At 39.2% G+C, this 282,799-nt stretch overlaps 3 protein-coding genes across 16 annotated transcripts in view; 1 reads left to right on the top strand and 2 right to left on the bottom strand.

Moving 5' to 3' along the window:
* Positions 1-41,176: 41,176 nt before the first annotated feature.
* On the bottom strand, positions 41,177-201,661 carry LOC737467 (uncharacterized). The gene is made up of 7 exons (XM_063811802.1): positions 201,292-201,661; positions 200,846-201,227; positions 200,237-200,349; positions 193,739-193,837; positions 184,948-185,069; positions 183,839-183,941; positions 41,177-41,668 (listed from the first exon to the last, which is right to left on the bottom strand). Exons 1-3 carry the CDS (start codon positions 201,659-201,661, stop codon positions 200,241-200,243), a joined length of 861 nt encoding a protein of 286 aa, XP_063667872.1. The 3' UTR covers positions 41,177-41,668; positions 183,839-183,941; positions 184,948-185,069; positions 193,739-193,837; positions 200,237-200,240.
* An 11,863-nt stretch (positions 201,662-213,524) lies between these two features.
* On the top strand, positions 213,525-224,917 carry NR2F1 (nuclear receptor subfamily 2 group F member 1). Of its 2 annotated transcripts, none has more exons than XM_517657.9 (3): positions 213,525-215,781; positions 218,219-218,746; positions 223,864-224,917. In XM_517657.9, exons 1-3 carry the CDS (start codon positions 215,319-215,321, stop codon positions 224,142-224,144), a joined length of 1,272 nt encoding a protein of 423 aa, XP_517657.3. In that variant the 5' UTR covers positions 213,525-215,318; the 3' UTR covers positions 224,145-224,917. The 2 variants fall into 2 exon arrangements, with proteins under 2 accessions (XP_517657.3, XP_009447135.1); XM_009448860.4 differs by lacking the exon at positions 213,525-215,781 and adding an exon at positions 217,395-217,539.
* A 23,507-nt stretch (positions 224,918-248,424) lies between these two features.
* The window catches only part of ARB2A (ARB2 cotranscriptional regulator A), a 493,797-nt gene continuing 459,422 nt past the window's right edge, over positions 248,425-282,799 (bottom strand). For all 13 annotated transcript variants that reach the window (XM_001137302.7, XM_063810257.1, XM_063810253.1 and 10 more), the window contains one exon: positions 248,425-251,502. In XM_001137302.7, coding sequence (XP_001137302.1) covers positions 251,360-251,502 — 143 coding nt within the window. In that variant the 3' untranslated portion in view covers positions 248,425-251,359. The remainder of the gene's footprint in view (positions 251,503-282,799) is intronic.

Here is a 282,799-nt window from a genome sequence, read left to right as displayed (position 1 = left end):
CAGTTTGGGTAAATTCTATTCACTTTTCTTGAAGTTCACAGACTCTTCTGCACTGTTCAATATGCTGTTAGGACTACTCAGTGCAGTTTTATTTCAGATATTGTGTTTTGCAGTGCAAGAATTTCCATTGGTTCTTTTGCACATTTTCCATTTCATGCTGAGATTCCCCATATGTTCATTCATTTTGACCATTATTTCCTTTAAGTCCTTGAACACATTTACAATAGCTGTTATAAAATCCTTGTCCGCGAATTCGAAAATCTTGGCCAGTTCAGATTCATCTCAATGGATGGCTTTTCTTTTCGTTATGGTTATAATGTAATGCTTCTTCACATATTTAATCATATTTTATATGTTTGATATTGTGAATAATACATTGTAGGGAGTTTGGATTATATAGTTCTCTTTTAAATGATGGATGTGAGTGTAGTTCTGGCAGTCATATAATTTATTGGCAGATCCTCTTGATCTAGTCAGATGATTTTGAGTTTTTCTAGCATGGTTCTATTTCAGTGTATTCTCTAATTGAGAGTGTGGCCTTTGCTCTAAAATGTGGTCCTTGCTCCTAAATATGGTCTTTTGGAGGGTCTCAACTAAATACTCAGATGCACCATGTGGTTCATCCACTTTGGTTGGAATAGAACTTCAATGTCTCCCGGCACTTCATGACCTATGAGGGAGCTTCATTTAGTTTTTATACCCAGAGTTCCACTCTGCTATGTCTTTCAGTATATTACCCTACACGTGCATAGCTCCGCTCTTGGCCAAAGACCCCAGATAATGCTCCATGTAGACTTCTGGTCCTCAACCCTTACAGTGTTCTCCCCTCTGGAACCCTGGTCTACATATTCCAGCCACCTTAGCAGACTTAAATTCTGACCTCTCTGCCTTATTAGCAAGACTGAAACTCTCCTTGTGGGCCTCACCTCCCTAAACCACAGTCTGGAACGTGTCACCAGTTAGAAGGCTGGGGTGAAAATGAAGTTCAGCTCATGTCTTTCCTTCCAAGGATCACAGCCTTCTGATGCCTATTTACAATGCCTAAAAAATATATACTCATATAGTTTGTCTAGTTTTATAATTATTTACAGCAGGAAGTTAACTCCAACACCAGTGACTCTAATATGTCTAGAAATAGATATTCCATCAACTGATAACTGATCACTTTATGATCTTGTGCCAGAGTTCACTCCTTCTTCTTCAGTTTCCCCATTTTATCAAAATTGCAGATTTTCTGTAAGGGGCTTACCTCCTTTAAGATCCCAAGATTCAGTAATCTCTTGCCACAGAGGTTTAAGAGCGTCTTGGGTCACAGTCTCATTCCCTTTAAATGTATGAGTGGACTTATTAAGTGCCAATATTTGCTGTGACATCTTGACCTTTCCTAGTCAGCACAGGTGTGGTATGATTTTTGAAAAAGTAAATAAATGAATATTCTGGGGTTCCTTAAAAGCATCATATGTAAAAACATTCATACAAATCTACCACATCATTGCACTGGGGTAGAAATAAAAATCACCCCAATTTTTCCCATTTAAATTGAAAGGTTAGCACCAATTTAATCGAGGGTTGTATAGGTTAATGACTAGAATATTGGCAATGTACCTGAAGTTTCTTGAATGAGAAGGACCTATAAATGTAAAAGATAATTTTCCATACTCAAATATTATAATACTATGTATATGTGCTATGAGGTAGAATGAAAAGAAAAAATTTAAAAAAACAGTTAATCACCTGGTATACATTCAAATATGCCAGGAACACACACACACACACACACACGTGCACATGCACACACACACGCACACACAAATATCAGTTACTGTGTATGCCTTTCATGAAATGGTAAAATAAACTTACCAGTCTTGCAAAAGACTAGGATTGATAAGCTACTTAACAAATACCCATTTCCCTTATTTCCCTTTTTGTCTTTTCTTCCTTCCCTTATACACTCAAATATAAATGTCTATATAAAGGGCTTGGGGGCAAGAAAGCTTTTGCACTTATAAAATCCTTTACTTAAAAGCTTTAACCTTTCTTTTGTCTAAGAGCAGTTGAAGGTTATCTTGATAAACATCGTGGAAAAGTTGTGGAAAACACAACTTTTTCTTGCATTAAGCATTTTTGGTGAAATATTTTTAAACTTCATGTAGTCATTTCAGATGATCTAAAAGAACCCCAGAGACAATAAAAGAAGAGCACATCTGTTATCCTTTCTGTTAATATAAGTGTCTGATTGTTTCACATCCCTCAAGGCATATTTCCACATAAAACATGACAGGGAAAATGAGTAGTGAAGACTGGAGTGCAATGTCTGGGTTTGTGAACATCCCGCACAATGACCATCGGTCCACTTATGAGATGATCTGCTAACAATACCAAAAATGAGCAGTGACAACCACAAAGGAGTATTAAACAACAGAGATGGGCATTAGACACTGAAGGCTTGATGGAGAGAAGGAATTTACCAACCCTGCTCCTAGGACTTGCAAGGCCTCAGGGCACAGTTCACAACACTTTTTATGTTTCTTTCTCTGCAGGGTGAGAAAACCAGTTTCAGGGCAACTTTTGACCTTGAGAGAAGCGTGAGAATTTTTAGGTGTCCAGTTTTTTGAGATGGAGATGTTTTGAGGTTGCTTATAAATATGCAGGTAAAGGAACATTTCTGTATACAGGCAGTCCTTGCATTGCTCGATGGTGTAGAACCATAAAAATGACCATGCAAGCTGAAATCACACATGTCATGTTAATAACCAATGGGGAAAATTATTATTGTTCTGTGACCTTTAAGATTTTTGTCAAAATTAAAAACTGTCTCTTACTGTCAAGTGTAAATATAGAGATAAATGAAAATAATAAAAGAGCCTGTCCTTCCAACCAAGGAGGTGAAGGATCTCTATAAGGAGAACTACAAAACACTGCTGAAAGAAATCATAGATAACACAAACAAATGGAAAAACTTTCCATGCTCACAGCTTGGAAAACTCAATATCACTGAAATGGCCATACTTCCCAAAGCAATCTATAGATTCAACAGTATTCCTGTCAAACTACCAACATCATTTTTCATGAAATTAGAAAAAAAATTCTAAAATTCATATGGAACCAAAAAAGAGCTCAAATAGCTAAAGCAATCATAAGCAAAAAGAACAAAGCCAGACGCATCACATTGCCTGAGTTCAAGTTACATTATAAGGCTACAGTAACCAAAACAGCATAATACTTGTACAAAAACAGACGCATAGAGCACCAAGACAGAATAGAGAACTCAGAAATTAAGCTGCACACCTACAACCATCACACCTACAATCCTAAATCACACCTACATCACAATCCTATATCACACCTCAAATCAAATCACACCTACAACCATCTGATCTTCGATGAAGTCAACAAAAATAAGAAATGGGGAAAGGACTTCCTATTCAATAAATGGTGCTGGGATAGCTGGTTAGCCATATACAGAAGAATGAAACTAGACCCCTACTTTTCACCATATACAAAAATTAACTCACAATTAATTAAAGACTTAAATATAAGACCTCAAACTATAAAAATCCTAGAAGAAAACCTTGGAAATATCATTCTGGACATCAGCATTGGCAAAGAATTTATGACTAAGTCCTCAAAAGCAATTGCAACCAAAACAAAAATGAGAAAGGGGACCTAATTAAACTGAAGAGCTTCTTCACAGTAAAAGAAACTATCAACAAAGTAAACAGACAACCTACAGAATGGGAGAAAATATTCACGAACTATGCATTTGACAAATGTCTAATATCCACAATCTATAAGGAGCTTAAACAATTCAACGATCAAAAAACAAATAGCCCCATTAAAAAGTGGGCAAAGGACATGAACAGACACTTCTCAAAAGAAGAAAACAAGCATAAGAAAAAAAAATCATCAGAGAAATGCAAATCAAAACCATGAGATGCTACTGCATACCAGTCAGAATGGCTATTATGAAAAAGTCAAAAAATAACAGATGCTGGTGAGACTGCATAGAAAAGAGAATGTTTATACACTATTGGTGGGAATGTAAATTGGTTTGGCCGCTGTGGAAAGCAGTTTGGAGATTTCTTGAAGAACTTAAAGCAGAACTACCATTAGACCCAGCAATCCCATTACTGGGTTCATATACTTTGGATATTAATCCCCTCAAAAATCTCATGTTGAAATATAATCCCCAGTGTTGGAAGTGGGGCCTGGTGGGAAGTGTTTGGGTCATTAATGTTGTGGTACTCTCCTTGCAATAATGAGTGAGTTCTTATTCGGTTCATTCACTTGAGATACGATTTTTTTTTTTTTGAGACAGAGTCTCACTCGTCGCCCAGGCTGGAGTGCAGTGGTGCAATCTCGGCTCACTGCAAGCTCCACTCCAGGGTTCACGCCATTCTCCTGCCTCAGCCTCCCAAGTAGCTGGGACTACAGGTGCCTGCCACCACATCCAGCTAATTTTTTGTATTTTCAGTAGAGATGGGGTTTCGCCATGTTAGCCAGGATGGTCTCGATCTCCTGATCTTGTGATCTGCCCACCATGGCCTCCCAAAATGCTGGGATTACAGGCGTGAGCCACCATGCCTGGCCAGAGATACGATTGTTTAAAAGACTTTGGAACCTCCTCCTTCTCTCTCTTACTCCCTCTCTTCCAATGTTGACATTGCTACTCCCTCTTCACCTTCCACCATGAGTAAAAGCTTCCTGAGGCCTCATCAGCAGCTGAGCAGATGTTGGCGCCATGCTTTCTATGTAGCCTGTAGAATTGTAAGCCAATGAAACCTCTTTTATTTATAAATTACCAAGCCTCAGACATTTCTTTATAGCAACACAGAAATTGACTAACACATGGGAATATGCCCTAAAGAAAATAAACTGTTTTATCAAAAAGACACATCCACTCACATGTTCATCAAAGTATTATTCACAATAGCAAGGCATGAAATCAACCTAGATGGCCATCAACAGTGGATTGGATAAAGAAAATATGGTATATATGCACTATGGAATACCATGCAGCCATAAAAAAGAATGAAATCATGTCCTTGGCAAAACATGAATGTAGCTGGAGGCCATTATCCTAAGTGAATTAACACAGGAACAGAAAACCAAGTATTGCATGTTCTCACTTATAAGTGGGGGCTAAACATTGAGTACCCATGGACATAAAGATGCGCACAATAGGAATTCCTAGCTAGAGCAATCAGACAAGAGAAAGAAATAAAGGGCATCCAAATTGGAAAGGAAGAATTCAAATTATCCTTGTTTGCAGATGGTATAATCTTATATTGGGAAAAACCTAAAGACTTCACCAAAAAGCTATTGGAACTAATAAGCAAATTCAGTAAAGTTTCAGGATAGAAAATCAACATACAAAAATCAGTAGCATTTCTGTATGCCAACAGTGAACAACTTGAAAAAGAAATCAAGAAAGTACTCCCATTTACAATAGCTACAAATAAAATAAAATAACTGGAAATTAACTTAACCAAGACATGAAAGATCTCTACAATGAAAATGATAAAAACATTGATGAAAGAAATTGAAGAGAACACACACACAAAAGAAAGATATTCCATGTTTTTGGATTGGAAGACTCAATATTGTTAAGGTGTTCATAGTACCCAAAGCAATTTATATTGCTTTGTAATGTAATTCCTATAAAAATACCAATGACATTCTTCACAGAAATAGAAAGAACAATCCTAAAATGTATATGGAACCACAAAAGACCCAGAATAGACGAAGCTATCCTGACCAAAAAGAACCAAACTGGAGGAATCACATTACCTGACTTCAAATTATACTACAGGCCTATAGGAACCAAAACAGCATAGTAGTGGCATAGAAACAGACAAGCAGACCAATGGAACAGAATAGAGAACCCAGAAACAAATCCTTACATCTACAGTGAACTCAATTTCAACAAAAGTGCCAAGAACATACACTGAGGAAAAGACAGTCTCTTCAATAAATGGTGCTGGAAAAATTGGATATCCATATGCAGAAGAATGAAACCAGACCCTTACCTCTCACTGTATACAAAAATCAAATCAAATAGATTTAAAACTTAAATCTAAAACCTCAAACTATGAAACTACTAAAAGAAAACATTGACCCAGCATTTTGGGAGGCTGAGGCGGATGGATCACTTGAGGCCAAGAGTTTGAGACCAGCCTGGCCAACATGGCCGTCTCTACTAAAAATACAAAAATTAGCTAGGCATGGTGGCACACACCTATAATCCCAGCTACTCAGGAGGCTGAGGCATGAGAATCGCTTGAACCCAGGAGGTGGAGGTTGCAGTGAGCTGAGATCACACCACAGCGCTCCAGCCTGGGCAACAGAGTGAGATTCTGTTTCAAAAAAAAAAAAAAAAGAAAAGAAAATATTGGGAAAACCCTTCAGGACATTGAACCAGGCAAAGATTTCTTGAGTAACACACTACAACCAAGGCAAAAATGAACAAATGGGATCACATTAAGCTAAAAAGCTTCTATGCAGCAAAGGAAACAGTCAACAAAATGAAGATGCAACTCACAGAATCAGAGAAAATATCTGCAAACTATTCATATGATAAGGGATTAATAACCAGAATATATAAGGAGCTCAAATAACTCAAAAGGAAAAATATAATAATCTGCACCAAAAAATGGGCAAAAGATCTGAATAGACATTTTTCAAAAGAAGACACACAAATGGCAAACAGGTATATGAAAAGGTTCTCAACATCACCGATCATTAGAGAAATGCACATCAAAACTACAATGAGATATGGTCTCATCCCAGTTAAAATGGCTTTTATGCAAAAGACAGGCAATAACAAATACTGGCAAGGATGTGGAGAAAAGTGAACCCTTGTACACCGTTGGTGGAAATGTAAATTAGGACACCACTATGGAGAGCGGTTTGGAGGTTCCTCAGAAATTAAAAATAGAACTACCATATGAACCAGCAATCCCACTTTTCTTTTAGGTATATACCCAAAAGAAAGGAAATCAGTATATCAAAGAGATATCTGCACTCCCATGTTGGTTGTAGCACTATTCACAATAGCCAAGATTTGGAAGCAACCTAAGTGTCCATCAACAGATGAATGGATAAAGAAAATGTGGTATGTATACACAATGGATTACTATTCGGTCATAAAAAAGAATGAGATCCTGTCATTCGCAACAACATAGATGGAACTGGAGGTCATTATGTTAAGTAGAATCAATCAGGCACAGAAAGACAAACATCACATGTTCTCACTTATTTGTAGGAGCTAAAAATTAAAACAATTGAACCCATGGAAATAAAAAGTAGTTACTGAAGGCTGGAAAGGGTAGTGGATGGGGAGTGGGGGGAGTGGAAATGGTTAATGTATATAAAAATATAGTTTGATAGAATGAATAAGATCTAGTATTTGGTAGCTCAACGGGATAACTACAGTCAACAATACTTTATTGTATATTTAAAAATAACTAAATGCTTGAGATGATGGATACCCCATTTACCCTGATGTGGGTATTACACATTGTATGGCTGTATCAAAATATCTCATGTACACTGTAAATATATACACCTACTATGTACCCACAAAAATTAAAAATGAAAATGAAAATAATCAAGAAAAAGATGGGAGCAATAGACTGGAGACTACTAGACAGGGGAGAGATGGAGGGGACAAGGACTGAAAAACCCACTGGGTACTATGCTCACTACCCAGGTGACGGGATCATTCATATCCCAAATCTCACCATCATGCAATATGTGGCAAACCTACACATCTACCTATGAATCTAAAATAAAAGTTGAATTTTTTTAAAAAAAAGAAAACAATAGAAAAAATAAGATTTATTTTGTTCTGTATGATTTGAAACATTAGAAACATTGAAAATGAAAGTGTTTAGTTTTGTAAAAATATGATCAAGAGTAATTTAAACAGTGTTTGCCTTTTGTCATTGTATAACAAGATGTGAAGCAAATGTCTTTTCATGTCTTCTGACTTCTTATACTCTTTTGTAAGTTTGGGTCAGCTTCCAACATTTTATCCTTTATGATCTAAATGTCATGTAATCTTTCTAAGCATTCCATTAATATGGAGGGGTTTTTTGTGTTTGGGGTTTTGGGATTTTCCCCCACTATCACTTCCTCTGGGACAGCTTCATCTTTTTGCCACAACCACTTTTGAATTACATTTCCAGAGTCATCACTTTGTGTTTATTTTCTCTACTTTCATCTTTATTCACCATTCCCACTTTAATTATCTATTTTTGTAAAATGTCATGTGGACTGATCACTGGGAGACACAGAAACAACACAATGATGCACTTTGCTGTCTGGGCATGGACTGAAGAGCAGGTGTGAGTGAACAATCACTGATGGAGTCTGAATAAAGTGATAAGACTGGTCACTGATTGTGATGTGCATCTGTTCTTTACATAATGAAGAACAGTGACGTGTGTACTCTAGACAATTACTCATGGTTAGTACACCCTGGTAGCTGAAATGTGAACCCTGTTGCTGGGAGACTGGGTTATTTAATTAAACCGTGGTAACTGACATTCCTGCATATGGGAACCATGCAAAGGGAGGACTGCCTGTGTTTAGAGAATTGGTTATCCCATTGACTTGATTTGGCCTCACTTTAATAATTAGGTATTTTCTTTCTGCTTTATTGGATTTTATAAAATTTCTAAGCAAAGCGTTGGATGGGCGATTTGGAATCTAGAGAGTACAAATCTCAGGCAAAACTCAGGTGTAGACGAGATAGAACTGTTCCACTTTTTACAGAACTTAATTTCTACTTTAAACCCTGTTCTACCAAGTGGCAAATTTAATATCAGTCAGTTCAGTACTCCCCTTAAAGTACACCTGCCTGGGGCTTGTGTCTGAATTCAAGAGGCTATCTAATGCCAGGACATGTGTAACATGGTAGGGGTAAGTGGGATTTCTGATCTTCAGTCATCATCTGTCAGCACCAGCATACAATGAGCAATAGTCTGCCTACCTGGACTTTGCTAGTCAGGGAAATCATGTCTTTTACTCTTCATCTTGACTGCATGGCTCTTCAGATGCCCTGATTCTTTGGGCAGATCTAGCAGCTTTCTCTGACCCTAGAAAAACATTTTGTGGATTTCCAAGTCAGGATGGAAGGCTCAGGGTCTCTACAGGAGTATCAGGTTCAGGCATCCCATTTAAGAAGTCCTCTGCTCTGTCCCTAGCATGGAAAAATCTCTCCCTGTATCATGAAAGAAACAAGCAACATCTTGTGGCTTTTCTGAACTTTTCTTTTTTTGAAACAGCGTCTCACTCTGTTGCCCAGGTTTGAGGGCAGTGGCACAAACATAACTCACTGCATCCTCGACTTCCTAGGCTCAAGCAATCTCCCACCTCAGGCTCCTGAGCATCTGGGACTACAAGCACACACCACCGTACCCTGCTAATAGATATTTTTTAAAGATGGGAGTCTTGCCATGTTGCCCAGGCTGGTCTCAAACTCGTGGGCTCAAGCAATCTTCCTGCCTTTATCTTCCAAAGTTTTGGGATTACAGGTGGAAGCCACTGCACCTAGTCTTTCTGAATTTTTCATGGGAAGGGGCGTAAGTTTCTTCTTGACTTTGTAAACCAATCTGAGTATTCTATCATTGTCCCCTACCCTTATGCTAGGACGCAATCTGAGACGCACCTTCTCAGGACACACAAGCAACCCTCCAGCTTCAGCCTGATTCCCTCCTTTCTTATACAGTGTCCCTCCCTTTTCAGCAAGTACTATGAGAGTAGGGGTTGGGGGATTCTGGTTCTGATAATGAAATATCCTTAGCACTCTTCCAAATCATATCCAAATTATATCTGGATCTTTCTGAAACTCAAAAGCCAAGAATTTGACTCATTTCCCATGGCTACCAAAAGAAGTTCTACTACAATGACCCCTTCCCAAACAGCAGACACTGCAAGATCCCAAGTTGAATGGAAGAAGTTCCAAAAAGAAGTAAAAGAAAACACAAAGCTAATGTGTTTTCTATATTTTATCCCACAGGAAGAGAAAAAGAAACACAGTGTGGTGTGGTGACTAGGAATCTGTCTGCTTCTTGAATTTTAACTCAGGCTCCACCTCTAAATAGCTACATGGCCTTGAAAATACTACTTCATCTCTTTGAGCCTCAGTTTCATCGCCTGTAACACTGAGATAATAGTGGTACAAACCTCCTACAGTTTTTGTGGAGATTAAATAAACTTTTTCATTAAAAAAAGCATTTAGCATAGAGCCTAGCAAATAGTAACTGCTCAATAAATGTTAACCCTTGTTATTAAGAGAAACAGCCACCAGTGGACGATGGAAACTCATCATTTTGAGGTTACATATCCCCAAAATACCTTAGAATTATGCCATTTATTCTCAGCCAGCATTGTGATTGCCACAAGTTTTGCAAGGGACAATTGTCCTATAATTCTGTTTTAAGCTAAAGAACCAAACCTTGCTTAGAATTCTCTTCACACAAAATGAAAGGAAGAGGATTTGCTGCTTTTTCAGAAAGGACTCTATGTGATTTCACACTTTATGCATCCTGTGGTCTATGGTAGGGGTACTGAAGCACATGGGTTTTAGAAGGTGTTAACAATAGAGTAAAATATTTAGAAGCCTGCCAGCAGGGCCAATCATGCTACCTCCAAGTGAACTAATGGACTGAAAGTGAGGGGTCAAGAATCACAAAAAGTCTAATTTTTCCCTCTTACCTTTTGATGATTAGTATGCCTGTGGCACCCGGGAAGACATCATATCTTATCACCTCCCATCATTTCCATTGTGTATCTGGAACCAGTCCCAGAAGCGGGTGGTGTGTGTGTGTGTGTGTGTGTGTGTGTGTCTGTGTGTACATCTATCTGTGTATACAAAGGACGGGGGCAAGGAGAAAGAAATGGGTTTGAAATGACTGAATAGGATATTACTTATAGAAGCATTCAACAGGATACTGACAGCTTTCCTTAGTTTCCATTGCAAGTGCAGCGAATCTTCCACGTACAAAACAAAACAAAGTCAAATAAACAATTACCATCTCCTTCACAATTGGACTCACTTTTATGAACTATATGTTCATGTCCCCCCAATATTTATATGATGAAATCCTAACCCTCAGTAAAATGGAATTAGGAGAAGGTATCCTTAGGAGGTGATTAGATCATGAGAGTGGGGCCCTCATGCATGGGATTAGCTCACTTATAAGAAGAGACTAAAGAGCTTGCTACCTCCCTCTGCTCTAGCCCATGGAGGATACAGCAAGAAGACAGCTATCTGCAAGCCAGGAGAGGGCCCTCACCAGAAACCTTGTCTGCTGGTGCCTTGATCTCAGACCTCTCAGACTCCAGCATTGTGAGAAATAAATGTCTACTCGTTAAGCCACCCAGTCTGCGGTATTCAGTTATCACAGCTGGAACTGACTAAGCCACCCACTGGGAAAAGTAAGACTGTTAAAGTGCACACAGGAGTGACACGGGTAAGGAGGTGCTGAGTCAGCACAAGCCCAACAACAGAATCACACGTGCAAATCTATTCTGTGATGGAAGGAATTTAGGAAAAATCATATTCTCAGTCTCTGCTTATTCTTCCCAACTTTGTACATCCGTATTTCTTGCCAGCTTGACCTCTCTCCCCATCTTTTTATGTGAACACCTCAATTTTGCCTTGGGGAACTACTGCTCCCCCAAGTCATGAAGCCATTAATGAACAAACCACCTCCCCCCATCTTTAGCTAAGCACCCTCAGACGCTTTCATTTGCAGGAATTTAATCTTGAGCACGGTGGTACAAGGAAAGAAGTCAGCTGACCCCACTGGTTCCAGCAGTGATGCCATGGCACTGCTGCCCTAACCTCTGGAGCTCCCCTGGGCCTGATCTTTTCCAGTCTTTGATTTCCAGGTTTCTTGTTGGGCCTGTGCACTCTCCCACATTTTACCTGTAAATTTCCTCATTACTCGAATCAGCTAGAGTCCGTTCTGCTGCAACCAAAGAACCTTAGCTCACAAGCCACCTCACCCTGCTTTCAGCCTAGACTCTACATAAAACTGTCTGAGATGATGGGATAGTCCTTTTGTGACTACTTTTTCCTGAGTTCAAGGCCTCAATTAGGAGCAGCATCACCAAGAAAAGTTCATTAAGCATCCACTTCAGAGGCCAGCCAGGCATGGAAATTAGAGAGAAACAGGAAGTGAACCCTTAGGATCATAAATACATATAAAAGAAAATATAACACAAATGCTAACTTTTGTTTAATAAATTTAAATTATGATATAATTTAAAATCAATGCTTAAAAGTAAAGTTTGTCACTTTCTGGTCTTTAAATTCTACCAAATATTTCATAATCTAACATTATGCTTCCTTAAAACAAAATCACTTGCAACTCTCTCCACATTGAAACAAACGAATAAAAAATAATGGCAACAACAGAAAACACCACTTGTCCAGAGATTTGTGGTTTGCAGCAACTTGGCCAACCATCCTGAGCTGCGGAGCTGCCACAGTAGTTTTTTAACTTGTACTTACTCATGTGAAGGAAAGACGGGTTCTGAAGGTCCCCTGACTCTGGTCTTCACTTCCTGGACAGATGTCCCTCTGTGCCTCCTTTTACATAGACACACTTCTTTATTTCTTTCACATAACTTGACTGCCAGCAGCTGCCTTTCTATTGGCCCAAGAACACAGCAAGACAAACTTCATCCACCAAACCTCTGTGAGCAGCTCAGTGTGCTGTGAAATACCAGAGCAGCCTCTCCTTCAAACAGCAAGAGGCTTCCTCAACAATAAGTTTTTAATCATTCATTCCGGTCCCCTTTGAAGCTGTAAAAGTCACTATTATTTCCGTAATAACAAAGATTACTAATTAACTTTTTTAGAAACTTCTTTTAAACCTTTTAAAGGGGCTATGCCTTTCTTCTGAACTTTAAACAACATTGAACCGAGCAAAAGTTGTTGCTTTTTTAAAGCGGGTTATTCAGTGGTTTTCTCACATTTCCCATGGTTACTGCCTTTGGTAACTAATTCTGATATTTAATAACGCTCACCTTGATTTCCCTCTTCAACATCAAGGGCAGTGTGGGCCAGTATTTAACTTACTTTTTAAACCACAACAAACCCCAAACCATGCTGGGTAGAAAGAAGTGGGTAGCCACATCAACCTACTTCTTTACTGACTGGTGTAAATGCTATCCATCTTAATGAACAGACCTCAGACACTCATTCAGAATTATTCCCTAGTGCAAACAATCATTCTTACACCAATTTGAAATTCAGCAATCAAATTCCACAGTAAACACCTCCTGGGTGTTTGACACTACTTTGGACATCGTGATACGTATAAAAAGAGCAGAAGGTAATTTTTGCTTGTGAACATTGCAGTGATCCCACCACATTTCAGGGATGACATTTATTTTCCCTATACAGACCACCTCTTTTTCTTTCTCTGAGCACAGAACCTCTTTGGATCACCAGCTTTGGCAGACTGCATTATCTTCCCATCCTTTGTAAAAGAAACAAGATATAGAAACGGCAAGGACAAAATAACAGTAATAATAATGGTGAATAATGAGCCATGGGAGAAATGAATCACAGTGCAGAACAGCTGACTCAAAGCCACTTGCTGTCTGGAGAGACCCGGAATCATAGTTCCCCAACCGTTTACTCTGATACTCACATTTACCTATGAGGTCTTTTATTTCATCACTCCTTTTAACTGACCTCTGTTACTCTCCACTTTTTGGATACAGAAAACCCTGTGGAGTTTCTGAGATGGGTGAACATCACAAAGAGGAGAGGAAGTCTACAGTCTTGGTACTCAAAGTGAGGTCCAGGGCCAGTAGCATCAGCATCACCTGAGGCCTGTCAGAAATGCAGAATGCCGGGCCCCATCTCAGACCTACCAAATCAGAATCTGCATTCTAACAAGATGCACTGGGCCATGTTCTCCATACATTAAAGCTTGAAAAGTTCTGGTCTATAGCATTTGATAATTTAAAAGAGCTTTCAAAGCTACCTGAGTTCCTAGTTGTAATTTTGAGACCAGTGAAAGGGGGAATTGATAATGCATGGACGTGTCTTGCCTGCAGTGCAGCACGAAGGTCTTCTGATTTGTGACTGAAATAAGAAGACATCTTATGAGATCTGTCTCTACTGATACAAATTGTCCGACAGTAAAATTTTCACGCCATATATGCATCCACTGAAAGAAAATAATTTATGTGCTTATCAAATTTTAAATAGTTACACTTACTTTAATAACAAATACTCAATGTGAACATAAAGTATGCAACCGCATTAAGGAAAGAATAAGAAAAATAAAACCGGCCCCTATAAAATGACTCTGTCCCCCAGCTGTGATCAAAACAAAATCTTGAGCCAACGTGACATTCTTTTTCTCTTTTCCAAAATATTTCATTAAAGAGATTTAATTTTGTCTTTCAGGCAAACTGCCCTTGCTAAAGAATGGTTTTGTGATATGCTTGAATCCATATGGCTCATTCTCATTACGAAATGACTATGAAAAATAAGGGAAAAGAACAAACAGATTTCTTCTACAGAACTTATTGGAGGTGACAAAATAGGTTAAAATGGGGCTATTATAAGTGTTGAACTTATATTTCATGTCCTCCAAAAATCTAATGAAATTTGGACCTCTTTGGAAGGATACAGAACATTTTACAGAAAATGAGGACTCTGAGGAAATCAACTTCCATGGGTAGTTCAAGAGGAGTGAGAACCTATCTATAGCACTCGGGATTTAGGTGAAAAATGAGGAAAAGTTTCCTGGCAATTAAGATTATTAAATGCATAAATTAGCATTATATGGTAAATTAAGATGACATAATGTTGATAGAGCTTGCTTCCTTGCAGTCATAGAGTTAACTTCTTGTTGGGGAGCTTGTTTTCACAATAGTAATAATTGTTGTTTTTGTTGTTGTTATATCAGCAATGACAATTGAACAATAACAGTGTAGCAGGCTCTGTGCCTTGCCCTTTACCTGCATTCAGGGTGCTATTATGATACTCATTTTACAGTTGGAAAGAACTGAGTCTCTGAGAGGTTAAGTGACTTACCCAAGGTCACAAAGGCAGGCTGTCATTGGACCAGGAATTTATACACAGGCAGCTTCCCTCCAGAATCAGCACACTGAACTATGCCATGCTCTACTGCCTCCTGGTAGATGTACATCATGACAAACCAGACTGGGACCCCAACATCGGTTTGCTGTGTCAAATAGACTTAAAGGGAGGCTATAGTAAATATTGGGAAAGGCATTAAAGTATATGAAGATAATATCCAGTTAGCCAGGTAGTTGAAACATCTAATTTGCTCCTTGTCTGCTCAATGTGTCATCAGTCACCAGGCACAGCCCACCAACCTGAGATCTGATGTAGGCTGCCTCGGGGCTTCCATATGCCATCCACATGGCCCCAGCCATAGCAACACCAGCAACAATTTCATTCTGGAGACATTCTGACCCTCACTTTCCGTTGCACTAACCAACTGTGATCTGTCAACATGTAGCATGACTAGAACAACAAACACATCCTCCCTTTCCCAATTACGCACAAACCAGATCACAAAATTGTTCATCAGAAGGTATCATCAAAAGAGCCTGGAACTGAGCTGATGCTAGGATTACCGTAACATAAATGCAGTGGATTGAATGTTTCCAGTATCCACCTAGATAAAATAAGACAACATATGGAAGGTCTGGCCAGTGTGCAGTACCCCAGAGGTACTCAGCAAATGCTGGTTCTGTCCTTTGCCCCCTCCTTAATCACATAATCCTCACGTATTTTATTTTACTTTGGAAAGTGAAAAGGATTGGTCCCTTTAGAAAGCCAGGGTATATCCCATTGTGAAGGAAACATATTGGAACTGGGAATGACAGGACAACAATGGAGATATTTATAAAGCGTCTTCACTTTATAAAAGGCAGCTCAATTCCACAAGAGAAACAGAAGGTGAGTACACAGTAATACTTAACACAAGATTACAGAAAAGATCTGAGAGCTAGCACAGAAATTTGATACCTATTATGAAACTGCCTTTTGCTGGAAGACACATTAACCACTGGAAGACACATTAACCACTGGAAGACACCGAATGCCTGGGCTTGACCAGACTATAACCAGTAAGTTATAAACCGAAAATACCAAACTGACCAAAAGCCATGATAATGACACAGAACTGTTCACAGGAAGGTTAAAATAATTAAAGTGAAATGATTAAAGTGGATTTGTATAACATTTTACCTCAGTCAAAAGATATATTACTTGCACTTAGAAGTTTCAAAGGGGATTCTTTGATTATGGGAGAAATTATTAATTCATGAATTATTTTTAATTATATTATCTTATAAAGTGTTACTGGAATAAGTGAGATGCCCTGTTTTTCTCAGCTATCCATTCAAGAAGCAAGTCTAACATTGCTGTTTCTGTGCACTAGTAAATCAGTAGAAGGCAGAAATCTATAAGGAATGAGTTCTCTCTAGTGAAGTGTTTTCAATGTTTTGAAATTCATGTCCTCCTTTCATATGTATCAAAATCTTATGCCTTCTTTTAGTATTAAAATTTAGAACAAATTAAATATTGTTATTAACACTGAATCAGAGCAATGGAACAAAGTGCTGCTTGGTTTTCACACTGCACAATCTCTGCCCCCGTTATGACATGGGTGGTGGCAATAAAGGGCAGGGGGCAGGGGTAACAGCCCTGCTCACTTCCACTTAAAGAATCCCTGCTCAAGTACTTATTCTGAAATACTCTGCTTTTTGCATGAAAGAAATATTCTCTTTGACCAAACTTCAGAGTTCCAATCCCATTTGCTCTCACAGAATACCTAGGGTCTTAAAAAGAAGCCAAATTAAGATACAAAGAGAAATATGTAACTCTTTTAGCTCAAAAATAATTAAATCTTAGGATTTGCATCTGCAAATTTTGCAAGATGTCTGCTAGTCATTTTAATTCTTGTGAAGCTTTTCTAACATCTTATGAGTTATCATCATTTGTTTGCTTGAGGTGAGAAATCAACACGGTATTATGGAAGGTTCCAAAGGTTTTGGCAGTCAGATAAACCCACGCTCAAATCCTGAATCTGCTGCTATCTAGGTGACCTTGATCACATCCTTACCTTTTCTGAACTTCAATTTCCACATCTGTAAAATGAGCTTAACAATTCCCTCCTTTGACACTGTTGTGGGAATTAAAAGAATGCAATTACAGCCCCTTACACAAGGCCTGGCATGTAGTAGGTACTTAGCGAAATTCTTACGTACATACCAAGAGTGGGAAATATTTTGTTATTAACATTACAGTTTTTAGTATACACAATATTGGGTATTCCTTTAAGAAACAGAACAGATTTTGGGTTTTTTAAATGAAAAGTACTATGTGTCTAGATTTAATGAAATTTGATCTCTACTATCATAATAGTGATCATTTTGAACGAAATTGAAATATTGTTACCTAGGCAATACCCAAAAGCTAATTCCCCAAGACAGAGTGAAAGGAGATGCAAAAATTACTTTGATAATTACCAATTTGTTTCCAAATGCTAGTTTTCTTGTCACATTATATAAATTAACCATACTATGCCTGCCACTGGTGTATCAAATCTTTGCATTTTCCAATATATCAACTAAAGTTAATTTAGAACAGTTATCTAATATTATCACGACACCACCAGCTTCAGGAAGTCTGATTTTTTCCATTTTAGCTCCTCTACACACATGGTTTGGTCTCTTGTTGGGAGTGGTGGAGCCTAATTCAGCATGAATTCTTTTTTTCATCCTGTCACCCACAGGCAGTCACATCCTGCTCTAGAGCAAGGCGAGAAACACCCCCTGAGGGAGCAAGGCTCTGGAATTCTCTCGCCACTCTATAAAGTACTAGAGACACATGAAGCATTATAAATGTGGGATCCAATCATTTTAACCAGTGAGAAAAATTTAAGTGATAATGTTGAAACATGTTCCCATCAACCCAGATAAACTGCTATTAAGCCCATGTTAACATATGACCAAAATGTCCAGAAGAAAAATGACAACTTCAATCATCTTGATATTTTACTATAGGAAACCATTGTATTACAAAAAACAAAAAATATTATTTTTATTCTACTGCATGCCAAGAAATAAAACCACGTGAGGAATGGGAAAATATGCTAACATTTGATTAAAACATTGTAGGAAAATTCAGACATGTGCTGAACAACAGGGATGAACCTTGGAGACATTATGTGAAGTGAAATAAGCCAGCCACAAAAAGACACTGGATGCATCCACTTACATGAGGTACTTAGAGTAGTTAAAACCATAGAAACAGAAAAGAGGTGGTTGCCAGAGGCTAGGGGAAGAAAGGAATGGGGAGGTATTTGTTTAATATAGAGTTTCAATTCTACAAGATGAAAAAGAGTTCGGGAGAGAGATAGTGGTGATGGTCGCATGACAATATGAGCGTAATTAACACCAACAAACTACACTTAAAAGGATTGAGATAGTACATTTTGTGTTATAAGCATTTTATCATCATTTTTTAAATTGAGGACAAAAAACATTACCGGGAAATAAATATCAACCCAATTTCCCTTAGAATTCAGAATAGGCTGGGTGCAGTGACTCACACCTGAAATTTCAGCACTTTGGGAGGCCAAGGGGGGTGGATCACTTAAGCCCAGGAGTTCAAGACTAGTCTGGACAACATGGCAAAACTCCGCCTCCACTAAAAATTAGCCAGGTGTGGTGGCACATTCCTGTAGTACCAGCTACTCAGGAGGCTGAAGTGAAAGGATCATCTGAGCCTAGGAGGATGAGGCTGCAATGAGCTGTGATCACACCACTCCACTCCAGCCTGGGCAGCAGAACGAGACTCTGTCTCAAGAAAAATTAATTAATTAATTAATTAATTCCGAATATGACATACATGAAAGTTCCAAGCACAATACCTACTCAAATAATTGCTTAATAGATAATATTTGAATACCAACCTAAATTTATCTTCAACTTGTTATCCTATATTCAATGTATTAATTTATTTGATTGATTGATCTCATAGCTATCTAAATAGTTTTCTTAATATTCTGGTAAGGATCTATGCATACTCTTCTATTTTTTAATAGTTTTTTTCCATAAGTTATTGGGGTACAGGTGGTATTTGGTTATATGAGTAAGTTCTTCAATGGTGATTTGTGAGATTTTGGTGCACCCGTCACCTGAGCAGTATACACTGCACCCTATTTGTAGTATTTTATCCCTTATCCCCTCTCACTCTTCCCCCACATCCCCAAAGTCCCTTGTATTATTCTTATGCCTTTCCATCCTCATAGCTTAGCTCATACATATCAGTGAGAACATATGATGTTTGGTTTTCCATTCCTGAGTTACTTCACTTAGAATAATAGTCTCCAATCTCATCCAGGTCACTGCAAATGCTGTTAATTCATTCCTTTTTATGGCTGAGTAGTATTCCATCAGATAGATAGATAGATAGATAGATAGATAGATAGATAGATAGATAGATAGATGATAGATAGATAGAGATAGAGATAGATAGATGATGATAGATAGATAGATAGACAGACAGACAGACAGACAGACAGACAGACAGACAGATAGATAGATAGATAGACAGACAGACACACACACCATAGTTTCTTTATCCACTCATTGATTGATGGGCATTTGGGTTGGTTCCACGATTTTGCAATTGTGAATTGTGCTGCTTAAACATGCATGTGCAAGTATCTTTTTTCAAATAATGACTTCTTTTCCTCTGGGTAGATACCCAGGAGTGGGATTGCTGGATCAAATGGTAGTTCTATTTTTAGTTCTTTAAGGAACCTCCACACTATTTTCCATAGCGGCTGCACATTCCCACCAGCAGTGTAGAAGTGCTCCCTCATCACTGCATCCACACCAACACCTACTGTTTTTTTATTTTTTTATTATGGCCATTCTTGCAGGAGTAAGGTGGTATCACATTGTGGTTTGGATTTGTATTCCCCTGATCATTAGTGATGTTGAGGATTTTTTCATGTTTATTGGCCATTTGTATATCTTATTTTGAGAATTTTCTATTCGTGTCCTTAGCCCACTTTTTGATAGAATTGTTTGATTTTTTCTTACTGATTTGAGTTTGTTATAGATTCTGGATATTAGTCCCTTGTCAAATGTATAAATTGTGAAGATTTTCTCCCACTCTGTGGGTTGTCTGTTTACTCTTCTGACTGTTGCTTTTGCTGTGCAAAAGCTCTTTAGTTTAATTAAATCCCAACTATTTATCTTTGTTTTTATTGCATTTGCTTTTGGGTTCTTGGTCATGAAACCCTTGCCTCAGCCAATGTCTAGAAGGGTTTTTCCAATGTTATCTTCTAGAATTTTTACAGTTGCAGGTTTTAGGTTTAAGTCCTTAATCCATCTTGAGTTGATTTTTGTATAAGGTGAGAGATAAAGATCCAGTTTCATTCTCCTACATGTGGCTAGCCAATTATCCTAGCACCATTTGTTGAAAAGGGTGTCCTTTCCCCACTTTATATTTTTGTTTGCTTTGTCGAAGATCAGTTGTCTGTAAGTATTTGGGTTTATTTCTGGGTTCTCTATGCTGTTCCATTGGTCTATGTGCCTATTTTTATACCAGTACCATGCTGTTTTGGTGAGTATTGCCTTATAGTATAGTTTGCAATCAGGTAGCATGATGCCTCCAGATTTGTTCTTTTTGCTTAATCTCACTTTGGCTATGCAGGCTCTTGTTGGGTTTCATATGAATTTTAGAACTGTTTTTTCTAATTCTGTGAAGAATGATGGTGGTATTTTGATGGGGATTGCATAGATTGCTTTTGGCAGTATGGCCATTTTCAGAATATTGATTCGACCCATCCATGAGCCTGGGATGTGTTTCCACTTGTTTGTGTCATCTGATTTCTTTCAGCAGTAGTTTGTAGTTTTCCTTGCAGAGGTCTTTCGACTCATTGGTTAGGTATATTCCTAAATATTTTATTTATTTATTTATTTTTTGCAGCTTTTGTAAAAGGGGTTGAGTCCTTGATTTGATTCTCCTCTTGGTTGCTGTTGGTGTATAGAAGAGCTACCAATTTGTGCACATTAATCTTGTATCCAGAAACTTTGCTGAATTCTTTTATCAGTTCTAAGAGCTTTCTGGAGGAGTCTTCAGGGTTTTCAAGGTAAACGATCATATCGTCAGCAAACAGTGACAGTTTGACTTCCTTTTTACCAATTTGAATGCCCTCTATTTCTTTCTCTTGTCTAATTGCTCTGGCTAGGATTTCCAGTACTATGTTGAAGAGGAGTGGTGAGAGTGGGCATCCTTGTCTTGGTCCAGTTCTCAGAGGAAATGCTTTCCACTTTTCCCCATTCAGTATTATGTTGGTAATGGGTTTGTCATAGATGGTTTTTATTACATTGAGGTATGTCCCTTGTATGCTGATTTTGCTGAGAGTTTTAATCATAAAGCGATGCTGGATTTTGTCAAATGCTATTTCTGTATCTATTGAGATGATCACGTGATTTTTGTTTTTAATTCTGTTTATGTGGTATATCACATTTATTGACTTGTGTATATTAAACCATCCCTGCATCCCTGGTATGAAACCCAGTTGATCATGGTGGATTCTCTTTTTGATATGTTGTTGGATTCAGTTAGCTAGTATTTTGTTAAGTATTTTAGCATCTATGTTCATCAAGGATATCAGTCTGTAGTTTTCTTTTTTGGTTACGTCTTTTCCTGGTTTTGGTATTAGGGTGATGGTGGCTTTATAGAATGAATTAGGGAGGATTCCTTCTGTATCTTGTGGAATAGTGTCAAAAGGATGGGTATCAAGTCTTCTTTGAATGTCTGGTAGAATTCTGCTGTGAATCCATCTGGTCCTGGACTTTTTTTGTTTGTAATTTTTTTAAATTACCATTTAAATCTCACTGCTTGTTGTTGATCTGTTCAGGGTATCTAATTCTTCCTGATTTAAGCTAAGAGGGTCATATTTTTCCAGGAATGTATCCATCTCTTCCAGGTTTTCTAGTTTATGTGTGTAAAGGAGTTCATAGTAGCCTTGAATGATCATTTGTATTTCAGTGGTGTCAGTTGGAATATCTCCTGTTTTGTTTCTTATGAGGTTATTTGGACTTTCTCTCTTCTTTTCTTGGTTAATCTTGCTAACGGTCTATCAATTTTACTTATCTTTTCAAATAACCAGATTTTTGTTTAATTTCTCTTTTGTAATTTTTTTGTTTCAATTTCATTTAGTTCTGCTCTGATATTGGTTATTTCCTTTCTTCTACTGGGTTTGGGTTTGGTTTGTTCTTGTTTCTCTAGTTCCTTGAGATGTGACCTTAGAGTGTCAGTTTGTGCTCTTTCAGTCTTTTTGATGTAGGCATTGAGGGATATGAACTTTGCTCTTAGCACCACATTTGCCATATCCCAGAGGTTTTGATAGATTGTGTCTTTATTGTCACTCAGTTCAAAGAATTTTTTAATTTCCATCTTGATTTCGTTTTTGACCCAATGCTCATTAAGGAGCAGGTTATTTAATTTCCATGTATTTGCATGGTTTTGAAGGTTCCTTTTGGAGTTGGTTTCCAGTTTTATTCCACTGTGGTCTGAGAGAGTGCTTGATATAATTTCAATTTTCATAAATTTATGGCCTATCATAGGGTCTGTCTTGGAGAAAATTCCATGTGCTGTTTAATAGAATGTGTATTCTGCAGTTGTTGAATGAAACGTTCTGTATATATCTGTTAAGTCCATTTGTTCCAAGGTATAGTTTAAATCCATTGTTTCTTTGTTGACTTCTGTCTTGATGACCTGTCTAGCACTGTCAGTGGAATATTGAAGTTCCCCAATATTATTACGTTGCTGTCTATCTCATTTCCTAGGTCTATCAGTAATTGTTTTGTAAATTTGAGAGCTCCAATGTTAGGTGCATATATGTTTAGGGTTGTGATATTTTCCTGTTGGACAAGGTCTTTTACCATTATATAATGTCCCTCTTTGTCTATTTTAACTGCTGTAGCTTTAAAGTTTGTTTTGTCTGATATAGGAATAGCTACCTCTGCTTGCTTTTGGTGTCCATTTGCATGAAATGCCTTTTCCCACCCCTTTACTTTAAGTTTATGTGAGTCGTTATGTGTTAGGTGGGTCTGCTGAAGGCAGCAGATAGTAGGTTGGTGAGTTCTTACCCATTCTGCAGTTCTGTATCTTTTAAGTGGAGCGTTTGGGCCATTTACATTCAATGCTATTAGCATTGAGATATGAGGTACCATTGCATTCATTGTGCTCTTTGTTGCCTGCATACTTTGGTTTTTTTGTTGTTTGTTTTTGTTTTTTAACTTGTATTTTGATTTATAGGTCCTGTGTGATTTATGCTTTAAAAAGATTCTGTTTTGATGTGTTTCCAGGATTTGTTTCAAGATTTAGACCTCCTTTTAGCAGTTCTTGAAGTGGTGGCTTGGTAGTGGCGAATTCTCTCAGCATTGGTCTGAAAAAGACTGTATCTTTCTTTCACATATGATGCTCAGTTTCACTGGATACAAAATTGTTAGCTGATAATTGTTTTGTTTGAGGAGGCTGAAGATAGTGCCCTGATCCCTTCTAGCTTGCAGGGTTTCTGTTGAGAAATCTGCTGTTAATCTGATAGGTTTTCTTTTAGAGGTTACCTGGTGCTTTTGTCTCACACCCTTAAGATTCTTTCCTTCACCTTAACTTTGGATAACCTAATGACAATGTGCCTAGGCAATGATATTTCTGTGATGAATTTCCCAGGTATTCTTTGTGCTTCTTGTATTTGGATGTGTAGGTCTCTAGCAAGGCTGGGGAAGTTTTCCTCAATTATTCTTCTATTTAGAATTCTCTTCTTCCTCAAGAACACTGATAATTCTTCAGTTTGGTCGTTTAACATAATCCCAGACTTCTTGGAGGCTTTGTTCATATTTTCTTATTCTTTTTTCTTTGTCTTTGTTAGATGGGGTTAATTTGGAGACTTTGTCTTTGAGCTCTGAATTTCTTTCTTCTACTTGTTCAATTCTATTGCTGAGACTTTCCAGGGCATTTTGCATTTCTATAAGTGTGTCCAATGTTTCCTGAATTTTTTATTGTTTTTCTTTAATTTCTATTTCCTTGAATATTTCTTCCTTAACTTCTGGTATCATTTTTTGAATTTCTTTGCACTGGGTTTCACATTTCTCTGGTGCCTCCCTGATTAGCTTCGTAACTAACCTCCTGAATTCTTTTTCAGGTAAATCAGGAATTTCTTCTTGGTTTGGATCCATTGCTGGTGAACTAGTGTGATTTTTTGGAAGTGTTAAAGAGCCTTGCTTTGTCATATTACCAGAGTTGGTTTTCTGATTCCTTCTCATTTGGGTAGGCTCTCTCAGAGGGAAGGTCTAGGGCTGAAGGCTGTTGTTCAGATTCTTTTGTCCCATGGGGTGTTCCCTTGATGTATACTCTCACCCTTTTCCTATGGATGTGGTTTCATGTGAGCCAAACTGCAGTGACTGTTGTCTGTCTTCTGGGTCTAGTCACCCAGTAAGTCTACCCAGCTCCAGGCTGCTACTGAGGGTTGTCTGCACAGAGCCCTGTGGTGTGAACCATCTGTGGGCCTCTCAGCCATGGATACCAGCACCTGTTCCAGTGGAGGTGACAGGGGTGTGCAATGGACTCTATGAGGGTTCTTAGCTTTGGTGGTTTAATGCTCTATTTTTGTGCTGGTTGGTCTCCTGCTGTGAGGTGGTGCTTTCCAGGGAGTATCAGCTATGGTAGTTTGGGGAGGAATCAGCAGTGGGCAAGGCCCTAGAACTCCCAAGATTATATGCCCTTTGTCTTCAACTACCAGAGTGGGTAGGGAAAGGCCATCAGGTGGGGACAGGGCTAGGCATGTCTGAGCTCAGAATCTCCTTGGGCGGGTCTTGCTGCAGTGGCTGTGGCGGTTGGGGGTGAGATTCGCTGGTCACTGAAGTTGTGTACCTAAGAGGATAATGGCTGCCTCTGCTGAGTCATACAGGTTGTCAGGGAAGTGGGGAAAAGCTGGCAGTCACAGGCCTCACCCAGCTCCCATGCAAACTGAAGGGCTGGTCTCACTCCCACCATGCCCCCCACAACAGACCCTGAGTCTGTTTCCAGGTTGTGGGTGAGGCAGGCTTGAGAACTTGCCCCAGGCTACTCGCCTCCCAGCTGCAAAAGTAAAGGGCTTGGTTCTTCCTCTGCCAGTGGAGTCTGCACAACAGTTCTGTGCCCTCCCCTGAGTTCTGGCCAGGAAGCTTCTCACCCTGTTCAAATTGTTACAAAATTTAGCTGAAGATTACCTTTTCCCTGTGGTGTTCCCCAACACCTCCCACTCTTCTGGCCACCCTCCCAATGGATCCCTGTGGTGCCGGGCAGGAATGGCCTGCTAGGGGACTGAGTGAGCTCCCAAGGCCTTTCCGCTGCTTCCTCTACCTCTGCTCAGCTCTCTAAATTGACTCAGCTTCAGGTAAAGTCAGAAACTTCTCCCACAAACAGACCTTCAGTTTCTCCAGTGGGGCTGTGTGTTCAGTACAGGAGGCTCTCCCTTTCCCAATTCTGCAGTTCGGGCACTCCCAGTATTTGGGGTGTCTCCCGGGTTCTACAGGAGCAGTCTGCTTCCTTCAGAGGGTCTGTGGGTCCTCTCGGGATTCCTGATTTGTTCTTGAAATTGATCTGGAGCTAAAATTCCATATTCTTTTACTCTGAAAAGAAAAGAACTCTCAGAGCAGGAATACATTGAACTTTTCACATTTCAGTATAAACCAGTAACAGATACGCTATTTCTTATGAATGTTCATGAAGCCAGAAACGTACTGGGTGCATTAAACTCAATCTCAGTGTCACCAGCAAACTGACTTCATTCCCCACTCTGCTGGTCAGAAAGAAAAAAGACAATCAGGTTTTATTCACTGGCCTGGAATGGAGAAGGAGAGACTCTGGCTCTAAATGGCACTTCTCCCTGAACAATAGAGGGCATGGGGTTTTTAAGAATTGAGTATCATGAGGAAGAGGAATGTTAGCATGTGCAGGATGGGACTCCAGATATGCAGGCTCAATTCATAAATGTATGTCTTCATACAACCCCGGTACATAAAATAGCAGAAATTTTCTTTAAGGGAAAGGAATGTTCATGTTATAATGATATGTTAATGATCTAAAGGCTACTAGGGGTCATCTGTTCCAGTTTGTGCCAGTTTGGGGGTCTTATCTCCTCTGGTATCTGATCAAGAGTCAAGAAGCTCTGGCACCATCCCAGGCCATCTGGTTTCTTTAAGCAGCTATGCCTATAAATAAAAGGACTAAAGAAAAACAGTAAGAAAGAGAACTTTCTCAGTTATTTCATCAGGGCTGCTCTGGTAACATCAGCACAGTGCTGCATCCAAAATAAAAATCTAAGTATGTAAACCATTAAAAAATAATGTTAGTTTTTACTGAAGGTCTCTGGAGTTAGTAGTATAAGGGAATTGCATTGCGTAACATGCAGCCAGGCTCACTTCCTTAATCTTAACATATCTCAAAGTTACTGATAAAGGCAGTTGTCCTCTCCCCTCCTTTCTCTCCATAAATTCTTCCATACTACCTCCTAATTGCACCCCATACTAATTCTCTTTACCTCTTTACTTCTCTTTCCCCTTCATTACTCTCTTCAGAAGGTGATATGGTTTGGCTCTGTGTCCCCACCCAAATCTCACCCTGAATTGTAATGCCCATAATCCCCACATGTCAAGGGCAGGACCACGTGGATGTAATCAAATCATGAAGGCAGTTTCCCCCACACTGCTCTCGTAATAATAAGTGAGTCTCAGGAGATCTGATGGTTTTATAAGGGTCTGGTATTTCCCCTGCTTGCATTTCTCTCTCCTGCCACTATGTGAAGAAGGACGTGTCTGCCTCCCCTTCCACCGTGATTGTAAGCTTCCTGAGGCCTCCCCAGCCATGTGGAACTGTGTGTCAATTAAACCTCTTTTCTTTATAAATTACCCACTCTTGGGTATTTCTCCATAGCAGCATGAGAATGGACTAATACAGAAGGGAAAGAAAGACAAAGGTTTGCATATAATGATCTGTGTACCCTCCTTTGAAATCTTTGGAGCCAAACATATTCAGAACTAGTAATTCTTCCAATTTTGTGGTTAATATAATGCATATTATATTCAAGGTTTGGAGAAGCACTCTGAAATCAAACACATTAATATTTGTGTAGTAAAACATGAATATTCATATGAGCTCATAAATATATGAGATAAGTAAATATTACACATGGACTATACAAGCTCAGGTCAGGTTTTATACCAAATGAATTAGCCAGAAAAGAAAATAACTTTTTGTTTTCGCAGCTTTGGGGATTTCAAATTTTCTATACTTCTAAATTAATATTTTTTCTGTTATTCCCATCACACTTTACTAATAGTCAAGCAAACTTATTAAGAATGATTGAACCAGGGCTGGGTGTGGTGGGTCACATCTGTAATCCTAGCACTTTGAGAGGCCAATGCGGGTGGCTTACTTGAGCCCAGGAGTTTGAGACCAGCCTGGGAAACATAGCAAGACCCCAGACCCCATCTCTATTAAAAGAAATGAAAAAAAGAAAAAAAAAAAGAATGATGGAACCAGGCTGTCAACAGGATGGGTGATTCACTGAATACCTGCTATGTGCTGGGCACTGTTCTAGGCTCTGTACATTGTGAACAAGATAGACAAAAGTCCTGCCCTCGTGGGGCTTGCTCATATTCTGGGGGTGGGGAAGACATAATAAAGAGGCAAACAAATAAAAATATAATCTAAGATCTGGTAGTTAAAGAGGCAATTAAAAAAATAAATAAAGTTGAGAAAGGGCATAATGAAGAGTGATGGGGTTGGGTGGTCAAGAGGAGCCTCTCTGGGGAGGTAGGACTTGAATCAGCTTGAATGGTAGGATGGAGTGTGACTTGGGACTTTCTGGAGGAAGAGGATTGCAAGCTGAAGGAACAGCAAGTGCAATGTTGGAGCAGGAGTGCTGCTTGAGGAAGCCAGTGTGGTGGGGGGCTCTAAGGAATCAGAAGAGACAGGGGAAGAGAGGTCAGAAGAAAGGTATGGGATTTAAGCGTGGCTCTTAAAATCTCACCGCGATAGAATGGGCCAGGTAACTGGAGCCGTTGTTGGCTGTGAGTGGTAGGAGGAAGACAGCCAGACAATGATGGCTGAGAGGTACAAGTCAGGCAAGGAGTAGACTGAGGTCACAAGGGGCCGCCATGCTGACAGGGAGGCCTGATGGAGTCTCGAAACAAGCACAGTGGAGTGATCTAGGAGGGCAGGAGCAGCACAGGCTGCAGAGGGCAAAACTGCTGTCCTGAGAAGGACGTGGCAGAGAAAGAGCAAATAGACATAGCATTGTGGGACTGTGAAACAAGGTGAAGTGTTGGCTGCAGGACAGGGAGACTCCATTGTCCAGAGGTGAGCTTTGGGACAGAACAGGTCTGGCACCCTGGGAGAAATTCATTCTAAGTTAACTAAATACTTAAGTTCCTTCTAACCAAAGCTGGAATCAGTCCTGCTAGCTGGAGCAGAAGGTACCTGTGGGGAGGCTGGATATTTGGGGATTATCACAAAACTCCCTTCCTGTTTCTAAGTTCAAGGGTAGAGTTGTTAATATTTTGCTCTTCTGCATACCTAAATAGCCCTAAAACAGTCATGGGGCCCTAGGAAAAACAGAAAAAGTGCTCTGCATCCACTAATGAAAAATAATATTTGATACTACAGGAAGGAAACAGCTGCAGTAGTGAATATAGCAGGACAGATGGATCCTTAAAAAGAGTTCTGCTGGTCCATAATAGATTAAAGCTAAGGAAAGGAAAAGGCTTGCCAGCCCGGAGAAATAGTGATGCCCCCAGGATCATTGTTAGTAATAATGGTAAGAAAGCTACCGTTATAATGACCGTTACTATTAACTTCCATTTATTGAATTACCACTATTTTCCAGGCACAGAGCTAGGCACTTCACTTGATTTCCCAGTCTGATACCCATGGAGACAGGAGAAGGGCTGGCAGGTGGTGGTCTTTATTGCTATTGTTTACTGTTTACCCTGAGTGCAGACCCAGTTGAGAAATAAGTCCCAAGGATCACACCAATTTAGATTAAAATGTCAGCTTTAAGCCTGAAAAACAGAACTAGAAAGTGTGACTTGGATTTGTTGTCAAATGGACTTCCTAATGTACTTCTCCAAAAAGGAAAACTTTCCCCACAGTAATAAGGCCTACTCCTATAAGCTTAGTTTACAGCAAGAAAAAAAAAGTCCACATTCTTTAGGAGAGATAGAGAGGGAAAGGAAGAGAGACCAAATAAGCAAATTATGCTATCAATAAGTGACTCCTTGTTCCAATGAGCAAAGTAAAAAAGGGAAAAGATGGAAAAGTTCCTCTGTCACTTTTTCCTTAAGAAGCAGAGGGCAAATTCTCCTCTTTGTGTGAAAGAGTATATGGAAGAATTGGGATAAATAACCATTTTGGTCTTATGTTCATTTTCACAGACAAGTCAACTATAGTTCTGAAGTGTAAGTAACTTGACCAAGTCATAGACCTATGAGATAAAAGATAGTTCAGGATTTGAATTCAGGTCAGTCTGACTCAGAAGTCCTAATTCTTTCCACCATGTCACTTAAGTTAACTTATCAATTTTTTTAATTCTTACAAAAATAACAAAGGATCACTGTAGAAAGTACAAATTAGAAAAGAGAACTGAGAATGCCTAGAACTACCCATAGCCTTTGCCTTTATCTTGATGTAGAGCCTCCTTCTTTTGTGTGAGATAGCCTGTCTGAGAAAAAGCTCAAAGTAGATTACGACTGGGAAATTTCTGAGGGGGTTGCAGGACAAGGACCATCATGGAGACAGGGACTGGGGCCCAGAGAATGGAGCTAAGAAGTAGTTCTGCAAACTCCTGAGGCCCAGCAGTCCTCAACATCTGCCTGCCAGCTCTCATCTCGGCAACGCCCGCATCCAATTCCCTCACCTGTTCCCTCCTCCTGGGTTTCTGATTGAAGTCCCTCCCTTCCTCTGGCACCCAAAGCAGGAAAGCTGCCTCATCCATCATAGTCCTTTCTTGTTTCCAAGGCCTCATACCTATGCTTTTTCTTGTTTGATCATTCCTTTTCAGTTCCCAGAGCACCTGGTTACTGGCAGTTTCCTGGTTTTGAATGACTTCCTCATTTATACATCTGGAATTTGAGGTTCCTTCTTTCTTAAATGTCTACCTGGCTTCCAGCTCACTGTTTTCTCAGACCTTCATTCTTTTGTTGCTTCCACAGATAATTCTATCACCTGGCTTTTAGAACAAGGCCATTCCTGCTCTAGGATGCTGACCTGCTCAAAGCCACATTTTACCCAGAGTCTAGCCCATCCTCACACCTAACGTCTATCCAGACTCTTATCCAGGCCTGGATTTCACAGGCCCAGTGCCAACACAACATGCACAACCAGTGGCCGTCTGTGTCTGCAGGGTGACACTAGTCTTTTCCACTTCTACCAATAGGCTGATTAGTCAACAAGGCTCTAAGACATTTCCAACCCCATATGTCTTACACAGTAATTTGTTCTATTTTCATAGATACTCTACTTAGAATTAGTATTATTTATACCTTGTCAATTAGTGTGTTTATCATCACTTCTCTGATAACAATAGAAATGTATCTCCGTGAAGAGAATATTTTTACAAGGTATTAAAGAATTGTTTTTAAATTTGTTTTCAACTCTCTATGATATATATTCCATTAAAATTCTCTGATGCCATACTTGTTCCTCTTCCTAAAAATAAGACATCAACCTGGCATGAGACCATAACCCAACTGCCTTGGACTGTTACTTACAAGATTACAAGTACTAAATGGAATAAATCTTATTGGACAAATTCAAATGGTTAAATAAAATCAATTAATGAAGTTAAAATATTGATTTAAATGAAAAAAAAAGAGCTTTAAGAAGTATTCAAATCAGTGTCTGCACTTAGAACTTGACTAAAATATCAAGGTTTTCTAGGAAGAACTTGAAAATTATTTCCCTAAGCCCACACCTTTCTATGTTCAATGTCATTGCTATGGCAATGAAGAACTCCTGTTAGGCATTACTAGTTAGAAGCAGGTAGGAAGCCAGTGCACATATACTGCCCTCCCGCTTCTAAGACATGTTTCCATTTTGCTAGCAAGGGAGATCAAACCACAAGATCTGAATCCAAGTGGAGGAAGGGGGATGAGTCTCGAATTCTCCGACTGTTCAACTTTTCAGATTCAGGAGGCTTTGGGGTGGGTACCAAAGATCTTAAGGGGCTTGGATAAGATCATCTAATCACTGGAATGCACTCTATTCTAAACTCAACTTTGAAATCACTTCTTGGAACTGCATTACATAGGCGTACCTTCAAGCCTACTGTATACCAACACATATAATTGGGTAAGTACCAGTTTTGTTCAGACAATAGAAGAATAAATTGGTAGAGTGATTTTACTGAGTTAGCACATAGCTTATTAAAGCCTGGTCCCTGACACATAACCAGCAGTGTCACTATCTCCAGGGCCGAGTGTGATCAAGGAGCTAAAACTGCAAGTTTCTGAAACCAATCAAGAGTCAAAGATCTTTGAGATCTAGCAGGAGGTAAATTTGTCCTTGGACACTATTGAATCAATCTGAAGAAAGACCCCAGGGGATATGTTTATCACTATTACAGTGCTCTTTTAACATGGAGCCCCCTGACCCAAGAGACAGGCAGGATGGAGCTCTAGAAAATCATATGGTCTTCCTGGCCAGGAAAGTAATCTTTGTCCCATTATCTAACATCAATGGCACCATATTCACCACATAGTAGTGACTGATATACAAAAGAGGCTTTTCTTTGTGTTGGAAAAAAAAAATCTGCTTTTTTCCCCCTGTTCAAATGTGTGGGATTTTATAGCACAGTGCTAGACCAGCTCAATACCTGATTGAAATAACCCAAGAGGAGGATACAGAGTGAAGGCTGAATTCAGAATGCTCTGTGAAAGTACATCTGTTTTATATGAGACACACAATCTGTCTCATTCCAACCTGCATTTCTGGGTCACTTGAGACATTTAAACTGCACTTATAATTAACAGCTATTTTTAAACAGTGAAAAAATAGAGCACTGGTAAGGTACAAAAGCATTAAAATTGCCCCAGTTTCACTTTTCAATAGGACACACCACTGCAATATGCTTCAAGATCAAAGAGAGCTCAGAAAAAGAGAGAGAGAGAGAGAAAGAGAGAGACAGGCCGATCAGTGGGGATAAATTGTTCCCATTATGATGGTGTAAGAATAGGGTTCTTTCAATTGAAACAATTTAATAACCACATTCATTACATTGGTGTCCACTTGGTTTTATCTGAGCAGTTTTTGCATAACTGGGGAACAAGTTCAATTGAGCTTATTCTCTAGAAATTAAGATGTGCCGGGTTTGACATTCAGAAATTGGGCACTAATAGTCAACAAGCAGTTGTCTTGAGATTCCCCCTGGATGTAGTGAGATCTGCGTACCACTAATTATGTCAAATGCAAATGCATATCTAGAAGTCCTACCCAAAATTTTTGTGAGCTCATTTCAAGGTGGTTAAGGTTACATTAGGGTGATGATGGAATATCAGAGTCTCTTCTTTGGAACATTCTTATAGAATCACTTTGCAAAGCATCACTTATATAGGTATAGCGATGCCATCTGTAAACTTGTTTTTCCCTCAGCTATCACCAGAGGAAATCTTTTGGAGCACTCATCTAATATTCTGTGAGATCAAATAGAATCACGACAAATACTGGAACTGCCGATTTGACAAATAACAAGGGGATCATTCATTTAAAGGGGAAAAAAGTCACTAATTTCCCAGGATTGACTTCAACTATGGATATCTACATACTAGAAAAAGTGTCGGATTTTCTGCCAAGCAGCTTTCCTGAGAGTGGTTACATTTGCTGGTTCTTAACTGCACTATGGAGCATAATGTGTCATTTGAAGAGTAGTTTATCCTAAAGTGCTATTTTAAAAAGATATTAGGAATGGAGCTGTAAAAATGCATATAGAAGAAGAAAAGCCAGGGTTTACATATGATGTATTAGATATACACAATCCATTCCTGTCTGCTTCTCTCGCTAGGAACTAAATCACGTACAGGAACATTTAAGAGATATTTCCCAGTGTACGCTAAATCCTTCTTTGTTTTCTTATTGCTGCCAAACAAGTGGTGAGTAAAGAATTGTTGAAACACACGTTGGGTGGCAACTTCATAATAGCGGCACTTCTTCCTTCCTTCTTTTCTCCAGAAGACAAAGTATAAAAACTGAGAAGTTACCCTTACTTCTGCAAAAGCTTTTAAGTAATGGTTTTTCCAGGAGCAAGTGCACTTCTCTCACTAGACCATTTCCCCAGATGGGATTTGCAATATAAAACCACCATAGATTGGCTTATTGAGGAAAGGAGATAGACTTGTACAAATCACTGGAAAGATAAATAAGCTACAGAGATCAATAAATAAAAGCCAGGCAGAAAAAAAAATCAAACTCTGGCATTCCAGACCAATTAAGATGTTATTTACTGCCCATGTGATTGTAACTTCGATGCTCTCCTTTCCCGTTTTCACACCATAGGCATTTGTTTTGCTGAGAGAAAGATATATAACTGATGTGTAAATAGAAAATGATATAGATAGATTTTATGTCCCATAAAACTGTTAATCTGTGCTCCACATTAAATATAAAGTACATTTTTTATTTAGACACTGCACTGGTATAATTAAAATAAAGTATGCTGGCTTTATTTTTTCAGTAAGTCATTTCCAACCATAGAGATCAAATAACAGTGCAACAGCAGCATGAAATGTGGTTATAATAGCCTGGGACCACATTTCCTGAAACTAAAACATGGGAGATAATAGTGTGAAGGTACAAATTAAATGCAAATAAAACAGATTCCCTATTGTTGCTAATCCCTGGATTGGGTTTCAGTAGGGAAATTTAGCTGTAATGCTTAACTTCTTTGTACAGCAATCATTGACATGTTATCAGTTGCATTTTGAGATCATTGATGGAAACTCTCAACAAAGAATTTAGACTACCTGTCCACCTTTCAGGAAGAAAATGGAAGTTGCCTGGGGCAAATCAAATAAAAAGATACTGCCCAGACTGCCTCCGGGACACTTATGGCAGTTGGCAAACACTGATTAACTTGTTTCATAATTGATATACAATTTTGTGGCAACCTACTTTCATTTGCCCAGCAGAAGCTTTTCTTTTTCAGAGGTGTGTCAGCATGGCTTAGCAAGTACCCATTTTTGAGGGTGACTGCTCTGAAAACATCTCAAATTTTAACACAAGGGGGCCTTACAGTAGGCTTGTGTTACAATTTCTGGTTTTCCTATGCTGTAATAAGCCTACATGCCATGGCAATAAAGAATGGCTGGTAAAATATAGATGTTTTTAACAATTGAAAAATATGATTTAAAGTGAACTTGGCAAAATCACCTTTTCTTTCAGCCCAGTTTCACAAGGACCTTGCTACTAGTGTTTAAAATGGTCATTGAGCAATTTGTTTCTTGGAATTTCCAAGTGCACTGACATGAGTAGTCATTCTGATGAGATATGGCTCTTTTCTAGACAAGAAACTAACTCATGTTTTGGGGCTCTCTGATAAACAATCTCTTTCTAGTCTTTCATAAAATGGCATTTGTCTTGTAACTCCATAATTTGCAGCTCTCGACTTCCAGGAAAGTTCTGGTCATGTTACACTCTGTCTTTTACATTCTGTAACTACAAATAGCAGTAATAGTGCATGCTAAGAAAATAAATGACTTTCCTCCTCACTTCCAAAAACTGTCAGGGACTATCAGAAAGTTTCTGTAGTCCCTTCCTCACCTGGAAGCCTTGTGGGTCTCAAAGAAGAATCAGGAGCCACATTTACCCAGGTTAATCAAAAACGAGGAGCACACAGGGGTGCCCAAGATAATGCACTGGGATGCAAAAAAAAAACATTAGATTAGATATTTTATTCATCTATACACTAAAAAGAAAGGAAGCTTTACTAGCAGTAAAAATATAGAGCTTAATGGTAGTATAACTTAGAAGAAAATGTACATATTTGGAGGTTCATACTGTAAATTTTTAAGCAATTTTGTGCATAATTTTTATAGTTTGAAGACAATTGGCTTGGTGACTGCTGTTAATCCTCCAAATATTGCTATAGAAGAGAACTTTCAGAGACTCTGTGTGGTAAGCAGACTAATGGTCCCCAAAAAATGTTCATGTTCTAATCTCCAGAACCTGTGAATATGATATCTGGCACAGCAAAGGGGACTTTGCAGATGTAATTTAGCGCATGGACCTTGAGATGGGGCGATTATCCTGGATTTTTTTCAGGTGGTCTCAATCTAACTACATGAGTCCTTAAAAGTGAAAACCATTTTCCAGCTGGATTCAGAGAGTGACAGATGTGATGACAGAAGAGGGAAAGATACATGCCATGTGAGAAGAATTTGACCTGCCATTGTTAGTTTTGAAGATGGAGGAAGCGGCCACAAGCCAAGGAAGGCAGGTGGCCTCTAGAAGCTAGGAAAGACAAGGAAACGGGTTCTGCCCTGGAGCTTCCGGAACAAATGCAGCTCTGTTGACAAGTGATTTAGCCCAGTGAAAACTCTGACCTACAGAACTGTAGGAAAATAAATTTGTGTTTTTTTAAGCCACTAAATTTGTGGTAATTTGCTATGAAAGCCATAGGAAATGAATACATTCCATCTGCCCTAATTCTGAGTGCTGGAGTATTAGGAAAAATTTAAGTACAGTACCAAATAGATTCAAGTTGCCATCACTGGAATATTTTTGATCAACACCTCCTGATTTCACATCATTAGAGGAACAAATAGCAGCAAAATATGACATGATAAGTTGACTATATTGTATTTACAAAATTGGAAATAGAATAGGAACAAGCTCTTTGGTCAAGAAGAGGTGAGAGTTTACAGACATGATCTTTACCCATTACCTGAACATTATTTCCAATGCCAGCAAATATTTTTTAAAAGAGTAAAAAATCTGAACCTGGGATATGTTGCATTTGCCCCAAATCTAAGGCACTTAGAGAATTTTAAAACTCATTCCTCAACATCTGAACTTCAGAAAGTAAAATTTCCAGGAATGACAGTATCGTGCTGGAAACATTAATGTGCCAGCATGAAATAATATCATTCTGTAGGAGGTAATAAAGGTATGAATTATGTCAAATTGTATTTGGTTCATGGATGTTACTATGCTTCTTATGGGCAGATACAGCTAACAGGCACAAGAACACCTGCCCATCTCCCTCAGAAAATTAAAGTCGTGTGCACAAACATCCATCTGAGAAATTAGAGGACTGTTTGTGACAAAATGAAAATGTGCAGTGTTTTAGATATACCTCCTAAGGAAAAGGAATATCTCCTGTTACAGCAGAACATACATTTTCTCCTGGTCCTCATTGTAGAAAGAACCATTAAGCAAGGGGTGGCTTCTATTCCTGTTAGGTAATAGAATATGCTAAATGAACTTGCTTCTATGCTATATAGCACCGCCATTATGGACTCTAGCCATTAATTGGTTTGGGGTCACTGGCCATCTTAGTTAATGTGAGGAATCTATTCTTCTTTAAGTAAAATGTACAATGGCGTCTCCTATTGAAATGGGCCAGTTTTCAAATGATATGCATCATTATGCATGTGTCAGTGTACACATGTATGGGTTTTCCTGCATTTATTTATTTAGGGTAAGAAAACAGTCCATTTTGTAAAGTTTAAAGAAAGTATTTACAGGTGCCATTGTGTACCAAAGTTTTTGAAAAGTTTGAGAAAAATGTGGCACAAGGAAAATGCAAAACTCTATGAGCCTCATTGTGATTTAACCCTTTTGGAGCCAAAGCACTAACAGGGGAAAAAGCTGCCTTTCTCTTCTTTCCCCCTCTCTGCGGATGCATATAGATGACACCACAAACAGAACCATCGCTCCTGCTACAACCTCGATAAAAATGTGCTCAGTTAATCTACACAACATAGAGTCATCCTCTCCAAAAGTAATTCACTTCTTTAAAAACTGGAAGGAAAATAAATATGGTGCAGTTAAATTGTTGAGTAGAGGAATCTATCTGGACATTTCACAAAACATTTCATTATGCTGACAATTCCCAGAAGTACTCTCAAGAGTGCTTTAAGCTGAGGATTACTGCGCTGGAGCTGATGGACTTTTTTTGTAGCCCCTTTAAAAGGCAGTGAACCGTTTTTCTATTTTATTTAAATAATGCCCCTTAAAATGGATTTTTAGAGGTATAATAACTCCTTAAGAGTCAGTTATGCTAAACAGTTTCTCTTGATAGAAATGTTGTAAAACTCGTTAACTGCACAATTTCAGATGCCGGCTTGGTGAACACTAACTGACATGTGAATGACCAGAGTTTGTAAAATAAATTGCAATAGTTGTTGTATCACACAGCTAGCACTGCACAAGCAGGAGGCCACGAGGGGCTCCAATCTGACAGAAAATTACTTCAAGATGAATGAAAAGTGCTTGTTTCTCTTTATTAGTTTTTAGAGAACAATGAAAATGTGGAATTGTTTACAGAGGGCTGATTAAATGTGGTCAGTGGGGCCACATCCCTACTGCTAACTGTTAGCCTCCCCCTCCCTCCGGCCCCCAACCTACACACTCACACACCATACAACTGCAAGCACCCCTCCTCACCCCACCCCCACCCTCAGCCCCCTGCCACATGCATCTTCTTATGCGCTATTATGGCTGCACATCTGTGTGTGAAATGTGCTCATTCTGACATTCCACTGCTGCTCGGCGCTGCAGAGGCCTTTGTTAGGTAAAACACTGTTGTCAAGCCTAACAAGCAGGTCATGCAATTTGCTGGACACTGTGGCAGAGAATAGCCCACGATGGATTGCTTCGGCCTCAGACAATGCTCAGTTCCATGTTGGAATACATACATATTTCTTTCATTGTGCAGCACTACGAAAAGTCATGACTTTTTTTTTTAAGACTTTGATTTTTTAAAAAAGTAGGTTCCTTGTGTTAGACTACCCCAGAATAGCCTGTTTGTTGTATTTACTTAGGATAACTACTGTCTTACGGCTAAAGGAAAAAGGCATGAAGTGCTTTAATTGGTCATTTGTGGCTCAATTCCATTTATGTTTGACCAGAAAGCACAGCAGAGGAAAGGCACTAGTTACCACCTTAATACTCAAAGGGGTGGTCAGAACCAGGGCATTTAGGAGGATGTTGTGGAGAATGATTCTCACTGTAAATTTCCACAAACAGCCCTTGATGGAAAGAAATACGATAACTCATTAATAAGCATATGTCAAGCACAGAGAAAATAGTCTTTTTACCAGACCAAGCTAAATGAATTAGATCCAAAAAATGTTTTGGTAAACGAAAAAATTAAGGAAAAGCAAATCACTACCATTCAGCTCAACAAACAGCCTTCCACGGCCCACAACCTACCTCACTCCTAACCTCTCCCTTATACACACACGCACACACACACACACACACACACGCTGGGAAAAGCAGCAGTAACAGGGAGCAGTTTGAATGCTATTTGTGGCATCTTAACACAATACATAGCCCACACCCCAAATGTGCAAGCAGGATTCTCTCCCGCTCTGTGCAGAATATGCATTCTGAGCCTATTATGTGTATAAACAATGGCATATGTAATTACCTTTCTAGGGTGGCAATTATTCCTCAGAATCAACAACCAGAGTTAAAGCATGTTCCCCCAAAAGACATTTGGGGATCAATTCTGGGTCAATTGCGTCAGGCTTTGATTTATCACATGGTGTCAGGCCATGTTAAAAAAAGTAAGTTAAAAAAAAAAAACTGTATGAGGTAAAGGCCAATGGTTTGACTCAGATTGGTTTGTTTCCAACTTTGCTTTCTCCCAATTGCTCTGCCCTTCCTCCATTCTCAAAACAACTGTGATTTGCTGGGTTTTAGCTGTTAGACAGTTTGCTGTTCAGGAATATTAAATGCAGTAAATCTGGACTATGTCCAGATTCAATCTACCCTACACACACACATATACATACACACACCAGGCATGGGGACTTTCTCCTAGGATATGGCACAGAATAGGGGTGAATAGTTCAGGCTTTGGAGTTCAAGAGGTCTGGATTTGGAGTCCCACAACTTAAGCAAGATAGCATACCTCCACAGCGCATAGTGCCTACTTCAAATGGTTATTGTGAGGTTTAAAGGAGATAGTTGAGAGAATATGTGTAAAGTATCTCAGTGCCTGACACACCATGAGTACCCTGTGAATAGAGAAATTACTATTCTATTGACAGATGGGGCAGCACATGACAAGTGGAGCAGCCCCTCTGAAAGCCCTGCCCATGCATACAGAGTGCAGCAGGGCCCAGGGCAGCAGAGTGGATGTTGGTACAAATAACAGGGCTGAACTGGCAAACCCAAGACACCAAGTAAGAGGCCCAGGGGACTAGACTGTATAAAAATATCCAGTTTATTTGGATACGTTCTAAGTAGATTGATTGTAAGCTACCAACCCCTAAAGTAGCACCAATAAAGGTGCTATTCCATTAGCAAGACTACACTAGGCACCAGGAATGCACAGATGGACCCTCCAAGAAATCTTCCAGAACAGGAAATAAATATCTACAGTTTAGTATAACACAAGTTAATAACTAAGACTTCCTGGAAGATACCTCATGCAAACTAAAAGTGGCATAACAAATATCCAGTATCACGACCAGGAGTTTGGGAGTGGGGCGATTCAGCCTGTTACAGACAAATCATATCACTAAAGTTACCAGTCCAATTAGAGCTATTCCTTACTGAGGAGCAAATAATATTTTTTTTAGAAATTAAGTTAAAAGGGATCATATGAGAATTCACATCACATTATTTATGGAGCAATATAATGCCTCATTCAAAGAACACTTTAAATCCAGTTTATACAGAGCAACATTGTTTATTTAATAAGATGGAAATAGCACTTACACAATGCATTTCTCAGACAGCACACAGTGCTATTGGCAGTATGTATTGGCAGCTTAATTAAGAAGTCTGTTGATGATGTTAAAAAAAAGCTGACACATTTTCAATTCAGATGGACACTCCTCAAGACAAAGACATGTCTATTGTTGGCTCATACATACTAAAATGTGTCACAGACACTACATAAAATGTCTGGTATCTACAGTTATATCAGTGTCTTTACACTGGGAAAATCATGACACACTTATTCTCAAGTCAGAAATAAATTTTTGGAAAAATTAGACAGTCATTTAACTTATGGAACACGAAGGCCAATGAATACAATGAATACTGAAATAATTACTTAGCCAAATTTTCATAGAGCCGTTGCCCAGATGGATTTTGTTCCATCCCTATCCTATCTTGGGTCTCTGAGAACCATCACCCACGTATGATCCAGATCTTCCTCTTCTTCATGCTAATAACTCACTCAGAATGGCAGGCCCCTAGGGCTGGGGTCCACAAGCTGCAGACTAGTACCAGTCTGTGGGGGTCCATGGCCTATTAGGAACCAGGCCGCACAGCAAGAGGTGAGCAGTGGGCCAGTAAGCATTGCCACCTGAGTTCTGCCTCCTGTCAGATCAGTGGCAGCCTTAGATTCTCATAGCAGCGCAAAGCCTACTGTGAACTGTGCATGTGAGGGATCTAGGCTGCGCACTCGTTATGAGAGCCTAACTAATGCCTGATGATCTGAGGTGGAACAGTTCCATCCCAAAACCATCCCCACACCATCCACAGAAAAATTGATTTCCAGGAAACTGATCCCTGGTGCCAAGAAGGTTGGGGACCACTGCCCTAGGGCGTGGAAGGTAGTGGACTGTAGAGACAACAGGTATAATTCACCTTCCCACTCCCCAAGAAATCCACAAGCAATATATTTTTCCAACAGACAATCTATACCTAAGGGGGAAAAAACAGAATTTAATGCAAATTAACTCAAACTACAATGTATTAATATGTCTAAAGTCTACTAAATATTTATGGAATCAATAAAATGGATCCTATCAGAAGCCCAACAACAAAAAAAAGGATTAAAATGTCCTGAGTTGCCATGTTAGGAGTTTTTTTGGATTTTGTTTTGTTTTTTATTAAAGAGACTTAAAACACAGAATATACTTTTCCATTCATGTATTTATTGTCTTGGGGATACACCTAATTAACAGCAGAAGAAAAACAATGTACCCTGAAACTAACTGTAAATTTATTGAAGACAGGCTCCACATCTTTGTCTCCCACATCTTCTTCCCCTATTTTGTGCAGTGGTTCACATATAGTAAGTATTCAATTAAGTTGAAAAGCAATGCATGTTTCAATTCACATTAATTTGGAGGGGTTGCACTGATTTAAGGAGCAGCTGAGATGAAAAGGCTAGCTTCGATCTTTTCTGATTTCTGGCTAGTGAGGCACACCATCTTGAAAACTTCCTCTGCTGAACCTTGCATAACTGCTGTCCACTGTGGCATTCTTAATGTCTTGATTTGTTTCCATTTTTGCTGAAGGTAACGAGATGGTTCTCCAGTGCTTATCTTTCCAAAGAGAAAACGTGCAGGGTGATTTGAAGCAGGTACTCAGTGGCTATCTGTCCCAGTCCTAGAGGCAGTGTATCTGTGGACAAATTGAAACCAATTATTAATCCAGGCCTTTCTAAGAACAACTTTTCAGAAGTACAAAGGTTAGCTTTTACTGATCACTAAAATGTTATTTCGCTCAACATTTCAAAAATACAACCAGGATCTCTTATGGTGGTTGTCTAAAGCTTTATCTCCCTACTTTAAATAATGACTTTGAAATCCATCTCACCCCCAGGCACAGATCCAAGCCTAAGGAAATCAGAAATATCACATACCTGCATATTTGGAAAAGAAAGTTCCCCTACCAGGTAAGGATTCTGCATTTTCATTCCTTGTCTTTATAAGCAGGAAAAGCCCCACTCGAGGTCCCAGGCCCTACCCCTTTGTGAATAGTAAAGTCCCTGCCTGTGTCCCATCCTGTGGCACCATATGGATGGCTGTGAAACAACAGTTGCAGATAGAGAAGCGTGCTATGAAGCAATCGGACAAGCAAGGAACATTTTCTTCAGCAAAGGCTCTGAACTAGCCAGGTGGGTCAAAGACAGAGGCACACACGAAAACTTCAAACATCAGCTAGGTAGGAAAGCCCCCATGAGGGCAGCATGGAAGGATCCAGTCACACCTTGTGTATTAGTTACACCATCATGCACCAGAAAAGACAGGCATCTTTACAAGAAACATTTCCATTCATTCACATGCTCAGGGGCTGTTGTCTCTCTGAACTGTCTTACTGCAGACCCTGCCTCCACCACCCCTCCTTGCTCAGGCCCTCTTCTCCTCAGCCTGGAATAAGATGGCCTCCTAGCTAGGCCTAGGTCTCCTCTGCCATAGTCTCAACTCCTTCCAAGCAATGCTACCTCCTCTGGGCCTCCACCTCAGCCATTCATTCCAGGCTCCCTCTGAGCTTGGGCCCCTGATGTCTCCACTTAAAAGGCTCAGCACTACTGTAACCTTCAACCCATCCTCATCAGAGCAGACCATAGAGAAGCAACTTCAGCCCAGAAGATGGTGAGACTGGAATTCTATATTTGACCACAAATGCATTCAGTTGCACTGACTTTACTCTACATTGCTTCTTCATTTCTCCGTTTTCCTAGTTCCAAACATGTTGGCTCAATCCTCAGAGCTGGCATCTGCCCTGACTGGATTTTCATTTTCCTACAATGCCTTATGCCTTGCCCTGAACCTAAATCTACTTGACTAGGGACCTGATAAAACCCTTCCCTAGATTCCATTCCAGGCCCCCAGCTGTAGGCTGGGATCCAGCTGTGATTAGATTGCCTCCTTTCATGATACCACCACTCGTGACTCTAAATCTCACCTGTTATCTACAATTCTAGTGGCCCAAACCTCCTGCTAAATTAAATCTCCTCAGGTACCAACACCTTCCCTGAACCAATCCCAACCACATCCACTTGGTCACTAAGGACTGGACTGCTGGCTTATGCTAGTGAAACCAGGTTCCCAGTCCCTAATCTTGGCTTCCTCCTGTTCCCTGGAAACCTATGCTGCTGAGACCCTTCATAGGAACTTCCTCACCCAGCCTAGACAAATTATAGCACTATGGGGTGTGTGTGTGTGTGTGTGTGTGTGTATGTGTGTGTGTGTGTGTGTGTATGCAATTAGAATCTAAGTGTCTTCTTAATAAAAACTTACTGATTTTTCTACAGTAAATGTCTAAACTACATCAGAATAGACATATATATATATATATATATATATATATATATATATATATATGCTGATCTCTAGAAAGAAAAGGAGAGGAAAGTTCCATCCCATCTTCTCCTTACCCCTACCCAAGCCCATCCTCAAGGAGGAAAAGACACAAAGTGACTGAATCAAGTTACCCAACTCAGTTAAACTTTTTGTAAGTAGGAGAAGCTTTTAGTGTACTGGGAGAAAAAGTTAAAGCTTTAACTTCTGTGGGCTCTCTCATCTCTTCAGGGTTCATCTCTTTAAGGTTCTCACTCTCTTTGGATTGCTTCTTTCTACTTCCACATGGCCGGTGTGATAAAACTGGACTGAAACTTCTCTGAGCTGAGCTCATCAGAGACTGCATTAGGTTTGGGGTAGGAGGGCCAGGGCCCAGGTAGGCTAAGAACGTATGTGCATGTATTAAATATTTGAGGTGTAGCCTGTGCTCATCTCCTCCAAGTACCTGTGGCCACAAGAAACACGTGGGCAAGGATCTGAATGCAATTAGAATCTAAGTGTCTTCTTAAAAAAAACTTACTGATTTTTCTACAGTAAATGTCTAAACTACATCAGAATAGACCAAGAATTCTGAGAAACTTTGAAGTTCTGGGTCAGTGTTATTTATGATTCATGTATTGAGTACATCCCTCATTCAAAACCTTAATTTTATTTTTATAAAGGCATTTCTCTAAGAACACACTTCTTACATCATAGATCTCTGAGTCTGAGATCTGTTTGAGTTAGGATGCAAGCAAGACAAATCCTGGAGGGTTTGTAAGCCTTCCTGCCAGATTAAAGCCAGGGACTTCTACTATAAAATGTTTCACTGGCTCTTGCAGATGACCACAGTCCACTGTAGAATCATTTAATATTCATGATACTTCACATATTTTGAATATTTAAATATAACATATACATACTACATACATATACACATAACCTTACTTGAAAAGAATTGGATAATGGATTTAGGCATACCCCAAAGTCCTATGATCTTTCATCACTTGGACAAGTCTGTGGTGAAAACTCCACTTTGAAACAATGTTTTTGTTAGCATGTAACTCAGAATGACACTGCCCCTAATACCCACTGTCCACATCTTTTTATTGATAGAATCCTTGAATTTAAAGAGATGAATGGCCACAAAAACTATTTTTTCAGGCCCTCCTGGTAGCTAGGTATGGTTGATGGGATGTGAGTAGAAACTAGGAATATATTTGATTTAAACCCTTAGTACTAATATATGTTGCTCAGTCACTTCTGTGGCTAAGGTGAGAACATGCCTGTAGAAGAGAAGTCTGTGCCTTGGTGAGAGTGCGTGGCCAGCAGTCTCCGATCTGTGTAGGTATTAATGTGTCAGGGCTGAGTGTTCCAGGATTTCTCTAGAGGCTGGCAAGGGCTCCTGAACCAATTGTCATTTCTGTCTTGCCACTATATCAGGGTTGGAGAAGTCCAAGCCTTAGGACCCAGTTTCCTTTCTACCTGGTGTTCTCCTGCCAGAATACCATGGGCTGTTACTTGCCTTGAGTTGGAAGCAGTTTGCATGTACACTTGTAAATTTATTCATCCTTTTAATTTATATAAGGTTTTTTTGTACACAATTCTCAATTACTTAAGCAACGACAACAAATTTTGGTTTTCTTTTGTTATGTAAGAACATTAGGCCCCAGCAACATGCTACTGTGTAAGGAAAAATAAACTGTTGCAGTTAAAAAAAAAAAGTTAGGAGTACCACCTCCAAGGAATGCCCTTAAAGAGAACACTTATGCATCTTCAGACATATTAATGAGGCCAATATCCAGGGGTAGCAGAGGTTATCAGATAGAAGTTTACATCTCCCTGACCCCACAGTCTAAATATAAGCAATCCAGAACTGCTACACCAGCTTTGTTGTGTCAAGGAGCTCCTTCTTTCATGTTTAAGCCACTATACTTTGGTACCTCTCAACAAGAATATAGGTTAGGTTGCTGTAACAAATACTTCTCTGCCACTTTATAGCTGACCTATCTTGGACAAATAACTTAAACTCTATATTCTTTTAACTGTATCTACTTCACAGGGTTGTTGTCAGCAACATGAGACTATGTCTTTTTTGGGGGAGGTAGGGTGGGGGTCTCATATCTCTGGTTTCTAGCACAGTACCTGAATATAGTAAGCATTCAATAAATACCAAGCTATTATTGCTGATCTTACTCATACGCCAGATCTAAACAAATAATGCCAGACCTTAACAACTCACCATTCAGTATTTCCAATAAAGATCTGATATAATCCAAATAATCAACATGGTGTGCATTAGAATGATCACTTTCTGACCCAAATCATAGAAAACATGGTTTGACAAAAGATATTATCTGACTTGTGAATTTATTTTTATGAAAACTCTTATATGTAGAACCACTGGTCATCAAATTAATGAACTGACTTAACTTTTTTAAATGATCCACTTGTATTGGGCAGTCCTGGAAAGTCAAAGGCACATTGCCCCAAGAGTAGTGGTTCTGTCCCTGCCAGTTATTATTGCAAGCTTCCACTGTTCATGCATACACTGCAGAAAAGCCTGATTTTTATAACATGTTTATGATTGTGAACTTGTATTGTAATAATACAGAATCTCAAGAAAAATAATTCTTCTGTTTTCTCAAAGCAAGATGGGCACTTTTTTTGCTTCTACAAAAATAGCATGGATGAGAGTTTTCAGGAAAACACATTTCTCTTATTGAAGAGCACTTAATAAACACACACCTGACTGCTTTCATTTCACCACAAGTGGTGCCCATTTGCCAGTTATCGAAGTAATTCAGTCTGCTCTGTTGAAGTGATGGATTCTACAAACTGTGTAAGGCTGTCATTAAGGAGAGGATAGATTATAGTCTCATGCAGGACATTACAGTACTTACATTTCTCACCCACACAGCTTATGAAACAGGGGAAACAAGAAGATGAACATAAAATTAAACATGGACTTAATGCCTTTCTCTCCCAATGAATGGAATGAGCTGGTCACTAGCACACACTTTTTACTACTTATATATAAAGTTCCATTTCCTTCTAGTTAATATAAAAAGCTTTGACACAAAGACTATGCACAAAATTCATTATGCAGTAATTTAAGTCTAACTTGCCTTTGTGCCTCTACTTTTAAAATATTATTCTTTTTTCACCCTATTTATACAGCCATTTTTGCTTCTCTATAATTTTTACCTACTTAAAATTCTCATATAGAACAGAGATTATATCTAGAGTAAGATTCATTAATTTGGGTGAATTGAAAAAGACAAGCCTGAATGAATGAAAAGTCTAAAGTATGGACAATTATCAAAACGAGCATGATAACAGCAACAGCTGACATGTGGGAGTTTATTACATGAAAATCACTGGGCTTTTTACCTTATATTATCTCATTTAGTCCTCAAAACAGTCCTGGAGCAGGTATTATCATACCATTTTTACAAATTGGAAAACAGACTTTAAGAGATGTTAACTTTCCTAGGGCCACATAGCTACTAAGTGGTAGAACTCCTTCCAAAGTTGCAGTTGTCTGACTCCAAAGCTCGTGCTCTTTACAACCACACCAAACTGCTAGGTTTTTTTCTTCAATCAATAATAATATTAAAAGTAATATCTCAGAGGAGGGTTAAAAAACTCTAAAGTGGTTTATTTTAAAAAAAAGTATTTAAAATTAGCTCAACACTTATTTTAGGTAATATTTACCTGGCATTTATGAAGTAACTACTTCACACAAGGCATTTCTATACATTAAAACTGACCCTCACAACAACCTCATAAAGTAGATAACTATCTCCATTTTACAGATGGGGGAAAATACTCAGTGAAGCTAAGGTCACATAGCTAGTAAGCGGCCTAGTCTTTGCACTATGCCACACTACTTCATTATCTGCCTTATAAGGTCATTCTCTAAAGTGCTGGAGAAATCTGCTTTTTAAAGGAATAGTGCCATCCTCCTGCAATTTTATTTATACTATTTATTAGTTCAGCAAAGCTTTAGTTCAGAGACAATGCAAAGGTAAACTTTAACCCAGGCCTTGACCTCATTTTCATAAATTCCAAATTTAGTGAGGTCCATGTTAATGGGTTTTATTGTATATGGAAAAGAGTTTAATAGTCACTTAGCACTGCTCTATCCATTAATAAATCTAAAAAGCCACACAAAGGTGAAGGAAGGAAGAACAGTGACCTCAAAACTAAAACAGATAAAGAGTGCCTATAATTTGTACTCCAGCAAAAAAGTCAGAATATAAAACTTCCAATACATAACAACCAATTCAATCTTACAAGTTTAAATGCTCATTCATCAATTAAAGAAAATTAACCTAATCAGATGCTCATATTAAAGAATACAGCCATAGCAATTCAGCAATCATAATTAAAAGTCCATTTCAAAGCTCTTTGGTGTGCAGTGAAATGATCTAACAGCGAGGCTGCCTGGTTCTTTTCACGGTGTTGTGTAAATGTGCACAGTATGTGGTCATTCCCAGCTCTTGAACATGTTCATCTTCGCTACTCATGCTGCACTTGTTTCTGATGCAGATATGCTTCTAGGTACACAATGAGTGGGAAACATGTACAAGATATGACAGTGAATAAAGCACATGTCTGCAGCACTGTTCTCACCATGCCTACAGCCAGTTCCATAATACACAGGGGATTTTTTTTCTCCTTGTAGGTCATCACCATACTGAAAATATTCTAAATAAATCCTACAGGTGTCAGAGGGGGCCACCTGGAGCACTTAGAGTCCCACAACTCTGTCAAGTTGCATCATGCTTTTTTCTTTTCTTTTCTTTAGGCCAACTTGTGAAAGAGCTGCCACATGCCTCTCTGCAAGGGAAACAGCCTTGGGACACAAGCAAAGCAATCCAGGTAAAGGATAGCCAACTATTCTTTAGGCCTGATGCACTGTGGAATAGGTGGCAGAAGCAGATTTCAGGTCCCTTAAAGTCTGGCCAGACTCTCAATAGGTCACCTACTTCCTGGTGACTGACAGCCGAGGCCTAAAGGGGGCCAGCTTGCCGAGGACCAGCTATTCTCCATAAAGTATAAAAGAATAAACTTCCCACCTGTAATCCCAGCACTTTGGGAGGCCAAGGTGGGCAGATCACAAGGTCAGGAGATCGAAACCATCCTGGACAACATGGTGAAACCCCGTCTCTACTAAAAATACAAAAATTAGCTGGGTGTGGTGGCATGCGCCTGTAGTCTCAGCTACTTGGGAGGCTGAGGCAGAGAATTGCTTGAACCCAGGAGGCAGAAGTTGCAGTGAGCCAAGATTGCACCACTGCAGTCCAGCCTGGCAAAAGAGCGAGACTCCGTCTCATAAAAATAAATAAATAAATACATACATACATACATACATACATAAAAACTTCCCTACTATATGAATGTAAATTCATCCAAATATCTGGGGCTCCCATAATTTGCTGACCCCTTATCTGTGTTACCTGACTGGTTTGTCCACCAGGCTCACCACAGTATTACGTTAGGATTCAGCCTTTCACTTTCACTTCCAACTCTCTTGGCCACAGCATCATAATTGCTACCATTTCTTTTATAATCGATTTTGATTTCAAGTCACTGGAAAGCATTACTGAAAAAGAATATGGAGTTTCACTCTCTGGACTATTCAATGTCATAGCAAGAAAAAAACCTTCCTGGGTGTGTTGGATAAACTGAGCACTCTCAGAATCCTTCCCAACCTATGAGTTCCTCATTATTATTAATCAAATACCTAGCAGTACTACTTCTAGGAATCTATCTTACAGAAATAGCAGCACAAGTTCACAAAAACAAAAACATTACCATGTTCACTACAGTGTTATTTGCAATGGCAAAAGTGTTAAGTGATCTAAATGGCCAACAGTTGAAGGATGATTAATTATGGACCACCCATACTCAGGAGCACTGTGCAGCCATTAAAAATAACATAGTATGCCTCTATTTACTGGCATGAAGCTATGTTCAGTGAAAAAAGGATGATGGACAACATGTATAGAGTGATACCATATTTGGAAAAACTACCACTGTGTATATATAGAAATATATGTGTACAAAGAGAAATTATATGAAAAGAAATATATCTTAGAGATTTGTAACTATAAATATGTAGTTATGTATATTTCTGTTATGTGATATTCAAGTAAAAACATTTCTATTGCTGGGCACAGTGGCGTGCACCTGCAGTCCCACCTACTTAGGAGGCTAAGTCAAGAGAATCACTTGTGCCCAGGAGTTTGAAACTATAGTGTGTGAAGACAGTGCCTGTGAATAACCACTGCACTCCAGCCTAGGCAATACAGAAAGACTCTACCTTTAAAAAAAGTTTCTATTATATACTTATATAAACATATATTTGCATATGCATAGAAATATCGGAAAGGATATACATTAATAGTGGTCACTTTTGGAAAGTGAGTTTGGAAAGACAGAACTTTAAGTTTTTCTTAAACATATAGGTGTTGAGGTTTCTAAAGGATTCTGCAAAATTGACACCCCTTTCCTCTCCTAGGTTCTGAGCAAATAAAGAAATAATACAAAAATAAAAACAGATGGGGGACCAGAATATAACCTTTATTCTGATTGAAGCCAAGGTGGAGGAGGTAGCTTAGTCTGAAATCCAAAACACACATGGCTAAGCTATAGAATTATATCATCTTGGGGCCGGGCATGGTGGCTCATGCCTGTAATCCCAGCAATTTGGGAGGCAGAGGTGGGTGGATCACTTGAGGTCATGAGTTCAAGACAAGCCTGACCAACAGGTGAAATCCCGTCTCTACTAAAAATACAAAAATTAGCCAGGCGTGGTGGTGCACACCCATAATCCCTGCTATTCGGAAGGCAGAGGCACAGATCACTTGAACCCAAGAGGCGGAGGTTGTAGTGAGCCGAGATTGCACCACTGCACTCCAGCCTGGGCAACAGAATGAGACTGTCTCAAAACCAACAAACAAAAAAAATTGTATCATCTTGGCAGGCCAGGACAGCAAAAGCTGGGATTAGCCCCCAGCCTTAGAGAAAATGTGTGCTCTTGGTAGGCAGGCCCTTCTCCAGATAGAACGAGCATGGCAGTAAGCTGAGCTAGTCCACTTATTCACCCCAAATTTACCAATTAGGTAAGTCACTCCCCTATAGAGTACAGTGAGAAAGAGGGTCTGTCAAGTAGGAGTATTGTCTTTGTCTGAGAAAGTAGTTTTAGCATATCTGGGGTGGCTGAAGCCATACTGCAAAGGGTTAAACAGTGAATGGTGAAAAGGCAGAGACTGCAGAGTAGACAAGTCAAGAAGAATGGAAAGAAAGAAGGCTGGGAGCAGGGAATTTAAAAAAGGATTTTTTTAAAGGAAGAGGCCAACAAAATGTCAAAGGTGGAAAATGGAAGAGACAAAATAATTTACAGGGAGAGGCTAAACATAGTGATAGAGTCATGGACGTAAGTGAATGTGGCCACCTCTCACTGAGACATGAACAAAAGGGAAGGAAGAGAAGTTGAGTTCTTATCACAGGACCAATTCTGTAAAAAGAAGGATAGATCCTAAAGCTAAATCCAGAAAACAAAAAATAAACTTGCAGACTGCCAAAGAGCTGGCTGTGCTACAGTCATGACAAAAACTCGGCAGAACCAAGACTACTTGTAAATGTTTTATCAAACTGGGAAAATTACAAGAAATATGTGATTTATTATTTCTAAGACTGCTTAGATTAGTATTGATATGTACATACTCTCCATATTATCCAAAATCATGCTTCATAACATCAGTTGATTTACATGCTCCTTTGTCCCTGGGAGCCCTAAGGAATAAAGTTTTTCATAAGAAACTTTGAGTGATTTAAGCTTGACTGGCTCTGTGCAATTTTTCATTGCAATTCTGGCTACCATTCTACCATATGCCCCAAATCACAATGCAGTATAAAGTAAAATCAAACAGACCAAGGATTGGTGGGAAGATTCCTAGTCTACAAGTCTGGCTCCATACTTTTAACTGATGGAGACCGAAATGTCTGCACTGGAAATGTTTCTGTGTTTCCACTGATCTATTTTCATGCCATGGTTTCAACAGCTTCAGAAGTTCCAGTAAGAAAAGGCTTCTTCTGGTAAACAGATTCTTTTGAGTTAAAAAAAAAAAAAAAAAAAGAGGGAAAAGCTTTGTATTTTTCAACAGTCCCCAAAGTTATATTCTTTATCAGGTTTTAAGGTTATGTTCCAAGTCTCCATTCCTCGGTGTGGTTTAGCTTTACAACCAGCTGCCCCCTCTTCACTAGCAGTTTTTGACGTCATCCAGGCTTTGCAAAATGTGTGCTACAGCCCCTACTCGGGCTTTTCAGCTGCTATGAAAGTTATACTGCATTTGGTTAAGTGTGGAGGCTGGCACCAGGGAGGATCCATGATGGTGATTATCATGCAAATCAGCCTCCTGCAAGTCAAGCTCCTCCGAGGAGGCCTTCCAGCTCTGCTTCCCCCAGGGCCGCTCCATTGTCCCCAGCACAAAGCTAACCATCTTGGCTGCCGACACTGGACGCCGCTGAGATTGGTTCTCCTGACAGAGATTAGTGGGCAGCAATGAATCTTTCACTTGGGGTAGAAATATGATTTTATTTAAGAAAATAACCATACATAATTGGGCTTCTGTCACTTTAAATTTTAATGGTGAAAGTAATATGGAGGCTTCTGGAACTTTAAATTACGGCTTTCAGAAGCTTCACACTGAATCTTTCAATTATTCTCTGTAAGTACTTTCTCAAAGCATGTGCCACCATGACATTGATATCACAATTCAAATCTAAATTCAAAACTGACTGCAAGGCTATGAGCTATGTGCTGGCGTGCATGCTGCCTCATTTTATCTTTGAACATCTGACGAGGCGAATCAAGAGGCACTCTCCCGGAGCCCAGCCAGCTGTTTGCCAAATATTCAAATGCTCTGACATGCAGAAGAGCCTTTCAGATTTCCCCACATCAAAATTAGCAACGACCCCCTATTTTTCCCATTAGCTTCTGGCTCACCTACATCCTTTCACGCAGGCCCGCCTGACTCACTCAGCTAAGTGCTTGCTCTTGCTCACCTCTCGGGTTCCCGACTCCAGCAATTGGATCTGGTGTGTGCTGCAGAATGGCAGCCAGTTCAGACAAAACCATGGGGGAGAGTTTTCAAGTCAGTGTTTCCTTGAAGTGGATCTGAAAGAGTGGCTGAGCTGATATTTGCAGTAGTAGGAAGGCAGAGAGCAAAGACAGCATGCAGGTTTTACTTACAATACATTCATTAGGCTGGAGCAAAAAATGGAATTGGAAAGACAGTAGCCAGGGGAAAGTGAAAAGGCTTTCCTTTTCCTTTTATTTTGGTGTTAACTTCCTTGTTATATATCCATTTTATCATTTTAAATATTTTTATCTTCATATTAAAACAAGTGGAAAGGAATCTTTTTCATAGGTCTAGCTTTAGACTGCTTCAACTATTTTTAAATGTGTCCCCTACCTCAGTAAACACAACACCACATTTACAACTGTAAATAACTAATCCAGTTGCACATTGGTTAATCTACAATGAAAAACAACCCTTCTTTCACATTTCAAAGGTCCTGGAACAATTTTCCTCAGCTGGATGACTTAGAACAGAGGCTGTGGACAGCACCTGGGGAGTTTAGAATGGGAAAGGGACTAAGGTGCCAAGTGGTGAAGACAACAGCCCCTACCCCAGCGGCTGGCAAAATTTCCTGAAGCTGGACATCAAAACCCGGGCCAGCTGGGTGAGGGGTTCCTGCATTCCTTCCGGAAAAGCTGGGTCTTTACTTGCTCATTTCCTATGATGTGTTTATACTTGGACAGAAGGGGCACAGCAGGAATGCTTTCAGGGCACATTTAGGGGGAAGCCACTCTCACAGGAATCATGAATGCCAGATGTCAAACAAACCTGTGCTGCTGAGAATTCTCTGAGCAGGATGCAAGGGGCACCACATCACGTCTGAGGAAACTCTGCTGTCCTGATCCGGGGCCTCTCCTTAGCTACAGGCAAAGGCAGGTAGAAATCCTTTCATTTTAATAATAATAAAAAAGGAAGCTGCTAGTGTGAGCATAAAATTACCTAAGAACTAGATAGGCTGATGGCATTCCAGTTCTGCCAGTAAAGTCTATTCATCCTCTCAATTCAAATCAGAATAAGGCAAGTAACTTGCCTCTGGGAACCATGGGTGGCAGAGGCAGGAGGCCCACACGTGGAATGGCCATAAAACAGACATCAGTCAACAGCCTTACCCCAGCATTATTTCCTGAATACAGACTCAAACATTGCTTTGCACTGAGATCAGGATTATGGTGCCCAAGTAGGCACTCTTGTAAGTCACTGACCATGGACAGAGAAAATTTTAAAAATCCATATTGGTTTCCAAGTCCAAAGTAGTACAATTACAAATCTTGTCTAACTTTAACACTGACGGCTTATGGAGTGTTTCAAATACAAAACAGTTCTACATAAATCATTCACTCAAACATTTACCGTGCTCCTATTATATGCCAAGTACTATACTTTCATGAGTCAGCATTGGTTAAATAATAATCTTAATACTACTAGATTTCTCTGCAAAATTTAGCACTGTGGCTCACCCCTCCATCTTAAAGGCCTTCACTTCTGTAAAAGTTATCTTCTCTTAGGAAGGTCTGCCTCTCAGACTACTCTGTCTTTACTAAGTCCTCTTCCATGGTCCTCATTTCATTAAACCCACAAGGATTGAGGAGCAGTATAGCAAAATCACCTGGGGGACATATTTTTCACACTGCACAGATCCCCTCCACTCCCATTTGAGAATCATTACATATGTGAACCCCTCACTATTTCTAGCTGGAGTAAGTTATTTCTCTTAAGAGTCTGGGGATGAAAAAAACAAAAGCTGAAGATCTCTGTACCAAATACTTTCTCTAGATGATATCATCTACTCTCATGACTTCAACTACATGCCAACTACACACTGATGACTTCAAAAATAATATTTTAAGCCCAGACCCACGTCCAAATGCCTAGCACACCTGTTTTCAAATGACCTACCATCACAAACTCTACAAGTACATTATATTATATTTTCTAATATATATAATTTTATAATTTATATCAAATTAAATCATAAATTATATAATTTATATTTTTCTCTCCTTTTTCTTAATAGTATTAGTATTTACTATATGATCAAGGTAACTAGCCATATTTATACTCCTTCTTCTCCTTCACACTTCCCATTCTCACCCCACATAGATCAAATCTGTCACCAGATCCTTTCTCTTCTTCCTCAAGAACACATTTCAAGTGTATCTACCTACCATTTACTATATCCCACTTGGACCTCTGCATTAGCCTCCTCACTCCTCCCTACCACCAGCCTCTGCACTTCAGACTATTCTCCACATGCTTCTGATTCCTATTGATTAAAGCAGGAAATCCTTGAATGCATTCCTCATAATATACAAGATGCTTTCTGATAGCAAACAGACCAACTTCTTAAATATTCATATTTTAATAGGTTTCAAAAAACAGAATTAACACATCAAACTGGGTGTCAAGTTAAAAGTTTGCTTTAAAAATAAATTTCAGTATAAAACTCGGGCAATTTAAAGAAAAATTAATCTATTCAGGTAGTGTGAGATGTTTTAAAAGAGATAAAAGCAGTACATGAATCAATGATGTTGGGAAGCTTGGTACTAGAAAGTAGGTCTAAACTCCTTAATATGGTATCAGATATCTTAAACTCCTTAACATTCTCTCCATTTTTAGCTTCTCCCTCTCCTACATTTCCTGTACGCTACATATAAATTCTGTATATCAGCTTTGCTGAAAAACAAAACACCCTAAATTTACTAGCTAAAACAACATTTTATTTAGTTCATACGTCTGTGAATGGGCTGGGCAGTTAGTTCCGTCCGAGCTGACACCCCAGAGAGATCAGGGGAAATCTGGGCTGACAAATGATTTCCCCTGGACACTCCCATGTGTTTGTGATCAAATGGTGGATCAGCTGGTAGTAGATGATCTCACTCGCATGTTTAGCAGTTCGATGACTGCTGGCAAGAGCCTCGGTTCTTTTCTGGGTGACCACTCATCCTGCAGCACAATAACCTGGGCTCATTGACAATACAGTCACAGGGTTCCAAGTGCAGAAGCCCCAGTGCATGAGTCTCTGTACTGTTTGCTAATATCCACTGGTCAAAGCAAGTCATATGATCAACCTAGATTCGGTAGAGAAAGACAGACTCCACCTCTTAATGGATGGATCTGCAATGTCACTTTGCCAGGAGTTAGAAGCAGGAAAGGGAAATTGGTGACTGTTTTTACAATCAACCAACTCTTACCATCCATCAAATATGCCAGGCATATTCACACACATGCTCATGCTGTTCCCATCACTTAAAATGAACTCTCAACTTCCTCCTGTCCTTCTGGGAAATCCTTATTGCTTGTCCTTCAAGGCTCTGATCAAATATAGCATTCCCTGACACCTTCCCTCAAGGCATAATTAATTATTCCCTCATACGTTCCCATGATCCCTTGCATTGCCTCTATTATATCATTCAGTGAATTGTATTATAGTTATTTATAAAGTCTCTCTCCTTAAATAGACTGTCTTTGTACCACCAGCATCTAGCACAATGTCTGGCAAAGAACAGGCATTCAATAAACGTTCAATAAATTAAATTAAATAAATTTAAAACAAAGATTAAAGTCTCCCTGGAATATGCCTACATTAAAAAAGATTTAAGGTACAAATACAAAACTGGCCTCATGAGTTAGCAAAACTAATTAGATCCATCTCATCTAATTTTTTCTTTTTTTTAAGATAGAGTCTCACTCTGTCACTCTGTCACCCAGGCTGGAGTGCAGTGGTGCCATCTTGGCTCACTGCAACCTCTGTCTCCCAGGTTCAAGGTATTCTTGTGCCTCAGCCTCCTGAGTAGCTGGGATTACAGGCACAAACCACCATGCCCAGCTAATTTTTGTATTTTTAGTAGACATGGGGTTTCACCATGTTGGCCAGGCTGGTCTCAAACTCCTGATCTCAAGTGACCCTTCCACCTTGACCTCCCAAAGTGCTGGAATTACAGGCATCAGCCACCATGCCCGGCCCACCTCATCTCATTTGAAGGGCACCAGGCAGGGCAATGCTCCTTGCCAAAAGCATTTTTTCCTGTGGGACTGGCACAAAGCCTGAACTTCTAGCATAATTTATTCAAGGTCTGAACATGTTTTGATGTAATACAAACAACATAGGCTCTGGAGTCAAAAATACTACTAGGACTCAAAACCTAACTACGTGTGTGATACTGACAATTCATTTTGTGCATATCTCTGCACTACTTTTTTCATCCATACAATTATCTGTGTTGCAGTAACACATGTAAAGCAGCTAGCACAGTACCTGCCATACACCCAACACTCATATCAAATCACAAAGTCTCCTGTTTAAAAAGCAAATGCCCCTGGCAGGGGGTAACCACAAGCCCTTTTTATTGCCATCTGAGAAGAGTGGGAAAAAGGTAAAAGGAAGAAGAGTGGGAAAGTAAAGAGTGGCAGATAAACAACTTCGCAGTTTTACTGAGAGCTGGGCTTGTGGCTAGTGATGAAAGTTACATCAGTTTTTAGAGATCCAGCCAAGTAATAAAAGTCCCCCCCCCTCCCGCCAAGGCATATAATGACCATTTCTGGTAATACAGGACTTGGGAACTGCATAATTTAGGACTTTGGGACTTGCATAATTTTTCTGGGCATCGATATGGAATCACCATTTATAAGTATACCTAGACAAGACTACTGAAGAGTTAGTTAAGGAAGAAACAGAGTTATTTAAATGTTACTCTGATCTTTTTCATGTATAATCTCTTGCCCTTGTCCTTCATTTAAAAGGGGCAACTGTAATGGTAGTAAACAAATTTCCTCCTTACCTAAGGATACAATTTTTTTAAGTGAGAAAAATTTAAAGAACACTACAAAACACACAATTATAACCTTTATATCGCTTCTAAAGGAAATATTGCCATTGAAATCAAAATAAAATGAGTTTTAGACACACTTATATCCTGTTTCAAAGTAAAGCCAAGTTTTAATAAAATGTTTAATTTTCCAAAATCCAAGCAAGAACTCCTATGAGAAGTCCCTACAGTTGTCCCTCCTGAGGCTGTTCTCACACCTCAGTGACAACCCTGAAACACTTCTGCACTTCGGGAGCACTAAACCAATCTACTTTTGTTGACATCTAACCCTGTAAATGAGACTCCACTGTTACCCATGATCTTTCACCCCAGCTACATTGTAAACTTCCTGGTACCCAAGATTCTGTTTTCTGTATTTTCCTAGTCCACCTGTCCCTACTCTCAGCACCCAGATTTGTACTCAATAATTGTTAATTCATGGCTGACAAGGAAATGTATAAATACCACTTGCTGACAGTAAATTCTTTGGTCTGTTCAACTTCAGACCAAGACCTCTAGAGATCCTAAAGACTGAAATGACTATGGTGCCCCACATTCACATGTAAATTAAAAAAATACTAAACCATAAAGGACAAAATGTACACGTATGTTTTTAAATTAAAATAGTTTCTGATGGCAAAATTCTAGGTAAGTTCATCAAAGGCTGAACTCTTCTTCATTCTTTTCCCTCCCCATTGTGAGAGCATACATGTGTATGTGAAAGAGAGAGAAAGAGAGAGAGAAAGAAAGAGAGAGAGAGAGAGAGAGAGGTGAGGGGAGAGGGAGCGAGGGAGGATGAATCTGTCTGTGACTTCCAGCACTGTCTGCTATAGGGTAGTCCAATTCTGGGTCCACTTCATAAAATATATCAAAATGCTAAATATAGTTATGGATGCTATACAGTATAGAATGAGCAATCAAATAATTGCCTAAATCCATATTCATATTTGCCGTTCTCTTGTTAAGTATCCAAATTCTATTTCAGGTTTGTAGTAAGAGAGCTTAACATAATATAAATAGAAGCAATGTAATATATTATTTCACCTGCTCTTACAATTGTATTGTGGTTGTGTGTGGAAAAGGAGGTACAGCAAATGATTGTCAGCAAATCACTCACAAAAATGTGAGAACTCCAAGTTCTTTGCACTTTATTTCATTAGACACCAATATTTGATAAAAGCAACAAGCACCAAATTATATTAATATAAACCTTCCATAAATAATGTTCACAGCAGTCACAAAGTTTAAAATACAGATGCTAATTACAGTGCCAAATCAAAACTACCATATTTCAATTAAAACTATTTTCACTTGTAATGTGATTATCTTATTCATAGTAACAGGTATTAATATTTCTATTAAACCTGAATAGGTTGTGCTTAGCCATAATTGTTCCAATGGATCTGTTTCCAGTTTTGTATTTTAAAATCCAAGTGTGTTCCATAGAGTTAAATAGTTTATTCTGATGTACCCAGGTAGACTTTTGTCTTATAATAGAAAATGTTTGGATATCTAGGGAAATGGCATCAGAAAAATCAGGAAATGCTTGTGATTGTACAGGTACTTCACTTCTGATTATATAAGTACTTTTAAAACAGTAAAAATTTTAAACCCTATACTTGCATTGAAGTACAGCTAGAATGCAAATTTAGTAATAAAACTGAATAATTTAGTAGCTTGTTTTGTGATCAGGTCTGGTTGGTATTCTCTAAGATGTATCCAATTTTTAAAAATTCTCTCTGTGGCTTTGAACTGGGGTGGATGCATATTATGTCCATTAAATAGGAAGCCAAGGGTTACTTGAACAAATAATATTATGGCTTTGTAGAATGACTACTGGTCTTTGCAAAGGCCCAGACTGGTTTCATCTTTCTTAAGATTTTATCACTGATTTGTTCTTAGTCATGTGCAGTCACTAAAGGCAGCAGAGGTAACAAGTGTTTGATGTATGATACTTGAGCCACTTTTGTCACAGCTGCATTTATTTTTATGCTATACTCATTCTTGGTACTCTTATATGTATGTGGTTCTTTTACTTTAATTTTTTTCTTGTTTCCAGTGATGGGTCAAACAGATACAGCAATTATAATAACACTAACCTCTAAAACTCTACGAAATAACAAATATCTACTTCCTTGCAAGGGATGACTTTACATTGCAGATTAAATAAATGACCACAGAAGCAAGCATCCTAATATAAGAGTTTAACTCTTTGTTCACTGCCATATTTGCACAGCTTACAAAATATCCCTTACCTTTTAGCATATATTATCAATTTCAATTCAATCCATCCTGTGACAATCTGCAGCAAGTCACAGAAGTGCTCTTCTAGTTGAAAGGAAATTTCAAGGGAGGAGGGATGTGGAAAAACACATTTAATTTATTCTATTGAAAGGGGACATTCTAAATGGTTTCTGAGCTCTTTTGCATCTTCTTACACACTGCAAATCAGCTCAGATATCTTAATCAGTGGCTATAAACATATCCTTATCAGTAACATATTCATGAAAGATGGTATGTGTATGAGCTGCAAAATGTTTGGCAGAGACCCAAGAATACAAAAGAAAGAATATGGTAAAGAATTGATGGAATATCTTTGTGTTTCAACCCTATTCATTCTGGGAATTTTCTATCATCTGTGTTCCATTTGGAAGGATAATAGACAAACCAACAGAATGTCAGGTTTCTGTGACTTGGTTTCATCTATATACAGTTACACATATTGTACAATGATCCAGGATGGAAGCATATCTGTACACAATGATGAATATAAGTACATAATATATACCTTCTTGTGTCTCTCTCTAAATTTTTCTATTCATGTTATTATCTTATGCAGAGTTTACTGCTTTTCTGTTTTGACAATCTAAGCACTGTCTAAACATTGTTTCATGAAATCAAGAGTAGTCCTCGACAATTAATTTTTGCAGTCAATGGTCTTCTCAAAATGGGCAACTCCCCTTGGAACTTAGGAGCCACAACAGCAGACTGTGTGAGTGAGGGAGTGAGACAATTCATTAGCCGATTCTGCAGCAACTCAAAGTGGCGGGGGATGTCAGCCCCTGCTCTGGTGCTTCAATACTAATGAGAGTCATTGCATATTCATAACCCCAAATACAGTCAGCTTCTTGTAAAAACTTTTGTCACCCAGGCTTCATGGCAAGAGCAAAGCACTGCACTCTTCGTGTCGTGGCACTTCCGCCAAGTGAGAGTGAGAGCAAGATTGATTGCTTTGCAACGCTGCCTGACGGGGAACTAAAAGATGCTGCCCCAAGGGTCCTAAAACTGCTTAGTTTGATTGCAAAGCTCCAAATAATCAAAGAAACAAAAAAGAGGCATTGGTGGTGAATGTGTATGTTGATATATACATATACACCATTAAAAATATATCAAAAAATACTCCAAACAAGAAATTTGGCTTATTCAGTATTCAGAGTAATTATCTGTTAGGAATGTAAAATTCTCACATCAATTCTTATTATGCCGAAAGAAGAATGGTGTGGCCCAGTAAACTTGTTCTCATGTTGCAGAAATGCCATGCATATCTTAATAGAAACAGGTTTCTAAAACTGTCTGAAGTTTCCCGTCATTATCAATACCAAAGCTTAGTGAACTGAACCTGTCAGTTCTGCCAAATCTAGAGCTACCTGGAATCCAATTCCTCAGGCGCCTTTTTGTGTTGTCACTGTCTCCCTTGCTTTATCATCATCATCATCATCATCATCATCATTATGGTGAGTGTCCAGAAATGAGCCATCCAGTGTGCCTGCTAGGAAATCCTAAGGGGTCAGCACTATACCATCTGACCCCAAAATACCTCTGTTTGGGGTAGCTACCAGCATCCCCTGGAGTCAGAGAAGGGAAATGTATGTTTCAGCACCCACTTTGAAAAAGCCTTGAGCATTTTTTCACTCGTAATGATGTCTTCAGCTGGAATGCCAGCACAGTTACACATTTTTCTGACAGCCATACAGGCTATAAACTACCCATAAAAATTAAATAAAACAGGACAGTGAAAGAAAACTTTCTAAATTTGATCACACTTGAGTTGTTAAAAGTTATTTCCAGATGCATAATGTGTATAAATATCTGCATAGCTAAAGACAAATCAGGACTACTGAGATGATGGCGGGGGGGAGATGATGAGGTGTTGTGGGGGATGGGTCCCACCAAACTGTTTTATATCTTAGTCACAGACACACAAGCTTTGAAAATAGACGGATTTGTGTTTATGATTGATTGAGGTAACTGATTATCCACAGATATTTTAAGTGTTGAGACATTAAATTGTCAGCTCTATCAGTTTGATTGCAGTAAAACATGAAAACATTGACTTTTGTCTAGTTAGAGAAATTTATTTTTCCCAGAATGACAATCCTTTAAGTAGACACCAGGCAGCTTGCCAGATTTCCATGTCATACACTGAAGTTTGCAAATGCAACCCATATTTTCAAGTGTTTTTCAAGGTGCAATGAATGGTGCATAGGTCTTTTGCAAATAGTCTTGTAATAAACAGAATCCTGCAGTATGTTTCATTCCGTAAACCCAAGAAAAGTATTTACTCATTTTGAAGACGAAAAACACATTGTAGCTTTGTATTCATGGAGTACATGTTACCAGTGCTCTTCACTTACTTAAAGTATCTCTCAAAAATAAAATAACCCTCTTTGGACCACCACACTGTAAATGAGTTTGATTAATATGTTTTATAAGCCTGAAATAAATGCTCATCATAACTGTCAGTGAGCTGACAGCTTTCAAAAGTCTTTGTTCCCAGAATGAGTAATTTTTCTGATCTTCTTTAAAATACCGGTCTAAAAGGAAGATGTTAAAATCAAGTACATTCTACCAAAATTTGATTGCTGTTAAAGCAGCCTTGTATTCTGACTCCCTGCATAGACTATATGCATGTATACTACTTGACAAAATAAAAATACCACATCTTATTTATTATTATTGCTTGTCAGAACACCTGTGCTTTTCATTGGGCAGAACTGTGGTTCAGTGTTTAAGACCTAGTCCATTATAAGAATAAAAAATGTCAGATGTTATATATAGTCAATTCTTTTAGTAAAAATTGACCAGGAAATCATCACTAGACCCGATGATTTCAATGAAAACACCAGTCAAAAATCAGATGTGGTCATTAATTCTACTGAAACACCAACATCTCTATATTTGCTGCATATTTTCCAAGTACTTACCATGATCATTAAAATACAGAATGTTCCAAAGACCAGGGGACACCATTGAGCCCTCCATGTCTGAATTCTGCAGACAGCAGTAGATAATACCTGATGCTAGGAAATGAACACATAGAGGGTACCCAAGTAGCTGAGCAAGGCTACACCAACTAGAACAACAAACACTTCTTCCTGACTCCTTTAGCCAATCACTTGTGTCCTGGAGCATTGGGTTTGGTTACCCTTCTTACCATATCTCAGAGAGTAAAATAACTATTTTAAATGGTCATTAAATTATCCATTCCCCTATTTCTCCATTCCAACTACTGCTGATGCGTCATAGCTGTTCCCTGGCAGAACTTCACAAAGCACCCTGACTGTACGCTGCCTACAATTATAGCTTCTTTTGTCAGCATGTTTTCCTCCTTAATTCGGTACTACCTGCTCTCATACCATGCCCACAAAGGTTGAAGTTACAGATTTTCTCATATCTTTTTGTGTAATTTCTATTTTTCCTAATCTTTAAGAAAGGCTTATTTTACAACAGTATATCACATTTGTCCATTAGAAGTCATTTTTCATTTTATTATTTTCCAAATAGCCAAGAAACCACAGGTTTTATACATGCTATCACTGGCACATTGTGAGCATTACTGCTCTTCTTGTTCATTTTGATATATGCATTATTCAACTTTTAGTAAAGTATATTTTCATGCTTCTCCTATGCCATGACCACCCCTTATAATTTCTGATACATTGTGGCAGTTTTGAAAACAAAGTTCTCTCGTATCTTATAGACTAATTTCCCCACTTTTGTTATACCTTATCTTTTAGTGAGATATAAAGTTTTAGTATTTGGCACATGAATTAGGTCAAAAGATAATTTATTTTCTTCTTTGTTGTTGGGTTTTTTCCTTTAAGGAAACTAGAATTCCCTTGTAGCCAGCCTAAAACAATCTATATGCTATTTACATGCCCATGATAATCCCATAATTCCAGTAGTTCCACATTGTTTTCTAGACCTTCAAATTCTATTCTTCTCAAAGTACTATACTGACTGGAGATTATGTTGTTAACTCTAAGAAACAAAGAAATGATACCTGGCTCAGGCAGGGTTCCTCTCTTTTGACGTAATGAATGCTATCTCCAAGTACAGTCATACATTGCTTAACAACAGGGATATGTTCTGAGAAATGCATTGTCAGGCAATTTCATCATTATGTGAACATCACAGGATGGACTTATACAAACCTATGACATTATGTAGCACATGACTGTATAGAGATGGTACTGACTCAGTACAAGTGTTAAAGTGGCCTGAAGTAGGATGCTTTTGACATTGCTCAATGCTTTTGACTGCTTCCTTGTCTATTCTGAATCATTTTTCATCTGTCCTCTAGTTTTAAAAGTCACTATGACCTTGTCATTTAGTGAGAGGAGCCATCCTTAACTATGATTATAAACTTAAATAATTATGCTGATCAGAATTTCCACATTTCACTCCTTCCTATGCCTCATTTCAGTTGCACGTATTTACTTTTACCAAAAGTAAAATTTATTGCCTCTACTTGAATTTCTTCCTAATGACCTACACGCAGCCTCCCTCACAATTCCCAGAGCCCTCAGGCCAAGTGTAGACTTTGCCTTTTTTTTTTTCCATATGCTCTTTTTTTTCCCATATGCTCTTTTTTTAGTGTCTATCAATATTTACCAATAATATCTGCACATTAGCAATATTTAAAAGGACAAGTAGTCTCTTCTTACAGCTAATGAAACATTAGCGTGTCCTTTCTTATTACCTATAAACTATTGGCTTTTGCCTTTTTTTCATTGCTAGAAGGGATGATCGGTTTAGTGCAGTGATCTTCAAATTATATTCAGGGGTGCCTCAGGGTCCTTCTTAGAAGAAAATGGATGAAGTGGGGCACCAAACAGAAGGAGAGTTCCAGGCCCAATTCATCCAGCCCACTAACACTTTTTGTTTTCAACTTTTTATTTTCAAATAATTTTAAACTTACAGAAGAGTTTCAGGCATCGTATAAAGAACTCCTGTTTGTGTTTGACCCACATTGTTAACATTTTGCCACAATTGCTGTATCATTCTTTCTTGCCCTTCCCCTTCCCCCTCTCTTCTCTATGTATAACTCTTTTCTCTAAATTGTTTGAAAGTAAATTGCAGATACCATGTTTCATTACCTGTAAGCAGTTCTGTGTGACTTTCCCAAGAAAAAAGATATTCACTTACAGGGTCAAACTACAATAATCAAAATCAGGAAATTTAATATTGACATAATGCTATTATCTAATGTAATATGTAGAACTTATTTGAATTTTTCCAACTGTCCCCAAAATGTGCTGTATGGCAATTTTTGTTTTTCTGGTCCAGAATCATCCTTTCATTGTCTTTCACAACATTGACCTTTGTAAATAGTACATGCAATTTCCTTTGTAAAAATCCCCCAATTTGGGCTTGTCTAATTTTTTTTATAATTAGATTTAGGTTACATATTTTGGACAGCAATATTATATAAATGATGTTGTGTTCTTCTCAGTGAATCACATCAGGAAGTACATGATATTGGTTTGTCCAATTATTGGCAATGTTAATTCTGATTACTTAAGTTGTTAAGGTGGTATCTACCTGGTTACTCCACTATAAAGTTCTTTGTAATTAAAACCTATTTTATGCTTTGTAAGTAAAAAGTAACTTACGGGTAGATGCTTTTTAAGACCTTGTAAATATGCTGGTCCTCATCAGATTCTCATTCACTGGTTTAGCATCCACTGATAATTTGTTTAATTGTTATAGTGGTTGCAAAATGGTGATTTTCTAATATTATCATTCCTCCTACATTTATCAGTTAGTATCCTACTCCCTTGTTTGTTTAAGTGTGAACTCATGATTTTTTTATTTTTATTTAATGGGTTGAAATCATTATTCTCATTATTTTGAAACTCAAATTGTCTGAGTTTGGCCAGTGAGAAGCCCTTTGATCTATCAGACTTCCATGGTTTTCTGACATGTCCCATCATAATTGGAGCTGTATTATCACTTTATTTGTTTTCTGATGTATTTCCAAGCAATGCTTTTAAAAGTTTAAAATAGATTGTTCCACTATAACACTTTTTCCCCAATTTGCCTCATTTCAAGTCAAGTTTGTATAAATAGTACCTAGAAAATAGAGAAGACAATAAATGATAGTAGCCCCTTTGCTTCTGTGGCCACTTGGTCACCATACTGTTCCTGCAAACTACCGGGTATGCTCCTGCAGTAGGGCTTGGCACCCACCATACCCTCTGCCTGGAATGCCCCTCCTGATGCCCCATCAGGGCTTGCTCCCCCATTTCCTTCAAGTCATAGTTCTATCATCCTCTTCTCAGGTAGGCCTTCTTTGACTACTTTATTGTAGTAAAACTCCTTTGATGATAACCCCTTCATTTCCAAGGTTTCATCCCAAAGCAAGACAATTGGTTTAACCCATCAATGGTTAAGTCACAAACATGGCATTAACCTTTGTTGGATTATTTTACCACAGTGGATTGACAAACTCCATAAAGTGCCTAATGGTACACACACAGTCCTTCTGGGTCATGAAAACAAAGTAGATGTTACCCACCCTACTGCTTCTGTCTTCCTTATTAAATACTATTCCCCATAACACATCCACTTCTGTATCACTTTATTATAGAATTAATCTAATGTTTAAAGCTGTTTGTATCAATAAATATGAAATCAAATAAAAGCATCAACAAACAAGGATCAAGTAGAACTATTTGTCTTTTCCTACAGAACATTCTCTAAAAGAAAATCTGTTTAAACTGTAACACTCACCATTTGCTTTTCCCAAGTAAGTGTTTTAAAAAACAAACAGAAAACCCTCAACAAACAATCACAGATAATAATCAACATCAAAGAGATACCCACAGGCTTTACAAATAGTCAGTGCTTTCACTTAGTCACTCAACACAGAAACTCACTTTTCCCTGAGAACATTCCCTCAACATACAATTCAAAGTGACTGCATTTCACCAATTAGAATTAAAGGTATCCTCACCAAAATGCATAGCAAGTTCCATGACTTACTGAGTTTACCCAAAGCAAACTCAGTAAGTTATTACCATGTATTGCCAGTTTCTTAGGTCTTCTTAAGTTTCTCAAATGACTTACCTAGTCTTTTTCTAAAACCACTAACATATTTCAGACATTCAAAAGTATATTATTTCCAACTGCTGTATTGAGGGCACTAGGATGGCTGACTTTTCCCATCAATGTCTGTTTTTCATTAAATTACTTAACAGAAATCTTTTAGGTTTTTGAGATGCTTCTGTACTATAAAGCCAATACATTTGTCAACATGGTAAATAAGTTCACAAATGTGAACATTCGTTCACAAGCCACAAAATTATGAGGCACCTCATTATATAAAATAATGGAACAAATTCTACCAACATGTAATAATATTCCCAAGGGTAAAGGATGAACATTAACTATACTTTAAATCACCTGACTACCTGGTCCACTTAGTGAAATCCTGGAGAGGTTTACACTCAAGGACCTAATGATACAACCTACAGCCCTAATTTACCTTCCAAGATGCCTATATTAGACACAGTAATACCTAGCTGATTTTAAGTGAAACTCATTATCTCCAAAAAAAAATTAAATACCATGTAAATTCACTGACCATTTGTTTTTTCATTATAATGTTAGCTATTCTTGGTATTCAATTGTTTAAGATAAAAAACATACCACAGTATTTAGTCCTCTAACATACAAAGAAAAACTATATCCATCATACATGATAAAATATAACTTCTTGTTCTTGAGGTCTAGAATTGCACTGTCCAAAATAGTAGTCAATAGCTACACATAGCTATTGAGCACTTGCAATGTGTCAAGTCCAAATTGAGATAAGCCGTAAATGTAAGATACACACCGGATTTCAAAGATTTAGCATGAAAAAAATGTAAAATATCTCACTAATAATTTTATGTTGATTACATGTTGAAACAATATTTTGATATATTGGGTTAAAGTATATTATAAAAATTAATTTCACTTGCTTCCTTTTAGGTTTTTTAATGTGGCTACTAGAAATTTTTAAATTATGTATGTGGCTCACATTTGAGGTTTGCATTTATCTTATTTCTATTGAAGAGGGCTGGTCTGGACTAAAAGCCGGCAAAAGTCACAGTTATAAGGCCAGTTCCATAGTGTGTTATAAATATACTGCCACCACACAACTCTCTCATTTTCTGAGATTGTTAGCAGATCATCAAACCTCATAAGCAGCAGAGGACTAAGCCTAGGTGAATTCAGTTTGTGATGAATAAAATTATAAATTTTACACATATTAAGATGCTATCATGATGTTTAATTAGGCAACACAGTAACCACCTGCTGTAACTATCTTACAAGCAACTATCACGTTATTAACATAGCCAAAGTTTATATATTTTATTGTTTTATTATCTCATTTCTATAAACACTATACCAAATATTCCTTAAAAACAGCTTATTATCTACCGAATACCTTTATTTAGATATCATGGGCATTTCAAATTCATTATGTCCAAAATGGAAAGCATTCTCTTACTGTTGAAAGGTAATTGTCCATGGTGTTTTTATTTGTCTTTGAGTAAAGACAGGATATGCTTCCGGGTTAGAGGGTACATTTGTTTCCTGACCAGCATAACAAAGATAATGTCAACCTCCAGGACAATGATTTTGGGCAAGTTTGCAAGTAGCCTCTTATAAGATTGGGAGGACACAGGTCCACCGTGTACACAGCATCTGTCTGGGCCTCACTCTGTATCATGGGATTTGGGGAATTCATAGATGCATGAAGATCATGCTGCCTACTTTGCTTTGAGTAATAAACTGTCTAAATCTATCTAGGCTCATTGTCTCCTTTTCAACGGAATCTACAGAAGTGTGGTGAGCCAGCCCAGCAGCTGACTGCTGCTTGAAACTGCTTGATATTTACTTTCCCTTTTACTTTCTCAATCTTAGTACAAGCATCACTATGTACCCACGGCCCAAGTCAGAAACCTGACCATCAATCTTGACTCCTGCCTCTCATTCACCAGGCCCACCATATCCAGTCAACTGCTAAGTCCTAGTCATTCTATCCTCTTAATTTCTCTCAAACTATCTATTTATCTCCATCCCCACTACTTTAACCCTAGTTCAGGTCAGTATCCTCTCTTACGTAGATGCTTAATTTGTGCCACTAAACCAGTGTTACCCCACTTCACTCTATTCTCCATACTGCAGCTGGAATGATCTGATTTGTCATTTCTTTGACAGGATAAAGTCCAAGCTTCTTAGGATGACAAAGTATTTCAAAGCCAGGACTTACATAGAATGTTTCTTGAAATTCCATTTGCGACTGTTTCACCTGAGGGGGAAAGGAGGTGGAAGAGGAGAAAACAACAGATTAGTCCCACTTCTAACATAAAAGACTTGGGAGAAAAAGGATAAGCTGGGTGCTATGGCCTAGAAGGAGCACTCTTAAGAGAGCTGAACCTTAGTGGAACTGCCAGAGTTCCTTTCTTCCTTATTCATAAAAAGATTTGATGGTTATTATGTAAGGTGATGAATATGTAAACTACCTCAATTGTAATAATCATTCCACAATGTAAACATATATCAAAGCATCATGTTGTATACCTTAAATATATACAATTTTTATTTGTCAATTATACCTCAGTAAAGCAGGGAAAAAAGATTTGAATCTGACTAAACTCAATGACTTCCTCTGTTAGAACTGGTAACCAAAAATTGACCTAACATAGCCAAGAAGGACCATTATTACTTTACTCACTGCCAGCCACATTTATTCTGATGAAGAGAATGTGCCATCTGTAAGCAATATTACTTTCTTGTTATTAGATTTTTGAATGGACAATTAGTGCCACATCTTTTCCTTTTAGTTCATGGCACCCAATAAAAAGGCTTTTTTTTTTTTTTTTTTTTTTTTGAGACGGAGTCTCGCTGTCACCCAGGCTGGAGTGCAGTGGCGCGATCTCGGCTCACTGCAGGCTCAGCCCCCCGGGGTTCACGCCATTCTCCTGCCTCAGCCTCCTGAGTAGCTGGGACTAGAGGTGCCCGCTACCTCGCCCGGCTAATTTTTTGTATTTTTAGTAGAGACGGGGTTTCACTGTGTTAGCCAGGATGGTCTCGATCTCCTGACTTCGTGATCCACCCGCCTCGGCCTCCCAAAGTGCTGGGATTACAGGCGTGAGCCACTGCGTCCGGTCAAGGCTTTTCTTTTAAAATGCCTGATGTTAAAAAATGCTCAAATCAGTTGAATCATGTAGATGGAATGGGGAAAGTTCAGACCAAGCCTCCATCCTCATCTCTCATCCATGATGTTTTCTCTGCCTTGAACAGATTTTCTTGGCTTTTTGTCTGATTAAGCCCCTCTTCCTTACTTAGCTTAAATTTTATCTCCTCCAGGAAGGCTCCTCTGACTCTCAAAGTAGCATTGGATGTCTTTCCTATGAATTCTCTTAGCATTTAATACTTGCTCATCATGTTTCAGCATTTAGTACACAGTATTTAAATGATATATTTGCTTATCTCCCCAACTAGACAGTAACCTCCTTGAAGACAATGTGTCTAACTCATTATTTTATCCCCAGTGGTAGCATCATGCCTAGCACATAATAGACACCCAATCAGTAATTATTCATTAAAAACAGATAAATAATCAGATAAGTCTTTGGAAAGTAAAAAAGGGAATTACAATCTTTTTAAAAAGGAGGAGAAGGAAGGTTTAGGCTGTGGAGTTTTTCTTATCTCCACCCACATTCTCTCTCTCCCTCAATCCTCTTTCTCTCACTCTCTCGCTCTCTCTCTCTCTGTCTCTCTCTCTCTCTCTCACACACACACACACACAGAAAGTTAATTTTATGTATCAACTTGACTGGGCCATGGGGTGCCCAGAAACTTGATTAAACATTGTTTCTGGGTATGTCTCCAAGGATATTTCTAGATGAGATTAACTTTTGAATCAGTAGACTGAGTAAAGCAGATTGGTCTCTCCAATGTGGATGGGCGTTGAGCAACCCATTGAAGGCCTGAATAGAATTAAAGACTGAGTAAGAAGGAATTATTTCTCTCTACTTGTCTTCAAACTAGGACACTGGTTTCTCCCGCCTTCAGACTTGTACAAGACTGGAACTTACACTATAGGCTCTCTTGGTTCTCAGACCTTCAGACTCCAGCTGGAACTATACCATGAGCTCTCCCTAGTCTGGGTTTCTCAGACTCCACAATCAAGTAAGCCAGTTTTTTATAGTAAATCTCTCACTCACTCACTCACTCTGTTTCTGAAGATATCTACATCTTATTGGTTCTGTTTTTCTGAAGCACTTTAATACACACACTGACATGCCATGTCACTGATGTTTTCCCTAATTTCAACAGCCTTCCTAGTCCTAGGTTTGCAGTTTCAGCACTACCAGCTTTCATGAGGAAAAATAAATGCATTTTTTCAAATATATTCTTTTTATCTCATCTAAGCCTCCAAACATTTCTTACAACTGGAAAGGCCTGTATACAGCAACAATGTAGATCATCTTACTTTACTCCTTTACTCCAAAAACCCAATAGGAAAATGTGTTTTAAACTTCCAAAATACAAATACTAGACCATTTATTAACTATATGCTCCTAATATTCACCTTCTTACATTTTTACTAAACCTAATATTTCTTCACCTTTGAAAACTTTAGAGATAACATAAAGTATTGTGATTATAGAAATTAATCATCTTGTTCATGTAAGGCAGAGTTGAATGTAATCTCTACATAAATCAAGTTTGTTTCCAGGCCAGAAGAACGAAGATGGTGAAGACAGGATGACAGCTAAACTGGACAACTTGTTCATTAACTTTTTAGCATCAAAGACCTTTATCTTTGCCCACTATCCTTTCCAAAGACCTGAGGTACTTCTGGCCTCTGGTTCTGAATTTTGGAAAGAGAAGCTTAGAATGCTGCTAAGCTTTCTTCCAATACCTTACCTAGAGTGACCAACATAGCACCTCAAAAAAGTCAAAGAAGAGAGACCTTCAAGTCAACTGATGTACCATGGCAGGTTTCAAGAATGTCTGTGATCCCAACAGTGCAAACAGCTGAGGGAAATTCTGGTGGCCTGGAGGTCATTAGTCGGTTGCCCCCAGTTTAAATTGTCAGAGTTTTCTTTGGCCACTATCTGAAATGAAATGATTTCAGAAAGATCAAGGTAGCTCAACTTTATAACCAAGTTCTTTTAGATATGGAAAACAAAGTTCTTAAACTTGTAGAGCATTCTACTTCAGAGTGAGAATAAGTATAACATCACTGTGGAGATAAATCCGTGTTCTAGGAATGACTCTGCAACTTTAAAGCTTCCTGAGCCTTGGTTCCTCTTTGTCATAAAAATTAGTTAAAAAACAATCCAATGTGCCTGTAACATTATATACCATGTGTAGATGCTCAACAGAAGGCAGTCATAATTTTGTAAGATTCTCCCTAAGAAGTTAGCAAAGTACAGCCTGCAGGGCAAACCACCCAATGCCTGTTTTTGTAAATAAAGTTTCATTGGAATACAGCACACTTATGACTACTTCTGTGGTACAATGACAGAGCTGAGTAGGAGAAAGAGTAATGACAGTTATAACAGAGACTGCATGACCCACAAAACCTAAAATATTTACTCTCTGGCCCTTTATAGAAAATGCTTGCTAGCTGGGGGTTCCAAGATGGCCAAATAGGAACAGCTCCAGTCTACAGCTCCCAGCGTGAGCAACACAAAAGATGGGTGACTTCTGCATTTCCAACTGAGGTACCAGGTTCATCTCACTGGGGCTTGTCGGACAGTGGGTGCAGCCCACAGAGTGTGAGCTGAAGCAGGGCGGGGCATCACCTCACCCAGGAAGCGCAAGGGGTTGGGCAATTCCCTTTCCTAGCCAAGGGAAGCCATGACAGACGGTACCTGGAAAATAGGGACACCCTCACCCTAATACTGTGCTTTTCCAATGGTCTTAGCAAATGGCACACCAGGAGATTATATCCTGCACCTGGCTCGGAGGGTCCCACGCCCATGGAGCCTTGCTGACTGCTAGCACAGCAGTCTGAGATCAAACTGCAAGGCAGCAGTGAGGCTGGGGGAGGGGTACCCAACATTGCTGAGGCTTGAGAAGGTAAACAAAGTGGCTGGGAAGCTCGAACTGGGTGGAGCCCACCACAGCTCAAGGAGGCCTGCCTGCCTATGTAGACTCCACCTCTAGGGGTAGGGCATAGCTGAACAAAAGGCAGCAGAAACTTGTGTACACTTAAACGTCCCTGTCTGACAGATTTGAAGAGAGTAGTGCTTCTCCCAGCACAGAGTTTGAGATCTGAGAATGGACAGACTGCCTCCTCAAGTGGGTCCCTGACCCCTGAGTAGCCTAACTGGGAGACACCTCCCAGTAGGGGCCGACTGACACCTCATACAGCCAGATGCCCCTCTGAGACAAAGCTTCCAGAGGAAGGATCAGGCAGCAACATTTGCCGTTTTGCAATATTTGCTGCTCTGCAGCCTCTGCTGGTGATACCCAGGCAAACAGGGTCTGGAGTGGACCTCCAGCAAACTCCAACAGACCTGCAGCTGAGGGTCCTGACTGTTAGAAGGAAAACTAACAAACAGAAAGGACATCCACACCAAAACCCCATCTGTACATCACCATCATCAAAGACCAAAGGTAGATAAAACCACAAAGATGAGGAGAAACCAGAGCAGAAAAGCTGAAAATTCTAAAAATCAGAGTGCCTCTTCTCTTCCAAAGGAATGCAGCTCCTCACAAGCAATGGAACAAAGCTGCATGGAGAATGACTTTGACGAGTTGAGAGAAGAAGGCTTCAGATGATCAGTAATCACAAACTTCTCTGAGCTAAAGTATGATGTTTGAACCCATCACAAAGAAGCTAAAAACCTTGAAAAACAATTAGACAAATGGCTAACTAGAATAAACAGCATAGAGAAGACCCTAAATGACCTGATGGAGCTGAAAACCATGGCACGAGAATTACGGGACGCATGTACAAGCTTCTGTAGCCAATTCGTTCAAGTGGAAGAAAGGGTATCAGTGATTGAAGATTAAATGAATGAAATGAAGTGAGAAGAGAAGTTTAGAGAAAAAAAGAGTAAAAAGAAAAGAACAAAGCCTCCAAGAAATATGGGACTATATGAAAAGACCAAATCTACATCTGACTGGTATACCTGAAAGTGATGACAGGAATGGAACCAAGTTGGAAAACATGCTTCAGGATATTATCCAGGAGAACTTCCCCAATCTAGCAAGACAGGCCAATATTCAAATTCAGGAAATACAAAGAACACCACAAAGATATTCCTCGAGAAGAGCAACTCCAAGACACATAATTGTCAGATTCACCAAAGTTGAAATGAAGGAAAAAATATTAAGGGCAACCAGAGAGAAAGGTCGGGTTACCCACAAAGGCAAGCCCATCAGACTAACAGCTGATCTCTTGGCAGAAACTCTACAAGCCAGAAGAGAGTGGGGGCCAATATTCAACATTCTTAAAGGAAACAATTTTCAACCCAGAAGTTCATATCCAGCCAAACTAAGTTTCATAAGTGAAGGAGAAATAAAATCCTTTACAGACAAGCAAATGCTGAGAGATTTTGTCACCACCAGGCCTGCCCTAAAAGAGCTCCTGAAGGAAGCACTAAACATGGAAAGGAACAACCGGTACCAGCCACTGCAAAAACATGCCAAATTGTAAAGACCATCGATGCTAGGAAGAAACTGCATCAACTAGTGAGCAAAATAACCAGCTAACATCATAATGATGGGATCAAATTCACACATAACAATATTAACCTTAAATGTAAATGGGCTAAATGCTCCAGTTAAAAGACACAGACTGGCAAATTGGATAAAGAGTCAAGATCCATCAGTGTGCTGTATTCAGGAGACCCATCTCAGGTGCAGAGACACACGTAGGCTCAAAATAAAGGGATGGAGGAAGATCTACCAAGCAAATGGAAAACAAAAAAAGCAGGGGTTGCAATCCTAGTCTCTGATCAAACAGACTTTAAACCTACTAGACCAAAAGAGACAAACAAGGCCATTATATAATTGTAAAGGGATCAATTCGACAAGAAGCGCTAACTATCCTAAATATATATGCACCCAACAGAGGAGCACCCAGATTCATAAAGTAAGTCCTTAGAGACCTACAAAGAGATGTACACTCCCACACAAAAATAATGGGAGACTTTAACATCTCACTGTCAACATTAGACAGATCAAAGACAGAAAGTTAACAAGGATATCCAGGAATTGAACTCAGCTCTGCACCAAGCAGACCTAATAGACAATCTACAGAACTCTCCACCCCATATCAACAGAATATACATTCTTCTCAGCACCACATCTCACTTATACCAAAATTGACCACATAGTTGGAAGTAAAGCACTCCTCAGAAAATGTAAAAGAACAGAAATTATAACAAACTGTCTCTCAGACCACAGTGCAAGCAAACTGGAATTGAGGATTAAGAAACTCACTCAAAACTGCTCAACTACATGGAAACTAAACAATGTGCTCCTGAATGACTATTGGGTACATAACAAAATGAAGGCAGAAATAAAGATGTTCTTTGAAACCAATAAGAACAAAGACAAAACATACCAGAATCTCTGGGACACTTTTAAAGCAATCTGTAGAGGGAAAATTATATCACTAAATACCAACAAGAGGAAGCAGGAAAGATCTAAAATTGACACCCTAACATCATAATTAAAAGAACTAGAGAAGCAAGAGCAAACACATTCAAAAGCTAGCAGACGGCAAGAAACAACTAAGATCAGAGCAGAACTGAAGGAGATAGAGACACAAAAAACCCTTCAAAATATCAATGAATCCAGGAGTTGGTTTTTTGAAAAGATCAACAAAATTGATAGACAACTAGCAAGACTAATAAAGAAGAAAAGAAAGAATCAAATAGACACAATAAAAAATTATAAAGGGGGTATCACCACCGATCCCACAGAAATACAAACTACCATCAGAGAATACTACAAACACCTCTACGCAAATAAACTAGAAAATCTAGAAGAAATGGATAAATTCCTGGACACATACACCCTCCCAAGACTAAACCAGGAAGAAGTTGAATCCCTGAATAGACCAACAACAGGCTCTGAAATTGAGGCAATAATTAATAGCCTACCAATCAAAAAAAAAAAATCCAAGACCAGACAGATGCACAGCCGAATTCTACCAGAGGTACAAAGAGGAGCTGGTACCATTCCTTCTGAAAGTATTCCAACCAATAGAAAAAGAGGGAATCCTCCCTAACTCATTTTAGGAGGCCAGCATCATCCTGATACCAAAGCCTGGCGGAGACACAACAAAAAAAGAGAATTTTAGACCAATATCCCTGATGAACATCGATGCAAAAATCCTCAATAAAATACTGGCAAACTGAATCCAGCAGCACATCAAAAAGCTTATCCACCATGATCAAGTGGGCTTCATCCCTGGGATGCAAGGCTGGTTCAATATATGCAAATCAATACATGTAATCCATCATATAAACAGAACCAAAGATAAAAACCACATGATTGTCTCAATAGATGCAGAAAAGGTCTTCAACAAAATTCAACAGCCCTTCATCCTAAAAACTCTCAATAAACTAGGTATTGATGGGACGTACATCAAAATAATAAGAGCTGTTTATGACAAACCCACAGCCAATATCATACTGAATGGGAAAAAACTGGAAGCATTTCCTTGGAAAACTGGCATAAGACAGGGATGCCCTCTCTCACCACTCCTATTCAACGAAGTGTTGGAAGTTCTGGCCATGGCAATCAGGGAGGAGGAAGAAATAAAGGGTATTCAGTTAGGAAAAGAGGAAGCCAAATTGTCCCTGTTTGCAGATGACATGATTATATATTTAGAAAACCACATCGTCTCAGCCCAAAATCTCCTTAAGCTGATAAGTAACTTCAGCAAAGTCTCAGGATACAAAATCAATGTGCAAAAATCACAAGCATTCCTATACAACAATAACAGACAAACAGAGAGCCAAATCATGAGTGAACTCCCATTCGCAATTGCTTCAAAGAGAATAAAATACCTAGGAATCCAACTTATAAGGGATGTGAAGGACCTCTTCAAGGTTTGACTACAAACCACTGTTCGATGAAATAAAAGAGGACACAAACAAATGGAAGAACATTCCATGCTCATAGATAGGAATAATCAATATCGTGAAAATGGCCATACTGCCCAAAGTAATTCATAGATTCAATGCTATCCCCATCAATCTGCCAATGACTTTCTTCACAGAATTGGAAAAAACTACTTTAAAGTTTATATGGAACGAAAAAAGAGCCCACATTGCCAAGACAATCCTAAGCAAAAAGAACAAAGCTGGAGACATCATGCTACCTGACTTCAAACTGTACTACAAGGCTACAGTATTCAAAACAGCATGGTACTGGTACCAAAACAGAGATACAGACCAATGGTACAGAACAGGGCCCTCAGAAATAATGCCACACATCTACAACCATCTGATCTTTGACAAACCTGACAAAAACAAGAAATAGGGAAAGGATTCCCTATTTAATAAATGGTGCTGGGAAAACTGGCTAGCCATATGTAGAAAGCTGAAACTGGATCCCTTCCTTACATCTTATACAAAAATTAATTCAAGATGGATTAAAGACTTAAATATTAGACCTCAAACCATAAAAACCCTAGAAGAAAACCTAGGCAATACCATTCAGGACATAGGCATGGGCAAAGACTTCATGACTAAAACACCAAAAGCAATGGCAACAAAAGCCAAAATTGACAAAGGAGATCTAATTAAACTAAAGAGCTTCTGCATAGCAAAAGAAACTACCATCAGAGTGAACAGGCAACCTACAGAATGGGAGAACATTTTTACAATCTACCCATCTGACAAAGGGCTAATATCCAGAATCTACAAAGAACTTAAACAAATTTACAAGAAAAAAATCAAACAACCCCATCAAAAAGTGGGCAAAAGATAGGAACAGACACTTCTCAAAAGAAGACATTTATGCAGCCAACAGACACATGAAAAAATGCTCATCATCACTGGTCATCAGAGAAATGCAAATCAAAACCACAATGAGATACCATCTCACACCAGTTAGAATGGCGATCATTAAAAAGTCAGGAAACAACAGGTGCTGGAGAGGATGTGGAGAAATAGGAACACTTTTACACTGTTGGTGGGACTGTAAACTAGTTCAACCATTGTGGAAGACAATGTGGTGATTCCTCAAGGATCTACAACTAGATATACCATTTGACCCAGCCATCCCATTAATGGGTATATACCCAAAGATTATAAATCATGCTGCTATAAAGACACATGCCCACATTGCGGCACTATTCACAATAGCAAAGACTTGGAGCCAACCCAAATGTCCATCAATGATAGTCTGGATTAAGAAAATGTGGTGGCACATATACAACATGGAATACTACGCAGCCATAAAAAAGGATGAGTTCATGTCCTTTGCAGGGACATGGATGAAGCTGGAAACCATCATTCTGAGCAAACTATAGCAAGGACAGAAAACCAAACACCATATGTTCTCACTCATAGGTGGGAATTGGACAATGAGAACACTTGGACACAGGGTGGGGAACATCACACACCAGGGCCTGTTGTGGGGTGGAGGGAAGGGGGAGGGATAGTATTAGGAGATATACCTAATGTAAAAGACAAGTTAATGGGTACAGCACACCAACATGGCACATGTATACCTATGTAACAAACCTGCACGTTGTGCACATGTACCCTAGAACTTAAAGTATAAAAAAAAAAAATGCTTGCTGACTCCCACTTATAACACAGATTTCACCACAACTTGTAAAATAACACAATCTCATGTTGAACAATTAATAAACCCAATAAGCTTTCCTGCCTTTCTGTTCATGGGGTCCCAAATCATCTGACAAGATAGACCTGTCAAATTGTTTGATAGTGTGAAAAAAATCAAAAGCATTTTAATAAGCTTTAGGATATTCAAAAATTTAACATGAAATGCACACAAAGATAATGGCTGGTCTCGTGGCTCTTTCTCCTTGTCTAGCCTCAATTGTGAGTGGATATAGCCAAAAACATCTGATAGGGATGGGGATGCAAAACAATATGCAAAATCCAACTCTCTATAACTACCTGATAGCTTAGGTGTGGTACTTGCATAATAAAGCATTGGCTCACATAATTATTGAAGCTGACAAGCCCCAACATCTGCTGCCAGCTGAAAGCTGGCAGGCTTGAGACCCAAAAAGACTGATGTTTCAGCTCAAGTCCAAAGGCATGAAAAGACCACTGTCCCAGCTCAAGTAGTCAGGTAGGAGCTCCCTCTTACTCAGCCTTTTTGTTCTATTGAGGTCTTCAGTTGACAGGCTGAAGCCCACCCACACCAGGGAGGGCCACTTGCTTTACTCAGTCTACCAATTCAAATGCTCATCTCAGCCAGAAACTCCCTCACTGAGACACCCAGAATTCAGTCTGACCAAATATCTGGGCACCCTGTGGTACAGTTAAATTGATACATAAAATGAATAATCACAGTAGGTAGGTAGCTTTGAATCTTATTTTCTATCAAGTATCAAGTATCAAGCATATACCAATAATATTTACAAAGTTTTTTTATTGTTGCAGCATAGATGGATTAAAAATTAGGATTTTGAAAAACTGTTTATATAAAGTATCTAAGGGAAAAATTGTACACTCTAAAATACTAGAATTCTATGTTAGAATTAGTACCTCCGAAGTTACACACACTAATATATAAACAAGTTTATATATGACAGAGGCTAAAATTTACCCAGGGCTCTTAAAAATAATGGGTTATATGCTAGATTACATCCTTTTCTTGAAGCCATCATAAAGTAGACCATATCAAAAACTCTCATTAGTATGAGTAGAGTTTATATTTACCAATACATTCTTTTTCCCTCAACTAACACTCCAACATTTCTTACAACAGTAAAGGCCTGGATACAGCAACAATGTAGATCATCTTACTTTACTCCTTTACTCGAAAAACGCAATAGGAATGTATGTTTTAATCTTGCAAAATACCAATACTAGACCATTTATTAAATATATGCTCCTAATATTCACCTTCTTACATTTTTACTAAACCTAATATTTCTTCACCTTTGAAAACTTTAGAGATAACAAAGTATTATGATTATAGAAATTAATCATTTATAGACAATTTACTATAAATCTTACTTTATTTTAAAATTCTGTTGTAAACCTCAACCTTTATAAAAGGCAAGAGAAGTGTTTTTACACAATTACAATGATTTCTCCTGTTTTTCGAATCCAGCAGAGTAAACACAAGTTAAGAAATTCTACTTCCAAAGGCCTGCTGACATTACTGATTATTGTCTTGCATTAACAAGGAAATACCTATTAGAGCAGCCTACTAAGACCAACAACAAATAGCTGGAGGGGAGGTACTTAATGGAAACAGTAACTTTTTAAAGACCCTATGACTTATCCCTGTTTGACACCAAAAAGAAATAAAAGATAATGTATCATATCTATATTTCTGGGAGATTAGTGTTTCAACTTGAAATTTCAGTGGGTAGTTCTGATAGACTATTAGGAAGTTCTGTGAGGAGATTTTAGTGGCCTCAAAGAATTGCTTTGTAGCATATTGAAACCTGTTAAGCACCTTCTGAATATGAATGTTCATTTTCTAACTCTTTTCTCGAATTTTAAGTTAGAAATGGATGACTTCTTCATAAGGATCATGCACTTGCTGAATGTTTTAATATCTGAATTTAGCAAAACCCAAAACACATTTGGCCAAAGCTGATTTTAAGTCATTTCTCAAATTTTATACACAGGCATAATTCAAAAGCAATTTATTTCATGTGTTGCTTCTGATTCATTTACATTTCACTTTTCTCATAAAAAGTTTATTTTGTAAGAGTTTAGTTGTTGTCCAAAATACCAAAATACCTTATGAAATTTCGTTTTATAACATTTTGAAACACTCTTATTTTGAAGAGAGAAAGTTACTATAAAAACCTGTGCCTCCAAATTGGTAATTGGTTTAAACTGACTCTACTCTAAGCAAAATATTTCCATACTCTCAATTATCTTTTCCTTAACATTTCTTATAACTATAGGGCCAGATATAGCTACAATGTAACTAAATGATCTATATCACAATCACTGTAGCATTTACAAAATTATGTTCTGTGGAACACTAGTGTGTCAAGGGATTTTAAGAGGTATTCATGGGCAGAAAGTGGTTAGGGGTAGTAGTCAAATAAGAGTGGAAAATGCTGAGTTAAAATCAAACAGGATTGTTCACTACAAGGTTTCTCAGAACTTGTATGTCCAAAATGAATACTCAAGAGCAAGATACAGGCCAGGTGCAGTGGCTCATGCCTGTAATCCCAGTACTTCGGGAGGGATCGCTTGAGCAGGGGAGTTTCAGGGGCAGTGAGCTATGATTGCACCACTGCATTCTCTCCTGGGCAACACAGCAAGAATCTGTTTCAAAAAAAAAAAAAAAAAAAAACAGAGAGAGAGATAGGAAGCAATGTTTCTCAAACTTATTTAACACTGAAACTCTTAACAAAACTCTTAACTGTTGTAGGTCATTAATATTCTGTAAAAACAATAATCTGATCAATATGATCTCAAACACTAATGAGGTGATTTAATTTATTATCATCCACCTGCCACTGTCATTGAGATAATCTAGTTAACATTTTCAGAAAAGTGATACCCCAGGTATTTTTAAAGTACTCCTAGTTAAGAAAGAATTACTGATAACTCCATTTTAATACAATAGAAACAAGTTGGAAGTCTGAGTTTTGATTAATATAATGATAACCTGAGAGCCATATTGAAAATACTATCTAAGTCTAATTCACCAGGTTTTAGAGTAGGGTTTTTGAAAAAAAAAAAAAAAGCTGACAACTATTAAATTTTTGGTGAATTAAAAGTATAATACACAGTCATTTCTTGATTATGACTTTAACATTTATTTCTTGAGACAGGGTCTTCCTCTGTCACCCAGGCTGGAGTGCAGCAGTGCCATCATGGTTCACTGCAGCCTCAACCTCCTGGGCTCAAGTGATCCTCCCACCTCAGCCTCCCAAGTAGCTGGGACCACAAGCATGTACCACCACGCCTGGCTAATTTTTGTATTTTTTGTAGAGGGGGGGGTTCTGCCATGTTACCTAGACTGGTCTCCAACTCCTGAGGTCAAGTGATCTGTCCACCTTGGCCTCCCAAAGTACTCGGATTATAGATGTGAACAACTGCACCTGGCCTGACTATAACATATTTAATTCTATATTGGTTTTTCCCTACCACTGAGCACATTTCATCTCTCCTTTTTTCCCTACCAAGCACCTGGCATATGTTCAGTAAATAAAAAGTAATTTAAGTATTAGCGTAATCAAGACATAATTTTGACACTGTCAAGCATGCTTGAGGCCAGTGGGCCCTCTGCTTTGCTTACAGCTGAGGCTTCTGAAGGCAAGGACCTCACTGACATGTATTTACATAATTGTAAGGTCATTCTACTGTGCTATAAAGTCAAACAATACATTCCAAAGACCACTGGAAATTAATTTAGAATTATCTAATGTTTTATACAGTGCATACTATTTCCTGCCTTCAATTATAAAGATAACTGAGAAAAGTCTCTATTAAGAAATACACTATGTTTTAAAAACAATAAATTATACTATAATGTGAAATACTATAACTTTGTTAAAATTCATATTTTTAGCAGAAGTACAAAAAAAAACACTGTTACTCTTATGGAACATTAACAAAAATCTTAAACAGTTTGACAAGGACTTTCATTTTCACCTATAAAGGATTAACTATGAGAACTGCCTTCCAATCATAAATACCAGAAAACTGAATAAAATATATGAAACAATAGTTTTCAGACACTGGATAATAGAAGGAAAACAAACTAGCTGAGCCCTCTGATTGCCCCAGCTTATCACCCAGAAGCATTTTCCAGACTGTAGAGCAGAATCCACACAGAGCCCAGCAGTCACAGTGAGCTCAGGAGACAGAGACATGGATCTGGGTAAGCTGATACAACTAGAATTTGTGGAGATTATCAGACAGGAGGTAGCTAAATGGAAAGAGAACTCTGAAGATCTTACAGAAGGTCTTCTGTAATCTATGGCTGACTATTCATCTGCATATGCATAAAGTGAAACTCCTCAAGGCTGAGGAAAGAAACATCAGGAAGCAGCATACCAAATAATTTCCACAGTTCACACAGAGCTAAGAATTAATTCTCATTTGCCAGAGTGGAGAGGCCATATAGTACAGGAGGTATTTGTAGAGTTAGCAGTAAGGCTAACTTAGCCATAGGCTAAAGGCTGTTCTGGAACCCTTTAACAAAGCAAACAATGAAAGGATAAAACTGACCCCAAGTAATTTAAATGCATGCCAAAACAAAGTCCCACACACCTTAAAGGAATAAAACAAAACCCAGTATGCAACAACATAAAATTCATAATATCCAGCATCTGTTCAAAAAAAAATTACAAAGCAAGAAATATTACCCATAATCCAAAGAAAACACAATCAATAGAAACCTAGAGAAAAAGAAATAAATAGAATGACAGGAGAAGTAGAACTGGCAGAAAAGGACACTAAAACAACTATCATAAATATGTTCAAGAATGCAGTAGAAAACATGAACATGTTGAAGAAATAATGAAGATATTTTTAAAGATCTACTAGAAGTGAGAATTATAAAATATAAAATGAAAATTACATTGGATCATATAAACAACAGAATAAAAGTGGCAGAATACAAGATCAGTGAACTTAAATACATCAAAATAGAAGCTACCCAGAACAAAACACAAGTAGAAAAAGACCCCCCAAAATAGTCTCAGGTACCTGTACGACCATATCATGCAGACTAATATATATGTAACTGGAGTCCCAGAAAGAAAAGGACAAAGAAAAAAATATTTGAAAAAAATCACCATGGATTTTCTAAATTCTGTAAAAATAAATAAATAACAGATGCAAATCAGCTCAAGAAATTCTGAGCAGAATAAACCTGAAAAAAATCCACATATAATAACATCATAACATAATAATAATATCATAACATCATACCAAACCACAACATAATCAAACTTCTGGAAATGAGAAATAAAGAGAATATCTTAAAAGCAGCCAGAGAGCAGGAAAAAAAGACACATTTTGTGCAGAAGAATAAAATCAAGAATGATAGAAAACTTCTCATCAAAAACTAGGTAAGTCAAAAGACAATGGAGTGACATCTTTACTGAAACAAAAAACAAATAAAAAAAACACGTTCTATACAGGAAAAAATATATCTTTTAAAAAATGAGGGCAAAATACAGACCTTTTCCAGACAGACAAATACTGAGAGAAATTGATGCTATCAGACTGGCACTACAAGAAATGTTAAAGTTCATCAGCAAGGATAAAAATTAAACCAGAAAGAAATATAACTCTACACAAAAAAGAAAAAAGTACCAGAAATGGTAAATATGTGAGTAAAAATAATAAATGTTTTCCTCATATTTTAATCTTTTTAAAAGATAAAGGTACTGGGTGCAGTGGCTCATGCCTATAATCTCAGCACTTTGAGAGGTCGAGGCAGGATTGCTTGAGCCCAGGAGTTTGAGACAAGCCTGGGCAATATGGCAAGACCTCATCCCTACTGAAAATCAGTATTTAAAAAATTAGCTAGGCATTGTGGCATGTGACTGTAGTCCCAGCTACTCAGGAGCCTGAGGTAGAAGGATCCCTTGAACCCAGGAGGTGGAGGCTGTAGTGAGACATGATTGCACCACTGCACTTCACTCCACTCCAGCCTGGCAACAGAGGGAAACCCTGTCTCATAAAAAGAAGATAAAATAAAAGAAAAAGATAAAGGAGATTACCCAAGGCAAAAGCAATTACAAGGTATTGTAAGCTTTTGTGATTTAATAAAAATATATTTAGTAAGCTTTTGTGATATAAAGAAATATATTTAGTCTCTGCCCTCAGTTTCTGAGACAGAACTCCTAAAACCTTTGCAGCTAGGAGTACTAGAAAAAACTTTTGATCTAATACTTGGTCTTTTACCCCAGTTTCTGCCACAGACCTCCTAAAACCTTTGTAATTTCCTAAGTGATAGTAGTATCTTTTGCTCTAATGAGGTAACTCTTGGTGGGCTCCTGAATAGCCTCAGAATGGGGACTGGTTGCCAGGGGAGCCAACCATGTGAATAGAAGGTTGGAACTTTTAGCCCTACCCTCAGATCTCTGGGGATGGGGAAAGGGGTTAAAAGTTGAGTTGATCACCAATGGCCAATGACTTAATCAATCATGCCTACATGATGAAACCTCCATAACAATCCCTGAAGTACAGGGTTCAGAGAGCTTCTGCACTGCTGAACACAGAAGTGCCTGGAGGGTGGTGCACCCTGAGAGGCCATGGAAGCTCTATGCCTCTTCCCACACACCTTGTCCTACACATCTCTTCCAACTGGCTGTTTATCTATATCCTTTGTAATATCCTCTATAATAAATGTACCCATTTACTGAAGTAGAGTGTTTCCCTGAGTTTTGTAAGGCACTCCAACAAATTAATGAACCCAAGGATGGGGTCATGAGAACCACTGATTTACAGCTGGTTAGTCAAAAGTGCAAGTCACAACCTGGACTTGTGGCTGGCATCTGAAGTGAAGTGAGGTCTTGTGGTTCTGCCTCTTAACCTGTGACAATCCCCACACACAGTTTGATGACCACAAGTGAAATATTCAGCATTCTGTTAAATATATGAGAGGAGGAAAAAAAGTTTTATCTTTTTCTTTTAAAGATTCACAAAATATGAAGAAGTAAAATGTACGACACTAGCAACATTGTAAGATTCTTCCCCATATGTAAAGTTGTACGATATTATGTAAAGATAGACTGTGATAAGTTAAAGATGTGTGTTTTAAACCCCAGAGCAATCACTAGTAAATTAAAACAAAGAGGTATATGGTTAATAAGTCAACAGAAGAGAAGATGGGACAAATAGGAAAAAAAAGCAAGATAATAAATTTAAACTCAACCATACCAATAACAACATTAGAGACTGCCAGATCGGATTTAAAATGAAGGAAAAACAAAAAGGAATAGAGAAACTTACTTTAAACATAAAGACACAAATAGGTTAAAAGTAAAAAGTGCAAATAGATATACCATATAAACACGAATTAGAAGAAAGTTGGAGAGTATGTATTAATATCAGATGAGGTAGACCAGATCAAAGAATATTACTAGGGATCATATTAAGTAACACACACATATACAAACACAAAGGATCATCTCAAAAGACATAGAAAAAGCATTTTTTCTGGAAATGTAGTTTTACCTTATGAAAAAAATCAATGTAAAATTTACCATGTTAACTACACACACACGCACACGCACACACACACACACACCTGAAAAGATGCAGAGAAAGCATTTGACAAAATCCAACACCTATTCATAATAAACCCTGAACAAACTAGGAATATAAAGGAACTTCCTCAAACTAATATTGAGGAACTGATGTCCTACATATGGAAAAAAGACTGAATGCTATCGCCCTAAGACTAGGAACAAAGCAAGGACATATCCTCTAGCCACTTCTATTCAACATTGTACTGGAAATCCTAGAGAAAAAAATAATAACAGGCACACAGATTGGAAAGGAAATAATAAAACTGTCTTTTTGATAGCTGGCATGATTATTTATAATTATTTCAATGTAAGGAATCTACAAAAAAGTAAAACAGAAAATAACAACCTACCAAACTAATAAATGAGTTTGGCAAGGTCATATGATTCAAAGTCAATGTACAAAAATCAATTGTATTGCCATGTTCTAAGAACAAATAACTGGAAATTATAATTCAAAAGTCAATGCAATTTACAATAGCAACCAAAAAACTGGAAATAATTGGGAATAAATTTAACAAACTATGTGCAAGATCTGTACAATGAAAACTATAAAACGTTGCTGACAAACATTAAAGACATCCCACATACATGAAGAGATGTACTATGTTTATGGATCAGAAGATCCAATACTATTTAAAGATGTTAATTATCCTCAAGTTAATCTATAGATTTGATACCATTCCAGTAAAAATCCTAGTAAACCTTTTTGTAGAAACTGGCATGCTTATTCTAAAATTTAAATGAAAATACAAAATAACTAGTACAACTCAAATAATTTTTTACATTTTTAATTTTTTTTTTTTTTAATAGAGAAAGAAAAGTGGGCCCAGGGAACCGGCGTTCAGCATACGGAGGACCCACGCCAGCACCAGTCTCTGAGTTCCCTCAGTATTTATTCATTATTATCTCTACCATATCGGAGAGGGGGACAACAGGGAGACAATGGAGAGTGGCAGGACAACAGGGTAATAGTGGGGAGAGGGTCAGCAGGAAAACGTGAACAAACGTCTCTACATCATAAACAAGGTAAAGAAAAAGGTGCTGTGCTTTTAATGTGCACATACATAAACATCTCAATGCTTTAAAGAGCACTATTGCCGCCAGCATGTCTCACCTCCAGCCCTAAGGCGGTTTTCTCCTATCTCCAGTAGATAGAATATACAATCGGGTTTTACACCCAGACATTCTATTGCCCAGGGACGAGCAGCAGACAGATGCCTTCCTCTTATCTCAACTGCAAAGAGGCCTTCCTCTTTTACTAATCCTCCTCAGCACAGACCCTTTACGGGTGTCGGGCTGGGGAACGATCAGGTCTTTCCCTTCCCACGAGGCCATATTTCAGACTACCACATGGGGAGAAACCTTGGACAATACCTGGCTTTCCTAGGCAGAGGTCCCTGCAGCCTTCCACAGTGTTTTGTGTCCCCAGGCACTTGAGATTAGGGAGTGGTGATGACTTTTAACAAGCATGCTGCCTTCAAGCATTTGTTTAACAAAACACATCCTGCATAGCCCTAAATCCACTAAACCTTGAGTCGTCACAGCACATGTTTCTGCGAGCACAGGGTTAAGGGTAGGGTTACAGATTAACAGCATCTCAAGGCAAAATAATTTTTCTTAGTACAGAACAAAATGGAGTCTCTTATGTCTACTTCTTTCTACATAGACACAGTAACAGTCTGATCTCTCTTTCTCTTCCCCACATTTCCCCCTTTTCTTTTTGACAAAACCACCATTGTCATCATGGCTTGTCCTCGATGGTCGCTGTCTCTTTGGAGCTGCTAGGTACACCTGCACACACCGTTGATACAATCATCAAAGCTGCAAACAGCATGTTCTCTGAAGTTTGTGTCACCTTTGTGTTCTCTAGGCTTTTTTTTTTTAGCTAACTCTGTCAGCTTCTTTAATTATGCCCCAGTCGGTGGCTCTGCCTTCTTGGTGGATGGCAACTTCATCTGTTCTGACATCACCATTCTGTTCATCTTGTGAGTCGATGGTGCTCAACTGCGGTGTCTCCATCTCCATGGAGGTGCTTTTCTTTGCATCTCTGATGGGTTCATTGTAGAACTTCAAATATCGCAAGGCTGACTGTAGACATACTCGGGAATCTCTCGTTAACTTGTCCTCAGTGACGACGCTTGAGCGTACCTTCACCCTAGAGAAAAGCACCCACGTTGGGCACCAAATGAAGGGGTGGCCAGCCCCTCCACACCTGTGGGCATTTCTCATCAGGTGAAATGAAAGACATGAGGAAAGAAAGAGACACAGAGACAAAGTATAGAGAAAGAAAAGTGGGCCCAGGGGACCGGCACTCAGCATACGGAGTACCTGCGCTGGCCACATTTTTAATTTTTAAAGGAATTTTTCAAATTTCAAAATAAATTTTGAGAAAAAAATTGGAGGACTTAAAGCCATCTGATTTCAGTACTTAAACTATCATAACCAATATGATGTGATACTGGCTTAAAGAAATACCTAAGTTAATGGTACAGAATAGCACTGAAAATACACTTGTGATCAACTGATTTTCAACAAATGTACAAATGCACAATTAGTAGGGAAAAAGTGGTGTCTTTAACAAAGAGAACAAGAAGAACTAGACATCCACCTTTTATAGTGTAAGATAAGCATACAATGAAATTATATAAAAATTCATTCAAAATGTATCATAGATTTAAATATAAGAGTAAAAAGTATAAAACTCCCAGAAGAAAATATATGAGGAAATATTTGTGACCTAGAGTTAAATTCTAATAAGACACAAAAGCCATAAAACAAAAAACCAAAAATAAGAAAACTGCCTTTCACTAAAGTAAAAACTTTTGTTTTTCAAAAAACCGTTAAGAAAACAAAAGCACAGGCCGGGCGCAGTGGCTCATGCCTGTAATCCCAGTACTTTGGGAGGCCGAGAAGAGTGGATCACTTGAGGTCAGGAGTTTGAGACCAGCCTGGCCAACATGGTGAAACCCCATCTCTACTAAAAATACAAAAAAATTAGCTGGGTATGGTGGCGCATACCTGTAATCCCAGCTACTCGGGAGGCTGAGACAAGAGAATCGCTTGAACACAGGAGGCAAAGGTTGCAGTGAGCCGAGATCACACCATTGCACTCCAGCCTGAGCGACAGAGTGAGACTTCATCTCAAAAAAGAAAAAAAAAGAAAACAAAAAGGCACACCACAGAGTGGGAGAAAATATTTGCAAAAGATGTATCTGATAAACGACTTCGGACTTGTATCCATAATATATGAGTCCTTACAACTCAAAAATAAGACAATAACTCAATTTTTTAAAATAGACAAGCTTTAAAGCTTATCTATTTTAAATATCTGAAATATTCAGATATTTCAGATAATTCAATATTTGAAATATTCAATATTTGAAATATTCAAATATCTGAAATATTCAGATATTTCTCCAAAAAAAAGATATACAAGAAAATAAGCGCATGAAAACATGCTCAATATCTTTATTCATTAGAAAAATGCCAATTAAAACTACAATGAGATATAACTAGTCATAATATATCCACTAAAGAGACTACAATTAAAATATTAATACCAAATGATAAGACTTTGGGGCAACTGAACTTTCATACATCGCTGGTAGAAATGTGGCATATACAACCATTAATAAAATAGTTTGTTTATTTAAAATTGGTGAACTTTATTTTATGTAATTTATACCTCAGTAAAGCTGAGTTTTAGAAGTTGACTTGACAAAACATTTTTAAATTAGTAAAATAAAATCCTGATAATACCTTGTAATAGTTTAACATTTTTTAAATACTAGCCAATCTTTTCCCCTAATTGTCCTTAGATTCATCATCCATGCAACCAGCAGAAAGCCTCATACTGTCTCAGAAAAGGAGTGACAGTAGAAAGCAGAAGTAAGGAGTCTTTTTCTTGACCCATGAATTTCAAAATCCTGGGCCTATTTTCTGAGTGGAAAGGACTCAGAACTACACTTATAACAGCCAGGCAGGTGAAAAGGGAATGTGGGAACTGGAGTAAGGAAACCCTACAAGGAGCCACTATGAAGCTCCAGCTGATTCTACCATATGAAAATGCTGCAAGATTGTTTTTTACCCAAAAAGTATCCTGAAAATTCAAATTTTTATGTGAATTTTCCAAAATTTTAAAATACTGTCCAAACAAAATCACTTCTGTGGGTCAAATTCAGTCCATCGATTTGCAATACCTGGCATGGAAGACAGATTTTGGCAAACATCTTTAAAAAAAAAATTTCTCACCCTCCAGACTTGATGAAAACGCCCTGGAATGAGGATAAGAAGATGCAAAGAAACAACTGATATAGACATTATTCTTGCAAGAGAACAGAGAAATCTGTGTCCCATTTCTTAGGTACAGACTCAGGAAGGCAGAAAGATACCACAGAAGAAATGGATGGATAATATGTGGGGCAAAGTATTAGCCTTATAGAGTTTCCCAGACCCCACACAGCACCGGGAAGGCTTAAACAAATGGCAGTCTTAGGGAGTTCTCCACATTTTAGAGTAGTCTGAGGACCACAGAAAGAATATAATGCAATTAATAGCATGGAAGTTACAGAAAGAGTTGCTTTACCAGATAAAAACTTGTCAATGAGAATGATGAGTCAGCAGCAACCTGTGATGATCAACTACTACAGAAATAAAATGAAGGACAACATTTCTACAGATGCCACCACTCACCACCATGAAAAGATGAAGACAACTAGTACAACCCACTACTCTCACCCAAGAATTATCAGAGCACCAGGAAAGTGAGGCCTCTAATTGACATTAAAATTTCAGCCACCCAAAGGACATGAACAGACACTTATCAGAAGACATACATGCAGCCAACAAACACATGAAAAAAAAAATGTTCAACATCACTGATCATTAGAGAAATGAAAATCAAAACCACAGTGAGGTACCATCTCACACCAGTCAGAATGACTATTATTAAAAAGTCAAAACACAACACATGCTGGTGAGGTTGTGGAGAAAAAGGAACACTTTTACACTGTTGGTGGGAGTGTAAATTAGTTTGACCACTGTGGAAGACAGTGTGGCAATACCTCAAAGACCTAGAGGCAGAACTACCATTCAACCCAGCAGTCCCATTACTGGGTATATACCCAAAGGAATATAAAGCACTCTGTTATAAAGATACATGCATGCATATGTTCACTGCAGCACTTTTCACAATAGCAAAGACATGCAATCAACCCAAATGCCCATCAATGATAGACTGGATAAACAAAATGTGGTACATATACACCATGGAATACTATGCAGCCATAAAAAGGAACGAGATCATGTCCTTTGCAAGACATGGATGGAGCTGGAAGCCATAATCCTCCGCAAACTAACAGAGGAACACAAATCCAAATACCACATGTTCTCACTTATAAGTGGGAGCTAAATGATGAACACATGGACACATTGACAGGAACAACACATACTGGGGATTGTCAGAGGGTGGGATATGGGAGGAGGGAGAGCATCAGGAAGAACAGCTAATGGATGCTGAGCTTAATACTGAGATGATGGGATGATCTGTGCAGCAAACCACCATGGCACATGTTTACCTATGTAACAAACCTACCTATTTTGCACATATTCCCCTGAACTTAAAATAAAAGTGGGAAATTTAAAAAAAATTCAGTCACCTGGGAAGAACAGGGGCTCAAAATAGAAACTGAGTTACAAAAAAAATAAGAAAAAGTATAATCCTTGAACATCTGATGTTGTAGAGTGAGATGTAGTTCTACAGACTGCTGTATTACCTTCAAAGCAAAGAGGTTTTCAAAGGAACATGGAAGCATTTTATTTTATTTATTTTTTAGATTAATTATGCCAAATAAATATTGGATTTTTAAATATGCACTACAGATGGGCCACCAAAGCCCAACACTTTGAATAACTACTACTTAATGGACTATAGAAATAGCCTCTTCTGATGACATCTATAATAATTTTACTAGACAAGCTGAGTTACTAAACACAGTTTTTCAGTTTCCCAAACCCATTTGTAGGTAATAAATTATCTATGACAAGTCTAGATGATTAGTAACACTGGCCAAAATGAGTAAAACTTACTCATTCTGCAACTATTTAAACAAGTTCAATAACAATACCACCAAAATCCACTGGTTTGCATTGGGGAAAGTGTTGGTCTGAGGCATTAACAGAGAAAGCAAAGAAATTAGCACAAAATATGTATGTATGTGTATATGTGAAAAATTGTATTTTCTAATTTTTCTAAAATGACCAGTGATATGGTTTGGCTGTGTCCCCACCCAAATCTCATCTTGAATTGTAACCCCCACAATTCCCACATGTCATGGGAGGAACCTGGTGGGAGGTGATTGAGTTATGGGGGCAGGTCTTTCCCAAGCTGTTCTTGTGATAGTAAGTCTCACGAGATCTGATGGTTTTGAAAATGGGGAGTTTCGCTGCACAAGCTCTCTTCTCTTGTCCACCACCATGTGAGATGTGCCTTTTATCCTCCACCATGATTGTGAGGTTTCCACAGCCATGTGGAACTGTGAGTCCATTAAACTTGTTTTTCTTCATAAATTATGCAGTCTTTAGTATGTCTTTATTATCAGCATGAAAATAGAATAATATAGTAAATTGTACCAGTAGAGTGGGGTGCTGCTGTAAAGATACCCAAAAATGTGAAGGCAACTTTGGAACTGGGTAACAGGCAGAAGTTGGGACAGTTTGGAGGGTTCAAGAGAAGACAAAAAAATGTGGAAAAGTTTGAAACTTCCTAGAGATTTGTTGAATGGCTCTGACAAAAATGCTGATAATGATATGGACAATGAAATCCAGGCATGGTCTCAGATGGAGATGAGCAATTTGTTGGGAACTGGAGTAAAGGTGACCCTTGCTATATTTTAGCAAAGAGACTGGTGGCATTTAGCCGCTGCCACCAGATTTGTAGAACTTTGAACTTGAGGGGGATGATTTAGGGTATCTGGCAGAAGAAATTTCTAAGCAGCAAAACATTCTAAAGGTGACTTCGGTGCTGTTAAAAGCATTCAGTTTTAAAAGGGAAACAGAGCACATAAGTTCAGAAAATTTGCAACCTGATGACATGATAGAAAAGAAAACCCCATTTTCTGAGGAGAAATTCAAGCCAGCTGCAGAAATTTCCATAAATAATGAGGAGCCAAATGTTAATTGCCAAGATAATGGGGAAAATGTCTCCAGGCCATGTCAGAGACCTTTGTGGCAGGCCCACCCATCACAGGCCCAGAGACCTAGGAGGAAAAAATGGTTTCATGGGCCATGCACAGGGCCCCCCTGCTGTATGCCACCTAGGGAATTGGTGCCCTGTGTTCCAGCCACTCTAGCCATGGTTAAAAGGGGCCAAGGTATAGCTCAGGCCATGGCTTCAGAGGGTGAAAGCCCCGAGCCTTGGCAACTTCCACATGATGTTGAACCTGTGGGTACACAGAAGTAAAGAACTGAGGTTTGGAAACCTTCACCTAGATTTCAGAGGATCTGTGGAAATGCCTGGATGTCCAGGCAGAAGTTTGCTGTGAGGTGGGGCCCTCATGGAGAACCTCTGCTTGGGCAGTGTGGAAGGGAAATGTGGGGTTGAAGCCCCCACAGAGAGTCCCCACTGGGGCACTGCCTAGTGGAGCTGTGAGAAGAGGCCATCATCCTCCAGGGCCCAGAGTGGTAGATCCACTGACAGCTTGCACCATGTGCCTGGAAAAGCTACAGACACTGAATGCCAGCCCATGAAAGCAGCCAGGAGGGGGCCTGTACCCTGTAAAGCCACAGGGGTGGAACTGCCCAAGACCATGGGAACCCACTCTTGCATCAGCATGACCTGAATGCAAGACATGGAGTCAAAGGAGATCATTTTGGAGCTTTAAGACTTGACTGCCCTGCAGGATTTCAGACTTGCATGTGGTCTTTAGCCCCTTTGTTTCGGCCAATTTCTCCCATTTGGAATGGGTCTATTTTCCCAATGCTGGTACCCCCATTGGATCTAGAAAGTAACTAACTTGCTTTTGATTTTACAGGCTCATAGGCAGAAGGGACTTGCCTTGTCTCAGATGAGACTTTGAATGGTGGACTTTTGAGTTAGTGCTGAAATGAGTTAAGACTTTGGGAGACTGTTGGGAAGGCATGATTGGTTTTGAAAAGTGAAGATGTGAGATTTCGGAGGGGCCTGAGGTGGAATGATATGGTTTGGCTGTGTCCCCACCCAAATCTCATCTTGAATTGTAACTCCCACAATTTCAACATGTCATGGGAGGAACCTGGTAGGGGGTGATTGAATTATGGTGGCAGGTCTTTCCATGCTGTTCTCATGATACTGAATAAGTCTCAAGAGATCTGATGGTTTTAAAAAGGGGAGTTTCACTGCACAAGCTCTCTTTTCCTGTCTGCTGCCATGTGAGATGTGCCTTTTACCTTCGGCCATGATTAACTGTGAGTCCATTAAATGTCTTTCTTTTCTAAATTGCCCAGTCTTGGGTATGTCTTTATCAGCAGCATGAAAACGGACTAATACAACCACAAAGCCCTTTATTTACTAGAAAATTAGAAAATGTGTTTTAAAATAGATGTTTTCAATTACGCTTCTAATATAGTCTTAGAAATTTAACAGCACATGATTAAATTTGATTAAGAGGTTTTTAAGTATTTTAAAATCATGTGATTAACAGCACATGATTAAATATGATTAAGAACCATATCTACAATGTTGCAATTACCTAAGAATTCAGGCAAAGAACCTATTTTAGTAGGAGTATTCAGATAACTAATCAAATACTTGAAGTAGCTATGGCCCAAGAGGGCCTCTGAGCTTCAGGTTTTTTTCTCCTGAAAACGGAAACAAATATTCATGCAGCCTAACATTTGCAAAAACATCTAGCAGCACCTGATACATAAGCCCACAAAACAATATTTACTGAATTGGCCACCATTTACTTCCACTCAACATCACTGATGTTGGCCTTTGAAAGAACAAATCAATGAGAAATTGCTAGGAAAAGTCACCTATTCCATCATGGTTCTGCAGTACTCTTCCAAAGGTAAAACAGACCTTCAGTAGTATCATCTAGTGCAAGCTGTTCCTGAATAACCATCTCCCATTCCTACTGTGGTATTTATATTAATAAATGCAACTGCATACCTGCCTAAGAATTCTCCTGACACCTTGCAGCTTTGCTGCAAAAGCCAAAATAGAAAAACGGGATCTAATTAAACTAAAGAGTTTCTGCACAGCAAAAGAAATTATCATCAGAGTGAACATGCAACCTACAGAATGGGAGAAAATTTTTGCAATCTACTCATCTGTCAAAGGGCTAATATCCAGAATCTACAAAGAACTTAAACAACTTTACAAGAAAAAAACAAACAACCCCATTAAAAAGTGGGCAAAGGATATGAACAGACACTTCTCAAAAGAAGACATTTATGCAGCCAACAGACACATGAAAAAATGCTCATGATCACTGGTCATCAAAGAAATGCAAATCAAAACCACAATGAGATACCATCTCATGCCAGTTAGAATGGCGATCATTAAAAAGTCAGGAAACAACAGATGCTGGAGAGGATGTGGAGAAATAGGAGTGTTTTACACTGTTGGTGGGAGTGTAAATTAGTTCAACCATTGTGGAAGACAGTGTGACAATTCCTCAAGGATCTAGAATTAGAAATACCATTTGACCCAGCCATCCCATTACTGGGTATATATCCAAAGGATTATAAATCATGCTGCTATAAAGACACATGCACGTGTATGTTTATTGCGGCACTATTCACAATAGCAAAGACTTGGAACCAACCCAAATGTCCATCAATGATAGACTGGATTAAGAAAATGTGACACATATACAACATGGAATACTATGCAGCCATAAAAAAGGATGAGTTCATGTCCTTTGCAGGGACATGGATGAAGCTGGAAACCATCATTCCCAGCAAACTATCACAAGAATAGAAAACCAAACACTGCATGTTCTCACTTATAGGTGGGAACTGAACATCGAGAACACTTGGACACAGGAAGGGGAACATCACACATGGGGGCCTGTTGTGGGGTGGGGGGTTGGGGGAGGGTTAGCATTAGGAGAAATGCCTAATGTAAATGATGAGTTGATGGGTGCAGCAAACCAACATGGCACATGTATACATATGTAACAAACCTGCAGGTTGTGCACATGTACCCTAGAACTTAAAAGTATAATTTTAAAAAAAAAGATTGTTACTAGCTAGAGGAAGCGGAGGGATGGAAGCAAAAGAGAGGTCAACCCTCAGATGGTTGAGGCCTTCGCAACAGAATGAAGACAATCTTTTTTCATTACACCCATTCTTTTTTCTCATCTTCCTTCCTCTCATGTTTCCTCCAATAATATCCACCCACTTTTGCCATCTCTTTTCCTCCTCCTCTTTTGCTTCCACTGCCATAATTTTTTTAATCACATATTGCCCCCAAAGAATTCTTTTTTTTTTTTTTTTCTTGAGACATGGTCTCGCTCTGTCACCCAGGCACTGGAGTGCAGTGGCACACTCAATCTCAGCTCATTGCAACCTCCACCTCCTGGGTTCAAGAGATTGTCCTGCCTCAGCCTTCCAAGTCGCTGGGACTAAAGGCGCCCACCACCACGCCTGGCTAATTTTTTATATTTTTAGTAGAGACAGGGTTTCACCATGTTGGCCAGGCTAGTCCCAAACTCCTGACCTGAAGTGACCCGCCCACCTCAGCCTCCCAAAGTGCTGGGATTACAGGTGTGAGCCACCACACCCAAACTAGAATTCCTTTGCTATTAATCAGTAGCCTCAGTAAAAGACAAGTTCTCTATTAAGAAACTGTTAAGAGTAGATCTGATATTCCTTTACATGTCAAAAAGAACATTGACATCATCCACACTATCAAGTACTCATTATGAAGGCAACAGAATGAAACAAACAATCATAAAGCCATTCTCTTTCACCTCCTACATCAGGAATACTGAATGCTTTGGGGCTTCGTCTGATTAAAGTTTCTTCTTTTCCTTCTCCAGAATATCCCTTTTTGGGGGGGAGGGGGGTGGACGGAGTCTCACTGTGGTGCCCAGGCTGGAGTGTAGTGGCACAATCTCAGCTCTCTGCAAACTCCACCTCAGAGGTTCAAGAGATTCTCCTGCCACAGCCTCTCAAGCAGCTGAGATTACAGGCGCCTGCCACCATGCCTGGATAATTTTCTGTAGTTTCAGTAGAGATGCAGTTTCACCACATTGGCCAGGCTGGTCTCGAACTCTTGACCTCAAGTGATCCACCCCCCTTGGCCTCCCAAAGTGCTCCAGAATATATCAATATCGTGAAAATGTCCATATTGCCCAAAGTAATTTATAAATTCAATGTTATTCCCATGAAACTACCATTGACATTCTTCACAGAATTAAAAAAAAACTCATATGATGCAGGGGTTTTCCTCATCACCCCTTCCAGTTTTTATGGCCAAGTTCATCCCAGAGAAGACTTGTATCATTGAACTATGCCATTCACTCTTCAATTTTCCAAGGCATCCTCTCCTCATTTTTAGCACCCTTTTCTAAGGCCCTCATACTTCTTAGCTTCCCAGGAACCACCCCACACATAAATTTGTCTCTCTAACCCTTGCCCTCATCAGGCCAGTGCTCTGTTCAGTTGATTTGACTTTAAGTCCCAACTACTGCCATCAAAATGTTATCTGTTTCGTGTTCTACTATTTCAGTTTCCTCATCTCAAATAACTATTCTGCTAAACAAATTCAATATTCTGGTAGAATCCTTTGTTAGATAACAATTTAAGGATCAGCCAACAGATAATTCTTTTTTATTATTATACTTTAAGTTCTAGGGTACATGTGTACAATGTGCAGGTTTGTTACATAGTTATACATGTGCCATGTTGGTTTGCTGCACCCATTAACTCATCATTTATATTAGGTATTTCCCCTAATGCTATGCCCTGACAGGCCCCGGCATATGATGTTTCCTGCCCTGTGTCCATGTGTTCTTATTGTTCAACTCCCACCTATGAGTGAGAACATGCAGTGTTTGGTTTTCTGTCCTTGTGATAGTTTGCTGAGAATGGTGGTTTCCAGCTTCATCCATGTCCCTGCAAAGGACATGAACTCATTTTTTATGGCTGCATAGTATTCCATGTTGTATATGTGTCACATTTTCTTAATCCAGTCTATCATTGATGGACATTTAGGTTGGTTCCAAGTCTTTGCTATTGTGAATAGTGCCGCAATAAATATACATGTGCATGTGTCTTCATAGCAGCATGATTTATAATCCTTTGGGTATATACCCAGTAATGGGATGGCTGGGTCAAATGGTATTTCTAGTTCTAGATCCTTGAGGAATTGCCACACTGTCTTCCACAATGGTTGAACTAATTTACACTCCCACCAACAGTGTAAAAGCACTATTTCTCCACATCCTCTCCAGCATGTTGTTTCCTGACTTTTTAATGATCGCCATTCTAACTGGCATGAGATGGTATCTCATTGTGGTTTTGATTTGCATTTCTCTGATGACCAGTGATCATGAGCATTTTTTCATGTGTCTGTTGGCTGCATAAATGTCTTCTTTTGAGAAGTGTCTGTTCATATCCTTTGCCCACTTTTTGATGGGATTGTTTGTTTCTTGTAAAGTTGTTTACGTTCTTTGTAGATTCTGGATATTAGCCCTTTGACAGATGAGTAGATTGCAAAAATTTTCTCCCATTCTCTAGGTTGTCTGTTCACTCTGATGATAGTTTATTTTGCTGTGCAGAAGCTCTTTAGTTTAATTAGATCCCGTTTGTCTATTTTGGCTTTTGTTGCCATTGCTTTTGGTGTTTTAGTCATGAAGTCTTTGCCCATGCCTATGTCCTGAATGGTATTGCCTAGGTTTTCTTCTAGGGTTTTTATGGTGTTAGGTCTTACATTTAAGTCTTTAATCCATCGTGAGTTAATTTTTGTATAAGGTGTAAGGATGGGATCCAGTTTCAGCTTTCTACATATGGCTAGCCAGTTTTCCCAGCACCATTTATTAAGCAGGGAATCCTTTCCCCATTGCTTGTTTTTGTCAGGTTTGTCAAAGATCAGATGATTGTAGATGTGTGGTGTTATTTCTCAGGCCTCTGTTCTGTTCCACTGATGTATATGTCACCAACAGATAATTCTTTAACCCAAAGGAATGCTTAACAGGGCTTTTTTGGCTCATTGGTAAAGATATTTGTGGAAAAGCTTATTTTTGATACTCTCTAAATTATAGTCATTTGAGTTGCTTAATGATGGGGATATGTATTGAGAAATACATCATTAGGTGGTTTCGTCATTGTGTGACCATCGTGGGGTGTACTTACACAAACCTAGAGGGTACAGCCTACTATAAACCTAGGATATATGGTATGGCCTATTGTAGGCTACAAACCCATAGAACATGTAACTGTACTTAATACTGTAAGAAATCTTAATGCAATGGTATCTGTGTATCTAAATATATCTAAACATAGAAAAGGTTCATTAATACTAAGGTATTATAATCTTATGGGACCACCATCCTCTATGTGGTCCATCATTGACTGAAACATCATGCAGTGCATTACCTTACCTAACAAAAGCACATTATATTCTGTGTATACAGAGAACCCGGTCATAGGAAAAACCAACTAAAGCTCAGTAAACAATCACAGTATTAACAGAACCTCTGTGTAGGAAAAGACCTTGAAGTTTATCTAGTTTGTAAGTTTTCTTACGCTAGAAACCAGATTATTTATCTTCCACAACAGCTTGCACCATGCCTTCCTTGCACACAGTAAATACTCAAGAAATACATGTTGAATCAATAGATACTTGAACCTCTATCTGATGCATAAATCTCCTCTAGATTTTTCCCTATTCCCTACATCCACACTCCCTGTCAGTTATTGTGGATATAGCTAGCACAGTAGCAGTTCTAAGACCGAAGGCTGTTAATATCAATGCAAAAGGGTGACTATAGATATTTGACTCTCCCTAACCCTCATTAAAGCTATGCCTTCACTGACATATATTTAATAGAAAATGTGACAAGTGCAAAATATAACAACTGTTTATAGTATTAGTACCACAACATATTTATCAAAAGTAAAGGAATCAGTTCAAATTGTGGTTAGCAGTCTAATCTGACTTAAAACAAGATACATCTTCCAAAAGCATTCATATTCTGAAAATAACTCATAGCCACAAAAGGTAAATATTTATAGGACAGAAATCTAGAACAATAGTAATAGCAGAAAACTTTGCTGCTTTTTATTTTTACCAACTTGATGTTAATGAAATATAACATTGCCATCAGCATAATACAATAAACATGAAAGGGTACCTAATATACTTAGAAATTATGGAAATCCCAAATAATGACAGCAAAAACAAAAATTATGTTTTTACTTTTCCTTTCATATGTCTTTTGTGTTAGTTTGAGAGCATATGACCTTGTTATCTACATACTATAATAAAAAATTGATTGTTAGTGTGCCTAGATGCAGGCATTAAAAATAACTAAACAAAATTATATTTCTCTGTGACTAATAAAAGACCCATTGCACAGGACCCAGTTCTCATCTTTCTATGTTGGAAGCTGTACTAAATGCAGCTAACCAAGAGAAAAATATCTAAACAACTCTCAGAAGTAGCATATCTATATATATATATATATTACATCTTTGTTGAAATCTCAAATCTTACATTATCTAAAGATTTGAATCACCTTTAAAACAGTATTTATGAAAATTCTAATCTCCTATCGTGTTTACTTGTCCTGTAAGTGGATATATGACTCCTAGTAACATGTCTGTGTCTGACACTACTCATATAGATGAAAGCATACAGTCATTTTAGGGATTAACAGAAAGACATTTGCATGGAACATTTCCCTTATTAGATATTATCATGTTAGCATATTTTTACTATTTCTGATTTTACTACAAAATAAAATGAGTTTACTTTTACCCTTAAGTTTTTCTGTAATGTATATTGCCGATAATACAAATACTTTAATTGCTCATTAGAAAAATCTCATTTTATTCTAAAAATTGCCATAGAAATTAGCCCTGAAGAGAACTTATAACACATACAAAAATCAAGATATGACTATGTCAAACTGGTATACTAGTTTCCATTTATACCAAATTTTACTTTTAAACATTACTTTAAAAGTTAAAGATATATTTTTGAAAATCCCAGGCTAGATCACATAGTCATTAGAATGTTATTTGGCCTCTTTCTAAATTAGTGCCAAAATGAATCAATTAGACAAGAATCAATTAGCAAAAAACTATATACTGACCAACTGACTTAACAACTAGCCAAACTGTATATTCAAAAAGCCATCCATTCTTCTGTCCGAAAGTCTCATTTGGGGTGGGCAGAAGTATGCATTGGCACTTTTCTGGAAAGCAATTTGGTAAGATATGTTGTGTTAATGTTCATTCTCTCTGACCAGTAATTCTACTCCTAAGAATTATCCTAAGGCAATATTCAGAAATGCAACAAAGTTTTATGTATAAAGACGTGCATTCCAACATTATTTACTGGACAAGGAAAAAAATCCAAACATCAAAAAGAGCTTAATTTTTTAAAAATGAATGCAATGCAGCCATTTAAATCACAATATGAATAGAATATAATAACCTAATAAAATTTTCAGAAAATGTATATAAAATATATGAAAAATTTCTGTAGTAATTACACCTTTGGTTACAGGTGATAACTTATATTTTTCATATTTTTAGGAGTTTATAAGACTGCTATTCAAGAATAATTGGATTTTTTACACTGAACTAGTATAAACAAAGATTGTTAGAAGCCATTTTAATGAGTGATAGTCGTATTATATTTCACATGCACAGTAAAGAAAGAACTGTTGGTCATAAGTTGATGACTGTAATCAGCTGGCTCCTTCTGAAGCACCATGGACAATGGTAATGGTTCCCCTGTTAATAATTATCAATAATCAAATTAGGAGAGCATTTATGTTAACAATTTGTATTTCCATCAAAGGTGAACTTATTTAACCAATAGCTGCGTATCTCACTAGGGACAGTTAATACAACAAAACTGCTTGAAAAAGGTATAGAACCAATATTCATTTATTGAGTATGTAACAAGTACAATCTAAACCCTTTATTTCATTTAATCCTTACAGTACTATACAGTATGTATTATTATCCATTTTCAGAGGAGGGAACTGAAGCTCAGAGAGATTAGATAACTTATCTAAGTTCACAAAGCTGGTAAATAGTGTTGCTATAATTTGAACCCAGCCTTTTCATATGCAGAATCCTTAATGATATCAATGAAGGAAATTACACTGTAATGATGAGATTGTTCGGCTTGCATAAGATAATGAACTTGAAAATATTTCAACTGTAAAGCATTAAATAAATAATTTTGAAAAGACAATCATGAATTTGCTGATCATTAATAGTTTTTGACAGAGTCCACATAATTAAGTTAAGAGAAAGACAAATGTTTTAACTAATGTTCAACAAGATAATGCCTAATATCTTGTGCCAGGAAATAGTAGGTGTGCAATAAATACTTGTGTTATTGAACCAAATTAACTTGATACTGACTAAAATAAAAATAGAAATATGTAAATATCTCTTAGCTACTCTCCATAAGCTACATGAATATACTCTCACTCAAGATATAAAAAATTAAATTTGCTAAATGATTATACATATATGTAAAATATTTAATTGACATTTCAGACAACTAATCATTAGGTAGAAAAATCTGTGGGTTGTTTTTGGGGGTGAAGAGATATTCACATACATACAAAATAAACAGAAATCACACACACAGAGTGGTACATTTAGTACCTAAGCAAACCAACACTATATTGAATAAAAATCTAGAATGGATAAAATAATTAAGAATGTTTCCATTTTAACTCTGAAAATGTAATAATTAAAATTTTTAATCTGAACATTACCTTCCCTTTAAACAAAGCATTCCAGTGATATCTAAAAATTTCCTATTTTGGATATTTGAAATAATAGCTCCTAATCATTTAAATAACCTGCTAAAATGCTGTTAAGTCAAAATTAAATGCCTGTTGTTTTGATTTAAACATGACCTGAACAATTTTTGCCTATTTTTACCAATATATAAAACATATACCACCTATACCATTAAGATGATTAAACCAAGTTAAGGCCCATGTGTCATGTAAATTTCCAAAGTTCAAATATTTTTGTTGCTGCCAAATGCAGCAAGGGTGGGCTTTTCCTTGCTATTATTTAGTTTAAAGTTTAAATTGCTACAGACAATCAAGGAACAAATTGGGAATAAAAACAATATGTTACTGATGCACCAACAAAAATGAACAGATATGGATACTGTCAGATAAATGCACTAAAATCTGCCATATATAAGGTAAACCACAGTTTCTTTCTGAGTAATAAAGATATGAATTATTCTTTTCTGCCAATATATTCTGTTGATCTTTAGCAATAGAATAAATTAATTCTAAAATATTTTATCTAAAAATACTTACAGTTCACTCTTACCTACTTAATCAGTATTGTCATCCCAAGGGAAAATATTAAATATACAGAGGTTTCTTTGGAAGCCTCCCATTGCCTCACAAGTATATAATTAGTTACATTCCCCACACTCTTTTTCCTACTCCAAGATTTCAATTATTATTAATGATTAAGTTAACTGAAGTTGGTATCCCCTTTCCCATCTGCCAGGCTTATTTGAGGTTTTAATATACCCTTAAATATATATATTATATATATAAAGTATGCTTCAATATATATATTGAAGAATGCTATAGTATATTCCTAAAGACCAAACACACACACACACATACACACACACACTCAAATCCCTTTTTGAGATACAAAGGAATTGAGACTATCCCACGAAACAACAGACTCTGGTTGATATTCTGGAAAGTAGACCTTGCTTAGCCACTATTCAAATTTAAATAGTGGCACAGCATAGATAACCTACTCATGGATACTTGAGAAATTAATTAGCAACTCTCCAAGATCATTTATATAATTTGCTTTGAGTTCAAATGAAACTAGCTTATAAAATATCAGTATCCTTTATGTCTTCTTTGTAAATAATTATAAATTATAGAATTTAGATTAATAAACAGAGCTAAAAGATAAATTAAAACTATATTATTATTACTTGATATTATTAACCAGAACATAATTATAAATAAAGTGGAAAGGATTAACTAAATCAGTTGAGTTAAACTTATAACACAAAATTTATCTCCTCTAATGTTTCAATAATTATATTTTTCAGGCACTTTGTATACAAAATTGTCAATCTTATCACATGTATTACTGTACAAGATTTGTTAAGATGACCAAATTTTAATCGATTTAGAAAGTAAAAAAGGCTTAAGAAAAAGAATTGTATAGTAATTCTAATAACATGTCAATAACTTGTCACAGTTACTTGCTCAGGTTCATCTTACCCACTGTTAGATTCCCAGAACCAAGTATACTGCCTATAACAGTACAATACTCAATAATATTAAATTGAAGTTACATCTTTCAGCAGGCTGTACCAAAATTATTTTTTAAGAATGTCTTAGTCCATTCAGGCTGCTATAACAGAATACCATAGGCTAGATGGCTTATAAGCAACAGAAACTTACTTCTTACAGCTCTGGAGGCTGGGAAGTCTAAGATCGAGGAACTAACAGATCCAGTGGCTGGTAAGGGCCTGCTTCCTAACTCATAAATGGGTGTCTACTTATTCGTTGTCTTCACATGACAGAAGGGGCAAAGCAGTTCTCTTGGGGTGTATTTTTATAATGGCACTAATACCATTCATGAGGGCTACTATGACCTAATCTCCCTACCCTAATCATGATTCTCATGACTTAATTACCTGCTAAAGGCCAAGCCAATACATTGGAGATTAGGTTTCAACATACAAATTTGGGGAGAACATAAACATTCAGTCTATAGCAAAGATGATTTCCCGGCCAGGTGCGGTGGCTCACGCCTGTAATCCCAGCACTTTGGGTGGCCGAGGCGGGCAGATCACAAGGTCAGGAGATCGAGACCATCCTGGCTAACACGGTGAAACCCCGTCTCTACTAAAAATACAAAAATTAGCCAGGCATGGCGGTGTGTGCCTGTAGTCCCAGCTGCTGGGGAGGCTGAGGCAGGAGAATGGCGTGAACCTGGGAGGCGGAGCTTGCAGTGAGCCGAGATTGTGCCACTGCACTCCAGCCTGGGCAACAGAGCAAGACTCCATCTCAAAAAACAAAAAAAAAAGATGATTTCCCATCCTGAAAATTTTAGTGTGTGTATGCCTATGTGGATTTTTCTGAGACAAAGATCCGTACCTGTCATCAGGGACTCAAAGGACTATATGATCCAAAAAGTTAAAAGCTATGGACCTGCACAAAATATGGATGGCTGAACACAGGCCGTGTCTTTTAAACACACAGCAGAAAGCACCTCTAGAAATAGATGAGAAGAGGAAGGAAAGTCAACTCTAGAAAAAAAACAAAGGAATTTTGTTGCTTTTTTTCACCGTTTGTTTGTTGCCTTTGTTATTCTGCCTACATTAACCAGAATTAGCAGATTACTACAATTCTTCATTTGATTTCAGTGGAACAAATGCAGCCACTGATAGAATTACAGTACAGCACACCCTAGAAGGGAACACAACTGCTTTCATTAAGTTAAATGTACCTATAGTAGGATGAACAAGTATCTTACTAGATAATTCCTTTCGAATCTAGAGCTTAGCTTATTAAATATTCCTGTCATTAATTTTTGTCATAATCATTTGCTCCAACTCAGTAAAACAGTTGCTAAAACTCATATGATGAAAGAAAGCTAGATTTCACATTAATTGCCCCTTTCAGTATCACTTAATTTTCTTCCTTTAATTTTGAGCACACCTGTTTTGAAGGTGAGCACCATACAGCCTTGACCCCCCACGTTCACTGTATGTACTTCATGCCAGTAACTAAAATGCTATAATTCCACATCATTAAATTAAGCAATAGCCAAGTTTCAGATTTTACACTGTCTGACTACTAAAATCACATTAGTTCACTACTAGAGTTTAGTCACTGTATTAACTATTGGTATTAAATCTTTGAATGCAATGAAAGTTAACAATGCTATTTTTATGTTGTGCCAAAAAAATCATTCAGTCTGTTTTCTCTTTTTGATTACAGTTCATTTAAGGGAAAAATGTTGCTGTATGGTTTGACAATGTTTTGTGTGTCTTCGACTGATAGAACACACAAAACGTTTGAATAGGCCCATTTATTTGAGCAGACATATTAAATAATACTTTAAATGTGAACATGCATGTCATAAATTTTGTAGTCTCTTTAAAGTAGGATAAATCTGGTATTTAAAGTAGCCTTTGTTCAAAGCCATCTTTTTTTCTAACAGTCATAAAGGGACTCTGATTTGTGCTGCATGAACAATGCCAGCATCATCATTTTAATGTTATCCATATGGGCTTCTAATAATAGATAAGAGTCTACATTTGTATTATATGTCTTAGAGACATTTAAAATCTAGATAAGGAAAGGCTGAATTCATTGGCCCCATAGTTAAAGGAAAGCAGACCCTAATTAAAAGAATTCTGTTCTGAATTAACTAGTTTGACATGTGCTAATTGACAGTTCCTGTGAAATGGTTCTAATTAAAGTCAATATGTCTTTTTCAATTAAAAGGAAATTAAGAATATACTAATATACATTAACAACTTAATCTGCCTTCAATATCCCATACATCAGCTGCTTTTCCTTCCTAACGTTATTGGAGAACCATCTGACATGAATCATCTACTGTTTGCTTATGGTATCTCATTATTACTTCACACGAGCACAGCAGTAGTAGATATCCCCTTGAGGAAGAAGATAACCTGCACATGCTTTGATTTTTCAGAACTCCTAACTCTTAGTTCATTAACTATAAACCACCTTTTTGAATTGGAAAAAAAATGGACATTTCTTAATAAGAATCTTTGCTAAATGAAAACAAAGACAAGTGTTCTCAATTAGTTGGTCTTTTTACTATAGGCCTTAGAGGTAATTGCATTCTGCTGGAAAGAAGGCTGCACTAAGTTTTCATCATTTGGTTTGATTCAAACCAAAGCTTGATTTGAGCAACATAAAACAAAAACATCTTTCAAATCATGTTCTGTTTCCCAAGTGAAACTTCGGGGAAATATCAGGTGGGAATACTTTGCATTGTATATATAACAGGAAATAGAAAGCAAGATTGCTTAAATGCCTGCACTAAGAGAAGGCCCATGTATACAATGAAAATGTAGCATTAGAGAAGCTGTTTATAGCAACATAATTAAATATTCAAATGTACATTACCAAAGCTATGGTGTTAGCAATTTCAGTTCCAGAGAAAGTAATATTAAACTGAAACATCAATGCTAATGTACACAACATTAACATCACATGGAGAACAATGAAAAAGATTAAAACTATTTGTTTCTTAGTAGATGATTAAAATTTAGACATTTTAATTACAATAAAAGGGTTTTTCAAGGAAAGTTTTTACACTATCAAGATACTATATGCAATTTTTCATGATATAGCTAATATTTTGATAAGCTTTCCATCACAACCCCCTTTCTGCAGTTTAGAATTCAACATGAAATGTAACAACTTATATAAATAGGAAATTATTTTACTTATTTTCACCAAAATTCATATTTAATTTAGATCAAGAAAAAAGGTAAACAAGTCTCTTCCACTTTGCCACTTTTATTCACTCACATCTTTAAAAGATGAAATTTGCTATCACCTGTAGCATTCTGAGGAGCAATGAGAGAGAGAGGCAGCTAGCCAGCCAGCCAACACAATCTCTCATTGAAAGCATTTTTCCCCAAATGTACTCTATTATTCTTTCTGAGTAGTTACCAAAAACTTTAATGAAAATCATCTTAAGTGGAACTCAAAAAGCATCTGAAGTCTAGTGAATTTCCAGAATGAGTAAACACATATTAATCTACTTTCAATAAAGTGCCTTCTCATAATTATAAATATAATCAGACTCAACAGTCAAAATGCAGTGCTATGTATTACCATGTGGATCCCCTAGTTTGATTTCCAATCCTGGGACTTGCTCCTCAAGCTGGCATAGACTGGAAATGCTGCAATAACAGCATGTACTCAGCTTTTTTAAATGGGAAAGAAGCCAATGCAGCAACTTTTCTGCCCAATTAAAGAGCATTGTCTATAGCAGGCCTACACAACATAAGGCCTGCAGACTGCACACAGCCATGAAGCAATTGTTCATGACCCACCCACAGATTTGGGAAGGCGGAGTAAGTAGAAAGACATACAATATGGAATCTATGTCAGCAATAAGAGAAAAGACTGTTCCACAGACTCCACCTCTCAGTTCACATGTTACAATGACAATGCTAATCTCAGGATGGCAATCAACAAGATCTGTCAATCCTCCCAATGAAGACATCCACTGTATCAACGCTGCCCTTCTATAAAAACTTACTAAAGGGCAGGTTTTTTGTTGTTTTTTGTTTGTTTTGAGACAGTCTTGCTCTGTCATCCAGGCTGGAGTATGGTGGCACGATCTCGGCTCACTGCAACCTTCGCATCCCAGATTTGAGCAATTATCCTGCTTCAGCCTCCTGAGTAGCTGAGATTACAGGTGTGTGCCACCACGCCTGGCTAATTTTTGTATTTTTAGTAGAGATGGGGTTTCACCATGTTGGTCAGGCTGGTCTCAAACTCCTGACCTTGTGATCCACTCACCTCAGCCTACCAAAGTGCTGGAATTATAGGTGTGAGCCACCGCGCCCAGCCAAAGGAGCAGTTTTATATACTGAACTGAAAATAGGAAAACCCTGTAGCATTCATCTGAAGGTTTATACTATTTGAACAGTTTATAAATATTTATTGATGATCCTCATGTTTTATATTTTCTTATAGAAACTTGTTTTCATTTCTTTCTCCTGTTCCTCCCATTCAATTACCAATGAGTGACTATATAACTCATTCAAACTGGAAAGCTTTTAAGAATGAACATGGAGGAAAGTGATGTCATGGAAGACAGTAGAGTAGGATCAATCCCTTTACCAAAACAACAATTGAGTTGACACGAACTGTCATAACCAACTACTTCAGAACTCAAGTCTATCTGAACATTTGCAGTGTCTAGAGGAGTGCTTGATGAAGAAAGAGACTAGTAAATTTTGGTGAATTTCAGTGTTATGTATAACAACTACTATCCTTAAGCCCTGTGGAAAGCAGCATGGGGACAATGGCCTGTATGCCTGGTGCAATTTGCTGGTGCCAGAGTGAACAACAGGAACCTTCTCTTGAAAAAAAAAATTGGGTTTCTGTATTTTGATCCGTTTGGAAGTTCACTGAGGGGCCAGTACAGAGATGGTTCAACCATGATGGGCTGACGCAGCTTCCCAGGCATCAGCTGAAGGAAATTAAAAAGAATATGCTTTACTTTTCTTCTCTTACAAAATCCAGGCATTTAAGAAAAATCTCTGTCAGTGTGCTGACTGACCATGAAGATAACAAAACATAGGCTTCTGGAACCACACATAACAAGGAATATAGTTTTTTCAAAACAATTTGGAAAAGTCACTAAACAAATGAACAACTGCTGCCTTCATCAAACAACAACCCTTCATGTAGAAGGCAGAATTTGATTTCCAAAATTGCCACATTACAGTATTCAAAATGTCCAGTTCTCAACAAAAAATTCTGAAGCACACAAAAAATAGAAAAGTATGACCCATTCATGGGGAAAAAAAAATGATAAAGACCATTCCTGAGGAAGCCCAGATGTTGAATTTACTAAGCAAAGACTTTAAATTAACTGGCTTAAAGATGCTCAAAGAATTAAAGGAAACCATGAGTAAATAAGTAAATGACATTAGGCAAACTATATATAAAAGAGTAAGAAATATCAATAAAGGAATAGAAATTATTTTTTTTTAAAAAGAACACAGTAGAAATAATGGAGATGAAAAATATAAGAGATTAAATTAAAAATTCAGAAGAGGGGCTCAGGCAAAAGAAATGTTTATCAAACTTGAAGACAGAACAATTATACTTACCCAGTCTTATGAACAGACAAAAAAAATTAATGAAGCAAAATAAACAGAGTCTACAGGACTTACAGGACATCATCAAGTACACCAACATACACATTATGGGTTACAGAAACAGAAAAGAGAGAAATGAAGAAACATTATCCAAAAACTTCCAAAATTTGATGAAAGATGTGATGCTACACATCCAGGAATCTCAACAAACTCCAAGCAAGACAAACTCAATGAGATCCACACAAAGACACATTATAATCAAACTGCTGATAGACAAAGACAGAGAAAAATCTTGAAATCAGCAAGAGAGAAGGGATTTATCACATACAAGGCATCCTCAATAAGATTAACAACCTATTTTTAAGAGAAACTATGGAGGTCAAAAGGGAGTGGAATAAAATATTTAAAATACAGAAAGGGAAAAAATGCCAACAAGGAATTTATATACAGCAAAATACTTCAAAAATGAAGAGGAAATTAAGACACTGCCAGATAAAAGTTCACTGACAGACTTGCTCTACAAGAAATGTTAAAGGAATTCTTCAGGCTGAAATAAAATGATACTAAACAGTAACTTAAAGCCATACAATGAAATAAAAGTCACTGATAAGGTAACTACATAGGTAAATGTAAAACCTAGTATTAATGTATTTTGGGCACGTAATTTCCCTTTTCATTTCCTGTATGATTTAAAACACAAATGCATAAAACAATAATTATAAATATATGTCAATGGGCACATAATGCATAAAGATACAATTTGTGACAGTAACAACATAAAGAGAAGAATGCAGCTGAGTAGGAGCAGAATTAATGTATGCTGCTGAAGTTAAGAACTAGATTGCTATAAATTTAGAATATTAACTGTAATCCCCCATGGTAACCACTAAGAAAATAATTTAAAATATATTGAAAAGGAAATGAAGAGGATGTCAAAATATTATTCTAAAAAATCCAATCAAACACAAAGGAGGCAATATTGGAGAAACTGAGAAACAAAAAAGACATGATATATAGAAAATAAATAGCAAAATGGCAAAAATAAGTTCTTCATTATCAGTTGGCACTATAAGCGTAAATGAATTAAACAAATTAAAAAACAGAGATTGTAGAAAAAAATTTTTAAAAACATGATCCAGCTAGTTGCTGCTTAAAAGAGACCAATTTTAGACCCAAAGATATAATAAGTTAACAATGAAAGGATAGAAAAAAAATATTCCATGCAAATAATAACCAAAAGAGAGCCAGGCTGGCTATACTGATATCAGAAAAAAAATGGATTTTACATCAAAAACTATTGCAAAAGACAAAGAAATACATTTTATAAGGGTAAAAGGATCCATTCATCAATATGATATAACAATTATAAATGTATACACATCAAACTAGAGAGCCTGAGAATATATAAAGTAAATAGTGACAAAACTGAAGAGAGAAAACAGGCTAGAAGACAGGACAATTATATAATTAGGATAATAATTGGAAACTCTAGAATAATAGTTGGAAACTTCAATAGCCTACTTTTAGTAATGGATAGAACACATAGAAAATAAATAAGGAAATAGACAATTTGAACAACACTATAAAGCAACAAGGCCTAACAGACATATACAGAACACTCTACCAAAAATGGAAGAATATGTATTCTTCTCAAGTTCACATGAAACATTCTCCAGAATAAACCATAATTTAGGCCATAACACAATTTTCAATCGACTTCAAAATATATAAATCACACCAAGTATCTTCTACAACAACAATGAAATGAAGCTAGAAATAAATAAAAGAAGGAAAACTAGAAACTTTTCAAGTTCACAGAAATTAAATAACATATTCTTAAAAAAAATAGGTTAAGAAAGAAATCACTAGAAAAACAGAAAAATACTTTCAGATAAAATGCAAATGAAAGCACAACATACCAAAATGTATAGGAGGCAGCAAAAAGAGTATTCAGGGGAAATTTTTATAGCTGTAAACACCTATATTTTTAATAAATCTCAAATTAACAACCTAATTTTACACCTTAAGAAACTAGAAAAATAAGTGCAAATTACACCCAAAACAAGCAAAATAAATAATAAAGATTAGAGAAAAGATAAAACAGAAAGGAGAAAAACTATAGAGAAAAATCAATAGGAACAAAAAAAATGGTTTGTTGATAAAAATCAACTGCAGAAATTATCGGGGTGGCTAGCAAGATGGCCAAATAGGAAAAGCTCCGGTCTACAGCTCCCAGTGAGACTAACACAGGAGGCAGGTGATTTATGCATTTTCAACTGAGGTACCTGACTCATCTCATTGGGACAGGTTAGACGGTGGGTGCAGCCTGCAGAGGATGAGCCGAAGCAGGTGGGGCATCACCTCACCCAGGAAGCGCAAGGGGTCAGTGAACTCCCTCCCCTAGCCAAGGGAAGCTGTGAGGGACTGTGCCATGAGGAACAGTGCACTCCAACTCAGATACTATGCGTTTCCCACAGTCTTCGTAACCCACAGACCAGGAGATTCCCTCCAGTGCCTATATCACCAGGGCCCTGGATTTCAAGCACAAAACTGGGCGGCCATTTGGGCAGACACCGAGCTAACTGCAGTTTTTTTTTTATACCCCAGTGGAGCCTGGAATGACAGCAAGGCAGAACCATTCACTCCCTTGTAAAGGTGGCTAAAGCCAGAAAGCCAAGTGGTCTAGCTCAGCAGACCCCAGCCCCATGGAGCCAAGCAATCTAAGATCAACCGGCTTGAAATTCTCACTGCAAGCACAGCAGTCTGAAGTCAACCTGGGACGCTCTAGCTTGGTGGAGGGAGAGGCGTCCACCATTACTGAGGCTTGAGTAGGCTCTTTTCCCCTCACAGTGTAAACAAAGCCTCTGGGAAGTTCCAATTGGGCAGAGCCCACTGCAGCATGGCAAAGCCACTGTAGCCAGACTGCCTCTCTAGATTTCCCCTCTCTGGGCAGGGCATCTCTGAAAGAAAGGCAGCAGACCCAATCAGGGGATTATCAAACTCCCATCTTGCTGGGACAGAGCACCTAGGGGAAGGGGCAGCTGTGGGTGCAGCTTCAGCAGACTTAAACGTTCCTGCCTGCTGGCTCTGAAGAGAGCAACAGCTCTCCTAGCACAGTGCTCGATCTCTGCTAAGAGACAGACTGCCTCCTCAAGTTGGTCCCTGACCCCCATGCCTCCTGACCGGGAGATATCTCCCAGCAAGGGTCGACAGACACCTCATACAGAAGCGCTCTGGCTGGGATATGGTGGAAGCCCCTCTGGGACAAAGCTTCCAGAGGAAGGAAAAGGCAGCAATCTTTGCTGTTCTGAAGCCTCTGCTGGTGATCCAGGCAAACAGGGTCTGAAGCAGACCTCCAACAAACTCCAGCAGACCTGCAGCAGAGGGGCCTAACTATTAGAAGGAAAACTAGCAAACAGAAAGGAATAGCATCAACATCAACAAAAAGGATGTCCACACAGAAACCCCATCTGAAGGTCACCAACATCAAAGACCAACAGCAGATAAATTAATGAAGCTGAAGAAAAAATAGCACAAAAAGGCTGAAAATTCCAAAAACCAGAACGCCTCTTCTCCTCCAAAGGATCACTACTCCTCACCAGCAAGGGAACAAAACTGGACTGAGGATGAGTCTGAAGAACTGACAGAAGTAGACTTCAGAAGGAGGGTAATAACAAACTCCTCTGAGCTAAAGGAGCCTGCTCTAACCCAATGCAAGGAAGCTAAGAACCTTGAAAAAAGGTTAGACGAATTGCTAACTAGAATAACCAGTTTAGAGAAGAACATAAATGACCTGATGGAGCTCAAAAACACAGCATAAGAACTTCGTGAAGCTTACACAATTATCAATAGCCAAGTTGATTAAGCAGAAGAAAGGATATCAGACATTGAAGATCAATTCAATGAAATAAACTGTGAAGACATGATTAGAGAAAAAAGAATAAAAAGAAATGAACAAAACCTCCAAGAAATATGGGACTATGTGAAAAGACCAAACCTATGTTTGATTGGTGTACCTGCAAGTGATGAGGAGAATGGAACCAAGTTGGAAAACATGCTTCAGGATATTATCCATGAGAACTTCCCCAACCTAGCAAGACAGGCCAACATTCAAATTCAGGAAATACACAGAACATCACAAAGATACTCCTCGAGAAGAGCAACCCCAAGACACATAATTGTCAGATTCACCAAGGTTGAAATGAAGGAAACAATGTTAAGGGCAACCAGAGAGAAAGATCGGGTTACCCACAAAGGGAAGCCCATCAGACTAACAGCAGATCTCTCTGCAGAAACCCTACAAGCCAGAAGAGAGTGGGGGCCAATATTCAACATTCTTAAAGAAAAGAATTTTCCAGCCATAATTTCATATCCAGCCAAACTAAGCTTCATAAGCAAAGGAGAAATAAAATCCTTTACAGACAAGCAAATGCTGAGAGATTTTGTCACCACCAGGCCTGCCTTACAAGAGCTCCTGAAGGAAGCACTAAACATGGAAAGGAAAAACTGGTACCAGCCAATATAAAAACTTACCAAATGGTAAAGACCATTGACACTATGAAGAAACTGCATCAACTAACGAGCAAAATAACCAACTAGCATCATAACGACAGGGTCAGATTCACACAGAACAATATTAACCTTATATGTAAGCAGACTAAATTCCCCTCTTAAAAGACACAGACTGGCAAATTGGATAAAGAGTCAAGACCCATCAATGTGCTGTATTCAGGAGACACATCTCATGGGCAAAGACACACATAGGCTCAAAATAAAGGGATGCAGGAATATTTACCAAGCAAATGGAAAGCAAAAAAAGAAAAAAAATGCAGGAGTTGCAATCCTAGTCTCTGATAAAACAGACTTTAAACCAACAAAGATCAAAAGAGACAAAGAAAGGGCATTGCATATTGGTGAAGGAATCAATGCAACAAGAAGAGTTAACTATCCTAAATATATATGCACCCAATACAGGAGTACCTAGATTTGTAAAGCAAGTTCTTAGATACCTACAAAGAGACTTAGAATCCCACACAATAATACTGGGAGACTTTAACACCCCACTGTCAATATTAGACAGATCAACGAGACAGAAAATTAACAAGGATATTCAAGACTTGAACCCAGCTCTGGACCAAGCAGACCTAATAGACACCTACAGAACTCTCCACCCCAAATCAACAGAATATACATTCATCTCAGCACCACATTGCACTTATTCTAAAATTGACCACATAATTGGAAGTAAAACATTCCACAGCAAATGCAAAAAAGTAGAAATCATAACAGTCTTCCAGACCACAGTGCAATCAAATTAGAACTCAGGATTAAGAAATTCACTCAAAACCACACAACTACATGAAAACTGAACAACCTGCTGCTGAATGACTATTCGGTAAATAACAAAATTAAGGCAGAAATAATTAAGTTCTTTGAAACCAATGAGAACAAAGACACAACATACCAGAATCTCTGGGACACAGTTGAAGCAGTGTTTAGAGGGAAATTTATAGCACTAACGCCCTGAGGAGAAAGCAGGAAAGATCTAAAATCAACACCTTAACAACACAATTAAAAGAACTAGAGAAGCAAGAGCAAACACATTCAAAAGCTAGCAGAAGAAATAACTAAGATCAGAGCAGAACTGAAGGAGACAGACACATGAAAAACCCTTCAAAAAGTCAATGAATTGACTGTAAACTAGTTCAAACATTGTGGAAGTCAGTGTGGCGATTCCTCAGGGATCTAGAACTAGAAATACCATTTGACCCAGCCATCCCATTACTGGGTATACACCCAAAGGACTACAAATCATGCTGCTATAAAGACACATGCACACGTATGTTTATTGTGGCATTATTCACAATAGCAAAGACTTGGAACCAACCCAAATGTCCAACAATGATAGACTGGATTAAGAAAATGTGGCACATATACACCATGGAATACTAAGCAGCCATAAAAAATGATGAGTTCATGTCCTTTGTAGGGACATGGATGAAATTGGAAATCATCATTCTCAGTAAACTATCGCAAGAACAAAAAACCAAACACCGCATATTCTCACTCTTAGGTGGGAATTGAACAATGAGAACACATGGACACAGGAAGGGGAACATCACACTCTGGGGACTGTTGTGGGGTGGGGGGAGGGGGGAGGGATAGCACTGGGAGATATACCTAATGCTAGATGACGAGTTAGTGGGTGCAGCGCACCAGCATGGCACATGTATACATATGTAACTAACCTGCACATTGTGCACATGTACCCTAAAACTTAAAGTATAATAATAATAAATAAATTAATTTAAAAAAAAGTCAATGAATCCAAGAGCTGTTTTTTTTTAAATATCAACAAAACAGACTGCTAGCCAGACTAATACAGAAGAAAAGAGAGAAGAATCAAATATACACAATAAAAAATGATAAAGGTGATATCACCACTGATCCCACAGAAATACAAACTACCATCAGAGAATACTATAAACACCTCTACGCAAATAAACTAGAAAATCTAGAAGAAATGGATAAATTCCTCGACACATACACCCTCCCAAGACTAAACCAGGAAGATGTCGAATCCCTGAAGAGACCAATAACAAGTTCTGAAATTGCAGCAATAATTAATAGCCTACCAACCAAAACAAAAGCCTGGGATCAAACAGATTCACAGCTGAATTCTACCAGAGGTACAAAGAGGGACTGGTACTATTCCTTCTGAAAGTATTCCAAACAATAGAAAAAGAGGGACTCCTCCCTAACTCATTTTATGATGCCAGCATCATCCTGATACCAAAACCTGGTAGAGACACAATACAAAAAAGAAAATTTCAGGCCAATATCCCTGATGAACATCAATGTGAAAATCCTCAATAAAATAATGGCAAACCAAATCTAGCAGCACATCAAAAAGCTTATCCACCACAATAAGTTGGCTTCATCCCTGGGATGCAAGGCTGGTTCAACATATGCAAATCAATAAATGTAATCCATCACATACACAGAACCAATGGCAAAAACCTTATGATTATCTCAACAGATGCTGAAAAGGCCTTTGATAAAATTCAACACCCCTTCACGCTAAAAAGTCTCAATAAACTAGGTACTGATGGGACGTATCTCAAAATAATAAGAGCTATTTATGACAAACCCACAGCCAATATCATACTGAATGGGCAAAAGCTGGAAGCATGCCCTTGGAAAATCGGCACAAGACAAGGATGCCCTCTCTCACCACTCCTATTCAACATAGTATTGGAAGTTCTGGCCACGGCAATCAAGCAAGAGAAAGAAATAAAGGACATTCAAACAGGAAGAGAGAAAATCAAATTGTCTCTGTTTGCAGATGACATGATTGTATATTTAGAAAACCCCATTGTCTCAGCCCAGAATCTCCTCAAGCTGATAAGCAACTTCAGCAAAGTCTCAGGATACAAAATCAATGTGCAAAAATCACAAGCGTTTCTATACACCAATAATAGACAAACAGCCAAATCATGAGTGAACTCCCATTCACAATTGCTACTAAGAGAATAAAATACCTAGGAATACAACTGACAAGGGATGTAAAGGACCTCTTCAAGGAGAACTACAAACCACTGCTCAAGGAAATAAGAGAGGACAGAAACAAATGGAAAAACATTCCATGCTCATGGATAGGAAGAATCAATATCATGAAAATGGCCACAATGCCCAAAGTAATTTATAGATTCAATGCTATCTCCATCAAGCTACCATTGACTTTCTTCACAGAATTGGAAAAAACTACTTTAAACTTCATATGGAACCAAAAAAGAGCCTGTATAGCCAACACAATCCTAAGCACAAAGAAAAAAGCTGGAAGCATCATGCTCCCTGACTTCAAACTATACTACAAGGCTACAGTATTCAAAACAGCATGGTACTGGTACCAAAACATATATAGACCAATGGAACAGAACAGAGGCCTCAGAAATAAGACCACACATCTACAACCATCTGATCTTTGACAAGGCTGACAAAAACAAGCAATGTGGAAAGGATTCCCTATTTAATAAATGGTATTGGGAAAACTGGCTAGCCACATGCAGAAAACTGAAACTGGACCCCTTCCTTACACCTTACACAAAAATTAACTCAACATGGATTAAAGACTTAAACTAAGACCTAAAACCATAAAAACCCTAGAAGAAAACCTATGCAATATCATTCAGGACATAGGCATGGGAAAAGATTTCATGACTAAAATCAAAAGTAATGGCAACAAAAGCCAAATTTGACAAATGGAATCTAATTAAACTAAAGAGCTTCTGCATAGCAAAAGAAACTATCATCAGAGTAAACAGGCAACCTACAGAATGGGAGACAATTTTTGCAATCTATCCATCTGATGAAGGGCTAATATCCAGAATCTACAAGGAACTTAAACAAATTTACAAGAAAAAAACAAGCAACCCCATCAAAAAGTGGGCAAAGACTTATGAACAGACACTTCTTAAAAGAAGACATTTATATGCAGCCAACAAACATGTGAAGAAAAGCTCATCATCACTGGTCATTAGAGAAATGCAAATCAAAACCACAATGAGATACCAACCATCTCACACCAGTTAGAATGGCAATCATTAACATGTCAGGAGACAACAGATGCTGGAGAGAATGTGGAGAAATAGGAAAGCTTTTACACTGCTGGTGGGAGTGTGAATTAGTTCAACCATTGTGGAGGACAGTGTGGCAGTTCCTCAAGGATCTAAAACCAGAAATATCATTTGACCCAGCAATCCCATTACTGGGTATATACCCAAAGGATTTTAAATCATTCTAATATAAAGACACATGCACACATATGTTTATTGCAGCATTGTTCACAATAGCAAAGACTTAGAACCAACCCAAATGTCCATCAATGATAGACTGGATAAAGAAAATGTGGCACATATACACCATGGAATACTATGCAGCCATAAAAAAGGATGAGTTCATGTCCTTTGCAGTGACATGGATGATGCTGGAAACCATCATTCTCAGCAAACTAACACAGGAACAGAAAACCAAACACCACATATTCTCACTCATAAGTGGGAGTTGAACAATGAGAACACATGGACACAGTGGGGGAACATCACACACTGGGGCCTGTTGGAGGGTGGAGGACTATGGAAGGGATAGCATTAGGAGAAATACCTAATGTAGATGACGGGTTAAAGGGTGCAGTGTATGTAACAAACCTGCATGTTCTGCACATGTATCACAGAACTTAAAGTATAATTAAAAAAAAAAAAAAAGAAATTACCACAGCCACCCTAAACCTTCAGCAACCACCACCCTGATCAGTCAGCAGCCATCAACATCTAGGAAAGACCCTCCACGGGCAAAAAGACTACAACTTGCTAAAGTCTCAGATGATCATTAGCATTTTTTAGGAGGAAGGTATTTTTAATTAAGGTATATATATATATTTTTTTAGGCATAATGCTATTGCACAAAATAGACTACAGTATAATGAAAACATAACTTTTATATGTACTGGGAAATCTAAAAATGTAAGTGACTTCCTTTATTATGGTGGTTCGGTACCAAATCTGCAGTATTTCTGAGGTATGCCTGTATTTGAAGAGCTGACTAGAGAAAAGTTTCTGAGAAACACAAAGCCACAATAGAAGTGAGACAGCCTTATTTAATAAAATTAAAAGAAACCTCTAAAAAGCACTATGCCTTTGCTCAAAAAAGCCATTTGTTTGCTAGTGTGAGTTCTGATAAAGACCAAATCCTGTCTCAAGTACACGTTTGGGGCTTGTGTTGAAGTTCTCTAAGGGCAGTTTAACCACGGTAAGAGATCACATCTTGCATTCCAATTTGTATTAATTAATATACAATTCTTAAAATGATGGGATAGTCAGATGCTTGGTCTAGATCTTCCCAGTTGCTCATGATTTTATGTTCCTGCAAATATAATCTGCACTCTTCTGAAAAAGGAAAATGAAAGAGGATGGGTGACTCTCAGTCAATCCATGTGACTTCTGGATGAGGACCTGTGAAATGGAGAAAATTGGATTTCCAGAACTGGCCCTGCCACCACTCCCTTCAGATCCAGATTGAGCATATGTGTTACTTGGTGCAATTATTGTTATAAACATGATTCTTGCTTGTTAAATAAATGAACAGAATGTTATAAAGATGATTCTTGCTTGTTAAATAGTTACAGAAAACTAGACAATGTAAACTGTACATGTATAAATAAGTTATTGCCCTTTAAATGTCAAATACCCCATCTCTCCTTCTCTTGTTTTTTGAGCTTTCTCTAATTAGACAGACTCATAGTTTTCATTAAGAAGTTCAGTAAATAAATATTTGGGCTATCTACTATGTGTAAACTGTCACAAAAACTTTTAGAAACAAGCCAGAAATCCATATGGATGAGAAGAAAAGGGAGGTGGTAATGACGGTGGTGGTGGTGGTGGTCATGGTGATGATGGGAGTGGTGGTGGTGGTAGTGGTGATAGGGGTAGTGGTGGTGGCAGTGGTGGTGGTCTTGGTAATGGTGGTGTTGATGGTCATTGTGGTTATGGTGGTAGTGGTGGTGGTGGTCATGGTGGTGATGGGAGTGGTGGTGGTGGTGGTGGTGATGATGGTGGTGGTAGTGGTGGTGGTGGTGGTGGTGGTTGTTCCTGGTAATGGTGTTGATGGTGGTTGTAGTCATGGTGGTGATGGGAGTGGTGCTGGTGGTAGTGATAGCAATGGTGGTGGTGGTTGTTCCTGGTAATGGTGGCATTGATGGTGGTTGTAGTCATGCTGGTGATGAGAGTGGTGGTGGTAGTCCTGGTAATGGTGGTATTTATGGTGGTTGTGGTTATGGTAGTGGTGGTGGTGGTGCAGTGGTGGTGGTTGTCTTGGTAATGGTGGTGTTGATAGTCATTGTGGTTGTGGTAGTGGTGGTGGTGATGGGAGTGGTGGTGGTGGTGGTGGTGGGAGTGGTGGTGGTGGTGGTGGTTGTTCCTGGTAATGGTGTTGATGGTGGTTATAGTCATGGTGGTGATGGGAGTGGTGGTGGTGGTAGTGATAGCTGTAGTGGTGGTGGTGGTGGTGGTGGTGGTCGTTCCTGGTAATAGTGGTGTTGATGGTGGTTGCAGTCATGCTGGTGATGAGAGTGGTGGTGGTGGTAGTCCCGGTAATGGTGGTGTTTATGGTGGTTGCAGTTATGGTAGTGGTGGTGGTGGCAGTGGTGGTGGTTGTTCCCGGTAATGGTGGTATTGATGGAGGTTGTGGTTATGGTGGTAGTGGTGGTCGTGGTGGTGGTGGTGGTCATGGTGGTGATAAGAGTGGTAGTGTTGGTGGTGGTAGTTGTCCTGGTAATGGTGGTATTGATGAAGGTTGTGGTTATGGTGGTAGTGGTGATGGTGGTGGTGGTGGTGGTGGTGCTGGTGGTGGTGGTGATGGCCATGGTCCTAGCTAAAGTGATAACAGAATGAAGTTCTGGAAACCAAAAATTTTTTTTAAATGAACTGTAATGATTAATTTTTTTGTGTCACCTTTACTGGGCTAAGGGATTCTCAGATAGCTAGAAAAACATTATTCTGGGTGTGTCTGTGAGAGTGTGTCCAGAAGAGATTAGCATTTTAATCAGTTAACAAAGGAAAGAAGATCTGCCCTAATCAATATGGGCAGGTATCTTCCAACCTACTAAAGACGCAAATTGAAGAAAAAGGTGGGAGAGCAAATGTTCTCTCTCTTCTCAAGCTAGGACATTCATCTTCTCCTACCCTTAGACATCAAGGCTCCTGGTTCTTGGGCGTTCAAACTCCATGACTTATACTAGTAGCCTCCCCAGTTCTCAGGCCCTTGGCCTCAGACTTGGAGTTACACCATCAGCTCCCTGGTTCTCAGGCCTTCAGACTCTTGACTGAATTGTACCAAGGGCTTTCTTCATTATCCAGCATGCAGACAGTATATTATAGGACCTCTTGGCTTCCATAATCACATAAGCTAATTCCCATAATAAATCTCCTCTTATCCATCTATATATATCCTATTGGTTCTGTTTCTCTGGAGAACCCTGACTAATACATCAACTAAACCAACAAACTTTTAGCCCCACTGATTATAAAAAAAGAAAGATGAAAATAACTAAAATCTGACAAGAAAGCAGAGATATTAGTATTGACCTTTACAGAAACTAAAAGAATTATAAGAGAATACTTGGAACTATGTACACCAACAAATTAGGTAATCTAGATGTATGGACAAATTCCTAGAAACACATAAATTATCAAAACTGATTTAAGAAGTAAAAAATCTTAACAGATCTAAAGAAAAAACCTTAACAGACAGACTCAGTATTCAAAAACCTCCCAACAAAGAAAAGTCTGTGCTACATGGCTTCACTGTTTGTTTTTTGAGCTTTCCCTAATTAGACAGACTCACAGTTTTCATCAAGAAGTTCAGTAAATAAATACACCAAACACTAAAATAAGAATTAATTCTACCAAACACTAAATTCTACCAAACACTAAAATAAGAATTAACACCATTCCTTCTCAAACTTTTCCAATAAAGCAGGAGAGGGAACACTTCCTAACACATTTTGTGAGATCAGCATTACTCTGATACTAAAGTCAAAGACATCAAAAGAAAACTATAACTCAATATCCCTTATTAACACAGATGTAAAATTCTGCAACAAAATACTGGCAAACCAAATCCAACAGCATATTTTAAAAACACATACACCACGACCAAATGAAGTGTAACTCATGAATGCAAGTGTGGTTGAACATATGAAAATCAATTAATATAATGCACCACATTAAGGGGATGGAGTAATATATTACATGATTATCTCAATACATGCAGAAGGAGTATTTGACAAAATTCTATATCATTTCATGATAAAAAAAAACACTCACAAACTAGGAGAGAAAAGAATTTCTTTAATACGATAAAGGGCACTTATGAAAAACCCATAGCTAACATTATGCTCAATGGTGAAACAATGAAAGCTTTCCCCTAAGATCAGGAAGAAAACATGATGCCTGCTTTGACCACTGCTATTTGACACTGTACTGGAAGTTCTAATCAAAGGAATGATTCCAGAAAAAGAAATAAAAGGCATCCAAATTTATGACACCTTTAGAAGTACAAATAAATAAAACTACTTCTATTTGCAGATGACAAAATTCCACAGAATCAACCCACAAAAAACCTACTAGTGCTAATTAGCAAATTCAGCAAACTTGCAGGGTATAAGATCAACACACAAAAATCAGTTGTGTTTTATACAGCAGCAATGAACAAACTGAAAAGGAAATTAAAAACAATTCAATTTACAATAGCACCCAAAGGAATAAAATACCCAGGAATACATTTAACCAAGGAAGTGAAAGACATACACTGTATGTCTTTTATTGTGTAATACACAATAAAACATCGCTGAAAGAAACTTTAAAAGACCTAAATAAGTGAAACTATTTCCCATGTTCATGAATTGTAAGACTTAATATTGTTCAGATAACAATATTTCCCAAATCAATCTACAGTTCCTCAAATTCATATGGAACTGTACAGAACCCCAAATAGCCAAAACAATATTTCAAAAGTAACATATGGTTGGAAGACTCAAAATTCCCAATTTCAAAACTTACTACATAGCTAAAATAACCCAAGCAGTATGGTATTGGCATAATAATAGATATATAGAACAACAGAATAAAACTGAGAGTCCAGAAATAAACCCAAACATCTATGGTCAATTGATTTTTGACAAGGGTGCCAAGGCCATTCAACAGAGAAAGAAGAGTCTCTTCAACAAATGATGCAGGAACAAATGTATAACCACAAACAATAAAGTTGGACTCCTACCTCACTCCTTATTAAAAGAAAAAAAAAACCTCCAAATGGATCAATTACCTAAATATGAAGGCTACAATTATAGAACTATTAAAGAAACCATACACTTAAATCTTCATGACTTTAGATTTGGTAATGGATTCCTAAACTTTCACAAAAGAATGAGCAATAAAAGTAAAAACAGATATGTTGGACTTCATAAAAATTAAAATATTTGTGTATCAAAGGATATTACAGAATGGGAAAAAAATTTTGCGATTATATCTGATAAGAAATTAATATCCCTTAAATTATACCTGATAAAGGATTAATATGCAGAATACATAAAGAACCATTACAACTCAGCAACAAACAGATAAGCAATCCAAATTTTTAAATGGGCAAAGGAGCTGAATAGGCATTTCTCCAAAAGAGATATATAGATCTCCAGTAAGCACATGAAAAGATGTTCAACATCACTGGTCATTAAGGAAAATGCAGAATGAGATGCCATTTCACGCCCATTAGGATACCTTTAATCAAAAAAATAAAAAATGTTGGCAAGAGCCAGCCATAGTGGCTCACGCCTGTAATCTGAGCACTTTTGGGAGGGCACTTTGGGATGATCACTTGAGCCCAGCAGTTCAAGACCACCAGCCTGGTCAACATGGGAAACTATCTACTAAAAATACAAAAATTAACCAGGAATGGTGGTGTGTGCCTGTAATCCAAGGCTCAAGAATCACTTGAACCCAGGAGGTGAAGGTTGCAGTGAGCCAAGATCACGCCACTGCACTCCAGCCTGGGCACCAGAGCAAGACTCCATCTCAAAAGAAGAAAAAGTTGGCAACGATGTATAGAAATAAGAACCCTGGTAACTTCCTGGTAGGCACGTAAAATGGTGCAGCTGCTGTGGAAAACAGTTTGGCTGTTCCTCAAAAAGTTAAACACAGAATTACCATCTGACTAAGAGAAATGAAAAGATGTCCACACAAAAACTTGCACATGAATGTTTATAGCAGTATTATTCATAACAGCAAAAAAGTGAAAACAGCTCAAATGCCCATCAGTGGATAATCAGATAAACAAATTGTGGTATTGAGGTGTGTGTGTGTGTAAGTGTGTCAAAAATATGCCAAGTGAAAGAAAGTAGAACAACAGGTCACATATTGTATGGTTCCATTTATATGATGTATCCAGAATAAGCAAATCCATAGCAATAGACAGCAGATTAGCAGATAACAAACAAGAAAAATTCCTTCTACATGACAAAAAACATCCAAGATAGAATCAGCATTTATTATATAAATAACTACGTATACAATTTGGTGTGGTTTTCTTTGATTCTTTCAAACATCATGCATTTTGCAAATAATGACATTATACTTACATGGATTTAAGCTAAAATCTCCATAGGGTTTACATACATGTGGCTGTTCTTTTCCGTACTTTATTCTGTTTTATTTTAGTCTCTTGGGTTTACATACATGTGATTGTTCTTTTCCGTACTTTATTCTGTTTTATTTTAGTCTCTTGTCTGATGCTTGATTTTTGTCTTTTCTCATTAAGAAAAAGAAAGTAGAATTGTATGTCCAAATCTAGCATTAAATTACAATTCTTTTACTGAGAAAATAAGACCAAGCACAAAGGGAAAATGCAAATAGAGAGAGAACCTCTCCAAAATTCTAATTAAGCTGCAAGCCATAAAAGTGTGCAGTTTCCATAATGAAACCTAAATGTTTACAGATTTTTCATCAAAAGACAAATGACCAGGTTTTAGCCTTGACCGTGTAATGGAGATAAGTTAAGAATCTGAAGATAATACCTACTGTTTTACTCTATTTGGAAAAAAAAATTGGACCTCAAAGTTTTGAATCTTTAACATAAATACACGTACTTTATAAAATTTTAATAAGGTACTATGTATATATACAAACATGATGATTTGTATATCATATACACAAATATGATGATTTGTATATCATATACACAAATATGATGATGAGGAAATTATTTCCTCTTAAAATTAGATGTCCACTAACATCACTAGTTATCGCTTATTTTAGAAATGCTCTCGTCAAATTTTCTGAATTTATGCTATAACTTTAAAAGCAGGAAAAAAATGTTTTGTGGATACTACAAACTAAGTAGAATGTATATTCTCAAAACTGTTATGGAAGATAGATGGTATTATTACCATACATACCTATGATTTGAACATAAAGAGGAAACTCAATACCACTATGACGTAATATTAGAAGGAAAAAATGAATTACCTCTCCAAGACTTAGTATCTATTCTTCCAATATCATTGTTATCAGTCCTACAAGTAAATAAAATCAAAGTGAAATGTATAAGAAACTTTCAATTCCTTTATTCATTGATAGATCAGATAGTAATATAAAATAAACAAAAAACCCACATTTCATCTATCTTTGTCTGTATGTAAATAATTAGCAAAGTATTCTAGCTGCTTACGTCTTGCTTTGCTCAAGCAGGCTTGTCTGTGAGGGAAAGAAACTGCTGTGTTGTCAATATTAGTGAACCACATCCTATAAACTCTAGAGTCCAGGGAAAATATATATTGGCAAGAAGTCTATTCAAAAAATCAGCATGTGAGACACGGCATAGCTTGGCCCTTGTAGAAGGACACACCCTCTTTTTGTCAGAATTGCTTCTATTCAGGGACTTCTGTCATAATTTCCTTCTCCCTCTACCATGTCTCCTTACCTTGGATATTATGAAACAGGCATCCTTTTTAATTTATGCATTATGAAAACTATTTTCACTGTTAAACAAATAAACATGTTTTCTATATCTATTTGTTCATGAGTTGAAAACAAAGAAATACAGGTGTTTCCAATGTCTTCCTGGCTTTGCCATATAAACTAACTGCTCCCAGCCATTCTTAATTTACATACCACAATTTTTGTGATTATTTTTTCTCTTGTTGCTCTTGTTAATTGATATTCATATTTGGTATCTCAAAGCATAACAACTTTTCTCCTGAATCTAATCCTTTTATAGGAGTCAGCATTCTTGGATGTATAATAAAGACACGGTCACATCTTTGCCAGCAAAAGAAAGAATACATGCAGCTACACAGGTCACTTTCTAAGTGTTTGCTTTAGCCTCCTTTTTACTGTGAATACAGAAAACATCTGCATTCAATGGTTCCGACTTTCAGTAAGGCAGCCTGCATGCAGAGAAAGCTGAATGAGAAGAAACCCAAAGACTCAAACACTGTCCAAATGAGTGGACTTCTAAAATATAACCCTTTCTCAAATTTTTGTAATACATTCAGTAGAGGCCTTTTTTTTTCAGTTAATTCCTCCATATGCTTCAGTGATTAGTAGTAACTTTATCTTGTCATTCCCATAGACTATGATAGAAACAAAATAACCCAAAAGCTAGCTTTCTGATTGAGTTTCCATAAATGCAATGTGAAGGACGTGCATGAAGAATGCGGAAGCAGGAAATGACTTGGAGAGCAATGGAGATATTACGCTGTGTTTGTTTAAGTTGCTGTGTGAAAGGCAAATCTTCCCACTCCCCTCATCACCACAGCTGTGATTAAAACTCTGGCTGGCTGAAACCAAATATAAGGTTGTGTTCTCTTCACCCAGCTGTCAATCTTTCCATTAGTTGGTTTACAGGTTGTGAGAAAAGACATGCTCCTGTTTTCAACATGTGGATGAAAGGTCCTACTTTGGTAAATTCAATTAGATGGAAAATTGAGCTTTCTGTCTTAATTTCAACTCATCATGGAACAGTGACAACTACAGGACCTGGAATTATCTCGTTGAACCCTGTTTTTTCTTATTAGTTAATGTATATTTTATTGTTGCTACCTATAAATTCATATTTAAGTTTATATACTATCCTCAAAGTATACTTAATGTAATACATATGCATAAATCCAGGTTGATGTAACTTTGACACAGATGACATAATAAATGTATGAAGAAAAACGATGGCAAATGTCATAGGCTGAAATATCAGAAGTCAAAGTTAAGATTCTCATTAGCTTTCATGCATTCCTCATGTTTTCATTAAACATGTCCATAAATGCCTAGAACTGCATGAATTCATCATCGGAATCAAGGGTCAATTATAAAACATCTCATTTTCAAGTTTGCCAATCAATGCACAGCTTTAAATAGCACATATACCGTTTTGGCACTGGGTTTTCTCCATGCTCTTTTATAAAATAAATGAAGAAGTATTATGCCTCAAAGTTTCTTAGAGAATAAGTCTTATGGCCAGGCACAGTGGCTCATGCCTGTAATCCCAGCACTTTAGGAGGCCAAGGAAAGAGGGTTACTTGAGGCCAGGAATTTGAGACCAGCCTGGGCAACACAGTGAGACTCAGTCCCTACAAAAGAAATAATAAATAAATAAACAAATTTTAAAACAGAATAAGTCTTACAACCAAAAGATAAAAAAAATAATAATAATATATTTTGGGAGGTTCTGAAAATTAACTTTCCTTGGAACCACTTAGTCTAAAGAAAGATTTAATAGTCTTTCTTGCCTTGTTTTTTCCTCTAGCTAAAACATTTTATATGATAAAGCTAGCAAAAACAAATAGGAATAAAATTACTATCAGTTTTACCTAAGGAAACTTAAAAGTGGCCAATTTTTCTCATACTTTTACAAAATTCTTACTTCTGGCTCAAAGTTGCAAGTAAATGTGTCATCCTCAAAGAAGAATTTTTCTGAAAGCTAAACTATGACTTATACACTTCCAAGCTATTTACTTCATATCAATATTGCTTCTATATTCAAACTCGCAGAACAGCACAAAGAAAAAAATCTAGTTGAAATTTATAAAATACAAAGGTTCCTCTATGGCATCCCAATACTAGATGCAGTTTCAATGAAACATCTACACTGCAAATAGAGGAGGCACATAAAAGAAAGCAACAGGGAAGACACAAGTTAGAAGAGAGCACAAGTAAAAGAAACACAAAATCAAATAGGAATAAATGTAACTGGATAAAGGCTCTTCAGAGGCTGAGAAACTACCCTGATCTACGAATCTGCACCAGCATCCACAAATTGTACTTAATTTTTTCTATTTTATTAAAAAGAATTTATATTCACCATAATGTTGTCTAAAAGCCTTGTAATTATATGTATTACCCTTATGAAAGAAGCACTAAGATCAGTTGACCTAGGTTCCTCTACATAAATTTGTTTTGATTTAGAGAAAAAATAAAAAGGAAAAGCAAGGCAGAGAGGAGAAAAAAGGATGGGAATATGCTATTCTATTCAGAATAACTGAATAATACTGTAAAATAACTATTACAGAAAATCAGTAATCTTTTCATGTGAAAGAAAGGGAAAAGATTTGGTAAGAAATGTCATAATTTTAATTATAAGATACATCCTTTAAAATTGTTTCAAATATGTGAATGTGTGTGTGTTCCTTCAGCCAATTAATTACAGAAAACGGTGACACATGGGTGACAGAAGTACAGGCATATCTCACTTTACTGTGCTTCACTTTACTGAGCTTTACAGATACTGCTTTTGCAAACTGAAGATTTGTGGCAACCCTGCATCGATCAAGTCTATCAGCACCATTTTTCCAACAGCATATGCTCACTTTGTGTCTCTGGGTCACAATTTGGTAATTCTCACAATATTTCCAACTTTTTCATTATTACTGTATCTGGTATGGTGATCTGTGATCAGTGATCTTTGATGTTACTATTGTCATTGTTTGAGGCACCACGGACCATGCCCATAAGCAAACTTAATAAATGTACACATTCTGACTGCTCCACCAACCAGCAGTTCCTCTATCTGTTTCTCTCTCCTTGGGCCTCCCTATTCCCAGACACAACATATTGAAATTGGGCCAATGAATAACCCTACAATGGCCTCTAAATATTGCAGTGAAAGGAAGAGTCTCACATCTCTCACCAGACAGGACAAAAGCTAGGCCTCTTGTGCCAAACAGCCAAGTTATGAATGTAAAGTAAAAGTTTTTGAAGGAAATTAAAAGTGCTACTCCTGTGAACACATGAATGATAAGAAAGCAAAACAGCCTTATTGCTGATGCAGAGAAAGCTTTAGGGGCCTGGATAGAAGATCAAACCAGCTACAGCATTCCCTTAAGCCAAAACCTAATCCACATCAAGAATCCAATTTTCTTCAATTCTATGAAGGCTGAGAGAGGTGAAGAAGCTGCGAAAGAAAGACTGGGAGCTAGCAGAGGTTGGTTCATGAGGTTTAACGAAAGAAGCCATCTTCAGAACAAAAAAGCACAAGATGAAGCAGCAAGTGCTGATGTAGAAGCTGCAGCAAGTTATCCAAAGATCTAGCTAAGATCACTGACAAAGATGGCTACACCAAACAACATATTTTCAATGTAGATGAAACAGCCTTCTGTTGAAAGAAGATGACACCTAGGCTTTCACAGCTAGAGAGGAGAGGTCAATGCCTGACTTTAAAGCTTCAAAGGACAGGCTGACTCTTGTTAGGGGCTAATGCAGCTGGTGACTTTAGGTTGGAGCTAATGCTCATTTGCTATTCCAAAACACTGGGGCCCTTAAGAATTATGCTAAATCTTTTGTGCCTGTGCTCTATAAATGGAACAACAAAACTTAGATGACAGTACATCTGTTTACTGCATGTTTTACTGAATATTTTAAGCCTTTCAATGAGACCCATTGCTCAGGGGAAAAAAAAAAAAGATTCCTCTCAAAATTGTACTGCTCATTAACAATGCACCTGATCACCCAAGAGCTCTGATGGAGATGACAAAAAGATTCACATTGTTTTCTTGACTGCTAATACAACATCCATTCTGCAGCCCATAGATCAAGGAGTAATTTTGACTTTCAAGTCTTACTAAATTTTTTTTTCTTGAAACAGGGTCTCGCTGTGTTGCCCAGGCTGGAATATGCTGGCACAATCTCAGCTCACTACAACCTCTGCCTCCCAGGTTCAAGAGATTCTAGTGCCTCAAAGCCTCCTGAGTAGCTGGGACTACAGGTGTGTGCCACCATGCCCAGCAAATTTTTTGTATTTTTTGTACAGAACTCCTGTACTCCTGAGCTCAGGCCCAAATTTTGGTCCTGAACTCCTGAGCTCAGGCAATCTGCCTGCCTCAGCCTCCCAAAGTGATAGGATTACAGTGTGAGCCACCTGCGCCCTACCTCAAGTCTTATTAATTAAAAAATACATTTTGTAAGGCCATACCTGTCATAGATAGCGATTCCTCTGATGGATCTGGGCAAAGTCAATTGAAAGCCTTCTGGAAAAGATTTCCCATTCTAGATGCTATTAAAACATCCATGTTTCATAAAAGGAGATCAAAATATCAACATGAGCAGGAGTTTGGAAGAAGTTGATTCCAAGCCTGATGGATGACTGAGGGTTTCAAGATGTCAGTGGAAGAAATAACTGCATGTATGACAGAAATAGCAAAAGAACTATAATTAGAAGTAGAGCCTAAAGATGTGACTGAATTGCTGTAATCTTACGATAAAACTTTTAAAAATGAGGAGTTGCTTCTCATGAATGAGCAAAGAAAGTGGGTTTTTTTTTTTAATAAGGTTTTTGTTGTTGTTTGTTGTTGTTGTTGTTGTTGTTGTTGTTGTTTGGGGGAATTTTTTTTTCTTTTTTTGAGACAGGTTCTTGCTCTTTCACCCAGGCTGGAGTGCAGTGGTGCAATCTGGGCTCACAGCAACCTCCGTGTCCTGGGTTCAAGTGATTCTCCTGCCTCAGCCTCCTGAGTAGCTAGGATTACAGGTGTCCACCACCACACCCAGCTAATTTTTGTATTTTTAGTAGAGACTGAGTTTCACTATGTTGTCCAGGCTGGTCTTGAACTCCTGACCTCAAGTGATCCACCTGTCTCTGCCTCCCAAAGTGCTGAGATTACAGGTATGAGCCACCATACCCTGCCAAAAGTGGTTTTCTGAAATAGAATCTACTTCTGGTGAAGATGCTTTTATATGTACATTGCATCATTGTTGTGAACAACAAAGTATGTGAAATATTCCATAAACTTAGTTGATAAAGCAGCAGCAGGGTTTGAGAGAACTAACTCCAATTTTGAAAGAAGTTCTATTGTGGCATAAAATGCTCTCAAACAGTGTCATATGCTACAGAGAAATTTTTCATGAAAGACAGAGTCAATTGATAGGGCAAACTTCATTGTTGTCTTACTTTTTAAAAATTGCCACAGCAACCCCAACCTTCAGCAACCACAACCTTGATCAGTCACCAGCCATCAACATTGAGGAAAGACCCTCTATCAGCAAAAAGACTACAACTCACTGAAGGCTCAGATGATTGTTAGCAATTTTTAGGAATAATGTATTTTTAAATTAAAGTATGTAAACTGTTTTTTTAGACATAATGTTTTTCTACTGCACATATATAAATAGACTGCAGTATAGTGTAAACATAACTTTTATATGCACTGGGAAACCAAAAAATGTGTGAGACTCACTTTATCGCAATATCCACTTTAATATTACAGTGGTCTGGAGCTGAACTTGCAATATCTCTGAGGTATGTCTGTAAACACATTTGATCTACTTGCAACATGACAGTGAACTGCGCTTTCTCCAAACACAGAGAAATGCTAGAAAACATCTAACCCCCAAAAAAGGTATATAGCTTAGAAATACCCAGGGTTCAACAAAGAGGTAACCCAAAGCCAAAGTTACAAGAGTTATATGCAGACAGCATAACAACTTAAGAACATATAACGTAGAAACTGAACCTAGGGGCCAGTAGCTAAGGTTTTAAGGTCCATCTGTCAGGACAGGATATGTGGTTTGGGGCCCATGTAAGTAGTGAAGTTAGAATGAAATAACTGAGGTACCTGAATAAAAGGTTCAGATATTCAAAAGATGGCTTATTCCATTAAAAAGGGATATTAAAAGCAAAAACAAAATATTTACTCACTAGCTCAGGAGAGCAGTTTTTTTGCCAGTTCTCTGCCAAAAGCTCTGGGTAGGAAAAAGTTTTCCATAACCAATCAAACCCTAAAGATAGGTTTGGGGCCCATGGTATGATGGTAATCCCATGCCAGATAAGAAATATCTGCTAGTAAGGAATTTTATATAATGTTACAGTGTAATTGCTAAGAAGTATTATCAAATGAAAAAAACTAGGGACTGGACAGTGTCAATAGTATGCCTGCATTTATCTAAGAAAACAATACAAATTTAATTCCATTTTAAAAGCAGACACAAAAGAAAGATAAATCAAAAGCTAATTACATTGTTTACCTATGGGAAAGGAGAGTAAAGGGCAAAGTGAGAAGGATAGAAACTAGACTTCACCAAATTTACCTTATTTTCTAGTTTTGACTCTGAAACTATAAAAATTTCTAACATAATTATAAAGCAAAACTGAATCAAGAATGTTAAAAACTATTCCCAAAATTTGAAAGTAAAATGAAATAAACTAACTTATGTATCAAGTTGCTAGCTTAAACATGGAGAACAATTATTTCAAGTGACATTAAACAGAGTAATCTGATTATAAATTCTAAGTGGGATATACAGCAAGAACCAAAAGAACTGTAAAAAAATTGCAAACTGTTTCCCAGTAACCATATTGTTAGTAATAGCATTGGTATTGTTACACTGATATTAAAATAGAGATTAATTTCATTAATGTTATTATACTAGGAACCAAGAGTTTTAGCGTAAGAGGGAAAAAAACACAAACATGAAACCAAAAATGTTAAGTAAAACTTCTATAATCCCAAATTCGAAATAGAAAAGTTTTTTAGAACAAACTGCAAGGTTGGCCTTGTGAACTTGGATTTCGAAGTGTTGCCACCAGTCCCAGAACTAATAAGAGAGGTCACTGTGCCTAAACAGTTTGTACAATGTGGTTTAAACTAAACACCTCCTCTCTTTCTGAGAGTCTGGAATTTTGTATATGCCAGGCAGAGGATGCCTAGATAAGCAGCCTCTAATAAACATCCTGGGCACAAAGTCTCTAGTGAGCTTCCCTGGTAGACATTTCACATGTGTTGTCACAACTTGTTCCTGAGGGAATTAGGTTCATCCTGTGTGACTCCATGAGCAGAGGACTTTTCAAGGCTTGTGGCTGGTTTCCTCCAGACTTTGCTCCATTTGCCTTTTCCCTTTACTGGTATTGCTTTGTATCCTTTGCTATAATAAATCACAGCCATGAGCATGGCTATATACTGAGTCCTGTGAGTCCTCCTAGTGAGTCACTGAATCTGGGGGTTGTCTAGGAATTCCTAAGACAGTGGGAAACTTTGCAGACTAATAAGCTGGTTTCCTCAACAAATAAATTGCACAAGACAAAAAGGAGGAAAAAAAATCTTGTAAAGAAATTTAATAATAAATTTTTAATTCTAATTTTTTGTTTCAGTTCCTCTAAATATGGCAAATACTGATTGGAACAAAAAATTACAATTTGTTATTCAGAAGCCATAAAATTCAAAAAAAGTTAAACAAATTGCAGATCATTGTTGTATAAGTCCATGTCATTTATACTCTTGAAGTCATTTAAGCTTAAAACTGCACTAAGACTTTTGGAATATTCTGTACAAACAAACTAAATTTGACTGAAGAAGAATATAGAAAACATGAACATATTCAAGATATCAAAGAAATTAATTCAGCAGTCAAAAATATGATGAAAACATCAGTCAAAAGTTTATAGACAAGTATCACCAAATCTTAAAGAAACAGGTAACCCCTATTTTAAGCACGATATTCCAGAGAATAAAAAATAGGAAAAGCTATCCAGCTCATCTTATAAGACTAGGGTATTAGTCCATTTTCATGCTGCTGATAAAGGCATACTCGAGACTGAGAAGAAAAAGAATTGAAAGAATTGAACTTACAGTTCCACATGGCTGGGGAGGCCTCAGAATCATGGTGGGAGGCAAAAGGCACTTCTTACATGGCAGCAGCAAGAGAAAATGAGGAAGAAGCAAAAGTGGAAATCCCTGATAAACCCATCAGATCTCCTGAAACTTAGTCACTGTCATGAGAATAGCACAGGAAAGATCAGCCCCCATGATTCAATTACCTCCCCCTGGGTCCCTCCCACAATACATGGGAATTCTGGGAGATACAATTCAAGTTGATATTTGGGTAGGGACACAGCCAAACCATATCATTCTGCCCCTGGTCCCACCAAATCTCATGTTCTTACATCTCAAAACCAATCATGCCTTCCCAACAGTCCTCCAAAGTCTTAACTCATTTCAGCATTAACCTAAAAGTCCACAGTCGAAAGTCTCATCTGAGACCAGGCAAGTCCCTTCCGCCTATAAGCCTGTAAAATCAAGAGCAATCTAGTTACTTCCTAAATACAATGGGAGTACAGGTATTGGTAAATACAGCTGTTCCAAATGAAAGAAATTGGCCAAAACAAAGTGGTTACAGGGCCCAGGCAAGTCCAAAATCCAGTAGGGCAGTCAAATTAAATGATCTCCTTTGACTCCAGGTCTCACATTCAGGTCTGCTGATGCAAGAGGTCGGTTCCCATGATCTTGGGCAGCTCCATCCCTGTGGCTTTGCAGGGTATAGCCTCCCTTCCCAGCTGCTTTCACAGGCTAATGTTGCGTGTCTGCAGCTTTTCCAGGTGCATGGTGAAAGCTGTCAGTGGTCTACCATTCTGGGGTCTGGAAGACGGTGCCCCTCTTCTCACAGCTCCTCTAGGAAATGCCCCAGTAGGAACTCTCCGTAGGGACTCCAACCCCACATTTCCCTTCTGCACTGCCCTAGCAGAGGTTCTCCACGAGGGCCCTGCCCCTGCAGCAAACTTTTGTCTGTGCATCCTGGAGTTTCCACACATCTTCTGAAATCCAGGCAGAGGTTTCCAAACCTCAATTCTTGACTTCTGTGCCCTTGCAGGCTCAATACCACTGGGAAGCTGCCAAGGCTTGGGGCTTCCACCCTCTGAAGCCACAGCCCAAGCTTTACATTGGCCCCTTTCAGCCATGACTGGAGCGGCTGGGACAAAAGGCACCAAGTTCCTAGGCTGCACACAGCATGGGGACCCTGGGCCTGGCCCCAAAACCACATTTTTCTTCCGGGCCTCCAGGCTTGTGATGGGAGGGCCTGCTGTGAAGGTCTCTGACATGGCCTAGAGACATGGCCTGGAGACATTTTCCCCACGGTCTTGGGGATTAACATTAGGCTCCTTGCTACTTATGCAAATTTCTGCAGCTGGCTTGAATTTCTCCTCAGAAAAATGGGTTTTTCTTTTCTACAGCATCATGAGGCTACTGAATCATCAGGAACTTTTATGCTCTGTTTCCCTTTTAAAACAGAGTGCTTTTAACAGCACCCAAGTCACTTTTTGAATGCTTTGCTGCTTATAAATTTCTTCTTCCAGATACCCCAAATCATCTCTCTCAAGTTCAGAGTTCCACAAATCTCTAGGGCAGGGGCAAAATGCCACCAGTCGCTTTGCTAAAACGTAACAAGAGTCACCTTTGCTCCAGTTCCCAACAAGCACCTCATCTCCATCTGAGATCATCTCAGTCTGGACCTTATTGTTCATATCACTATCAGCTTCTTTTCAAAGCCATTCAACAAATTTCTAGGATGTTCCAAACTTTCCCACATTTTCCTGTCTTCTTCTGAGCCCTCCAAACTGTTCCAATCTCTGCCTGTTACCCATTTCCAAAGTCGCTTCCACATTTTCAGGTATCTTTTCAGCAACACCCCACTCTACTGGTACAAATTGACTGTATTAGTCTATTTTCATGCTGCTGATAAAGATGTACCCAAGACTGGGAAGAAAAAGAGGTTTAATTGAACTTACAGTTCCACATGACTGGGGAGGCCTCAGAATCGTGGCAGGTGGTGAAAGGCATTTCTTACATGGCAGCAGCAAGATAAAATGAGGAACAAGCAAGCCCATCATATTTCGTGAGACTTAGTCTCGTGATAAACCCATCATATTTCATGAGACTTAGTCACTATCATGATAATAGCATGGGAAGGACCAGCCCCCATGTTTCAATTAGCTCCCCCGGGTCCCTCCCAGAACACATGGGGATTCTGGGAAATACAATTCAAGTTGAGATTTGGGTGGGGACACAGCCAAACCATATCAACTAGTATAATCTCAACGTGGCAAAAATGGATAAGAAAAGACTATAGGCAGGCTCATTTACTAATAGAGATGGAAATGTTCAACATAAATTAATGAATTTAATTGATTTAGTCAAGCAAAGTGTGTCCATCTATATCATCTAAATGTCTACGTCTACATATACATATCTACTTAACTGTGTCATAATCAAGTAAGATTTATCCCAGGAATTCAAGGATAGACTGACATTGCTAAATTTAGTAATGTAATCTGCCATATTAACATATTTAGGAGAAAAACCATAAGAGCATTTCAAAAGACACAGGAAAAAAAATTCAACATCCATATATTATATTAAGAAACTTTTAGCAAACTAAGAATACAAGAAAATTCTCTTAACCTGATATTTAATAGTAAAATTTTAAAGCATTCTCTTTAAAATCAGAAACAAGATAAAAATGTGTGTTAGTACTGCTTCTAGTTAGGCCTATACAGGAAATCCTAACCAGTTTTTTGGGATTTGGGGGTTTTTTTGTTTTGTTTTGTTTTGAGACGAAGTCTCGCTCTTGTTGCCCAGGCTGGAGTGCAATGGCGTGATCTCGGCTCACTGCAACCTCTGCCTCCCAGGTTCAAGCAACTCTCCCACCTCAGCCCTCCAAGTAGCTGGGATTACAGGTGCCTGCCACCATGCACAGCTAATTTTTGTATTTTTAGTAGACACGAGGTTTTACCATGTTGGCCAGGCTGGTCTCAAACTCCTGACCTCAGGTGATCAGCCTGCCTCGGCCTTCCAAAGTGCTGGGATTACAGGCATGAAACACCATGCCCAGCCCCTAACCAGTTTTAAAAGTATAAGAATTGAAAAAATAAAAATTATTATTTACAAATAACATGATTATACAGAAGATCCAAGAGAATCTACAAACTGTCAAAACTAATGAGACAATTCAACAAGGTTACTGGGAATAAGATCAATATACAAAAAATTAATAGCATTCCTACACAGAGGCAATATCCAAGCATAAATATAATAAAATATCTCATTCCAATAGAAACAAAATCATAATGTACCTAGAATATATCTAACAAAATCTGACTAAAACTTCTATGGAGGAAATTCTAAAACTTTACCATCAGGCATAAATGGAAACTTAAATGAATGGGAACATATACCATGTTGGTAGATGAAAAAAATTCAGTTTCATAAAAATGTCTGTTCTCACTAAATTATTTCTATAAATTCAATTCCACTAGAAATTCCATGAAGGTTGTTAACAGAACTTGACAATGTGACCCTATAATTCACATGTAAAAGAAAAGACTGAAAATAAGATACTTTTTAAGAAGATGAACAATGTGGAACGATTTATCCTAACAGCCATCATCCTATTATAAAGCTATGTTAATTTAGATGGCATAATATTGTCATAGAGATAAACAAATCAACCACACAGAATAGGGAACCCAGAAACAGAACCACGTATATAGGGCAATTTGGTACTGAATATTGTTGGTACGCTATATTAGAAAGTTGGCAATACAAATCATTGAGGAAATGAAAAGTTATTTTCATAATGATACTGAGAAAATTAGTTACATACGGAAAAAAAATTAGACCATCTCGCAAAATAAACTCCAGGTGGATTTTTAAAACTTAAGGCTAGAAAGCAAAATTGTAACATTTTTAGAAGAAAAAATGAAAATTAACCATATGACATCAAAATAGGAAAAGCTTTCTTAAGACCCAAAAAAGTAGAAGCCTTAAAGGGAAAGGCCAAAAATATTTACACAGTAAGTTTTGAAACCTCTATAAATAGATACATCACAAAGTAAAAAGATAAACCACAAAATGGTACAAGTTTACGATGCATATGACCAAACATGAATGATTATAAAAAAATGAAATAAAAAAGAAAAAGGTAAAAACAAAAGAAATGAAATGTAAATGGACAATAAACATACGAAAGGTTGTTCATCCTCACTATTAGGGAAATGCAAATGAAAATAAAACAACATTTCACATTATATTCTAATAATATTAAGTATAAGCAAGTATATGAGGAAAAGGAAATCTTACCCACTGCTGGTGAAACATAAATTGGTATTGCTACTTTGGGGAATGACTGGCTACATCAGGCAAAGTTGATAATGATTACAACCAACAAGCACACACCCTAAAGAAACTTTTACACACACCTGGCAAAGGAACAAGGATAAAAGTGTTCCTTACAGCATTGTTTTAACATTTAATACCTAGAAATAGACTAAACATCTGTAAATAAGTGAATAAATAAAATGGAGTACATTCATATAATAAAACACTGAGAAAAGGATACTATGTGTATCACTGTAGGTAAATCTCAAAAACATAACGCTGAGTAAAAAAACAAGCTCCAGAATATGTACAGCATGATACGATTTATGTTAAGTTTAAGAACATGCAAACAATAGTATACACCAGAACTCTCTGCAATAATGAAAATGGTCAGTATCTGCATTGTCTAATACAGCAGCCTCTAGCGATATGTGGATATTAAAGAATATTAAACACTTATAATGTGGCTAGTACTCCAAAGAAACTGAATGTGTTTTCTTTTAATTAATTTAAATAGCCACATGTGGCTACAGCAGATACCATACTGGTAGAGCAGGTATATAAATTTATGAATACATAAATATAAATACATACAATCAAATATATAAAGCTGGAGGAAGAATACACACCAACTTCAGGAAAGTGGTTATCTCTGGAGAAGTAAAATGAGACAGAATGGGATGTGAAGGAACTCAAGAGTCTTTATGAACACTTATTTCTTTACAACAAAAATAAATATAAAGCAAACATGTCAAAATACTTAACATTGTTAAATTTGGTTAAAATATTGTTAATATTGGTTAGTCTGCTTTTTCAGCATGTTTGAAATTTTTCCCTATTTAAAATTTTTAATATTTCCTATTTTAAATGTTTTATTTTCATTTCTTTGAAGCATTTCCTTTTTAAAATATTTAAATAACTTTTTGAAAGTAAACTGTATTTAAATCTTTATACCTGTAGAGCTAAACCCAAGAGATCAACTATCTTATGTATAGTCTCGATGAATATGTAAAACATTGAGAAAATAAGAAACTAGAGCAAAAAAATGATACAATATGCTTGTAGAGTTCCTAATTTATGTGATGTTTTACAATTAATTTTCAAAGATCCAACCAAAATATCTAAAAATGTGTTATTTTACTTAGATTGTAAATAGAATGGAGACAAACATGAATTTATCTTACAGGTAAGTTAGAACGATTAAAAATACATTAAATAAAATACTGAAAATAGCACTGGACCCAGGGTCATGGCAGTTTTTATTAACTTTCTAGTACCAGTTTATATTAACTTTGTGTGTTCTATTTATCTAGGTTTCCTCATTCGTACAGGCTGAACTAAAGAGTCTCTGATTTCACTGCAATTCTTTTAAGTTCAGAACTTTTAATCAAGTTTCATTTACTCTTTCAAATGCATATGTAATAAGTTATTTAGGATAATCATTCCTTTGTATCAAAGTGTCAAAACTCTGCACATCTGAAATCCATATTCCCTTAGTGGCATCTAACTCCTCTTCCTTGCCCATAGAAAAGACAGAAAAAGAAAGAAGAAAGTAAATACATGATCGGCTAGTCAATGATCCATGGTTCTCAAAGAACCTCATTTTTCAAAAATGGAAGCTTTTCTACTAGTTTTTTGTGACTTTTAATGGGTCTTATAATCAACACATAAAATCCTCCAGCTATTTTCTTTTAGATATCCCAAGACTCTGGAGAGAAAACTGATTCTCTATATAAGTTGCATCTTTGCTCACATTAATGTTTTTAATTCACAAAAATCTAAAACATATATTAGCCAGGAACATCAATTCATTCAGTGTTCTCTCCAAGTTATCATGCAGCCAAAGAATGCGGAAGAATTAGGTCTCTCTGTGCTATTCATCCATACAACTCTTAGTTACATCACTCAGTGTATGACAGAAATGCCAAGATTGGAGAAGTTTGATTGTTTATTATTGTTCTAACTGACCTGCACAACTGTTATTACATAATAAGGCTTTGGGTTAAATTATTTTGGATGGTGGTATAAATGACAGGAAATGGCAGTAATTCTCTTCTACTTGTTAATTTTTTTGGCAAAATTATTGAGACATTCCTGACCTCTATCACCTTTCATAAAATATACATACAACTTAAATTCATGTGATGCTTAATTTTATGTGTCAATTTGAATGGGGCCACAGAGTGCTAAGATTAAACATTGCTTCTGAGTGTGTCTGTGAGGGCATTTCTGGATGAGATTAGCATTTGAATCAGTAGACTCAGTAAAGTACATTGCCCTCCCCAATGTGGTTGGCCATCATCCAATTAATTGAAGGCCTGAATAAAACAAAAGGTGAAGGAAGGAAGAATTCACAGCTTTCTGCTTCCTGCCTGCCTGTTTGAGCTAGAACATGGGTCTTCTCCTGCTGCTGGACTGGGATTTACACCATCAGCTCACCTGGTTCTCAGTCCTTCAGATTCAGAATCACGTTACACCACCAGCTTTCCTAGGTCTCTAGCTTGCAAGGAGCAGATCACAGGACTTCTCTGCTAATTCCTCAGAATAAATGTTCCTTACAGTCAGGTGCTACTTAACAATATTTAGGTAATGATGGATCTCATATATGACTGTGGTCTCAAAAGATTATATGGAACTGAAAAATTCCAATTGCCTAGTGACACTGTAGCCATCATAATGTACTACATACAATTATGTACAGCAGGGGTCCCCAAATCCCAAGCCATGGACCAGTACCAGTCCGTCACCTGTTAGGAACTGGGCCGCAAAGCAGGAGGTTAGCAGCTGGCAAGCAAGCATTATCACCTGAGCTCCACCTCCTGTCATATCAGCAGTGGCATTAGATTCTTATAGGAGCACAAACCCTATTGTGAACTATGCATGCGAGGGATCTAGACTGCGCACTCCTCATGAGAATCTAATGCCTGATTATCTGAGGTAGAACAGTTTCATCTCAAAACCATGCCCCATTATCCCTGGTCCACAGAATAATTGTCTTCCATGTTTAGGTCCCTGGTGCCAAAAAGGTTGGGGACCACTGATATATAGTACATAGTACTTGATAATGATAATAAATGACTATGTTACTGGCTTATGTATCAACTAATACTAGACTTTTTATTGTTATTTTACAGTGTGCTCCTTCAGGAGCCTCAGGCAAGTCCTTCAGGAGATATTCCAAAAGAAGGCATTATTATCATAGAAGATGACAGCTCCATGCATGTTATTGCCCTTGAAGAGCTCCCAGTGGGACAAGATGTGGGATGGAAGACAATGATATTGATGATCCTAACCATGGGTAGGACTAGGCTAATGTGTATTTGTATCTTAGTTTTTAATAAAAAAGTTTTAACAGTAAAAAAATTAAAAATAGGGAAAAAGCTCACAGAATAAGGAAATGAATGACTTTTGTGCAGCTGTACAATGTGTTTATGTTTTAAGCTAAGTGTTACTGTGTTTTAAGCTGTTATTACAAAAGAGTCAAAATGTTTTTAAAAAGTTTATAAAGTAAAAACGTTAATTTATCAACTTTATTTAAAGTATTTATTAAAAATGTTAATTTATTTTTGAAGGAAGAAAAGTATTTCTTTATAAATTTAGTATAGCCTAAGTGTACAGTGCTTATAAAGTCTACAGTACTATACAGTAATGTCCAAAGTTTTAATATTCACTCACCACTCACTCACTGACTAACCCAGAGCAACTTCCAGTCCTGCAAGCTCCACTCACAGTAAGTGCCCTATATAGGTGTACCATTTTTTATCTTTTATGCTGTATTTTTATCGTAGTTTTTCTATGTTTTGATACACAAATAATTACCATTGTGTTACAAGTGTCTACAGTACTAAGTACATTAACATGCTGTTTGTACAGTGTACAGGTTTGTAGTCTAGGAGCAACAGGCTAAACCATATAGCTTAGGTGTGTAGTAGGCTATACCATGTAGGTTTGCGTAAGTATACTCTATACTGTTCACACAAGGACAAAGTCACCTAATGACACATTTTTCAGGAAATATCCCCATCTTTGAGCAACACATGACTGTATATCCTGTTGGTTCTGTTTCTCTTGAGAACTTTCACTAACACAGTTAACAAACGTTTCCTGTAGACATACAAGCAGCCAACAAACAAATGAAAAATTCTCAACATCACTAATCATCAGAGAAAGGCAAATCAAAACCACAGTGAGATGCCATCTCATACAAGTCAGAATGGCGACTATTGAAGAGTAAAAAAACAACAGATGCTGGTGAGGCTGCAGAGAAAAGGGAATTTTTATACACTGTTAGAGAAAATGTAAATTACTTCAGCCACTGTGGAAAGCAGTTCGGAGACTTCTCAAAGATCTTAAAACAGAATTACCATTGAACCTAGCAATCCCATTACTGGGTATATATCCAGAAGAAAATAAACTGTTCTACCAAAAAGACACATGTACTTGTATGTTCATCGCAGCACCATCCGCAATATCAAAGACATGGAATCAACCTAGTTACCTACCAATAGTGAATTGGATAAAGAAAATGTGGTATATACATACCATGGAATACTATGCAGTCATAAAAAAGAAGAAAATCAAATCCTTTGTAACAACATGGAGGTCATTATCCCAAGTGAATTAAGGCAGGAACAGAAAAACAAACACTATATATTCTCACTTATAAGTGGGAGCTAAACAATGGGTACTCACGGACATAAAGACAGCAACAATAGACACTGAGGACTACCAGAGGGGAGAGAGAAGGCAGGGGGCAAAAGCTGAAAAGCTAACTACTGGGTACATGCTCATTACCCGGTTGACAGGATCAATCACATCCCAAACCTCAGCATCATGCAATAAACCCAGGTAACAAACTTGCACATGTAACCCTGAATCTAAAATAAAAGATGAAATTATTTTTTAATGTCTCCTGGAATTAATTAGCTTCCCAACATTAATAAGGCAATATTTTTCTTACTAAACATAAGTACTATTTTTAGCATACGGGAAGATTCAAGCTTGTAAAGTACAAGGGAACAGAATCCCCCCTACCCAAAAAGGAAAAAGCATTTTATGTTTCATTAATTCTAATTACAATAGTTGACCCTCATGAGAACACCATAAACCAGGATTTGATAGATAGGATTACAGTGTAGTTCAGTATATAATTACAATGCAGTCTGAAACACAACTTACCTTTCATGTTCTATTATATATTCAAAGTCAGCATAACACTGCTGGATGTTAAATACAGGACTACTTACAGGAACACTTGTTTTAAGTCCAAGAATTGAGAGGAAAAAGAGAAAAAAATTTTTCAATTGGTATTTCTAGTAACACCCAATGCTGCATACTCCATTCCAACTACTAAACATGCAACAAATTGTTACTCTTTGATAAACCTAAATCCAAATGAAAAAGGAAACATGAATATAAGCTACACTATCCTCATGATTAAAGCACACAGCTCAAAGACATACATTTTTCTTCCTCCAGCTTCCAACCTGCCAAAGGATTTTTACCTCCAGCACCCATTAAACATGAAATTCATTCAGGGAGCTCTATGAGTGATAAAGTAAAAGCTGCTGTCAGAAAGTCTGGCCAGTTTCCCCTGCAAATCTAGGAGAAAGACTGAGAGTATGTAAGCGTTGACATTATTTATAAATTACTTGCCATTCAGCAATCAATAAGAACTTAAGTATTATTAACATATCTCTTTTATTTCACTTAAGAAAAACATTTTAGTTGGAGCAATTCTTGCTGATGCACTGAATCTGTACTTGAGGAAACAGATCTAATATTATACAAGAGTATAATTAGGAAGCAAAAAGGCTAACCAATTAATTTTAAAGAACTTTAAGCTGATATTTAAGCTTTGCTTATGAAAGAAATGAAGAAAAGGAGAATATTGTTATTTCATGAAACCAAAATATCCTTTTTAAAAATGTTTTAAATTTCTTATAAGCTCTGTGATTCAAACAGTATAAATAGTCCATGTAACAAAGCAAAATTTAAAGTGAAGTTAATGGGTTCCCTCTATAAGGTTAAATTTCAACAAAAGTAAAAACATTGATAAGAAATAATATAAATTTTTAATGCTTTTATGCTTCCATTGATATCTTAAGGGAAGAATTTTATTTGGCAAGCTTCTTAGTTCCCAAAGTCATATTTTCCTACTTTTCAAGGCAAAGAAACACTATATATAATAAAGTGACATGTGTAAAGAGATAATTTAGCATATGGACTTATTCCACTGATTTTAAGTGTATGAAGTGAAACTGTGGGTTTTGTTCTCTAATCTTTAACATTATTTTTTAAATTGATTTCAAATCATTCTTTATTATATCAAAATTGCTTAAGTTTACCTAGCTAATTATGGGTGGGATAGTTACTCCTGACCATAATTGTATCAAAACTCTTACACTAGAACCCTGTGATATATAAGATATCTGTAATAATGTTATAGATTACTAATGGTAGTTCTCCACTTCTTTTCATCATTCAAATATGTACCATCATTACTTTTTCTATTTCTCTCAAATGTGAGTTCTCATAAGATCACATACCTCTCAGTGTTTATGGCTGTTTTAATTTTTAAACTTAATTTTGAAATTATTTGATTAACATCTATCTCTTCTACTAGACTATAAGCAAGGACAGAAACCATGTCTATTTTTACATTTACTTTATCCTCAACATCTAGCATAGTGTCTGGCTTGGAGTATGTGATCAATAAATATGTGCTAATCGATGGATAATATTAACAATAAATGGTGATTTTTTCCCTTCACTTTCAGAAAATCTTTCCTGTCTGCAGTATAAATTGGGCCTTAATAAATAGATGATTGAATAGAGATAATGCCAGAAGATCTTTCTCACATGCAGCTGTACATCCAAGAAACATAACATTTTTGTCTCTTTTTTATATCATTTTTACTTATTTATGGTTAAACATAAGGTAATAAACTGAAAACAGAGTACATCCCTTATCAATATCTACAACCAATGAAGACTTCAAGGATCGGCTGAAAAGGTACATAATAAGAACAGAAATTAATAACCATGTAACCAACAAACTGATGGCCAAGTTTTCATAGTTAATATGGTCAAATATTGGAGCAAAGACAATTTGTGCCTGACACAAATAACTGCGCAAAAAATGAATGAATGAAGTCTTCTCCTCAAAAGGAACTACTTCTTGTTATGCCTACTGCAGTATTTTTCAACATCCAGACAAAATGTGTATGTGCATTTTATATATACTCCACACAAACACACTTACAGAGTGTTTTCAAAGGAAGTAAACAAGGTCAAAAGGTAAGATTACAAGACTCTAACCTGAAGGGAATTTTAAATACAAGGACAAACATGACCTGAAATCTATGGCCCATATTAAACTTCTCTCTAATCCTCTGACAACAGACAAAACAGTTGACCTTTCTGAAGTGTTCTCACCCTTTCTAATAAAGAGTATGGTTGATATCTCTCATACTAATGTAAAAAGAAATAATAATAAGTAACTTACATTTGTACTGTTTTTGTTTATATCCCTTCCCATTCTAAAGAAAGTATTTTAGATGGTATATTAAACAGTACTTTATAATTTACAAGGCACTTCCACATAAATTCTCATTTAAGCTACACAACAACCCTATAAGTTATATAAGTAAGTATAATACTGTTAGCCCTATTTTACAAACGAGAACATTAATGGCCAAAAACGTTAAGTGAACTGTCAGAGATACAAAACTAATAAGCAGAAAATCCAAGACCGTAACCCAGATGTTCTGACTCTTCATCTTTTCATTGTACCACAAACAGTAATGTAAAGTTAGAGGTATTTAAAATACATAGTGGCAACACCAAATATTAAACTAGCAGTGTATTTCTGTGAGTTTAGAAACTAGGACAGAATAATCTGAGTCTTTTATATTATCAGAAAAGAAATATCACTATTTTATTTGGAATATTACATTTCTTCTTCCACCATGCAATGCACTAGTCAACAATAAATTTACTAGAATGGCACCTATTAACCAGACTCAAAAATAAATCTAACAGCAGATTCACTCAATTACACAGTTAATACAAACTATTATATAGTTTTTATTGAAGAATATAATAAAGATATTTTCCTGAATCTCTCACTGATAAAATGCAATCTTATCAATCAATTCACATTATTGTTTTATATATACTTCTCATAAAGTATGTTTGTCTTATTATCATCTTCCCTAAAACTCCAGTAAGATTTTTGTAGTTATCCTCAGGTTCAAAATGGAATAAGTAATTGTTTGATACTTTCTTGCTAAGTCTTTAAAGTACTATACAACTGCTGATGTATGTTTGTGCTGGCATTGTAGAGTAGAGCCTTGGGAATACAAAACCTGATTTCAGAGAAACCAGAATTTAGTTCAAATAAAAGAGCCACTTTCTCCAGCTGATAAGACTTTTCCTGAAAGAAAAGCACCAAGTAAGAAACATGCTGGTGATATCTCCTGTTAGTTCTTTACAATCCTAATCAAAACTTTTTTAAATTTACTTCATTATATACTTCTTTTCACATTTTCTCCTGTGATAGTTTAATTTTTGTTAGTTTTATTTGTTTGTTGTATGTCTCAGAGTATAATCCCATTATTTCAATATACATTGTATTAGATATTTCAGACTAAAAAATATAACTATGTAATTGCAGAATATCCTCAAAGATCTCATTAGAAAGGGAAGCAAATTTTAAAAGAATGAAGTAGGTACTTTTCTTACAGATTTACAATGTTACTAAGCAATAATAATCAGGTAACATCATCAGTCATATATGCATGCCATAAAACTTTAATGTAATAACTAATCACATTTATTTATATTCTTATCAGAAGAGTTGAATGATATAAACAAATTGGCCACCAATACTTTTATGCCATATTCTAGGGAAAACTGGGTTAAAGTAGGAAGAATGAGACTATGTGGGTGACCTATTACATACCACTTTTTGTAGTTTACAAACTTGAATAAGTTTCAACTAGAAGGAAAAATAAGATTAAAAAAACCATTCATTATCTGGATTTCTTTTTTCAAAGAGACAAGGTCTTGATATGTTGCCCAAGCTGGCCTTGATCTTGGGGCTTAAGCAATCCTCCCTCCTCAGCCTCTTGAGTAACTAGGACTAGAGGCATGTGCCACTGTGCCCACCTTCTCTGAGATTTTTTGAATTATTATTATTCAAAAGACCTCCACAATATATTACAGGCCTAAAATTACCTTTGAAATTTAGGCTCATGAGAACAAGAGTTTTTCAAAATTGCTTTTATGATAAATGTTAGTAATGTGATACAGACCTAGTGGTAAGTAGACCTAGTGTCTCCAGACCTGAGGCTGTGTAGAAACAGTAGAATGACCAATGAATTGCTCTTTTTCAATGTTATTAGACTGATGGTCTTACAATTGGTAGTGTATTGGATTACTACAATTCTGGCTTTATCTTTGTATGGAACCTTACAGTTTCAACGTATTTTCACAATGATGATTTCACTCAATTCTTTCAATAACCCTTTCAGGGAGATAAGATCCCCATTTTACAGATAAGAAAGCAGGGACTAAGGGATTTTCCAAAGATCATACAATTTCAGAAATAAGATATGAACCCAGATTTTTTATTTCCAAGATGATACATTTGCCTTCATCTGTACTTCAGTTTCTTTATATTTAAAATGGTAACAATTATATCTATGTGACACAGATATAATTACATTTCTCATTTAATCTTCAACTATTTAGTATCAATTATGACAGATAATACTAAATAATATGCATTTTGAAAGCATTTTGGTATTTAAGTATATAAAAACAAAACCACCATTTCCACATAATATAGGGTGGTAGCAGTAAAGAAACTGGTCAGGTCTGAAAGGGGACTGATGTCAAAGCTGATAATTTCATCCACAGTATTATGCTCCTTCAGGCTTCCTAAGATGTACATCTAAGAGATCATCATGGTACAGACTGGTGAAGAAATTTATTAAAGTAGACTTAAAGTAGATTAACACAGTCTACCAGACTATTAAAAATTTTTAATTAAACACAATAAAAATCACTACACTTAAGTGGCCTCTTTCTGAGAGATTAGAATCTAAAGTCAGCACATAAGAAAAATTTGCATATGGTCAAAATCCCTTAAGGTAATGTCATGCTGAAGACTGACATACTTTCTCTCATACCAGTTATCTTTTTACTTTGGTTGTGTACTAGATGAATTAGTTGGCTTGTATTTCATACTGTATATAAAAAAATACATAACTTTAAACCCTAGAAACACACTCAGCCAAGCACACATAAAAGAACTGAGACTGACAGGAATAGCAGATTTACATCTCACATTCATTCCAGGGCACACATTCATTGAGCGAAATATTTTAACTTCTCTTTCTTTTTGGCCAAATCTTTATATGCATATGTATTTAAGTAAAGCAAATGTATGATATGACTCCACTGTGTAAATCATTAAAATAGAAAACATAAAGATATATAGCCACACTAATATTCACATACGTGGGAATATATCTCAAATAATTGCCCACACTGCATGATGCTGAAAGGACCCTTAATTTCTATTTCTACACTGTATGTTTTGGTAATAACTTAGTTGTCAGTGTATACATAACCCCCATCAAAGAATGTGAAAGTATATATAAGTGTATATTAAATTTTCCAAAGGATATTTCCAAAGGACCTCTAAAACAATGCTTCTATTTAGACATGCATGTTAGAATCTCCGTGTCTGCTGCTACTGCCCAGTAATTCTTAATGTTTAACAAAAAGAAAAATATCCAACTTGATTCCAAGAAATGTGTGATCTTCTACAGAAAAAAAAATTCTGCAACAACTGCTACTACACATTTTCAACATAACACTTAAAATACAATATACTGTGTTTGAAAAATTAGACAAAATAACATTTAAGAAGTCTAAACTAAAAGAAAGAAATTCTAGAATATTACTCATCTATGATGACTCAGTATAAACTGACATTTCTCCTAGCAGAGGTTTTTAAAAATCCTATTTATGGAAAGACAGTTAAGCATCACAGTACCTAAGGTCTCAATGTTAAGAATCAGAGAGCTTTAAAAAGACAAATTCACATTCACTACTATTTTCAGTAATATATAGATCCTATTAAATTCCATGTAAATCACATAAATCAAAGAGAAAAATATGATCTACCGATTTAAAAACTGAACTACATGCATACGTATTATTGTAATAGTTTCCACATGCTTAAAACTAAAGTTTGCTAAAATTTTAGTTTTTAATAGTCAGGATTAGTTGTTTACTTTTGCATCTTTGAAGCCTGGAAATATATTTGTTTTGGTTACTCTCCACTTTTTTGTTAATGAACACTTCCATATTGTGCTCTTTTTGAAGAACACCAAATCCACTTCAAAAAGCTGTCAAATCCACAGTCCCATTTTCACATATTGACAATGCTCAATTACTCAAAGAAACATTCCTTTAAAAGTAGACTAATCACTGAAATTTTAATAAGCTCAAACAAAAAATATATAATTTTATTTTATTAATACTGTCCTTTTTCACTCAACAAGAGGAAGTATACAGGTTTTACTGAATGAAGGATGACTTTATCTGAATTAGAAAGTATTTAATCTAGGACCAGATTTTCAACCTATAAACTCCAGGAAATTTTTCAAGAGAAGTATGGCCTGTTCTCAAGTAGATTTGTACCAGATATGGTAGAGACTCTAATGAATCCAAATAAATTCTCGTCTTCCATCAAAAACAAAACAAAGGAAATTATTTAAATGAGCAAAAGGAAGGTGATAGACACAGCTGAAAAAACAGAATAATATAGTACTCTCCTTCTGTGACCATATAAAATACAGCTTCTACATATTGCAAGCCTCCCCCCGCAAAAAAGCTGTGATTTTTCTATTTCTTTGACCAAAATAAGAATTAAAATTACAAAATGAAGCACTTAGAAACATCACAATACTTCATCAATAAACAGATGAGATAATACTTACATTTTACATGTTGTATTCCCTAAACACCCACTAAGAGTCAATGGTATACAAAACATGGTACTGGTTCAAAAAAAGTGCACAGACCAATGGAACAGAACAGAGAGCCCAGAAGTAAGGCCACACACCTATGACCATCTGATATTCGACAAAGCTGACAAAAACACGCAATGGGGAAAAGACTCGCTATTCAATAAATGATGCTGGGATAACTGGCTAGCCATACGCAGAAGATTGAAGCTGGACCCCTTCCTTACACCACATACAAAAATCAACCCAAGATGGATTAAAGATTTAAATGTAAAACTCAAAACTATAAAAATCCTGTAAGACAATCTAGGCAATACCATCCTGGACGTAGGAAAGGGCAAGGATTTTATGACAAAAACACCAAAACACAAAAAGTCAAAAATTGACAAATGGAATCTAGGTATACTTAAGAGCTTCTGCACAGCAAAAGAAACTATCAACAGAGCAAACAGACAACCTACAGAATGGGAGAAAATATTTGCAAACTATGTACCCGACAGAGGTCTAATATCCAGCATCTATAAAAAACTTAAACAAATTTGCAAGAGAAAAACAAACAACCCCATTAAAAAGTGGGCAAAGGACATGAACAGACGCTTTTCAAAAGAAGACATACATGCAGCCAACAAACATATGAAAAAAAGCTCAAGATCACTGATCATTAGAGAAATGCAAATCAAAACCACAATGAGATCCCATCTCACACCAGTCAGCATGGCTATTATTAAAAAGTCAGAAAAATAACAGATGCTGGTGAGGTTGTGGAGAAAAGGGAACACTTATGCACTATTGGTGGAAGTGTAAATTAGTTCAACCATTGGAATGCAGTATGGTGATTCCTCAAACAGCTAAAAGCCTGCCATTCAACCCAGCAATCCCATTACTGGGTATATACCTAGAGGAATATAAAGCATTCTACCATATAGACACATGCATGTGGCTGTTCATTGCAGCACTATTCACAATAGCAAAGACACAAAATCAACCTAAATGCCCATCAATGACAAATTAAATAAAGAAAATGTGGTACATATATATCATGGAATACTATGCAGCCATAAAAAAGAATAAGATCATGTCTTTCACAGGAACATGGATGGAGCTGGATGTTATGATCCTTAGCAAACGAATGCAGGAACAGGAAACGAAATACCACATGTTCTCACTTTTAAGTGGGACCTAAATGATAACTTATGAACACAAAGAAGGGAACAATAGACACTGGGGTCTACCTGAGGGTGGAGGGTGGGAGGAGTGAGAGGGGCAGAAAAGATAACTATTGGGTATTGGACTTAATATCTGGGTGATGAAATAATCTGTACAACAAACCCCTGTGACATGAGTTCACCTATGTAACAAACCTTCACAAGTATCCCCGAACCTAAAAGTTACTTTAAAAAAAGAGTCAATAGTATAAATGTGCAATGTTCCATACTGTTTGTTGATAAATTTAAAGAATGAGGGTATCACTAATTCATTCCCTTTTTTAAAAATACAACAATTACTAAAAATGAACAGTATGATGGGCAATTTTTATTTTCCACTTAGTACAAACATAGAATGTGAAATGAGGTGGGTGGCTGGCAAGATGGCCGAATAGGAAGAGCTCTGGTCTGCAGCTCCCAGCAAGATCAACGCAGAAGGCGGGTGACTTCTGCATTTTCAATTGAGGTACACAGCTCATCTCACTGGGACTGGTTAGACAGTGGGTGCAGCCCACAGAGGGTGAGCCAAAGCAGGGTGAGGCATTGCCTCACCCAGGAACTGCAAGGGGTCAGGGAACTCCCTCCCCTAGCCAAGGGAAGCCATGAGAGACTGTGACGTGAGGGACGGTGCATTCTGGCCCAGATACTATGCTTTTCCCACGGTCTTTGCAATCTGCAGACCAGAAGATTCCTTTGGCTGCCAACACCACCAGGGCCCTGGGTTTCAAGCACAAACCTGGGCAGCCATTTGGGCAGACACCAAGCTAGCTGCAGGAGGTTTTTTTTTCATATCCCAGTGGTGCCTGGAACACCAGTGAGAGAGAACTGTTCACTCCCCTGGAAAGGGGGCTAAAGCCAGGGAGCCAAGTGGTCTATAGCGGATCCCACCCCCATGGAGACCAGCAAGCTAAGATCCACTGACTTGAAATTGTTGCTCTGCCAGCACAGCAGTCTGAAGTCAACCTGGGATGCTTGAGCTTGGTGGGGGGAGGGGTGTCTGCCATTACTGAGGATTGAGTAGGCAGTTTTCCCCTCACAGTGTAAACAAAGCCTCTGGGAAGTTCCAACTGGATGGAGCCCAAGGCAGTACAGCAAAGCCACTGTAGCCAGACTGCCCCTCTAGATTCCTCCTCTCTGGGCAGGGCATCTCTGAAAGAAAGGCAGCAGCCCCAGTCAGGGGCTTATACATCAAACTCACATCTCCCTGAGACAGAGGACCTGGGGGAAGTGGCAGCTGTGGGTGCAGCTTCAGCAGACTTAAACATTCCTGCCTGCCGGCTCTGAAGAGAGCAGCGGATCTCCCAGCACAACCCTTGAGCTCTGCTAAGAAACACACTGCCTCCTCAAGTGGGTCCCTGAACCCCATGCCTCCTGACTGGGAGACACCATTGGGCAGCAGGGTTGGACAGACACCTCATAAAGAAGAGCTCCAGCTGGGATCTGGCAGGTGCCCCTCTGGGATGAAGCTTCCAGAGGAAAGAACAGGCAGCAATCTTTGCTGTTCTGCAGCCTCTGCTGGTGATACTCAAGCAAACAGGATCTGGAACAGACATCCAGCAAACTCCAGCAGACCTGTAGCAGAGAAGCCTGACTGTTAGAAGGAAAATTAACAAACAGAAAGGAATAGCATGAACATCAACAAAAAGGACAACCACACAAAAACTCCATCACCAAAATCCAAGACCAAAGGTAGATAAATCCATGAAAATAAGGAAAAGACAGTGTAAAAAGGCTGAAAATTCCAAAAAACAGAAAGCCACTTCTCCTCCAAAGGATCACAACTCCTCACCAGGAAGGGAACAAAACTGGACAGAGAACGAGTTTGAAAAATTGACAGAAGTAGACTTCAGAAGGTGGGTAATAACAAACTCCCCCGAGCTGAAGGAGCATCTTCTAACCCAATGCAAGGAAGCTAAGAACCTTGAAAAAAGGTAAGACGAATTGCTAACTAGAATAACCAGTTTAGAGAAGAACATAAATGATCTGATGGAGCTCAAAAACACAGCATGAGACCTTCGTGAAGCATACACAAGCATCAAAAGCCAAATCAATCAAGCAGAAGAAAGAATATCAGAGATTGAAGATCAACTTAATGAAAGAAAGCATGAAGACATGATTAGAGAAAAAAGAATGAAAAGGAATGAACAAAGCCTCCAAGAAATAGGGGACTATGTGAACAGACCAAACCTACGTTTGATTGGTGTATCTGAAAGTGATGAGCAGAATGGAACCAAGTTGGAAAACACGTTTCAGGATATTATCCAGGAGAACTTGCCCAACCTAGCAAGACAGGCCAACATTCAAATTCAGGAAATACAGAGAACCTCACAAAGATATTCCTCGAGAAGAACAACCCCAAGACACACAATCATCAGATTCACCAAGGCTGAAATGAAAGAAACAATGTTAAGGGCAGCCAGACAGTAAGGTCGGGTTACCTATAAAGGGAAGCCCATCAGACAAACAGCAGATCTCTCTGCAGAAACCCTACAAGCCAGAAGAGAGTGGGGTCCAATATGCAATACTCTTAAAGAAAAGAATTTTCAACCCAGAATTTCACATCCAGCCAAACTAAACTTCATAAGCGAAGGAGAAATAAAATCCTTTACAGACAAGCAAATGCTGAGAGATTTTGTCACCACCAGGCCGGCCTTACAAGAGCTCCTGAAGGAAGCACTAAACATGGTAAGGAAAAACCAGTACCAGCCACTGCAAAAACATACCAAATTGTAAAGACCACTGACACTATGAAGAAATTGCACAAACTAACAGGCAAAATAACCAGCTAGCATCATAACGACAGGATCAAATTCACATATAATAACAAGGTTAACCTTAAATGTAAATGGGCTAAATGCCCCAATTAAAAGACACAGACTGGTAAATTGGATAGAGTCAAGACCCATTGGTGTGCTGTATTCAGGAGACCCATCTCATGTGAAAAGACACACACAGGCTCAAAATAGAGGGATGGAGGAATATTTACCAAGCAAATGGAAAGCAAAAAAAAAGCAGGGGTTACAATCCTAGTCTCTGATAAAACAGACTTTAAATCAACAAAGATCAAAAAAGACAAAGAAGGGCATTACATAATGGTAAAAGAGATCAATGCAACAAGAAGAGCTAACTATACTAAATATATATGCACCCAATAAAGGAGCACCCAGATTCATAAAGCAAGTTCTTAGAGACCTACAAAGAGATGTACACTCCCACACAATAATAGCGGGGGACTTTAACAATCCACTGTCAATATTAGATGGATCAACAAGACAGAAAATTAACAAGATATTCAGGACTTGAACTCAGCTCTGGATAAGTGGACCTAATAGACATCTACACAACTCTCCACCCCAAATCAACGGAATATACCTTCTTCTCAGCACCACATTGCATTTATTCTAAAATTGACCACATAATTAGAACAACATTCCTCAGCAAATGCAAAAGAACAGAAATCATAACAAATGGTCTCTCAGACCATAGTGCAATCTAATTAGAACTCAGGATTAAGAAACTCACTCAAAACTGCACAACTACATGGAAACTGAACAACCTGCTCCTGAATGACTACTGAGTAAATAACAAAATTAAGGTAGAAATAAATAAGTTCTTAGAAACCAATGAGAACAAAGAGATAACATACCAAAGACTCTGGGACACAGCTAAAGCAGTGTTTAGAGGGAAATTTATAGCAGTAAATGGCCACAGGAGAAAGCAATAAAGGTCTAAAATCAACACCTTAACATCACAATTAAAAGAACTAGAGAAGCAAGAGCAAAAAAATTCAAAAGCTATAGGAAGACAAGAAGTAACTAAGATCAGAGCAGAACTGAAGGAGATACAGACACAAAAAAACCTTCAAAAAATCAATGAATCCAAAAGCTGGATTTCTTAAATGATTAACAAAATAGATAGACTGCTAGCCAGACTAACAAAGGAGAAAAGAGAGAAGAATCAAATAAACACAATAAAAAATGATAAAGGCAATATCACCACTGATCCCACAGAAATACAGACTACCATCAGAATGCTATAAATACCTCTATGCAAGTAACTAGAAAATCTAGAAGAAATGGGTAAATTGCTGGACACATACACCCTCCCAATATGAAGAAGTGGAATATTTGAATAGAACAATAACAAGTTCTGAAATTGAGGCAGTAATTAATGGCCTACCAACCAACAAAAGCGCAGGACCAAAGAGATTCACAGACGAATTCTAGCAGAGGTACAAAGAGGATCTGGTACCATTCCTTCTGAGACTATTCCAAACAACAGAAAAAGAGGGACTCCTCTCTAACTCATTTTATGAGACCAGGGTCATCCTGATACCAAAACCTGGCAGAGACATAACACAAAAAGGAAAATTTCAGGCCAACATCCCTGATGAACATCGATGCAAAAATCCTCAATAAAATACCAGCAAACTGAATCCAGCAGTACATCAAAAAGCTTATCTACCACAATCAAGTTGGTTTCATCCCTGGGATGCAAGGCTGGTTCAACATATGCAAATCAATAAACGTAATACATCACATAAACAGATCTGATGACAAAAACCACATGATTATCTCAACAGATGCTGAAAAGGCCTTCAATAAAATTTAACACCCCTTCACGCTAAAAACTTTCAATAAACTAGGTATTGATGGAACGTATCTCAAAATAATAAGAGCTATTTATAACAAACCCACAGCCAATATCATACTGAGTGGGCAAAAGCTGGAAGCATTCCCTTGGAAAATCAGCACAAGAAAAGGATGACCTCTCTCACCACTCCCATTCAACACAGTATTGGAAGTTCTGGCCAGGGCAATCAGGCAAGAGAAAGAAATAAAGGGTATTCAAACAGGAAGAGAGGAAGTCAAATTGTCTCTGTTTGCAGATGACATGACTGTATATTTAGAAAACCTCATCATCTCAGCCCAAAATTCCCTTAAGCTGATAAGCAACTTCAGCAAAGTCTCAGGATACAAAATCAATGTGCAAAAATCACAAGCATTCTTACACATCAATAATAGACAGACAGAGCCAAATCATGAGTGAACTCCCATTCACAATTGCTACTAAGAGAATAAAATACCTAGGAATACAACTGACAAGAAATGTGAAGGACCTCTTCAAGGAGAACTACAAACCACTGCTCAAGGAAATAAGAGAGGACAAAAACAAATGGAAAAACATTCCATGCTCATGGACAGGAAGAATCAATGTCATGAAAATGGCTATAATGCCAAAAGTAGTTTATAGATTTAATGCTATCCCCATCAAGCTACCATTGACTTTCCTCACAGAATCAGAAAAAAACTACTTTAAACTTCATATGGAACCAAAAGAGAGCCTGTATAGCCAAGACAATCCTAAGCAAAAAGAACAAAGCTGGAGGCATCATGCTACCTGACTTCAAACTATACTACAAGCCTACAGTAACCAAAACAGCATGGTACTGGTACCAAAACAGAGATATAGACCAATGGAACAGAACAGAGGGCTCAAAAATAATGCCACACATCTACAACCATCTGATCTTTGACAAACCTGACAAAAACAAGCAATGGGGAAAGGACTCCCTATTTAATAAATGGTGTTGGGAAAACTGGCTAGCCATATGCAGAAAACTGAAACTGGGCCCCTTCCTTACACCTTACACAAAAATTAACTCAACATGGATTAAAGACTTAAATGTAAGACCTAAAACCATAAAAACCCTAGAAGAAAACCTAGGCAATACCACTCAGGATATAGGCATGGGCAAAGACTTCACGACTAAAATACCAAAAGCAATGGCAACAAAAGCCAAACTAACAAACAGGATCTAATTAAACTGAAGAGCTTCTGCACAGCAAAAGAAACTATCATCAGAGTTAACAGGCAACCTACAGAATGGGAGAAAATTTTTGCAATCTATACTTTGCATCTGACAAAGGGCTAATATCCAGAATCTACAAAGAACTTAAACAAATTTACAAGAAAAAAACAAACAAGCCCATCAAAAAGTGGGCAAACGATATGAACAGACACTTCTCAAAAGAAGACATTTATGCAGCCAACCAACCTATGAAAAAAAGCTCATCATCACTGGTCATTAGAGAAAAGCAAATCAGTGCTCACTTTGACAGCACATATACTAAAAAAAGAGAAATAAAAATCAAAACTACAATGAAATTATCATCTCACACCAGTTAGAATGGCAGTCATTAAAAAGTCAGCAAACAACAGATGCTGGAGAGGATGTGAAGAAATAGGAATGCTATTACACTGTTGGTAGAGTATAAATTAGTTCAACCATTGTGGAAGAGAGTGTGGTGATTCCTCAAGGATCTAGAACTAGAAATACCATTTGACCCAGCAGTCCATTACTGGGTATATACCCAAAGGATTATAAATCATTCTACTATAAAGACACATGCACACATATGTTTATCGCAGCACTATTCACAATAGGAAAGACTTGGAACCAACCCAAATGCTCATCAACGATAGACTGGATAAAGAAAATGTGGCACATATACACCATGGAATACTATGCAGCCATAAAAAGGATGAGTTCATGTCCTTCGCAGGGACATGGATGAAGCTGGAAACCATCATTCTCAGCAAACTAACACAGGAACAGAAAACCAAACACTGAATGTTCTCACTCATAAGTGGGAATTGAACAATGAGAACACATGGACACATGGAGGGGAACATCATACAGCAGGGTTTCTCGGGGGTGGGGGGCTAGGGGAGGGATAGGATTAGGAGAAACACCTAATGTAGATGATGGGTTGATGGCTGCAGCAAACCACCATGGCACATGTATATCTATGTAACAAACCTGCACGTTCTGCACATATATCCCAGAACTTAAAGTATAGTTTTAAAAAATAGAATGTGAGTAATGAAGAAGAAAAATATACATTCATATATAGAATGTGTAGACTTCTTAAACTTCTTATGCTGACAAGCCTTGATTAGTGATGCTAAAGATTATTTCTCACATAATGCAAATGACAGTTGGTAAAGCTGCTGTTATTACTGCCGGAGAAAAAAGAAGGAAATAAATTTCCTGAAACAGCTCTGTTTTAAAGGTATGGGGCTCACCAAAATTACCGGCAATTGTACTGAGACTGAAAGGAGCCAAATGTCAACTCATATATGCCAGAAGACAGATAAAGAAGTCAAGAAGTTTCAAATATAGTAGGACCCACCACTGTCTTAGTAACGCTTGGATTACAGACATAGTGAAAAATTTGGTAATCATCTTAATTGAAGCAGAAATTTGACCAAAAAATTAAAAATCTTCTCTTCCCCTCCCGCTGCCTTAATACCTTATTCACTAGAAAGTACCTGCAACTCTCTTCATCTCTTTTCCTGGGGAGTCAAGGCCAAGGTGACCATAGGTGAATTATGTAATCATATGGTGCCTCATTTTTAATAAAATAAATTAATTCATATAAAGGAAATATTGTGGATCCAGGTTTCCTTGTTCTCAATTCAAACCCATTATGATACTGTAGTAAAACTCTAACCACGTTTTTCACATGTAGGTCAGTTAATATAAAATATAAATAATAAATTGCTAGGTTGCAGAAAAAAAGGAAACGTTATTTTCTGTAACTATTTTGTACAATAGTCACAACTTTTTACACTTAGCAAAAACAGGAGGTAACCTGTGTGATAAGTCTTAAGAGTTTCCAAAGTTTTTTCACATTAATTGACTCATTGTACCCTTACATCAGCTCTGTATCCCATTTTACAAATTAAAAACTATGGCTCAAACATGTTGAATGGTTTGTCCAAAAATAAATCACAGAAGTCATAAAAGACAGACTCAAGCTCAGATTTTAATATCATTATTTCTAATTTAGATTAGAGGGCCTGCCTCCCACCTACAATTTGAAGGCTTTTTTTTTTTTTTTGAGACGGAGTCTTGCTCTATCACCCAGGCTGGAGTGCAGTGGCGCAATCTCAGCTCACCGCAACCTCCACCTCCTGGGTTCAAGCAATTCTCCTGCCTCAGCCTCCACAGTAGCTGGGACTACAGGTGCATGCCACCACACCTGGATAATTTTTTGTATTTTTAGTAGAGATGCAGTTTCACCGTTTTAGCCAGGAGAGTCTCTTGATCTCCTGACCTTGTGATCCGCCTGCCTTGGCCTCCCAAAGTGCTGGGATTGCAGGCGATTTGAAGGCTTTTATGTATTCATTCTAGTCATGGCTCTTAAGTGGAGATTTCTGTACCAGTAATACGAATCTCTGGTTCCACCAAGGAACATCTGGTTCCTCTCCTTTAGGCCCTAGAGAGTTCCCACTTGCCAGCCCCATCAGCCTAGTCTTTGCCTCTCATTGGAGGCAGCAGCAGAAGGACCAATGGTAACAACCTTACTAGTAGTTGAGTGGCAAAGAGAAACAGATAAACAAGGGAATACAGTGCTAACTGCCCCCTCTTAAAATGGATTTGTGGCATATTTCATACCTCAAGGTCTTGATTTGCTTTTTAACATTTCATTCACTGAGAAAAAATGACGGACATGCCTAATTTGATAGCAAGGCAGAAAGAGTTCTTCAGTTCTAGAAACAATATTTGCTCAAATGCATGATAGTTTGGAGCTGGAAGAAACCTTAAAGACTGGGTTATATCCTTCATTTACTATATAAGAAAACAGCTTAGAAAGACTCAGTGATTTGTCTAAGGTTACTTTTCTTAAGTTTAATTTTTTTTGAAAAAAAATAAAAAAGGAGTAAATGTTTTTCAAATTTGTCTTTGACAACTTTTACATGGGGAAAACAAATGAAGATCTGCCCAAACTTTTTAGATGTATTATTTTAAGAGCTGCCATTTTTTAGTTTTTCAACATCCTGGCTGGAAGTGAATAAATCAGGGAAAAGGAACTTGTCATTCTGTTCAATAAAAAAAAAATACAGAAGAGAAGTCTGCTTACCAAAATACATAATATCCCATACTACAGCAGTATTCATGATATCAAGAAATTCAAGGAAAGGAAAATAAAGGCAAATGATTGCCCAAACTTCCAGGAAGTTTTTTTCTTTCAGAGTTTACTGAAGAAAGTAGATAAAGACAAGATCACCTATGAAGTAAGATATTCCCAGAAAATTCTGTTTGCAAGTAAAAAAAGTGTATTTGACTGTTCTAAAACGAAGGAAGAAATCAGACTTTATGAAGCACATTGGAAAGTCCCATCCTTCCCACCTATGCCTATCCTCATTAGTACAGATAAAATAACGAAAGCCGAGGTCTCACTGGTTATGATCCAAACTGCATGGTCTGGTTTCCACTGGGAAGTAAACTAAATTTCCTAATAAAATGTTTTTCTTTTCCCGTTGAACTGGGTGATTTCTTTGTAAATGATCAATACCATCTCAAAGAAGTATATTTACAGTTAAAGTGGCTAATGACTCATACTTTGTTTTTGAGAATGGTTCCTTTACCATCTTTTCATTGTCTCTCAACTTTCCATCATCTACTTTAAGAATTTCCAGTGCCTCACATCTTTATTAACAAAGTATTACAATCCAGGAATGAAAAGACGTCAAAACTGACCAAGATCGAAGTTATAACTCCGTAGTAGCATACAAACAGGAAAGAGAAAACAAACTAGTAAGGCAGACTAACACAATAACCAATGAACTGAAACAGTTCTTCAAGCCAAGCTCTTATGTCAGAGAAGGTAAACCTAAAATTCACTTTATTTATTTCTATTCCTGGAATGAATTCCTACTCTAAGCAAGAATAACAGCAGCAATAAATCTAAAGTAAGACAAGAAATTTTAAGGAAGCCTACCTCTACCTTTTTTCTTCATAAGTGTGTGTTTTCTTCAACACACACAGTTAAATATTATAACATATACTTATAGATAAGCTCACTAATCAAAATATCTTACTAGACTGTTTAAAGACTACCTCTGGTGGCTTAGGTGGAACAGAGATACATTGCCTCCTCAAAAAGCCTACAATTGTCCCAAGTTTTTCTGCCAATATTTTTAATCTTCTTCATTATTTTAACATACTTACTGTTTTATAAAACATACTTTGCAACTAATTTTGCAAGAATTTATCACAATTCAAATTTTGGACTTCTGTCCCTAGGAAAAAAAAAGTTCTAAATTTCTTAAAATATATATTATTTTGTTGCTTCTTTTGTACACTTAGTTTTTATAAAATTCCTTGCATTTTTATAACTTTCAGACACCAAGACAGAGAGAGAGAGAGAAAGAGAGGGAGGGGATTGTGCAATAGAATCCTGCCTCAGCCAACTCTCAGTAGTCTGTTGGCAGAAGGCCTGTGTGTGAACTATTTCCAAGACCTCGGTCTGAAAGGCAGCCAAAGGCTTCACAAAAGAACAGGCCCATAATGGCTTATTACCTTTCACCTTTGACCTGTGGCCCAGCTACCTCATAGTTTACGAATTTGAAGTCTTATGAGAGAATTCTTTGCCAACCTGTTTACAAACAGCTGACTTATTCCACAGGAACGGTTTGGCAGGACATATCCAGGTCACCTGACCTTGGGTTGTCACAGAAACCATGAGCCTCAGATTCGTGGTTAAGTGAAAACTGCAACATTTTGGCTGAAATCAGTATTGGATTATGCAGCCATCATCAATCATTTAATTACTTTTATGTGTACATGTCACCAAATTATTAATACAGAAAATGTGAAAGCAATCATACTAGAACCACAAATGGTATAAGTCATGGCTTCCACAGAAAAGAGAAAAAGCATAAATTTTTAAACTGAATATTACAAGTTAATCTCAACTATTACACTGTCCTAGATCTTGCTAAATTTATCAGTACACAACAAAAATCACACAATCGTTTAGTTATTCATGTGTTTTCAAAACTCTAGTGTTTGTCTTAGTCAGACGTTACCTTACATTAGGCTTTTACCTGAAAAAATTACTTGATTAAATCCATTATCTCCAGCATGTTTGAACTAATCCCTCAAGGCTGATGCTTTGATCATTTTGGTGATTCCTTTAAAATAATTAATTCTCACAAATTATTAATGAGTACAAATGTGGCCAGATTTTTTTTTTAACTGGGAAAATTGATTTTAAGAATGAATAAATTAGTGAGTGATCACATTTCAAAGGGTCATTTATTATTCAATGGATTTATTTTCATGAGTTATTTTCTGAATTTCCTAGCTGCACTCAAAACATAATTAAACTTACAAAAATGCTGTATGCACACAATTTATCAGGAATATCTACTCTCTGAAATAAGTACAGCACAAATGAGTTTTCTTAAGTCAAGAAAACTGTATCATTGTATTTACATATATATTCACCACTAAGGAAAATTAAATTAATTGCCTGGATACTTCACAGCAGGGCAGCCACTAGATAAATGGTAAATAATGGATTTTAATTTAGGAAAAGAGTTCTCTTTTTTAATCTAAGAATGATGATGATGATAGGTAACATTTATTGAATGTACTGGGCACTACTGCAAGCACTTTACATCGATTAGCTGATTTAATCTTCAAACCACTCTATGAGATAGATATTACTAACATTTTCATTTTACAGAAGAGGAAGGTAAGGCTTAAAGAGGTTAGGATATATCTCTAGTAAGAGAAAGGCTTAAAATTTGGCCTTAAGCAATGGCGTTTAACTTTACTGCCTCTCAAAACATAGCCTCTAGGCCAGGCGCAGTGGCTCACACCTGTAGTCCTAGCACTTTGGGAGGCCAAGGCAGGCAGATCACATGAGGCCAGTTCAAGTCCAGCCTGGCCAACATAGTGAAACTGTCTGAAATCCCAGCTACTTGGGAGGCTGAGGCACAAGAATCCCTTGAACCCAGGAGGCGGAGCTGTAGTGAGCCGACATTGTGCCACTGAACTCCAGCCTGGGGAACAAGCGAGTGTCACAACAACAACAACAACAAAATAACATAGCCTTTAGAAAACAACGTATACAAGCATTCAAGTAAAATAACATGTTATTACTTAGAATTATAATATCAAATACAGCTTCATAAAGCACCCTCACAAAAATTATCTCATTTGAGTCTCACAATTACCCTGTGAGGTAGTACTATCATTCCTATTTTACAGATGAAGAAAGTAAAGCTAAGAAAGATTTGACTTATCCAAGGTTACTTGGCTAGCAAATAATAAAGTGAAGATGCCAATACATGTGTTCTAATACCATACCTTATATTTTTCTTACTATAATGAGTCTTTTTATTTCACACTCAGATCTTTTCTCAGATGAAATATTATTCACTCAACAACAATTCAAATGAAGAATTCCAATAAGAATTAGATAAGAAATAACAAAATAAAGGCATCCTTAATTTAACATTAAACAAATTATCATGAAACAATTTAATGAAAATAAATCCCATTTTCCATACTTAAAATCATATGATTCCTAGTAGCAAGATTTTCATTTTCCTTACTTAGTGTCCATAAATACATTCTTAATTCAAATAATGAGAAAAAAGAGGTAGGAAGGCCTATACGGAAGGCCTATACCCAAAGGATTATCCTATGACCCTGCCAGGCAGAGAAGTAGATCATCCAGGAAACAAGTAAATTACGATCCAGCTGGTGTAAAAGCTATACCAAAAATCTGATTTAAAAACCTCTATTGGTCCACCTCCTATGAACATTTTTAAAGAGGTTCACCACCACCTACATTATTAGCAATATTAGGCTAGGCATATTACATTGAAGATCATTTCCAATGTGGGATGCTCCTAACTCTTGGTTCTCCATTGTCACTGTTTGTCCAAAAGCCAAAAACTATCTGTTTCAGAAAAACACAGATTTTAAAACAGGCATCTATAGGAATTAGATGGTATGCAATTTTAGGAAGCAATATATTTACCAAAAGACTAAATACAATATCTGCAAAGCAGAAAGTATGTTAAGGAAAGTTAACTCATGAGTTACTAGAGCAAGAGATTTTACAAAGCTATCCTTAAACAGAATGAGAGACTCAGACAAAAAAAAAAAAAATGGAAGGAATAAAGGTCGTACCTTTGCTCATCTGTGACAAAGCTCTCTCTTTGGTCATGTCTGTGGCATAACTACAGCCACTATAAAATAATAAGTTAAAAAATGTATTAGAGAAGGTAAAAAGAAAAAAATAAAAAACATGTGAAAATAAATATTTGAGGAAAAAATTTAAGTATTTTAAAATAATAAATATAAAAAATTTAAAAGGGAAAATTAAAATAGAAACAGAAGTCCTTAGAGATTTCCTTCTACAATAAATGGAAAAATTTTAAACAATCAGCATATACATGACAACATGAAACTTTAAAACAGTGTTAACATGTTGATGTATACAACAGAATAAGTCTGTAAGAAGCAAGAAATAAAAAGATACTGAGAACACAACAAAAAAAGAAAACAATAGCCCAATATCCCTCATAAGCATAGATGCAAAAATTCTCAAAAAGACACAAGCAAACTAAATTCAACAGCACATTAAAAAGATCATTCATTCTGATCAGGTGGGATTCATCGTAGAGATGCAAAACAGTAAATGTGATATACCACATTAACAGAAAGACAGACAAAAACTATAAAATCTTTTCAATAGATGCAGAAAAGCATTTGACAAAATTCAACTTCCCTCCATGATAAAAACTCTCAACATATTAAATATACAAGACACTTAAACACAATAAAGGCCACATATGACAAACCTATGGCTAACATCATGCAAAAGATCAGGAAGAAGACAAGGATGCCTACTTTCACCACTTCTATTCAACATAATACTGGAAGTTCTAAGTAGAGCAATTAGACAAGAGAAAGAAATAAAAGACATGCAAACTGGAAAGGAGGAAGTAAAACTGTTTGCATATGACATGATCTTATATATAGAAAACCCTAAAGACTCCACCAAAAAAATTGTTAGAATAAATGAATTCAGTAAAGTTGCAGGATACAAAATCCACATACAAAAATCAGCATAATTTCTATATGCTAATGGTGAACTATGTGAAAAAAACATAGAAAACAATTCCATTTCCAATAGCTACCAAAAAGTAAGATACCTAGGAATAACCTTAACCAAGGAAGTGAAAGATCCCTACACTGCAAACTATAAAGCACTGATGAAAGAAATTGAAGAGGACACAAATAAATGGAAAGATATCCCATGTTCATAGACTGGAAGAATATTGTTAAAACTGTCATACTACCCAAAGTGATCTGCAGGTTTAATGCAATATCTGTCAAAATACCAATGACATTTTTCATGGAAATAGAAAAAAAAAATCCTAAAATTCATATAGAATCACAAGAACTCCAAATAGCAAAAGCAATCCTTAGCATAAAGAACAAAGCTGGAAGCATCACACTATCTGACTTCAAAATATACTACAAAGCTATAATAACCAAAACAGCATGGTACTGGCATAAAAATAGATAAATAAATCAACGAAACAGAATAGAGAGCCAAGAAATAAATGTATGTACCTACAGCCAACTGATTTTCAACAAAGGCACAAAGAATAAACATTACAAAAAAAAGACAATGTCTTCAATAAATGATGATGAGAAAACTGAATATCCATATGTAGAAGAATGAGAATAGATATCTACCTCTCATTGATATGGTTTGGCTCTGTGTCCTCACCCAAATCTCATCTTGTAGCTCCCATAATTCCCACGTGTTGTGGAAGGGACCTGGTGGGGGATGATTGAATCATGGGAATGGGTCTTTCCTGTGCTGTTCTCGAGATACTGAGTGGGTCTCATGAGATCTGATGGTTTTAAAAATGGGAGTTTCTCTGCACAAGCTCTCTTTTTGCCTACTGCCATCCAGGTAAGACATGACTTGCTCCTCCTTGCCTTTCGCTGTGATTGTGAGGCCTCCCCAGCCATGTGGAACTGTAAGTCCAATAAACCTCTTTATTTTGTCAATTGCCCAGTCTCAGGTATTTCTTTATCAACAGTGTGAAAATGGACTAATACACTCATCATGTACAAAAATCAGCTCAAAATGGATTAGACTTAACTATAAAATCCAAACCATGAAATTATTAGAAGAAAATATAGGGGAGATGCTTATGGCATTGGGCTGGACAGGAATTTTTTAAATAAGACCTTAAACATATAGGCAACAAAAGCAAAAATACGCAAATGAGATTACATCAAACTAAGATGCTTTTACACAGCAAAGGAAACAATTAACAGAGTGAAGAAACAAATATTCTCCTATTCTCCTACAGAATAGGAGAAAATATTTGCACACTGTACATCTGACAAGGGGTTAATATCCAGAATATATAAGGAACTTAACAACAACAAAAAACTCAATTTTAAAATGGGCAAAAGACCTTAATAGACATTTCTCAAAAGACAACATACAAATGGTCAATAGGTATATGAAAAAATGCTCAATATCACTAATCAGTAGGGAAACGCAAATCAAAACCACTATGAGATACCACCTCACTTCAGTTAGAATGACTATTTTCAAAAAGACAAAAGAAAACTAGTATTGGCAAGGATGTGGAAGAAAAGAAACACACTGTTGACAGGATTGTAAATTAGTAGTCATTATAAAAAAGAGTATGGTGGTTCTTTAAAAATCTTAAAATAGAACTACCATATGATCCAGCAATCCCACCACTGGATATACAGCAGGTACTCCAATAACGTTTCATTCAATGTCCTTCATTATAAGGCATATAAGAAAAAAAATTGATTCTCAGCAACGCCACTGTCTGTCTGGAATTTGCACATTTTACTCATGTCTGTGTGGGTTTTCTCTGGGTACTGCAGTTTCCCCACATATCTCAAAGATGTGCATGGTAGGTGAATTGGCATATATACATAGTCCAGCCTGAGTGAGTATGGGTGTGTGTGAGTGAGCCTTGCAATGGTATGGTGTCCTGTCTAGGGCTAGTTCCTTCCTTGTGCCCTGAGCTGCAGGGATGGACTCCAGCCACATACAACCCTGAACTGGCATAATGGGTTGGAAAATGAATGAATGAATGAATACAAATTATTTTAAATTAAAAAGTCATGGCTGGGCACAGTGGCTCACACCTATAATCCCAGCACTTTAGGAGGTTGAGGTAGGCAGATCCCTTGAGCTCAGGAGTTCAAGACCAGCCTGGACAATATAGTAAAACTCCATCTCTACTAAAAATACAAAAAATTAGCCATGCATGGTGGCATGGGCCTGTAGTCCCCCACTGCTCGGGAGGCTCAGATGGGAGGATCACCTGAACCCAGGAAGTTGAGGCTGCAGTGAGCCATAACTGCGCCACTGCACTCCAACCTGGGTGATGGGAGTGAGACTGTTTCAAAAATTAATAATTAAATAAATAAATATTCACAAAATTTACAATAATCACACAAATGTACAACAACAAACAATGCTGCACGAAAGTGTTGAGCATGCCCACCATATTTGTGATTGTTTTTGAACTGAGCAGTTGTAGGAAATACTTCTCATAATTTTTCTTTACAAACATTTATTCCTTGATTTAATGCATTGCCACTACAGCCACTGTCACTCACTGATTCACAAAAAGATGAGTAAATAATTATCTTGTTTTTATTAATCTTTCTTAAATATACATGTAATTCACATTTATTTCAATGTTTAGTATTAGAAATGTGGGTCTTTAGAAGTTTAGTGATGTTTTTATAATCAGAAATATACCATAGGAACTGCCCCTTGTTTCTATCAATTAGCCTTTGTAAAAATTGGTTTCGTTATACAACACTTCACTTAAAGTCAGTTTCCAAGAACTTATAGACAATGTTAAGGGAGGATTACTGTATATCCAAAGGAAAGCAAATCAGTATATCAAAAAGACATCTGGGCCAGGCGTAGTGGTTCATGCCTGTAATACCAACACTTTGGGAGGCCGAGGCAGGCGGATCACTTGAGGTCAGGAGTTCGAGACCAACCTGGCCAACATGGCGAAACCCATCTCTACAAAAAATAGAAAAATTAGGCAGAAGTGGTGGTGTGAGCCTGTAATCCCAGCTACTCAGGAGGCTGAGGTAGGAGAATCGCTTGAACCTGGGAGGTGGAGGTTGCAGTGAGCTGAGACTGCGCCTCTGCACTCCAGCCTGGGTGAAAGAGCAAGACTCCATATCAAAAATATATATATACATTTTCACTCCCATGTTTATTCCAGCACTACTTACGATAGCCAAGATAGGGAATCAACCTATGTATTCAACAACAGATGAATGGATAAAGACAATGTGGTATATATACATAATGGACTACTAATCGTCCATTAAAAAAATAAAATCCTGTCATTTGTGACAACATGGATGAACCTGGAGGACATCAAGTTAAGTGAAATAAGCCAGACACAGAAAGACAAATACCACATGATCTCACTCATATGCTGAATCTTCAAAAAAAATTATAGAGGCAGAGAGAACAGTGGTTACCAGAGACTGGAGAGGGATCAGGGGAAGGAGGGAATGGAGGATGGGAAGAGGTTGGTCAATGGGTGCAAAGTTACAATTAGACAAAGGGAAAAAATTCTTGTGTTCTATTACACAGTAAGGTAACTATGGTTAACATTAAGGTATTCTCTATTACAAACAGCAAGAAGAGAGGCCTTTGACTGTTCTCACCACAAAGAAATGATAAAGGTATGAGATGATGGATACACTAAGTAACCTGATTGGATGATTATACAACAAATATATTGTATCCCATAAACATATATAATTATAATGTGTCAATTAAATTTTAATTTAACTAAATAAGAGACAGAAAGGAATAAAAAATAAAGCTGTGTCAGTGTCTCAAGATACTAAGACAACCTATGTGAATTAGCCCAAGATAAGCCTACCATGTACAATCAAAAAAGCAAATCACTTGGCTCCTAGAATATGCCTCATGACCACAAGTGCAACTCAGGGATCTTGATTAACTCAATAAATTTCTATGTGATCAGTTTATTCTCAATGTTTTAAAATCATCACCAGTATCATTTCAAAAATTTTATACTACAGTTGTCACTGGTTTTATAAATATGCAAAAATGATGTTGTTTGGGGATCTGGGGATAAATGTGTCATGAAAAAGAAAATGGAGAATCATTAATGTTGAATACTCTCTTTGAATGGAAGGAATATGTCTGATGAGTGTCTGTCACCTGTTTAAAAAGAAAAAAAGTAAGATCTTTCAGAGTAGTCCTGAGATCTGTTCTCCAAAAAGATGTTTCTGGTTTCTGTTTCCTTTTCTTTCTTTGTATTTCAAGGGCTGTAGCTCACTCTGCTTGCAAAGCCCATCATTCTTTGCAGCTCTAGTATTTCACCAAATAGGCTCAAGGGGCTATTCTCATGGAATCTTATCTGCTTGCCAGCATCCATTTACTTTTCTGACATTCCAGCACTAAAAATTGCTTTGAAGCCTTCAGTGTTTCCTCTATAATGCAAATAGATAGAGGTAGTTTTAACATGATTTTTGACACTTAATTCAAAAGTGACCTGTTATGGTTTTAGTGGAGTTGTGCTAAAAATCTAAAACAGGAACATATCCTAGAAATGTGCAAGCCAAGATAAAGAAGAATTTTTCCCTTCAAAAAAAATTTAAAACACACACAAAAAAAAACACACACAAGTGTACACTTTGCCACTGGAAAATACAATAAAATTGTGGTACAGCTGAAATTGAGAGACTCTGGGGGAGAAAAAGCATGGGAACACCAATACAAAAAAATGGTCACTCCGTTCTACTGTGCAAGTACATGAATGCTTATGATGACACAAATATTACTGGTTTGATAGAAGAAAATGACTTTTTACTTATAACAGTTTAAAAATTAATGCTTCAAAACACTTTCCAACGTTAGCCCTCACTTTTTCTTTTCTCCTGCCTCAGGTTTCCCTAACCACCTCTAAGTGTCACCTTCTACCTGCAGATTCTGTCCTACCCTTGTATCTGAGTTAATTTTGACTGAGGTAAGAAATACATAACTGCTTTAAAGCACACTTCATGTGTCTCTTACCATTTGGTCTTTCACCACATTGAGGTAGGAGGGGTAAATTGGAAGGAGGTGAGAATGGTAAATACAATCAATTGGTTTCCATGGTGTCTCCCAAGCTTCACTCCTCCCATGTGATAAGCAGGCCCACCATAAAGTTTCTGAGGCTTCCTTTGCCTCTCCTGTATTCCAGTCAGAATAAATGAGTTCTCACTATACTTTTTCCTCCTGGGAACAACAGTATGTTAAGCCATGGTCTTTCAGTCTCCCTCAATGGAAATCAATAACCCTAATCCCAATAGCTGTGGTCTTAAACCTAGTGGCTATGCCTCCTCCCTAAATGTATCAATGGACTTCTTCCTATATGACTGCTCTCTTAAATTGGAATCACCAACTCAGTTTCTTACTGCTTGGTTGGTATACCTGTGGGGACTTTGCAACTTTACCCTGGATCCCCTGAACAACAGTTTTTACTCAAAGTATAACTGGATATAATAGAAAATTTGAACATCAGCACCATTGTCCCTCAAACCTTCCACTACCCCTTTATTAGGACAGCAACCTTTCCACCTGTCCTGCTTGAGAAATGAAACCTATTGTCAGCCCTGGCCTCTCCATCCTGTATGAGCTACCCAACCAGACTGACTCAATAACAAGCAGGGCAGGAATCAAATAAGGAAAGCAAGACACTCACATTGGTGCAAATTTAAGGGGGTGTCAAAAAAAAACTCAGCAAACACATTAAATAATATTTTAATGCAATGTTTTAAACAATCAAAATTAATGTAAAAATCTATGATGAACAAGATATCAAAATTTTTAATATTATTACTTATTTTTCTTTTTGCCTCAGGTTCCAATATGGCAAAGTACTTTTAGTGATTCTGTCTTTATTTAAAGTTTTGACATTTTATTCATTGTGCATTTTGTGTGAGGCAAATGCCTTGCGCATCTCACCTTAGTCCTGACCCTGCCAACAAGTACCAGGGTAAAACATACTAGATGAAAAATGTGACCTTGATAGTAATACTCATGAAGAACAAAAACTGGCTTAGAAAATTTTCTGTAATTGGAATGTAAAATTTGAAATAAATTACTTAGTATGAAATAAAACCTGTGAAAGTATGACAACTTATTAAGACCTAAAAATTTTTAAATTATAAACTATCTTCTTGAACTTCTATTTTCAGTAATGGAAGGTTAGGTTATTTGGACCTTGGCATTATTGATATTTGGAGCTATGTAATTTGTTTGTTGTTGGGGGTGGCCTGTGCATTATAGTAAGATCAACAGCATTGCCTGTCTCTCCCCACCAGATGACAGTAGTTCCCCCAACCCCAGTTCTAACAACTAAAACATCTCCAAACATTATCAAATGTCCCCTAGGGGAAAAAAATCATCCCCAGTTGAAAACCACTAGTTGAGGCCATTCCTCCTGCTGAAAACTGAAAATGCAGAATTTTTTTAAATGCAATCACTTAAAGCACTAAGCTGACAAGATAATGGGGAACTGTCATGCCAAATTCTGGGTGAAGTAAAAAACCCAAGTTTACCTTTCTGGTAAGAAGAATATCGAACACCTAAGCCAATTTGCCTTGAGGACATTTGCCTGTTGGCAAATTTAAGCTTCAATTCTGAAACATCAAAGGCAAGGGGTTTAGAAATCAAGGCTCAAGATCCCATGTAAGGTGGCACATAGACCAGAAAACTCTCTCTGCATTAAGTTAGACCTCAAAGGGCTAAACCTAGAATGAAACCTGCCGTCCTCATTTCCCACCCACCCCAAGGACTTCCATGAAGGTTGTCTGGACACTAAGGGGAACAGAGGAGGAAAGAAAATAGAAATGGCAAAGGAGGGAAACGTCTGTCTAAAAATCTTTGGCCACAGCCTGGCCCTCATTAGGATTTACTGACCAGGTTCTCATCACCTTGATTGACTGCAGAACTTCAAGCTAAGATTTTGGTTGAAATGATCCCAAGATCCTCGGCAAAAGCAAATGCAAATTCTTCCTAAAAGTTATCTTCATTTAAGCCTCCAGGACTCTCCAAATAATTTTGCAAGGGCAGTAAGAAAGATAACCAAGCATACAAGGAAACAAAGCAACATGGGCAAAAACATGCATAATTACAGGACAACTGAAACAGACCTACTAAGACTTCAGATATTAGAATTATCAGACACAAATTATAAAACTACACTTGCGTATTTAAAAAATTAAATGGCATGATTGAAAATATCTCCAGGGATAGGAAACTACAAAAAAAATGGAAAAGTAATTTGAAAAAGAGTCAAATGAAATTTCTAGAAATGAAAACACAATGACTGAAATTTAAAACTCAATGTATTGCATTTGCAGCAGATCAGACCCAGAAAATGACAGAACTAGTGAACTGCAGGGCAGATCAGAAAAAAAAAAATGACTCAGAGAGTAGCCTAGGAACCAGCATGCATGAAATGGTGAGAAAATCTAATATATGTTTACTCTTGAGTTCCAGAAGGACAGAAGAAAGAATATTTGCGGAAGCAAACTCATATTTTATCAATGGTAACTTACAAACTTTTTTAACATCTCTGAAATCAAGACACATCTCAAAACTGACAGTTTCTTATAATTACTGTTGGCCAGGCAGCAATCATAATGTATTTGTGCTATTCATGTTATCCTCACTTCAGCTGACTTATGTACATTATTGGTAGTAAATAAGTTGAGTTTAATTGTTGCTTAAAATGTCTTCCAATACTATGATTCAGCATTGAGAAGTTGTTGCGATATGTATTGCACTTCCAAAAAGTTTGTTAAAAGTGTATATACAAAGGCCCACAGTCTGACATTAGTGAAGAAAATACTTGTAATTGAAGTCATGGCCACAGTTCAATGGTCATTAGATTCCTGCAAAGCAAGAAAAGAGAAATGGGAAAGGAGGGACTAAGTACTTAACAGGACCTAAGAAATGAAAATATTTGAGACTCTAGCTCAAAAAATAAAATAAAATATTTTTATACTAAGTTAATTTAAAACTAAAGATAAGTGGGAACTCAGTAATTAAATGAACAAATATAGAACATGATTATATGAGGAACCATAGATCAGGAAATTAATAAAAGTGAAAACTAATTTTCACAATGAGCTCACAGGCAGCCAAGACAAAAAGGCAAATGGTGCATTACAGTCATTTGTCAAAAGTTGCATAATCATTAGAAGACAGAAACTTTCATTAACCCTAAATTATTATAAAAACTAGCATGGATTCTACTATGCCATAGAATATATAATTATATGGGTTGGCACATTATATAATTTAATCTTGGAGAAGAAACAGACATCTCAAAATAGTTGACTTTACACTGCCTGCTATTATTTTTGAGTCCCCAGGCAGCATACTCTGAAGAATTTCCAATAATCTTAATAAATTATATGAAACCCTAATCTTAAAGTCTTAATCTTAAATATAAAATTAGAGTAATTGTTAGTAATTTGTAATAGCCATGCAAAAAAATGAGTTATTCGGCCAGGTGCAGTGGCTCACGCCTGTAATCCCGGCACTTTGGGAGGCCGAGGTGGGCAGATCACGAAGTCAAGAGATCGAGACCATCCTGGCCAACATGGTGCAACCCCATCTCTACTAAAAATACAAAAATTAGCTGGGCGTGGTGGTGCACCTGTAATCCCAGCTACTCGGGAGGCTGAGGTAGGAGAATCACTTGAACCCGGGAGGCGGATGTTGCGCTGAGCCGAGGTTGCGCCACTGCACTCCAGCCTGGTGACATAGCGAGATTCCATCTCAAAAAAAAAAAAAAAAGTTATTCTGTAGGTATGTCTAATCTAATAACATCAATGATATCAGAAATTATAAGAATGACTACAAAGAGTTTGCACCTATGGGGGGCTTTTGATAAGAAAAAGTATACATGAAGAGATGGATTGGATATTAAAGACTTAGTAGGAGCAGTGTGAGGACAGTTTAGCAGGGCCAGAAGCAGGGAGGAACACTTAAGTCCCTATAGAGTTAAGATGGGTTACACCGTTTAATAACAAACATCCCATAATCTCCATGGCTTAGTACAACAAAAATTTATTTCTCACTTAATGCTATGTGCACAAAATTCATCAATGAGGGTTTATACTTCATATTCACTTAAGAACCAAGGCTGACAGAGGTTCTGCTATTTTGTGGATACACCATAAAATACTGGTGACCTACCCCCAGTCCCCCACAATCCCATCACCCTACAAAGTGGCTAGAAAAATAGAGGAGTACTTGGTTATTTGACAAGCATTAAGTATCTCTGTAACTATTCCCAGCTATTAGTGTTTCTGTACCACAAAATGACTTAATGTTTTGGAAGAGTCACAAAATAGAAACATCCACTATTTCTAAGGCCAAATTCATTTTACTCTATGCTAAACTTCTATTAAGTAATAAAAGGCAGTAGGTGGGCATTAATCCACACTTTTGCCTCTTAGGCAAATTGCTCTTTTTCTCTTCCTTCTCTCACACTTTTACTGCTGTGCATTTCTTTAAACATTAGTCATTTTTTGGCCCAAGCCTGGATACACTGTAATACTTTCCTAGCACCTACTTAACCTACTCTTCTTTTGTTGTTAATTTCATTAATTTTGCCTTAACCTCAGTTGTTAAACATTTCATTCTACCCACATAATTCACATAATAATTCTCATACTACTTGGGAGACAAAGTCAGTCAAATAAATTCACTTGTCGTTACCAAAAGAGATCATAGGAAATTTCATCCATGGAAGTCTAGGAATCTCTTTACACAGACAAGAGGCTATCCCAAGGGATCCAGGAGCCTTGCTAAGAAGTTTTATATAGAGACAATCTGAGTGGGATAGGAAAAAATCATGGTCTTCAGATTCGGACAGACTGAGTTTGAATTCCTGCTCCTTCACTTAGTGGTTGTATAACTGTGGGCAAGTTAATTAACCTCTCCGAACTTCAGTTTCCTCCTCTCTAAAATGAAACTATGAATACAGGAATCAGAGAGAAGGTTTGTAAGGTATCTAGCATATAAGAAGTCTTAACCGAAAGAATTATTATTACTACTGTACATGGACTGAGCAATAAACAGAAAGGCAATGTAAACTGACACAGAAGGAGAGGAGTTTCTACTTATAGATTAAATAAAGGGCATGGTGCTTTAAATACTCAATGAACTCAAATATCAAAATTTTCCAAAACTCTTCTCAAAAATTTCTAGAAAGCAATATCAAAGAAATATAAATTATTTAAAGAGAAGGTTGACTATTTTATACATTGCAGTTATCATAAGATTTATGTAATAAAAATTTACATGAAGCAAGTCAGAGGGAAATGGTTTTTTCATTGGGTTAACAACCACATTTTGCCTCTTTCCTAGGCATCAACTCTAATCAGTAAACTACAAAAGAATAGGGTCCATAAGTGCTTTTGCATGTCATTTTTTTTCATTACTGGCACATACAGAGCATTCAATAAATATTTGTTAATGAACAAATGGATGCCAGCTATTATCTCTGGAATTGATCGTTTTCGTTTCAAGGAAGTTGCCTAATATATTCTTTGATGATAGTTTGACAGTTTGACACTAGCCATTTCTGTGACTTGTGACATAAATAATGGGGGATGGGGGAGAATGACCAACTGTGATGGTTAGTTTTATGGATCAATTTGGCTATGCTATAGTACTCACTTATTTAATCAAACACTAACCTAGATGTTACTGTGAAGTGTTCTGTAGATGTTGTTAATGTCTACAATTAGCTAACTTTAAGTAAAAGAGATTAACTTTTAATAATGTGAGTGGATCTTATCCCATGAGTTGAAGGCCTTAAGAGCAAAAACTGAGGGTCCTGGATGAGAAGAAATTCTGCCTTAAGACTGCAGCATCACCTGCTGTGTGAGTTTCCAGCCTGCCAGCCTGCCCTACAGATTTCAGACTTGCCAGTCCCCACAATTGTGTGAGCCAATTTCTTAAAATAAATCATATATGTGTGTGCGTGGGTGTGTGTATGTATATGCATATGCATATGTATATGCATATATATGTATTTTATTGGTTCTGTTTCTCTGGGGAACACTGACTGATACACCAACAAAAGTGTACATTATTTGAGGCTTTAAAGTACTAGGTAGACATCAAAAGTAGAATGTACTAAATGCTATTACATGTCGCTGTAGACCATTAGTTTTAACTAAAACAATGCCTTCTTTATGTTCTTCTTTGATATCAATCCAAAATTACTGATTCCAGCCAACATCTATCACCATTAATGTCCATGTCCCTTGAATCTCTTTGCATAATAATGTATACATTTCTCAGAATCAAAACCAAATATCATTGAATCCAATTAAAAGGGGGATCTAAAAGAATTATTTTACATATTAGCTATAATATCAACAGCAAGGAGGCCTAGAATAATACAAAATACACTTATGCCATTTTAGTGCTTATGTAATAAAAAGATATCATAATTCTGTACTCCATACCTATTAATCTGTAGTTCCAACTTTTAGCATATGCCTAAGCAAGAGAAATAAAGAACTAACCAAATCCAGGCCAAGGAAGGATTTAACCAGAAATATTCAAAAGGGCCATAAATATTAATATACCAGATACTATTTAAAACCTCTTTATATCACCAGAATAGAAAATGTCAGTGTTAACATACAAAACTAGAATAGGCATACCAATGTAATGTTGGTGATATGATGATATTGGTGTCAATGATATTGACAAATACAATATAAATTTATGTAATGTGAGACACTTGGACCATGTTACAAAAATGCAAATGTTATTGTCTTGCACATGTCAATCGGAAAAAGGGAGAGAGAATCAGTGTCAAGGGTTAAAATAAAAATCGTGGAACGTAAGGCTGGCAGATTTTATTTATACTGGACATCCTGACCCCTTTACACACTTACTTAGAAAAGCAAAAACCAGAAATTCCTTCTTAAATATTTTCCTTCAGTTTTCCTGAAGGAAATCTCCAGATATTTCATTTCCTCTCTCAATGACTGTCCTATTACTAAATTGCTCAATGGGAGCAATTAAGCATCAAGTTGTACATCACAAATGGAAACAACCTAGCAATCTATTTAATCAATATAAACAATCAAGCTAATTCAATCAATTTATGTGGTCAAAAAAAAAATATTTTCTGTCTCCTCCTTTCCCCTGCTCTTCTTTCATTCCCACATCTATGGTCTAGTCACAGCAACAAAAGCCCATTTTACCATATATCGTTTACCTCAGTATGTCTACAGAAGAACAACAATGCCTCTAGATTCCAAATGCCCAGCTATGTCAAAACGTAGAAAGTACAGAGTCAGACTGGAGAATGGCATTATTTTACAGCTCCAGTTCAGTTTATGGTTTTCTCACAAAACCTACTAAAGTTAAAAAAGACTTAAAGTTTTTTTCTATAATTAATAAACTGGGTCAGGCACGGTGGCTCACACCTGTAATTCCAGCACTTTGGGAGGCCAAGGTGGGTGGATCATTTGAGATCAGGAGTTCGAGACCAGCTTGGCCAACATGGTGAGACCCTGTCTCTACTAAAAATACAAAAAAAAAAAAAAATTGACTGGGTGTAGTGGCACATGCCTGTAATCCCAGCTACTTGGGAGGCTGAGATAGGAGAATCACTTGAACCCGGGAGGCAAAGGTTGCAGTGAATCAAGACCATGCCACCACACTCCAGCCTGGATGATAAGAGTGAGAATCTGTCTCAAGAAAAATAAATACATAAAAAATAAACAAATAAGTAAATTGATGCTTTGTCTCTCCATTTCTAATTCCTTAATTTCAATTATACCAGGGTATAATATATGTTAAAAACATATTTGGAGGATTAATAGTCATAATTTTTAAATGAATGTAATAACTGATTATATATATAATTCATTGCCTAATCATGAATAAGACTTTAATCCCATAAAAGATGTTTAATAGCAATTTTAACTACTAAGCATAAAATGAATAGTGTTAGGGGATTGAAAATTAAATTTCAAGGTAGCCAAAGCATAAATTCAAGAACTTTAGATAATTTTAAAGAGAACAAAATACTAAGATAAAAAATTGCCATGTTTATACAACTATGTGTAACAACACATTGCTACTCTATACGTTCATATAAATTCAGAATATTACTCAGAAGGGATTTTTTATAAAATATATCCTTATAAAGACAATGAAATAGCAAGAAAACAATTTTTAGCTCTAATAGAATAAATCTTATTCACAAAGGAAAACAAAGAAAGTAAGGGGAAAGGCACTGAAACTCTGAGGTACTAATTACTCTGCTTTTACATGGGGGTAAGTAAAGCAGTACAATTCTATGGTCCTTATATACACAAAGCTTCCATTAACTTTTGATGAGTCTGCCTTCATGAGAAACACAGAATTACTTTCTCATATACAATTTTTTTTTATTAGTAAGAGGATCTCATAATGACACACAGTTCAGGCCCTACATTCCCATGCATGAGAATTTTCAGTGAAGTGACTTCACTTTTACTAAGGGAATTACTGAATTTTGTGCAGGATTCTCAAGACTGAATTTTGCGCAGGATTCTCAAATTCTTAATATATCAATCACATTAAAGAGCGCCCATTTTCACATATACACCATGGAATACTATGCAGCCATAAAAAAGGATGGGTTCATGTCCTTTACAGGGACATGGATGAAGCTGGAAACCATCATTCTTAGCAAACTAACACAGGAACAGAAAACCAAACACTGCATGCTCTTACTCATAAGTGGGAGCTGAACAATGAGAACACATGGACACGGGGAGGGGAACATCATACACCGGGGCCCTGTCGAGGGGTTGGAGGCAAGGGGAGGGATAGCATTAGGAGAAATACCTAATGTAAATGACTGGTTAATGGGTGCAGCAAACCACCATGGCATGTGTATACCTATATAACAAACTTGCATGTTCTGCACATGTATCCCAGAACTTAAAGTACAATTTTAAAAAAAAAGAGTGCCCATTTTATTTTCAATCACTTGGATAAATGGGATTAAAGAAAATACAGTTATACTAAAGGAATTTTCTACTACTCAGTTGCCAGTAGAGTTATGCATGAAGAATTCTTACTAAGTCAAAAGAGAGCAGAATATATTTGAAAGCAGAGTTGACCCCCTTCATTCGGTTTAACGAATGGAAATACTCAAGGTTCAGGTCACTATGGGCCCTTTTCCCTACTCAAAAAGAGACCCTCCCTATTAATAACCATTAGAATGCTCCACATTTTTAAGTTTGCAACATCATGGCCTCATTGCAAATTGGGTATTTAGGGAAAACTACATTTCCTTCCAAGGAAAATGTTTTAAAAATGCACAATTTCTCTATCACGCATTTTTTAAATAAGAAGAAGAGAAAATCTAACTGTTTTGCAACTAGGCTCAGGCAACTGCCCAGGCAGCCTATAGAACTGATATCAACAGTTTCATGCCTGTCAGAAAATCATTCTAAAGACTTTTTTTAATCTGAAAAATAACATCACCCTGAAATCCGAAGGCAGGAATTACATTGTGTTGTTAAAATGTTAGCAAGTGCATTTCATTTTTTTAAAAGCCAATTTAGTTTTCCTGAAATAAAGAGCTGATTATATCTCTTATTACTGTTACAAGAATTTGATATATCACAAAGTGAAAGAGTTACAGCATGTGTCAACTATCAACCAGTAAAAATGAACCTGATTCATAATTCACTTTGATAACGTCTAGTTAGTTAATCAAGTGATTTGTAATCATGAAGGCTGCCAGAAATGGAATGAAGAATGGGACACAGTAAAATTCTTAGGTTTTTTTTTTTTTTAGTATTCTTATTTCGTTATGTGACTTTTATTGCCATTTTTGATCACTGTTTCTCAGCAGCACAAATTAAATCACACATATTTACTTAGAAGTTTTTGACTACTAAATAGACTAAGGATACACAAGTTGAATGACCAGAGTATATAATGTCTTCCTACAAAATTAAAGGTTTTAGTGTTTACAGCTTGAACAGGAAAATTTCATTCCTTCCAATCTCCTCCTCTCTCTCCCCATTTTATTTGAATTATTTAGTAAATATGCCACTCATTCTAACTCAGTATATTTCTATATATTCTAAAACAAGTAAAATCATTCAACAGAACCTAGTTAATACCAGAAACCTTAAGCTACCTTTTAGTATCTTCATTGTAATTCCTCAGTTAAAACTATATTATAATATGATAGTCAAAGAACATTTAACCTCTAATTAATAAAATCTCAGTAAATAGACAAAATATAAAATCAACTTATAGCCTGACATATTACTAAAGGGGTAATGTGATAAATGAGTGTTTTTCAAAGTGTAAACTACTGAGCCATGTAAGAATGTGCCATTCTGACAATATTGGCCATTATAAGCTTTTTCATCAGCACTGCATGACATAGAACTACACAGCTTTAAAGTAAATTGAACTTTAAATATGATAACAAATGGGCTCCTCCTTTGATTTACTCTTCATAATTTTCAAGCAGAAGGGTCCTTTTCCAACTTTAGACTGATTACAAGACAAGATCTCCTTAGGGAAAGTAATAGAGTTCTTAAGCTCCATTATACTCATTATTGAAATCTAATATTTATTTTTTAAATTCAGCTGTATAAACTTTGTGGGTAAATTTCCAATAATAAATGCTTGGTTTTTCAAAATAACAAAATTCCAGACACACATTATACATTGACTCCAAGAAACTAGTATAATTATGGTGAGACCTTGGGAAAGATACTGTTTTCCACACTGAATATTCCCTGAAAAGTGTAGCAGCACTCCACTTGGGAATTCACGTTATCACCATTATCAGACCAACTGCTAGAATCACCTTTTCTTTCCTATTTAGCTTATTAATTCATTCATTCCACAAATGCTCATTAAGCTCCTACTCTTGCCAGGTATTATGCTAGAAATTGGGGATATAAAGATGAATTTAAAACATAGTCTTTGTACTTGCCCTTAAGAAATCTACAGTCAAGTAAGAAGAAGACATAAGTAAATAAGAACAATGAAATACAGGCTCTAGAAGAGATCTATATCTTGGAAATGTCAGTGACAGAGGTCAGTAGAGGACTTCAAAGTGTTCACCAAGCTCAATCTTGAATGAAAGTTGGTACCTATCAGGGAGCAAAGAGGAAAGACTATAATGGTAAGAAGGAGAATATGAATGAAGACAAAAGTGCAAAATACCTTATCATGGTAGGATAAATACAAGCTAGTCAGTTTAACTGGGGTTTAACATGTAAGAAGTATATGTTACATGTTGGGTGGTAAGGGAAAAGGCTGCCAGAAGCCTCTTTCAAAAACATCTCATATTGATGGTTAGGCTAGTTATAATCAGGTGATGTCATGTACTTGTAGAATAAGGATCCTCTTCCTCATAACTAAAAGTAGTTTTGACTTCAGTGAGCATCAGTCCTACAAATTTTTTACCTTGGGATTTGTTTATACTGTAAAGAAGAAAAATTGAAAGATAATAACAATTACAAAAAAAAAAAAAGGACACGAGCAAAGCAAGACTGTAAAGAAAATTTACTTTGACAACCTGACAATGGTGATAACTCAAGTGAAAGCAACTAGAATAAAGAGGGCCAAAGCAACATAAGTGACTGTAGCAAGTTACTTATACATACACACACATATGTATATATACTTCATGATTATATAAGATTTGGTCAAATTATAAATGTAATTAGTACAGCAAAATGAAGTTATGATTATTAAATACTATCAAATTATATTGACCCTGAACTGCAGATAGCTATGTAGATATACTACTGACTCTTGTAGTAATATTAAATATATAGAAGTCAAGCATTATGTCTGTGGAATAGCAAACTTGCAACAAGCATTAACGATGGCCACCCGTTGACTGACTAAATAACCTATTTGAAAATGGAAGAGAATCTTTCCTGAAATTTCCTGATATCAGTAATACACTTTTTTTTTTTTTTTTTTTGGAGACACAGTCTTGCTCTGTCACCCAGGCTGGAGTGCAGTGGCGTGATCTCACCTCACTGCGACCTCCGCCTCCCAGATTCAAGCAATTCTCGTGCCTCAGCTTCCCAAGTGAAGTGTTTTTAGTACAGACAGGATTTCAACATGTTGGCCAGGCTGGTTTCGAACTTCTGGCCTCAAGTGATCTCACCTTGGCCTCCCAAAGTGCTGGGATTACAGGCATAAGCTACCACACCTGGCCTAGTAATATATTTTTAAAATAAGTATACAACATATGTGATCAATATCACTCTTTTCTAATCAGTATGTATTCAAATAAGAGTCATGAATTACAAGTTAGCTGGCATGTGTTATAAGGAATGAGAATGGAGATGACAGAAGCTACTCAAACAAATTTTAAGTATATTCACAGATAACAAATTATAACTTCCTTTATTTTTCACTGTTGTGCTGATTTCTTTGTTGTCCTTTGGGTTCAAGTAATGAAGCATCATGGTTCAACATTCCAATAATGTCTCATAAAACAAAGTTTAAGACAAACTGTTGTTTGATAACGCTGCAAAGATAAAATAACATTAACATGATCCTTCATGTATTAAGATGACACTGACTCACCATCAATAGAGATGAGCTGCAAGTTGTTGTTCCATAGTTGACATGGGCTTGCTGATCTAGCCAATTCTATTGCCAAAGCTCCCCAGTGAATGGCAGCTTACATCTGTAAGATGATTATTACCAGTGGTCACAGAAAATAACAAAATAAAATGATCTATACAGAAATAAAACCTATGCCCTTGGTCCCAAACTACCATATTCTGATAAACTTTTAAAAAGTCACAGAAATGTATAAATACTGTATGATTCTTTCATTAAAAATTATATATGTAGTTACTCTGATCAATTCATTGTAGTCTATATATTACTTACCTAAATATGCAAATAATGAAAGCCTGACCCCCTGCCTCAGAATGTTCTCAGCTATCTTAACTAAAACGAAGATTGTTTCTGACTTGCAAAATCAGAAGTGTATAATGATGATGCTCAAAACATGAAAGCATGCCAACTTTATATCCCTCATCACCAGTAGCAATAACTGAGGAAATTACAGAATATTGTTGTTAATTTTAGAAATATTCTCTATACCATTAAATGTAATATGACTACAGCCAAAATTACTTTGACATTTCCTAGAATTCTGAAAAACACTTCCATTTTTTATGAAGAAAAAAATTTTAGTTACTAGCTACAGTGTTCATTCTTGTTAATACCGAGGTTTTACAATAAAATAGTTCTACTGACTCCTGATATGGAATTTTATCAGTTTCTAGTTGAATCTCCTTCATAAAGCTGAGAAGCTGATAAAATATTACTGGAAGACATTGTTTGTAAGTAAAATTAATGTTACATACTTATTTATTATTTAAAAGAATAAGAAATTAGATTAACAACTTAAAAATTAATAAGCCATTAAAACTAGATATAAGTAAAACAAAATCACAATGTTAAGTGCCTATGATGAGCAAGGCACTATTTAGAGGTTCTGTGAACAAGTATAAAAATAACAAGGCATAGTACATAACCCCAAAGAAATCACAATTTAGATATTATTGAAACATTCTTCTTTCAGTGCTCCATAGTTGTTTACAAAAACAAACAGCTAGATTCTAACCCAGATCCTCTGTTAGCACAGGAAGGATGATGTGGAAAAGTACAGCATCACCTACCACGGCATGGTAGCTACCATAAGGATGCAGCTCTGGGGCTCCTCTTGCATATGGAAATAAGGAAATTTTAATAGAAATATTGAGAACATCTGCTGCAACCTGTGATGCAGGCCCACTGCCACCTGCAAACAAATAAAATTCATTAATTTTAAGACACCATATAAACATTTCCAGTCACAATTCTGTTTTAATGGGTCATGCAGCAAGCATATTCTCTTTAACAGCTTTCCATTATCATCCCCCACCAACTCACCAAAATTGGATGTCTTCCACTAGACTGCAAACTCCTAAAGTTCCTCTTCATTTTGGCTTCCAATTTCTACAACGCCTAGCCGAACAAATAACTCAGTCTAGTAAGAAATTAAGGTTAAAACTGGCTACTATAATACTCTGTAACCAGTTCTATAATAAGTTTTATAGAAAGTACTACAGATACTAAAAGGAAGGAAAAACTGGCTTTAAAGAATGAGTTGCTGCTGGACAGAGAGACAAGTACAGAAAAAGCATTCTTAGTGGAAATAAGGTAAAAAGTTAGGGAGGTAAAAAAGGGCACATAATATTCTGAGAATTTCAAGTAGCTTTTTGGGAAAGCAGCAAATAAGAAGACAAAGGCAGGAGAAAGATAACGGAGATGACTTATATGCTAAAAAGCTGAACCTGTATTCTGACTAAAGGAGTGAAGACAGGAAAGTGAAGTGATCATTAAAAAGATCTTGGCAGCAGTATGAAAGATGGGAGGAAGAACAAGACTGAAGGCAATGGACTAAATCACACAAGACAAAGCGGGCTTGACCTAATGGTATATGGAGTTATGGCGACCCAACTCATCACCAATGACCATTAGGTCTGTTACCCACTAAGTCTCAAATCCAGGTACATATTTAGACAATACTACAGACACTAATTTATTTTAGAAAACTGTTTATGTAATATAATCTCAATTAAAAAATGGCAGGAATTTGACACAGGAATATCAACATGTGAAAATATTAATAATGAGTAGTATTAGAGGTCATGTTTTTCTTCTTGTCATTGATATATTCCAAATGTTCTACATAATAAAATTAAAAATAAATTCTACAACAATTTCTCGAAGCTGTGATAGCTAAAACTTGCATTAACCCTAAAGAGCCTCACCCAGGATCCCTTGACAATGTAACTGAACCCAAAGCCTTCTTCACCACCACAGCTCACTATCCCTAAAGTATTTATTCCTACATCAGGACTTTATCCCATGTTCTTTCTGCTTCTGTAGCACTCTCTGGCCCCGAATGCCCATCTAAATCTCAACTTCATCATACTACCAGTTACACTTATCTCAAACACGCATTACCTGCTCCATACATTTTCACATCCAATCATATTTAATTTATTGAAAACCATCTTCAGGAGTTCTCCTGTTTGTTCTTCCTACAGTTTTTATATAAGAACAGACTAGTGCAAGTCAGTCCTATTCCAAAGCAAATGTTCATACATGACCCATTTATGGACATATGCACATATCATTATTCCAATGTTTTGATAAACAAACTTATGTATATAACCACTACTAAAGAGTTTTCGAATCTATCTTCAGAAAAGTTGCCTACTGCTATGGGTTGAATTGTTTCCCCCCAAAATATGTTATAGCCTCAACCTCCAACTCCTGTGAATGTGACCTTATTTGGAGATAGGATCTTTGCAAATAATCAAGACAAAATCATTAGGGTGGGCCCTAATCCAATGTGACTGGTATCCTTACAAAGAGGTAGATTTGGACACAGAGACAGACATGCATACAGGAAGAACACCATGTGAAGGCAGAGATCACGGTGATAGACTGTAAGCCACAAAATGTCAAAGATTGCCAGCAAACCACCAGAAGCTAGCAAAGAACCATGGAACAGATTCTCCCTCATACCCCTTAGAAAGAACCAACACCTTGATCTCAGACTTCTATCCTCCAGAACTGAGAGACAATAGATTTCTGTTGAGTCAGTCGCCCAGTTTGTGGTATTTTGTTATAGCCGCCATAGCAAAATAACACAACTACTAAGGGAAACCATGATTTCTTTTGCTGAAAGTCACTAAAAACAAAAACATTTGTAAGATTACAAATCAAAAAAATATCTTGCTATTCATTTCTCACTCTGGTAGCAAATGTGCTATTTAATAGCTAAGCCAATCTAGTGCCAAAAACTTCTAAGAATAAACATGATTCATCCTTCATCCTATATAGTATCATTTATACAGACAGCATCACATAATCAAACATCAGAGAATGTAATCATTCTATAGATATTAGGATAAGAGAGTAAAATGAAGTTATATAAATTTTTCTTGGTAATGCGTAGAGCTGCTTCGTGAATTTTCATGCTGTGAAAATGTGATCTGACCCATAACACAACCAAAACATAGTATAATGAGTTACTTGATGAGCAATAATATTGGTATAGACCAGGAATGGGCTCTGAAGTAACACATACTTCAATTCAAATCCTTGCTCTCTCACTCACTAGTTACAGGCATATCTTGAAGATATTGCAAGTTTAATTCCAGATCCCAGCAATAAAGCAAACATTGCACAAAGCAAGTCACACAAATTTTGTTTCCCAGTGCACATAAAAGTTATGTCTACATTATAATGCAGTCTATTAAATATGTAATTACATTATGTCTAAAAAACTATGTACACACCTTAATTTTAAAATACTTTATTGCTAAAAAAAAAAATGTGAACGATCATCTGAGCTTTCAGTGAGATGTAATCTTTTTGCTAGTGGAGAGTCTTGCCTTGAAGTTGATGACTGCTGACTGATCAAGGTGGTGATTGCTGAAGTTTGGGTAGCTGTGGCAATTTCTTAAAATAAGACAATAAAGTTTGCCCCATTGATTGATTCTTCCTTTAATGAAAGATTTCTCTGTGGCATGCAATGCTGTTTGATAGCATTTTTACCCACAGTAGAGCTTCTTTCAAAACTGGAGTCAATCCCTTCAAACCCTGCTGTTGCTTTATCAACTAAGTTTATATAATGTTCTAAATCTGTTATTACTTCAACAGTGTTCACAGCATCTTTACCAGGGTACATTCCATCTCAAGAAACCACTTTTTTTCCCTCATCCGTAAGAAACAACTCATCCATTCGAGTTTAATCATGTAATTGCAGCAATTCGGTCACATCTTCAGGCCCCACTTCTAATTATAGTTCTCCCTATTTCTACCACATCTGCAGTTACTTCCTCCTCCAAAGTCCTGAACCCCTCAAAGTCATCCATGAGTGTTGGAATCAACTTCTTCCAATATCTTGTCCATGTTGATATTCTGAGCTCCTCCCATGAATCACAAACGTTGTTAACGGCAGCTAGAAGGGTGAATCTTTGCTAGAAGACTTTCAATTGACTTTGCCCAGATGCATCAGAGGAATCACTATGTATGGCAGCTATAGCCTTATAAAATGTATTTCTTTTTTGTTTTTTTTTCTGAGATGGAATCTTGCTCTATCGCCCAGGCTGGAGTGCAGTGGTGCAATCTCGGCTCACTGCAATCTCCACCCCCTGGGTTCAAGCAATTCTCCTGCCTCAGCCTCCCTAGTAACTGAGATTACAGGTGTGTGCCACCACGCCCAGCTAATTTTTTGTATTTTTAGTAGAGACAGGGTTTCACCATGTGGGCCAGGCTGGTCTCAAACTTCTGACCTCAGGTGATCCACCTGCCTCGGTCTCCCAAAGTGCTGGGATTACAGGTATGAGCCACTACTCTTAGACTCAAAATGTATTTCTTAATTAATAAAACTTGAAAGTTGAAATTACTCCTTGATCTATGGGCTATAGAACAGATGTTGTATTAGCAGACATGAAAACAATATGAATCTCCTTGTACATCTCCCTCAGAGCTCTTGGGTGACCAGGTACACTGTCAAGGAGCTGTAATAGTTTGAAAGGAATCTTTTTTTCTAAGCAGCAAGTCTAAAACAGTGGGTTTAACATATTCAATAAACTATGTGATGAACACATGTGCTGTCATCCTGACTTTTTTGTTCTGTTTAAAAAGCAAAGGCATGGAAGATTTAGCATAATTCTTAAAGGCCCTAGGATTTTTGGAATGGCAAATGAGCATTGGCTTCATCTTAAAGTCACCAGCTGGTTTAGCCTCTAACAAGAATCAGTCTGTCCTTTGAGGCTTTGAAATCAGGCATTGGACTTCTCTGCTCTAGCTATGAAAGTCCTAGATAGCATCTTCTTCCAATAGAAGGCCATTTCATCTACATTGAAAATATGTTGTTTGTTGTAACCACTTTTGTCAATGATCTTAGCTAGATCTTCTGGATAACTTGCTATTGCTTCTACAGCAACACTTGCTGTATACTTACTTATACTTTTATGTTCTGGAGACCACTTCTCTCCTTAAGCCTCATGAACCAACTTCTGCTAGCTTCAGTCATTTTCTGTGTAACTTCCTCAACCTTCACAGAATCGAAGAGAGTTAGGGCTTTGTTCTAGATTAGGCTTTCACCTAATATTGTGGCTGGTTTGATCTTCTACCCAGACCACTCACACTTTCTCTACAATAAGACTGTTTTGCTTTTTTATTGTTTGTGTTTTCCTTGGAATAACACTTTTAATTTCCTTCAAAAACTTCCTTTGCTTCCACAACTTGGATGTTTGACAAGAGGCCTAGCTTTTGGCCTGTGCTGGCTTTTGACATGCCTTCCTCACTAAGCTTAATCATTTCTAGCTTTTGACTTAAAGTAAAGGAGGTGTGACTCTTCCTTTCACTTGAACACTTGAAGCCCATTTTAGCGTTATTAACTGGCACAACACTTTCAATCTTATTGTGTCTCAGGGAATAGGGTGGCCCAAGGAGAGAAAGAGGAATGGCTGATCAGTGGAGCAGTCAGAATACACACATTTATCAATTAGCTTTGCTGTCTTCAACGGGCTCAATTTGTGGCACCTCAAAACAATTACATCAGTAATATCGAAGATCACAGATCACCCTAACAGATACTGTAGTAATGAAAAAGTTTGAAATAGTGTGAGATTTACAAATTATGACACAGAGTCACTAAGTGACACATACTGTTGAAAAAATGGCACCAATAGACATACTCTATACAGGGTTGCCACAAACCTTCAATTTGTAAAAAACGTAGTATCTGTGAAGCACAATAAAATGAACCACAATAAAACAAAATATGCCTGTATATGACTTGAGCAAATTACTTAACCATGTTTGAGCTTCAAACTCTTCATCAATAAAATGGTAGTTTTACATTTTATAAAAACTGAAGAAATTAGATGATATATGAAATGTGCTTAACATATATTAATAATAATAATAGGGCTTTACTATTTTTATTAAAAGAAATGTTTATAAATTAAGGATTTTTTTACACTTCTCTTGGGTAGGAAAAATAATTAAGCAAGCTCATGTAAGAACAAAAGTCTTGTTCACGTATACTGTACACAAAATATTGCCTTTGGCTAGTTCCTGACTATAAAATGTAGGACTTTCCGAATTTTAAAACTATTTGTCAAAACTCAAAACACATTCAAAACCTAATCTTGGGCCGGGCGCGGTGGCTCACGCCTGTAATCCCAGTACTTTGGGAGGCCGAGGCGGGCGGATCACGAGGTCAGGAGATCGAGACCATCCTAGCTAACACGGTGAAACCCCGTCTCTACTAAAAATAGAAAAAATTAGCCGGGCGTGGTGGCGGGCGCCTGTAGTCCCAGCTACTCGGGAGGCTGAGGCAGGAGAATGGCGTGAACCCAGGAGGCGGAGCTTGCAGTGAGCTGAGATCGGGCCACTGCACTCCAGCCTGGGCGAAAGAGCAAGACTCCGTCTCAAAAAAAAAAAAAAACCTAATCTTGGAACTAAAATACACACAGGATCTCAGTGACTTTTGGCTTTGTCGTTGACATTAGTTGGTATGCAGCTTTCAAAGCTCTACAATACCACTCCTTTATTCCCTCAAATTTGTAAGCTTTAGCCAGTCCAGAAAAACTACCTTTACAATTTAGAGTCATATGAATTTAACTCAAATAGGATGGTATAATCCACTGAACCTTCTACCAGGAACTAGTGATGTGTTTGTTTATCTCTTTTAAATATAAATCTTGTAAAATATACATCTCAAAAATCAGCTAATTGAAGAAAATACATATTTTGAATTCACATACTTCTTTTGAGAAATATTTAAATAATGCAAAACCTAACAAATCACCAAATTCAAAAGGACCTTGTTATATCATGCAAACAATCTACACAAGATACAAATTATATTCCCATATGAATTTCAATACCTGTGAACTGAAATTTGCTCCTATATCTACATATAAAGAAGGAGAAGAAATTGCACAATTAAGTCCAGAAAGACTGCAATTATTATGGAAAGAATGGTGGTATTTTTGTTAACCTCTTTATCTAAAAGAGCTATCTGATGGCCGGGCATGGTGGCTCACGCCTGTAATCCCAGCACTTTGGGATACCGAGGCGGGCAGATCACCTGAGGTCGGGAGTTCGAGACCAGCCTAACCAACATGGAGAAACTCCATCTCTACTAAAAATACAAAATTAGCTGGGTGTGCTGGCACATGCCTGTAATCCCAGCTACTAGGGAGGCTGAGGCAGGAGAATCACTTGAACCTCGGAGGCAGAGGTTGCGGTAAGCCGAGATCGCACAATTGCACTCCAGCCTGGGCAACAAGAACGAAACTCCATCTCCAAAAAAAAAAAAAAAAAAGCTATCTGCACTGGTCAAATTTGTTGGAAAATATATCAACAACCCACTTCTCCTTGTGCAAGAGATAACTATTCTTAGCATCTTTTTAAAAATTTTAGTGAGTTATAAAAATATGTTCAATGCTATAATAAGTTCAACAATATTAGCATCAGCATCAAAGCTAATGTATGGTCAAGACCAAACATAGGTATTTTTTTTTAATATTTATGAAAACAGGCCAGGCGCAGTGGCTCACGCCTGTAATCCCAGCACTTTGGGAGGCCAAAGCGGGAGGTTCGCTTGAGCCCAGGAGTTCAAGACCAGTCCAGGCAACAAAGCGAGACCCCGTCTCTACAAAAAATTAAAAAATTAACTGGGCATAATGGCGCACGCCTGTGGTCCCAGCTCCATATGAGACTGAGGCGGAAGGATCACTTGAACCCAAGAGGTCAAGGCTGCAGTGAGCTGTGTTGACACCACTGCACTCCAGCTCAGGCAACAGAGACCCTGTCTCAAAAACAAAACAAAACAAATTTTATAATTATATTTATACACATACATATTTATGAAAACATGTTTTGCCTTTATTCTTAGTGTAGTTCCTAACTTTAAAACAGACTTTGTTAGTTGAGTTTTCGAAATATGAATGTGCTTTTTGCTCAATTAAACAACATAAAGGTCACTTTTCAGAAAACAATGTTATTTGCAAGGAGATAACTAAATTGACACATTTAATTTAAACAAAATATTTTGAAGTATTAAGAAAAACTCTAAGACTTTTTTTAAGTACTGATTTAAAGTTAGCAAACATGGCTGGGTGTTATAGCTCACACCTGTAATCCCAGCACTTTGGGAGGCCAAGGTGGGAGAATCGCTTCTGGCCAGGAGTATAAGGCCAGCCTGGGCAACATAATGAAACCCATCTCTACAAAAAAAAAGAAAAGAAAATAATAAGATAAAGTTAGCAAATGCCATATTCTATTTATTTAAGATACATACTAAATAATACTATAATTTGGGCTGTCCCCAAATTACAATTCCTATCTCCCAGGCTTCCTAGGCTGGAGTGCAGTGGCGCAATCTCAGCTCACTGCAGCCTTGACCTCCCCAGCTCAAGTGATCCTCCCACCTCAGCCTCCCAAGGAGATGGGTCCACAGGCACATGCCACCAAGCTGGGCTAATTATTGTATTCTTTTTGTAGAGACAGGGTTTCACCATGTTGCCCAGGCTAGTCTCGAACTCCTGAGCTCAAGCGATCCATCCACCTCAGCCTCAAAAAGTGTTGGGATTACAGGCGTGAGCCACCATACCCAGCCTCAATTCCAAGCATTTTTTCAAAAAGTGAACAGCAAGGAAAAATTAAATATATTTTCTTTTTATCTTAAAGTCCCAATATAGTAATATTAATAAAAATCACATGAATACATTATATTAAGAAAATATAATCTGTTACATTATTAGCAAAAGACCATATCAATTATTATGGATAGTAATTGGGGCAGGGAGTATGCCTTTATCTACTCCACATGCCTTAAGCATGATAAAAACTCAATAAATATGTGTTGAATATCTATACTTCGAGAACAATAAGCACAATGGTCACATAATTCTCCTAAGAATCAAATACGGAAAAATCTTAAAGAACCGGGCATTCAAAACAGGACATGAACAAATTTTTACATCATGCAAATCTAACATTGGTAAGAGAAAATTCTACCCCTTGTATCCACGAATTGTAAGTCACAGCTACAAATTATGTACTGGCTGTGTCAATGGAAAATATATAGCCAATGCTGGTTTTGAAATAATCTCAACTTGGTCTAAAGTGAAGTCATTAAGAACTGAGTAGAAATGGTGTATATATTTAAGCCCCTATAATTCTGGGATTATATATGGGCAAGAAAGTAAATTTACCACATTCTGTGTTATTTTTGTTAACACCACACCACATCTCTATGGAGAGCTATAATAAATAAGAAAGTGAGGTAACATATATGAACTACACAATGACTATATATTCTTGTGTTTCACTAGGGTCTCTGGTTTTAGCATTGCCGGTTTAGTGGTTAAGTCTCAATATTCTTACCGCCATCATCCTGGTTAATATTGTGGTCACGGAGAAAACAGGTTCATCATGGGCTAGTTTCATTTATCCACACCTTTTCTCTTGAGTTTCATCTACCTGCTGGAGAAACACAGGGAAATTTAATCAGTGTAAAAAATTCCTTATATTACAGATATTTGCTGGAATTTTCTATTAGACAAAGAGTTGCTTTTTGAAATATTCTCACACACACCCTAAAGAAGCTTTCCCAGACAGAAATGAAAGAAAGTATATTTAGTAAGTGTGAGCAAATAAAGCAATGCCTAAATAAAAGGTGTACTGAATACTGGTATCTCAATCACATTAGATCTCTCTTCCCCAACTTAATATACCACGGAAATTTTCCTATTAGAAGCTGACGAACATGTAAGATAATTTGACCTAAAATACAGACAAATAAATGTGTTACCTGGTCTGCTTGTTAAAACACAACTACCAGGCCGGGTGCAGTGGCTCATGCCTGTAATCCCAGCACTTTGGGAAGCTGAGGTGGGCGGATCACGAGTTCAGGAGTTTGACACCAGCCTGGCTAACACGGTGAAACCCCATCTCTACTAACAATACAAAAAATTAGCCGGGCGTAGTGGCTGGCGCCTGTAGTTCCAGCTACCCGGGAGGCTGAGAAAAGAGAAAGGCGTGAACCCAGGAGGTGGAGCTTACAATGAGTGGAGATCACGCCACTGTACTCCAGCCTGGGTGACAGAGCCAGACTCCGTCTCAAAAAAAAAAAAAAAAACACACACAACTACCTGGAGAATACTTACAGCACAGACAAAGCTACTATTAGCAGCGTCACCCACCCTAAAGAAAATGGTTACTATTATAAGTTCCCAAGTATGCATTTGTAGAAGGAAGCAGTAGTTTATTAAACCAACTTTTTGATCTTGAAGCAACAGATTTGGGAAAAGATGGTTTTACAATAAAATATATAACTCCAACCTCCAGTTACATTGCTATTTTTTCATAGGACAGACATGGCACCGTGTGAATATTATGACTCAAGCTTAGTCATCTCAACTAAGAATGAATTAAATTCGTTAGAGTAAAAACCTGAAAGGGAAAGTACATGCATGTAATTCTAAGTTGCTATTTTTAGAATGGGGTTTTTCTCCAAAGAGATTTTAAAAATGTATTTCCACATTATTTGTGCTATTTTCACTTTAGTACTCTGGTATATTGGCTACTGAATAGAAACAAGAAACAAGCCCATTTTCCAACAGAAGGTCATTTATGATTTGAACATAGTATAAACTACATAAAAAAGGAAAAGTAATTTATTAAAGACCTGCTTGCTAAAACACTGAATTTCAGAGACATATACATGTAAAAAGACGCTTGTGTTTATGCCCATCCTATTTTCCTGGTATTTAAAGAGATCAAAAAATTAACTGTGGAGTAAGAAGCCTATTGAAAACCTCATTATATCTAAACTACTTTATTATATTTATTACATTATATCTAAATGACTTTCCAGGAAAGTCCAGAAAATACAGAAGAGCTTCACAGGTTCTGCAGGACACACAGTATTGTAACCCTATAAGCAGCTTCCAGGCTAATAGGGCTTCAGTGGTTTTTCCCTACAGAAAAGATAGTCCGAGAAAAAAATCTGTTTCTCTATTCTCTCTCCTCACTCCTTCTTAAGAATAATCAGAAAAAAAATGACAGGCAATGTGGAGTGAGGAAAAGACAACCTGAATGGAAGTCAGGAAAACTGAGTTTTATTCCCTGCCCTGTGACTTATTATATAGTCTTGGGCAAGTTACTTAGCCTTTCTTGGCCTCTGTCTTTTGTTTGTTTCATTTTGTTTCATATGGAACACAAGAAGTACTGAAAAAAATGTTTTAATTACACCTAGAAAGACAGCAGAGACCATAGAGGCCTACCCCCAACTTCACAGGTGAGGACACTAAAACAGAGAAACATGCCCAGTCATAGGTGATTAGATTAAAAGACTTCTAACAACAGACACAGCTCCAACATTTAAAAAAGTATTTATTTAAAAAGTATTTATTTAAATTTATTTACATCAAATTTTTAGAACATGTTAAAAAAAAAAGTAACTAAGTAGCAAAAAGGATAACTGCCAAATTTAGGATAATTATCTTTTCAAGAAGCCATAAAGAAATATATTCTGGAAGGCTTCAATTGTACTGTTAATATTTTATTTCTCGAACTGGGTTTGGGGTATATGGATGCTTATTTTTCTTCATATACCATTTTGTATGAAATACTTTCTAGTCTTTTTTTATGTAACCACCAAAACATCTTTAATCAAAAGGTAAAATAAATGAAAACACTTCTCTGGAACTTTAAAGGTCAATGAAAATAGTTGTGTATGGTTTCAAATATTCTCCTGCTGAGTTTAAAAGGTAAATATCACTGTGTCCCCCAACATAAGAAAAAAAAAGCGTAATGTGCTAAAATATATATATATATAACTATTTCTAATCTAACTTAGTAAAATATAAAAGTACTACACAAATAGCACAAAACACAAAATAAATTTTATTACTAATAGCATGATAAACCCATTTAAGACTATTGAGAGACATACTTAACAATCTGTACTTTAAATACATTCAAGAGTCACATCTAGTAGCCTAGTGTTTCATCGTCAGATTGGCTGGTTGTTTTTATTGAAACAAATAAGAACTGCAATAATTTACCTAAAGTAAGCAAAGGCCTATCTAAATATCTACATAGAACCTATGTGTAAAAACTAAGTGCCTCCAAAATATCTGAAATTTTCCAACAAGAAAGTACAGGTCATTCAGCAAAATATATTTACGGTATACTACCATAATAGCTATTTAATTGTTATCATTATGATGTAGATATATAATGGAAACAGATGTTCCTTTTTCCTTTCAGCAAAGCAAAGGGAAAGTATAAACTTGCTGATATTGCATAGACTACTACCATAGCACAATAGAGGAAAAAAGACATTAGCACATGACAATATTAGTTTTTACTACACAACTAATTGCATAAAAAGTATAACTTGAGATCATTAAATCAATATAATTTTCAACACTAGAGAAGAGAAACAAATAGATGTGTATAACCAGCCTATTTCACATCTGCAGTTGGGAAAATACTTCTGACAGATTAAATATATGCAAAACGCTACCACTGCTTTCAGAACACAAGGAAAAGAGTGTTGTTCTGTTTTCTTTGCTCATGTAACATGAATTAGAATGCTGCCTCTACAGAGGAATTTTTTTTAAGTACCAGTATAAATTGGTAGAACCTTTCTGGAAAACAATTGGGCAATCAATATCAAGAACCTTAAAAAACAGTCTATATTCTCAGTCTAAGTAATTTCTCTTTTAATAACATATTGTAAGGAAATAACCATAGGGATGGCTAAAGATTTATTTAAAATGCTATTCATTACAACTTAGTTTATACAAATGAAAATTAAAAATCTGAGTTGTCTAATAGAGCAATAATTAAAGTAGATATGTTAAAACATTATAGAGTCAATATAAATGACTTTAATAATTTTAATCATATTACATTAAATGCTTAGAGGAATAAGGTTTAGAGAAAACCTTATTATACAAAATGGCATTTCTAATTTTTGTAAATTCTGTCTTATGGGCATATACTACTTTTATCAGAAAAAGTTATTTTTTCTTTAAACAGTTCTATTTCTATCATCTGATATTCTCAGTCCAAAGTTTCTAAAATTCTTTGGGCAAAAGAGTCCTATAAATATTTACAGGTAAATTGACTTAAAGTTATGTTGATATGTTATTTGATCCTGAAATCTGGCACAGAAAAAGAAGTATTTGTCAATCACATAGACAACACCTTTTTTTTTCCTGGGTTAAACGGAATCCTTACAAATTAGGGAAAATTTTTATGGAACAAACATTATAAATGCTTCCTTAAGATCTATTAATATGATATGTAGTATGTTGCTCATTCAAGGAAATTTTCAATTACAAATATTTGTAAAGCAAATGAAGTAGCCTATTGATTGCTGTTTCAGTATGCCAGTAAAAAAGTTTGCCATAGCTTTCCTAGGACTCTTAGTTTCCTGATTTTATTTTTACAAGAAGAAGCTGATTTGTCTTAGGCTATTACTGTCTATTACTTGTAGAAGTCTTGAGCAAAGGTGGGAAGCAGCAAATTCTGGCAATCTGCCTAAAGAGAAATCAATGAAACAAATTAATCCTTTGCAGGCTGCAATGACACAGTAATCCATCATTCAGAGCTGTTTTTATATACCAAATCAGAGAGCAGAGGAAAAGAGCCCTGGGGGATATCACAGGCAACAACTTACACCAACACTGGGAAAATACTGAGGAATCAGTTTATTTAAAGAGGATAGATTTCAGCTGATTGCCTATTTCGTCAAATAAAGATTTTTCTTCCACAGTGTGGTGAACCCAAGGGCCAGTGACTGTATCTTCAGAATTCAGTACCATCTATGCTGGCTGACACCAATAGGAGATGAATGTTTTTAAATAATTAGCATCATTAATCAGTATGGTCAAATATCTGGGTAAAATAAATATTACTTTGTCCATCCAACTACAAAGTGTTATACATGGTCCTTGTTTTCACCAGAAACTAAGTGTAAATTTACCTACTAATCTACAACTTAACTAATTCCTGGTACACCATATTTGAGGTACTTCTTCACACATAAAATGTAACCATTTAAGATACATGTTACTTCCTAATGCTGTGTTAAGTTTAAAGACTTAAAATTTTTAATTCAAGCTCTTGTGTAAATTCCAGCAAGCAAGTCAGATTATAAATAAATGACTTATTTTAAAATGATAAATAATAATTTTGCTCATAATGTAGTTGACAGTGTTGGAAGATAAATGTGGTTTTCTTTTACAAATAAACTTATAATAAATGTACAGCACTATATTCAAACTAAGTATATTTATTTATACTTTTATAAAAGCCTATGTATTTAAATTTATTTGTGCTTCTGTAGAAAGTTATGCACCTTACTATGTCTTACTAGAGTAATGCATTCTAAGTAGAAGTATATTTCCTTGATGAAAACTAATGGCAAGAACTACAAAGTCACAGTGCATTACTACTCTAAATGCATGCATCATATTCATGGTTAAATGTGGGAAGTTAGTAAAAGAAAAGAATTTTCAAGATTATAAACCAAAGAAAACTTGACACGAGTCCCTGAAATGGTAAAACCCCAGAATACCTAGTCACAAATCCAAAACAGAAAAAGAAGATTAAATAAATGCTAACTACTCAATTTTTGAGTGGCATGTTCGATTCTGAGGTCCGTGGCCATATGATCACAATTCCTGGCTATGCTGATGCATTTTTAATTCAATGCATGGATCTAGTATTTATTGATTTAATAAGGTTAGAAGAATTACATTGTTGCTGCTACTGATGAACTGTCAGCAATTTAATCCAGTGAAATCTTACACAGAAATGTTTATTTTAGGGGAGAACGAGAGGAACAACAGCCATGTAAATAAATTTAATTCCTTTACTACCCTTGACAGTGACAAGAGCAAAACCCTTCTTTTCTAGACTGCTTTGGGCCCCAAACATTTTCTTTGATTAAAGATGTACCAGCTGATTGAGCTTATGGTGAAAAAGTTGCAGGATAGCCTTGTAGGTACACCTTAAAAATTAGGAAAAGCAATGACTTTCTCCCAGTATCCACTCTAGTCTCTCCTCATAGGTTTGAGGTACACACGCACCCACACACCTCAACCCTTACCTTGTCACCTAACAAGGTTTCAACGAGCCTGTCAGCGATTTCCTCTCTCTGGACCCTAAAATTTCCCACAGCATCATTAGTACACAGGAAGACAGAAGAGAAGGGAGAAAATAGAAAATTAACCTTCTTAAAAGCAATTCGGCCAAGAGAGGCTTTAAGGGCTATGTCAAAGTAAGGAGGTATTACAAGATCCAGAATCAGAAAGCGGGTTTAAAAAATCCACAAAAGTTGCTGAAACAAACACTTGGGGACTATTAGAAAGCTTTTTGCACTGCTGCACTACCCTGCTCCTGGGCTTATCTCCCCAACCTGGACACCTGGGAAGCATGCTGTGCTTCAGCGTTTCCCTGACTTTGAAGAAATGGAGCGCTGGTGGTGCTGCTGCGGAGGTCAGTAAAACTATGCTAATTGGTGAACCTAATTGCTTCAAGCAGTCCTGCCTCTAAACATGGAGAGAGTACAGTTGATGGAGTCAGTCTGTTCCTGATAAAATGAAGAACCACTGAATTAAATTCCCAAGGAAGGCACTATAAAAGTTTCCACAGTGTAACCAAATGACTTCACCTATGTTATTACCTCTAAGATGACATCTTTGAAAGAAAGCAGACCCCAGTCGGGCTCCATATTCATAAATTGGCTGAGCTTAGGCCAGTGAATCTGGATTTATTTAAAAAGGTTTTTTCATCTTTCCAATCAAATGAAGTCATTTTTAATTAGATGCTTTCTGTTAACAATGTCACTCTTCTCCACATTACCTGCTCACACTTGCAGCGCCTCTAGTGCAACATCTGGAGCACGAGTCCTCTGCAAGCAGTCCTCCCAACAGATTGGCTGGAGGATGGTAGTATTTCCGTTTCTCAGTCCCTGTCTGAAGGAAGATCCCATTCAGCGGGCTGATGGCGCGGGACATATCAACTCTCTAAACTGACAGATTACAAAACAATCTCTAGAAAAACTCTTAAGATAACAGTCTCCCAATATCTTTTTTATGAACTACATAGCACTTTCTCCGCTGTTCCCGCCTTGCAGATGGGTGTTTTAAAAAGTGCCAAGGGCCACAAAAGGAAACTCCCACTGACTCTACAGCTTCTTGAAACCCAGTTCCTCCTTAAAACAGAAAATCAGGTGTGAGGGTCCCCAGCTGTGCCCCAGGCCTTGCTTCCTACCCCTACCAGCAGCCCACCACCTGAAGAGGACTGGCTGTCCAAGGCAGGGCAAATCGTTAGGCACCCCAGGAGGATGGCAAGGTTCAGCGCTTTAGCCAGCGGGGGGGCGAGGAAAGAGGCTAAATGGGGAAGTTGTAAAAGCGGCTTCGTTCGACGGTGGATCTCTGAACCTTAAAAGATTGGCGGGGACCCACTCACACTCCCTGGGGACCATTACTAAGAGGTCTGCTGTGCCGACCCGAGGGGGCGCCAACTGCCCGCGCGGAACCGGGCCGTGGGCCTGGGGTTCGGGAAGCGTGCGCCACCCCCCGGTCGGGCCTGGCTTCCTTCTTGAATGCCCCCGGCGCAGGCCCGGTGCTTTGTCCCTCCGGCCTTCTCAAGGAGTGGTGGCCTTCTGCGGTGGCGAGAGCACGGCCTCTAGCCTTCCGCCGACGTCTCAGTGCGCAGATTCCGCGGCCCGGGCCCCTCCGCCGCGCGGGGCACCGCACTAGCGTCGACCTCCCGGCAGCCAACCCCGCGCGCAAGGCGCCGCGGCCGGATATGGGCCTAGCTTCCGGGATCCGCTCCCCGCGGGGCCGCGCTTAGGGTCGGAGTTCGCTAGTCCAGGGGAAAGGGGTGGGAGGGGCCCTCGGAGGGGCCCCTACAAGGGATCCCAGTCCGCAGAGTTAAAAATTCGTTCGCAAGGAAGCGCCCTTCCGGGGTCAGGGTCGTGAAGAGACACTCGAGAATTAGGGTCCTGGACTGCGGTGGGGCCGGGCCTGGACTTGGGGCAGGTGTTTCCTGGCCGCCCTGGGGCCCTGCAGCACCGAGGGCCGCGCTGATCTCAGGGCTCAGGCGGACGAGGGGCCGCCACAGGCACCTTGGGACCCTGGCGGCCTGAAGGCATGGGGCCTTCAGGAAAGCCTCGGGCACTCCCAGCGGGGGACCTAGCGCCAGGTCAAGATTCCATTCGGGGCGGGGAGCTTCTAAGCAGGAGTTGCTGACCAAGGAAAGAGTCTGGACCCGGGACCTCATCCCTGAGGACCAGACCACGACCTTGGAGCTCAGCTCTCAGTCCTTCCCGGCTAGGGATGCGGAGGGGTCGGGAGCTCGACGGCTAAGCGGCAGGGAATCCTGAGTTCCTAGAGATCTACAGAAAGCAGAAGAACGACACTAGATGAGACTAGACAGTGACGGCGGAAGGACGGAACCACATGGAGACTGACACACTTTGCGAGTTGGGACTCAATTGCATTTCTTTAAGTCCTTGATTCCGAAGTTTCCCCGCCCTCCTATGCAAGAGCGTTTGGGGAAACTAAGTTCCTTAGACTCTTTCATCCTTGTTATGTGAGCTCAGGGAGGAAGGCAGACAATAGCTGCAGCCTAAACACCTGCTATCTCTCAATGCAATAAAATATAGACGGTGATTGGAGTCGTTTCTCTTTTTGCTTCCAGAGGGAGCTCAAACCTGAAGCATCAAGGTTATCTTTTTCCAAAGGTAAAACAAGAGACTTGCAAAACCTGCTAGGGACACCACAGCTCACATCTGGAGGGGGTTCCCCTTTGCAAACAGAAAAGGCAATCTGATTTTTTTTTTTTTTTCATTTTAGGGTTTGTGTGAACCTAAGTTCGGTACCTGCGACGAGTAAAAACACTTATTTGACCCTCTAGAGACTCAGCTAGAACTGACTGAGCAAAGGGAAATCAGGCAAAAGAAAGGGAAGGTACTGAGGAGAAAACGGTAAGCGGAGGTCTGGGGTGGGATAGTGCGCAGGGGTTCCTCTGACCGGGCGGCGGGACCCAGCTGCCGCGCAGGTAAATCCCAATACGCCTGGCACTGGGGTTCTGGACAGACTTGGTCTAAATACAGCCACGTGCTCGGGGCTGCTGTGCTCCAGCTGTGCGTTTCGGGGCGGTTTGCGCGCACGCGCACGTACACACACTCACACGGGCGCGTGCCTCTGTCCTGGCGCTGGGGCCTGAGGTTGTCCAGGCAGCGGAACCCCCCTGTTCCCGCCGGCCACTTGATGATGTCGCTCAAACTAGATACGGGGTCTCTCTAGTCAAGGAGGGCGAGCAGACAGAGGCGCCCGGCTTGTGGGTATCCAGCCCCACGTAGGGGAAGGGCTCATAGAGGGGCAGAGCCCAGGGAGAAGCGACATGCCCCCGGCTCCGTGCTCCTCTTCGCCTATCGGCCGGGTCACCTGTCAGCCGGTGCTCTCTCGGCTGGCTCCCAGTCCCTCCTCGCTCCCCGCAGCCACGCAACAACGCGCTGTCAGCCCGAGCTGGGCGCCTTGGCCTCTTTCTGGTGCCCCAGCCCTGCGAGCCAGGGCTCACCCCACACTGACGCTTCCAGGTACAAACACCACCAGCGCCGTTATTCCAGACTCCAGATCCCTGCCTTTTCCCCCCACCGAGCAAAGACAGGCCGGTGTTTGGGGGTGGTTGTTGTTCTTTTAAAAGTATATTAAAGGATCATTGGCGTCTCCCTGTCAAGTCATTACGCCTTTATCCCCATCAATTAACCACACCTCAGAGGGCTGCTATTAAGAGCTCAAATGAGCTGCAAAAGTAGGTATCCCGTTTCAGGCAGATGTTGTTATCTCCCGCTGAGAGGCGCGGCCGGCGGGGCCGGATCCTCCGCTTCCCGCGACTGCCGGAGTCGCGCTGGACTAGGCTGACCGCGCAGGGCGGCGAGGCTGGAAGGGAGGTCGCCGCCCGACAATGCGCAGGTGCCAGAGGAGCCAGGAGGAGTGAGAAGCGCCCTAGACCCGCGGCCTCAAGCGCCATGCACATCAAGGGGAAGTGTCTCCGGAGATGTGCCAGGAAGAACACCAAGAACGAGCTGTGCGTTTTTGCGCAGAGAAGTAGTCTTCGCAAGACCGCAGCTCCCTGCCGAAGGCCCAGAAAGGGAGTGCGGGGGAGAGGGCAAACTAGTGAGTTTGGCTGGCAGTGCTCCCCCGACACACCCCACTTTCTTTTCCTGCCACTCCAGACTCCTTCCCGGCAGCGGGCCTCCAGAACCCCTTGTTGGTAAAGGCGAGGTGCTGTGGGGATGCAGGATATGGAATTAGGGAATCCGGGACGGAAACGTAGCGTTTAGGACAAAGGGGATTCACTGGGGACTTCCGCGGCCTTTGCCCAGATGCGCCTTTCCACCCTTTCTCACTCCAGTCACTCCCGAGGACTTGGGGCACGACTGTCACACGCAACTGGGAGATCCTGGAAGACGGAGGAAAAACGAACAAGGGGACATGGCCCTCACTGCAGTGACAGGGCTTTCCTTCAGTCAGTGGCCACAATAAATTTAGCCAAGGCTAAAGGAGATTAATTTCCCAGCATAATCCAATTAAAAGATTTCTAAAGTAATCTTTTGCGAAAATGAAAAGTGCGCGACTAAAGAGGGGACTGGTTTTGATGACAGTGATTTATCGCCTCAGCACAGCACGCACGGGACACTCTCTCTCCAAGCGATTTGACCAGAGCATCCCGTCCTCGCCTCCTGTCCAAGCCTTCCTCTTCCTGAAAGACAGCCATCTATCACGCCAACCTGGGCAGGAGAGAATGTGCAAGGGGCTGGGGCGGCTTACAAGCACCATAGACCTTTTTAAGTGCTATTAGATTTATGGTCTCTTTTTCGACACCCATCCAGAGTAATTAGCACATATGTTCTAAATAGATGATAGTTTTGTGAGCAATAAAGCAATTACCCATCGTTGGAGCTGACAGTTCCTCCAACTAAACTCCAACCAGCAGCTAATTGGAAAAGTCATTTCAGCTCCATTGTCTGCAATTAGTCCTGCTAAACTACTACACCCCAACTAGCTGGTTTGAGTTTAATTTATTCAATGTTGTGTTTGCATGGACAAGCCTTTGCCACGAAGGGACTTGCCTTTTGCCCCTCTAGACTGCGCCCAGGGACTAGAAGAGCAAGCGGGAGTGAGCAGCCGATATCTGGGGGCTGGGATGGCCCCCGGGGGAGGAGGCACCCGACTGGGCCTCAGCTTCAAGGTTAGTTGTCCAGCGGCTGAAAGCCTGAAGAGAAAACCATTGTTTCTCCTGCTAGACAGTAACCGGAGAAAACTGCTCAGTTCATGCTACCAAAACCTTTATTTAAAAAATTAGAAATTGTCACCACAGAGAAAGCGACTGGGTTCTCAACTCACCCCTTGTTCACACATCCAGTCATGACCCTGGGCCACCACACCATCCCTAAGGAATAAACATAGAGTCAGACCGCCAAAACAGAAAAGTTCTGAGCCCTGGGGGAGTGGGGGACAGGCTTCAACTCTGGGAGTGATTCGTGGAAAGAAAAGAAAAGAAAGGTCAGGAAGCCCAGCCTCTGCCTCAGCCACTCTGAGTTTAAAGCCACTTTCCCCTTAAAAGTGGGGTTTCTCTGTGACTTTGTTTGATTTTTTTCCCCTTCCTTTCTTATATTTTTTTTCTTCCTTTCTTTCTAAAAGTTAAGCCCAACAGGTCCAGGATTTGTGCACAGTGAGTGGAAAAAATGTGTTAAACGTCGGTTTGACGCCCCACCGGAGCTTCCAAATATCCAGCGGCTGGGATTCTTCTACTTAATTTAATCTTTATTGGACAGGGCGGCTCCTATGCTCCTATTCACTAGGAAACCCGGGGAAACATATCCGTTGGGGTTCAGAATTGAGGGTGGGAAGGAGAGGAGTTAAAGAGGGATTAATCCTCCCCCACCCAACTTCAAACTTTAGAACTGCAATCGCCTGCAGCCTGGGGGGGTGTCCCCCAAGTCCCAGCCCTGACAGCCCAGGGTCTCTGCGATCTGGAGCCAGAGGAAGAGAGGTTGGCAGGTTGAGATGGGAACTTGTATCCCTAGTAACCAAGTATTCCCTTGATGGAATTTTACATTAAAGTGTCCCAAGCTCTGGGAGCAATGAGAATTTTACTTAGAAGAACATGGGGTGGGGGGAGCATCCTCCTCTTAGGAGGTAAAGCCCAGTGGTTTCAGTCCTAAAAATCCAATGTCCTTTTCTGGATTATCATTCATATTAAATGTCCTGGGAGATGTTTTTCTTTTTGAAGTAAATACTATAACAATGCCTGGAAGACAACTTGGACATTTTAACCAGCATGTGAGACTTCCTAAGATAATTCCTATTTCAAATAAATTATGATAAATTGCTCAGCTTCAAGAATTTGGAGACATGTGTCTATAGCATGTAAAACTTTTAAACTGCCTAATGTCAGGCTCTTATTTTCCACTATTTATTGTATTTTAACCAATTTAACTCCAAGCAAAAAGAAAAAATTGTGAGGAGAAATTGAAAGTAAAGGTCTTGTCTTGCCCCATTACCTCCCACCTGTCACACAATCTCCTCCCCCTGAAGAGAAATCCTCCTGTCACTGTGACTTCCAGTTGAAAACAGAAAGGAAATAAGATGACTTCTGGAAAAAGCTGTCCATTGTGTTCTTAATTATTTGCTTTTTTTTTTTTTTTCAGTACTTAAATATGCCCAGAGAGTGAGGGCATGAAAAAGCTGAATGAAGAGTCAGCTGAAAGTATCACCTAGACTGCTTGTTAGAGAATTCTAAGGTAGATGTGTGTGCATACTTATGCATGAGGGTAAAATAACCTACCTAACCATCGCCCCCCCCATGTATGGGAAATATTGACATATATATCCATGAACTGAAAAATCTGTAAGTACATGTGTGCAGAGATTCAGTTCTATGAAAGCTCAGCTAGCTGTCCGCATGAATGTATTCACTTCTGGAGTAAAGGCATTTTTGTTGCTCCCATAGTTTCTTTCCATTAAGAGCGATTAGATGATGTCTATTCAAAGTTGCTGATCCAGAGAGAAAATAAGAGTAGATAAAAGGAGATTTCAAGTGACCTCCTCATCCCTTTCACACCAACCTGAGCCCTAGAATAGCCAAGGATCAACTAACACAAAAGCCCTTTCCTTTCTCTTTTCAGCTTCAGAAGACTTTATGCAGGGGGGTAACAATAAGACATAGAACGATCCCCGAGTTTTGTTAGATCATGCATTCGGAATACTTTATTAACTCCCCCCAAAGATGGGCTAGGTTTATTTTCCACCTTTGAAATGGGTAAATAAAATATACATAGCATAACAAAGGGCATAATTGTTTACTGTTCTATTGCTTATATCAGTGGTGTCCTATGCTTGTGCTTTTTTTTTTTCATTTAAACTTTAGCTAAACCTCCTCTCTCCTCAACGATGGAGGACATTGTAATAAACATATCTTTCCACTGACAGTTTAGAAGGAAATGTTAGGTTTATTATTTAGATCAACGTTCTGATAGGTAAATACAATTGCAGCATGACCGGTAACACCAGCAGACCTGCTGGCTTTTTGAGCCAATACTTTTCCACTAGTTTATCTCATAGGCAGTAAAGAAAGTGACATTAAACACTTAAACATATTAGAGCAGTCTTTAGTCAGTGAAATATCCAACTCAGGTCTACTTCTGATGGGCTAATCCTGTAGCAGAAGAAATAGGTGCTCTGACAGGTAACTATTAAGGGAAGTGATTATGTAGAGCAGTTGATTGTATTCTCAGGGTACTCCAACAACCTTCAAACTCATTTCAGAACTTCAACTTTCATCCAAACCTAATCCATTTTCCCTGGGAAGAATAGCCATGCAGTTTTATTCTTCACTCAAGCTGGGTATTTAAAATAAATACATTTTATAACATAAAAGTCTTCAATTATTTCCTTTTTTCTTTTTGCATAAATGCATTTAGATAGCTAAGACTTGATTTTTATAAAAAGTAAATATTTGGCTCTAGCTTCACTGGTGTGCTAAGAATGATTGTCACTTTTCCTCCTCTAAAAAGGCTCGATTTGCATCCAAAGGTCAGTGCTTGCTCTCCTGCCATCCTTCCTCCTGCTGCTTCTCCTGGGCCCTCTAACTGGGGGCCTAGGCCAAAAGGAGAAGTGCTTCCCTTATCTCTCTTTTTCAAAACACGTGCTTTAAATGACCGGTTTGAGATAGAAAACTAAACTAAGGTACAGCACTTATCTCTGAGCATTTCAACCCAAAGGTGACAAAGAAGAAATGCCTGGGCTACCAGAGCGATAGTAAACCCTGGAGTCTGTTGGGTTCATGGTTTGACTATATGTGCACGCTAAGGGTAGGCAGTCCACCAGAAGCCTGACTCTTAACTTGGCCTGTCCACCTGGTTTTTTGTTGATAAAGGCAGAACATTTTACAACTGGGCAGCCACAATATAGGCTGGGTTCAGTCTTGGGGGTAAAGATTTCTGAGATAGGCTGGGGTTTAGTTTGTTTGCTTTGGTTTTGTGTTTTAGTAATCACAAAACATTAGATGGGCATTCCTGCACCTCTGTCCACCCTTTCTTCCAAAAGATTTGTGCGAGACCATTTTAAATACATCTTCAACTATGTCCTTCCTGGCTTTAATCTCATGCCAGGGGAGACTAATTGATTCAGCACCTTTCAAATAAGCTCTTTGGGAAAGGTCTGCAGCAAGATCAGAGGCACTGACCTTTTTCTCAATGATTGCAGGCATGTTCATCTCTCCAGATGGGCTCGATAAAACGGGGTTAGTTCTGTTCTGTGGTCTTGCTAAACAGAATAATACCATTTTTAACGATTTTGAGGTAGGGAAGAGGTATAAAAGAGAATTTCCTACACATATCTGATCATTTGTAGGGTCCCACGGCTCTTGAACTAGATTTAGAAAATGTTTTTACAAGGCCACTTTTGTTCAGTGTGACTTACCAAAAAGCCAAAATGAATGACTTTCGGGAGACCAAGATATCAATATCAAAAAAAAGCCCATAGAACTAGTGAAAAATAGTTCAGCCTCGTGGTAAGAAAGATATGGAGGGAGAGGGTATGTTAACAGACTAGACAGTCCGCTTAGATCCGGATTCTGGGGCCTGGAACGCAAGTCAACCCTGAATGTGCAGCCAAACCTATCTGTGCTTCTCTTCCTCTCTCACCAGATCACAATTTACTGGGTGGCGAGCTGGGAGAGATCAAGCTTTGTCTGGTATGTCTTTTAAAACGTGATTAACGCTGAGCTTGATGCTAGCAGCCCGCAAGGGGTACTATAGGCTTACAGCCTAATTCCTTTCCCCAAGCGGAGCGGTACCTTCTCATCGCCTTTTTGGGGAACTACACTAAAGATCTAGTGTGCACTGAACAGGTCTGTGGGAACCAGGAAGGCAGAGGAAGGAAGGGAGGCTCCCGGTAGCCCAGGTCCCGGCAAGGCCCTTACAGTTCCCAGACCCGCCAAACCGAGAGAGAGACCCTGGAGAGGGCTGAGCCCCTCTGGGCCTGGCTGGAGGCCTCGGGTAGGATGCTGAGGCAAGAGCCACAGCGGTCCGAGTCCGAGAACCACGTCCAGACTCAGCTTAACGTTCCGAGGTGAAGGGCCTGGCCTAGAAGGGAGGGAGAGAGATCTGAAGAAGAGGGGGTGGGTGAAAGAAACGTGGACACTGCAACTGCGTTTTCTGCTCCTGCAGCTGAGCGTGCCTGGACAAGTATGTAGGATTTCCCAATTGGGGGATCTAAGTACTCTCGAAAACTATGATCAGTTTTCTATTAGGTACCCTACCCCACAACAACAGATATCATTATTTCCTGGTTGAGTGTGGGTCGCATCAGGCCCAGGACAAGTGTGCCAAGTGGGACCAGTATCAAACGAGAGCCTTGAAGAGAGAAAGAAAGGGCTTCCCAGGAACTAAGCTGACCTCTCAGTGCCTCTAGGGAAGACATTTTTGCTGGAGGCAGGGCTATGAGCACAAGTGGGGCGCCCTGTGGGTGTGCAACCGCGGTCGGGGAGCACAGGCTTCCGAAGAGAAACTGAGCTCTAAGTGCCACTCAGGCCGGACGAGTTCCAGAGGGGGACAGCGCCCTCCTCGAAAAGCCTTGGTTTCTCCCCGCCCCCTCTTGTGACAGAAAGTTGGCACGGATGCCCTGTAGGAGTGCGAGCCGCTCCCCTCCTCCGAAAAGCCGCGGGCTTCCGCTGCTCCGGGCATCACCACCAACAGCTTCCCACTCCCACCCCTGGGACTAGGACAGGGGACTTCACCCTCCCCCTTCCTTCCGGAGGAGCCCGCGGCTTCGCCTGAGGCCTCGCAGGCCCAACTTCTCCCCACCGCTAGGGTCACGCCGGGTCCCAGGGGCCTCTTTCAAGTTTGAAAGCTCGGTGGGGGCACGGAGAGCCCACAGTAAGGATGGGTGGGCGCCTCTGCTCCCGGGCAGGCTCAGCTGTCATCCCGTCTCGCCTTGGCCCTCGCCTACAGGGCCTGACCCCGGGCCAGCCCAGCTAGGCAAGGCCTCCTCGCTTCCGAGACCACCCAACCCCCGGGTGCAGTCCCCAGCATCGGCTGCCCCCGCCCCCCGCGCGCCCTCTGACGCAAACGCACGCCCCTGCCCCGCACGGAGGAAAGCGCTCTTGTTGGTTTTAATTGAGCCTCTTCCTTTCAACACACCCCCTCTGTCCCCACCCCTGGGAGGCGACCCCCTCCCCGCCCCCAGCCGGCTGGCAGCGGCGCAGGGAGTCTGGCTCGGCTGCTAGGCTGCGAATCCCGGTGCTCTCTCGCCGCCGCTGCAGGTTGTCTGCTCGGGAGAGCGGCTCGATGTCCCTTTTAATCCGCTGACACTATCGCCCACATCAGACAGGCAGCCATCGATCGCGTTACATTAGGGGATGGCGTTACAAACGGCGCCCGCAGGTGGGCGGCTGCAGCCAAGCTCGCCAGGTTCAGGCCGCAACCAGGCAAGGCGCGGGCACAAGGGCCAGCCGGGCCGGACTCTGCAGCCGGCTCCACCGCAGGTCGCGCTCGGCACCAGCAGGAACAGCCGGGCCGGTGTTAAACGTGCGGGTCCCCGTCCTCCGCCCGGGCATCCGTTTCCCGCCGTGGGAGAGAGAGGGAATAGCGGGTGGGGGTGGGAGCAGCCTGTTTTGAATGTGGATTGCTGCTCGCCTGGCACGATCCTCCCCTCCAAGGAGGCGCGGCGGCCGCGATCCTCGCCTTAGCGCTACGGCGAGACAGAGGCCGAGCGAGGGCAACTCCCGAGCAGGCCCCGAAGAAAGTTCTCCTCGTCCCGCCCTGGCTGCCTAGACTCTGCTCTCGGCCTGCGGAGGCCGTGCGAGCCAAGACTGCCTCCCGGCCCTGCCCGTTACCAACCCCAAGTTCAAGAGAAACGACAACCATTATGTTACTTGCCTGGTGAGGCAGGATTTGGCCGAGTCTCGTTTCTGGTGCCCACGACGCACGGTCCAGGGTCCGAGGGCGGCTGGGCCGGCGGACCGGGCATCCAGTGTGCCTGCGGTGCCCTGGCGCTCGCTGTCGCTGGTCTCCCACTCCCTTCGTCTCTCTCCGCGTTCTCCTTCCCTCGCCCTATCTCCCTCTCTCCGCCTGCTGCCTCTGCCCTCGACTCCCTGCCTCTGACTGTATGGGGAGTACGATTTAGAATCTGTACATAGAAAGGTTTTCTTTTCTTTCTTTTCTTTTGGTCTATTTTAATCGTGTTCGTTTCACCTTTTAACTGACCAGAAGACGGGAGCGCGTTTGCGCGTTTATTTGGGCATAGGGACGAGGGCAAGGAGCCCCTGCTACCCCCAGTCGCCTCCTCGCCATCAGCTGCGTACAATGGGCCACCGCTCGCGGAGTGCATTGACAGTTCTCCATTATTCGAGCTGGAGGGGCTGTGGGGCAGGCACGGGAAAGCCTTTTATTCTGCTCTTTAAAATGATCGCTCGTCACTAAGCGGTCGCCGACTCCCGACTTGTAGGCTGGAGAGACCAGGAAGCGCAAAACGTTCCCCAAACACGCAGTGCTTCCCAAACCCCTCCCTGGTGAGACTTAAAGTGAGAACGAGTATTAAAAAACAAACCCTACCTCTGTCAATACAGCGTGGCCATTTACTTCCACCTTTACCTGAGGGCGTGTTGGCGCTAGGAATGCTCGAGCTGAGACAAACTTTTACGCCCTCGCGAGTCGAGGGGCGGGCGGGCGAGCGCGGCTCCCACCCCCGGCGGCGGCAGCGGCGGCTTTGTCACTCCGCGCCGCTCCGCGCCCGCCTGAGCCTGCCTAGGGGAGCGATCTCAAAACGAGGGGGGTGCGAGTATGCGATTGGAGAATATGTAACTAATAGAAGTATCATTTTCCCCCAGTACGATCTTTCAAGGAAAAAAAAATCCATTGAAAGAATTTTCAAAGTGCTGTCTTCGTTTGGAGAAAAGGCACAGGCTGCCTGCGGGGAGGGGAGGAGGGACTCGGCTGTGTGCCGCCCGGGAGCGGCTCCCGTCCGCTAGGTGGCAGCCGGAGCCAGCGATTCCTGCAAGCCCCGCCGCGGGACCCGCTCCTCCCGCCTGCCCCTCCTCCCGCGACCAATCACCTTCAGGATTCAGGAATCGGGGTCTCGGTCTCTCTCTCTCTCTCTCTCTCTCTCTCTCTCTCTCTCTCTCTCTCTCTCTCTCCTCTCTCTCCTCTCTCTCTCTCTCTCTCTCTCCTCCTCCTCTCTCTCTCTCTCTGGGTCTCTCTCTCTCTCTCTGGGTCTCTCTCTCTCTCTCTCTCTCCTCCTCCTCTCTCTCTCTCTCTGGGTCTCTCTCTCTCTCTCTGGGTCTCTCTCTCTCTCTCTCTCTCTGGGTCTCTCTCTCTCTCCTCTCTTCTGTCTCTCTCTCAATATCTCGCGCTCTCTCTCTCCCCTCTCTCTTCTCTCTCTCAATATCTCGCGCGCTCTCTCTCCTCTCTCCTCTCTTTCCTTTCCTCTCCTCTCTCTCTCTCCCCCTCCCCCTTTTCTCTCTCCCTCTCCGCCTCCCCCTCTCTCCATCTTCTCGTTTGTTTGCTCTTTTCCCGGGACTGACTTGGCCACACTAATCTCCCCCCACCCTGCAACAATATGGGGACTTACTACTGTTTTATTAATAATTATTGAAGCATTGTTGGAGTTTGGAACAGCCAGGTGATTAAAAAAAAAAAAAGAAGGAAAAATTGGATTGATTGGAAAGTTTATTTTTAAAATCATCTTTGGGATAAATAGGAACCCCTGATTCCGATCGAATTTGTGGCAATAGCTGCAAATTCCAGGAGTGTGCTTTGTCATCATTAAACCTTTTAAACCAAGGTATACTTTGGATCAAAAAATAGGGAGATCCTACCCTGTTTCTACTTGTTTCTAAAAAGGATATAAAATGAGCAGAATCCAGACTTGGATTGTGCTTATATGTGAGAGAAGAAAACAATCCAAATCCAGTATATTTCACAAATCATTAAAATGGTGGGGGTTTCATTCCCATTAAAAATTTTTCCAAACATTTTCAATGACACTCTCTTCACGCTCATAAAATCTAATTTTAAAAACTTTTCAGAAGAAATCAAAATAATTTCCCTCTAATTCTCCTTTTGCCCATCGCTAGGCGTTCTCCCCCTCGTCATCCCTTCCCCCTCTGGGGTGTGAGCGTAAGTGTGTGTGTGTGTGTGTATGTGTATGTGTGTGACCATAGACGACCCATACTAATCAGGTCTCAGAGTAAATAGCAGCGCAGGGCGATCTCAATGTAAATTGCGCTTGTCAGAAACACACCCCCCTCCCTCACTTTCTCTCCTCCTCCCCACACCATCCCAGTCTGTAGGTAGCTAAGGGGGGGGGGGAGAAAGAAAGCAAAAGAGGAGGGGGGAGGGGCTCTCCAACCAATGGCGTGCAGGAGGCTTGGCTAACCTTAGCCTCCCATTTTCTCTCCCCCCGATTCAGGGCTCTGACCAGTCAGTCGCCTTTGATTATCAGTTGCCAGCAGCCCTTCTCTTGGCTCCTTGACACGAGCTCCATATAAGGCAGCGATCTCCATAGAAACGTGTCAGTTTCAATAGTAGTGTCAAAGTTCACTATATACAGACATTCGCGCAGATCCCCCTTTCGGAAACATTGCTCTGCGAGTCCTCCCGTTTAAACGCATTCAATTTTTGGGTCTCTCTCTCTCTCTCTTCTTCTCTTCTCTTCTCTCTCTCTCTCTCCTCTCTCTCTCTCCTTTCTCCCCCCTCTCTCCCTCCTCTCCTCTCTCTCTCCTCTCTTCTCTGAACCTCTCTTCTCTTTCTCTTTTCTTACATATTCTACTAGTTGTTTTCCCCTTCTTCTTCTCCTTTCTCTCCTTTTTCTCCCTCCTCCTTGTCTCTTTTACTCCATTCCTGAAGAAGAGAGAGGGCTAAACTTAAAGAAAAAAAAAGGAGGAGGAGGAGGAGGAGGCACCCCCTTCGTATTCTTCTTATCGTTATTTTATACATATATGATTTTTTTTGGAGGGAGGGTGTTGGTTGCCGGCTGAAGAGCACTTATTTAAAATACTAAAAAAAGAACATTTTTGGGCGATCTCCAGGGTTTTTTTAACTAGCTCTGTGTGTTATAGCAGAAGAAGCAGAAGAAGGAGCAAGAAAGAGGAAAAGAAGAGGATTATTTATTCGACCTACTTTGGATGTCTCTCTCGCTTTTCCTTTTTCCTTTTTTTTGGCAATTATTTTCTTCTGATTTTTATTTTTTCTATTTCGCTGTGATTTCGTCGCCGGCGTGAATTATCCCGTATTTTTCTCCCCCTTCCGTCACCTCCCGAAAGAAGAAGGCAGCGAGAGCCCGGCGCCACCGGCACAACAAAAAGAGCAAAGTGTGTGATCTTCCTCGCCGGCTGCCTCCCGCTCTCCAGCGCTGCCTTCCTGAATGGCTGGCTGCGTCCGGCCCTGGACCTGGCCCCCCGACACCCGCGCGCCCTGATCGCCGCCGGCAGCCTCGCCCAGCGCCCTGCTCGGCTCACCGCGCTCCCCGCACTCCCGAGCCCGGCGAGGGCTCCCGCCGGGACAGCGGCGGCGCCGCGGGCGGCCCCGGCCTCCGCTCGCGCTCCGGCTGCGGCCCCGACTCCTGCTCGGACTCCGGCCCGGGCCGCGGCTCCTCCAGCGGCGCTCGCCGCAGCAGCTCCGGCGGCAGCTCCAGCGGCGCCTGCAGCCGCGACCTCCTCCTCCGCCGCCGCCGCCGCCGCCTCCGCCCTCGCCGGCTTCCTCTATGTCGGCTCAGCCCGCGCGCTGCGCGTAGCCCGAGCGGCCGGCGGGCGGGCGCCCGGCGCGGGTGAGCGACTGTGTGTGCGAGTGTGTGTGTGCGCGGGGGTGCGGGCGAGGCGGAGGGCGAGTGTGTGCGCGCGCCGTGGCCCATGCCCGCCGCCCCCGGCGCTGCGCCCCGCGCCGCTCCCGGCTGCCGCCTGTGCCATTTCTGATTTTGCAACTTGGGGAAGAAGAAAAAAGCGAGAGAAGGGAGCTTGCTCGCCGGGGGGTGGGGAGGGGGGAAGGAGAGCGCGGCCCCCCCAGGAACGGAGCGCGGGGGGAGCGGGCGAGGGGAGCAGGGGTGTTGGGGGGGGGAGCCTGAGAGCCTGGGGGGGCTGCAAAAAGAGAGAAAGAAAACAGCAGGAACCACAACAAAACGCCAGCAGGGCGGGCGGGCGCGCAGCAGCAGCGGGGCGGCCGAGGCAGTAGCGGCGGCAGCGGCGGCGGCGGCGGAGGCAGCGGCCGGTGTCCGGCTCGGGCTCGGCTCCTGCGACCCCGGGGCGCCCGGCGGGCCCCCCGCCCCCTCCCCCTCCCCCCTTCCCCTTCCCCTTCCCCTCCCAGCGCGCCCGCGCGCCCCGCGGCCCTCGGCGAGCAGCTCGGCTCCCCCCAGCGCTCCCCGGGCCCAAAGATATGGCAATGGTAGTTAGCAGCTGGCGAGATCCGCAGGACGACGTGGCCGGGGGCAACCCCGGCGGCCCCAACCCCGCAGCGCAGGCGGCCCGCGGCGGCGGCGGCGGCGCCGGCGAGCAGCAGCAGCAGGCGGGCTCGGGCGCGCCGCACACGCCGCAGACCCCGGGCCAGCCCGGAGCGCCCGCCACCCCCGGCACGGCGGGGGACAAGGGCCAGGGCCCGCCCGGTTCGGGCCAGAGCCAGCAGCACATCGAGTGCGTGGTGTGCGGGGACAAGTCGAGCGGCAAGCACTACGGCCAATTCACCTGCGAGGGCTGCAAAAGTTTCTTCAAGAGGAGCGTCCGCAGGAACTTAACTTACACATGCCGTGCCAACAGGAACTGTCCCATCGACCAGCACCACCGCAACCAGTGCCAATACTGCCGCCTCAAGAAGTGCCTCAAAGTGGGCATGAGGCGGGAAGGTGAATATTTCTTCTCTGCTTCTCTCCCCGCGCTTCGCCCGCCTCCCTGGCTCTTTCTTTCTTTCTCGCCCGGGTGGTTGCTGTGTGGGGCTGGGGCTCCTGTGGTCCCGGCCCGTCCCAGCTTTCCTTCTCCCGGCTGCCTTCCTCCCCCGGCGTCTCCCCCCGCCCTCCCCAGCTCGCTGCCGCTGCCTCCCCCTCCCGGCCTGCGCTCATCTCCCCGGCTCCCCCACCCCGCCCGCTGCCTGCTCAGGATTGTGTCCCTGAGATCGTGAGCTGTGGCTTAAAATCCCCTTCTTCCCTCTGTCTTGGATGTGCTCGGTGTGTGTCTCTTTCCCGCGTGTGCGTGAGGCTGCTTAAGGCTGTGCTGGCATGAACTTGGGGAGGGGTGCTTATTTCCCCCAGAAAACTCTGTTTCTGTGGTTTTTTTTCATTCCACTTTTCCCTCCACCTCTTCATACCCTTTATTTAAAATGGGGGAGGGCTGGGGGCTGGAGTACCCTGAACCATAGATTCATTGCTGCCATCATCCTTTTGGAAGCTTAGCTCGGAAAAAGAGGAGTGAGATTTATTGCACTTGTAGGTCTAATTAGGGGGGAAGGGGGGCTTCTGGCCCGTTCACTGGTTCCCTCTCTTCTTCACGGAGCTGGGGCCGCCTCCTCCAGAGCTGTGGCCTTGTTTTCACCCCTCTACTTTGAAAGGAAAGTTTGTGACTGAACCGTGCTTTCATAGTTGTGTCATTTTTTTTAAAGCATGATACTCGTTTTATTTCTTCATCAAACTCCACCCTCTGCTTAAATACTGCATACAAATTACAATTTACAACGGCATTTACCGATCCTTCTGATTTGGCCGTAATGCATAGACTGCAGCTGGCATGAGCTTCCACATCATTTAATCCCTGTGTTGTATGGGTTTGTTTTTTAAAAAAAAAAAAAACACAACTTTTGATGTTGTATTTGGATATGCTTCATGTTCATGTGGCAAGAGATGCAGTACTTTTCTTATAAATATATTTAGCCGTTTACAGTTAAAGTTTATCTCTTGACAATCATTAAAGATGTCTTATAGTCAAATTAGCGAACCAGTCAATTTTGCAGAATGCAGATTACTCCTTCTTGTAATTGACTTTAAAATTATATTTTATATGCCACAAGAAAAGAAATTGAATTCCTTCAGATCTCAAGGAGCAGACAAATATGACTACTTCATTTCTAGCTCCAGGGAGATTTTGTAGGCATCTGAAAAAAAAAAACTTTGAATTGTACTCTCACTTAATTGAAAAATAACTGCCAAGTTCAAAACTATAATTAGAAAAAAGTATTCTAGCCATTATGTTTCAAGAGCTTCAATTGCACTGGAACTTGCATTAAAATTAGAATGAAAGCAAACTTAAGAAAATAGAACAAAACCTGAAATAAGATAGCTACATGTACATGAACATATCTATATTAATGTGTTGGGGGAAGAGTTCAGTAGCCCTAACTTTTCCTAAAGTTGTCTTTGTTTATATGGCAATTTAAAACGCTGGCACTGTTGAAGTAAAACATACACATTTAAAAAAAAAAAAAAAAAACTTTGGTCAGCTTTAAGAACTCAAAGCATGCTTACGTTTTGCATTCAGATGGTTAATGAATCCAGTGTTTTTGCAGTTGAAAGCTCGTGCATTCACTGGGCAAAAGCTGGCTGCAGGTTGCAGTGGCACCGCGCAGGACAGACATTAATTATATTTCCTACTTTTTTCAATAATGTTTGGCTACTGTAAGTTCAACTTTTTTTCTTGAAAATTTTCAATTTTCTGTTGCTTTTAATAGTGAGAACTTTGTATGGGGCGACGGGGAGGAGGGGAGAAGGGAGGGGTGCAGGATACTTGTTCTCTACTCAAAAGTTGTAAGTGGTTAGTAGGATATGTAACTTGTGTCTATTTTAAGAATTATTCTATAGCATTTTAAGAGAATGTGGAAACATTTTATCAGCAAAACGCTGCTTGCTTGCAAATGAGGAGGCCGCTAGGCATTTGCCTAGAACCACAACCTTTCTCCGGTTTCGCCTTTTTTTTAACCCTGATTTTTTTTTTTTTTTTCATTCTGGAGGGGTGAGTGGGGTTTCATTTATCTGTGTGTTCCCCCGTGGTGGCTTAGGGGTTGGATGACACTTTCTTGACCTTGCCAGGGTTGGGGCCCTGGAGTCAGGCCTAGCTCCGGCGGGGCTGAGGTGGCCAGAGGCTCAGGCAGTGGCTGGACACATTGAGCTGTGGAGCTGGAGGGCCTCACCCCAGATCTCCTAGCGGTGTGGACTGTGAGAGCGAGCCGGAGAAGATACGCGGGGCGCGTGTGGCTGCGGGAAGAGCTTCTGCATTGTGTTGGGTACGCTGCGGCGCGGCAATGTTCGCAAGCTCCCTGGATGCACATTGCCTCTTTTCTCTCTTTCTTTTTGTCAGCGGTTCAGCGAGGAAGAATGCCTCCAACCCAGCCCAATCCAGGCCAGTACGCACTCACCAACGGGGACCCCCTCAACGGCCACTGCTACCTGTCCGGCTACATCTCGCTGCTGCTGCGCGCCGAGCCCTACCCCACGTCGCGCTACGGCAGCCAGTGCATGCAGCCCAACAACATTATGGGCATCGAGAACATCTGCGAGCTGGCCGCGCGCCTGCTCTTCAGCGCCGTCGAGTGGGCCCGCAACATCCCCTTCTTCCCGGATCTGCAGATCACCGACCAGGTGTCCCTGCTACGCCTCACCTGGAGCGAGCTGTTCGTGCTCAACGCGGCCCAGTGCTCTATGCCGCTGCACGTGGCGCCGCTGCTGGCCGCCGCCGGCCTGCATGCCTCGCCCATGTCCGCCGACCGCGTCGTGGCCTTCATGGACCACATCCGCATCTTCCAGGAGCAGGTGGAGAAGCTCAAGGCGCTGCACGTCGACTCGGCCGAGTACAGCTGCCTCAAAGCCATCGTGCTGTTCACGTCAGGTGAGGCTGCGGTCGCGGGGAGGGCAGGCCGCGCCGGCAGCGAGCACAGGCCCCGCGCCGCCCGGGCCTGGCCTTCGGAGCCTCCCGCGCGGCCGGTGCGGGGCGGGCCGGGCCCTCGCTGGACACTGAGCCTGGCCCGGGTCTGTGACCCCCGCGCGGTGACCGGCTGGCCGCGCCGCTGCCATCTTGGGAGCGCGGCGGTGCGGGAACCGAGGCGGCGCGGGTGCGGCCGGCGGGCGGCCGGGCCTAGTCGCCCGGACCCCTACGTGGGGCCGCGGCTGCCGAGGGTGTGTGTCTGAGGCGGGGGGGCGGTGCTGTGGATCCGTCTGGCTGCGCGCGCGCGCGCGCGTGTGTGTGTGTGTGTGTGTCTCTGTGTGTGTGTCTGTGTGTGGTGCGTGTTATGTGTGAGCCAGAGCTCAGCGTTTCTGGGGGAGGCGAGGGAAGGAAGAGAACGTGGGAATGTGGCTTCTTACCCTGTGTGGCACTCTCCTTGAATGAGTTTCCCGACACAGAGAGACACAGAGAGAGGTGGAAAGAGAAGAATACGCACAAATAAATCATAATAATCCCGCTTTATCGCTGCCTGATTTTCCCTTATCGGAAACCATTCATGTTTGCAGTTGCTGAGGTTATTGAGGGTCGTAAAAAACGGATTCGATCTAAACAAGAAAGATAAAAAACAAAAGCAATGCTGTAGAACCCGCAAGTATGGGAGGATTCCCCGCCTGAAGATGAATTCCAAAGCTATGCAAAACACATGAACATTGGAAATTTAAGAGTGCCTTAAAAAATATCAAATTATGTGTAGGCAGTGGTAACATGCATGTTAACAATTTCTCTTATGATAGATGGTTCAAATTAACTTCCAGAAAAGTGCATTAACATTTCCTTTGAAGGGCTCTGGTCTGAGCCTCTGAGAACATTGCCCACTTTTTATTATTGTAACCTGTAAGAGGGAAACATATAAACACCCAGGAAAGCAGGTAATGGGGAGAAATAGAGACAAAGCCAGAGAGGAGGCTGGTGGCAAGTAGTGCTGCTTAGACTGGGTCTTGGGCCCTGCCCACTGTGAGTAGGGTTAGCTGCAGTTTTACCACCATTATTGGCAGTATTGTTTTTAATTCCTCCATTCGGAGAACAAATAAACCATCCTAATAAATCTATCCTAGAGCCAGGCTTTCCAATGGCCAAATTAAAACCATTCTTGAACAGAGATAGCAAAATCCCTTTCATAAGGCCTCGTTGAACAGTAAGCAATGGTATAATCTATCAATATTTCTTGGCTTTCATGCGTGAAGAATTGTATTTACATTGTATTAAAATGACTCTTAAATTTGCACAATATTGTAATGTAGCAAATGTAGTATTAATATCGATCTGAACAGCAGATAATTTATTTAGACAAGAGCATCTCATTTGTATGCAGGGTGGCCAGAGCAATGGACTTGGACTGCCCCCCTTTTACTTTCAGTGCAAATGCAGGTCTGCTAGTGAGAGAGGGAGTTATTCTTTCCAAGAGGATAAAGTGCAAACCTTAAAACAAATGGAAGATTTATGGAATAGCCTCCTCCGTGTTTGAATGCATTTTATCTTAATAAGTCTTCTTGATGGAAACGTGTTTTTCAAAAGTGACAAAGAGCCTGGGAAGCAGCAACCAGGCTGCCTCAGCTCTGGCAGGCCTGGGGCCTGGCTGGCTCTCTACTACCAGGCTCTTTAGCCAAATTCGTCAGGAAGCAAGCCAGTGTCAGGGAAGCTGGGGTTTGAAAATCTCATCCAGCGAGGTGTCTTGAAGCAGAAATGTGACTTGGAACTGGACAGACGTTTTCTCAGGAAAGGTCTCTCCTCTCTTTTCCTTACACCCCCTAAGGTTCTTTGAACCCCCTTGACTTTGCTAATCTCATGCCCTTTCCCAGAGAGAGGTGAGGACTGTGCAGGCTGCAGGGAAACATTGTGGAATTATTCATGCTTTCCTTTTAACTTTCCATACTAAAACATTCCTGTGAAAAGTGTTCATTTAAAAAGTTTTCCAAAGAAGTTTCTTGAATCAAGTCTTCAAGGTGCAAGGAGTGCCTAGAAATGAACAATAACATTATTTTGTTGGAAAATTGCAAGCAGAATATCTGAAAATGGAAATAGAGCTGTCAGTAGTAATTCACCTCCCCCCTCCCATGCAACACATTTCCACTTTTGACTAAACTTGTTTTGATTGCTAGCCAGAAGGGAATTCATGGGAAGCCTTCTCAAAGTCATCCAACTTTTAAGCAAACTTTGAATGATGGAAAAGACAGTTTTAGACATATTGTCCAATGTGGTTTGCTTTGGCTAAGTATTTGAAGCTGGCACGGGGGTCCCCCGTGGTGGTTTTCACATTTGGCCTCCGGATGGTATGTTTAATCCTTAATATTCTGGACTGCATCCAAGGACTAGGTCATGACCTGAACTTACTTTTTAAAAAATTCATTAGTTCATACACCTAAATATTTCTTCAAATAAATGAGACTTTCTCTGAAAGGAGCCATCTAGTTAACATAAATACAATAAATCCATTTTCAGCACAATAATAACTTTGATTTCTAGTTATGGCAGCTGATTACATCTATATTTCCTGAACACTAAACTCTTCTGAATGCACAACATGAAATACATTCTCTGCACTACAAAGGCTAGGCCAGGAGGGCCTGAGCAGTAATGGTTATTTATTTACATAATTTCTTTTCCATACACTGTAGAAGAAATATTGAGAGTTCCCACATTGACACTACCGTATAAAAAGTGTGACATGGATTTTGCACATTCTGCCTCATTTTCTTATCTGGGGTATAACTCATGGAGCATAAATATATACTGTATTACACCCCCTGGTCACCTAGCTTTGTCACCACTACCCCCTAGTTGATCTGGGAGCTCATACCTTCTGTCCACAGTTGGGGGAATCCTGTTGCAAAGGGGTGAATGAATTTCCAGACTGGGAAGCCAGGCCAGAACCAGGGCTCCTGCCGGAGGGAAGCCACAGAGCTAGCTGGCTGGTACCTGGCAGGCAGGCCCAGCTACAGGCATTCACCTCCAAAGGAGGGAAGAAATGGAAGCAACCAGCACAGGACCCAGGCAGGCCTTTCCTGGGCTTCTTGTCTCTCTTGGAGCGGCCTGTTTGGGAGTCGGGAAGTGACCTTGTACTCCAGGGACCCTAATCATAAATGTCAGATAGATATTTTACTGAGCTGAGGGGATGCCAGATGGATCTTAAAAAAAAAAAAAATCTGCCGGGGTACCAAGGGGTCCTTTTCACACTGCATTGTCTAGGGCTGAGAATGATCCATAAGCATGCGGGCAGATAATGCATGTAAAGCAAGCTCTATGTAATTATGGGTCTGGGTCTGAGTGAGGGTCATTCATCAGGGCCAGGTTAGCAAGCAGGGCCAAACTCACGGTCCCCTCTCTAAGCAGCAAAGCCCCACAGAGCTCTTGCTGCCCTGGCCCTAATAGCCATAAAGTCTCATTTGGCTTCCCATATCAGACCAGTGTGGATATACCCAACTGGCTGGCTGGAGTAATTAGACATCTGAGAGGAACCTAGTCTGTATCTGAGGTCAAAGGGGACTTGCCTCAGAAGTTCTTGAATTATCACTAGTTTTATTTGTATTTTTGCTCGAGGCCATAGCCTTGTAGATGAAGGTGTTAGAATGCTTTGTAAATCTCAGTTCTTGAAATATAAGGTCATAAAGCTCAGAAACTCAGCAGACACAGGTTTCACTTTGAATCATTTGTTGTGTCTTCTTAGGGTCACACTTGCCCATTCAAAATTATACAATGTCATTTTGGGGGCATTGCCATGCATCAATTTTTTCCCAGATCTATATATTAGCAAATTCTGCCTTTGATCTCTAGTCAACCTCCTGACTGGCTAAGGGCTCCTCTGTGATCTTCCTGGTTTTTTTTAATATTTATTATTAATATAAGAAACAAGTGGGTATTTGAACTAGGAGAGGATGCCTTTACTCCATTCCTCTTATTCCATCTTTCCCTCCCTATGCTTGCCTCTAGTTAGTTGATATAATATAATCTGCTGTCCTGAAATACTTTTAGAGGACCAAGAAGGGCCTTGGTTGACATGAACTAAGCACACAGATTTTGAGGTGCTGTCATTGTGCGGAGGTGCCTTTTTCTCCCTTGGTCCTGCCACCAAAAACTTATCTCCCCCCAAGTCCCCCCTCAACTCCCCACCACCCACATCCCCCCTACCCCCCCAGTTCTGAAGCAGCAGCAGCTGCTGCCTGTAGCCTAGCTTTGTGTCTGATTGCTGAAGATGTCGCCTTTCTGCAGCCTGGAGTAACTGAGTCATATTCTTCCTGATTATTATACAGCTTACAGAGATGTGACCAATTTTCAATTACTTGATCTAAGGTATAGATAGAAGTGTACACCCTCACCAAGGATTTGCTGCAGAGTCCTTTCTTGCATAGATAACAGATCTCAAATCCTATATTGCTAAAGCATGGGCTTCATCTGATTCCAGGCACTGCCAGCCCATGATTCCTTACCCCCTCCCATGTGTTTGTTCACTACACAATCTAGGTTCTCCTTGAGGTTTCTGGTTGGGGTGGTTTGGGTTTGAGAGGGGACTCCAGGAATCCTTTAAGAACTGCCTTCAGGCTGCATATTTCCTAAGGGGTACTGAACACCCCCAGATCAGAGGCAAACGGGGCAAAAGTTAATGAGCACGGCCAGAAAGATGCTCCCTTGCAGGCCGAGGACAGGTTGTTAAGTGCAGCAAACATGGTTCCAGCATTGTACATTATTTAATCCAAAGCTGAAAGAGGAAAAACAAAGGGACTAGAGAGGTTTCTGCCTCTGCATGTGTGTGCTTCTCTCTCCAGCTCCCCTAGGCTTGGTGGGGGTTTGATTTATTTTTATATGTATTGTATTGGGGGCAGGGGAGGAGGGAATGAAGAAGGGGATGGAGAGGTATAGGAGGGTGAATTTTTCTTTTCTCTTTTACTTCTTTTTTATTTTCCATTTTCTCCTTAAAAAAAATTGATGGCTTATTTTGCCTTTGCTATTTGTCAGCCTAACCGTGTGCTCCCTTTCCCTGTCTCTCCCTCCTGTGGCTGCTCGGGCAGACGCCTGTGGCCTGTCGGATGCGGCCCACATCGAGAGCCTGCAGGAGAAGTCGCAGTGCGCACTGGAGGAGTACGTGAGGAGCCAGTACCCCAACCAGCCCAGCCGTTTTGGCAAACTGCTGCTGCGACTGCCCTCGCTGCGCACCGTGTCCTCCTCCGTCATCGAGCAGCTCTTCTTCGTCCGTTTGGTAGGTAAAACCCCCATCGAAACTCTCATCCGCGATATGTTACTGTCTGGGAGCAGCTTCAACTGGCCTTACATGTCCATCCAGTGCTCCTAGACCTTGGGCGCTTCCCACCTGCCCCGTCCCCCTAGAGACTCAGAGGACCCACCTGGGCCAAGGACTCCAAAGCCGCGGGGACACCGGGAAGTGCAGCGGGCCAGGCAGGCTGGGCGGGAGGGAGGAGGGCCAAGACAGGAGCAGCCCACCCAGCAGAAATACAACCCGAGCTACAAAGCATGGGAAAAAGAGACTCTTTTAGGATCAGATCTGTGAGCACATTGGCGAGGAAAAACAAAACAAACAAAAAAAAGAACCTTGTGTCTGTCTGGTGAAAAAAAGAAAAACAAATTGGAAGAGAGGACCATGAGAATTTTAATAAAACAGAAGGAAACTAATGGACCTTCCAGGATTTATTGTGGACGGATGTGGATATATTCTGTACAGGAACAACACATATGGAAGTGGACTGAAGCCTATGTAGAAACACACACACACTGAACATTGTTATTCATTTTGTAAAATACTAGTCTTTATTTTCATTTTTTGTAAAATTTAAACATCGTATGCGCATAAAGAAAAAGGAAACAAGAATTAGGGGAAAATAACATTTTCCAAATAATTATAAAAAATTGTCCTGTGTCTATGTATCTATATCTGTTTTGTATTTTTTTCTGGTTCCAAACCAGATTTCCTGTGATTCTATACTAATAATTTTTGATATAACCCTTTGCTTCTTATAATGAGTGCGATATATGTTGTCGAGGCTGTTCTTCAAGAATTAAAATTGAAGTGAAAATTTAAACAAAAATAAAAGAATTTAGCAAAACCCATGTGTCTGGTTGCTTGATAGATGTTATCCGTGGAAGAGAACTCCTTGGTTAATTTCCACCTCAACTATTATTAGAATTGAAGGTTTTGGTGTGTAAAAGGGGAGACTTTTAAAGTCTACTACAAAGTTGGTTAGATTCATTTCCAAAAACCAAGCTGCTACCTTGGTTTTGTAAATGCGGAGGGCCAGGCTCCACATGGGCTGGGGTCCGCGGGGAGGCAGGGCGCCTTGGTCGCTGACTTCAGCCGTTGAGACCTGGTGGGCTGCGGGCGGTCCCGTGCTCAGTTGGGCCAGCGAGTGGTGTAGGCAGAGTCGCGCGCCCGGTGAGTCTCCAGGCACCAAGCACCGGGGGCGCAGCCGGCTTCAGTGTCTGGCGGCGGCAACCGGGGCTTTACTGCAGGTGGGAACTTGCTGAGCTGGAGAAGCTACAGAGGGACATGGAGAGCGGGACGTGGGGGTAACGGGAGTGGGCCGTTCAGACGCCACTGAGCCCGGCGCTGGTAGATCCCGCCTCTCTCCAGCTCTGGGAGACAGTTGGGGCCTCAGCGCTGCGAGTCCTGGCTTTGCTCCCCCTTATCGTCCACTGAAGATCTGGCTGTGGTTTGCCCTTCACTCCAGACCCTGTGACATGGGTTCTCAGAAGGGTCCTGGAACTCGGATGGGTGAAAGGAACCCCTGCCCCGCCCCGCTTGTGGCACTTAGGGGCGTGGACCCGGAACCTGGGAGTCAGAGGGCTGGAGCGGGTTCTTCACAGAAGAGGTATTTGGGCCCTAGTGGCCCTTTGAGGGCAGAAGCCTCCCGCTGAGGCCTGTCGGTGGGTGTGCTTGGGGGTCAGCTCTCTGTAACAGCTTTCGGAGCATGAATGTTTTATAGGATCAGAGCGGGCGCTGCGAGAACACATACTGCCAAGGGAGCTCTTTCTTAACGTATTAATAAAGCCAGATCTTTTAAAATAACGCCTCTCACCCCTCCCCCTTCCCTCAGCCCCAAACAGGCCCGGATGAGGGAAGAGCTTCACTTTCAGAAGTCACTGGCAATGTTTTGCTTTCAGTGTGCTATCTGGAAGTCTCCACGTCTCCCCGGCACCCCCCGCCACCAAATGCATTAACAAGCTCCTACACTCCAACCCGCTTGTGGTTTTTAATATTCTGGGTGCAGCGCAGCATGGGCAGTGCCGCACTCTCTGTGAAGATGCCACTGCAGGCCCACGATCCGCAGCCTGGGCCAGCCTGGGGACCGGCCTGAGCTAGGGCGGCCAGGCAGGTAGGATATGGAGCCACTGGGGCCCGTTTTATCCCTCCCCGGGCCGCATCCTCTGCACCACGCCCAGGAATAACGTCTTAGGGCCTGTGTTGACTTCCCTGCAGGTTGGACACCTAAAGCAGGAGGGGTTGGGGAGAGTCCATAGTTAACCCCTGACCGCTTCCCAAGAAGTATCAGGGAGCCCCACTGGCTGCCGGATCCGGATTGGGGTGGGGTGGGCTGCAACCAGGATTCCGAGGGGGAGGGGAGACGAGCTGCCTCGGAGAGCTCAGCGATCTTTCCTGCCTTTCTTGAAATGAGATGTAAATATATTCATTACAGTGTGATCCCTCTGATGAAAACAGATAAACATTTTCGTAGGTCGGAAACGTATTTTTCAATTAATCTCAATATGGAGGCCCAAGCGCAAGGCGCCCAGTGTAGACTGGCCCGCCAGCTGCAGTAGCCCGAGATGTACCCCCGCGTGCTCTAGTGTCCAGAGGTGACAGTGGTTAACTTGGCTCTTGCTCCACGAGGCTGGAACGTTGCCCATGACCTCGGGAATCCCAGCGACCTTTCTAAGGCTGGGCTCAAGCCTGGGGCCAATCTTCACAGCCTAGGAAGAAGTGCAGGCCCTCCTATGGCTGCCCAGCCTCCCTCCCGGGCTCCTCTAGGAGCAGGAGGCCCTAGGGCTGAAAGGAAGGGAGAGGTGGGGGTTCTCCAGCTCTCCGCAGGCCCGTCCTGCCCACCCCATCTCCCCGCAGTGGGTTTCTCCTCTTTCTCTTCTGTGACTGGGGTGGCCCCTGTCTGCATTACCCACAGAGAGTCAGTCGTCTTTCCAGGACCGGAGGTCTCTGTGTGTCTCATCCAGAGAGAGACAGAGCCTGCCTTGAATCAGAGGTCATGTGGCCGTCCCCGCCGGGCCGAACAGGTTGCAGGAGCCCTTGGCTTTCCTTCACAGAGAGGGCAGACAGGAATCTGCACGCGCTAAGGGGAAGTTTGGGAGCTGCGACGCGTCTATCTGAGCAACGAGTTGAGCCTTCTGATAATTGGGAAGTACCCTTGCTCTCAGTTCTGGCGATGTGAAGGCTCCCCCACCCCACCCAGGCCGGGCTGACAGTGGCCGGTCCTGCGGGCTGAGGGCGGAGCGGTCAGCGGTTTCCTCTCGGCGCGGAGGGACAGGCCCCATTAGGGGCCAGGCTGCCCCGGGTTCAGCGTCCTGTGTCTCCCCAGCCCCCGGTTGCCGCTGTGGCCCAGGACCTGGGCAGGAGGCGAGGTGGAGTAGCTGGGAGCCTCCTCTGCCTGGGTGGCCTCCAGAAGATTCCTGAGCAGTGAGCCCACCTTCATGCGGGGCGCCAGGGGGAGCCGTGGAACCGGGGCTTGAGGCTCCCAGCAGGTGTAGGCCGGGCAGTCGCCCTGGGCTCGCAGTCACACCTCGCCTGCAGGGGCGGTGGCAGCCCTAAAGAGTCAGGAGAGTAGGGCTGGGCTAACTGGGTGGGGCAGAGCCGACTCTTTCCCCAGGGCAAGAGGAAATTCTTCTTACCAGTTGGAGGTTGCCACATAAGATGACTTCCCTCTCGAAATCACCAGTGACTTAGGAGAGTCAAACGTTCGCTGTTCTAACCCAAAGGCTTGCTGGACAAATGAGAACTTTAGGAGCTTTGAAGTCTGTTTAAACTACCTTAGCCACAAGCTTTGTGGAAAACATCAGAAAAGCCATCTCAGGACGTGCTCTTCTCTGGGAATCACTAGGGAAGGAGTCTGCACCTTATCCGCAGCCAGGGGACAAGGCCTGGTGCTAGGGAGGAAAAGTATGACCTTTGTTCCCACACGCACATCCCAACCTGGGACCAGGCTGAGTGGAAGCCTGTGGTGGGAATGCGGGTCCCTCCTGCTCACCAGGAGAACCATGAGCTTTGGGGATTCCACCCTTCCAGTTGGTCCAGGCTCTTAAACTCTGGCAGCCACAAAGGGTCTTGGTTGGCTCCCAAGAGGTCCGACCACCCAGCTTTGCATTCAGGGGTGATGGGGATCTGGAGTCCCCTCTATCTGAGCCCACCTGAGCTTGTCTGCTTGAAGCATGTAGGGGGGTGGGGGGATTTTATTTTTAAAAATCTTTCTCCTCTTCTTTCATCGTAGGCACTCCTTATAACTCCTACAGTGGCAGAATTGCCTCCTGTGAGCTCCGCAATTCCTCAGAACAAATCACCTGAATGTCTCTGCAAATAGCAGACCATGAGGAGCGTGAGGAGGAGTGGAGGGGGACACAAGTGGGAACTAATAAAACTCTTGTTAAAGGGCCTGCTCAGGATCCGTGGCGTCACTGGGCCTTTTACTTGGGAAGCCAAAGAGTTGTATCCCTAAATGAGTTAAAGACCCATTTACCTCTGTCGTGTCCTATTCATCAAGTCACAAGTTGAGAGTTCCTAACATGAAACTATTTGTTTGCTTACACAACCAGCTGGGCGCAATTTCACGTCTGAGATATCTATCTGAAAGCGCCTCTCATTTATTATCTCTCCTTGTCAGCGAATCCATTTTCCAGCTCCCCCTCCCCTCCTTTGGAGTTTATTTATTTATTTATAGTGGGACTTCTTTGCCTGGGAGAACCTGGGGTTGGAATGCTCCCCAGGGAGTAGCCTCTCCCTGTGCGGGATCTGCTACGCCCAGGGTGTGGGGACCAGGGACTGGCAGAGGCACGCCCGTGGTCACAGCTGACCCCGGCTGGCAGGCGAGCCAGGGTGTGGGGTGGGTTGTGAGTAGTCCTGGCCGGACACTGCGGAGCTGCCTTTCTCCCTGGATGTCCTCTCTACTAGCTCTCCCTGTGTAAGCCTCAACCACCTGTACGAGGAGGGGGTGGTGGGGAGGCCCGGGAGGCGAATCCAGGAGCCTTTCTCCCAGAACGGGGGCCCGAGATACGGATTTGAGAGATGCTTTCACAAAGCCTCACCAAGTCCCACGGGGCCAATTTCTTCTCCGGGGGCCGAAGTGCAGAGTGAGTAACCAAGATGTAAACAGTTGCGTGATGGGTTTGGGGGAGGGGGCAGCGCATTTATTGTGTGTGCGGAAGGGAGAAAGCTGCACGTGGTTTCAATTTTGAAGCACAAAGAAATAACATGCAATGCAGAAAATAGGTTTATGAATGTAATTGAGAGGAAAGAAAACAATTAACACGGTGCAAGGTTGCACACTCCATTCCCCACCCCTGGCCTTCTCTTCTACCCCAATTTTGAGAAATTCGGATCATGTGAATAGAGTGGCTTTAGGCAGTTGGATCCGGCTGACAAGGGAACCCCTGATGGGGATCTCAGTGATGGCTGGATAATGGTGTCTATCCATCTCCTGGTCTGCGAAGGCCTCCTCTAACCAAGCTGAAAGCAAAGGATCAAATCCCCAAGTCCAGCATATAAAATACCCCCAGGTGAAAAGGAGGAAGGGAGAAGGGGTGCCTGCAGGGGAGAGGAAAAAGAGAAAGAGATAGCGAGGGATTTCTTTAAGAAAGACCAGGCTGGTCTCTGCAAGCTATCCTATTGTGTTGATTTAGGAAGACATTTGCTGTATATAACGTTTAAGGCTGATAATATCATTGCGCAGCCAGATAAATAAAGCATTGGCCCAACCGTGGGGTCAGCGATCGATCTCTGGGCTCAGAGGAAAGAGGAGAGAGACAGGGTCGTGCACGAGGCTCTGTCTGTGTGCTTGTCAGTCGGCATGCAGGAGCCCGAGTGTATGTGAGCGTCAGGGTGTGCGAGAGAGAGAACCAAGTCTTCAGCTGGCCAAGAGGCTCATTAGCATTCCTAACCCATGGACCTGCGCTGACAACTAACAGAGATATCCCGCTCACCACCAGGCCTCCTCTCCTTTTGTCTTCAGATCTGGAGGAGAAAAAGATTTCTCGGTGGAAGCTGGAGCCTGAACTTCCATGTGGTTGTTGGAGATTCAGTGCCTAAAAAAAGACATACCAGGATCTTGCCTGATCTTTCACTCTGCTTTTAAAAACTTTCCTCTTAAAGAGGGAACTTTTTTGCTTTTCTCTCTCAAAGTATAATATGCTTGTTGAAACTTCAAACTTAAATGGGAGAGAAAAATTCTCTGAAAATATTTTGCCATTTTTCCTTGTTTACACAAAGAGAGGTGGATGTTTACATGTTTGATTCACATACACATGTAAAGCTGGTACTTTCAGTTAAAACTTTCTCGAACATAGCAATCAGGGGTTGTTTGAGCTTCCCACCCCGCTTTCTTTCTCTTGGTCATATTTTATTATGAGATAAAATTCATTTTGTTTTCTGTAATAAGCATCTTGCTCATTATTTTATTGCTCTCCATTGTTCTTTAAATGAAATACATCTTAAAATTACATAGATCTAGTTTTGTATTAACTATCAGAAAAGTGCAATTTTAGAAATTTCTATTGTTGTAAGAAGCGTTTAAAAATTATGCTCAATCATGCAGTTTTAATGACCTTACACCTATTTGGGGGAGAAGTGTCTTTTAGCCATATCTCAACGGGGATAAATATGTATCCACTTTGCTCTCCCAGATCCTGTTCCTTGAACTCCATCAAACTAGGCAGATAGTTTTACATTGGAGTGTACAAATTATCCCATGTTGACAGATGTTTGTCACTTAGTAACTTCTTTCCAAGTTTTTCCCCCTCCCCTAAGCTTTCTTTCCAGCTTGCTTTGTTGTTTTAAAATATGCATGTCTCTCACTGGAATGCCAGTCACGAGTGCAAACTTTGTGTCCAACCTCCCACATGAAATGATCCTTTTAAAGGGAACTCGATATGTCTCAATCTGCACTTCACTCAAAGCCTCTGGGTACGGGCCACTCACTCACTGGTCCTGGCTCCAAAATAACTCAGCAGAAACGAGTTTCCAACTAAAAATCCCCTCGAATGTCTCCCAGGGAAGAAATATAGCTCCTATAATTAAAGGAGGCAACGGCCAGAGGGGGAATGCAGCCGGCAGCCAAAAAAGAAAAGTAAGAGTTTTATTTATTTGCTGATTGAACTTGGGTTGTCATGACCAGCAGGTTTATCCACATTAGAAGTGCTGGAGGTTTGTACTATATGTGCACAGGAGGTAGAGGTGGGGAGAAAAGGAAGGAGAAGGAAAGTAGGAAGAATAACAGACCAGGCCAATTTTGAAGGAGAGAAAATGATCTCTGTGGGACAACGTAAATAAACTTCCTAGCACTGGATTTGACTAAAAACTTGTAGCTGAGGAATATGTGGAGAGGGGTTCAGAGGAGATGGGGGGTAATTATAGTAAACTCTTAGATGTGGGGTATCATCAGGAAAAGGAGGACTCTGTTTTCCCCAGAAAAGTAATGTGACAGCAGGAAATTTATTAGCTGTGCTGTGTGTGGCGGTTAGGTATGTGGGGGGTGGAATTATGGAGGGAGGCTCCAGAGAAAGGAAGAAGTTCCAGGACTCAGAGCAGAAGTGTCATGGAACCAGGAGCCCTCCACCCTCCTTGACAAAAGTTGCCTAGGAGGTGTAGATGTGAAATCTCTAGAAGACATTATCTTTGCACCTTATTTTAATTAGTTTCATCTATTTGAGCTGATTCTGGCATTAGAACCACTTATAAAATGAATCAGCGCACAGGATGAAGAACACCTCCCCACCTCTTGGGCCACCCTCCAAAAGGGGGTAGTAGTGATTATAAGCTTCAAAACACAAGGAGTACTCAGCCTGGGCAGCCCATTTCTATTAAAGAGGCAAAACTTTAGTACTGATGAAAAACAGATGATTTTTTTCTTCCTCTCTGAAACAGTTACTCTCTTTTACTGATGTGAAGTGACGTCAGCAATGCCTGCCCTATCCCCTTGGAGAGAGGGGAGAGAGGAGGAGGGTATGGAAGGAAGGAGCTGGGAGAAAGAGCAAGAGAAAAAGAGAAAGAGGAATTGACAGAAGAGGAAAAAGGGTGGTGGGGGGAGAGAATGAGAATGTATATCCTACACTTTGGGGGGCCAAAAATCCACAAAGAGTGGGCAAAACAATGCTTTAGAAGCCTGTGATTGATAAGACACCTTTCCTTGCTCTCACCCGATCTACATATTCTAACATATGGAAAGCTTAGAGGCCCTGTGCACTTATAGAAGCCGATAATGCATTAGCTCTCAGCAATATTTACAGCACCACTCTTAATACACACCAGATGGTTCGCGACTGTGCCGCCTCAGCCAGCTCACTCCTCGATTTTACTCGGCGGCACTTTGTTGCAATTACGCTCCATGCTGAGACCAATTTTATTGGTGACCTATTTTTCATATTTGCAGCATTTTATGTTAAAAACCTCCTCTCTGGCCTTTTTGTTAAGGGCAGCGCTCAGGAAGGGAGAGTTAGGAGGACAGCGGTGCTGTGGGTCTGTCGAGGTGGATATTAATATTTATCGTGATGTTACATACCTTGGGTTTAAGTGAGTAAACCGGATAGACATAAGTACTCCGGTCATTATGTTTGTTCACTAACCCCTGTTTGTCAGACCCCCACGGACTCTACACGGCGCGCTTGCCTCAGAGTCAATACATCGGACCATAAATATTGTATTCCATTAATTATCACCCCACTGGCTTATCCTGGGCGCCGGCGTCCTCGAGCGACGCAGGGCAAATGAGGACGCTTCCTGAGCATATTTCTAGGCTGGGAACCCCGCTGAAATTTCTGCGGTGCCTGGGAATTCCTAGAGCCTGAGCGCCTGGCTCAACCCGGTCTGGGCCTGGGGCTGGCGTGCAGGGAAGGGGAGCCGGCGGGAGAAGGCCCGACGCCGCCAGGAGCACTCGGTACCAGTTATCTTGCTACGCAGAAGGCCACTGGGAGAATCCCATTTGGCACGCCGGAAAAGGCTTTCAACTTTATCTCCCGCCATGTAAATATCCCCGAGTGCCTGACTGAGGGACTTTGTTTTGCACCGAACAATATAAATATCCTATTTGCTACAACGCAGGTGTGCTCTTCCTACCTAAACTCTCCCCTCCCTGCCTCGCTTATGGTAACTCTTTCTGCCCCCCCCCCGCTCCTCTGGTTAAAAAAAAAAAATCACAGATGTTTACTTTATTGATATAACCTATACCGTGGTTAGGCTGAGAATAATATGCCTCAACTAACAGTCATTTAGCAAATAATAGAGGCGTTCTGGATGCTTTCCAACGTTACACATGTACTTGGTCATAAAATGATACGTGAAAAAATTAACATCTGCTTTCCTAAAATAAAGTGTGCCAAGTAGCTTTTTATGAATGCTTTCCTCATTTTAAAAAGAAATATGGAGAGATAAACTAGCACCCAGATGTATAGCACATTTATAATGGTTTTAGAATTTAAAGGTAGCTATTCATTGCGCAAGCCATTTAAAAACTGACGTTTTAAAAGCTACTTAACCCCAGACATCTTCGAATCCTGAGGAGTCTTCCAAATTTTATTATTTAAAGAGGAATTTACTGTAATTTAATTGCGTATCAAGGCAGAACTATGTGCAAGTCGGGGCACTGCAGCCTCAGCTCAACAGAAATTCCATCTCGCCTTTTATTTACCTAATTTCTCAGCAAGGTTCCCAGGCCCTTAAGAAGGCCGAGCTGGAAAGTTTAGTTGGGCTCTTTTTTGTTGTTGTTTAATTCCACTATTAGGAAATGAGGCCTACCTTTGAATTATTTCATTAGGATTTGGCCTTTTGGGGGAAGGGGTGGGAACTATAATCATTAGTGGCTTTTTATTATTTCTACAATAAATGGCTAGATTCTTTGTTGAATAAGCTGCTTGAATGTTTTGCAGATGTTCCACTTAGACCAAATCTGACCCCCTATTTCCTCCCAAATAAGTCGCTTAAACTCTCCCTCCAGTCCATTTACTGGAGAACATCCTCCCTCACCCTAGCAAGTTGATAAGCCTAGGACATATTCTTATGAAATTTCACCTAACTGCACATGCACGCGCACACACACACACCACACACACATTTACACACACACTCCCACCCACTGAGCCTCTGAGCGTGGCAGAGGATAAGAGAAGAGAAAAAAAAAAAAGGCGAGGAACTGGTGAGGCGGAATGGAAAGGAGGAGGGAAGTCAGCCCAGTGGTTACACCCCTGTGCAGAGGCGCGCCCTCCACTGGCCCCCTTGCCCCACTTTGTGCCTTTGGTTTGAAACACTGGAGGTGGCCCAGGGCCGTTTTCCTCAAAGGACTGAGAATCTTGATTTGCCAAGTGCTTGGGGCCTCCGCCCAAGGTGTTTGGGGGCTGTGTGGTGAGCCGAGGCAAAGCCAGGGTACCCCGATCGTCTTCCGGGCGCATCCACCATGCGGCACCGCCCCAGCCACGGCGGCCGCACGTGGAGACCCGGGGGCTTAACAAAGGGCTCCGCGGGGGCACCGGGGGCGCGGCCACGTGACAGGCCCGAGCGCGACGTCGCTGTCCAGCCGCGGGGAGGGGCGGCCAGCCCGGGGGGCCGTGGGGCTTCTTGACATAGAACGTCCGGGCCTCGGGCTGGCCGCGCCGGGCCGCGCTCCGCTGGGATGAGAAGTACTTGTCTGGCTCCGCGCTGGAGAAGCCGCACCTCTCATCTCTCCGGCTCTTACTTGAAAAAGCACTTGGAAGAAACTGTGTGTGCGCTGGGAGGGCCGCGGGGTGGGCCGGGGCCGGCTGCGAGGCTGAGGGGGGCCGGCTGGTGGGTGGATGGGGAGGAGGTTGAAGAAACAGCCCCTTTCTGAGTGACAGGACCCCTTTTCAAAGGGCAAACAGAAAAAAAGAAGAAGAAGAAGAAGAAGAAGCTCCTAATATGAATAGGAGAATTTTCAATGTTTCGCAGTTACTCCACCTCCCCCCTTTTAAAGAGGGATATTTTTTCCTTTCCTTTTTTCCTATTTTTCTTTCTTTCCTTTCTGTCCTTACCCTCCCTTCCTTTCCTTCCTTCCCTCCCTCCCTCCCTCCGTTCTTTCCTTCCTTCCTTCCTTCTTTCCTTCCTTCCTTCTTTCCTTCCTTCCTTCTTTCCTTCCCTTTTCTTTCTTTCTCTCATTAGATTGGAATTGCGTGCACAAACCTGTTTTTATGTGTTTTCAGGAGAAAGAATGATTCGTTAACTTTAAAAAATCTTCATGGGTTTGTCAGAATTATTGAAACATGTTATGGTGTTTTCGAGGACTCACTGACCAGAGTGGAAAGGCAACAGACGAGTCACGCTTTCAGACAGGGGGTTTTAAAGATGCTGGGTTTGTAGGGGCGAAAAAAGGGAATATCTTACGAAGTTCTCCCTCATTCCAATAACAAAACCTGTCACATCTTCACTTCTTACTAGAAAAGATAGTGTCCTCATTTCCTCATGTGAACAGCTCTAAAGTGATTACTGAATGTCTCTGTGAGAAATCAGGATGGGAGAGGAAAGCTCATCACATTCAGAGATTTTTTTTTAAGCCTGCCTTCATGTAATTTAACCTTAGAAACACTTTTATTATCCTCATTCTCAACCCCAGCTTTCTTTTTTTTTAATTGGAGGGCCATGCCATATAGAGGAGAAAACCTTCTTTTAAAAAAGATTTAAACCCACAGTACCACTTGTTTGTTGTTGTTGTTGTTATCATGATTATGATGGTTATTATGTCGTCCCCTCCTTTTTGCACTTGATCTGATGAGAGAACTTTTTTTAAGAGTGTGAAATGAAGGACACAAAGACATATATCAATGAAAAGAAGAAAGTGGCCCTTTTAATGAGAACTAAAGAAAACCCAAATGTAGATGAAGTGTACCGTAAAAGCTGCTTCAAAGTCCATCTTAATTCCCTTGGGCTCAGTCATCACGAACGCGTGATAATTGGGAGTTCTGCACGGAGGTAAGGCCGCCATAGGGTGGGGAGTCCCGCAGATGCACCTCCCTGCCCTGTAATCCCAAATACATTTCAACCAAGAACTTGGAGATATTACAGAACCCAGGTTTGGCTACTCCACCTTCAAACGCTACCTGCCCATTAAAGACATTTTGTTTTCTTCCAGAGCAACTGTGCTCACTAGGGGAGCATCATCCTCTGTCCCACCCCACCTCACCCCCCAGCAGGCTGATATATAGGCTGGACAATATTGTAAGGTTTTGATCATTATTTTGTGATCAACTCTGTTTAATTTTCTATTTATTTTCAGACCTGAGCCTTTCTGGATCACAAAAGTCCCCACAAGTAACACAGCAATAAATCTGAACAAAAATAAGACAGATTTCCTCATCGATGTGTAATAAAGTTAAAGGACATTGTTTTGTCAGACAAGCGCTAAGTAGAAAATAAATCTCAGGGTCTGGGGAAACAAAACGGAGCGCTGCTGGCATGTGTGTAAATTTACTTTTAAAAGCAATAAATCAATGTTAAATTAAACAGCTGGGTACCCTGTCTAGGAGAAGGTTCCGTGTTTAAGAAGACCTTGATGGGAGAAATGTACTATTTAACAAGACACACACACACACACACACACGCACACACACACACACACACACACACACACACAGTTAAATTTTTATTGGCATCCGGAGGCAAGACTGCCCTGGGAACTTTTCCTCTGAACTTCAGAGAGGGAGAGGGAAATAAGAGAGAGCATGAATTGTGTCTACTGTCCATCCTCAGATCTTTACACATATTTTCAGGCATAAGGAGAAAAGGAGGTTTTGTAGAAATATATTAGATGTGTTCTAAATTGTGGGTTAAACTATGAAGTCTCTCTTTATTGGCTTAGGTTTGTTGGGTGGGTTGTGATTTTTCTGAGATTTTTTTTTCCTGTAAGTACTATGACCTGTGAGCGTGTTAAGCATATTCTTATCTCATGCTTCCTTTATTCTTAATGTGGTTGTTTTGCACAGCAAATAGCACAGTAGAAAAATCAAGAGGACTGTTATTTCATATCTATTGTGCTTGTGTTCATTGAGTAGCAAACCTGAGATTGGAGTAGCATTTGATATTCAACAGGAATATTTTAATATTTCATTTTCTAATTTTTTTGTTTTTGTTTTTGTCATTATTTTACAAAACTTCACTTCACTGGGAAAAAAATTGTGTGTGGGACGTGGAGATGAGGAAAGAACAATAGAAAACCCTAGCTCTGGCTCTGTATTCTAAGAACAATGTGAATCAATGAGCTACTATAGAGGCAATATGCAATAGCAGGAAATTAAGAGTAGTTTAAGACTAGCATGTATATACACTGGATTATTTTCCAGCCTTAAAATGAAATTCCAGAAAGACTCTTTAGAAAGCACACATATTATTGAGATGAACTCTCTCAGTCTTTTGAATTCAGATGGACTGGTTTAAAAGAAAAATATGGGGTACCTGCCTCTACAGAAACCAGCAGATTATTCTTTACTTTCTTCACATTGAAATCCCAGAAGCTTTATTTTGTAGTTACATTGTTAGCCCAGTTCCAAAGAATATTCATATAATTAGGTAATATTATTCAAACTTTAAAATTATTTTTAAAAAGTGTTTCAACCCCACCCCCACCCCCTTCAAGCTACACACTAACAGGGTAGTTTTCTAGCTTTCTAGCTACCTTTGACTTTTCTTCAGCCAAAGAAAATATCAAAGACCCAGTTGCCTGGAGAAGAATAAAGTTACAGCATTTATATTTAGGAGGCAGCATTCCATTTCCATGACCATCAGTGGCTTGTTAAGTAAATATGTGTCTTATGCCACTCGGAGAGAGCTCAGATCGCCTGTCAGGAGGCGTCTGGGCAGCCTTGTAAACTCAGAATGACTTCTCATATCGTGCTATGTTTTCCCAGCGATGCGCTTTCCTCTGCGCTGAAGCCCTGGGAATCATTTCAGCCCAAGGTGAGCCTTTCAGGCACTGCTCTTTGTCCCCATTTGGATAAGAAGGTGCAAAACTAGTTAGACACTAGGCTGATTTTGGGGAGGTAGTAGGAGGGGATGGAGAAGCGGCCTGTTCTAATTAAAGACAATAAGCAATCCTGCGAGGAGCTGTCCTTTAGCCTTGGCTGGAGGCAGAAACGGTCTGTCTCACCTCAGTTGTTAGGTTTATTTGAGCTGGTCGGTGAGGCGAAGAGCAGAAACTTCCAGGTAGCTCTGGGCTCAGGTGAGACTGGGTGGATGGTTAAATCACAGCAAGTGATCTCGAAGTCCCCCTTTACCTCCCCATCCCCTGTCCTTCTGTGCTCTGTGCTTGACTCAGGCATACTTTGATTCTAACTTTGCTTGCTAGATGGCGCTCGGTGTCTCAGGACTTTCTGTTTCAGAATTAAAGCGGCTTTTTAGCACCGTTGTTCTGAACTATTTGTGGGCATTTGATCAGTACAGTGCTGGTAATGTTATTATTGCCCTTGTTTTCGTCACACTTGTTCTCTTTTTGATTAAGGTATCGTCCAGGTGGGAGCTGCCCATCTTAATCCATATAATAATGAAATTCAGGGAAACGCTGCACCTAAATTTAGGGCACATGTGTGGTTCAATTACCTGTTCTGGTGCACTTAAAAAGGCACCTTAGTAACTTTCCTCCAAGAATGTGATTGAGGTTTTCAAGAGGACAACTCAGCAGGTCCAGATGGTGATTTACAATCGTCGAGGTTTCCCACTAGAGTCCACCACCCTCTCCCACCACTACTCCCCATTCTCACTCGAAGATGAATCAGGCTGATGTGGGGAACTTATTACTTTCATTTGTCATTATGAGATAGCATTAATTGATTGAAAAAGTATTATGATTTCTTTATAGCCCAAGTACTAAAAATTTATGTCTACAAAGAGATATATTTTAATATTAGTAATGAAAGTCACTACACAGTTTGTTTCACAAGAAGAATGATTTGTGGATTCTAATGTATATTTATTTCAATCACTAAATGATTCTTCTCAGATATTCAAAACACTTTTGGAGGGATTCCTTTGTGTTGAAGCACGAAGAGAGAAAATCAGTAGTTCTAAATTTCTGGTGGAAAAAATTAAGATAAGCCAAAAAGACCTGAATATTGTTTTGTCGAATGAAGATGTCATTTTCACAGCACCCACTGCTCTCATACCATTGTCTGTTTTTTAAAGAAAGGATTGCTGGTGAGGAAGGCAACGGTTGCAAATTAAAAATATCTCTTTATAACTTTAAACACTTTGACATGGGAGAGTTTAACTTGTTACATGCTTTTAGGATTTGGAAACTAATTTGTATAGAAATGTTCTACCTTTGGGGGAAATTAACAACACACAGAGCTGAGTGGTTTGGAAACCTTTTGTCAAACCTTGGCTGCTTTGGTGAAGAACCCCGCAAAGACTCTCTCTAGGTGTTAGGCTGAAACTAGCAGGCGCTGAAAACCTAAAGCAGAAAATTTACAACTTGATCAGCCCCAGCCACACACCAAAAAACCTGCTACTGGTGCAAACATATGTTACAGATTAAGTTAAGCAAATGGCTCTCATTTTTTCAGGGTTGAAAGTTGATCATGAAAATTCAAATTTGAGTGCATTGTGCTTCTAATAGATCACTAGATCCTCAGATGCTTACAAATCCTCCCCAACCATTTACTCAAGAAATTTCATATATTTTATCACCTTCTTGAGATCCTAGCTTAGAATCTCATGCAAATTGACTCTAGTCGGGTATTATTTTCCAGGAACACATATAGTTTTAAAAGTTGGCTAAGTTGAAAACTGGCTGTATTCTTCCCTCTAATGTTAAACTGCTAAATAGCTGAAGTGTAACTCAGTTGTTCTAATGCTTTCTCTGTTTCCTCGTATACCTACTAACTTTTAAAAGCAGAAATTAAACTGCAGAATTTATTTTAAAGTTTCATTTGCTGGAGAAGTAAGTGATTTTTTTCACAGCATGAGGCAAAATAAAGGAGTGTTACCAAAGCCTTTAATTATGTCAGGAAAGACTGAAATCATGGTATTTCTCTTAATGGGGATAACTATCTTTTGCAACCTCTCTGTGGTCATCCAGCCACCTCCCAATTAAATTATTTGAAGACCAGCATGGCTACTAAAATGCCTGGTAAAGAAGTTTAGAATTAACTCCCCACTCTCCAAGGTAACTCCCTTGCAAGTTGCAGAGGATGGAGCCAGGCATCCGACACCTGGGGTCCCTTCTTCCGTAATCGCGGGAGTTTTAAGTCATCCCCCTTTACCTCTCCACATTCGAATGATCATCCTGCAGATTTTAACCGATATTGTCATGTTGAAGTTTGGTGGTTATTGTTTACATCTCTCCCTTCCCCAAGGGGTCTTGGTAAACATTTAAGAGATTATTGATTTCCAAGAAACCAAATAAAGAAGGCTGTTCTTTTATAACATATGAAATACACACTTTTCTTTAACTAAATAGGCAGTGTATATTTGACATTGACAAATGGGCAAGAGACAAGGAAACTTATTTTAAAAGACTTCGAAGGGGAAAAAATGGATACAACAGCAGCAATCCTATGGAATAGTAGGGTTTTAATTAAAACAAACGCTGGATAATAAGGAAAAAAATAGTAATCTATGCTGTAAAATGGTTTAGAGTTTTCACCGAACACACACAGATGGCGAACAAACATCAGTGAAGATGCTCCTCTCAGGGGGACCTGATCAGTATCCTCAATGTTCTGATTTATTATAAAGAAAATGAGTTTCCCATGCTTCTTTTCTTCACAGTTTTCTCTGGCAAAAGTGGTTCTGAAATTTCTACTCAGGTCTGGGAGTTTCTGACCTACTTACAATAATCCAGAAAAGTCATTCTGAAACTGGATTAGGAGCATACTTTTTTTAAAAAAAAGTAAGAAATTCTTGATTAATGAAATGCAGATCTTAACTACCCCTTTCCTCCAAGTCATAAAGGAAATCCCTTGTGAAAGAAAGCGATTCCCAAAACCCAGACTGAGAGAGTAAACCTTAGGCACCCAGAAGTTCAATAAGCGCTGTCCATTCCACCCCAAATCTCCACAACTCCCCTAGCCCCGACAGAGGAAAACCTCACGTCCTTCTCTGCACCTGATTCCCTTTGCTTGCTCCTGAACTCCGGAAGGCTAGAACGAATTTATCCAAAGATGGAAGAAAGCTCAGCACCTGGAAGCTCCCCCAAAGGGTACTGGCCAAAGATATGCAAACATTATGTAGATATTTCAGTTGCGGGTTTAGATAGTGGGAGATGGATCCTAGTCTAGAATATTCGAGTCTTCAAGTCACTATTATTCAACAGGTCTTCGCTATGCTGCACACTTCAGATGCCAAACTGCATTAGCTAACGTGAGTTGTCCCCCGTTTTCGTAGGAGGGTCGTGTTGCTAGTTTAGTTTCCGGCATGGCCGAGTTTCTCTAGTAGCATGGATTTACCTTAGTATTTGGGCAAAATGACTCTTGAGATGGAAAAAATGACCAAACTACAGGAAAAAAATAATCTTTGAGGAGAATTCAGCAGTGACTTTGCAGACTAAGAAAAGACAAAAAGTTTGTGCAAGCAATACTATGAGAAAGCAGTGTGTTGATGATGGCTGTTTCGAGAAAACAAACTAAATTGTTAACCCGTGAAGGAGTTAATAAAATATTTGTATGTCTTATGGGACATAAAAATAAAGTGTTTTGAAGCTAAATTTTTGCTTTAGTTTACTGAAAATTTTCCTTGCAATACTATGGCAAATAGATAATAATTTATCCTGAAATGTATTGTAGTTCATGTTACTATACAGAAGCAGTTTTCAAATAAATTTATTGAGGGCATTTTATAGGCAAGAAACCCGTTAACTTAAGATATTAGTGTTCTCTCCCTTTTCACTTATTCCTGACTCTTTCTAGCAAAGTTTGGATCAAGTTGGTTTGAAATTATTTTAGTACAATTGATATTTAATAGAAATTTGGTTTTGACCGTTTCACCTACTCTAAACCTAGTATTTTCGTCCCCAACATCGGTTCAAAAGAGTGGGTGACCAGAATGGGGTCCTGGTGGGAGGGAAGAGATTTCACTCAAAACCCAGCAAGTGAGAAGAGTTTCAATACAGCAAGGTGCAATTTGAAATTTACAAAAAACTAATCTTGTCTTAGGAGTGGCAACTTAAGTGTTGCTAGGGAGACCACGCAATGAAAAAGATACCACAGGGAAGTGATCTTCCTTTATTGTACTTTGCTTAACGCGACGGCAAAAAGAAGAGAGCCAAACAGGGAGAGGTGCCGAGAAGCACAGCTTGGACTTAAAGGTCTGCAAGCAGGAGAAGAGGTGATGGGTACTGAGCCAGACGCGTCCCCTTTTTGGTGCTGTCAAGTAAGTTGCCGTCAGGCTCTTTAGCGCGCGGCGGGCCGGGCGCCCGCAGCGGAGCCGCCTCTCTCCGGGAGGTAATTAACCAGTGGCTGGGCGCACCCGAGCCAGTCCGACAGCTCCAGCCACTGGCAGAGCCGTGGGACCAAGGGCCGGACGGGTATGGACTTAGATCTTCTGGAATGCAGATCTCTCCAGACAGATTCAGAGCCCGGGAAGAATGTGCTCCCAGTACAGACCTCTTAAAGTGCAGTCATGTACAGCTTCTGCCAGCTATGGATGGTGGTGAAAAGTTGGCCACAGAAAAGTCGGGGGTAAGGGGAAAGGGGAGGGAAGATCCCTGCCATAGAAATGACAAGAGTGGCGCTACTTTCAGCTTAGACTAGATGCAAATTCAAGGAGACTCTCAGGCAAATGTTGTGTAAACTCTGGGCGCTGTAACACCGGCTTGGAGCAAGCAAGACTCTCCACCCACAAACTGCATATTCTTTAAAGTCACTGTCGCTCTAGGCTCAGATCTTAAGATTTCGGGAGCCAGTTTTTTGTGGCGGGGGAGTGGTCGGAGAGAGGAATCAGGCGAGGGCCAGAACTTTGGGGTTCTGGCCAAGGAAGGGGAGAGGGAAGGGGGCGGGTTGGGGGGGAGTGGGGGGGGGTGGGCGGGGGCGCGCGCTGGGCGCTGTCCATGGTGCTGGGGAGAGCGCGGCTTCATTTCGCTTTGCTGTCCCCAAACCGAGCTCAAGTGTATAAAAGGGAAACGGACACCAACAACTCGTGCGGCTAGATTTTTTTTTCCTCCCTGCGAATGTAGAAAATACAAATGTGGCTTTAAAATTTAAATAGTACTGTATGGGGGTTCTATTCCATATTTCACAGTCATTACTGCTTAGACAGCAGTGTTAACTGGTAGCTTCTTCTTTAAAGTGTTCCATTTTTCAAAGTAGTGTAATCAGCAATTCTTGATGTACAAAGTAAAGAGTAAGGAGGAAATAAAAAGGATGATTTGAGACTTGATTTGAAACTCTAAACATATCCAGGGGCAATTAGCTATTTCCAGATTTGATGGAAAATAAAAGCACAGCATGACTTAACCTGCTAGATAACATGAGTTTACTGAGGCAGTATTAAATATATATAGATTCAATTTCACTTAAATAATTCTCTAAACTCCATACCTGCCAAAAGCTATAGTTATATTTTTGTCAGCAAGAATAAAAGGAGCAACTTGCTATTGTAGTGTGTGTGTATAAATTAGAAATGGTTAAGATTTCATTCTAAGTTATAAAATGGTACTCTAATAACTGCATTTTTTTAAAAAACAAATTTTATTTTTAAAAATACAGGTGATCAGAAATAAAGTAGAATACAGTTAAAATTATTTCAAGATTAGGCTAAATAGAAACATAACCTAGGAACTGAATCACACTCTTGTAACACACATGTACAGACATATCACCTGCCAAAATTTCAGGTAGACTATTAAACTACGTTTGGTTCAACCAGAAATGTGCAAAACAGGAAAGTAATTGAACTTGTTTTAATCAAGAAAATCTTACTTAGCCTCCGCAACTGGAATCCATGTGACAATGAAGAAGGAAAGGGACATGAATTCAAACAGCTGACACAATGATCAGCAGCAACTGACAGCATCTCATCTGATATTTGATATAAAGCACTAGATCAATATTTGTGAGATCAATGCAATTTTAATGGTTTTTTTCAAGCCGGTATGAAAGCCAAATTGTGACACTCTGTGCTAGGGTTATTTTTAGAGGTGGTTACTCCAGGGGATGATATTAAGTAATTTACTGATGCAAAGCAAAAGCAAAAATGGGGAGGGGGGAGGGGAGGAACCAACAAAACCACCACAACAAACCATCAATATTTCTTCAGTTGATAAATCCTGATTATCCAAGTACCCAGAGAAGGTGTGAACATTTATTGGAAAAAAGCCATTTATTTAATTATGGCTAAAAAAAGAAGAAAATAAACCTTTGAAAAATTATTTGGAGGTACATGAAGATGAACTGGATCACAGGCACCTTTTTCAGACACAATGGGATATGGTGACATGTGAGCAAAAAGAAATGAAAATGATAAAAAGAGAAAACCTAGGCCTTATAGCCACAGGGTCAATCCCCTCATGTGTGGAATTCAGTGGGAAATAAATTTTTCTGCATCTTTGGCAGAGTGGAAAACTGAGAGCCCTATCTGACACTCTAAGCAATGTTCCCACAGAGGTCATATAAAGCGAAAATAATTAATAGGCCTAAATATTGTGTATTGTTTTCCTTAGAAGGATTTATACCATATAAAAAATAGAATGTATTTAATCTAACTCAAAGACACATAGTTCCTAACCCTAATCTTATATTTTGACTCATTTGCTTACAAATTCATTTTGATAAAAATGTTAAACTTGGATTTATTTGTTTTTACAGATTCAATTTTGAGGAATTTTCACCTAGAGGAATCCAAGATCTTCAGTCCAAACAGCAATTTCTGGGGAGGTAGATGATGGGGGGAGGGGTAGCAGAGGGGTTATAATTAGCTGAACATTTCAGTAAGAACAGTAACAAACATGAGATGTGGTGGTCCTGGGCAGTGTTCCGTGACAAGCAGAGGTTTACATTTTTTAGGTTCAAGAGCAGGTAAATGTTTCGTTTCGAGTTCAACTTTAGTTAAAAACTTGGGAGAATTGGTTTCTTTTTCACTTGAAAGAATAAGAACATTTTAGGAAATTTCTGATGCCTGACCTAAAGACCTCTCATCTTTCTTCAGATGGAGAATAAAATACTTCAAAACTGCAATTCTTGAAAAATTTTTCCCTTAAATGTTTCTTTTTTCCTGATGTTTTTGTTGATGACAGTAAATTGCCTGATAAGAAACTGACAGCTCACTTCAAATAAAAGGCACTGTATTACATGCTCTGAAATGAAATTCCTATCTAACTCCTTTTGTAGAATTAAATCATGCACCTAGTATATTCCTTAATAATCTAGGTAAAGGCATATTTTCCAGGATTTCAATAACTCCATAAAAAGTCTCTCTCTGCATGTGTCTTTATCCCTTATAGTATTTCAAATTTGGCAGATTGCCTACAAACTAAAGATACCAACAATTTAAATAAAATTTTCCTTAATGAAATAAAGCCAACCTTACACACAAATGCACATTACAGAGAGATAATTTACAGGTTCAATGAACTTGAAGCATTAAAATATTTATTACAATGCCTTGCAGAATTGAAGATGAAAAATTTATTTAACAAGTTTACAAACATTCATGGTAACCAACATATACACAACACCTACTATATCATAGGCATCGAAAAGACAGACATATTGTATATGTTGTCTGTGTATTTCAGGCGAAATGGACAGGAATGGGCACATGTACCTCATGGATGAATATGTGTGTATGAGACATATGTATTTTTTTCAATTAGGTAGGTCTTTTTTAAAATCTTGAGTTATTCTAAAGAAGAAAATGAACTTTATACTCAATTGTAGTTAATCGAACTTCATTTTGGCTAATCATAATTTGACCAGTGATTTTTTTCCCTCAAATCATGAGGGACAGTGCTCAGAATTTAATAGTGCACCCAAAATGCTGCTCTTCTTAAGCCACTTTGAAGTAATGCTAGTGAGTCTACGATCCAGATCTACATGTTAATCTGTAGTTTTGCCTTCAAACAGAATTCAGTTACAAAGAACTTGGAAAGATTTTGAATCTATTCAGGAGAGAAAACTCTTTAATTTTCTGAGGAGTAAAAACTCCCCAAGAAACTTCATATAGCTTCTTAGATTTTGCTTAGCATACGTGGTAAAACATTGATTGTTGCAGTTTGGTGACCCATGAAATTTGGGGGTTAGTTTTCTCTTCAGACCAGAGCATATAATTATGCAAATAAAGAGCTGTCACTGATCTAGTGAAATACTCACAAACACATGCACTCTGAAATTGGACAGAAAAGTGAAAATGGTTGGTGATGTGATGGTGCCATGGTTTGTTTTCCTGCCAAGTTTCTATCCAAATTCATTATTCAAATTGTAAACTTTAAAAGGAGACATATCATTCTTGGGGTGTTGGTTGTCTTTTCATTTCAGATTCTTTGTATTGGTATTGCAGGCTGGCCACAAAGTACAGTTCAACATTATTTTACCCATGACAGTTCTCCATATTACCCGAGGTAATAGCCAAGGAAGAAAAAGATGAATGCTCTAAAAGGAAAGATGTAGGACTTCTCTAGATTTCTTTCTAGAAACATGCTTCATGTCTGTTTCAAACAGAACTCAACTCCAACAATATAAAGGATATAGTGAAAGGTTTTTCACAAATCTCAAGGCGAAGGACTGGGAAAAGTTGCTTAGAAGGCCTCATGGACTAAGTCAAATTTCCACTTTCAAGCTTTTTATATTCCAGGGGAAAACAGTGGTCACTGTGTGGTATCCACTTCATGGTCAAACTTGCAGGATGACTTTCTCCCATCTAGCAATTAAAGCCAACTATTTAATATTTGGTGATTTTAACCTTTGTGGTTCATTTTACAGTTATTACTTCTCTAAAACCTTTGTGCTGGGAATTAACAAGAGTTCTTCAATCTAATCACGCTCTTTGGCATCAAGGTCTCCCAATTCTAAAGTTACCATTGCATAGGCTGTTGCATAATTTTAGACGTCATGGAGAGTCCCACTGATGAAATCTGAGAAGGCTCATGTCAGACCACTGACTGCTAAAGACATCACTACATGAAAGATCAGTAGTGTGAAACTTTAAAAACATCGATCCAAATGAATCAATTAAATCAACATTCATCCCTCTTAAGTGTGTGGTTTAAAACTATCATTGTTGCTTTTTTAAAAAAACCTTACATAGATTTTGAGATAAATGCTGGAATGCTTTGATGGCTACTTCTATTCTCGAATCTCCGTTAATCGACTTTGTGCTATTCCCCTCTTTTCAACATCTTCCACTTGGTGTACATTCTTTACTTTTAGTACAGTGCATGACAGTTGCAATGCTTTAAATCTAAAACCGCCTAACAAAGCTGACGCTTTAGGTAGGGTAGCTTTAAGCTCTGTGAAGTGTTGATTAAAAACCCTTTCCCAGACTCAAACTGATCTTTTTGGAGATTAATAGAATATTAGATAAAAGGAAGACGAACAATTCAAGAGACTCCCACTCAGTCATTCTATATAAGGAAGGAAGGAAAGTATTCAATTTTTGAAAGGGAGTACCTCCTGGAGTCTTTTATTTTATATTATTATGGCCACTAATAAGTAATAATAAAATAACCACCACCATCATCCCCCTTTTTGCCACCCATATTTCAAAGATGAGAGTGTCTCACATTTAAAGACATTTTTTTTCTCCAGAGGGGCATGTGGAAAGTTTTTGAGAAATTTTTACACTTTCTGTAGTAGTACTCTTTCTTAAATGAATTAGGATTACAGACACCAACAGGAACCTGTCAGTTTACAGTAAAAAATATGATTATAACAAGAGACACACGTGTTTGGATTGAACCGCAGATAATCCAGAGAAACAAACAAAATCTAACTTATTAGCACGGATAATATAGTTAGCATATCTCTAAAAGGGGCTAAAGGTTTTAAGAAAGCTGTAAAAGAAATGTAAGTTATTTTCAGATCGAACACAGTACATCAAGAACCTATATACATGAACTTGGAGGCAACTTAAACTCACCAGACTCCTCTTGGAAAACACATTTATTTATGGCATATTCAAGTGTATTTTATAAAACAACAATTTAATTGATAGGTTGTTCAGATTTCCTTGCTAAGGAGATATTTAAGATATTAAAAACAACTGTCTTAGAAATGTTAGCTTTGTAAAAGGTGCAAGCCAAATAGTGACTCAACTAAAGTTAGGATATTACCTTACAGCAATACTAACAGAAATAAAAAGTAGCCAGAAAGTTTAAAATATTGACGGATGCTGTCTCATCCTTCCTTTTATGTTTTTGCTTTAAAAAGTCTCTATGCAATTGGTGAATAAGCAAGAATTCTTCTGAGCAAGAATAATAACACCGCTGTTGTTGGGAAAATTGTTTTTATTTTAAAATGGAAATGGAAATATAATATACAGGAAAAGCTTGTGCTTTCCTTTTTTTTTTTTACTTCGCATAAACAATAATAATGCAATCCAGGTCAAAGCACAAGGCAGAAACTCGAGAAAAGAACAGTTATTAAAGGTACATGGTCTTCTTTTCAAATATCCATGAAAACATTTAACGACGGGATGGCTAGTACCTACAGAAAGCTCCAAAGCAATAATCTGGCCTTTAAGTTTCGACAGGACTATTTTGAATCTTAGATTTATCAGTCACTGTTTTCCCATTCTACTTGTTCTAAGAATTAAGTATATAATTAAAATAAAAAGGCCACATCCTGACTTTAAATCTCCACTCTCCTAAAAACCGGTTTGAGGAAACAAAAATGGGGAAGAAGAAGATCAGAACAAAAATATTGTTAACACTGGCCGTCCTCATGCAGGTGGGCTACTACCAACTGCTGGTTGTTACTCCAGGAAAATCGAGGTGAACATTATTACATTTATATCAACAAACCCATAATCAACAGGTTAAAAAATCCTACATTACAAAGAATCTGATCACTTATCAGTTGGTGGTCTGGAATAGTTTGCCTAGCTCCCTCTGGGCTGCTACAGCTCAGATTCACAAGTAGAAATTACATTTACACAACTTAAGTTTGCAAATAGCTCTCCATAAATAGTTAAACAAGGCCTAACCATCCAGTAGTTTTAAAGTATTAGAGGCAATTAAATAGTGATTTATTCTAGCTATAAGTAAAGGTTTAAAAAGAGGAGAGATGATTTGAGAGAAGGAATAGCAGTGATTTGGTTTATAAACAGCATATTTATTGTGCTCTAATTCAGGTGCAGAAGCTTCGCCAATTTAGCATTGCACAAGTGTTGGTTTTTTATAAATGCTATAAAATTGTTTCCTGTCAACATTTTCATATACTGAAAACACAACACAATTTATAATACCTTGAAAAATATATTCAATTCACATCAATTCTTGAATCTCTCACTGGAAGGAATGTTTGTCCCTCAACTAAGATTCCGGAACACTGCTGAAGATACCATTATTTTACACAGTTCACCACTACTTCTAAAATAGTAATGATTGGATAAAAAGGGTCAATATCACAGACAAATGTGCTTGATGTTGTTGGGGTTTACTCATTTTAAGCCATCTGGTAGCTGAATAAAATGCCATTTTTATTTTTCCTCCTATATAGTTGATTTTGCTTAAGTAACACGAAAATATATGCATACCTGAGCACTGAAAAAACATCTTTAATTTGTCATCATTAAGACTATAGAACCAATGAATGTACTTGTATGTCAAACACAGCAATGAGATATTAACAGCTTTAAAACTTGTTGAAATCGGTTCATAATATAAAAACATTTAAGCACGAAGTGGTTGATTTTAAGTTACTTTTCTGAGGCATTAGACAGTTCGAAGTCATTTTGGGTACATTTTATCATGTCCTCAAATAAGGCAGGCATATTAATTGTTGCACACACTTTAAAAAAGGATGAAAACTATTAAATTTATGTTCTCATCTATTAGAAACAATCTTTACTAGGTAATTAAACTTGTCAAGTAATTAAAATATAATGTGAAATTTTAAGATTTTAATCTAAAAGTCAGCAAAACCTTAACATCTCCTGTATTTCACAGTGTTGGCCACATCTTAGCTGGATTAAAATACTTAATTGTTCAAACTGTAGGGCTAAACCCTACAGAGGAAGCGGAGTGCTAAAAATTATACCATTGGACTGAGAGAAGAAATTCTTTCACACCAAGTCCTTCTCTTCTTGTTAAAGCAGAAAACTAAAAGGATAATTTTAGCCCCACTTAGCCTTTCAGAAGAAAAAGGCTGCAGAGCACAAAGGTTTCGTTTCCTGATGACAATAAAAAAATTCTCTCCCTAGAAGGGCCTAACTCCAGGAAAGCTCAGAATAGATCATTCTGGAAAGGATTAACAACAACAATCTTTCTCTACAGAGAGATTTAAAAAGCAAAACTTAAGTGTGTTATATCTAAATTACAATGCCACTCAGTACACATTATGTGTTTAAAAAGTAAAGTCAATCCCAGTGATAACAGTTGGAAATTCCATTGAAAATGGGACCTTTCACACCTACACTTAAAAGAGCTGCCCATCATTGTTTTGGTTTTAACAGTCTCTTCTGAAATCAGAGACTTGTGTAAACTCTCACAATTAGCTGGCAAAAGGATTTTCAGCAGTAATGCGGATTCAGCACTTTATAGATTTTTATGCAGAGTTGTTTTTTTTCTGGTCCCGAAATGAAAACAGGGAGAGAACAATTTGCACTCCCCAAACTACATGGTACATCATGGCATTCAGGTTCTGAATTTGAAATCGGCTTTGGAGTGTGTGTGGAACTTCCTTAAAAAAAAAAAAAAAAAAGAGGTGGGTAATAAGATGCCCTCAGGGAAAAACCTAGTGAAAATGGAAATCTGAAGTCTGGAATAGAAGTTTGCTCCAGTTGAGAGCGGGGAAAGATGGACATAATTAAGGAGGGGGAAGCAGCAGCGGCTCCGCTACGGCGGGCACTAGGACCGCGCCGACGCCGCCGGACCCGCAGCGCCCGCGCGGTCTCCGTCAGGGCAATTAGAGCCTCGCCGGCCGCGCCAGGCAGGGCGCTGTCAGCCTTAATGTGAGCGCTGACTGGCAGCGCTCAGCCCGCGCTCAGCCCGCAGGAAGCACGACCAGTGAACCCATATTGCTTTGACAGTTGCACTCATCTAGAAATAATGCAAAACGCTATTTAGATGTATATATCACGACCCTGTGCTCTGGGAAGAAAACAATCTAATGAGGGGCTGGGAGTCCGCTCGACGACACAAGCAGTGAGGAGGCGTGCGGGTGCGTGCGCCAGGGCGGCCTCCCCCGTCGCGCTCGCTCCTCTTACAGCTCTTCGTGCTTGATGCGGTGCGAGCGGCGCGTCACAGCCGGCTTCAGGGAGCTGGTCTTGGCCTCTGAGGCTTCGGTAAAGAATTTGAAAATAGACGGAAAGCTCTTCCAGGAAGTTAGCTCGTGACGGTCGGTGCCTGCAAAGAACCACACATTCGGTTACCAGGTGGCCACGCGGGGCCGGGCGCGGTGAGGGCGGCGAGGGCCAGGCCGAGCCCCGGCTCCCGACCACCCGGTCCCGCCCCTCCCCGCCCCTCCCGCCTGCGCCCCGCCTCAGCCGCCCGCGCCCCGCCCCTCAGCCAGGACCCCCGCCCCCTCGCGGGCGCGGGCCAGCCGACTCCCAGGGCACAACTAGGGCTGCGGGGTCACTTGCCCCCTGGCTCAGAGGAACTCAGACTTCGCTATCCGCGGCGTCTAGGCGTCTCCGGCCTCAGTCCCCATCCCTCTCCCAACGCGGGGACGCGGCCCGGATCTGTCCCGGGGTCGCCCGAGGCGCGGCTGGCCGCCCGAGGCCTCCGCCTCTCCGGGCCAATGGAAGCGCTGGGCGGGAAGGGCCACTCCCTCTCCCTCCGGGAAACCACCCACTCCCGAGACTCGGCGCGCGCGGGGATTGGTTTCCCCTGCGTGCGGGATCGCACAGCGCCTGTTTCCTTGCTTCCCAAGGGGGTGGTGTGGAGGGGAAGGGGGAATGATTTTTCTTGCGTCTCCCGGAAGCTGTGCTGTTAGACACGATTACCTCAGCTAGGTCACTGAGACCAAATCATACGGGACGCTTAATGAAGGACCGCATTCAAAAGGGATTACGCCTTGAAGTGTCCTGGCGGGCGACATTTTTACAGATTTTAAGGGGCAAATTTAGAACAGCTAAAAAAAAGGTTTCAAAGCCGTGACTACTAAAAGAGCATCTAGGCCTCCCATTTTGTCAGGAGGAATTCAACTTAGAAAATGCAGGTTAGTTGTCAATTTATGGGGTTACTTTATTTTACTACAGCTTCTCTCTGTGGTTTCGATGTAATACTAATGTACAGCATGTTTTCAAATCAGATCGACCTTCAGTTTAACACAGGCAGCGGATAACACGGATGCAAGCATAAGAACATATGAGGAAATACATTTAGCTATTTTTGACTCCCTGTGATGGCTTATGTAGCATTTTACCAGTGGCTTCATAAATGAGCACTTTTTAAAATTAAAAATTAAAATAATTACAGACTTCCACAGAAATAATGAGTGAATAGCTTTTAAACAGTTGAAATCTCTTCCTAGATCACTCAATTATGCAGAGAGATACCGCTTGGAAGTCTCCGGATTCAGGGCCTCAGTCTGATACTTTAACATTGTTAATGATAATTCTTTAGTCTGTAATAGTAGGTCATTGCTATGGTTACTCTACAATGGTGCAACACTTTGCTTTCCCCTTCAGCTATTCGCTGAGACCTGGTAACCACATTTGTTGCCTAGCAACAGTTTTGTGACAGTATCACAATCTAGGAGTTACAACAATAAGGATGCTATGGCTGCTGTCGGCCAGAGAGCAGAAAGCTACAGTCTGTGCCTGACTTAGCTGTGGGAGCTGGCCCTACTAGAGAACCCCTCTCTCTTTATCAGTGCCCTCCCAAGGATTCTCCCTATCCTCCTTTCCTCTGCAGACTGGCCTCATGAACCTGAATTTGAAACTAAGACCCAGTATTAAAGTCATATCCCCCAACTCAGACTAAAAATGAGGTCATTTTATTTGCTTACTCATTTTGGGCAAAATTCATTGTTACTCAATAGGAAGGAGGGATGAGTGTAGGTTTATCTTGTTAAATCCTAAAGTGCTAGGTGGATTTTGACAATTCTTCATAGAATTCTTGGGGGAAAATTATATATATATGCCTGCTTGCATCAATAGGTGTTATAATACATAACATCTAGGTATTATTATATTTTTACTGATTTATTCAAATGACAATCTTAAAGGATTCTTTTGAATTTGGAGGCATTTATATTTTCCAAACCTAAGTGAGCAGTTCTACATATGCTCAGACATACCTGCTTTAAATGATATTTGTGGGTAGATCTAGGAGGACCAGTTTCTGGATAGGGTTATCAAATGTGTGTCTCTATTCTATAGTGTTTGCAACCCTAGTTTCACTTCAGTAATAACTACACAGTTGCACTTATAATGGTAGGACATTTTAAAATCAGTTGTAATTCATTTTGAAAGACCATTCTCAGATGCATACTCCATGGCAACACCCACCCCCAAATACAATAAGCCAAAAAAAAAAAAAAAAAGGTGTTAATTGTCTCTTTTCTTAACCATTTCCCAAGCTTACAGCCACATTTGGCATTTCCTCCATAGTGATCACACTTACACCTACTAGTGTTACTAAGGCTATGATCAATTTGTAAGCTTTCTCAGGGAATTCCCCTCATAATTCCTCCCACCCCTTGAAACCAATTCAATCTATGAATCTAGAGGGACCTAAGGAGTCAACGGTCTGAAGCAATTTTAACTCCTTTATTTCTTCTTTACGGGTAACAATCCTTCTGAAGGATGAACAGATTTCCCTGGTGATAAAATCACTACAAAAGCTTTTTAGTTTTAGCTTTTGATGACTCTCTGCTTGATTAGTCCTGGACTGAAAAGACCAGAGTCCCTGAGATAACGGAATACTTGTACTGGCTCTCAACATTTACTCTTGTAATTTAAGAGTATAAATAATGAGAATGTGTGCTTCTGTCAGACGAAGGGAAATTGCTAGGAGTAAAGGTAATAAGGTAGGTTAGCAACTGAATTACAGAGAATGGGGTGGAAGGGAGAGAATTCTCCCTAAACTAAGGAATGATAACATGAATATGTAATATAAAAATGTCTTTTCTAAATTTTTGGAAGTAGATTTTAAATGATTTTTAGAATACCATTCGGAAGTTGAATAATTACATGTCTAACTGGGACTGCATATATACATTTCAAGAATATGTTTGGAGACCATTTTCAAAAATTTAGGTCCAAAGTTCAGTGAAAATATTTACAGATGAATATGAAACTCTATCCATGACAATGTTCAGTGAATGGAAACTTTTGAGAGCAGGTTTCTAGTACTTAAAAAATACATCACTTTAGGGGACATTAAGTGGGATGCTTTTTATTACATCAGTACAGAAACACTAGACCATTACATTATTTGTTCATAAAAGGATATAAAAGGTAGAAGTTTAGGTCAATCAAAAAAGCAGCCATTTATTAATAAAATGCAATGATGTAGAAATCACAGGGAAACTAGTTTATTTAGCACTAACCTTGTCATTTGAAGGAGAAAAACATGGTTTTATGGTTAAGGTCTAGTCTTTTCACTAACACCACTTTACCCTTATCAAAAGTCTCTACTTTTCAAACCAATAATTTTCCTAATTTAGAGAGTTTCACAAAACTAGTCTAGTCTAGTCTTTTCACTAACACTACTTTACCCTTATCAAAAGTCTCTACTTTTCAAACCAATAATTTTCCTAATTTAGAGAGTTTCACAAAATATAAGGAGTAAAATGTTTTTCCACATTAAATATCTGCCAAGTTCTCAAGGAATGATTTTGGTATCATTTAGGAGTGGCAGGCTTGGTCTAACTGGATAATTCACCTTTGGAGTGAATTCAGTTTCCTAGTCTATAACATCAATTCAGTATAAAAGTAAAATGTAAAGGATCACAGCACTTCATTACAAAAAAATACCTTTGCTCAGTTTCAATCAGTGGTTCTTAATGGAGATGATAATGGCCTCTGGAGGCATTTTGGAAATTTGCAGGGATATTTTCGGTGGTCAAGATGATTGGAAGGTGTTATTGGTATTTATTGGGAGAAGGTCAGGGATAGTGGATATCCTGTAATTTGCAAGGCAGTACAGAATTGTTCTGCATCCCACATGATTTTCAAATGTTCAGCAGCTATTCATGTAGTTGAAAACCTGTTTATAATTATATGGATTAGAATTTAAATATGTTTTACAGATAATCTTAAAATACTTTTTGCATGATTTTAATATATACTGAATTTTCCAGGAATACAACTACCATGTAAATCGAAAGGGTCATGCATTTTATGTTTTTCAGAGTCTTACCAAGAGTGGTTTACCCTATGAAAAAAATATCATAACTGATGGCACCATGCCCATGGTACTTGAGGTGCCAATAAGCATACCTGTATCAGCCTGCATCTGTAGCTGTCAAATTCATGATGATTCCATGCATAGGACCAAGTATCTGACTACTTTATTATGTCTTCTCATGTAGGTTTGCCTGAGCACTTTAAATCTTGAAATCCATATTATTTTATTATGAATTACTTTTATTCCTTCTACATGTTAACTAGAGCATTACAAAGATTTAACAATCTCATAAGTAGGTAGATTATGTTATCTGTAGAATTTATTTCAGGACAGTAAAAGCACGGCATAATATTTGTTATAATAGTAGCTAATCAAAGGTCAGCTAAAATAAAAATGAATAGTTAATTCTTTCTTACTATATTAGAGATTAATTCTTCCAATAATCTGAACCCTACTCTAGCTATCTCTCTTATCCTTGTACAGAGCAGAAAATACCTATTTTTCATTTTTCTTATGTTTCTTCCACAAATGCCATTTGTCAATGATGTTATTCATTGTGAAGTGACTAAAAGGCAGGGGATCGTCCAATGAAAATACTACCCTGAATATCCTTGACTTATCACTTGTTTTAAAAAATGAACTGTAGCAAATTTTAAAGGAGTGAAAATAGCAAAAGTGGTGAAAAAGATTAGAAACTCTAAGAATCAAGAATGAGACTATAAATCATATGAGAAAGATCAAATTGCTAAAATGTGTCATTTGTTTTCCCAAAAGACTACATATTTAAGAAAAAGTGCCTTGTAATAGAACTGACAAAGAGGGAGGCTACATTCATGTAATAGCATTTAGAAAAAATGGTTAAAAACAGCACTGAAGGTGGAATAGCAAAGAATACGATAAGAGAGATGAAAACATTACTGCATCTTCTGTCTTATCTATTCCCCTTACTTCTGCCTGTGAATGACTCTGATTCAAGTGTTTCTTATACATCACCCCTGCCTACACTCCTCTTTACTTGATCTTAGTGTTTAGAAGTATTTTTGTGGGGGCAGGGGCAAAAAGTAATCAAAGTATGCTACTGAGTTAGCAGCCAAAATCCTGATGTTTACTTTGGCAGATGTATATTATTTTGAAGCTATATGTCATTTTATGCAGTAGATGTCTTAAGTTATATGGGAATATAATTTCTGTTAATGAAATCTATTTTTAAATGAAGACATGGGTTATTTACCTTTTCAATGAATCCCTTAATAAAGTGAATAATTTTCTGGTAAAACAAATGATCATTCTTCAAATGATATCACACACACACATGCATACACACATACTAATCAGATTTTCCAGAGATAAGGTTTACTGGTAAACAGTAAAAAGACTGAAGAACAATCTGAGTTGTAGAGTAACTTATCACCAAAAAGATAATTTAAAAGAATTTCTTCATCTGCCATTCACTCTTATAATTATTGTTAGTCACTTTGTCTTACATGGTCCTAGACCAAAAGGTCATGGAATACAGGCATACCTTGAAGATATCGTGGGTTTGGTTACACACCACCCCAATGAAGTGAACAGTGTAATTAGGTGAATCACACTTTTTTTTGGTTTCACAGTGGATATAAAAGTTATGTTTACACTATGCTCCAGTCTACTAAGTGTGCAAAAGCATTATGTCTAAAAAGACATTGTAAGTACCTTAATTAAAACATGCTTTATTGCTAAAAATGCTAATAATCATCTGAGTTTTTAGCAAGTTGCAACTATTTTGCTAGTGGAGGGTCTTGCCTCCACGTTGATGGCTGCTGACTGATCAGAGTGATGATTGCTAAAGATCAAGGTGGTTGTGGTAATTTCTTAAAATAAGACAATGATGTAGTTTGCTGCATTGATTGACCCTTCCTTTCCTGAAAGATTTCTCTGTAGCATGTAATGTTGTTTGACAGCATTTTACCCACAGTAGAACTTCTTTCAAAATTAGTCAATCCTTTCAAACCTTGCCACTGTTTTATCAACTAAGTTTATGCAATATTCAAAATTCTTTGTTGTCATTTCAACAATGTTTACAGCACCTTCACCAGGAATACATTCCATCTCAAGAAACCACATTCTTTGCTCATCCATAAGAAATAACTCCTCATCTCTTAATGTTTTATCATGAGATTGCAGCAATTCAGCCACATCTTCAGGCTCCACTTCTAATTCTGGTTCTTTTGCTATTTCTACCACATCTGCAGTTTACTTCCTTTACTGAATCTTGAATCCCTCAAAGACGTTCATCCATGAGTGCTGGAATCAACTTCTTCCAAACTCTTGTTCTTATTGATATTCTGACCTCCTCCCATGAATCACAAATGTTCTTAATAGAAGCTAGAATGGTGAATCTTTTCCAGAAGGCTCTCAATTGACTGTACCCAGATCCATCAGAGGAATCACTATCTCTGGCACCTACAGCCTTACAAAATGTGTTTTTTTTGTTTTTTTTTTTTTTTGAGATGGAGTCTCACTCTGTCACCTACTGCTGGAGTGCAGTGGCATGATCTTGGCTCACTGCAACCTCCACCTCCCAGGTTCAAGCCATTCTCCTGCCTCAGCTTCCTGAGTAGCTGGGATTACAGGTGCGCACCACCACGCCCAGCTAATTTTTGTGTTTTTAGAGACAGGGTTTCACCATGTTGGTCAGGCTGGTCTTGAACTCCTGACCTCGTGATCTGCCCGCCTTGGCTTCCCAAAGTGGTGGGATTACAGGCATGAGCCACCATGCCCGGCCACAAAATGTATTTCTTAAATAATGAGACCTGAAAGTTGAAACTACTCCTTGGTCCATGGGCTGCAGAATGCATGTTGTGTTAGCAGGAATGAAAACAACATGAATTTTCTTATACATCTCCATCAGAACTCTTGGGTAACCAAGTGTACTGTCAAGGAGTGATAATATTTTGAAAGGATTCTTTTTTTTTCTGAGCAGTAGGTCTCAACAGTGGGCTTACAATATTCACTAACCTATGCTGTAAACAAATGTGCTGTCATCCAGACTCTGTTGTTCCACTCATAGAGTGCAGGCACAGTAGACGTAGCATAATTTTTTTTTTTTTTTTTTTTGAGATGGAGTCTTGCTCTGTCACCCAGGCTCTGTTGTTCCACTCATAGAGTGCAGGCACAGTAGACGTAGCATAATTTTTTTTTTTTTTTTTTTTTTTTTTGAGATGGAGTCTTGCTCTGTCACCCAGGCTGGTGTGATCTTGGCTCACTGCAACCTCCACCTCCCAGGTTCAAGTGATTCTCCTGCCTCAGCCTCCTGGGCAGCTGGGACCACAGGCACGTGCCACCACGCCCGGCTAATTTTTGTATTTTTAGTAGAGATGGGGTTTCACCATGTTGACCAAGATGGTCTCGATCTCTTGACTTCATGATCCTCCCATCTCGGCCTCCCAAAGTGCTGGGATTACAGGCATGAGCCACAGTGCCCAGCCGATGCAGCATAATTTTCAAGGCCCTAGGATTTTTAAAGTGGTAAATGAGTATTGGCTTCAACTTAAAGTCATCAGCTTCATTAGCCCCTAACAAGAGAGTTACCCTGTCCTTTGAAACTTTGAAGCCAGGCATTGACTTATCCTCTCTAGCTGTGAAAGTCCTAGATGGCATCTTCTTCCAATAGATGACTGTTTTATCTACATTGAAAATCTGTTGTTTAGTGTAGCCACCTTCATCAATGGTCTTAGCTAGATCTTCTGGATAACTTGCTATATCTTATACAGCAGTACTTGCTGCTTCACCTTGCACTTTTATGTTCTGGAGATGGCTTCTTTCCTTAAATCTCATGAACCAACCTCTTCTAAAGTTTCCAACTTTTCTTCTGCAGCTTCTTCATCTCTCTCAGCCTTCACAGAATTGAAGAAAGTTAGGGTCTTGGTCTGGATTAAGCTCTGGCCTAACGGAATGTTATGGCTTGTTTGATCTTCTATCCAGACTACTCAAACTTTCTGCAGATCAGCAATAAGATTGTTTTGCTTTCTTATCATTCATGTGTTCACTGGAGTAGCACTTTTAATTTCCTTCAAATACTTTTTCATTGCATTCACAACTTGGCTAACTGTTTTGCAAGAGGCCTAGCTTTCAGCCTGTCTTGGCTTTTGACACGCCTTCCTCACTAAGCTTAATCATTTTGATCTTTAGATGGAAAGTGAGAGATGTGAGACTCTTCCTTTCACTTGAACACTTAGAGGCCATTGTAGGGTTATTAATTGGCCTAATTTCAATATTGTGTCTCAAGGAATAGGGAGGCCTGAGGAGAGGGTAAGAGACGGCGGAATGGCCAATCCAACGAGTAGTCAGAGTATACACTACAATTATCAATTAACTTTGCCATCTTCTATGGGCATGATTCTTAGTGCCCCAAAATAGTTATAATATTAACATCAAAGATCACATAATCATAACAGATATAAAAATAAAGAAAAGGTCTGAAATAGTGCAAGAATTGAAAAAAATGTGACATAGAGACACAAAGTAAGCACATGCTGATTTTTTTTTGAAAGGGCGGTAACAGGCTTGCTTGACACAGGGTTGCTGCAAATCTTCAATTTGTAAACAATGCAATATCTGCAAAGTGTGATAACGTGAAGCTCAATAAAACAAGGTATGCCTGTAATTTTAACAATCTACACATAATTTACATCCTAGGGTCTGGCTTAGAATAGGGAATATCAATTGTTCACCTTTGAATATGAAAGATCATCTTTTATATCTTTGTTCCAGGGAGAAAAAACCCAAACATGTGCCCCTACCGTCTCACCCTGCCCCCAACAAAAGAATACATTTTTAAAGAAAAAGGTAATGAATAAACTTTGTAAATTACTATGATAAAGGAGGCAGGAAACTAGAAAGATATGAAACACATTAATATTAACAGGATAATATGTCTATGATATTTCCAAAATGACAAGGCTTGATTTTAAAAATTGATCTTTAACAAGAAAAAGGAGTATGGGCAATTAGGAAGTAATGAAGACCCTGTCAATATAGCTATGTTGATAATAACAGGTAAGGGAATTCTTGAGAAAATCTAATATATAACAATCAGGAGATCTGTAATATGCGTTATTGAGTCCCATTGGGATTAACTAATGAACTTACGAGTTTACCAGCAGTTATTTTTAGAAAGCTATAAAGAATCAGAGAAATATCAGAACACTGAAAAATAATGTGCCTTCTAAAAAGAAATAAAATATAACTACTAAAATTCATTTAAAAATGAATTCTAGAGCTTCTAAGAACAATATCCTTTTTGAAAAAATGAAATATACGTTACTAATATTTGCACAAAGAAGGGCTTCTATTGGAAATCCTCCCAGTTAGAAGGGACAAGTATGAGCCGGCCACACTGGGAGTAGTGAATGGGGTGTGATGGGGTGTGCACGGAGATTGTGTAAGGAAAATGCCAAGTGCAGCTCAGAAAACATGTTACAATGCCTTGTTGAATTACCTGCATAAGATACAAGCAAGTTCTCTTTCCATTGCTAACACAGTTGCAAGCCCTTTAAAGTTGAGATTGTATTGAGACTGTAAAGGCAAGAAGTCAAGTTTGACCAGAGATAATAAGCTAAAAGAAAAGACACAAAATCAGCAGCAGACACTTTGCGTCATTTGTGGCTTCTGGCACAACCTATCCTTCCCTCTAGCTCCTTTTCTGCCAAGTAATTCTCATCTGGCGAAGCGTGGGGGTGGTACAAGAGGGCATAGTGGGGGCGCAGTGGAACTTGGGGCAGTTTAAGATTCAGGGAAGACGGGTGCGGGGCCTTTTATCTCAGCACTTTGAGAGGCTGAGGTGGGGTGAATCTCCTGAACTCAGGAGTTGGAGGCCAGGCTGGGCAACATCGCAAAATGCCCTCTCTACCAAAAATACAAAAAAATTAGCCAGGCGCGATGGCATGCACCTGTAGTCCCAACTACTTGGAGGTTGAGGTGAGAGAATCGTTTGAGCCCAGGGAAATAACTTTGGGAAGTAAACTTATTCCTTTTTTTTCCTTTAAGACAGGGTCTTGCTTTGTCACCCAGGCTGGAGTGCAATGGTGTGATCTTAGCTCACTGCAGCCTCGACCTCCGAGGTCCAAGCAATCCTCCTGCCTCAGCCTCCCAAGCAGTTGGGACTACAGGCATGCACCTGGCTAATTTTTGTATTTTTAGTAGAGACAGGGTTTCTCCATGTTGGTCAGGCTGGTCTCGAACTCCTGAGCTCAGGCGATCCACCCACCTCAACCTCCCAAAGTGCTGGGATTACAGGCATGAGCCACCATGCCAGGCCGTAAATTTATCCTTGAGGTGCAGTAGACAGCCTGCCTTGCTGTGGGTCTCTGACTTTCAACCTTGGCTGGCTTCTCTAATCAACCTTCTCCTAGACAATAAAAAATGTATGCATTTTTGTTACTTCGATTGCCTATAAAATATAGACAGCTGTTATAGAAATGTTTTGTTTGGTTTTAACTCTTGTCTTATCTCACATACTACTCTCACTGTTGCCACAAGGTCTTGCCTCCAGGGTTACACTGTTTCCCATTAAAACTTCAGCTCAAGCCTGGGCAAAAGCCTCCCTTTTCAGTTTCCCTTTGTCATTTCAAAAGTAACTTTACTAAAGGATTGTAAGTTAGCACAGAAGTAAACAAGGGAATCGCAAGCAAAGAATCACAAAGTAGTTACTTCCCTAAGAACAAGTTTCTGATTCTAATAGTCCCAACACACTTAGCAAAGAGCTTTACTGGGCCCCAAGTTGCTTCATTGTAAAATAACACTGTTGAAAAGGGCTGGTAGAACTTTACAGATATCTTGTCAGGCTTTTCCTCCCAGCTTCCCCTCACTGCTTAGCTGGGTACCTATGGCTGCCAGTTTGAGAGACAAGACAGAGAGGGGGGAGGGGGATAGGGAGAGGGGGAGAGGGGTGGGGGGAGAGAGAAGCTAGCGCAGGGAAGAATGAGACAGAATGAATTGCAAAATGCTCTCCTTATTTCAAAGCAAAACAAAACAAATGTGAATTTACTAGTTCAAATATCCAAATCTGTGGCCCTCCTCCTTTCTCAATTGTGAATTCTATTATAAAGGATATATTGTGCGGAGAGAGAGTTTTCTCAGAATTCCTGTGATTGACTAATTCGTACATGCATTCATTGTATGCCAGGCACTGTTTCTTGGTACTGGGGGTGCAGTGGTGAGCAGAGAATATAAGGGCTCTGCACAGTTGATAGGGGAAAATGACAACAAATAAAAAGTAAACCAATGAACGTGGAAACTTCAGAGAGTTAGAAGTACTAAGAAGAAAACCCAATAGGGGATGTGAAGAGAATGAAGGGGAGGATGAGGTGGGAAGGAGAAAGAAGGCCATCGGTTTCAACTGGGTGAAGAACACTTTTGACTTGAGACCTGAGTGGCAACAAGGAGCCAGGTGAAAGTCTGTGGGCAGAGTGCTTTAGGCAGAGTTGTGGAAGAACAAGTGCAGGGGTTCTAAGGAGGAAAGAAGTTGTCATCGTTGAGGAACTCAAAGGGTTAGTGGGACTGGAACATGGTGTGTGAGGGGAAAGTGGTGTCAGATGATTCAGGGAGATGTGCATTCTCCAGGCCATGTGAAATCTTGCAAGTCATACTGAAGGGTTTTATTCCAAGTTCATTGGAAGATCTGTTTACAGGGTTTTAATCAGGGGAGAAATATAAACGGACTAGCATTTTAAGAGTACACTGGCTGATATGTAGAGAATGAGTTATGGGGAGTGAGAAGGATGAATTTAACCCTTCCTGACTGCACTTACCAATTCATCCTGCCTCTAGAGCATTCTCTGGGACTCTCCTTTACACGGCTCAGAGTACAAAAATTCAGTTACTGCTAATTCACATATAAGGAATAAAATCAATCTGTAGCAATAGTAATATGAAGTAGGAGTTGAAAGAAAGCCTAGTAAAACAATATTTGAAGGTAGTGAATTAAAAAATGGAGTTGAACTAGAAATAACATTTTGCTAACAATTCTGCTTCTGTCATATACTCTGATACCTCTGGTTTCTCAGCCCTTAGGACCGTTGTGTGTGGTGGTAAGGTATTGGGATGGGGAATACACTGTCATAATATTCCATTTCTGCAATCAGTCCAGAGGTAACTGGTGGGCCTACCCTCCAGGCAGGCTCTTCTACTGAGTTCTTCACTTCTACAGATGGTCACAGCATTCTCTTAGCTACTCTACCTCACAGCCTGAGTCATCTTTGATTTTTCTCTCTCATTTGCTGCCTCCTGATCCAATCAGTTAATAAATTCTGACAATTAAACCTCATGAAAGTTTTTTTCTTCCTTTCCATTCCCTCTGCAATCCACAGTGATCTAGATTTAATGGTAGATCATTTAGAGTTCAGAAATCCCTCCTAACTGATTTTACTTCCAGTCTTCAGTCTCTCCCCTTTGATCTTGTGTCCTGCTACCAAGTGAAAAATTCTAAGGTGTCATTTGTGTCACATACCTCTTCCTATGCTTCAAAATATCCAATGGCTCCTCATTATATAAAATTAGGTAGAAATTCCTTAATTAGGCTTAAGGCCTTCTATTCTCTGGCTCCAGCCTCCTTTTCTAGGTTTATCATAACCTCAACTCTGCTTGTATAAGTATCCCCTATCCTGTCAGGTCCAGTTCCATTGACATTCCTTAAGCCTTTTCAAATTCTTTATTAAACATCTACTCAACATATTCTGTCTTACATTTCTGTATTAGCTTATGTGTCTTTAAAATTATATAGCAATGCCCAGGCCCACACTGACAAAAGCAAATTGCAAGGAATAGATACCTGTGTTTCTTTTGATTCTAAAATCCAGTCACAGATGAGATTACTATAATAAAGTTTTTGAAGGTAGGGGTCAGACTTTACTCATCTTCAACATAGATTGACAAATCTACCCTGTCTATATATATCTGAGACAAGGTATTTGTCTGTCACCCAGGCTGGAGTACAGGGGTGCAATCATGGCTCACTGCAGCCTCTGCCTCCAAGGCTCAAGAAATCCTCTTACCTCAGCCTCCCGAGTAGTAGGATTGTAGAGATGGGGTTTCGCCATGCTGCCCAGGCTGGTCTTGAACTCCTGGGCTCAAGCGATCTGCCTGCCTCAGCCTCCCAAAGTGCTGGGATTACAGTCGTGAACCACTGGGCTTGGTCGCAAATCTACCTTATATTGAAGTGTATGCTAGCTCTCAGAGTTAAGAAAGAAATTCCTGGCCGGGCGCCGTGGCTCATGCCTGTAATCCCAGGACTTTGGGAAGCTGAGGCGGGCGGATCACGAGGTCAAGAGATCGAGACCATCCTGGCCAACACGTGAAACCCCGTCTCTACTAAAAATACAAAAATTAGCTGGGCGTGGTGGTGCGGGCCCGTAGTCCCAGCTACTTGGGAGGCTGAGGGGGGAGAATCGCTGGAACCCAGGAGGCGGAGGTTGCACTGAGCTGAGATCGCGCCATGGCACTCCAGCCTGGTGAGAGTGAGACACTGTCTCAAAAAAAAACAAAAAACAAAAAACAAAACAAAAAAAACCACAGGAGAAAAAAAGACAAGCTGAAGAAAGTAGAGTATATTTCTTGCCTTCTCCAACAAACTGATGAGGTGGACTCAGGTGGCCATAGTCCATAGCGACTAATTGATAAACACTGACAGATACTCAAAGATCCTCCAGATCTCTTTAGCTAAAATGTTGTGCTTATTAGTAAATACAATTTACTAGCATCAAAGAGTTTTAGTGCTAGCACTGAGAACTCACAGAAAGTCAAACTTTAAGTGTTCATGAGCTTGTATTCCCAAGATGTAGCTGACTTGGCCGAACTTTAAATGCAGATGGAAATATATCAAATATAAAACTGAGACTCTTTTCCTTTCTCATTTTCTCTTTTTTTTTTTTTTTTTTTTTTTTTGAGATGGAGTTTTGCTCTTGTTGCCCAGGCTGGAGTGCAAGGGCGTGATCTTGGCTCACTGCAACCCCACATCCCGGGTTCAAGTGTTTCTCCTGTATCAGCCTCCCGAGTAGCTGGGATTACAGGTGCGTGCCACCACGCCCGGCTAATTTTGTATTTTTAGTAGAGATGGGGTTTCACCATGTTGGCCAGGCTGCTCTCGAACTCCTGACCTCAGGTGATCCGCCCGTTCTGACCTCCCAAAGTGCTGGGATTACAGGCATGAGCCACCGCACCTGGCCTTCTTTGTCATTTTCAAAAGTAACTTTACCAAAAGATTGCAAAGTAACATAGCACTAAACAACAAAATGCAAAGAACCATAAAAGAGTTATTTCCCTAAGTACAAGTTTCTGATTCTGATATTCTCAACACATTCAGCAAAGAGCTTTGTAGGGCCCCAAGTTCCTTCATTGTAAAGTAACACTGTTGACATTTTGCCTTAATATAGTCAATATTTACAAACTAGTTAAGCATTTAGATAGTAACAATTTTCAGAAGATGTATGTCTAATTGTTTTAAAAGCCACTTCAATATTTACTTCCTCTACTAAGCCTTCTTTGATTAACCTTAGCTCATACCAACTACTCCCTTTAGGTTTCAGTATTTTCTATATAGTTTATACGAAAGTTGTTTTTTCTTTTTTTTTTTTTTTTTTTTTTGTGAGATGGAGTCTCGCTCTGTTACCCAGGCTGGAGTGCAGTGGTGCAGTCTTGGCTCACTGCAACCTCCTCCTGCCTCAGCCTCCCAAGAAGCTGGGAGTACGGGCATGTACCACCACACCTAGCTAATTTTTGTATTTTTGGTAGAGACAGGGTTTCACCATGTTAGCCAGGCTGGTCTCGAGCTCCTGACCTCAGGTGATCTGCCCACCTCAGTCTCCCAAAGTGCTGGGATTACAGGCAGGAGCTACTGCGTCCGGCTAGTTTATATTAACTTATCGTGTACTTGCTTTGCTTTACTAGTCATTTCATGTATGAGATACACCTTATTTTATCGCCAAATCATTTGGGGAGAAGGCCTCCAAATTATTTATCCCAGAAATCATAGTTGAGGCTTTATAAATGTTTGTAAATGTTTATAAATGTTTGTTGTATAAACAGGTTTCACAAACACAATTAACCATACAATTTATGCTTACAAGTGTTATTAAAAACTTAGAAACTTGGCTTTTGTACTATTTGATGATGATTCCCATTTTGAAGTTAAGGAAGTGGGAGCCTACAGAAGATAATGGCAGTAAAAACTTGTGAATTTACAAAGCTATTGGTATTCTGAATACATGGATAAATCATTATATGAACTTCTGTATGCACAGCATAATTCTGTATTGCTTTGACAGACTTTCAAAAGCATATATCTTGCTTTGTGGCCACTAGAAAGAGGAAGGAAGTAGGTGGTAAACTAGCCAGTATAGATTACCCCAGTCAGTTAATGATTTGGAATTGTTCTAAAGCCCAGAGACCAATTTGGGGATAATTGATATATTTAAAATACTGAGTGCTATAGACTGAATGTTTGTTTCTCCTCAGAATTCATATGTTGAAACCTAATCTCTAATGTGGTGGTATCTGGAGAAGGAGCTTTTGGGAGGTGATTAAGATATGAGGGTAGAAACCTCATGAGTGGAATTACTGCCCTTATAAAGGTCACCCCAGAGATCTCCTTCACCCGCCTTCTTCCCTGTGAAGACACAGTGAAAAGATTACTGTCTATGAAAAAGAAAGCAGGCCCTCATCAGACATTGAATCTGTTGGCTCCCTGGTCTGAGACTTCCCAGACTTCAGAACTGTAGGAAATAAATTTCTGTTGTTTATAACCCACCTAGTCTATCACAGTCTGTTACAGCAGCCTGAATATTACAGCAGCCTGAATATTACAGCAGACTGAATATACAGCAGTCTGTTATAGCACACTGAGTTTTCCAATTAACCCACATGATATATCTTGCCATTTATTTAGATCTTCTTTAATGCCTCTTAATAAAGTTTTATCATTTTGTCCAAAGAGGATTTGCATTTCATATATTAGACTCATTTATTCATTAATTCATGTATTTATGATTACACTTTTTGAGACAGTGTAGATTCATATGCAGTTATAAGAAATAACTGAGAGGCCTTGTGTTCCTTTTATCATTTTCCCCAATGGTAACATCTTGTGAAGCCACAGTGCAATATGACAATTGTGATACTGACAATGTCATTTAAGATATAGAACATTTCCATCACCACAAAGATTCGTCATATACTGCCATTTTATAGCCACTCCCACTTCCTTCCCCCCAGCTCCCCTCCTTACCCTTGGCAACTACTGATCTGTTTTCCATTTCTACAATTTTATCATTTCCAGAATGCTATATAAATGAAATCATACACCATGTAAACTTTTGGAATTGGCTTTTTTCATTCAGCTTAATTCTCTGAAGATTTATCTAGGTTGTTCTGTGTCAACAGTTTGTTTCTTTTTATTTTTGAGTAGTATTCCATGGTATAGATATACCACAGCTTGTTTAACCTTAACCATTCTCCTGTTGAAGGACATTTGGGTTGTTTAGTTTTTTTTTTTGTTTGTTTGTTTTGTTTTGTTTTTGGCTATTATGACTAAAGCTGCTAAAACATTCATGTACAGGTTTTTGTGTGAGCACAAATCTTAATTTCTCTGGGATAAACTCCATTGCTTCGTTTCTCTGGGATAAATGCAATAATGCAATTGCTAGGTTGTACGTTAGTTGCATGTTTAGTTCATGTTTAGTTTTTCAAGAAACTGGCCCACTATTTCCAGGTCCATTGTGCCACTTTATATTCCTTCCAGCAATCTATGAGCAATCCAGTTTCTCTGCATCTTTGCCAGTAATAAGTCTTGAAGTTAGGTAGACTGATTTTTCATATTTTATTCTTCTTTTTAAAAATTGTTTTAAGTATTCTAGATCCTTTGCCTTTACATAGAAATTTAGAATAATTTTGTCTATATCCACTGTGCTGTAAAGGATTAACCTTGCCCAAAGAGAGGTCTGGCCTTTGCCCTCAGCACCTGGGGAGTGATCTCTTAGCCCTTGGAATGTTCTGCCTGATATGAGTGGCTTCCTTTATTTCGACCTTTGGACTGTATTGCATCAGCTTGACCTTTGGAGGGTCTGGAGGCTAAAGTTTGCCATGTGGGTGGTTAACATGTCAAAGTAACTGAATCCCAATAAAAACTCTGGATACCAAGCCTCCAATGAACTTCCCAGATTTAGAATTCTAAATATATTCTCAAACATTGTTGCTGGAAGAAGACAGAGGTGTCCATGATTCAACTGAGAGAGGACAATTGGAAAGTCATGCTTGGAACTTTCCTAAACATTGCCATATGTGACACTTCCTTAGCTAATGTTAATTGGTATCTTTTCACTGTAGTAAGCTGTAACGGAATGTAACAGTTTTCAGTGAGCTCTATGAGTGCTGGCAAATTACCAAACCTGAAGGTGGTCTTAGAGATGCCCAAACTTGCAGTTGATGTTAGAAGTGAGGGAGGCTTTGGGACTTCACAATTTTACATCTACAAAAAAATCTTGCTGGCACTTTGACAGGAATTCTGTTAAACTTATATATCAATTTGTGGAAAATTGACATCTTTATTATGTTGACTGATCAAATCTATGAACATATGTCTTTTAGCTTTTTTCTTTTTAATACTGCATATTTGTTGGTGCTACTATAAATGGATCTTTAAACATTATACTTGTTGTTGGCATATAGAAATGCAGGCTGGGCACGGTGGCTCATGCCTGTAATGCCAGCACTTTGGGAGGCTGAGGCAGGCGGGTCACCTCAGGTTGGGAGTTCGAGACCAGCCTGACCAACATGGAGAAACCTGTCTCTACTAAAAATACAAAAATACAACAACAACAAAAAAATTAGCCAGGTGTGGTGGTAATTCCAGCTACAAGGGAGGCTGAGGCAGGAACATCACTTGAACCTGGGAGGCAGATGGTGCGATGAGCCGAGATTGCACCATTGCACTCCAGCCTGGGCAATAAGAGTGAAACTCTGTCTCAAAAAAAAAAAAATGCATTTGATTTTTGTGTACTGATTTTGTATCCAGCAACCTTGCTAAATTATCCTTTTCATCCTAAAAAATTATCTGTAGATTTTGAATTTCCTAAATAAACAATCATATCATGTATGAATAATTTCACTTTTGTTTTTTTCTTTGTAATTCTTACATCTTTATTTCTTCCAATTATAAATTTAAGAAAACTTTAAACTATAAACAAAATGTCTCCAATGTATTTATACCATTAACTAAAGAGATGAATAAAATATCACATAAAGTAAATTATTATGAACAACGTAAAACTGGCATCAAGGTACTATATTTTCTTTTTTGATTGATTTCTTAATGATGCACTTCAAAAAGACCTAGCTGTGTCAGGTAATGTCCTTCGGTTGCTGACTACTGGTCATGAAAGTTCCTGTCACTTTATGACAGATTCTGTTAGCTTCTGGAGAATCAGTTACGCTCCTAACACTATGATTTCTTCTCATCCTAGTTAAGATCATGTAGAAATAGACAATTTTTTGTTACAGTTAGCCTCCAAGTCTATAGTTGTTCTCACTCTGTCTGGTACTACACTATTTTACTCCCAGTTCTTTCCCCAAAAGCATTTCTTCTCTGAATGTCTTTTTTTTTTTTTTTTAAATCCCACAATGCAACTGCCTTCTACATGGCAAGAATTCTTAAAGGATCCCGAACTTATTTACTTTACATCACTAATACATCTTCCATTAATAGAAAAATGCATTGATTTAAAAGTAAATAATATATTCATGAATGTGTTATATAAGTAGTAAATTACTACTGTTGACTAGTTTAGAAAATAATATGAGAACATGTAAGATGGGATTGACTACTTAATCCTGGGATAATATAACAAAGTATCAGGATAGAGAGAATTTATGTACAGTTAAGCTGATATAAAGTCCCACTAAGAACTGATTTATGGGCTGGGTATGGTGGCTCACACCTGTAATCCCAGCACTTTGGGAGGCCGAGGCAGGAGAATCACGAGGTCAGGAGTTCGAGACCGGCCTGGCCAACATGGTGAAACCTCGTCTCTACTAAAAATACAAAAATTAGCTGGGCGTGGTGGCGGGCGCCTGTAATCCCAGCTACTAGGGAGGCTGAGCCAAGAGAATGGCTTGAATCCAGGAGGCGGAGGCGGAGGCGGAGGTTGCAGTGAGCCGAGATCGTGTCACTGCATTCCAGACTCCAGCCCGGGTGACAGTGAGAGACTCTGTCTCCAAAAAAAAAAAAAAAAAAAAAAAGATTTATGAAAAAAATTGAACAGAACCAGGTATGGCTAAACAATTGCCAGGAGGGGTTATGAAAATTGTTTGCAATTGGCCAGGTGTGGTGGCTCACGCCTGTAATCCCAGCAGCACTTTGGGAGACTGAGGCAGGGGGATCACTTGAGGTCAGTAATTTGAGACCAGCCTGGCCAACGTGGTGAAACCTGATCTCTACTAAAAATACAAAAAGTAGCTGGGCATAGTGGTGGGTGCCTGTAATCCCAGCTACTCGGGAGGCTGAGGCAGGAGAATTGCTTGAACCCGTGAGGCAGAGGTCGCAGTGAGCCGAGATTGTGCCACTGCACTCCAACCTGAGCGACAGAGCAAGACTCCGTCTCAAAAAAAAATAAAGTTTACAATCTTAATCCTTACCTTATGGATACATGGATACTGAACTCAATCCTAAATAGACATTTCAAAACCCTAACTGTGCTTTTCCTATAGGGGTATGTGTGTGTGTGTGTGTGTGTGTGTGTGTGTATACATATGTATATATACTTATATACATATGTGTGTATATATATATACACATATACATATATACACACACATATATATATTTGGCCACTGTCCTGATGACCCATGGGCTAAAATCATTAGTGCTCAAGAAATTAAGTTTTCCTCTTCTGGAATTAAATTTACTTCTGGGTCTGTAAATATTTACAGTCTTGGGGTTTGAGATATTATAATGGATGTAAAGTATATTTTACATGTGTTACACAATTTGTTGAAAACATTATTTCCTACTTCTTTGCTTTGTATACTGGCTCTAAGCAACATTTTAAATTTAATTATAAGCCCATGCCAGGTGTGGTGGTTCACGCCTGTAATCCCAGCACTTTTGCAGGCTGAGGCGGGTGGATCACAAAGTCAGGAGTTTGAGACCAGCCTGATCAACATGGTGAAACCCCATCTCTACTAAAAATACAAAAATTAGCCAGGCATGGTGGTGTGTGCCTGTAATTCCAGCTACTCGGGAGGCTGAGGCAGGAAAATCACTTGAACCCGGGAGGTGGAGGTTGCAGTGAGCCTAGATCGCACCACTGCACTCCAGCCTGGGTGACAGAGGGAGACTCTGACTCAAAAAAAAAAAAAATTATGAGGCCATGAAAGTTCTTTTTTTTTCAAGTGTTTTCAAATCAAGTGACAATTATTATATTTAGATCTTGTTAAAGTAGAAAAGGATGGGAATTATTTCCCAAAGAATCTCAAATATATCCCTTGAGCATCACTATAGGTAGATGCCATCTATTATTTTATTTCTATTTCACAGAGAAAAGTTAAAAAATCATATTGATGGGAAACACCTGTGAAGCCACTTATAAGATTAATGTGGAGGAATAAATCTGCATATGAAAAAAGGAAGATGTTGGCTACTGAAAGATGTCTTGAGTTGGTCAGATTTCAATACTTTTGAGCCAACAATTTATATCCATCAGTAGAAACACAGGATTGTGGAAATGTTTCCCAAGAGAAGTTGTAAATGAAGGAAAACCTATAGTATCAAGAAAAAGTTACTTTGGAAACCACAATAATAAAGAATGCTATGACTCATTTACTAGAAAAAATACTTAAAAATTCTAACAATGGGGGCTAACAAATGATAAACTTCTATAGTGACTTAATAGTAAACATTTTAAAAATATCATATTAAAAATACAGCAGTAAAGCTACCTTTGCTTAATAGTTATTTATTCATACCCTCTATTGAAAAAAGCATGTGGGATCACATATATACATTATAGTAGGAAAAAAAGGGATGAAGAGTAAATGAAGTAGAGAAAGGTGGAGATGTGGTAAGGACTTGTTCATTTGCCAGTTTATGGCTAAACATTTGGTTCTGAGTTTCCTATTGATGATTGTTTATTTATTTATTTATTTTTAGACAGGGTCTTGCTCTGTCACTTGGGCTGGATTGCAGTGGAGATCATGGCTCACTGCAGCCTCCATCACCCAGGCCCAAGTGATCCTTGCATCTCAGCCTCTGGAGCAGCTAGGACCACTGGCATGCACCACCATGCCTGGCTAATTAAAAAAATATTTTTGTAGAGACAGAGTCTCCCTATGTTGCCTAGGCTTTTTTTTTTTTTTTTTTTTTTGGAGTAGGGTGGCCAGAGTCTCATTCTGTCATCCAGGCTAGAGTGCAGTGACACTATCATGGCTTACCCATAACCTCAAACTCCTGTGCCCAAGTTCAAGTGTTCCTCCTGCCTCAGCTCCCCAAGTAGCTGGGACTACAGGAGCCCACCACCATATCTGGCTAATTTTTTATTTTTTTTGGAGGCAGAGTCTTGCTCTGTCACTCAGGCTGGAGTGCAGTGCATGATCTCAGCTTACTGCAACCTCTGTCTCCCAGGTTTAAGTGATTCTCTTACCTCAGCCTCCCAAGTAGCTGGGATTACAGGTGTGCACCATCACGCCTGGCTAATTTTTTGTATTTTTTGTAGAGACAGGTTTTTGCCATTTTTGGCCAGGCTGATCTTGAACTCCTGGCCTCAAGTAGTCTGCCCACCTTGGGATCCCAAAGTGCTGGGATTATAGACATGAGCCACTGCCACCGGCCCCCAGCTAATTAAAAAAAATTTTTTTTTGTAGAGACAAGGTCTTGCTATGTTGCCCAGCTGGTCTTGAATTCCTGGCCTCCAGCAATCCTCCTGCCTTGGCCTCTCAAAGTATTGGAATTACAGGCATGAGCCACTGTGTCCAGCCCCTATTGACAATTACAAAGAGGGATACACAATTGATTATGATTTATCACATCTAGGTGATAAAAGTTAACCACCTATAGAGAATAGTTGTTTTTTTATGGTTGTGTTCTCAGTGGAGACTTTTGACACAACACTAAAAAGCATATCAGGAGAAGTAACTCAGAGGAACATTAAGATAATGTGTTTTAGGTGACTTGATAGTCTGTGCTAGCCTGGCTTGCTCAAGGGGTAAAATCAAGCATTATCTAAAGGAATGCACAGACAATATCCGTTAGACAATCATATCAATATTATTTTAATTTTTGTCCAAAAAGGATTGTGTAACAGAAAGTTTGAAGTTATATTTTCTGGCAAGAACCTGGATGACAGATTATTTCTGCTATTTCCGGATACATCAATATGCTTTAATATCCACTCTTGAAATTGTGAAGCCTAACCAGGATATGTGCCCAAATAGATGGCCCCTCAGCCTACCAAAAGAGGGTAGGGAGTCCCTAGGGGAAGGAAGGGCCAAGATTTTCTCAAAAAAGCAGTTTTGGGTTCACACCTACATATGAATGAATAGATTACAGAAGTCCCAAATTTGATGGCATGTATGTAAAACTATCAGCCTTGGTATTACTCTAGCCATATAATATTATATGTGAATAGCCCATAGAATATGAAGACTTTTTATTTATTTATTTATTTTTGAGATGGATTTTTTGCTATTGTTGCCCAGGCTGGAGTGCAATGGCATGATCTCAGCTCACTGCAACCTCTGCCTCCTGGGTTCAAGTGATTCTCCTGCCTCAGCATCCCGAGTAGCTGGGATTACAGGCATGTACCATCATGCCTGGCTAATTTTGTATTTTTAGTAGAGACGGGGTTTCTCCACATTGGTCAGGCTGGTCTCGAACTCCTGACCTCAGGTGATCCAGCCGCCTCAACCTCCCAAAGTGCTGGGATTACAGGCGAGAGCCACCACACCTAGCCTAAGACTTTTTAAAATTCACTTTTAAGCAAATCGATTTTAAGTTTTAATATGTATTTCTAATAATTATTATCATCATTAATAAACAAAAGGGAAAGTTAAAATTAAGTATTTACTATATTCCTGGTATGGCACTGTGCCCCTTCATACACTAATTCATGTACCCTGAAAATAATCTTTCAAAACAGGTAGTATTATCCTCATTTTGCTGATGAAGAAACTGAGATCTGTAGAGGTCATACAGCGAAGGCCATAGTGCTTAGTAAGTAAGAATATAAGTGCCATGAAGGCAGGAAGTTTGTTTTGTGGAACCTTTATTCCTATTTCCTGTGACAGTGCCACACATAAGAGGCTCCCAATAAATACTCGTTGAAGTAGCTGAGTCCAGATCCCAGGCTCTTATCTACAGCACAGGGCTACTAGAATATAAGCCAGTTGGTGGTTTCAGTGTAAGACAGTGTGATTGCTTACTTCTTTCTGAAAGTAATGAGATCTATTGCATTTACTGCTCGTGTTAGCACAGAAAATGGGAAAATAATATACCACATTGGTATACCAGTGTGGAATTTTAGAAGCCATTTTGGTGCAATCAAAAGTTTTAATATGGATAAATATATGTCATATATTAATATTTTACACACACACACACACACCCCAACTGCAGACTGAACCCTTAAAGGGTCCCAGAAAGTTCACAGTTATCCACTGTTGATCAATGTGGAATAAGATTTGAACATATGGATGGTCCAACAAAAGAACAGACTCAAATAGAAAACATTTCTTTACTGAGAGGTCACCAGTATACCAGAAAAAACAGAATATAAAGTATTAAATGTATGTTTCCATTAAATTTCTGTAGGGGTTTCCTTTCCTCTCTTTATTCTTTAATTTCATTTTTTAGAGACAGAGAAAACCTGTTGTATGATCCAGTATTCCTGGTTGTATTTTTTTTAAAGATGGGCACAGAACACAGAAGTTAGCATACTAGCCATGTCAACAAATACAACAATGACCTGTGCCACGGTGATATGATATGAAGCAGTTAATGCAACAGATAAAGTTAGGAAATCTGCATTCTTTCATTCTTTATATTCATATCATTATCTTTTTTGCTAAAACAGCACCTTGAATATGGCTTGAGTGTGATATGATGAGTATTTGCTCTGGGCTGACTAAAGATAGCAATCTTAGATAAGCTACCGAACACAAACCTATTGGAGAAAAGAGCCTCAAGCTCAATGCTTCTAACTTTAGATAGCCAATCAATAGGTCATTTCCTAAACATGAGGTTTCTGTGTAATTATTCCAGCTCAGTATTTTTAAAGAGAATCATTTTCTCCAACATAGCTTCTTGTAGACTAACACAGAAGGCAACATTTACACTTTTATATTAACTCATATCTTTCCTGACATGAAAAAACAATTAAAGGATGAAGGGCAGCATATGGGTCTCAGTTGAAATATGCTAAACTCTAAAAATCTTATTTTTCATCTTTGAAGATGAAATAGGCCAGGCGCGGTGGCTCATGCCTGTAATCCCAGCACTTTGGGAGGCCAAGGCAGGCGGATAAAGAGGTCAAGGGATAAAGACCATCCTGGCCAATATGGTGAAACCCTGTCTCTACTAAAAACACAAAAATATTAGCTGGACATGGTGGCGTGCACCTGTAGTCCCAGCTACTCAGGAAGCTGAGGCAGGAGAATCGCTTGAACCCAGGAGGTGGAGGTTGCAGTGAGCCAAGATCGCGCCACTGCACTGCAGACTGGCAACAGAGTGAGACTCCGTCTCAAAGAAAAAAAAAAAAAAAGAAATAGAGAAAACGTTAAAAATCTAATATGAAAAAAATATGTACAGGATGATGCAACCCCAAGACACTAAAGTGTAGTATCTAAAATGATTGTTAGAGAATGTTTAAAAATTTTTAGGAACAACTTTCACTTGAATTTTAAACTTGTATTTTATACATGCAAGACAAAACACTATGTATACTCCACAATAAAAAATAATTCACACTTTATTTCAGAATTGCATTTGACCCAAATGTAACAGTTCAAGATTCATGATCAGAAGAAATATGTAACTAATTCACAAAGGTGAGTCTCTAGCAATTTGAATATATAAGTAAAGAAAGCAGTTCTAGAAAAAAGGATTTCATTAAAAGTCAGTTTTAGTATTCCTAACTATGGACTATACTTTTTTTTCCTACACCACACAGTTCAGAGCAGCTGCATGGACTGTCATAATAATACATAATTACACATGTAAAAAGAGTATTCTATAATTGAATCTTATGAAATTATTTAGTAAGACAAATAAGATATATCATTTTGTAGTATCAGTAGTTCTTTAGTCTAAAAAATTATCTCTAAAAGAGACTGAAATAATCTTACAAGGCAAATTAAAAATTTCAAATGAAAACTATTTTAGATTTTCACAAGGGTGAAAAATAAGAATCTTCATATTTCTTAATTTATATAGCCATAGTCGCTCTTGTATTATTTAATAATCTCTCATGCCAAAAATAAAAAAATAATTCTGTTTTTTTTCTGAGGTCTCTGGTGAAACCTTTTAACGATTGAAGTTTTAGGCCCCAGAGCAAGATTCTACAAATTTAAAACCCCTAGAAATGTAGACAGATGCTTAATTACGCTGTTACATATGGTAGCAAACACACACAATATAAGTGGATATTTTTATAAGCAATTCTCATTTAAAACAATGTTGGAATTAAAATTAATTTGTAACTATGTCATTCTTAATAAAATTGCTCTTTTCAGCCAATATTTTTTTCCATATTTCTCCTTACCTAGGTTTAGCACAATGATTTAATTATCTAATTTTTGCAAATACATTCAAACATAAAGATTTTCTTCTGGTTATACTCTCAAGTTCCAAAGATTCTCTTTAAAAAAAAAAATCATAAAATTTAGTGATAGATACATCATATATAGTGATGTGATTCGAATGTTTCAGACTGAGATATGGAAAAAACAAATTTAAATATATAATATTCTAAGAAAACAAACCCAGAAGTATTATTAAGTTTAAAAATAAATTTTATTTTTAAAATAATTTCAAACTTACAAAGAAGTTGCAAGAATAATAGTTACCACTTGAACATCCTTTACCAAGATTCAACAATTTCAACAAATTTAAAAAACATTTGTCACATTTATCACTCACTTTTTCACTTTGTGACACAGGTATATACACACATACTATTATTCTGAACTACTTGATAGTAAGTTGCAAATATCATGCCCTTCAGTAGTATGTACTTCCCAACAGCAAGAAAATTCTCTCATGTAACTAGTTATCAAATTCAGAAGATTTTCCATTGATAAGGTATTTTTTACTCTACCATTTGTATTAACATGTTCATCTTGCTAGTTCTCCTTATAGCCCTTTTTAGTCTGTAGTACAGGATCCAGTCCAGGATCACATTTTTTCTTCCCCCCGAGACAGAGTCTTACTCTTTCACCCAGAGCTAGAGTGCAATGGTGCAATCTCAGCTCATTGCAACCTCTGCCTCCCGGGTTCAAGCAGTTCTTCTGCCTCAGCCTCCAGAGTAGCTGAGATTACAGGCACTCACCACCACACCTGGCTAATTTTTGTATTTTTTAGTAGAGATGGGGTTTTACCATGTTGACCAGGCTGGTCTCAAACTCCTGACCTTGGGATCCGCTGGCCTCAGCCTCCCGAAGTGCTGGGGTTATAGGCATGAGCCACCACACCCAGCCCACAGTTTTTTGTTTGTTTGTTTGTTTTTGAGATGAAGTCTCGCTCTGTCACCCAGAGCACGATCTCAGCCCACTGCAACCTCCACCTCCCGGGTTCAAGCGATTTTCCTGCCTTAGCTTCCCTAGTAGCTGGGACTACAGGCACCTGCCACCATGCCTGGCTAATTTTTGTATTTTTAGTAGAGATGGGGTTTTGCCATGTTGGCCAGGCTGGTCTCAAACTCCTGACCTCAAGTGATCCACCTGCCTTGGTCTCCCAAAGTGCTGGGATCACAGGGATGAACCACTGCGCCAAGTGCAGGATCGCATTTTGAAAACGATTAAGATTTAATAGATGCCAGGGATGGTGGCTTACATCTGTAATCCCAGCACTTTGGGTGGCTGAGGTGGGCGGATCATGTGAACTCAGGACTTGGAGACCAGCCTGGGCAACCCGGGGAAAACACATCTCTACAAAATATACAAAAATTAACCAGGTGTGGTGGTGCACACCTGTAGCCCCAGCTACTTAGGAGGCTGAGGTGGGAGGACTGCTTGAATCCAGGAGAAGCCTGTGGCTGCAGTGAGCTGTGATCAAGTGACCACACCCCAGCCTAGGTGACAGAGTGAGAACCTGTCTCAAAAAAAAAAAAAAGATTTAATAATTATTTCTTAATTTAATTTTATAGGCTTTTAAAGGATAGTTTTATTTGGCATCTTTTATAAGATTTATTTTATTTCAATCTGAAACTTCAGAGTGACAACACTAATTCTATCCCTAAGTTTTATGACATTTTAAGTACATTATGTTAGTAAAAACATAAGAATATGATTAAAATATGCTTGGCTAAGTTTACATATCTACCACTGAATGATTACATTGAATACCCATCCTTTATTTTATAAAGAAACTTACAACCCAGGAAAGAAGGAAATTCCCTGCTAACTCAATGCATGCCTTCCTTCCATTTTGCTATTAGCTCTTGGAGGGTTAACTGTAGTAAAATTAAAATCAGTTAAATTTTCCACTTGTTAGGAGTTCTAGTAAAAGAGTTGATGGAGAGGAGATTGAAATCAGTGACTGAAGTGAAGTTTCCAAAATATTTGAGGCTTATATTTAACTATGATAATTTTCTTCTACAGCCATTAGAAAATGTAGAATTAACTGCATGCATGGATGCTGAGGGCTTAGAAATAGTGTACACAGCTGAACTGAGGGACTTAAAATTTAAGATCTATTTCTGGCTACCCTATCAATATGCTTGAAGTTCTAGACAAGCTATTTAACTTTAATTTGTCCCAATTTCTTTATTCCTAAAGCCAGAAAAAATACTGTTTACCATACTAGTAGACTACTAGAATTTCAGATTGTTAACCTATGGAAATTGAAATATAAAATGCAGCAGAGAATCACAAGCATATCTTATTATAAAGAGTCATTATAAACAAATTATTTACCCAGGAGAACAAAGAAAGGACTTTACTGTTCTACCTATGTTTGTTATAGAAAAAAGTAGAAAATATATAAGTTAAAAAACATTGAAATCACCAATAATCCTACTGTTCAGAAATAACAACTTGGAACATATCTTTTCAGATTTTTTTCTGACACATAAACATTCATTTTATTATTTTTGTTTAAAATGCATTATTTTATTAATGGAAAAGCTAACCATATTTCACAACAAATGCATTTTTAAAATGACACTATACTGAGGGTTCTTATCCTGGCAATTGGTTAACCCTCATATTGGTCACAATGATAAACTCTGGACAAAATATAAAAGACATCTATTTGATAGGATTGGAGAAGCAACCAAAAGCAGGCAGAGACTGGAAGAGATTAAACCCTTCAAAGAAGGGCTCTGCACTGAGTGGCCCTTCAGCTGAGAGAACTTGCCTTCCTGCATGTGCAGGCTAGCCAGAACCCAAGCAGAAGGCTGCAATTTTATTGGCTTAAGGTGTCAAAGGTTGGAGTCTGGGGATGCCAGAACATCTGGAAACCAGGAAGGTAAATTCCTAACAAAAAGGCACCAACTATGAATGGGAATAACTCCAAATCTGTGTATAAATTCTTTTTAATTTTTTTGGTTGAATTTTGAACGTGTTTGCATGGGAAGACTCAAAGGAGCTGACAAAAGGCTTACAGCTAGATGTCTGAAGAACATAAGCAGAGATTTAGGCTGCTGCCCCCTGCAGGACAGATGGTTTAGACTTGGTATCTTGCCAAATTAAAGAGGCTTGATGAATACCTCAGGCTTTTCCCTGAAACCCATAAAGGCCGTTCCTTAGGAATAAAGATAATGTCACAGGTCCCAGTGTTTACCCTAAAGTTAAGGGCAAAACTCATCATAGCAAGTTGTAAAACCAAGCCTGAACATAGGCAAGGTAATCAGCCACTAGATGCCCACTAGAACAAAAACCAACACTCTTCAGAAGAATATGACAGGATCCAGAGACTCAACAATTCATCATTCACAATGTCCAACATATAATAAGAACTTACTGAGTATGCAAAGAAAAAAGAAAGGACTTTACTGTTCTACCTATGTTTGTTATAGAAAAAAGTAGAAAACATAAAAAATTGAAATCACCAATAATCCTACTGTTCAGAAATAACAACTTGGAACATATCAAGAAGGGGGAAAAAAAAAAGAAAACTACAGAAACAGACTTGAAGATGACCCAAATGTTGGAATTAGCAAACAAAGACTTTAAATAAACTATTATATACATGTTCAAGGACTTGAGGAAGTGGCTATAATGGGCTAAAAATAGAATACTTCAACAGACAAATTGAAACCTTAGAACACCAAATGGTGATTGCTGAACTATAAAGTTTGATATTTGAAAGAAAAATTCACTGGATGGACTTAATAACAGACTGGAAAAGACTGAAGAAAACCTCAATGAACTTGAAAAATGATCAATGGGAATCATATAAACTAAAGAAGAGGGGAAAAACAGATTGGCAGAAAAGATAAACAAAGCGTAAGTGACCTGTGAGGCAGTATAAAATCAACTAATTTATATGTAATTGGAGTCCCAGAGTAGAGAAAACAGAGAATAGGGGAGAAAAAAAATATTTGAAGAAACTATACTCCTGAATCCCAAATTTGGTGAAAAACATTAACTTAAGAATCAAAGAAGCCCAGCAAATAAACGGGATAAATGCAAAGAAAATCCACAACTAGGCTGGGCATGGTGGCTAATGCTTGTAATCCAGCACTTTGGGAGGCCAAGTGAGAGGATTCCTTGAGCTCAGGAGTTCAAGTCCAGCTTGGGTAACATAGCGAGACCTTTCTCTACTAAAAAAAAAAAAAAAAAAAATTATCCAGGCATGGTCGTGCATGCCTATAACCCCAGTTTCTTGGGAGGCTGAGGCAGGAGGATTGCTTGAACCCAGGAGATCAAGGCTGCGGTGAGCTATGACTGTCCCACTGCACTCTAGCCTTGGTTTCAGAGCAAGATCATGTCTCAGAAAAAACAAAACCAAAAAAACACATGGAAAAAAATACACACTATATACAGCTTAACAATAATAGAGATGACAGCTGATTTCTCATCAGAAACAACAGAGGCCAGAAAACAATGAAATGACAACTTTCAAATACTGAAAGAACACTCTTTTTTTTTTTTTTTTTTTTTTTTTTTTTTGAGACAGGGTCTCACTCTGTCACCCAGCCTGGAGTGCAGGGGTGCAACCAGGGCTCAACACAGCCTTGGACTCCTGGGCTCAAGCAACCCTCCCATCTCAGCCTCCTGAGTAGATGGGACTACAGGTGTGTACCACTATGCTTGGCTAATTTTTTATTTTTTGTAGAGACAGGGGTTGCACTATTTTGCCTAGGCTGGTCTCAAACTCCTGGGCTCAAGTTATCCTTCTGCCACTGCCTCCCAGAGTGCTGGGATTATAGGTGTAAGCCACTGTGCCTGGCCAAGAATATGATTTTCAACCAGAGAAAATGCCTTTTAACTAAAATTAAGGTAAAATAAAGAAATTTTTAGATAAACAAAAACTGAGAGAATATATTGCAGACAGATCCACATTACAAGACATGACAGAATAAGTTCTTTAGGCTGAAAGGAAATGACACAAGATAAAACTCTAATCTACAAGAAGGAATGCGCAGCGCTAGAAATGATAAACATGAGTATAAAAATAAAGAGTATGTTTTTCTCCTGTTATTTTATTTAAAAAATAACTGAATCTTAAACACAAAAGTTATAACAATATATTATTTGATTTTAATGCATATGGATGTAAGAGATATGACAACAATAATATAAAAAACAGGAGGTTATTATACTGGTGGAATTATACTATGTAAGCTCCTTAAATTTTCCATGAAATTATACAATATTAACTCTAAGACTATGAGAAGATGAGGATGCAGAGACCAATCCTAAATCCCTAGATCAACTGTTAAAAACATTACAAAAGGTATAGCTAAAATGACCTCAGAACAACGAAAATAAAATATCAAAAAATGTAACCCAAAAGAAGGCAGAAAAGGAGAAAGAGAACAGAGGAAGTGATGGGACAAAGAGAAAATAAATAGCATATTGGTAGACACAAATCCAAACATATCAATAATTACAGGAAATTTAAATGGACTAGTCACTTCAATTAAAACTAAATTGAAATACTATA

Source organism: Pan troglodytes, chromosome 4, assembly GCF_028858775.2.
Source record: "Pan troglodytes isolate AG18354 chromosome 4, NHGRI_mPanTro3-v2.0_pri, whole genome shotgun sequence".
In the NCBI taxonomy this organism is placed as follows: Eukaryota; Metazoa; Chordata; class Mammalia; order Primates; family Hominidae; genus Pan; species Pan troglodytes.
This window is presented reverse-complemented; position numbering and strand designations above follow the sequence as displayed.

Excerpts from the sequence above, each read along its gene's own strand:
- LOC737467 (XM_063811802.1), bottom strand. The coding sequence starts at position 201,661 with ATGAGGTCCCGGGTCCAGACTCTTTCCTTGGTCAGCAACTCCTGCTTA. Across the intron at positions 201,228-201,291 it reads TCTGCGGACTGGGATCCCTT|CGCGGCCCCGCGGGGAGCGG; the intron begins GTAGGGGCCCCT and ends TCCGACCCTAAG. Across the intron at positions 200,350-200,845 it reads AGTAATGGTCCCCAGGGAGT|ACAGGGACTGAGAAACGGAA; the intron begins GTGAGTGGGTCC and ends ATCTTCCTTCAG.
- NR2F1 (XM_517657.9), top strand. The coding sequence starts at position 215,319 with ATGGCAATGGTAGTTAGCAGCTGGCGAGATCCGCAGGACGACGTGGCC. Across the intron at positions 215,782-218,218 it reads AGTGGGCATGAGGCGGGAAG|CGGTTCAGCGAGGAAGAATG; the intron begins GTGAATATTTCT and ends TCTTTTTGTCAG. Across the intron at positions 218,747-223,863 it reads CATCGTGCTGTTCACGTCAG|ACGCCTGTGGCCTGTCGGAT; the intron begins GTGAGGCTGCGG and ends CTGCTCGGGCAG.